Source organism: Bos mutus, chromosome 27, assembly GCF_027580195.1.
Source record: "Bos mutus isolate GX-2022 chromosome 27, NWIPB_WYAK_1.1, whole genome shotgun sequence".
Classification (NCBI taxonomy): Eukaryota; Metazoa; Chordata; class Mammalia; order Artiodactyla; family Bovidae; genus Bos; species Bos mutus.
In genome coordinates, this window is record NC_091643.1 from 7,743,074 (window position 1) to 8,031,431 (window position 288,358).

Sequence of the window (288,358 nt, forward strand, 5' to 3'; positions counted from 1 at the left end):
AAGGCAGCGGAACCAGAGATCAGATTGCCAACATTCATCGGATCTTTGAAAAAGCAAGAGAATTCCAGAAAAATATCTACTTCTGCTTTATTGACTATACCAAAGCCTTTGACTGTGTGGATCACAATAAACTGTGGAATATTCTGAAAGAGAAGGGACTACCAGACCACCTGACCTGACTCTTGAGAAATCTGTATGGAGATCAGGAAGCAACAGTTAGGATTGGACATGGAACAACAGACTGGTTCCAAATAGGGAAAGGAGTACATCAAGGAGTACTGTCACCCTGCTTATTTAACTTACACACAGAGTACATCATGAGAAACACTGGGCTGGATGAAGCACAAGCTGGAATCAAGATTGTTGGGAGAAATATGAATAACATGACACCACCCTCATGGCAAAAAGTGAAGAAGAACTAAGGAGCCTGTTGATGAAAGTGAAAGAGGAAAGTGAAAAAGTTGGCTTAAAACTCAACATTCAGAAAAGTAAGATCATGGCATCTGGTCCCATCACTTCATGGCAAATAGATGGGGAAACAGTGGAAACAGGGACAGACTTTATTTTGGGGGGCTCCAAAATCACTGCAGATGGTGACTGCAGCCAAGAAATTAAAAGACGCTTGCTCCTTGGAGGAAAAGTTATGACCAACCTAGACAGCATATTAAAAAGTGAAGACATTACTTTACCAACAAAGGTCTGTCTAGTCAAAGCTATGGCTTTTCTAGTAGACATGTATGGATGTGAGAACTGGACTATAAAGAAAGGTGAGCGCTAAAGAATTGATGCTTTTGAACTGTGGTGTTGGAGAAGACTCTTGAGAGTCCCTTGGACTGCAAAGAGATCCAACCAGTCCATCCTAAAGGAGACCAGTCCTGGGTGTTCATTGGAAGGACTGATGCTGAAGCTGAAACTCCAATACTTTGGCACCTGACGTGAAGAACTGACTCATTTGAAAAGACCTTGATGCTGGGAAAGATTGAAGGTGGGAGGAGAAGGGGATGACAGAGGATGAGATGGTTGGATGGCATCACCGACTCAATGGACATGAGTTTGAGTGAACTCCAGGAGTTGGTGATAGACAGGGAGGCCTGGCGTGCTGCAGTCCATCGGGTTGCAAAGAGTCATACACGACTGAGCAACAGAACTGAACTGAACTGAAGACAAATACTGGATTGGCCAAGAAATTTGTTCAGGTTTTTCTGTTACATCTTTTGGGAAAACCTGAACGAACTTATTGGTTAGCCCAGTATTTAGTTGGAGACCTTTCAAAATTAGTAAGTTTGCTAGAAAATAGCTAGAAGTCTTATGTTAAACTGGCAAAAAGTCAGAGGCATTCTAAATTAATTGGCATCTAAATTATAGCCTGCCCTAGTTCCCTTATTTAGCCCCTAGCTTTCACTAGAGAACTGAAGACTCAAGAACAGGTACACAGCTTTGTTTTGGTTTCTGTTTTGTAATCCTAGACCCAAAACATAGTGTTTAATGATTAATCAGTCATTTTTGCCATATGCTTCCCTTGTGGTTCAGCTGGTAAAGAATCTGCCTGCAATGCAATGCAGGAGACCTGGGTTCCATCCCTGGGTTGGGAAGATCCCCTGGAGAAGGGAACGGCTACCCACGCCAGTATTCTGGCCTGGAGAATTCCATGGACTGTATAGTCCATGGGGTTACAAAGAGTTGGACACGACTGAGCGGCTTTCACTTCACTTTGCCATTTGAAAACCTTACACAATTTATACATGCAAATCTATGAAATAATGAAAAAATGTTCAAGCCCTCAATTTTTTTTGATCTTCACTTTATACCATAAAAATTATCAATTTCATACCTTCTTCTTTTCTACAAAGCCAACAGAATTCTATCATCAAGCAATCCATCCCGGCCTACAGAGTGAACAGAAAAGCAGGCTGTTTCTGTGTATAATCACAGGACATGAAACAGCTTTAGGAACCATAATGCTTTCTAAAGCGCTAGTACAGTTCAGGTATGGAGGAGCTGAGGGGAAAGCAGTGGCTCTTACCTAAAGATATCACTGAGGATGCTAATGAAACTAAACCAAGTTTTTAAAATTTGGGGTAGGACTTCCGTGGTGGCCCACTGATTGAAAAAAGAAAAAAAAAAAAAAAGTACACCTGCCAATGCAGGGCACTAAGGTTCAATCCCTGGTCCAGAAAGATTCCACACGCCAGGAAGTAACCAAGCCTATACGCACTGTAACTCCTGAGTCTGAAAGCCTAGAGCCAGTGCTCCACAAGGAGAGAGTACCCCGGCTCCTGGCAACTAGAGAAAGCCCAGCGCAGCAACGAAGACCCAGCGCAGCCAAGAATAAATAATTTTTTAAAATTAGGGGTAAGTGGGGAGATACTAAAGTTGCCGTTTGTAGAATGGTACCTGTGAGCAACATAGCAAAACAAAAGAATCCCAACCTTGACAGATTCGGTAAGGTTGGCGCTTTACATGGTGTTGCAAGGCCTGGTCCTCTTGGTGCTTTCCTCTAAAACTAACTTGATAATTCACCACTAACTTTACAATTGTTTTTCAGTTATTATAATTAGGAAGTACCTATATTAGGCTTCACACATAACCATAGCATTGCCTGAGAAAAATACACAACCTGAAGTTGCTAGTTACATTTTATTCAGGGACCTTATTGGGGACCACAGCCCAGGAGATGGCCTCCAGCTCTGCAGAACTGCTCCAAAGAGCTAAGGCAGGCGTCAGGATATACAGGAGTTTTTGCTGAAAACAAAACAAAACAAAAAAACAAAACACATTGTTAGACCCAAGACTCTGGGCTCATTGAAATTACTCTTCAGATACACATCTTTAGTAGGGACAGTATGCTTTTTTTTCTCCATCCTAAATGCCCCTCCAGGGGCACTAATATAAGTCCGGCTGGGGGTACTGGCAGACAATATGCATTGTTTATCGGAATGGCAGGCGACATCCCCTGTCCACAATAGTGACGTATATATTCATATTTATTTAACATATCTATAACTTTTCCATGTATCAAGTGTAATTTTTTTTTTCAAACAGATCAGTTTTGAATCCCTAACCTTGGTTTTAAACCCAAAATATCAGTGGTACTAGAACTTGCTTAAACTTTTGTATATAGACCCTGGATTGAAAACCAAAGGAAGGTTCACAACCCAAATTTTGGCACATTCTTCCTGTTCGGCAAATAAATACTGCTTCCCCCGGTTCCTAAGTGCGGCTTCCCTTCCCGAGAGCACGGGAGACTGTTTAGTTTTGATCTGGCGAAAATGACATCGATCCCGGCTGGAAAGGATAATTAAAACAGCTACTTTCTGCAGGTCATAGGTCCCTAACACTGTAAACCCGGGGCGCCAACAGGTATAAACGACTCAGTAGCTCCCAGCCCGCAGCCAAGCACTGGCAAAGCGTTCACGCTGCAATAGCTCAAGAAACGCTCGCGGGAGAAACCAGAGAATAAAGGCGCGGCGGCAGTGACACGTGGCCGAGCGGAAGGTCCTAACAAGCAGCCCGATCGCCGCCGGGACCGCGGGACCACAACCCGCGCAGACCTTTGGGAGCGTCCACTCCGCCGGTGACCCCCGGCCGAGGGGCTCCTGGCACCGCCCTGGGCCCACCCCCGCCTTTCCGGCGTCTTGTGGCCGCCCGGGCTGCGAGCGCGCAGGCTCCTCGGGGGCACGGGGGTTGCGCCCCGAACCCGCGGACAGGCTCCCGCTGCTCCGCGGCCTCGGAGACCGGGACGCTCCAGGGGAGCTGCCCGCCCGAGGCCCCGCCAGGCGCAGGCGCGGAGGCCGCCCGCAAACCCGGAAGCGCTCGGTGCGTCCCGCGCCGGCGTAGTAGCGGCCCCGGCGGCGGCCAGGCCCGCGGCGTCCCCAGCCCCGAGGTCCGGCGGGCTCGGGCCGCGTCATGTCCGCCCAGGGCGACTGCGAGTTTCTGGTGCAGCGAGCCCGCGAGCTGGTGCCGCAGGACCTGTGGGCCGCCAAGGCTTGGCTCATCACGGCGCGCAGCCTCTACCCGGCCGACTTCAACATCCAGGTGAGGCCGGGCGGGCGTGCGGGGGGCGCGGCTCCCACTGACTTGCGCCCCCCAGCCTCCCATCCTCCCCGAGAAGCCAGCCTGGGGACTCCGGGTCCGGCCGGCCGGGCTGGGGCCACGGGAGCCTCAGCTGCCCTGCAGCCGGGCCCGCGCCGGGTGCCGCGGGGGAAGGGCCGCCCGCGGGGGCGGAAGCGGGATGGGGGTGTCCTGGGTGCCTGCGCGGGCGAGCTGGGGCGCGGGGTGCTGACCACAGGAGCCCACCTGGGCGGTGGCTGTGTGAAGGGGGGAATGCCGCGGGTCTGCAGTCACCGCCGCTGTGCGTAAAGGTATCAGAGTAGCATGAACCGCAGAAACCTACACACCGTTCCCGGGAACCCGATGATGAAGGCGGCGGCCTATTGGGCGCCGGCGACCTCGGATCCCGTGCCTGCACTAACCTGGGCCCGGGTTGTGAGCGACCGAGCCCTGAGGCTTCATTGACCGGGTGTTGCCCGACCCTAGGACCTCCAGGGGCGGGACGGGGCGGGCTCTGAGGGTCTGTGTCGCCAGGTGATGCTCGACCTTAGGACCTCCAGGGACGGGGCGGAATGAGGGGGTGGGGGCCTCTGATGGTCAGTGTCAGCAGGTGGTGCCAGATCCTAGGCCCTCCAGGGGTGGGGACGGTGGAGGAGCAGGCCGGGAGCGGGGCAGAGGGCCTGACCCCGCCCCGGCTGTGTTGCAGTATGAGATGTACACCATCGAGCGGAATGCGGAGCGGACGGCCACCGCCGGCAGGCTGCTATACGACATGTGAGTGGGGAGCTGCCCCGACCTCCTGGGGTGGGGAGTTGATTTCTGTCTGTCGAAGAGGGAGTTGCGGGGAGGTCTGAAGTTCTGCGGGTCCGGTACCTAAAGCGTACTTTTTCATGGGTCTAGGCCTTCCGTTAGCTGCAGAGAAGTCTAACTAGGTCTTGTTCTTGTTAAAACTCTTCTATTCAGTCATTTATTTTGGAAATAATACACGCTCTTCTCAGAAGTTTAGACAGTACTGAAGCATAGAGAATAATGAGTGGAAGTCCCTCCTGGCCTCAGCACACACACCACACATGAGTAGGTTCTGGGGGAGCGGTGGCCGCAGTGAGCGCTACTGCTCACCCACCGCGATGGACCCTTTTCCAGGTCAACATGTAAAGATCTGTTTAGTTCTTTTTCACGTCTGCAGAGCATTTCACCCCTCTTTTATTGGGGGACATTTAGGGAGCTTCCAGTTGGTTGAGATTATATTCAAGAGTGTCAGAAAGTAATTTTGTACTCAGGTTTTGGTGTTTTTCTTTAGATTCTTCAACATAGGTTTGCATAGTCAAAGGGTGCGTGGATTTTAAATTTTGATGTACTATCAGACTGCTTTCCAAAAAGTGCCATTCCTGTTTACATCTCCATGGCCAGTGTGTAAAAGTGTTGCTTTCCAATAGCGTTGCCAGCACTTGGATATTATCAGTCTTTCCATCAGCTGTTAATTTTCGCCAGTGCCACAGGAGAAAGGGCTTCCCCAGTGGCTCAGCAGTAAAGAATCTGCCCACAATGCCGGAGATGTGGGCTCGATTCCTGGGTTAGGAAGATCCTCTGGAGGAGGGCATGGCAACTCACTCCAGTATTCTTGCCTGGAGAATCCAATGGACAGGGGCGCCTGGTAGGCTACAGTCTATAGGGTCGCAAGAGAGTTGGACACGACTGAAGTGACCAAGCACTCATGCGCAGGAGAAAACAGCATCTTGCTATTTTTAAAAACGTGTGTTCAGTATATTACTAGTAAGACTGAGTATCTTTTCAAATGATATTTGGCTATTCGTATTTTTTCTATGATTTGCCTTTGCCCATTTTTTCTTTCTGAATGTTGAGCTTTAAGCCAACTTTTTCACTCTGCTCTTTTACTTTCATCAAGAGGCTTTTTAGTTCCTCTTCACTTTGTGCCATAAAGGTGGTATCATCTGCATATCTGAGGTTATTGATATTTCTCCCGGCAATCTTGATTCCAGCTTGTGCTTCTTCCAGCCCAGCGTTTCTCATGATGGACTCTGCACAGAAGTTAAATAAGCAGGGTGACAATATACAGCCTTGACATACTCCTTTTCCGATTTGGAACCAGTCTGTTGTTCCATGTTCAGTTCTAACTGTTGCTTCCTGACCTGCATATAGGTTTCTCAAGAGGCAGGTCAGGTGGTCTGGTATTCCCATCTCTTTCAGAATTTTCCACAGTTTATTGTGATCCACACAGTCAAAGGCTTTGGCATAGTCAATAAAACAGAAATAGATGTTTTTCTGGAACTCTCTTGCTTTTTCCATGATCCAGCAGATGTCGGCAATTTGGTCTCTGGTTCCTCTGCCTTTCCTAAAATCAGCTTGAACATTTAGAAAACTAAGATCATGGCATCTGGTCCCATTACTTCATGGGAAATAGATGGGGAAACAGTGGAAACAGTGTCAGACTTTATTTTTTGGGGCTCCAAAATCACTGCAGATGGTGATTGCAGCCATGAAATTAAAAGACGCTTACTCCTTGGAAGGAAAGTTATGACTAACCTAGATAGCATATTGAAAAGCAGAGAAATTACTTTGCCAACAAAGATCTGTCTAGTCAAGGCTATGGTTTTTCCAGTGGTCATGTATGGATGTGAGAGTTGGACTGTGAAGAAAGCTGAATGCTGAAGAATTGATGCTTTTAAACTGTGATGTTGGAGAAGACTCTTGAGAGTCCCTTCGACTGCAAAGAGATCCAGCCAGTCCGTCCTAGAGGAGACCAGGCCTGGTGTTCATTGGAAGGACTGATGCTGAGGCTGAAACTCCAATACTTTGGCCACCTCATGCTAAGAATTGACTCATTGGAAAAGACCCTGATTCTGGGAGGGATTGGGGGCAGAAGTAGAAGGGGATGACAGAGGATGAGATGGCTGGATGGCATCACTGACTGGATGCACATGAGTTTGGGTGAAATCCGGGAGTTGGTGATGGACAGGAAGGCCTGGCGTGCTGCGATTCATGGGATCGCAAAGGGTCGGACTGAGCGGCTGAACTGAACTGAACTGATTTTTTCTTTGGGGAGGTTTTTTTTTTTCCTTGTTTGCTTTTCAGGAGTGCTTTACATATTATGGTCATTTGTCTTTTCACTTGTTATAAAAGCTTAAGTCTATTGTAAGGACCCTCATTTTTCTTAGTTTTTATTTTTATATCTTTATTTTGGTTTGGTTTATCTATGTATTCACTTGGGATAAAAAAAATGTGTTTTTCTGTGATGCTACTGTTTTTACTTTCTTTTTTGGATGCTATATAGAATCTGACATTTTAATTTAATGCATTCGTTTTTAAAAATAGGTTTGTGAATTTCCCAGATCAGCCGGTGGTGTGGAGAGAGATCAGCATTATTACCTCAGCATTAAGAAACGATTCACAGGATAAACAAACCCAATTCTTAAGAAGTAAGAGCAAAGTGATAACGTAATAGTGTATAACTTACTACTTCCAGAATGTCAAATTGTCTGTAGTAATTTCACACAAAAAAAGCCACATCTGTGGTATTGGTACCCATGTATGTGTTTTGTTCTTGGCCTCTACAGATGTCACTTGGTCCCTTGAGCATTTGCTTAGAACCCTTTAAATTTATTAATGGATGTGGATATTAGCCTGGGAACTGAATATATTTTCACAGATTCTGCAGTCATCAGAAAGCATATGTAGATTATGCAGACCTCCAAAGAACAGGAGAGAATCTTTTAGTAATTTATGACCTTTCTCATTGACCTTCATTCTGTGTTGGGTGCCATAGCCAATCCAATATTTCAGATTCTGGACGAAAAAGGAAGTAGATGGTTCACGCCATTTCAGCTGATGTGCATGCTTTTTATCTCAGCCGGCAGCAAGCACTGTTGTGACCCTTCCCAGACGTCATTCTTCTCTTCTAGATCCAGTGCGGCCTCCAGATATTTCGCGGTCATTCCACAAACATCTTATGCCCAACACCCTGACCTGGAAGCCTTCCGGGTTGTGGGTGAAATCCGCAGTAGCAGTTCTTTTACTTAATGAATCCCAAAGATACTTCACTTATATACTAAGAAGCGGTTCTTCACTCAGTATATCCCATTCTGTGCATGACGACGCCTTCTGTCCTCTTTCGCTTCTGCATTTTCTTTCTGAAAGACTTCACAAAGTGAAATGTATTGTGTACAGGTTTATTTGAAACTCTTCCTGGGCGAATCCAGTGTGAAATGTTACTGAAGGTTACGGAACAATGCTTCAACACTTTGGAACGTTCAGAAATGCTGCTTCTACTTCTGAGACGCTTCCCTGAAACCGTGGTGCAACATGGGGTAAGATAAAGTTGATCAGTGGAGTCACAAGTACGTTTAAAAGCTAGAATGTGTGTATTATTCTAAAGTAGATTATTCTCATTCTGAGGAGTGCCAGGAAAGATTGAACTCAAATCAAAGGAATCCTTGTTGGTAAAGCTAGAAGGATGTCACTGTTACCGGACTCTGAAATTCCAGTAGAAATTGTCTTACCAGAGTAAGGAAATAAGCACCAAGCTATGACAGTGCTTTTATTGTTGTTGCTCTTGTTCAGTCGCTCAGTCGTGCGTGACTCTTGGAACCCCATGGACTGCAACACTCCGGGCTTCCCTCCTCCATTATCTCCCGGAGCTTGCTCAAACTCATGTTCACTGACTCGGTGACGCCATCCAACCATCTCATCCTCTATCATCCCCTCCTCCTCCTGCCTTCACTCTTTCCCAGCATCAGGGTCTTTTCCAGTGAGTCCGCTCTCATATCAGGTGGCCAAAGTGCTAATTATTTTCAATTTGTAAAGTATAGTAGAGTTTTTTAAAATAATCTATTTCATAGTTTTCAACTCTGTGTTTGAATTTAAAGGCGCGCCATAGTTGGTAGTGTGAACGGGCACATTCTTCACATGGTTTTGCTGTGTGGTCACTTTTTCCCTGCTCTGCCCTTTCCTCATACGTCCAGTCATTACTGAGTGTTGTTGGCAGACACTAGTCAGTGTGCGGTCGCTCCTGGAGGTGGACAGCATCCTGCTTTGCAGCTGCGTTCGTCACTTCCCATCGCCTGTAATGGAGAGCTGGGCTTCAGATGATTAACTCTTAATTCAAACCCTTTGGCTTATTCTTTCTGGCTCCACTTTCCTGGCTGCTGCCCCGGTTAACCTTCTCTGTATCTCTGTGTGTTAGTTTCAAGGGGCTGCTGTAACAAAGTACCAGAACCTGGGTGCCTTAAAACAACAGGAATGTATTCTCTCACAGTCTCAAATCAAGGCATGGCCAGGGCCGTGCTCCCTGTGAAGGCTTGGGGAGGACTCATGCCCACCTCTTCCTGGCTCCCAGGGCACCATCAATCCTTGTTGTTCCTTGGCTCTTGGCTTCATCATCTGGTTCCCACCCCTGTTGTCATCTGGCCATCGTCCCTGTGTCTGTGCACGACCTTATAAAAACACCAGTCATTGGATTACAACCCACCCTGATCCCGAATGACTTCATCTTAACTGATTACCTCTATGAAGACCTTTTTTATAAGATAAACATGCAAGATCACATCCTGACGTTCTGAGTGGACATAAATTTTGCAGGGGGCAATGTTCAACCTAGAGTCCTCCCTGACTTTAACTTCGGGCCTCGTGTAATCATTCACAGGGTAACCCCTCCTCTCACCCCATGTCATCAGGTTGCAGGGAAGACAGTGTGGAGGTCTTGGTGGGTTTGTGCAAGCCAGCTCTCCACTGGGCTAGGGTGTCAGAATGGGACGGTGGCCTGCAGACCCAAACCGCTCTGTCCTACCTAGTCCAGGATGTGCGACTGGCTACTCCTGGCAACTCTTGCAAGTGCGAAGTTTTGTCTACATAATACATCTTGGTGTAGGGAATAAAGTCAGTTTCCGAATTTCTTAGAAAAATCTCTTCATCTCTGTTATCATTCTGTCTAACTCCAGTGCTTCCATTAAGTTTTTTAGACATTTGATTGGTGTTTTAATTTTACTGGTTCAGAGGAGAATAAGATGACAGATGAACGTGGGATTCCCTTCCGGGCAAGGTTGCTGATGGATTCTCTTGTTTTCTAGTCTTTAAAGTGAGAATTCTTGTTTCTCAGGGAAGTTTGAATATACAAACTATGTTGTAAATCAGTAAATCAGATGCACTGTTTCTTCCTGTAATTTGGACATCTGAAACTTAACACGTTTAAATGATGAGGTGTGTTTTGAAACAGGTTGGCCTTGGGGAGGCACTCTTAGAGGCTGAGACTATTGAGGAACAAGAATCTCCTGTCAACTGCTTTAGAAAATTATTCGGTAAGAAAAATTGCATCTCGTATTAATTCCTTATGCTCAGTAGAATGTGCTGGGGGTGTCATTTCAGAAATAAGGTCATTTGTAGAAAGCAAAGGAATTCTTCATATTGTGGGATTTAAATCCTTGTTAATTTTTTTGGTTCAGAAAGCATTTTAAACAACTTCTAAATTTTTGTTATGTAATAGTTAATACCTCTGAAAGAATACATGTAACCATGTATTGGGGTGTGAATAATAAGAAATAATAATAAACACCTGTCACTCGTGATGTAGCGTCTTCGTCTCCTTGCTGACTCCGTCCACTAGCGTCCCTCTACATTGCAGTTTTCAAATAACTGTGCCATAAGGGAGTTCTTTTCTTCCTATCTACTTTTGGCCAAGTGAACTAAAAACTAAACTTGGTTTTTGCCAGAACCCAAGAGCAGCCAAACAGCTTAATCAGTTTTTCCTCGTTTTTCCTTCTCAACAGTGTGTGATGTCCTTCCGCTAATAATTAACAACCATGACGTTCGGCTGCCTGCCAATTTGCTGTATAAGTACTTAAACAAAGCAGCTGAGTTTTACATAAATTATGTTACTAGATCGACTCAGATAGAGAATCAGCATCAAGGTAAGTGGGAATAGCTTGCAATTTATTTTTTTGTCCTTTTTCATTTTGTAAAATTTCCAGCTCAGAAATCCCTCAGTGTTTTGATTATTCTCCTCTGGATATGTACCAGTTTGATAGTCTTTTTAAAAGAGGGTTCCTAGAAAACAAACACTACGCTTAAGAGAGAAGACTTTTCTGGAACCAGCTTTACCCCTCGATTGAAAGAGTGAAGCTGCTGAACTTGTAAGGTTAGCTTCGTACGTGGACCCAGCTCACAGGTCCCTTCCTGCTCCCCCAGGGGTGGACACAAGCGTGTTGAGGTTCTGTGTTCTTGCCTCTTGCATGGGAAGTCAGACCTTTTTTTTCTCTATTAAGTACCAGCCACATAAAGAGTAAGTAGTGAGGTATCCATGGCGGTCCAGTGGTTAAGACGGCACTTCCAGTGCAGGGGGTGAAGGTTCAATCCCTGGTCGGGGAACTGAGATCCCACATGCTGCGGGGCATTGCCAAAAATAAATAATAAAGGCTTTTTTTTTAAGTAAGTAGTCACATTAATTAATTGTAAATTTTTTTTTTCACATCTCAGGTGCTCAGGAAACATCTGATTTAATGTCACCGAGCAAACGTAGCTCTCAGAAGTACATAATAGAAGGGCTGACAGAAAAATCGTCCCAGATTGTGGACCCTTGGGAGAGATTGTTTAAGATTTTGAACGTTGTTGGAATGAGGTGTGACTGGCAGATGGATAAAGGAAGACGGTAAAAACGCATTCATTTCCAAGACTGCACAACAGATCATTTGATAGCATAATCTCTAAAAAAGCAAAATACTTTTTTCTAGAAGCATATAGTATGTGGGTACACCTCTGTCAGGGGCGGTTCTGTAACTCTCAGTATTTATGCAGGAGTGTAGTTTTTCACTTCATTAAAAGATTCCCAGGGGAAGCATGGTCTCTTAAGGTGCTGTTGAGTCTGAGTTCTCCTCGGTGCTTAGAGGAAAGAGAACTTACTTGGCACATTCGTGTCAGGAGCTCTTGTCCTGATGCTGCTCTGATTCAGAAGGGGAATTTGCCTCCATCTGCAGACAGTGGACAGTAATTCTACCTGCCCAGAGCCACGTCTGGTAGTTGTAACGGTTCTATGGGCACTTTTCTCTCGTAGACGTTTTGCTGACAAGCTCAGAGTAATTAAATAATTTTTGTTGTCCTTCATCTTTCAGAAGCTATGGTGACATTTTGCATAGAATGAAGGATCTCTGCAGATACATGAACAACTTCGATAATGAAGCTCATGCAAAATACAAAAACCAAGTGGTTTATTCCACGATGCTGGTCTTCTTTAAGAACGCATTCCAGTATGTCAACAGCATACAGCCATCTCTCTTCCAAGGTTGGTTTAAGAATTTTAGAGTGTCCCGGACCACTGGCTTCGTTGAGGGTGGTGAAGACGATGAAAATATTCACCTTAACATTGTTCTTGGGTCCAAGTAACTGCCAGTGCTTTTATGAGTTGTTGGTTTTTATGTATGTTTTCACTAAAAACTTCTGTATCAAAGGATGTGTGGTATTCGAAACTAAATACAGATATTGAATGCCTCTTTTTAAAAAGCAGCAGATGTAGCAGAGTGTTGACTTAGGTTTCACAGTAAATTCTCAACAGACAAAGATTTTTAAAAAATAATATGTATGCATATCAAGTCTAGAGAATGTGAAAAATAGAAATATCACAGGGTGAAATACCCATGATGCTTCCAGTCTAACATAACTCTCAATTTTGCATATTGCCTATAGTATTTCGTACATTTAGATTATCTTATATGTTAGATTATCATATATTTAAATAATGTATGTGTATCTTTGTAGTTTTTCTGTTGTTGGTAGTTCTGTGCTTTGTGATCATTGTAAAAAACTTGGTAAATAACGTAAGAACGAACACAAAGAAGGAACTTGCTTTGTCCACCGAGAGAGACGTTTATTAACAGTCGGGTGTATACCTGCACAGTTTTTATTTCTGTATATGTTTGCTTATTTGTTTAGCTAATTGAGACGATAGTGGTCATATTTTCACACGGTACTTGAGTAGGTTTCCTCTGGTATTAAGTGCTCTTTTCCTCCCGCATTGTAAGTGTCGATCTTTCCGCTCCATCCGCAGGTCCCAACGCCCCGAGCCAAGTCCCGCTGGTTCTCCTGGAGGACGTATCGAACGTGTACGGTGACGTCGAGATCGATCGCAGTAAGCACATACATAAGAAGAGGAAACTAGCCGAGGGAAGAGAAAAACCCATGGTAATTCTCTCAGATAGAATTATTAGCAGATGACACGTTTACGGTTTGCCAGACACAGGTCCCCTTGGTCACTGCCTGCTCCCTGCTCCCGCTCCGGCGCCCACAGCGTCTTCCCTTTTTGTAACGTGAACCAGACGTCCCTTCGGCCACTGACGGCTTCCCTCCACTCTCAGAATAAAATCCCAACCCTCTCCTTTGGCTTCAGAGCAGGCACGAGCAGGCCCCCGTGCTGCAGACCCTCCGGCCGCCTGCGGCCCCTTCCCGGCCTCCGCCCAGCTCACGGCCACCCCTCTGGGTCCCGCCACTCATCGCTCAGCCTGGATGTTCTCCCCGCTGAGGCTGCCTCCGAATGGCCCTCCGTTTTCTCTCTTTTTTCCTGTATTTTAATTCTGTGTGGCCCTTAGTGAGGTCTGTTCTTAAGTTTTTCCTGGTTGGTTGCCTTGCTGTCCGTGTCTCTTTACCGGAGCACAAGGTCTTTGGGGCTGTCAGCAGCATCTGTCTTGCCCACCCCATGTCCTGGGCCTTTGGTGCCGGGGGGCTCCACTGTGCCCTCCCCGGGGTGGGTGGGTCCAGGCCTGGGACAGCTGTTGAGTGTCCTGGCCCTCGCCTGTCGTGTGCGAACCAGCAGGCTCTGCTCGCACGCTCCAGACCCCAGTGCGCCCCACCTGATATGGGTCCAGCCAGCTCTGTCTGTCACGTTGCGGCAGGGAACACACAGATTATATGTTCATACGTTAAGGGCCCTGGAGGCCCCTGAGCTCAGCTCACATGTCTGTTTTATTCAGTGTTTGTTTTTTAGTAACCCAGCATCTAAAACGTGGGCGCTTTCTCATCACAATCCAGATGGACGTCCCTTTACTGGTTGATGTCTTATGACGCTGGTCCCTGGGGGCGGCCACCCCTGGAGTGGGGTGGACGTTCTGCCCGAAGCCGGAGTGCCTGCTCACGTGACCGGCCAGGCGACTGGAGGTGGGGGCGGGGGAGGGTCCTCCCGCCCGCACACACTCGTGTGCTTTCCCCGTGGTCAGGACTCCGGCCTCAGAGTCTCCTCTCAGAATGTGCTTTTGTGTTCCTGTAAATTCTGCATACCATCTGGAACTCCATACCGACCCCCTGCATCTGAGGTCCCTTCCGTAAACCCCTGATCTCATTTTGAGGCAGGAACGTATTCCATGAGCTCCGACCCCCTGCATCTGAGGTCCCTTCCGTAAACCCCTGATCTCATTTTGAGGCAGGAATGTATTCCATGAGCTGCCACAGCAATGAACGCACTGCTCGTGTTTCTCTGTCTCACTAGATTGCCCACCTGTGAACGGGAGACGACCCTGGAGAGCCAGGATGCCCAAGAGATAGGTTTTGGTTTTGAAAGAGATTGAGGAGCATGTCATCACTGACGGGATAAGGAGATGAAGCTAAATAGTGTGAGGCGGGGAGGGTCCCTGGATGTCAAGGAATGCGGAGAAAGGTGGGGAGTGGGAGGGGAGTGCCTTTTTTTCCAAGATTCGCTTAAGGAGTAGAACTTTTCTTTTTAACTACAGTTGATTTACAATGTTACGTTAGTCCAGAGGTACCGCTTTAGGTTCTTTTCCATCCCAGGTTTTATAAGGTACTGAATATAGTTTCCTGTGCAATATAGTGGGTCCTTGTTGGTTATTCTATGTATAGTCGTATGCATGTGTGAACCCCAACCTCCTGATGCATCTCCCCCACTTTCCCCTTGGTAACCGTAAGTTTTCTGTGTCTGTGAGTCTGTCTTGTAAGTAACTTGTGTCATTTTTTAGACTCCACGTACCGGCGATGTCTTCCAGTGTTTGTCTTTCTCTGACTTGACTTCACGTGGTGTGATGATCTGCAGGTGCATCCACGTTGGTGCGGCGTTACTTCATTCACACACGCTCTAGTGTGCGTGTGTGCCACGTCTTTTTCTTTATCTGCTCACCTGTGGACGGACACTTAGGTTGCTCCGTGTCTTGGCTGCTGTGAATAGTGTTGCAGTGAGCGTTGGGGTGCATGCATCTTTTCAGGTGGAGGTTTCTCCAGATACATGCCCAGGAGGGGGATTGCTGGATCATACGTCAGTTCTGTTTTTAGTCTCTTAAAGGAACCTCCATACTGACTGCCATAGTGGGTGCACCGATTTGCATTCCCACCAGCAGTGTAGCAGGGTTCCCTTCTCTCCACACCCTCTCCAGCATTTATTGTTGTAGATTTTTTGATGATGGCCGTTCTGCCTGATGTGAGGTGATACCTCATTGTCGTTTGGTTTGCATTTCTCTAATAATTAGCATTGTTGAGTATCTTTTCATGTGCCTGTGGGCCATCTGTATGTCTTCTTTGGAAAAATGTCTTTTTAGGTCTTCTGCCGGTTTTTTGATTGGGTTGTCTGTTTCTCTGATATGAATTATACGAGCTAGCTGTATATTTTGGAGATTAATCCCTTATCGGTCCCACTGTATACAGATACTTTCTCCCAGGCCATTGGCGGTCTGTCTGTTCTGTTTATGGTTTCCTTTGCTGCACAAAAGTTTGTAAGTTTGATTCGGTGCCATTTGTTTATTTTTGCTTTAATTTCTTTTGCCCTGGGTGACTGATCTAAGAAAATATTAACTGTGATTAATGTCCGAGAATGTTTTGCTTATATTCTCTTTTAGGAGTTTTATGGCGTCATGTGTTAATATATGTCTTTAGGCCGTTTAGACTTTATTTTTGTGTATGGTTCAAGGGAGAGTTGTAACTTCATTGATTTACACGTACCTGTCCAGCTTTCCCAACACCATTGCTGAGGAGACTGTCTCTTCCCCACTGTATATTCTTCCCGCCTTTGTTGAAGGTAACTGGCTGGAGGCGTGTGGGTTCATTTCTGGGCTCTCCGCTCGCGTTCACTGAGCCGCATGTCTGCTTCTGTGCCGGTACCAGGCTGTTTTGTGCTACAGCTTTGTAATATTGGCTGCAGCCTGGGAGGGTATGCCTTCAGCTTTATTCTTTTTCTTCGAAATTGCTTTAGCAATTCTGGGTCTTTTGTGGTTCCATATAAATTTTAAGATCATTTGTTTTAGCCCTGTGAAAAATATCATAGGTAATTTGATAGAGATCACATTAAATCTGTAGATAGCTTTGGGTAGTGTGGCAATTTTAACAATAGTAATTCTTCCATTCCAAGAACATGGGATATCTTTCCATTTCTTTGAATCATCCTCAGTTTTCCTTTATCAGAGCTCCCAACATACAGCTATTTCACCTCCTTTGTTAGGCTTATTCCTATGTTGCTGGGGTTTTTGTTTGTTTGTTTTTGGTATGATTTTAAATGAGATTCTTTTTTTAACTTCCTTTTCTGATATTCCATAGTTAGTGTAAAGAAATGCAACAGATTTCTGTCTATTTATCTTGTATCCTGCTACCTCGCTGAATTTGTTAATTAATAGTTTTTGTGTGCAGTCCTTAGGGTTTTCTATATATTGAGTATCATGTCATCTGCATAGAATGACGGTTCTACCTCTTCCGTTCCAATTTGGATGCCTTTTATTTCTCTTTCTTGTCTGATTTTTATAGTTAGGATTTCCAGTGTTGAATAGGTGTGGTGAGAATGTTGCAAATGGTCTTGTTACAAATTTAAGTGGGAAAGCTCTCAGTTTTTCACCATTGAGTATTATATGGGCTGCGGGTTTGTTGTAAATGACTTTTATTACATTTGAGATATGTTCCCTCTATACCCACTTTGGTGAGAGTTTTCATCAAGAATGGACGTTGAGTTTTATCACATGCTTTTTCTGCATCTGTTGAGATGATCATGTGGCTTTTGTCTTTTCTTTTGTTAATGTGTATGTTACATTGATTGATTTGCATATGTTGAATCATCCTGTGACCCTGGGATGCATCCAGCTTGGTCATGGTGTATGATCCTTAATATGTGTTGTTGCATTCAGTTTGCTTGTATTTTGTTGAGGATCTTGCATCTGTATTCATCAAAGACACTGACTTGTAATTGTCTTTTTTTGGAGTGTCTCTGGTTTGGTATCAGGGTAATGCTGGCTTCCTAGAATGACTTTGGGAGTGTTCCCTCCTCTTTAGTGTTTTGGAGGAGTTTGAGAAGGATCAGTGTAAGTTCTTTTTTGTATGTTTGGTAGAATTCCAGAGTGAAGTCATATGGTCCTGGACTTTCGTCTGCAGGGAGTTTTTTTGTTTTGTTTTTTTTTTACAGATTCTATTTCATTTCTAGTGATCAGTCTGTTCAAATTGCGTTTGTTCTTGATTCAGCTTTGACAGGCTGTATGTTTCTGGATGTGCGCCCATTTCTGTAGGTTGTGCAATTTGTTGGTGTGTATTCATGCCAACAGGATGTCTTCATGGTATGTTCTTAAGGTTTTTTGTCTTTCTGCTATACTGGTTGATATTTCTCTTCCTTCATTTCTTGTTTATTTGGGTCCTCTTTTTTTCTACTTAGTGAGCCTGACTGAGCTTTGTTCTATTTTTTAAATGAGGATTGGGTATATTTAGCTGAAATATACGTACTTTTTTTTATTGAAGCATATTTGATTTACAGTGTTGGATTCATTTCTTCTGTACAGCACGTTGACTCAGTTACACATATTTTTTCAGATTCTTTTCCAGTATGGTTTATCACAGGATATTGAATAGAGTCCCCCGTGCTGCACAGCAGGACCTTGTTGTTATCTGTCTCCTGTATGTGACACGCATCTGTCAATCCCACACTCCAGTCCTTCCCTCCCCCAGCCTCTCTCCTGAGAGCCCAAGTCTGTTTTTGTTTCATAGACATGTTTACTTCTATGTATTTTTTAATGATCTCAGTGGGGTAAAAATCTACAGGGAGAATTTAATTTGGGTCATTGAATTAATAACAGTGACTTTGGTGGAATAAAAGATTCAAGAAATTTTCAGGAAAATTAAGCGGAGCTGTTTTACCTTTACTTGTTTTCAGCAAAAAGTCTGACCATGCTCAGTGGCATTTACAATAGTGGCCTTTCCCCGAGGCCCTCTTCTTTATTCATTATATTATTTGAGATGAAAAGCAAGTTACAAATCTTTACTATTAAATAAAATGAGTAAGTGCAGACAAAAGGACTCCTAGCCAGATGCCTTGCACTGGGTGACTGTGGAGAAGGTATATGCAGTGAACAGAAGCTCACTTTTAATAAGTCAGTTTCTCTCAGTTATTTCTCAGAAGACTCAGGCTTTAATTTTTATTCCACTGCACAACAAACTGTGTTTTGGAAGCAAATTAAATAATGTCACCTATTGGAAAAAAGTAAACTATAAAATAGGTACTACTTAATTAAGCTGTATCCCTAAACATAATAATGTAGGTTTTGGCTTTTATAGCATTAATATGTTTTTAAGTTATTAGAAGTTCTAAGTCTGTAGCTTTACTCTGAAGCTGCCATAACCTTAGTATTTTATCCTTAGTATTTAGCCTTACAATTTTATCATCAGAAAACCATAATTTTATTTTTTAAAATTTTTTTAAATTTTATTTTATTTTTAAACTTTACATAATTGTATTAGTTTTGCCAAATATCAAAATGAATCCACCACAGGTATACATGTGTTCCCCATCCTGAACCCTCCTCCCTCCTCCTTCCCCCTATCATCCCTCTGGGTCGTCCCAGTGCACTAGCCCCAAGCATCCAGTACCGTGTATCGAACCTAGACTGGCAACTCGTTTCATATATGATATTATACATGTTTCAATGCCATTCTCCCAAATCTTCCCACCCTCTCTCTCTCCCACAGAGTCCATAATACTGTTCTATACATCAGTGTTTCTTTTGCTGTCTCGTACACAGGGTTATTGTTAGCATCTTTCTAAATTCCATATATATGCGTTAGTATACTGTATTGGTGTTTTTCTTTCTGGCTTACTTCACTCTGTATAATAGGCTCGAGTTTCATCCACCTCATTAGAACTGATTCAAATGTATTCTTTTTAATGGCTGAGTAATACTCCATTGTGTATATGTACCACTGCTTTCTTATCCATTCATCTGCTGATGGACATCTAGGTTGCTTCCATGTCCTGGCTATTATAAACAGTGCTGCGATGAACACTGGGGTACACGTGTCTCTTTCCCTTCTGGTTTCCTCAGTGTGTATGCCCAGCAGTGGGATTGCTGGATCATAAGGCAGTTCTATTTCCAGTTTTTTAAGGAATCTCCACACTGTTCTCCATAGTGGCTGTACTAGTTTGCATTCCCACCAACAGTGTAAGAGGGTTCCTTTTCTCCACACCCTCTCCAGCATTTATTATTTGTAGACTTTTGGATCATGAGCCATTCTGACTGGTGTGAAATGGTACCTCATAGTGGTTTTGATTTGCATTTCTCTGATAATGAGTGATGTTGAGCATCTTTTCATGTGTTTTTGTTAGCCATCTGTATGTCTTCTTTGGAGAAATGTCTATTTAGTTCTTTGGCCCATTTTTTGATTGGGTCATTTATTTTTCTGGAGTTGAGCTGTAGGAGTTGCTTGTATATTTTTGAGATTAGTTGTTTGTCAGTTGCTTCATTTGCTATTATTTTCTCCCATTCTGAAGGCTGCCTTTTCACCTTGCTAATAGTTTCCTTTGATGTGCAGAAGCTTTTAAGTTTAATTAGGTCCCATTTGTTTATTTTTGCTTTTATTTCCAATATTCTGGGAGGTGGGTCATAGAGGATCCTGCTGTGATGTATGTCAGAGAGTGTTTTGCCTATGTTCTCCTCTAGGAGTTTTATAGTTTCTGGTCTTACATTGAGATCTTTAATCCATTTTGAGTTTATTTTTGTGTATGGTGTTAGAAAGTGTTCTAGTTTCATTCTTTTACAAGTGGTTGACCAGATTTCCCAGCACCACTTGTTAAAGAGATTGTCTTTAATCCATTGTATATTCTTGCCTCCTTTGTCAAAGATAAGGTGTCCATATGTGCGTGGATTTATCTCTGGGCTTTCTATTTTGTTCCATTGATCTATAGTTCTGTCCTTGTGCCAGTACCATACTGTCTTGATAACTGTGGCTTTGTAGTAGAGCCTGAAGTCAGGTAGGTTGATTCCTCCAGTTCCATTCTTCTTTGTCAAGATAGCTTTGGCTATTCGAGGTTTTTTGTATTTCTATACAAATTGTGAAATTATTTGTTCTAGCTCTGTGAAGAATACCGTTGGTAGCTTGATTGGGATTGCGTTGAATCTATAAATTACTTTGGGTAGTATACTCATTTTCACTATATTGATTCTTCCAATCCATGAACATGGTATATTTCTCCATCTATTAGTGTCCTCTTTGATTTCTTTCACCAGTGTTTTATAGTTTTCTATGTATAGGTCTTTAGTTTCTCTAGGTAGATATATTCCTAAGTATTTTATTCTTTCCGTTGCAATGGTGAATGGAATTGTTTCCTTAATTTCTCTTTCTGTTTTCTCATTATTAGTGTATAGGAATGCAAGGGATTTCTGTGTGTTGATTTTATATCCTGCAACTTTACTAGAATCATTGATTATTTCTAGTAATTTTCTGGTGGAGTCTTTAGGGTTTTCTATGTAGAGGATCATGTCATCTGCACACAGTGAGAGTTTTACTTCTTCTTTTCCAATTTGGATTCCTTTTATTTCTTTTTCTGCTCTGATTGCTGTGGCCAGAACTTCCAAAACTCTGTTGAATAGTAATGGTGAAAGTGGGCACCCTTGTCTTGTTCCTGACTTTAGAGGAAATGCTTTCAATTTTTCACCATTGAGGATAATGTTTGCTGTGGGTTGTCATATATAGCTTTTATTATGTTGAGGTATGTTCCTTCTATTCCTGCTTTCTGGAGAGTTTTTATCATAAATGGATGTTGAATTTTGTCAAAGGCTTTCTCTGCATCTATTGAGATAATCATATGAGAAAACCATAATTTTAAAAATAAAAATTGAATGCATGAAAGGATGAACTTTTATATTATCTTTTAATACTGTTATTTTATATTATATTGTGTTTTAAAATTGTTAAATTCAAAATATTTTAGTATACTCATGATCATATCCTTTGATATAAAATTCATACAGTAATCAGAGTTGTCATCAGCAATAAACATAATAATATTCAAATAGTGACTATTTCCAACCCACTCCATTACTCTTGCCTGGAAAATCCCATGGACGGAGGAGCCTGGTAGGCTGCCGTCCATGGGGTCGCTAAGAGTCGGACATGACTGAGCGACTTCAGTTTCACTTTTCACTTTCATGCACTGGAGAAGGAAATGGCAACCCACCCCAGTGTTCTTGCCTGGAGAATCCCAGGGACGGTGGAGCCTGATGGGCTGCAGTCCATGGGGTCACACAGAGTTGGACACGACTGACGCGACTTAGAAGCAGCAGTGACTATTTCTGTAACTTTAATCGTGTTCTTCACATTCTCTGAGCAGAGTTCAGATGACGAAGACTGTTCAGCAAAAGGAAGGAACCGTCACATTGTCATCAACAAGGCAGAACTTGCTAACTCGATTGAGGTGTTGGAGAGCTTCAAGCTTGCCAGAGAGAGCTGGGAGCTGCTCTATTCCCTGGAATTCCTGGACAAGGGTAAGGCGTACTTGTCCCGTTGGGATATTTCAGTTTTTATATGGAATCATCACACCAAAAAAGACTCATTATTCTACTCGAAATGTCAAGTCACTAATGGCTAAGTAAACTGATTATGGTAGTTCACACGTCTTAGGATCATTTTAATCAGAGTTGGGGTGGAGTGGCAAGGAGAGTTTTTGGCCTTTTAAAACTTATATTACTGGACTTTTTCTTTGCTTGCAGGGTTTGTTCTGGGCTTTCAGTTGTTCTTTCCCCCTGTGTTGTATCTTCCTCCAGCCACACGTACTAAGGTTACAGGAGTTAGTGCTGTTCTGTCTGCATTAATTCCATTGCCTGAATGTGAAAAGCTCAAATTGCAAACCCTGCAGGAAGCCTGTTTTGATGTAAATAAGAGGGAGTTTCTCTGTGTAATATTTGCACTAGTTTGTATTTCAGCGTTACTTAGAAATGACTGGCACTTGGCTAACCAGCATATTTTTCTGTGCTTTGGGATCAAGACCCTGACCTTCCTTTTGGCCAGTGGGCATCGGTCCCTGGCTGCTTCTGTCACGCGCCTCTCCCGATGCTTTGTCTGGCATGTCGTCGTGTTTTCTAGAAAGCATCGCGTTGCCCAATTTGTCCTTGTCACATCTAGAGTTGTGAACAGGTTTGTGACCTTGTCACATCTAGAGTTGTGAACAGGTTTGTGACCTTGTCACATCTAGAGCTGTGAACAGGTTTGTGACTTTTGGAGGGGATTTTTTTCTTTAGTTATAGGTAGGCTTTTTAAAAAATGAATAAAACTCTTAGTGTCATGTGTTGATTATTTTAACTAGGTGAAAGCAAAGTAGCTTAAAAGATAAACGAAGTAACGTGTGAAAAGCACGTTGAACAGCTCTTAGCACATGATATGTACTTAGTGAGTGTCAGTGCCTAATAATATTTCTTACGTATTACTGGTAAGTATTCTTTCTCAGTTGTTAAAGAATCCACCTGCCAATGCAGGAGATGCAGGAAACCCAGGTTCCATCCCTGGGTCAGGAAGATCCTCTGGAGAAGGGAATGGCTACCTACTCCACTGTTCTTACCTGGAGAATCCCATGGACAAAGGAGCCTGGCAGGCTGCAGTGCATGGGGGCACAGAGTCGGACACGACTGAGCGACTGGCACCGTCACTGTGATTCTGCCCTAACTTTACCCTCTGATTAAAAGTCCAGACCAAAATAAATTAAAAAAAAAAAAGTTCAGACCAGTGTTTTAGGAATCAAAGTCTAAAGTTACATCCATGTCTTGATAATTTGTCTCTCTGACTGTTGTTCTCTTGATGGGTATGATGTTACATATCTTTGATAAATTTGTCTTTGAATTCTTGCTCAGAATTTACGAGAATTTGTTTGGCTTGGAAGACGGATACTTGGCTCTGGCTGAGAATCTTCCTCAACGATATGATCATCTATCAGGTAACGTGGGTTTATAAGTGCCTGTGTGCAGACAAGACTGTGATCCCCTGAGCGCATCTTCAGCGTGGAGGAGTGTGTGCTCCCTCCCGCTCTGAAGACCAGCACCCTGTCTTCCCTGGCGGGGCCTGTGCTCCACTATCATCTCAGAACAGCTCCCAGCGACAGGCCTGCGTCTCCTGTCACGTGTGGCGTGGCCGGTCACACCTGTCTGTAGACGTCAGAGTTTACTTTTCAATGAAAGTCGGGTCCTGCTCAGCCCCCTCTGCTCTGGTGGAGCCTGCCGCCCGGCTCTGCTGTCCTGGAGCAGGACCTGCCCAGAGGAGACAGAGGACTCAGTCCCAAGACAGAGGGGCTTCGGGCCTCCGTTGTGAAAATGGGCCGGTTGCTGCCTCCAGCCTTCATGGAGGAGAAATAGTCAAATATTTATAAGGAAAGAAAGGAAGTGAAGTCTCTTAGTCATGTCCAACTCTTTGTGACCCCTTGGACCGTAGCCAACCAGGCTCCTCTATCCATGGGATTTTCTAGGCTAGGGTACTGGAGTGGGTTGCCATTTCCTTCTCCAATTTATAAAGAAACGGCATATCAAAAATGTACTTTAATCAGAGAGCTTGTGTTATTTTATTTCCTCTCAAGAATTAAGACCAGAAAGAAAAATCTTTGTGTTTATAAGGTACCTCCATACAGATCGTCACTGGCTTTAACTAAGTGGGTTTGATCCTGTTGCTGAGTCTCCTTCCCCTTCTCACTTGGTTCAGCAGAAGTACCTGATTTGGAGTCGCTTGCTAGTGGCTCTGGAAGGTTTTATTAGTAGTAGTATTCATTTACTTGTTCTTATTCATTTATTTATTTTACTTTGTATTGATCTTAAAAGGATGTAAAGATCGTTTGCGAAGATGCATATCATAAAAGAGTACTTTCTCAGGACAGCTTATGAAGGCACATGGAATCTAAGAGCAAAAAGGAAGTTGTTTTTCTGATGGCTGTGTTTCTCTTGCTGTTGCGACTTTCTCAGGGTCAATATAAGAAGGCCATCGCCAGCTTGCACCACTTGGCAGCTCTCCAGGGATCACTTCCTCAGCCACAGATCTCGGGGCAGGGCACCTTGGAGCATCAGAGGGCACTCATCCAACTGGCCACCTGCCACTTCGCTCTAGGGGACTACAAAGTGAGTCCTGGGTGCCTGGCGGGTGTGGGGACCCTCCTGGGCGCCCTCGGCGACCCTGGGCCTTCCTCTCTTTCCCAGAGTGGCTTTTTAATTCCATGCATATTTACTTGAAACTTGCTCTTTCTGCCTAGGTTTTATTACCTGATCTGCTGGTGAAAAAGAACAGTGATTCTATTTTATTTAATTTCCTACTTTCCATTGCGTTTCTGTCTTATTTAATTTCCTACTTTCCATCGCGTTTCTATCTTATTTAATTTCCTACTTTCCATCGCGCACCTGAAGTCAAGAGATGGGTATTGAGGAATGGTGGCATTTGATTCTGAGTTCACTCTTGGCCCCACTGCTTAACTGGCTCTCTGTCTACCTCCAGAGTTTTAAGTTTTTAACTGCCCAGATGCCCACCTCTCGAAGCTGGAGCCTCAGGACCCTGTGGCCATGGGTGGTTCTGGACGTGCTGGAATGCCAGCCCCTCAGCCCAGGTGTTAGCTAGGGCTTGAGCAGCTGAGCCCCGGGGTCATCTGCTTCCAGCTCTGAGCAGCCTTACGAGTATTTTCTGGACTTGCCAAGATACGAAAAAGGCTGGGAAGCAGGGATTTAAGATTGCACGTCCTCGTCTGTAAAATGAAGGTAATAGGAGGGTTGTGCCTGACACACAGGAAATGCTCCCTCCGCGACCCTGTCACTCCTGGAGTTTGATGGGGGGACCGAGGGTGACACCCGCTCTCTGTGAGTCGAGACCACCTGTTCAGTGGGGCGTGGGGGCCGCCTCTCCTCCACTAGTGCGTCATCTGTCCGGTTTCACACCCGTCTTCTAAACCACGCCCTTAGGTGACTCTCCAAGGCCAGTGCATAGCCGTCCCCGCATCTTTCTCTCCTCTGAAAACCCTTCCTTCTCTTTTCTACATATCAAACCCTCCCGGCTTTAAGGCTTACATCAGGATAACCGTCCAGCCTAAAACTCCTCCTGCTGGTTTATTACCCTGTGTGTGTTTCTGCTTCATTTTAAATTGTGCTCCTTTACCGCCTGTCCCGTTCTGTTCATTTCTCTACGCAGTGAGCTAGTAAATGTCTTTAAGACAGGGCTGTACTTCTTTTGGACTCCACGGTGCTGTCAAACGCTTTAGTAGTTCAGTTAATACTCAATTAGTTTTTAAGTTTTGTTCTTTTGTTGTTTAACAGCAGACAGTGGGTCCGTGTTCCCTGAAAGGTCTAGTGCATGGATTTAATCTGAGTTATTTTTCCGTGTTCACTGTCAGGCAAGCGGCAGTGACCACTGCTCCCCAGCCTCTGTGCTCAGGTGGCCCGCTGTGTGCTGCAGAGACTGTAGTTACGGAGGCATGCTTTCCATCAGAAACTCACAGTTACTTCCTTCTGGTCTCATCTTCTTCAGATGACGTGTGAGAAGGTCCTTGATTTGATGTGCTACATGGTCCTTCCCATCCAGGATGGAGGCAAGTCCCAGGAGGAGCCCTCCAAAGTAAAGCCCAAGTTTAGAAAAGGTACAGTGGCAAATCCTAGTTTTATTTTCTAGAAATAGCTTTAGAACCCACCACTGGGAGTTTTTTTTTGAAATAGTTCCTACAGTTCCTGACAAGGTGACACCCTGAGGTCTGCAGAGTTGGCAAGATGTGTAAGAAGCAGAGTGCTCTCCAGGCTGCTCTGGGCTCTGGGTTCACAAGCAGCTGTGCGTCTGTCCTCCTTCAGATATTCTCTTCCTTTCCTGAATGTGCTCTCTTCAAAGAATATCAGAGAGCTCCTTTTCCAATCTTTACCAATTCCAGGAAACTTTGTCATGATTAGTGGAGAAGGATCGCTCAGCGTATCTCAGGCTGCTTTGAGCTTCACTCCAAATTGCTCATTTGTTGAAAAATTACATAAGTTGAGCTGTGATGCTTCACAAGAAAGGAAAAGGGCCCCACTGTCCGGATCTCAGTTCCGTCTTAGAGGTGGAAAAAGATGCGCCGTCAAACCCAAGCCCAGTAGAAAACAGGGAGTGATAAAGACAAGACCAGAGATCAGTGAAATAGAAACAAATGGAAGGAAACTAATAAAGCCAAAAGTTAATGAAATGGATGAACCCCTAACAAGACTGACCAGAATGACAGTGATTGCAAATGACCAGTATCAGGGATGGAAGAGGGAAGGAACATCACCCCGGATCCTGCTGAAATCAGGGCAGTAAGAGCATAGGTTGTAAATAACTTTATGCCAATAAATTCAGCAATTTAGATGAAATGGAAAAAGTCCTTCAAAAACACAGCTTACCAGAATGGACACAAGATGAAATAGAAAATCAGAACATTTTTATATCTATCAAATTTGTCATCAAAAACTTTCCCACAAAGAAAATTCCAGGTCCAGTTGGCTTCACTGTGAATCCTGTCAAGCATTTAGGAAGAAATAACTTCAATCCTGTATGTAGTTTTTGAGAAAATAGAGGAAGAGAGAACACTTACCCTTCAGTTTTTAAGACCAGCATTAACCCTAACAGCACAACCAAACAGGAGCATCACAAGAGAAGAACATTAAAGGCCAGGGTCTGTCACGATCATAGATGCCAAAATTCTTAACAAAATATGAGCAAATGCAGCCGTTTATAAGAAAGATAAGACATAACAGCTGAGAGAACGCAGAGGCGGTTTAACCCAGGAAAGCCGATCAGCACAGATCATCACATTTGCAGATTAAAGGAGAAAAATCATAAGATTGTCTTAATAGATGCAGACAGAATTTAATTATGTCTGCATTTATCATTCACAATTAAAAACAAATAAACAACTCAGTAAACTAGAAAAAGGAGGAAAACGTCCCCAACATCATTCTTAGCTATGAAATACTGAGTGCTTTCCCCAGGACTAGCCGCGGTGCTGGCGTCCACCCCCAGCTCCTCAGTGCAGCATCCTGGGATTCTCGCCAGCACGATAGGCAAGAAAAAGGAAGGTCAGAAAGGAACCGTCCTTATCCACAGCTACATATTTGGCCATGTAGCAAAGCCTGAGGACTCTCTAGATCAAATAACGTCAAAACCCATAAAATACTTAGAGATAAATTCAATGAAATATCGCCCAGAACTACTACTACCATTAGTACAGGAAATTCAGGTTAAAACAATAAGCTGTCATTTTACATCAGGATGTGGAGAGTAAAGGGTGGCTGTGCTGACCATCAGGACGTGAAGATCCACATCACCCATGTGCTTCTGAAGGCACAGATTCATGCGGTCGGTTTGTAGACCAGCTTAGCAGACCAGGTCACACATCTCTCTACCTGGCTATGTCTGAGACCAGCTTCACAGACCAGGTCACATCTCACTGCCTGGCTATGTCTGAGACCAGCTTAGCAGACCAGGTCACATCTCACTGCCTGGCCATGTCTGAGACCAGCTTAGCAGACCAGGTCACATCTCACTGCCTGGCCATGTCTGAGACCAGCTTAGCAGACCAGGTCACATCTCACTGCCTGGCTATGTCTGAGACCAGCTTCACAGACCAGGTCACATCTCACTGCCTGGCCATGTCTGAGACCAGCTTAGCAGACCAGGTCACATCTCACTGCCTGGCTATGTGCCCCTTCTGGATGCAGACCTATCAGTGATTTCCAAACGTGGGCCCTCACCTCCTGGGTCGTGGATTTTCAACTAGAAATTTTCTTTTTTAGTGAGATAGACTGTAAATATATTACTAAAATGAATGTACCTCCAGTAAAATGGATAAATTTTATTTCACTAACCTTTTGTTTTAGGTATACAGTTGACCCTTGAACAATGCAGGAGTTAACCCAAGGGCTCTGACCCCCTCTCTCCTCCTGCTGCCCCCAGTAGTCAAAAATCCAGGTACTTTTCTCTCTCTGCCTCAGCACCCAGAATTGGCAAATGACTTACCCACAGGCAGGAAGCTGCAACAGTTTGGGCAGAATCAGGGCTCAAACCCTAGTTCTTTTGATGGCACATGCTGTGATCTGTAATCCCGCAGTTAGTTCATCTAGAGATCTGTAAAGTGAAAACGCCGGTATTGTCTACTGAAAAGTCCACACACAAGTGGTCCCGTGCAGTTCAAACTTGTGCTGGTCCAGGGCCAGCGGTGTGCACGTGTGTGAGTGCGTGTGCATAGGAGCCACACGAAGGCAGTGTCTCTGTTCTTTGCTGTTGCTTGCCCTTGGAGTAGAGAAGGATTTAGGATATAAGGAGCACACACCATAAAGGAAAGGACTAAAATCTTGGTGTGAAAAACAGCCACTGCTCTCTACAAGTATGAAGAAATATATCAGAATGTTTATTTCAGCGCTGTTTGTAATGGTGAAAAATGGGAAACCCCAGGGTTAAACGGAAAAGAATAGATAAATCAGTGGTGGTCTGTGTTACCAATAGAACATTATGTAACATGGAAAACCAGCAAGCTGGAGTCACAGGTGTCGCACTGCACACGATCAGCGGAGGGATGTGCAGGCTGAGACACCATTTACACCACAGACTGGAAACACGAGGAACGTTCCTCTCAGGTGTACGGATACAGATTCTTGCCCGACAAGTGTGCAGTGTATGTAGGAATGCTGAGCCCCTCATTCAGCATGGCCCTTACCTCCAGGGCTTCCCTCATAGCTCAGTTGGTAAAGGATCCGCCTGCAGTGCAGGAGACCCCGGTTCAATTCCTGGGTTGGGAAGATCCCCTGGAGAAGGGACAGGCTACCCACTCAAGTATTCTGGTCTGGAGAATGCCATGGACACAGTCCATGGGGTCACAAAGAGTCCGACATGACTGCATGACTTTCACTTTCTTTCCAGGGAGGGAGGCAGGGATCAGAAGGGGCTCACAGAAGGCAGACCGGATTTGTGATGCTGTGTATGAAAATCTAAAAATTAAACCCAGTGTCAACATTTTCTAAAACTTGAGTGATAAAGCACACTGGTGTTTGTGATATTGTCTTGTCATTTTCTGTACATTTCAGAGGTTTCATAATAAAAGGTATTTAAGCAATTTTAGAAATTGAGATTGAGACATGAAATCCAGAGACGATTCAAAAACCAATTTTTACCTTCACTAAATGTAATTGTGGTTTAACTGTGTTTGAGACCGTGTGACTGGGGCTTACCCTTTTTGTTTTAAGGAAAGCACCTCAATCATTTGCCCCTCTAAGCTCTCTTCTTTGCCTGCCTCGGGCTTCTCTTAGGTTCGGATCTGAAGCTCCTGCCGTGTACCAGCAAGGCCATCATGCCCTACTGTCTGCACTTGATGTTGGCTTGTTTTAAGGTAAGCTTCACGTTGATCAGCTCGTTACTGTTACTCTTCAGTCACTCAGGCTGACTCTTTGCCACCCTATGGACTGCAGTAGCTAGGCCCCTCTGTCCTCCACTGTCTCCCAAAGTTTGCTCAGACTTATGCCATTGAGTCGTTGATGCCATCCAACCATCTCATTCTCTCCGCCCCTTCTCCTTTTGCCCTCTCCTTTTGCCAGCATCAGGGTCTTTTCCAGTCATTTGGGTCTTTGCATCACGTGGCCAAAGTATTGGAGCTTCAGCATCAGTCCCTTCCAGTGAAGATTCACAGTTGATTTCTAGGATTGATTGCTGTGATCTCCTTGCAGTTCAGGGGACTCTCAGTCCTAAAGCATCAGTTCTTCAGCACTCAGCTTTCTTTATGGTCCAACTCTCATGTCCGTACATGACTGCTAGAAAAACCACGGCTTTGACTCTTCAGACTTTAGATGGCAAAGTGATGTCTCTGCTTTTTAATACACTATCTAGGTTTGTCATGGTTTTTCTTCTAAGGAGCAAGCATCTTTTAATTTCATGGCTGCAGTCACCATCTGCAGTGATTTTGGAGCCCAGAAAATAAAGTCTGTCACTGCTTCCACTGTTTCGTGATTAGCATGAAAGGAATTTAATTCAGAGGATTGTTCTGAAGATCTGGAGTGACTCAAGTTGAGAGCCTTGAGCACACGTTAGTTTAGTCTTTTGAGAGCACGTTGGTATAGCAAGGGAAGCAGTGGGAGGAATAAACAAATATTTATCAAATGTCAGCTGCATTAGGCAGAGAAGAGTAGGCAATAACCTCCGTCCTTGAGACGCAATGTTACCTATTAGTCCAGGTACCAGTGAGGCAGACACGCACGTAGCCTCGCCTGTCGTGATGTCCAGTGTTTTATGAGTTAGCCTGCAAGTCAGGATGTACTAGGTGCCGCAGAATGGAGCAGAGGTGCTCTTGGGCTCAGAGAGGGCTGTGAGTTTATCATCCTAGAGTGCGGCGCCTCAGGACGGTTGACGGAACGCAGGGCTGGGGCGGCCGGGGCGGACAGGCTGAACCCCCACGGCCCTGAGCGGGCGGCTCCGCCTCGGGACGCCAGTCCCCAGCCCTGCTCTTGGTCTGTACTGGGCAGCAGCAGCAGCTTGGAGTGATTTTAGGCAGGGTGCCGATCCTGACCAGGAAGCCCTGTGACGATTTCTCACTTCACGTTCCTGCCTCCTCCCCGCCTGCCCGTCCTCGTCCTCGGGTGTCCTCAGACTTCTCTCCAAGGGCGCCTCTGGCCCGCCCTCCACCCCGCCCAGCTCCTTAAGAGCAGCCCCCGATCCTTCCTCTGGTGCTCAGCTTCCTCCCGCCTCACCCCACCTTCAGAGCCTCCGTCCCCACCTGCGTGACCCGCTCCCACCAGGACGCTGCCTGGGCGCCGGGTCCCCTGGCCGGGCCCCTCGCCGCCGGCCTCGGTCACCCTGTGACCCACGCCCCCGCCCCGTGTCCGCAGCTGAGAGCCTTCACGGACAGCAGGGACGACATGGCGCTGGGCCACGCCATCGTCCTTCTGCAGCACGAGTGGCCGCGCGGGGAGGCACTCTTCCTGAAAGCCGTCAGCAAGATCTGCCAGCAAGGGAACTTCCAGTACGAGAACTTCTTCAATTACGTCACAAGTATCCTTTCCCCTGTCTGAGCAGAAGAAACTGCTGGGACAAAAATGAGTGAACCCTTTGGGGGAGAGATAGTGGTGTCAGTGATGTGGGGAGAAAGGAGGAGTGGAGCTCTGAGATGGGGTCGTGGCTGTCAGTCTTGTGAAAGGAGAGACCTCAGAGAGGAGCCAGGAATGTCAGCAGCCCCGGTCCCTTTCCCACTTGGAGCGACTTGTTGGAAGGTGCCCGGGATGCTGAAGGGCCCCGGTGGCGGATGGGCCGCGGGACGTAGTCGTTCACTGGGCTCCGTCTGGGAGGGGCCCGGGGTCGTGGTCACAGCAGCAGGTGTCACAGGTGTGCTGAGCACCCACCAGAGATGCTGCCCCACCGGCACCTGCTTTCATGACGGGGAGCGTTGGACTTGGTACTGCTGAACAGGGAGAAGCCACCTTAGAATCCAAGGTCTGGTGCTCACACTTGATTCTCTTACCTGCTAGTTTTCATTTGCGAGGTGCCTACAGCAGTGTTTCTTAACCTTTGGGTAGAGGTAGAGGGGTGGAAATAATACCCCCACCACCACCCCCTTTTTTTTTTCATTTCTTATTAGGAAAGCCAAAGGTGTTGCTTTCACGACCATGCAGGCCGTTTAACCACCCATATGAAAACCGTAATTCTCTTTGGGAAGGAGTTTGGTTGGCGTAGGAATCGTTGGTTTGGACTTAGGCAGGCCCGGGTTGCTGGTAGGGTGGCCGCGGGTGTTACCCAGGAGCTGCAAGCCCGTGTCCGCCTCCGAGAGAGCAGGGCTCCTGGCTCCCACATGTGGTTCCCTGACTCTGGCCTCAGATATCGACATGCTGGAGGAGTTCGCCTACCTGAGAACTCAGGAAGGTGGGAAGATCCATCTGGAACTGCTGCCCAATCAAGGAATGCTGATCAAGTAAGCCCCCCCATCTCCCGCTCTCTGTGCGTGTCGGAAATGTTTGTAAATATCTGTAGCTTTCAGACATTTAGTAGGAAGGAATCCAAACTGTATTTTTAAGAAGGTTTGACTCCAGGGATCCTTTTGAACTTGGCCTTCCCTTAACTACATTTCTGATGGAAGCGTGTTTAAATTGGGGTAGTTCTGTCACTTTTGATACTTTTTTCACCAGACGAAAGTCTCATTCACAGAACCTTTTTCCTTTCTAAAACATACAGACTGATTCTATAATTTCTGATTAGAACACTTTTCATTAAGAAAAGCCATGCTTCATCACAGCTGTGCTGGATTAGGAAAAACCTGCAGACCTGATTTACACACTGCACTTTCAGGCCCTCCCCAGCGAGCCGCCTGCTCACATCAGGTGGCCCCCAGCCTCTGCAGCGAGGCTGGGGCTTGGTCTGGCCAAGCCCCCCTACGCCTGGATGAAGTCAGTGACCATTTATGATTTTTAAATAGCTCATGACCCCCGCTTCTGCCCTCCAGTCCTCATCGCGGTGTGGACAGTGCATCCTCCCTGCTGTGGACGGCCACGCATGGTGTGACGTGTGGTCCCCTCCGCGTCCTGCACGGTCCTCGTGTGCAAGGCAGGGTCACTGTCTCTGCAGGAGACCGAGACCCGAGGGAGAGCCCAGTGCTGTTGAGGCTCGGACCAGCTCCTTTTCCTGCCTCGTGAGAGGGACAAGTTTCCGGTTGAAAGCAGGAATTTGCATCTTGTTCCATCCATGGAGGGTGTTAGAAATGTCAGGAGAGGGAAGTGAGAGGCATTCCTTCTGGATTCCCTAAACCTCAGGGTCGGGCACAGCCCACATGGCGTCCTGTCAGGAATGGGAATATACGGCGAGGGGGTGTGCTTCTCCTTCATCTTGCAGATGTTGCTAAATATTCTGAAGATTTAACATGCAGACAGAAGACCTGTACACATTAGCTGGCTTAGGCAAGTGCGCCAGGCACGCTTATCTTCCTGCTCCGTTAGCTTCCCTCGAACCTGGGGAAGATAACTGCCTGGTTCAAAATATTCTTAACGGTGTTTGAGAACAAAGATGGCTTTTTGACATGGGAACCTAGGTAAGCCGTTTTGTGTTGTGGCTGCCCGGTTTTGAGGCTGGATTCACAAACATAACTTTGAATAACTTTTCCTTTAATTCCCATGAACGCACACCATACAAACTGTCATAATAGACAGCCTCAGCTGGATCAACTCCATTTAGTTAAGGTTAAACCTAAGTTTAACAATCCTCCCACCACTAAGCTGATGCTCAGCTGGGGAAGGTGACAGATGGGGTTGTCAGACAATCAAGACTGACCCTTCCTTCTTCAGCCAGTTTTATTGAGCTGCTCAAGACACGGGGATGTGCAGACCAGCTCTCGGACAAGGGTGAAGGCCGGGGCTGTTGGACAGCCAGCGTGACTGACTGTGGGGTGTTCAGGGCGAGGCAGAGACACAGCAGGCATTTCTAGGCTTTTGAGGATTAATTGTGCCCCCTCCCCACCCACGGTTAGTATAACCTTTAGTCTCTTCTAACGCCCTATGCCCAGTAGAAGACCACTCAGCTTCCTAGGAAACCTGCTCCTCCGTCAGTCTGGAAGCAGGCACAGGGGCTCCTGCTTAGTGAGCTGACTGTGTGAGTCTCAGAGTTTGCCTGAAACCTGCCTGACAAATTTCTGATGAGAAACTCCTGCAGAGAAGCGGGCCACCTGAGCCAGTTGAGGTACAGTTAGAATCTTGAGTAAAACTATCCCATTCCTTTTCCTTTTGGTTCGCAAACAAATTACCCGCAGCCGTTACAGACCCGCAGCTGAGTGCGGAGATGTGGGGAGCAGAGGCCAGCCCCTCCAGGCCAGCCCAGGCCTGGGCGAGGCCACCTGTCCATCCTGGTGTGGGGCGAGTGCCGGGGCGCCGGGGCCTGACGGCAGGAGGGACCAGCTTGGGTCTGCGCTCTGCGGGTTGCCCTCTCGTATCTGAAGGAGAGAAATGCTTCCCCGCAGATGCTGGCCGTGCCCTGGAGGCGCTCGGCTGAGCGACCCAGACGCTCCGTCCCTGCGGGTGCCCTGAGCTGGGCGCGGGCCCGTGCTCTCAGAGGTGACCCCAGCCAACGTGCGATTGTCACAGCACCCCACGAAGCTGCGGCCCAGACTCGCGTCATCCCCCTTCCTGTTCCTTTTCTCACTACCTTGTGAACTTTAAACAGCCTTTACCAAAAACACGCCAGTCCTATCAGTCTTCTCAGAAGGGCCTCTTCCACGTGGGGCTTCAGTCCCATCAGCGATAGTTCAGAAACGTCGCCAGGTTGCTCTGTGGGACTGGTGTGGTCACGACAGGCGTGGGGCCCTGCCCCTCCGTGGCCGTCCCGGGGCACCGCACCAGCCTCTTCCCTGGCGCCCCTTCTACACCGGATCTCAGCAGGCTGAGCCGGGGCCTGGGCGCACGTGCAGCCGGGGGGCCCCGTCCTCCCGAAGCCGCCACACGGGGCCCAGGGCTGCCGGCCCCCCGTCTCATGCGTTTTCTCTGGAGTGTTGTTTTTTAAGTGCAGGCTGAGTCGGTGTGGGTGTTTGAATGCCGCTGTTTGCTGTTTTTTAAAGGCCTTCTAGCCCTCCCATGGGGCTACTGCAGCAGGAATTCTTCCCTGTGCTTCAGCCCAGCATACAGACTGCCGACAGGTACCGCGCGGACACGCCTGCTCATAGTGTGCTGTTCGTTGACATGTCTTACCGCCCATGGTTTTCAGCTCTTCGTTCCTCGGTGCCCTTTTTCATGCTTTATTTAATTTTTTAATTTGTTCCGCATTCCTTGGCAAGCCATCTGGTTGTAATATTGTTAACATTTCTTATTTTTTTCCATAAGTTGCCAGTGTTTTTGTGTTCAATTTAAAAATCATTATGGATCTGGAAATAAGTGAACATTATATGAAAGTGTGTCAGATTAAGCACACATCAGATCAGGCACTGAACTACGATTCTCTTTTCATAAAACATAAGGCATTTGGTGATAAATGTTTAAGGATAGCAAAACTCAGAAGTGAATTTTTATCCTGGGATTTCCAAATTCATGCCCAGGGTTGAGGGTTCGGCCTCAATGAGCTGGCTTTAGCAGAGTTATTTTCGTGACACTGACCTCACCTTTCTGAATTGAAAATAACTGGTAGGCAGGACACCATGTTTATTAACTGGTTTATCCTGGTCTTAAACCACAGAAGCTAATTCATCCTCTTCTTCATCCAAACTTGCCAGAGCAATAGAAACTCTGATAGAAACATAATTGAGTTGCACTGCTCTTCATGTGTGGAAACGGTCTGGCCTTGGGCCCATGCCCAGCGGGACACGGCGCTTTGTGATTACCAGCATGCAGGGGCGCCTCTGGTTGGAGGCTCCCATGCCCTTCACTCAGGGTCTGCCAACACCAGTGTCTTTCACTGGGTCAGAGGGCGGGCTCTCATGTGGGGCTGCAGGCTGGGTCCCCAAGAGCCGTATCTCAGGGCAGCACAGAGGGGCTGCTTGTGCCCCCAGTGGGGCTCACTGACCCTGTGTCCTCCCTGCCGAGGTCAGCAGCCGGACCCGGCTAGAAGTGTCCACGGAGACCCGAGTTTTGTCCGTGGCTGTGCTGGCGAACGCTGCGTAGTTCTGTAAGCCGCCCACGGGCACGTGGAGTGGCCGGTAGTACAGCGCTCGTCTAACCACGCCTGGGTTTTTTATTTCCCCTTCTGTTACCCTGCAACTTTCCACTTCTGTTGTTCTTACTTGATATGATTCAGGTTTTAAAAACAGAAACATTTTTAAAAGTGGTCTCAAACCTTTTAATTTTGGCCAGTACCCTCACAGTCTAGTTTTACATCCCTGTGCCTGTCTGAGGGGAGTTAGGCAGAGGGCTGGGGATGGAGGTGCCTTGTGTTGGTCTGAATCCACCCCATCACTGAGCAGCTGGTTACAACTCCTTTCCTCTGACTTGAACCCACTGAACTTTGCTAGGTGTTTCTTTTCCTTTCTTCATGTTGGTGTCCGGGGTTCCCTCTGTGACCCCCTTCTCTGAGGCACACCCTCCAGGGCACCCAGAGCGACCCGCCTTTGCTTCCCCGACCAGGGGCTCCCGGCCCCCCCAGACCTCGAGGAGGCTCTCCTCCAGGGACTCTGCTCCCATGTCTGTGCCAGACCCGCATCTCAGGACCCCAGCTGTGCCCACTTCCCGCACATAGGCCTGGCATCGTGGGGAGCAGAGTCGTGTTGGTGACCCAGGCTGTGCGGAGACCCCAGCCAGGGGTCACGGCCACAGTCCTGCCCACTCGGGCGACCTGCCCCCCGAGGCCGGCCTGGCTGGGCCCGAGAGCCATGTGGCCTGAGCAGTGAGCCCCGCGTCACTGAACTGTGTGCGAGTTGGGGAGCCCAGCGTCAGAGCTGCGGGAGCCAGAGGCAGGCAGCCGGCATCTGGCTGGAACTGCTCAGGCACGTAGAACAGCCTTGTCCCGAGTGGGGAAGGTGACAGTCCGGTTCTGAGTCTTTCCAAGAAGCACCAGGCGGGGGGCTGTTTGGTCAGGGCGTTTTTCTTTCCAAAGCTCTCCTCTAGTTTGAGGCAGGCCGTTCTCCTGCCCGGGGACCACGGACCTGTGCGGCCGTGCTAACCAACCGCCCGTTTGTCTCCCTGTCGCCGCCCCGCCAGGCACCACACGGTCACCCGGGGCATCACCAAGGGCGTGAAGGAGGACTTCCGCCTGGCCATGGAGCGACAGGTGTCCCGCTGCGGGGAGAGCCTGATGCTGGTGCTGCACAGGTTCTGCGTCAACGAGAAGATCCTGCTGCTCCAGACCCTGGCCTGAGGGCCCTCCCGGAAGGGAGCCTCCAGGTCTGACTCCTCCGTCACTTAGAAGCAGTTCCCAAGAGTCTGAGAAGCTGTTTCTATTTTTGTCACTTTTTGGGGTAATTTTTGTAAAACAAAAGAACTTGTTTTGTAAATAAATTGGGGTGTTTTTTTGTTTTTACTTTTTAATTCTTTTAAGTGTACGAACGAGAGTGTCCTTTATTTAGAAAGACGTTTGCTTCCACGACCTCAAGATTTTCTTTAGCATAGTTAGGCTTTGGTGACTATTAGGTATCAACACCTAGACCTTTTCCTTCAGCAAGTTTTAATATCGAAAACCTTCATGCCAGAATGAACGAGAGTGAGCTTCCACTGAAGGTGCTGTCAGGCCAGGGTGGGTCCTGCCCAGAGGCCCGGGAAGGGTGTGGAGGACGTGTCCCCGGCCCTGCAGCCACCCACCAGCCCAGCTCCAGCTGGCCCCTCCTTTCGATACCAGGGACAAGCTCCTGCCTCTGCCTCAGGCGTGTCATGGGAGCAGGCATGGGCCCTCCCCCAGTGGCTGTGAAGATGGAGAGGGACGAGCTTGGCCCAGGGCTTCCCACCTCTGAGTCCGTGGGAGCAGGCATGGGCCCTCCCCCGGGTGGCTGTGAAGATGGAGAGGGACGAGCTTGGCCCAGGGCTTCCCACCTCTGAGTCCAGCACGTGTGTCAGGCTGGTGTCTGTCACTGTTTCTGAAATACCTTAGGTAAGCATCACATGAACAGTTGTTTCTCGGGAGCCTAAAGAATGAAAGAGCTAAGAAGTTCAGTCACTGCTGGCGAAGCGGGTCCATTGCCTGCACGTGCAGCAAGCCAGATGCTGAGGTGCAGCGGTTTGCAGCCAAGTGAGGCAGGAGAACAAGTCTCGGAGCCGCCTGCGAGGGTGAGGAGCACTTGTAGTGTGAGCAGGGTGGCCGCAGGCACAGGGACAGATGAAGTGATGGCTCTTCTGTGCCGGGGTACCTGGGCTCCTGCCTCGGCACATTCACACCAGAGGCCCCGAACGTGATCTGAGGGTGGAGGCTTCTGATAGCAGGCCATTCACAGGAACCCCACATGGCCCCACCTTCAGGGTTGGGGATCCCAACCACGCTTAGCCACCTTGTGCTGGGCAGGAGCTAACTCCAGGCTCCCGGGCTGCAAGAGGCCAGGAGGCTGTGCATTTAAAGAGGAAGAACAGAAAACAGATAACCAAACTGAGCTTGTTGAGTGAAAACAGGCTGCAGGTGGAGCAGTTTTAACCTGTTCCCTTCACTGGAGTCCTGTGAGAGAAGCTCAGGAACTTGTTAGTCACCAGTTTTGGTCACCCCTCTAGAGAGTGAAAAAGTTGGCTTAAAGCTCAACATTCAGAAAACTAAGATCATGGCATCTGGTCCCATCACTTCATGGGAAATAGATAGGGAAACAGTGGAAATAATGTCAGACTTTATTTTGGGGGGCTCCAAAATCACTGCAGATGTTGATTGCAGCCATGAAATTTAAAAGACACTTACTCCTTGGAAGGAAAGTTATGACCAACCTAGATAGCATATTCAAAAGCAGAGACATTACTTTGCCAACAAAGGTCCATCTAGTCAAAGCTATGGTTTTTCCAGTGGTCATGTATGGGTGTGAGAGTTGGACTGTGAAGAAAGCTGAGCGCCAAAGAATTGATGCTTTTGAACTGTGGTGTTGGAGAAGACTCTTGAGAGTCCCTTGAACTGCAAGAAGATCCAACCAGTCCATCCCAAAGGAGATCAGCCCTGGGTGTTCACTGGAAGGACTGATGCTGAAGCTGAAACTCCGATACTTTGGCCACCTCATGCGAAGAGTTGACTCATTGGAAAAGACTCTGATGCTGGGAGGGATTGGGGACAGGAGGAGAAGGGGATGACAGAGGATGAGATGGCTGGATGGCATCACCGACTCAATGGACATAAGTTTGGGTAAACTCCAGGAGTTGGTGATGGACAGGGAGGCCTTGTGTGCTGTGACTCATGGGGTCGCAAAGAGTTGGACACGACTGAGCAACTGAACTGACTTGACTGACTAGAGCATGGCTTCATTACCTTGCATGAGAAGTTTATATAAAGGGGCTTCCCTGGTGGTCTAGTGGTTAGGCCTTCACCTTGCAGTGTCAGGGGACACAGGTTCAGTCCCTGGTTGGGGAATTAAGATCCTGCATGCCACAGGACAACTAAGCCTACTCACTGCACGAAGCCCAACTAAGACCTAACACAGCCAAATAAACAAATGTTTTTAAAAATATTTTTTTTATGACCATACTGCTCAAGACAATCTACAGATTCAATGCAATCCCTATCAAATTACCAATGGCACTTTTCCACAAAACTAGAACAAAAGCTTTAAAAACCTGTATGGAAACACATAAGACCCACCCAAGTAAGCCAAAGCCATCATAAGAAACAAAAACAGAGCTAGAGGAATCAGGTTCCCTGACTTGAGACTATACTACAAAGCTACAGTCATCAAAACAGTATGGTACTGGCAAAGAAACAGAAATGGAAAAAAGGCAGTCTCTTCAGTATGTGGTGCTGGGAAACTGGACAGCTACATGTAGAAGAACAAAATCAGAACATTCTTAACACCATATAGAAATACCAACTCAAAATAGATTAAAGACCTAAATGTAAGACCAGATACTATAAAACTCTCAGAGAGAAATATAGGCAGGATATTTCTTTGACATAAATCAGCAATATATTTTGGATCTATATCCTAGAATAACAAAAACAAATGAGACCTAATTAAAACTTTTTGCACACAAAAGGAAACCATAGATAGGAGGAAAAGATAACCCAGAGAACACATTTGCAAATGATAACAACTGACAATCTTCAAAATAGAGAGACACCTCACACAACTCAATATCAAATCACATAACCCAGTCAAAAACTGGGCAGAAGACTTATATATTTCTCTGAAGATGACTGATGGCCAAGAAGCACATGGAAAAAATGCTTATTATCACATATTATTAGGGAAATGCAAATCAAAACTACAATGAGGTATCACCTCACACCAGTCAGAATGGCCATCACCAAAAAGTCTACATATAAATGCTGGAGAGGGTGAGGAGAAAAGGGAACCCTCCTCCCTGTTGGTAGGAATGTAAATTAGTGCAGCCGCTATGAAGAACAGTGTGGAGGCTCCTTAAAAAACTAAAAAGAGCTACCATGCGACCCAGCAATCCCCACGGAGCAACTAAGCCCGTGTGTCAGCACCACCGAGCCTGTGCTCTAGAGCCTGGGAGTCGCAACAAGAGAAGCATCGCGATGAGAAGCCCAAGCACCTCAGCGAAGAGTAGCCCCCGCTCCCTGCAGCTAGAAAAAAGCCCAGCAAAAAAGAGAAATGTGCAGCAATGAAGACCCGGCACAGCCAAAGACAAACAAAATAATTTTTTTTTTTAAATTATCCTGTTGTTTTTACCATCATGTGTGTTGCCCCTAGCAACGTTCACAGTAAACGCCGTTGACACTTTTTGGTTTCATAATCCCTTCTTCAGATCAGTGTTTAGGGCTGCACACATCAAGACTTCTAACACCCACGTGTGTAGCCCCAGATAAAAGGGACCAATCATCTTTTTTTTTTAATTCAGTGGTGCCTGGGATTTGTTAAATGGACGTGAGCTGCTGTCTCCTAGGCAGGCAGGAGTTGGTGCCACTTCACAGTAGTGGTAAAGAACCCGCCTGCCAAGGCAGGAAGGCATAGAGACGTGGGCGGGCTCAATCCCTGGGTTGGGAAGATCCCCTGGAGGAGGAAATGGCAATCCACTCCAACATTCTTGCCTGGAGAATCCCATGGACAGAGGAGCCTGGCAGGATACAGTCCAGGGGGTTGCAAAGAGTCAGGCATGACTGAAGGGACTTGGCATGCACACACGACTTAACAAGCCAAACAACATATGGAGTTTAATCACATAGAAGAAAATTTCTTATGTATCAAAGTGGGAAGGTGTGACCACTGGCAAGGTAAAATGCAACACTGAAAAGCCATGAAAGGTGGGAAAAACAGAAAAGAACTGACCTCTGTAGGGAAAGTCCTGGAGATCAGGACAGAATCCCACTGGCCCTGAGATGGGAACAGACACTGTGGGAAGCCATGTGCTTGGCCCTGTGGAACGGAGGCCAGCTGTCCTGACAGCTGTGCTCAGGCTGGATTCTGCCAAGGAGAGCTGGGGAGGCTGGCTGCCTCTGCGTGTCTGCACATCCGCAATTAAATCAGGCGTTAACATGTAGCGTGTCTAATCAACTTTGAATTTGGAAATGCATTTAGCCTGGAGAAAAACAATGTATGGGAATTAATGCCCAAGAAAAACTGATTGTCAGGAGAAAAATGTTGGCTCGCCTCATCCGTGAAAACAGGTTACACAAACACACAACTGAAGACCACCCTGGCAGTGCGTTTTCCCGCCTAATTTCAAACTCTAAACAAAAGTTGTGTTTAAATCCCGCACTGCATTGTTCTAGGGTTGTGGCTCTACTGCTTAGCGTTTTTTTTAAAGCTCTTCCCCTGGATTTTCACAATTGATGGAAACCTCTTCTGAAAGGCAGTTTGAGATGTTGAGAAAATTTCTCAAAGTCCGTTTGCCACCCTGTTTATTTGGGACGACATTAAAGGAAAAAAGCTAATATGTTGACTTTTATTTAAGCTGATACTGGGCGACACAAACTGGACTGCTGTGCATCATGAAAGAGGCCTTTTATGGGCCAGCGTGATGGAGGTAAAGTGTAAGAACAGCAGCCTACTAACTTCATTATAAAGAGGAATTAGGAATCTACGTGCACAAATGAAGACACGATGTTAGCTTACAATAGCCCCACTACAGAACAGCACGCTTTGCTTTGTTCCTCAAGGATTCCACCCGACTTCCCCCAAAGATGCCCCGTGACGGGTGTTTTCTGCAGGCAGCGCTGCCCAGGGGCGTCCACACCCCTCCCCAGGGAGATGCCAGCTGTCCCCACTCAGCCCGGGCCCAGCCAGGCCAAGCTCCCTGTCATGGCTGGTCTTGCACAGTCTGGGGAGGGTTTTCTGGACAATAACATTAGGCGCCATCGAGGGAACGCCTGCTCCCTCCCGCGTGGAGTTGATTTGTGTGCAGCCTTCCCGATGGCGATGGGGCGGCATCTGGGCCTTGGGGTTGAACTGGGGCCTGCTCGCCCCAGGACTACTTCCGGGTGATGCTCTCCTGCTAACCCAGCTGGAGCCGGAGTTCCTGTGCTTTCAAGCTCAAGACACCCTAACTGGTGTTCTCCCCAGTTGGGTGCACTGCCTCTGCAGGGGGCCCTGCTCAGCCACACCCACTGAGACTGGGGGGGACACAGCCGTGACCACCCACAGAGGTGCCCTGCAAGAGAGGGGCCTCCTCAGCGAGGACCACCCCTCACCCCTGCGCGCACACGTGCATGCCAGGTATACGCTACATTTTCAGCACTTACACTAAGGACACACCCACCACCACCGCTTTGCTTCCACGAATGTTGATTTGGCACCTGTTCCACGTGGGCATGGGGCCCGGGCACGGCGTCTGCACTTGAAGAACGTGCAAATGGGCAAGGCCTCACCCTCCACGAGCTATGGTCCAGCGCGGGAGGCCGGTCCAGTGCCTAGATGACTGTCGTGCAGGGCAGAAAGCGATCACGCTGCGAGGTTGACCCCAGTCACATATTAGAGGACACAGAGGAAAAAAATATTACTTTGGGATAAGAACAGGAGATGAGAGAAGGTGCCCTAGAGGCAGGGGGTGAGTGTGACAGCTCAGATGTCGACAGAAAATGAAGAAAAAAGTAGAACAGGACCACTAGTCACAGTCAGACGCCAGAGGCCCAGCTCCCTGAGGAGGTGGGAAGTGGCGCTGGAACTAGGAGGCACATCCAAGGGCTGGGAGGAAGCCAAGCAGGTGCTCTGGGCTCAGCCAGGGACGGTTTTGCCTGCCCACAGCGCTGTTCCAGCTCCAGGGGAAGTTCTTGCAAGGAAGGCATTTGATCTGAGAGCGTCCCCCATGACTCAATCTGCCTGCCAACGCAGGAGACACAGGAAACGGTTTCGATCCCTGGGTCAGGAAGATCCCCTGGAGGAGGGCATGGCCACCCACTCCAGTATTCTTGCCTGGAGAATCCCACGGACAGAGGAGCCTGGTGGGCTACAGTCCACAGGATCACAAAGAGTGAGACACGACCGAGCAACTAAGCACCGCGACACTGCTTTATGAAGTATAATCCATTCCCCCCACCCCTCAAACGCCAAAAGGCTTTTATTGTTGGAAAATTAAAGCAATCACAGCTCTATGAACTAACTGATCAGGCCTTGTGAAAAAATAATGAAAGTCAACTCTGCAAACAGGTCATCTAAGTGCCTCAGTTTCTGAATTTCCACCACCCGGGGCTGACAGTTGGCTACACCACAAAGGGTAACAGGAACCTGGTTCTGATGCTGCGGGAACAGATATGGTAAACAGGACTGAGGGGCAGCCCTGGCTTTACACGGAGGGGGACACTTGATAATGGCAGTTTCCCACTTACACTGCTCGCGTTTTCCTCCTGACAAGTTGTCCACCTCCTCCCAGCACAGCCCACTCCACGATGCTGCCTGGGCCTCCAACAGTGAGGTGCAGCACGGCCTGGGGCAGTGAACAGTGACTTTACAGGAGGGACCCAGGGAGGGAGGCCAGTTCAGAAACGATTCCAAGGGTCTGGGCAAGAGGAGCAGGCGGTGACCATGAGAATGAGGACTTCCGGGTGGGAGCCAGGGACAGACCTGAGAAGACTCTGCGACGACTGAACGCGGGAAAGGGGCAGACAGGAGGGAAGGCGGGTGAAGCCGGGAGACAGAGGGTCAGCTGTGTGCAGAGCTGGGGCAGCCCGAGCTGGAAAGTTCTGCAGAAGACGGGGGCGGGGGGTGCCCGGATGCTGGCGGTCATGCAGGTGGAGGCATCCTCGGGCGGGCAGGTACAAGTTGGGATGTAAGTTGGGGCAGAGACAGGGTAGCTGGAAAACACGTCATCCACGGGGCGACAGCTGACGCCAGGGGACGGGCTGAGGTGAGCCCACTTCATCACACGAGGATGCTCCGCAGTGCGACCTTTCTGCCACAGAGAAGCCCTGGACACAGGACCCTGCATCACGGGAGTGCTGGTCCTCTGTGTTCTCCGCCTTCGCGCCCAACAAACGATGCTTTAGTTTGGTGATTCCAAGCAAGAAAGCTGCCTCTGCCGTGGAGGGTCATTCTGAAAGGAGTCACTCCAGTGAGAGCTTTTTAAACATCATTTATTTTGAAGCATTTTCGGTAACAAAATGATCTCTTCTAAGGATTTCAGGAAAGCCACTGATGCCTCCCACCCCACTGGGTCTCAGGGCTAGAGCGGACCTGCCTGGTGAGGATGGCAGAGCGAGCGGGCTCCTCTCTTCCTAGAGACAGAGGATGGCTCAGGGGACCCTCCCCCTCCAGATACACAGACAGACGGACGGGTGAGAGGCGGGTGGGCAGACAGATGGAGAGGTGATGAGCTCAGGGAGGTGCCTAAGTAGATAACTGTTGGTGAGCATGGCCAGGAATCACACGTCTACAGTTTCACTTATTTTTCAAGTGGGGAAATGCAGACATTGGCTTCTGAGGGAAAGGCATTTTTTTGGACCCACCCATACCTTACGGATCTGAAAGGATATTACTTGGACTTTCTTGGAATATTAAACTACGTAACCAAAATATAGTAGACTATGTTACTACACGTGACACCCAGTGAGCTTCACAGTCAGACACGGCAGCGATGGTGGCATCTTGGTCTCTGTGGACAAGTGTGGGAAGACAAGGCTGCAGGGAAACATGGATGAGGCAGCTTCATCCGGCACAGAAGCAAAGGCGCCTGGTCATCCCTTGTGAAAAATTCAACCACACAGCCTTAGAATGAAGTTCCAGAGGCAGCTGTGCACACAGCAGATGGAGAGAAAAGACAATTATGGTTCAGCTGTTTGAGCTCTGTGTACACAGGCCGAGTCGGACGAGCTGTGTCCCAGTCAACCAGCCTGAGCATGTCCGCATCGCCCCCTTAGCTGGGAAACACACAGCCCATCTGTTTTATAAGCAAGGACTCCTGTCAGTGATCCCTGGGGCCCAGCCATTCTGCCAGGAACACATCTCGGCTGGGGCCTCAGATTTTCCAGAACACCTTCTTCTTATAGAGGACGAAGGCGATGAGCACCCACAGGGTGGTGGCGACCATGTTCTGCACGAGGTGCTCCTTGTGTGACTGCTGGTCCCCCAGCTTCCACTGGAAGGGGAAGTAGTTGGCGAAGACCTCATGGCCCACGTACACCAGGATCGAGTTCATCCCTGGGGAGACACAGTGGTCATCCGCCTAACTCTGGACGTTTGACTTTGGTTCAGTGGAAAAAGAGAAAAAGCACCCACTTCTGCTATCGGCTATGGCCCAAAGATATAAGGGATGGGTATGTTAAGGATTTGAGTGTAAATTACAACCGAAAGTTAGAAAATACTCCTGTTGTCAAGTGTGACTCTGGAATACTAAACCTGAAAGTCAGAAATATTAACTTACCTTCTCTACCCAGAAAACCCGAGGACAAGACAGAGTAGCTGTTACTGGACTCGGGGCTGAAACGAGTCACTGAAATCGTCTGCCGCCTCTCGTCTTGGGTGGAAGCGTGTCTAAACCGGCCCCAGCGTCCCCAGGCAGCGCCTAGCATCACTCACGCGTCATCTCTAGGGTGCATGTGTGGGGGTGGTTGTTCCATGAGAAGGCACAGCCCCTTTTGTGAAGCGCCCCGAACCAATGACCTGCCTGAGGAGGCCAGCCGGGTGCGTTTACGACCCCACAAACGAAACGGTAAAATGGGGGGCTGCCTGGGAACAGAGCCAGCGATGCCTGCCTGGGCCCCCGGGACACGCTCCGCACCGGCCACTCGCGGCCTCCAGCCGGTCCTCTGGGTGCCCTCCTCCGCGCAGCCTGGGGCGGGGGGGCTCACCCGGGTAGAAGAACGGGGCTCCCGTCCACAGCCCCTTGACATCCACCACGGGGTAGAGGGCCAGCAGGATGAGGAAGGCCAAGGAGCTCAGCGTGGTGACGTAGGAGATGGACCTGGGGGACAGCGGGCATCTTAGGGCCCCGGAGAGCGCGGCGGACGCCCGCCCCACCCCCAGGTGTGATGGCGGCGGGGCTTCCACACCTACCAGAGGTTTTTGTTTACTGGAATAAAGCCTTCATTTTCAGATGCTTTCGTCAGAGCCACAGAAACAAGCCCCTGGAGGTGGGGATGGGGTGGGGAGAAAAATGTTAAAAGTTTTTTCCCTCATCTCCAGAAACAACGGTGGTTCCAAACTGAAAACCAGGAGTGACTTCCTCGCTTAGGGAAAGCTGGAAAGTGTGCCCTCCGTTTTATTCTTTTAACTAGAAAAACATGTTTAAGGTATCAGTATGGGCTCCCCTGGTGGTCCAGTGGTTACAAATCCGCCTTGCAATGCAGGGGACACAGGTTCGATCCCTGGTCCGGGCAGAGTCCACATGCCGTGGAGCAAATAAGCCTGTGCACCACACGACTGAGCCCACACACCCTACAGCCAGCGCTCTGCAACAAGAGAAGTCCCCGGGATGAGACGCTAACTAGAGTAGCCCCACCCGCCACACCTAGAGAAACGCCTGAGCACAGCAATGAGAGCCCAGCACAGCCAGAACAAAACTAATAATTACATAACCAAACAAGATACAGAGCTAAAAACACTCTCCACAAAGCGCCTTCTCAGCACTGCCCTGAGTTGAAGGTAAACGAGCTGATCAGCTGGAGTGAATCCTCGGAGGAAACACAACCGCAGGGTCAGAGGGGAGAGGAACGCTAGGCTTCTCTTCTGCCACCTGCCGACCTGCTATCGGGGGCCAGGTCCTACTGGCAAAGGCCCCCCCAGAATCCACCCCTCCGCTCTGTTACCTCATGGGTTCACTGACTTCCTTAAAGAGACTTCTAAAAAAACCAACCTGAGCATTTAGGCCTCGGGATGATGAAGTGAAGAATGTTCTGGCCCGACGGCTGTGACCCCAGAGCTAAATGTTTTCTTTCTTTGAAACGTGAATGTGTGAAGGGAAGGAACTTCAGTGAGGGAGGGGGTGACTTACAAGAAGACAACCCCAGGCAGCAAATCTGATCAGGATGCCTCTGGTCTGGTCCTTGTAATACAGGAGTATCTTCCCTGCCTGGGGAAGAAAATGCAGGTGTCCAAGAGAACCAGCTGGGGGATTCTTATTTCATATTCACCCAGTGTTCCAGGACAGACTCGCCTGCAGGCACTGCGGTTACCAGGGAATGAATGGTCCCCTGCCCTTGGCTACTGGGGGCCAGAGGCGCAGGGACCACTGGGGAGGGGGCCGCGCAGAGGACGCGCTGCCGGGCTGAGGCCACGAGCGCGAGGCAGGAACAGCAGGCACGCAGCGTGTCGCACGGTGAAAACACACAGCCGCCCTGCTGGGCTGCAGGTGGTTCGGAAAGGCCCAGGGGGTCAGAGGTGGGAAGGAGGGAGCAGGCGGCACGAGCCTTCTCCCACAGGCGATGGGAGCCAAGCAAAGTCACTCCCCCCGCCACGTAACCAGAGACCAGCTCAGGCTGGGCTGCTGGATGGCCCCCTCTGTCAGGGGTAGAGAAGGGGGACAGAGGCAGTGTGGACCCAGAGGCAGGGAACACTTTAAAAACAGAAAAATCTGCACTTTGCATAAACCACCCCCCAAATTAGGATTTTCTGACAACACTGAAGAAAGCGTTAATAATTTATAAGAGCTAAAACTTATGAATGTCCTGTTCTTGGAGCCTTATGTGAATTAACTTATTTGGGTGCTGTTAACTTATATAAATGCTATTGAAGCACATGGGGTACAGAAACACTCCCGGACGGCCCAGTGGGTGTGCAGGGTCCAGGCACGGGTGGCGGTCAGCACTCCTTACCAGAGTTAGGGCACGCACAGATTTACCTGGAGAGCATATGGGGGGGTTAAATGCATTTACTAATAAAAGCAGCAATGTAAACTCTACAGTAGGCAGCATCCCCACCCAGGAAATTACTGAACCACCAAAATGTAAATACTGCAGACCCGCACTGTCCTACCCGGGAGCCACTGGCCACCTGTGGCCCCCTGTGACTGTTCAAGTGTAAATTTAAATGAAATAAAAAACCAGTTCCGCCACATCTGGAGGACTCTGCAGCCACATGCAGAACAGTTTAAGCATCACAGAGGTCCCCCAGGAAGGGGTATGTGGTCTTTCCCCTCCCAGTCATCTCCTCTCAAATAATGGTTTCCGACACCAAATCAGGAGAATTTCAGGAAGGAAAGTCTGGGCTGCTCAGAATCTTAACATAATTGTCTCTGAGAAACCGAGAGCCACGGGTACTGGCTCGGGCAAAGAGTATGCGTAATCTGAAACTGTGTGACGTGCACACGGAAGAAAGGTTGACAGGTGACCTTCCAGACGCGGTCCAGCCCAGCAGGGACACTTCTCACCCTGGGGCTGCTGTTCCCACGGCCGAGACGAGCCATGTGAGTAACAACTTCTGAGACCACCAGAACGACACCTAATTATATGAGCGCGCTAACTTTTAGCGCCCTCTAGTTGTGATGATCTGCCAAACAGAAGCAGAATTTATTAGGCCTGAATTACACAGAAGATCGTGCTTCCAACGACTTCTTTTAGTCAAACGGACATGTGGCTGAGTGATGAACCAATAGTCACAAACTGTCAGGAACACGCATTCTCATGAAATGAACAAATACCTGAACTCCCAAAAACGCCATCACGATGGAGTTGATGGTCCCCAAGATGCCCTCTGGGTCATAGGCCACCTCGGTGTGATAAAGCACCTGAACAGGACGAGAAGGCAGGACTCACTAACTGACCGAAAACACACACAAACAACTCGCAGACGAAATACAAACTTCATTACACCCCAGCAGTCAATGTGTTTGGTTTCGCTGCAGAAATTCACTGCCAACTTGTGGCCAAACTTCTGGCCAAGAAAGTGTGTGCTGTGTGGAAGGAAACGCAGATGTGAGCCCTGGTGCAGGGCAGCCGCCTTGACCTCAGGTGGTCCAGGAGATGATACTGGGACCCATGCCCCTGATACAACACATCCCTAGCCAGCTTCAAACACTACGGTATCTTTTACTTTTCAGGTTTATCCTTTGGGATCAAGCCTATTGTGACTTTGACTTCTTCCTTTCCTCTTTCAAGGCAAATAATATTTAAAAATACATTTGTACTATTTCATTATAAAAGAAATGGTTATTGTAGAAAAGGCAGAAATCTGGAGCCAGTTATTGTCATGGATGCTGGGGGCATCACCCAGCTCTCCCGCCCCAGCTCGTCCCACCCCTCTGGGGAGGAGAGCATCCCGAAGTAGTAATGGTGGAAAGCTCTCAGCTGCTCCCGGTTTGTCCCTGAAGGGAGCCAGCTCTGGAGAGTCACCCCCTTGCTGGGCCACCCACATCCCACCAGGGATGTCAAGGGCCTGGTCCCGCACCCACCCCACTGAGAACACCTCTGAGGGGCCGTCCCGGCCCCCAGGACACCAGCGGGGTCTGCGTGTGACAGTCCCCCTGCCCGGTCCTGCTTCCTCCAGCCCCACACTTCCTCCAGCTCCTCCAGGCCTCCCCTGTTGGAACCGCCCACCCTACCCTGGACCTGAGACCCACAGGAAAGCACCTCGCGCACACCTGGTGCCGGGGAGCCCCCCTTTAAAAGCCAAAGAAACACACCGCCCACGACCAACACAGTGAGGTCAGCCAACTTCAGACACAGCTTGGCTCCGCCCTAGTCTACTCCTCGGTTGCAGCTGGGGGCTGGCCGCCCCCTTTCCGCCCCTCAGGCTCCATCCTGTCCAGGCGGCGCCCACTCACAGCGGAGGAAGGGTGCTGGTAGAGATGCTGGTCACCCAGGAGCAGACGGTCCACGTAGCCCGCGGCGCCGCCCGTGCAGTTCCGGTACTTGCCCCCGTCTCCGATGCCACCGGGCCCCAGGTAACCGCTGAGGAGGCGAGAACACGGGCTTCACCCGCCAGGCATGGGGGAGGGCTGCGCACGGGCCATGTGCGTGCCCACCACACCCCCAAAGCGCCGCCAACTCCCGCCCGCCCTGAGTGCTGTGCACACCCCCTGCAAAGCCCCTGACTCCCTGGCCGCCTCGGGTGAGACAGAGGCGGCGGCCCAAAGTCCATCCGCACTCCTGCTGACCCTGGGAGACCTGCCAGAGACGGGCCTCTGGACACACATTCCACCCCCTCCTCCCCTGCCCGACACCAGGGAGTCTTCAAGGAGGACAGAGAGGAAGGAGGTCCCGACATGGGCAGGCTGACAGCTGGAACCCAGAGGCTCCGACTTGGCAGAAACAGCCGTGCAAACGGGGTTGGTTCCCCGCAGGGCTCCTCACGTGGGGCACCCGGGAACCGGTAAGAAGAAGGTCAAGGCCAGCCAGACGCCTTCCAGTATCAGCACGAAGAGCCACTGGGGCCAACTGGCCGTGATGTCCAGCAGAGAAAAGCAGCTTCTCTCCTGGGGGGAGGGGCCGCACATAAAGAACACGTGTGAACTCAGGCAGAATGGGAAATAAGGTGCAGCTGCACATGTATTCAGGACGCTCCTGGGAGGCTCCTCGTGGCCTTGATGGTGGTAACACAGAACAGATGTGTGTTTATTCCAAACGCAGATACGCCACCTCTGTGACATGGGCTTCCTTGGTAGCTCAGCTGGCAAAGAATCTGCCTGCGATGCAAGACATCCAGGTTCGATTCCTGGGTGGGAAAGAGCCCCTGGAGCAGGGCACAGCAACCCACTCAAGTATTTTTGCCTGGAGAATCCCATGGACAGAGGAGCCTGGCAGGATACAGGCCATGGGGTTGCAAAGAGACGGACATGACTGAGTGACTAAGCACAGCATATGACATGTCACAGTAAAATGTTAGTGGAGAAGTTATCAGTGGAAAATTCTACTCTTGTATCCAAGCGATTTAAAAGAGATGTTCATACAGAAACATGTACACGAATGGACACGGAATCATTATTCATAGCAGCCAAAAACTGAAAACAGGTCAACTGTCCATCAACTGATGAATGAATACAAAATATGTTACATTCAGAAAACAGAATGTTATTCAGGAGTAAAAAGGAGTCAAGTACTCATGGCATAACATGGATAAACCTCAAAAAATATTCTGCTAAATGAAAGAAGCTGGACATGAGAAGCCACGTACTGTGAGATTCCATGTCTATGACATGTAATTCCATGTCTATGACATGTCCAGAACAGGCAGATCAACAGACAGACAGCAGATTAGGGGTTGTCTAGGGCCGGGGGACCTAGAGTTGGGGAGTGGCTGGGAGTGAGACAGGGTGTTTTCCGGGGGTAATGATGAAACTATTCCAGAATTAGACAGTGGTGATGACTGCACAACTCTGTGACTATACCAAATGTCCCTCAATTTTACACCTCGAGGGTGTGAGTTTTATGGTATGTGAACTATATCTCAATAAAGTTATTATTTTAAAAAGAAATACAACTGAATTTTAAAAAGGAAAATGAAATTTCAGCTTTGGGAGCTCTGCTGGTTGAAGGAACAAGGGGTACAGCCCACCTGCTCCTGGTGTACCCACAGCTCCTGGCTCTACCACGGGGGCCTGGATGAACCTCGCAGACCCTCAAGTCCCCCACGGCTACCAAGGTCACATCCAGGCGAGCACGGCAGCCCCACTGTGCCTTCAGGAGCCTGCAGCAGAGGGCACGGGGCGTGGGCAGGGGGCCGCTGGGGGGAGTGGGGTAAAGGAGTGCCAGGTAAACGCACTCCAGCAACACACACCGAGGAAGCCTTACAGGAAGAACCCAGAGAGCCCGGATTCAGGGATGCGTTTGCTAGTTACATAGGAAGGAGCGGGAACAAATACAGCTTATACAGCTAATACGCTTACTGGGAAGTAGGAGCCACATGGAAAGATTTAAACATTTCCACCTACAGCTTTGCCTCCACCAGGGGGGACAAAAAAAATAGCTGTCATCTGAGTAAACTGAACTCGGCAATGTATAAGAAGACAGAAAGTAATACTGCAGGAGGCGAGACACATCCACCTTACAAAGAAGAAACAGGAAGAAGCCCAGGGCAGACCTGGCACCTTCCAGGTCGAACCTCTGCAGCCTCTGTGTGGACAGAGAACCTTCTATGAGGTTTCCACGAGGAGACTGAAACGCTGGCAGCGATGCCCCGAGAGGCTGGGCTGGTGCAGCAGATGATGGTGCTGCTGTGCAACGCCGTCAAAGTGCACTGATTAATGGAAACTGAACATTTATTAAGAGGGTAGCGCTCATGGTATGTGTTCTTGATCTCAATTAAAAAAAAAGAGGGATATAAAGACTAAATAAAAATAACTACTTGAAGAGAAAAAATATGCTTTGCAATAGAGTTAGAGTCTCCTTCTCTTTGGTAAGGTGCTGAGAACTAAAGAAGGTTCTGGCACTTATACAGGGACCCTTCCTTCTTTATAAAGACAGGGTTGCTCACCGAGGCGCAGGTCTCAGGCACGGGCTTGGCAAAGAGCAGCTCCAACACGGCGACCACGAAGTAGGTGGCCCCCAGGCGCTGGAGCACACCGGGGATGCGCGCCTTCTCCCAGGACACTGCGGGGCACCGGGCAGGGGCGTCAGCCAGCACCGCTCGCTGACCCCACACACCACCACCTTCTCCCATGGGGCAGACAGACCTCTCCCGCGCCCAAGGAAGTCTGTTTTTTCAGCTTATGGAGATGGGAGCCCAGGTGGTCAGGGGCTCCGCTCGCACCAAGCAGGGAGGCTGGGCGCAGAGCAGCTGAGGGTCCCGCTCGGCGTGGGGACACAGGGAGGCCCCCTCCCTACCTTCTCCCGTCAGGGCTGAGGATCCAACTGCCAGCCTGGGGGGGCCTGCAGCCCTGGCACGGGCCGGGCTCTCCCTGCCCCACAGGTGTGTGCCCTGCAGAGCCCCACTGAGCCCACTGAGCCCACGTCCCTCGGGGCTCCACCTCCTCCCATCGCCCAAAGCCTCGGCGCCTCCTGCCAAGGGTTCCCCTGCCGGCTGCTGGGTGAGTGTGTCCCCTTCCGCGAGTGAGAGTGAGCCCTCTGCAGCCCGCGGCCTCTGCTCCAGCGCTGCCCCAGCACGGGGCTCACACCCTTTCCCCCGCCGTCCTGCCCCTCTCACGCCTCTCCAACACGGCAGAGGCGTCACTGCCTCCTCGCAGCAAGGCGCGGCCACACGCAGGGGGGGCCCTGGAAGGGCAGCCTCACCGTGAGAGCGGGTGACACCGAAGCGGCAGGAGGGCAGCAACGGGGACCAGCGGCTGGTCTGGCCCGACCCTGCCCCTCCCTACACTCGGACACAGCACCTCGCTCTCCCCACCCCAAGGCCTTCCTTTGTACAGAAGGGTTTGCCTGGACTTGGAGGCACCTTTCAGGCCTAAAATTCCAAGATAATAATAATAGGGACTTCCCTGGCCATCCAGTGGTTAAGACTCTGTGCTTTCACTGCAGGGGGGCGCGAGTTCCATCCCCGGTTAAGGAACTAAGACCCTGCATGCCATGTGGTGCAGCCAAATAAACAAACAAATAACAACGCCCAACGTCATGCAAGCATTAGATATACTTTTCGAGTACTGTTCTTTTTTGCAGCCAAAACTTGAGGCGGAGGAACTGTGTTTCTTTCAAAGTATAACACATCTTTTCCCTATTTCAACCTGAATATATTTTAATAGGGGAAAAATACTTACGTGGACCAAGGCAATAATTGGGATTCACAACGAAAATTCCTATACAGATTAACAGAAAACTCCTCCATGCGATCTTCCCCAGTAGTCTGAATTTTGAACATCCCCGCTGCAGAATGGAAGTCATCGACAGAAAAATCGAAGTTCCCATAATAAACACAAACCTGAAAAAACAACAGCTCTTACTAGGTGGCCACTTCCAACTTTTTCATCTCTACATCATTAGTATTTTATAACCTAAAATGTAAGAGATGCAACACATGATTTCTTGAAACCACATCAGCTTAGAGCTGGAGGAAGAATCCCAGTGTCGGGCTGAAAGGTTTGTACCCCTTCTCATGCTGACTTAGGAGCAAACGCTTTGGAACAATGGACAATCCCCCCATTCGGTCACCAAAAACAAATGATTATGTATAAAATAAGCTCCAAGGATATTCTGTGCAACATAAGGAATGTGACCAGTGTTTTATCATGCCTCTGTTTTTAAATTGTGAATCCCTATAGTACATAGATGTATATACATATGTACATGTACTATACACACGTATGTATACATATAGTACACACATATACGGCACAGACTTATATCATGTTGAACATCAACTACACTTCAATTTTAAAAAATTAACATAAAGGAACTCTTCACCAGCCCAGAGAAACCTAAGTTCATATCAGCAAGGAAACACCGAGGACCAAAGACAGGAACCCACGGCTGGTTCTACGAACACCTCCAAATGATGGAGGGAAGTCGTTCAAAGTGTCGGGAGACACAAAACCCGCGCTGTACGGGAAGTCAGGGTCCTTCAACCAAGGGAACAGCTGCAGACAGCCAGGCTTACTCCACTATCATTTTAGAGTTTAATTCACTACTATCGTTAACTGTTATACACATTAGCAGACTTTATCAGAAATCCCTGCTACCGATATACTGCGTACCTTTTAGGAAATAAGATTTTCACATGTATTGTCAGGATCAGTGGAATATTCAGAATTTATGACTTTCCACAAGATTCTAGCATCTCCCACATCATATGCACACTAACGAAATGTTCCCTCTGAAGTCACCCATCTTTTATGCGCACGTGTCTTAGACAGCACTACGCCAGGTGTTAGAACTGTGCGGGAACCCAGCTTTCGGGAGGAATTCATCACACGGAGGCCGGGGGCAGCGCAGGCCCGCCGCCGGAACTCAGGGCCAGGGTTAGGAAGGTCCAGCATCAGCGGGAAACCAAAGCTGGCGGCTGGGCCACGAAGAGCGGGCGGTGGGTCTACAACTCACCATGGGAACACAAGGTCGGCCACCGTCAGCCCTGCAGGACACAAGCGTGAAAGTGAGGAAGGGCCCGGAGCTGTGGCGCTCCCCGACCCGGGACGGCGTCCATCTCTCACTGCCCGGGCACGTCCCCAGGAAAACCCCTCCAAGCAGCGCCGGGCTCCCTGACTCTCGGGCTGGGGGCTGGCCGGGGGCGCTTCCATACTTCCAGCCTGGACAGAAGTATGCGGACGGTCTACTATCTCAGGGAGTGCTACTCAAAACTCATCCTAAACCCACCTCCTCCCAGCCAGATTCACAGCCACGAGGCAGCATCACTCAGACCCCCAGATCCACGGCGTCCCCAAGAGGACCATGTGTCTCAGGGCGGAGCGCCCACGAGGCTGTGGCATAAGGCGCACCTAGAATAGGATGAGCACCTTATACCCACGTTCTAACACCCTCTGCAGAGGCCACATCCTGGCACCAACCTCTGCAGACCTCTGGGATGACAAGGAAGCATTGTGGAGCCAGGGTACACAAAAGGGAGAAGGAAACTGAAGGCTGAGGCAATGGTCTAAGGTGCCGTCCGTGGGGATGCATCTCTGGGGCCTCTGGGGGGCGCTGGAGGGGCCCGAGTCAGCCAGGCGACCCCGGGCAGGGGCTCACCCCGGGCAGGGGCTCACCGTTCCAGCTCGAGTGCTTGAAGTACCAGTACTTCCCGCCTCCATAGTTCACGAAGACCATGAGGATGAGCGCCATCCTGCAAAGCGACAGACGCGCGCTCAGGGCCCGGCGTGTGCCCGGGACGCCTGGCTGCAGGACGCAGTGCCGCCCTGATTGTGGGCAGACCCTTCAAGAGTGAGAAACTCCCGCTTCTCAGCACCGCAGGGAGGACCCCGCACCAAAGTCCTCTCTGCCATTTCCGACACGATGCCTGAAGAAAAAGCGCCACTACACCCTGGGATTTGAAAACGGAGCAAACATTCCCCATCACTCCGTTTCGTGCTAACTGCTTAAGCGTTTCAGGTTAAGGAACTGCAGTGCGAGGGGAGAGTCTTTCGGGTCAAGACCTGGCTTCCTCTTTCTTGGATCCACTGGACCTCGGGTGAGCCTCCCATCAATTCTGAGAGAAGGCGGGACACCCGACCGGGGACCGTGACAGAGAGTTACATCCATCACCGCGCCGAACCCGTGCTTGAAACATCTCAGCACTGAATCAGTGTCGGCCCTGAACACCCGGGCACATCTCCAGAAGAGAGAGGAATGCAGTAAGGCAGATTCTGCCTATGCTGCTGTTTGATGCCAGTTCCCCAGAATGTGGGGAATAAAGACAGGAGTGTGTCAGCGGGGTGATTTGTGGGAAATCTGGAGCCCAGAAATCACCAGGTAGCTCAGCTGGTAAAGCATCCGCCTGCAATGCACGAGACCCTGGTTCGATCCCTAGGTCGGGGAGATTCCCCTGGAGAAGGGATAGGCTACCCACTCCAGTATTCTTGGGCTTCCTTGGTGGCTCAGCTGGTAAAGAATCCACCTGCAATGCAGGAGACCCTGGTTTGATCCCTGGGTCAGGGAGATTCCCTGGAGAAGGGATAGGCTACCCACTCCAGTATTCTTGGGCTTCCTTGGTGGCTCAGCTGGTAAAGAATCCGCCTGCAAGGTGGGAAACCTGAGTTCGATCCCTGGGTTGGGAAGATCCCTGGAGGAGGGCATGGCACCCCACTCCAGGATTCTTGCCTGGAGAATCCCATGAACAGGGGAGCCTAGCGGGGGCTACAGTCTATGGGCTCACAAAGAGTCAGACATGACTGAGCCACGAAGCACAGCACACTGGAGCCCGGCCGACTGCATTCACATCCTACGTGGTCCCTGTGTGACCTCGGACAGATTACTCAACTCTGAGGCTCAACTGCTCCATGAGAAACAGGGACGTTTTAGGAAGTATATACTTCACAGGACTGCTGAGAGATGAAAAGATGAAGACAAGTTGGAACCGGGCCTGGCGCACGGGAGGACTCCGTGTTACGATGGTTATTAGCATCGTTACTGTCGCTGCTGCCTGGCTGCAGACACACAGAGAGGGGCATTCAGAGCCCTGGGGAGGCGGGGTCAGGGGAGCCCTGAAAGGGTTCTGAAAGGCCTCAGTGGGGAGCAAGAGAAGACCAGACCTCACACCTAGAGGTTTCTTCTTGGCCACATGGTCTCAGGCCTTTATTGTCAGCGTCTGGTCCTGGCTGCCATTCTGGAACGCGTGACTCTGGGTTTGCTATCAAAAGGGCCTGATGTTTGAGCTGTTCTGCGAGTGGAGAAGGAGGACGAGGCTGCCCCACGTTCCATTTCCAGCCTGGGGCACTGGCCCATCTGTGCAGCTGCTGAGCGGACAAGGGTGCCCGGGGCAGCTCCTCAAAGGGGGAGTGACCCCCAGCAGCTCCCGGGCCCCCAGGAGGCGGGTCTCGGCCTCTCCCCCCACTGCTCCGAGTGACCCATCCACCTGGCTCTCATGACACTCTCATTTTGGGAGAGGCTGCCAATGTAGCTTTACAGCAGGAGACCTTCCCCAGCCTCAAGAGCAAAGGCTGCCTGAAATACCTCCTACAGCAAGTGTGTGTGCGTGTGAACGTGCCACCAGAGGCCACGCGCCACCAGGAGCCCACGTACCCTCGGAATGTGTCCACGCAGCGGAGGCGCAGCGGGGCCGCCAACCGATGCCAGGCCTCTGGTTGGGGGTCACTCGCCCTGCTCGGGGACCCCAGCTCCTTCCAGAAAAGGGGAGAAAAATGCAAACAGTTCATGATGTGAAAGAGTAAACCAGACTTTTCTGCTTTTAGGGCAGAAATCAGCAGAGTGAAAGCCAAGGATCACTGTGGCTGGACGATGCTTTCACTTGCTTCTGTAAAGACCCACCTAGAGATGAGGGTTTCGCACCTCTACTGAGAGGCTGGGCTGATAAACAACCACAAGGATGTCTGGGACAAGAACACCTGTGGGGATGCCCGCAAGTGGACTCGATGCATCCATAAGGGACTCATCAACACGGGACAGGACATTTCATCACCACGGCTGGCCGTCTCGTGTACAGAGTTAATACTCATGTCTCTCATTCTTCTGTTTTAATCCTGACACTCTCTACTTAACTGGGTCGATTGAACAGTGCCGCCTGCGGAGTGGACAGTGTCCACACCGAGCATCACCATAGAGCCCGAGCTCCAGTCTCACAAAGAAAGAAGACGGGGCGCCCTTCACAGGGACTGGAGGGGCCTTCTGGTGGTCAAGAACACAGGACACTCGGCCTGGCCATGCACACGTAAGACAGTCTAGATGACTACATGAGGGACTGTAAATTCCAAATCGAGGAAGACACCCAGAGTGCACAAGACACATTCTCATCACTCACAGAATTGATGAGGCGATCGGTTTCCCGAGAATTGATTGCTTTAGAAATCCAATTCTGAAAGTCTTCCAAACTGTCAACAGATAAAAGGCCTGGTTAATTTATTTTCTTGGGCAGAATTTTCAGAATATTATGCTGAAAGAAAATGAAAGCTCATATTCTATAAAGTCAAAGAATCAAACATTTTCTGTTTTCAACGAAACAGAAGTAGAAACCAAAGTTTACAGCAGCGGTTCTTTCAAGTGCAGGGCAGCGTGGTTGCCTCGGGGAGGAAGCAGGAGTAAAGACAGAGCCTTAAAAAACTGGAAATACAACTGCCTTATGATCCAGCAATCCCACTGCTGGGCATACACACTGAGGAAACCAGAAGGGAAAGAGACACGTGTACCCCAATGTTCATCGCAGCAGTTTATAATAGCCAGGACATGGAAGCAACCTAGATGCCCATCAGCAGATGAATGGATAAGAAAGCTGTGGTACATATACACAATGGAGTATTACTCAGCCATTAAAAAGAATACATTTGAATCCGTTCTAATGAGATGGATGAAACTGGAGCCTATTATACAGAGTGAAGTAAGCCAGAAAGAAAAACACCAATACAGTATACTAACGCATATATATGGCATTTAGAAAGATGGTAACAATAACCCTGTGTACGAGACAGCAAAAAAGACACCGATGTATAGATCAGTCTTATGGACTCTGTGGGAGAGGGAGAGGGTGGGAAGATTTGGGAGAATAACATTGAAACATGTATAATATCATGTATGAAATGAGTCACCAGTCCAGGTTCGATGCACGGTACTGGATGCTTGGGGCTGGTGCACTGGGATGACCCAGAGGGAGGAGGGAGGAGGGTTCAGGATGGGGAACGCGGGTATACCTGTGGCAGATTCATTTCGATATTTGGCAAAACTAATACAATATTGTAAAGTTTAAAAATAAAATAAAATTAAAAAAAAAAAAAAAGAGCCTTCCTAGAACGTCGTGAGGGCAAACGGCATCGCTAGTCCCCGCGGCTGGAGTTCTGGTTAAAGTTAGAACAGCAGGGGGCGCAACAACCGACCGTGCTCAAGGCAGCAACGGGACCTCAGTGTCTGCGGCCCTGGGAGGCTGAGGCACCGCGACCAGAGCCGCAGGAGCGGAGCGGGAGCAGGAGGGACCCAGAGGTGATCACACCAAGTGAAGGAAGCCAGGCAGAGAAAGACAAACGCCACGGGGCCCCACTTCCACGTGGAACGTATCTCTGAGTCAGAAACAGGCTCACAGACAGAGACCCGTGGTTGCCAAGGAGGATGGAGGGCAGGGGAGGGATGCAGCGGCAGATGCAAATTGGTACACAGTACACAGAACAGAGAAACAGCAAGGAGTGCTGTAGGGCACAGGGAACTACACTCAGCCTCCTGCGATAAACCATAATGGAAAAGAACATGAAAAAGAATGTCTATATATGCGTGTGTATATATAACTGAGTCACTTTGCTGTACAGCAAAGATTAACACACACTGTAAATCAATTATACTTCAATAATTTAAGTTTCAAAAATATCAATAAAGAAAACCAGCAAAAACAAGAGTGTCAAGGTGAACGGGTGACTTTCTCTCGATTCTGATTTTATTGATATTTCTCCACCCTAAATGTAAATTAATGGAGCTAGAGGCACCCTCAGGCTATTCACAAAAATAAATCAAAATGGCTTAAGGACTTAAATATAAGACAGGCCACCATAAAAATCTTAGAAGAAAATATATGCAAAACATTCTTTGACATTAATTGCACCCGAGCTTTCTCAGGTTACTCTCCCAACGCAATAGAAATGAAAGCAAAAATAATTACACTTACAAGCTTTTGCGCAGCAAAGCAAACCACGAACAAAGTGAAAGACAGCCTACAGACTAGGAGAACATATTTGCAAATGACGTGACTGAGAAGAGCTTGATTTCCAAAATATACAGGCAGTTCTTACAATTCAGTAACAAAGAAACAAACAACGGAGGAACAGATAAAGACGCTGTGGAACATACACACAGTGGATGCCACTCAGCCGTGAAAGAACAAAAATGAATGAAATAAAGCCATTTGCAGCCACATGAAGGGACCTAGAGACGATCATTCGAAGTGAGCTCAGAAAGAGAAAGCCCAACACGGTTATCACTGCTACGGGAAGTCTAAAGTAGGACACAGGGAATCTCCTGGCAGGCCAGTGATTTAGGACTCTGCACTTTCACTGAAGGGGGCATGGGTTTGATCTTTGGTGGGTGAACTAAGATCAAGATTCTGTAAGCCAAGCACTCCCACCCCAAAAAAACCCCAGCCAGTTCAGTTTTCCTATCCTTTTTGCAAATTAATTGCTCAAAACAGTATCCAAATATGATCCATGTATCCAATGCATATATTTTAAATTTCTTCTTTTTTCCCACTACAAGTCAACTCCCATTTTTCGTTTATTCAGCACTAATAATATCACTGTCACATGAAAAACTTTGAAAGAGAACCATATAATTAAGGGTAAAAAAGGAGAAGTTGAGATGCTGGAGAAGAACTCTTGAGAGTCCCTTGGACAGCAAGGAGATCAAACGAGTCCATCCTAAAGGAAATCAACCCTGAATATTCATCGGAAGGACTGATGCTGAAGCTGAAGCTCCAGTACTTTGGTCACCTGATGCAAAGAACTGACTCATTTGAAAAGACCCTGATGCTGGAAAAGGTTGAAGGCAGGAGGAGAAGGGGACGACAGAGGATGAGATGGTTGGATGGCATCACGGACTCAATGGCCATGAGTTGAGCAAACTCCAGGAGATGGTGAAGGACAGGGAAGCCTGGTGTGCTGCAGTCCATGGGGTCGCAAAGAGTCAGACACGACTGAGCACTGAGCAACAACAACAAAGATGTTTAAAAACTAAAGTTGAAAAAGATAAAGCACTTATTTTCTTATACATGCTTGTTCCCCCAAGTGAAAAGGAAACAGACAATATACTCTTTTCTGACTACTTTTTCAGATTCTTTTCTAGTTCACATACATCTGAACTTTCTGGGGCTTCCAGGGGCAGCTGGAAGCTGATGGGAGAGACACAAGGAACTTCTGCTTTGCCCACAGGAGCATCTGCCCGCAGGCTGCAAAGGCAGAATCATGTGCGAAAGGAGTTTCAGTTCCACTACAGGGCAGGGGAAGTTCTTGTCTTTGCAGGAGCCTGATGCCAGCTAGCTACTACTTCAAACTTGATGCAACAGACACATTCACATGAAACGCAGCAAATGAGGACTTCTTGGTGGTCCAGTGGTTAAGAATCCACCTGCCGATGCAGGGGACACAGGTCCGGTCCCTGGTCCAAGAAGATCCCGCAGGCTGTGGGGCAACTAAGCCCGTGAGCCCCAACTACTGAGGCCGCACACCCTGCCAGTGCTCGGCAACAAGAGAAGCCACCGCAGTGAGAAGCCTGCGTGCCGCAACTAGAGATTAGCCCCCATTTGTCGCAACACGAGCAGCAATGAAGACCCAGCTCGCCAAAAAAAAAAAAAACCCACACCAAATGAAAACACTCTCAGAAACTGGAACATTATTTGTATCTCATCAACATTCAAAGGGATGCACCTCCTCTGCGAGGACTGCGCTGCCTGAAAGGCAGTGAGGCTAACCATCTGCTCGGTGGCAGGCAGCTCTCCTGCACAGCCAGGGTTCTCTGCCATGGAAGCACATGCTTTCTAAGTTCTTTCTTCCAGATTGGATCCAGCTCACCAAGAGAATCATGTGGTGTTTCCTGAGACTCTCACCAGCTGAGCATGCAAAAATGCAATCCTATTCCTTCTAAGAGGAAAGACCTTCCCTTGGAAAGAAGCTATGCTGGGCCTGAGTCTAGTTCACTTTCTTTTTCTTCTCCAGTTCACAGATCCACTCACCAGAATGGCCGTTTACCAGCAGAGGGGAAGGAATTCCCTCTCCAAGCTGGCTGACCCTAACCAAGGGAGAGTCTACCCCGAGGTGGGAGGTCCTGGCTGCAGGAGCTGGGGCCGGAGGCACAGCCTCAGGGCTCAGAGCTGAGAGGAAGAAGAGAGTCAGGGTGTCAGCATCTCCCAAAACCATCACAGGCCACTTCCACATGCCACGAAGCAGGATGTGAGTCCTCCAGGAAACAGTGATTGCTCAAGCATTTTCTTCTACGTTTCAGCCACGTGGGAGAATTGAAGGTAAAGATCCATGCCAACTAGGTTATTATTTCCTTGAAGTCAGAGGCCATCTCTTACTCGACACTGAATCCCTAACACCTAGGATGGCGTGGTGGACACAGTAAATTTTCATTTAATCCAGGAATAATGATCAAACTACCCTTTCTGAACACATTTTTTCTATACTACTTTCCCCAGCATGCTTGCAGCAACTTACCTCAGCAGGAATCTCAGGAAGGACACCACGATGGCGAGCACCATGCCGACAAGGAACGCGATACCCACAGCTGCAAAAATCAAAGGAAACACGTCATCACCACAAGTGTGGTCACAAGCAGCAAGGCTGTCGTGTCATTGCAGTTATCTGTGAATGAAAAATGCAAACAGAATATGAAGAAGAATGTATTTATACGTACAACTGAGTCACCTTTGCTGTACAGTAGAAATTAACATTGTAAATCAACTGTACTTCAATAAATGGAAAAGTTAAAAAAAGAAAAAATGCAAACAAATAAAAATGGCAACATGAAGAGAAGGCCTATATCCCTTATGTGAAATTTCTTACTAACAATTGAGAATACGATTCATGACTAAAGTGCTAATTTTCATCCTGAGAAATAGCAAACATACTCAAAACTGTATAATAAGCCCACATACACTTTTAGCCTAGACTCTAGAATTCCAAGCATTGCCACTCTTGCTTCATCTTCATTCTCCTTTTTCTTTTGCCTGAAGTCTTTTAGGCAAATCCCTGACGTCAGTTATTTCATTCCCACATCTTTGGGATGTACATATTTAACATCATGCAACCCTTGACCTGACCCCCCCACCCCGAGAGGACACAGCGTCACTTCCACAGGACTCTGTTGAAGACACACAGCCTCTCCCTGGTCACAGGAAGGCAGCAAGCAAACCCAAGGAAGAAGACAACTGGCCAGTCTTCTTCAAAAGCGTCAAGGTGGTCAAAGATCAAGAAAGCCTGATTAGAAGAGACGAGACTGGTTTAGAGGAGGCCTGGGAGACCTGACCACTAAGTGCCCTGGAACCCTGGATGGGGAAAGGACACTAGAAGACAGCTGGAGAAGCCTGTGAAGTCCGAAGCTCAGCTCACAGCACTGGGTGCTCGTTAGGCGCCTGGTTTCAGAAACTATACGAGGGATCACAGTACTGTGATTATACAGTTCAGGGGCTGAGGGGAAGCTGGCCGAAGGGCATATGGGAACGCTTCCTTGCAATGTTTCCATGAGTCTAAAGCTATTTCAAAATGAAAAGTTTCTTAAAAATGGACCTTTTGCTGTATAGGCACAATGTGATACAAAATTAATAACTCCCTGGCTAATACTGACTCCATATTCAAATTTTTCCAGTTGTCTTGAAGACACATTTTGTAGTCCGTGTGTTCAAATCAGGACCGAGGCGAGGCTCACACCTTGCACATGTTATGTTTCTTAAGTCTTGTGCGTTCGTCCACAGTCACGGACTTGACTGACACGAGGTTGGCCGTCTCCTATCAGGCGTCTCATTCTCGGTCTAGATCTGCCAGGGCGCTTCCACCCGGTGTCACTGATCTTGCTCCTCTGTCCTCTGAGTGTTCTGCAGATGGGAAGTCACCTGTTCAGCCTTGGTCGAGAAGGCCCACTTTCCCGGCAGGGATGCTCCACAGGTGCGGCGTCTTCACCAACGTGTCCCATCAGTAGCAACTCCTGCTGCCCACCGTACACCTGATACCCACGTTCAGGGGGTGGAGGCCTGACCCTCCCGTGTAGCACCTGATGCCCACATTCAGGGGGTGGAGGCCTGACCCCTCCCGTGTAAAGTCCCCCTTTCATCGCATGGTTCCATCCACTCACAGTTTTTGCCTAAATAGATGATTTCATTGGGTGTTGCAAAATATTCTGTCACACTATTAGCTGGATTCTTCTGTAAAGAATTTACCCTCTTCACCTAGACTACTCCGTTATCCTAAAATACAGTCAAAAACAGGAAAGGCAGAACAGATGATCCTGCTTTTCCACTATTTTAATTGCAGCAGTTAACACCACGTGTCCCTGTCACTCCCAAAGGCAACCAAAATATTGTTTCTGTTTGGGGATGGGGGCTTTGTGCTTTTTAGCTTCATAGTGAACTCATTGGTTTTTGTTATGTTCAGGGTGCTTCCATCAATTACTTCATTATTCTTTTAATGACTGAATCTTCCCACATTGGCCCTTTCACGTTGCCTCTTACTAATGTTCTTCTGACACAACCAACCAGTCTTCAACAGCATCACTGCGAACAGTACTTACTGTCTGGAACAGCCCCAGGGACTTCTGATACTATCTACTGGGGACCCGGAATGACTCATTTCCTCCAGAGGAGTTATTAGAGACTGAACAACTCCTTCAGAACCCAACAGGATGTCTGAACTGTCAAAGACACATACAGAAAACACTGTATTCTAAATCCTAAAACAAGGAAAGATACTTGACAGTCAACTGCCAGATTGCTAGCCAATTTCTAGTTTCTTTCCACTGCATTAACTTTTTTTGGCTCATTTATGCTTCAAAATTAAACCAACTATGAGAATATGTGGATATATCAAATATTTTTATGTATCACGTAATTTTCTTAGTATATACCAATGGCACAATAAATACACTATAAACATGCCATAATGAGACAGACAATCTGTAATCCAGGGTTTGAATTACACAACATGTTGCAAACAATACTCAAAAACTGAAATGGTTGAAAATGCAAACTCTCGAAATCAAGCAAGAGCATGTACGTACGAAGGTTACTGTCGACTGGCTCCTTGTTGACGACCAGGTCACACGCAATTTCACTGACTCCGTCACGGACATGCTTTACCAAGAGAGAATAGTTTCCAAATTCTCCAAATTTGTACTCCAGCCTACAGAGATTAGGTAAAATGAAGAAACACCATTAGGTTAGGAAATAAGGAGTTGGATACTGGTGATGCTGTCCAGACAGAGTGAGCGGCGTCTCTGGATGGAGACCAGGGAAGACACAGAAAGATGTTCTGAAAGAAGGAAGAGCTAGAAGCCAAACAGGAAAAAAAAAAAGCAGAGAGAACTGCGGATTTCACTAGGTCACATCGAAGCGGGTACGAACCTACAGACTTCCTTGTCCTCTGCGGTGTTGTTCAGCTGCAGGATGGACCCGTGCTGGGTGCTCACGGCCACGGCTGCGATGCCCGGCCGCCCGGCCTTCCTGCTCTGTGAGACGGTGGCCAGAACCTGGAGCAGACACTAGAGATCCAAGCACAGGCCAGGGTTAGGGATCTGGCAGTCTGCGGTAGTCGGATATCCAACTGAAGGGCCTGAGAAAACATCTTCATGCTTGTAAATAATTTTTAAATTTCAATAATTTAGGTAAAATTTGTCTATGTAAGTAGGTGTTGCTACAGAACTACACAAACCTTTATTCACAGGTCAATTCTTCACGTTATTAACAAACAGAGCGTCCATTAAATATTGCCTTTTATGGTTTTGCCTAATATTGTTTAACAAATAAACTTATATGATTCTAGCCAACTTGCATATTTATCAAGGTTGCATTAATTGATACATCATGTTCCATCACATACTATAGTCAGGAATATTTAGGCTGCTTTCAAAGCTTTTCTTTATCATTTTGTATATAACATATAAATTATAGTTTTGAAAGATCTAATTTAATGATATGACATATAAGTATACCTATAATTTATAAAAATTATATTGTTTTTAAAGACCTACACATGATGTTCTTATTCCTTTAAATTCTTTCCCTGGGATAAATTTCCAAAAATGAGATTATTGGCTTAAAAAAAAAATCATTTTAATGGTTCTTGTTACACGTGGCCAAACAACATTCACATAAAATAAAAAACTAAAACAGATTTATTTCTCAGAGCCTGACCAGGACGTCACATCCTTCTTCCTTTTGTTCAGGCACTGCTGCTGCTGCTGCTAAGTCGCTTCAGTCGTGTCCGACTCTGTGTGACCCCATAGACGGCAGCCCACGAGGCTCCCCCGTCCCTGGGATTCTCCAGGCAAGAACACTGGAGTGGGTTGCCATTTCCTTCTCCAATGCATGAAAGTGAAAAGTGAAGTCGCTCAGTCGTGTCCGACTCTTAGCCCACCAGGCTCCTCTGTCCATGGGATTTTCCAGGCAAGAGTACTGGAGTGGGGTGCCAGTGCCTTAGGAGTTTATAATACCACAGCATTCAGATTACATTTTTAATTATCGGTAGATGTGTTACTGTTTAGTTGCTTCAGTTGTGTCCTATTCTTTGCGATCCCATGGACTGTAGCCCACCAGGCTCCTCTGTCTATGGGATTTCCCAGGCAGGAATACTGGAGTGGGCTGCCATTTCCTTCTCCAGGGGATCTTCTCAACCCAGAGACTGAATCCGCATCTCCTGCATGGTCAAGCAGATTCTTTACTGCTGAGCCCCACGGAAGCCTCTATCAGTACATTAAATAATTCAATTTTCTTTGACTCTTTTATGTTCCCTATGGTGTGAACCACGTTAGACACCTAGTTCCCTCAAACATAATCTTAGAAATCTCTCCTCACGTACTGCAACATTAAGCTTCTAACTCTCTCAAACACTTCCCCACTCTAGCGCTTTCATGCTGCTACATTCTGTTGTCTATAAAGCTCTATACACTCACACTACTCTGGTGTGTTATTTCTTCTGTTGCTTCATGAGCATAAAGATGTATTCTGCGTTTTTTCTTTAATTTGTAGGTTTTTTTACTTGAATCTACTTGGGGTATTTGATAGATGGTATCAGATAACTCCAGATGCCTTTCCCATGGTTTGTGCTGTAGTATGTCAAACTGATACGTAAGTTAGAGTCTACCTGTCACACTCAGTTTGGCCCACTGGTCCTCGTTTCTCTCTCTCTGGCTGCACTCACCACTGTGCTCTGCGAGGCACCTCATCGGGCAGAGCAAGGCTCTGGACCATCTGTTCACTTTCGGGCCATCCTCTGATTCACTTGCCCACTTAAACTCTTTCATATAATTTGGAATTCTTTTTATGGAGCTTCTATAAAGTATCCATTGATGTATTAACAGCAACTGTGTTGACTGTATAAACTAATTTGGGAAGTTCTGCCATTTTTCCTATGTTTAATCATCACATCACTGTGCGATGGCTATCTCCCCATTTAGACTATAATCTTTCCATTAAAATTTGATTGTTGTCCATATATATGACTTCTTATAGATCCCTCAAGGATGACAATATAAGTCATCCTAAATCTCTCAGTATGCTAACTTATTCTACCTGATACAAGTTTAAGGGTTAGGGTTAGGGTGAAACACTGACCTGCATTTCTTCTCATTTCTTCAATAGGTTTTAAGATTAAAGCCCTGCAGAATGAATCAGGTATCAAGCCATCATTTTTTTAATAGTTGTTATATTTAGGGTGGGTTTATACAGATTTATAGGTGGGCTTCCCTGGTGGCTCAGAGGTTAAAGCATCTACCTGGAATGCGGGAGACCCTGGGTTCGATCCCTGGGTCGGGAAGATCCCCTGGAGAAGGCAATGGCACCCCACTCCAGTACTCTTGCCTGGAGAATCCCATGGAGGGAGGAGCCTGGTAGGCTGCAGTCCATGGGGTCTCGAAGAGTTGGACACGATCGAGCGACTAGCACTTTCTCTTTCACTTATATAGATTTAGAATTATTTATTATTTGAAAATGAAGGAAAAAATGATCTATTTTTATGTGGAGAAATTTACTATAATTTTCCAGATTTCTTAATCAGTTGCTGATCTGTTTATGTCCTCAATTTCTTTTTTTTTTTGGCCACACCGCACAGCATGTGGAATGTCCCAGACCAGGGACTGAACCCAAGCCCCCTGCATTGGAAGCAGGCAGTCTTTACCATTGGATCACCAGGGAAATCGCATGTCCTCAGCTTCTTGGATTAATCTTCATATTACATTTTTTAAAGAAATTGAATTTTTTTTACTTTAAATTGATCAGTTTTAACTGTTCATTGAACCATAATTATTTTAATCTCTGTTGACATACAAATTCTAATTTTATTAATTTCCATTGCTCTTTAAATATATCAGTAATTTATCAATTGTGTGATTTTTAAAACAAATTTTTACTGGAGTTGATTTACACTGTTGTGTTAGTTTCTGCTATACTACAAAGTGAATCAGTTATATATGTATATATATCCTCTCTTTTTTTTTTTAAAGACTCTTTTCCCATCTAGACCATTACAGAGTATGTGTGACTTTTATTTTTAAAAAAATCACTTGGCTCATTCTTATCCCCATTTTTTTCTCACTTTGCAGTTTCCATAGTTACTGTTTTTATTGCTTCCTTTTTTTTGTTGTTTGGATGATGACACTGATTTCCAAAACCCTGAGATCCTTACTCACTAGCTTTGCGTTTCCCCTCTTCTTCCTGATAAACATACAGCAGAATATGGAAAGCGGACAGACTCTGAAGCTAGAACAAGGGGTGTGGACCCCAGCATTGCCACGTGACTGCTGGGGCACCCAGGGGAAAGTCCCCTTCCTGCCCTTAATCTCAGCATCACTGCGTGTAGCATCCTGGATTGCGTGAGGATTACATGAGCTGTAACACACATAACAAAGAGCAGGCCCTCATTAAACAGAAGCTGCAACTTATATTAATTGTATTAACATCATCTTTATTGTTTGAAACATTTAGAAACAAATTTTCATAAGAATTGCTTTGGCCAGGTCAAAGATTTTCCATGAAATATTTACCTTTGTATTCTCTCTTCCATTATATTTTTGGTGTGTAGAGAGATGAAATTGCAGAAAGTATCATTTCTGCCTGTTGTGTTTATTTAGTCTCTTTTGACAAGACATGATTGATCTTTTGTTAAATACATAAACTTTCTTGTATGATAAACCTTTTCTTGGTCTTGACCTACCTTCTTCTTATCACAAATGTTCTGTTTCATGCCACTTTACAGAAGGTATCACATACTGCTCCATCACCTTCCAGCTGATGCCCATACTGCGGACTTTTAAAAATTTGCCTTTTTTAAAAAAGCTATTTACATTAAACAGGGGATTCCCTGGTGGCTCAGAGGTAAAGAATCCACTTGCAATGAAGGAGATGTGGGTTCGATCCCTGGGTTGGGAAGATCCCCAAGAGAAGGAAATGGCAACCCACTCTAGTATTTTTGCCTGTGAAATCTCATGGACAGAGGAGGCTGGCGGGCTATAGTCCATAGGGTGTCAAAGAGTCAGACACGACTCAGCAACTAAACAACAACACTAAACAGATCACTATCCAGGAAAATTCCTCCTCTGAAGGTGGTACACTGAAGCTCTCAATTTGGAAGTAGGCTATTTCATTTTACATGGAAGAATAGCCTTGTCCCGAAAAAGCAATAAGGTTTAGCACAGGAGTAACACCTTCATATAAAATCCTTTACCATCAGAAGGGCCTCAGCATGGGCCTCCCTCACCACCCCTCAGTGGAGAAACCCCGAATCTCACCCCTTCCTTCTCTGGTCCAGCAAGAGGGTTATGCAGTAGGTAGAGAAGTCAAATAAAACACCATTAGTTCAGGCTTCATAAAGGGTCAAACTGAACCAACTGCAAAGGGAACTATGCACACCCTGCTGAGACTCCAGTCCTAGCGCATCTTTCCTCAACAACTTGAAAACCTGTCACACCCTAGGCCCCTGGAGAGTGCTTCTAAGGGCACAGGCTCTAAGAGGTGGCAGAAATGGGCAAGCGGCCCAGACCTGGCTTATGCTCTTACTGTGGCATGAAAGAGCACTTGCCACATTAAACCAAAAACCCCCAAAACAGATCTATCGATTTGCTTATCTCACTGGTCTGAAAAAGATGGGCACGGAAAAGAGAAGGTGAACAGATGTGGCCCGCTGCCAGGCATTCTCCATGATGGCATTCCTTCTGAATCTTTATCTAGCCTTCCTCACCTGTAAAGCTAACATGTGGGGACTTCCCTGGTGGCTCGGTGGTAAAGGATCTGCCTGCCAATGCAGGGGACATGGGTTTGATCTCTGGTCTGGAAAAATCCCACGTGTCATGGAGCAATTAATCCTGTGCACCGACCCTGTGCTCTAGAGCCTGGGAGCTGCAACTACCGAGCCCGTGGATGGAGAGCCTGTGCTCTGAAACAAGAGAAGTCACTGCAACGAGAAGCCTGAGCACCACAACCAGAGAAAGCCCGTCCAAAGCAACGAAAACCCAGCAAAGGCATAAGCAGATAAATAAAATTATAAAAAAAAAAACAACAAACTAACATGTTTGTTGGCTTCATGACAGCACAAAGGTCACGAGACTAGCCTCAGAAGAAACATAACTGTGAGCACACACGTGGCACCTACATGGTAACAGCGATCGAAATTCCAGTAGACGGTCAGGTTTGTCCCGGGCAGTTCATTATGGATGACCAGCAAAGCCTGGTCCATCTTCAGCTCCACGGGCTTCTTTTTGTCTAAGTCTGATAAGAAATAGAAAAAAAGAAAAACGAGGCACTTGAAAGCTGTGTCAGAAAGCGGCACTGGAGTGAACAGCGGCTTCCCAGGAACGCTTCTCAAATGCCGGGGCTTCTTGTCCCTCATGCCCTGTCCACACGGACACACATGCACCCAGTCCCCTCCCCTTCCACACGTGTGCCTCTACTACAAACGCGGGTTCAATTAACGCCAACCACACCTTACAGTCGACAACTGCTAAGGTGTGAGGGGCACTGGTTTGGTAGTTTCCACGCACCTTCTCTATGATACTGACAACCTCGAGAGCTGGGAATTTCCTCCACCCTACAGATGAAGAAATTACAGCTCATAAGGATTGCATCACGACCCATAGCCAGAGTTTTTCCGTGAAATCACTGCCAAGCCCCAGCTTTCCTGGTCCACATCACTCGGCTCTGAGCCGGGACGGGCAGCTCATGAGACCTGCAGGACCCGTCAGCATCCCTTGGGGATCTGCACATCCTTCACAGTCTGAGGAGCTCTGCCTGAGGTCACTTCGGTCTGGGGTTCAGGATCAACTGGTTCCCATGGCAGATGTGAGGCGCAGAAGGAGAGAGCTTAAGTCTGAAGGACAGAAGAGCTCCCTGGCTTAGAGCTCATCACTTCACCAGATGCTCTTTGGGTTCCATGAGGGTGATGCACACTCTCCACCTCACTCTGCCCATTTGCTAGGAAAACAAGGTCACCTGTTATTGGCACGTATTATCTGTGAGATGGAAGAGAAATTACCCTCTAGCTTCCAGGCAAAAGGAAAAAAGGCATGGGATTTCCCTGGTGGTCCAATGGCTGATTCCACACCCCCAGTGCAGGGGGCCTGGGTCCAATCCCTGGTTAGGGAACAAGATCCCATATGCCGCCACTAAGAGTTCATATGTCACGGCTAAAGATCCTGCATGCTGCAACTAAGACCCAGCAAAGCCAAAAAAATAAATGAAAATATTAAAAAAGAAAAAACTTTAATTAAACTTTTATATTGGCATATAGTTGATTTGCAATGTTGTGCTAGTATACAGCAAACAGGTATATAGAAAAATGATTTCATTATACATAAATCCATTCTTTTTCAGATTCTTTTCCCATACAGGTTATTATAGAAAAACGAGTAGAGTTCCCTGTGCTATACAGGACTTTGTTAACTATTATATCTATATCTCTATCTATGTATAGTTTGCAATGTTAATCCCAAACTCCTAATTTATAACCCCCCAACCTTTCCCCTTTGGTAACTGTAAGTTTGCTTCTGAAGTTTGTCTGTTTCTGTTTTGTAAATAAGTTCATTTGTATCATTCTTTTATTTTCGATTCCACATATAGTGATATCATATGATATTTATCTTTCTCTGACTTCTTTCACTTAAGAGGATAATATCCAGTTGCAGCTATGTTGCTGCAAATGACATTATTTCATTATTCTTTATGGCTGAGTAATATTCCTTGGTATACATGTACCATATCTTCTTTACCCATTCCTCTCTTGATGGACATTTAGATTGCTTCCATGTCTTGGCTATTGTGAACAGTGCTGCAATAAACATTGGGGTGCATGCATCTTTTTGAATTATGGTTTTCTCTGGGTACCAGTCCATTCTAAAGGAGATTGGTCCTGGGTGTTCTTTGGAAGGAATGATGCTAAAGCTGAAACTCCAATACTTTGGCCACCTCATGTGAAGAGATGACTCGTTGGAAAAGACTCTGATGCTGGGAGGGATTGGGGGCAGGAGGAGAAGGGGACGACAGAGGATGAGATGGCTGGATGGCATCACTGACTCGATGGACATGAGTCTGAGTGAACTCCGGGAGCTGGTGATGGACAGGGAGGCCTGGCGTGCTGCGATTCATGGAGTCGCAAAGAGTCGGACACGACTGAGTGACTGAACTGAACTGAACTGAACTGGGTATATGCAAAGGAGTGGGGTTGCTGGGTCGTATTTTTAGTTTTTTAATGAACCTGCATACTGTTCTCCCCAGTGGCTGCACCAACTTCCATTTCTACCAACTGTGTGGGAGGGTTAAGGGAACCTATTTGATAACACAACTAGAAAGGAAATAATCTAACCTCTCTTATTTTTGTAATGTGAACACTTAATTCAGGACTATGCAGTATCTCATCTGGTTAATTTGGAAAATTCTTCACTACAGCCAACATAAATCTCTCATTTTTTAGAGTTTACTCAAATTTACCCTTATTTAGCTCCCTGTGAAGACAAAATACACAGTATGTATCTTTTAATAATCTACTGAAGCTTTTTCCTCCCCCAGGCTAAATAAAGCTTTACCAGTAGCTTTGTCTGTTCTTTGGCGGCCCTCTCAAAAGCAGCCAGTGGGAGTGGTGTTTGGGACCAGGAGTACAACGTGGTGGGTTACGCATGTGGACTCCAAGATGAGCCAACTTGAATTTGAACTCCACCACCCTCAGCATCCTCATCAATAAATTAGGGGTTACAGCAGTATGTGCTTCAGAGGATTGTTGGAGAGGCTAAAATCGATAACATGCATAAGTATTTGGCATAGGTGCTCGACAAATGATTATAATGGTCTGGACCACATCCAACCAACGCAGGGGACAACGATGTGGTTAAACTTTTTTTATTTTAAAACTGTTTCTTCTTTTTTGTTTAACCTTATTTACATTTCACTCCCCATTTCTTCCCGTTATGAGAAATGAGGCTGGGGACTTCCCTGGCAGTCCGGTGGTTAAGACTGCACTTTCCAAGGCAGCAGGTATGGGTTTGATCCCTGGTTGAGAGGGTAAGATCCCACATGCCTCGTGGCCAAAAAACCAAGACATAACACAGAAGCAGTGTTGTAAAAAATTCAATAAAGACTTCAAAAACAGTCCACATTAAAAAAAAAATCTTAAAAGAAATGATGCTATATCCTACACAAAAATGGTACTATAGCCATCTGAAAATCAACATTGTCTTTTGACATAGTTCCTTCAGAATGAACTTCCAGGAGTGAAATTCTTAACCAAAAATAGCCTAATAGTTTTTGATACATTTAGCCAAAGTTCTCCCTCAGTTGAGCTGTGACAATTTATAAAGGCAGGTGTGGTGTTTACCAGCTCCCCAGTGACTCAAGCAACGACATGCCTGATGAGGGGGGTGAGACCTGCAGAGACCCACCAGTCTGACCGGTACCCAACCTCTGTGCTTCCAGTCTCCTGACACTTAGCAAAACTGTTCCCTAGCAGCTTAATTTTTTCCCCTTGCTATTTAACCTGATGTATAGAAAATATAATTTCTATATTATTCTGCTTTGAATGAACAATTAGCAAGTTTGAACATGTCTCCAAATGTTGACCATCACTGTTTTCCGCTCCTGTAGATAGTTGGAATGTTTACTTAACCACTTGGCCCCTGTGATAGTAAATCCTTTGTCATATTTGTCATGTTTTCAACTATTACCCTTCATTTCCTTTATTCAGGTTTGAGAGCTCCCATTTGCAAATTTGCAGTCACTAGCTGTTGACAATTTCCTTCGTAATTGTTCTATATAGCAACATCCCTTTAGAGTTGTAATGACTGCTGTTTTTACTCATATTTCTATGAGTCTCCAGTGGTAGGTAGAAGAAGGTTCTTGTTTCATGCTTAATTTTTCCATGTGAATTTCAGACTTTAAAAGCTCTTAATTATAATCAACATTATTTATTTTATAAAAGGTTGTATGGAAGGTTAATGCTAACTGAACATCAGAATTACTTGAGAAGCTTAAAAAAAAAAAACAAAACACCCCAACGCCCTGGCCCCAACCAAGACCAATTAAATCAGAATCTCTGCCCAACCAGTTCAGTTCAGTCGCTCAGTCGTGTCCGACTCTTTGCAACCCCATGAACCACAGCATGCCAGGCCTCCTTGCCTAACCAGTATGATTTAATTATTGTATTTTTAAAATTGAAAGATAGCTGACTTACAATGTATTAGTTTCAGGTGTATCACAAAGTGATTCGAAATTTTTATAGACTATATTCCACTTAAACTTACTATAAAATACTTGCTGTATTCCTCATGCTATACAATATATCCCTGTGGCTTGTTTATTTTAGGCACAGCAGTTTGGTCTCTTAACTGCCCACCCCCATCTCTACCTTTGCCCCTCCCCTTCCCTCTCCTCACTGGCAACCACTGGTTTGTTTTCCGTATCTGTGAGTCTATTCCGTTTTGTTACATTCAATCATTTTTAGATTTCACGTATAAGTTACACAGTATTTGCCTTTCTCTAACTTTTTTCACTAAGCATAACACCCTCTAGGTCCATCCACGTTGTTGCAAATGGCAAAATTTTCATTCTTTTTTATGACTGAGTAGTATTCCATTGTGGAGAAGGCAATGGCAACCCACTCCAGTACTCTTGTCTGGAGAATCCCATGGACGCAGGAGCCTGGTAGGGTGCAGTCCGTGGGGTCGCTAAGAGTTGGACACGGCTGAGCGACTTCACTTTCACTTTTCACGCATTGGAGAAGGAAATGGCAACCCACTCCAGTGTTCTTGCCTGGAGAATCCCGGGGACGGGGGAGCCTGGTGGGCTGCTGTCTATGGGGTCGCACAGAGTCGGACACGACTGAAGCGACTTAGCAGCAGTAGCAGCAGCAGTGTTCCACTGTATGTGTGTGGGTGGGTGTGTATACACACACATATATATACACACACACCACATCTTCTTCACTCATTCATCTGCTGATGGACACTTACCTTGCTTCCATATCTTGGCTACTGTAAATAATTCTGCTATAAACACTGGGGTGCATGTATCTTTTTGAATTAATGTTTTCATTTTCTTCAGTTATATAGCCAGGAGTAGAAAGGCTGGATCAATGTTTAATCTTTTGAGGAAGCTCCATACTGTTTTCCATCATGGCTGTACCAATTTACATTCCCACCAACATTGCGGGGGGTTCCCTCATCTCCACAACCTCATCAACACTTTCTATCCTCCTCACAACAACAGCAGCAAAAACAGCTCGCAAGGAATGCTAACGTGCAGCCAAGGTTGAAGACAACAGCTGAAGACGCTGTGAGCGCAAGGCCAGGGGATTCTGATACCTTTGTACCTTTTTTGCATTATTCAAACATTTTTTAAAAAAGCAATGAGTTTGTGGGATTAGCAGATACAGACTATTATATACAGAATGGATAAAGCAACAAGGTCTACTGTACAATACAGGGAATCATATTCAGTATCCTGCGATAAATCATAAAGGAAAAGAATATGAAAAAAGAACGTATATATACATATAACTGAATCACTTTGCTGTACAGCAGAAATTAGCACACTGTAAATCAACTATATTTCAATAAAATAATTTTTAAAATAAGTCTGCATCTGAATCACAAACACACACAAAGGACAAAATTCCTAAGCTATCCAATATGACACCAAAATTGAAACCGATGCTCAGTTTCTAGAAAAAGCTGCCAACTTCCAAACAGCTGACCTTAGAAATCCCAGGGCAGCCTCAAGGAGTTTGACACACAAAAACAATTCCCTCCTCCTCTTCCTGTCCACACAGTAAGGCAAACAAATCGCCTTTCAATAGTGATCATATATCGGGCTTTTACTGAATTTCCAAATACTTAATTTCTGGTTCTCCCTCTCAGCGCATACGTGTCTGTGCTGAGCATATTTTAAAAGACTTATTCTACTATTTTTTTCCTTTTCAAACAAGTCCTCAATTCATATGAAGGTGGAGTTCTTTATTCCTATGGTAGGAATCTGCCCACCCAAACCTGGGCTCCAGGTAGCACTGGAAGCCTGGCAGCACGGCTCTGTGAAGGTGCTGCGGCGAGGGCCATTTAGAAACCACCGATTCCCTGCGATAATGATCATTATCAACGGATGCTGAAGTACAACCAGTAGAGCGCTGTGCGGAATCTGCCCTCACAAATTGGGACCGGGCAGATTACATAACGCGCGAGGTGGGCTCCTCAGTTACAACGTAGAGGGGGAGTGGACGAGATGGACGCGGGGCGGGGAGACCGTTTACCAAACGCAATCCGCTAAGTCGCTACTTCAAAATCCATGCTGTCTCCGCCCTGCAGCATCTTGACTGGGGAGGGGGTGGAAGGCTGAACCACACCCGCCGGCCTCAACCCCCTGTGTTCGGATACAGAGGGGCTGGGAGCGGCGGGGAGAGGCAGGTGACCCCCGATCTCTCCAGCCCCGACCAGCACCCCCTTGGAAGGGGCCTGGACTGAGATCCTCGAGGGCCCCGAGTCTTCGTCCATGGGGTCCGGGGGAACGCTCTGGAATTTGCCTCCCCCTCCCCTTTCCCTGGCGAGCTCGGAGACCCGGACAGCCGGGGAAACGCCCGCGGGAGTAAGAGTCAGTTGCCCGGTCTCTCGGCCGGACAGCAGCACCGCCCGCCACTCGACCGGTCTCGGGCCGCAGACCCGGCCCGGAATCCCCTGCAGACCGTGGCGGCTGCGCCCGGCCCGTCACCATGGAAACGGAACCGCCCAGCGGGCCAGGGAGGCTCCTCGGTGTCCGACCGCTGCGCTGCCGCTGCGCCCCCGGCCGCGGTGACCCAGCCCCGTGGCCCCGGCCTGAGTCCGCCGTGCTCAGGGCTGCGGCTCCGGCCGGTGTCCCGCAGCCCCTCCATGTGGCAGACGGATGGGCGCGCCGGCCCCCCGGCGGAAGGCTCTCCATGAAGCCCTGGGAACCCCACTTCCCCGCCTACGTCCTCCCGCTGAGCGGCGGGAGCCCGCGGGATGCGGGGCGGCCTCTGCGCGCGAGCCCCGGCCCCGCAACGGGCGGCGCGGCGGAAACGACGCGCGAGTTCCGGGCGCCGCGCCTCCCGGGCGGGCTCCGCGGGCCAGGTCAGAGGGCGCACTCACCTGGCGTCGACGAGCCGCCGGGGGCCAGCAGCGCGGCGCTCAGCACCGACGCGGCCAGCAGCAGCGCAGCCAGCGCTCGGCCCGCGCTGCCCGCGCCGCCCATGCTGCCCGCCGCGCCCGCGCCGCCACCGCCGCCGCCGCCGCCGCCGCCGCCGCGCTCCCGGGGCTCGCGCCGCTCCACCGCGCGCAGCCGCGCGCCCGTCATCGCCCGGCTGCGGGCCGAGTCGCCGCGCGAGTCACTGCAGGGGTGGGGCGAGGGCGGAGCGGGGGCGGAGCGAGGGCGGCGGGGCGGGGCGAGGCCTGGGGGCGGGGCGAGGCCGGGGCTGTGGGCCGAGTCGCCGCGGGGTCGGGGCGAGTGCGGAGGGGCATTACCGGGGAGGAGCGAGGGCGGGGTCAGTGCGGGATGTGGGCCGGTCGTGGGCGGGACCTGCCTTCCGGGGGATGGGGACGCTCTCAGAGTCCAGAGCGCTCCAGCTGTGCAGGGCTTTTTGTCCCGAGATCGAAGGAGAGACGCATCCGGAAGAGAGGGCACTGCAGGCCCCGAGCCGGTGCTCCGCGGTCCCTCCCCACACTCTGAACCACATTCTGAATTCTTCGCCCTGCAAAACGGGCGTTAGTGTTCTCTGTCCACTGTTCCGAGTCCCAGCCCCCGTTTGCCTCCAAATCCCCGTTTGGAGGCGTTTGCTCCAGAGGCAGAGTTGCGACCTAAATGCCACCGCGTGCTGCCCCCCACTTGCAAAGGCTGGTTCCAGTCCATCATGCGCGCAGGCATGATGACCCCGCGGTTACACTCAGCTATGCGCTGGGATAAACTACCGTAACTGTCATATGTAGGAGGGGCAGGTCCGGTCATGTTTGAGGCGGAGTGGCTTGAAATTGCAAAAACCTGCCAGCGATCTAATGTCCACGGAAGAAAATGGATAAATTGTGGTGTAATGTATGTATGCTGCTGCTACTGCTGCTAAGTCACTTCAGTCGTGTCCGACTCTGTGCGACCCATAGACGGCAGTGTATGTATACAGCAGTGGAAATGATCTAGAACTACCTCTATCCACACAGATGAACCTCAAAAGTAAGTCTGAGGGGAAAATGCAAGCTGCAGAAGTATCTCTTTAATAACACATAAAGTGTAAAGCCAAGCAAAATAATGTGTGTTGTTTAAGCTTATGTGCATGCCTAATAAAAGTATGAAGATACATATGGTAAGCTAATTGCTGAATTTAAGCTGAAGTTGGGAACAGGGAGGGGCACAGTGTTGGGGGCCAGCTTCACAGAGGGCTTCAGCCAGCAGAGTTATTGCTTAGGTACAGCGATAGGCTTTTGAGTTCTCTGTTATTATTTTTTATACTTTTCTGTATATTGAATGACTTGATAATTTTGTAAAGCTACAGTACAGTGTGACGAGTGCTATGTTCATAGGACGAAATGCTTAGGCAGCATTTGATGGAGGCACCTAAGCTAGTCTGGGAAGGCTCCCAGGAGAACTGACATTTAAACGGAGTCCTGAGGGATGTGAGCCATAGGAAGAGAGGAGGGCAATCCTAACAGCAGGTACAAAGGCTCCGAGAAAGCATGGCTCAGTGCAGGAACTGGAAGAGACTCAGTGTGATAGAAACAGAATTCTGTCAGGGGGAAGGAGGAGACAGGAGGTAAGCCTGACGATAGAGTTGAGTTTAGGGCTTCTTAAGGACAATACCAAGCTGTTTTAGGGTGGAGAATAACTTTCAGGAAGGTCATGGTCACGAACCATCTCATGAAGGTCAATTACATGGCTTTTCTCTGAGAAAACAAGCCTCTATGCTGCAAGGTCAGGAAGTTGAGTGATACTTTTTTTCCTCCCTGCCCCGCCCCACGGCTCAAAATGCCGGCAGTCAGTGGATGCTGGTGTCTTAAGTGGCACAACAAGACCACTGCCAACTTGCCGTCCAACAGCCTCTATGGTCCCACACAACCAGACGGGCCATAGTGCCCACTGGGTGGATGTGCCTTCTCTGATTCCTCTTCCAGGACTCCCAGCTCCGTTAAAATCCTCTGTGCCCTGGGGGGAAGCTGGAATTCCTGTCTCAGGGCTGGGCATGGCTGGTCCCTCTACCTGGAATGTCCTTCCCCCAGACACCTCACAGCCCTTCCCTGACTTCATTCTGTTCTCAGCTCACTTGGTATCCTCTTCAAGGAGGCCCTTCCCAATAGCCCTACCTAAAACTATAACATTCTTTCTCTCTGTCTCCTGCTCTATCTGCCTTGTTTTCTTCTACTTGTCTCTACCTGACATTATGTGTTTATCTGCTTCCATGGCATTAGAAGGTGAACTCCATGAACCAAAGAGTTTGTCCTAAGGGCAAAAACCTTCTGTTAAGGCTTTATGCACAATGAACAGCCCCCTAATCTTGCAGCTTCCTCTTCATACATTGCAGCCTTGTCACAGCAAAGGGGCTTGCATAACTCAATGAAGCCATAAGCCACGCTGCGCAGGGCCCCAAAATGGACGCGTCATATTGAAGAGTTCTGACAGAATGTGGTCCACTAGAGAAGGAAATGGTAACCCACTCCTGTATTCTTGCCCAGGGAAGCCTATGGACAGTATGAAAGGGCAAAAATATATGACACTGGAAGATGAGCCCCCCCCCCACCCCCCAGGCTGGAAGGTGTCCAGTATGCTGCTGGGGAAGAATGGAGCGCACTTACTAATAATTCTAAGAAAGAATGAAGTGGCTGGGCCAAAGTGGGAATGGTGCTTAGCTGTGGATGTGTCTGGTGGTGAAAGTTCAGTCTGATGCTATAAACAACAATATTGCATAGGAAGCTGGAATGTTAGGTCCATGAATCAAGGTAAATTGGATGTGGTCAAGCAGGAGATGGCAAAAATGAATATCAACATCTTAGGAATCAATAAACTAAAATGGACAGGAATGGGCGAATTTAATTCAGATGACCTTTATATCTACTAAGGTGGGCAAGAATCCCTTAGAAGAAATGGAGTAGCCCTCATAATCAGCAAAACAGTCTGAAATGTAGTGCTTGGGTGCAGTCTCAAAAATGACAGAATGATCTCCGTTCATTTCCAAGGCAAACCATTCAACATCACAGTCTATGTCCCGACCACTGATGCTGAAAAAGCTTAAGTTGACCCATTCTATGAAGACCTGCAACACCTTCTAGAACTAACACCAAAAAAAGACGTCCTTTTCATCATAGCGGATTGGAATGCAAAAGTAGGAAGTCAAGAGATAACCTGAAGTAATAGGGAACTTTGGCCTTGGAGGACAAAATGAAGCAGGGCGACAGCTAACAGTTTTGTTAAGAGACCATGCTGGTTATAGTCAACACCCTTTTCCAACAACTTAAGAGATGACTTTACACATGGACATCACCAGACACTGAAATCAGATTGATTATGTTCTTTTGCAGCTGAAGATGGAGAAGCTCTATACAGACAGCAAAGACAAGACGGCAGATCTGACTGTGGCTCAGATCACAAGCTTACTGCAAAACAGGCATAACTGAAGGGACCAGGGAAAACCACTAAGCCGTACAGGTATGACCTAAATTAAATCCCTTATGATTATACAGTGGAAGTGATGAATAGAATCAAGGGATTGGATTTGGTAGACAGAGTGTCTGAAGAACTCTATAACACTGTATAAGAGGCAGTGACCAAAATCATCCTAAAGAAAAAGAAATTCAAGAAGGCAAAGCCGTTGTCTGAGGAGGCTATAGAAATAGCTGAGGAAAGAATAGACACAAAAGGGAGAAAGAGAAAGATATATCCAACTAAATGCAGAGTGCCAGAGAATAGTAAGGAGAGATAAGAAGGCCTTCTTAAATGAATAATACAAATAAATAGAGGAAAATAATAGAATGGGGAAGACTAGAGATCTTTTCAAGAAAACAGGAGATATCAAGGGAATATTACATGCAAGGATGGGCACGATAAAGGACTGGAATGATAAAGACCTAACAGAAGCAGAGATTAGGAAGAGGTGGCAAGAATACACAGAAGAACTATATCAAAAAAAGTCTTAATGTCCCAGATAACCATGATGAAAAATCACTCTCCTAGAGCTGGACATCATGGGAGTGTGATGTGGGCCTTAGGAAGCATTACTACAAACAAAGCTAGTGGAGGTGACAGAATTCCAGCTGAGCTATTTAAAATCCTAAAGATGATGCTGTTAAAGTGCTGCACTCAATGTCACCAAATTTGGAAAACTCAGCAGGGGCCACAGGACTGGAAAAGGTCAGTTTTCATTCCACTGCCAGAGAATGTTCAAGTTACCACACAATTGTGCTCATTTCACATGCTAGCAAGATAATGTTTAAAATCCTTCAAGCTCAGCTTCAACAGTACATGAACCGAGAACTTTCAGATGTACAAGCTAGATTTAGAAAAGGCAAAGGAACCAGAGATCAAACTGCCAACATCTGCTGCATCATAGAAAACCAAGAAAATTCCAGAAAAACATCTATCTCTGTTTCATTGACTATGCTATAACCTTTGACTGTGTGGATCACAACAAACTGTGGAAAATTCTTAAAGAGATGAGAATACCAGACCCACTTTACTTGCCTCCTGAGAAACCTATATGCAGGTCAAGAAGCAACAGTTAAAACTGGATATGGAACAACAAACTGGTTCAAAATTGGGAAAGGAGTACATCAAGGCTGTATATTGTCACCCTGCTTGTTTAAATTATATGCAGAGTACATCATGCAAAATGCCAGGATGGATGAATCACAAGCTGGAATCAAGACTGCCGGGAGAAATATCAGTACCTCACATGTGCAGATGACACCACTCTAATGGCAGAAAGTGAAGAGAAACTAAAGAGCCTGTTGATAATGGTGAAAGAGGAGAGTGAAAAAGCTAGCTTAAAACTCAGTGTTCAAAACTAAAATCATGGTCCCATTCAGTTCAGGTTCAGTCACTCAGTTGTGTCCGACTCTTTGCGACCCCATGAATCATAGCACGCCAGGCCTCCCTGTCCATCACCAACTCCCGGAGTTTGCTAAAACTCATGTCCATCGAGTCAGCGATGCCATCCAGCCATCTCATCCTCTGTCATCCCCTTCTCCTCCTGCCCCTGATCCCTCCCAGCATCAGAGTCTTTTCCAATGAGTCAACTCTTTGCATAAGGTGGCCAAAATATTGGAGTTTCAGCTTCAGCATCAGTCCTTCCAGTGAACACCCAGGGCTGATCTCCTTTAGAATGGACTGGTTGGATCTCCTTGCAGTCCAAGGGACTCTCAAGAGTATTCTTCAACACCACACTTCAAAAGCATCAATTCTTTGGTGCTCAGCTTTCTTCACAGTCCAACTCTCACATCCATACATGACCACTGGAAAAACCATAGCCTTGACTAGACGGACCTTTGTTGGCAAAGTAATGTCTCTGCTTTTGAATATGCTATCTAGGTTGGTCCTAACTTTCCTTCCAAGGAGTAAGCGTCTTTTAATTTTATGGCTGCAATCACCATCTGCAGTGATTTTGGAGCCCCAAAAAATAAAGTCTGACACTGTTTCCACTGTTTCCCCATCTATTTCCCATTAAGTGATGGGACCAGATGCCATGATCTTAGTTTTCTGAATGTTGAGCTTTAAGCCAACTTTTTCGCTCTCCTCTTTCACTTTCATCAAGAGGCTTTTTAGTTCCTCTTCACTTTCTGCCATAAGAGTTTTGTCATCTGCATATCTGAGGTTATTGATATTTCTCCTGGCAATCTTGATTCCAGCTTGTGCTTCATCCAGTCCAGTCTTTCTCATGATGTACTCTGCATATAAGTTAAATAAGCAGGGTGACAATATACAGCCTTGACGTACTCCTTTTCCTATTTGGAACCAGTCTGTTGTTCCATGTCCAGTTCTAACTGTTGCTTCCTGACCGGCATATAGGTTTCTCAAGAGGCAGGTCAGGTGGCCTGGTATTCCCATCTCTTTCAGAATTTTCCACAGTTTATTGTGATCCACACAGTCAAAGGCTTTGGCATAGTCAATAAAGCAGAAATAGATGTTTTTCTGGAACTCTCTTGCTTTTTCCATGATCCAGCAGATGTTGGCAATTTGATCTCTGGTCCCATCACTTCATGGCAAATAGATGGGGAAAAAATGGAAAACTGACAGACTTTATTTTCTTGGGCTCCAAAATCACTGTGGACAGCAACTTCAGCCATGAAATTAAAAGACGCTCATTCCTTGGAAGAAAGGCTATGACAACACTAGACAGCATATTAAAAAGCAGAGACATCACCTTGCCAACAAAAGGTCCATCTAGTCAAAGCTGTGGTTTTTCCAGTAGTCATGTATGGATGTGAGAGCAGGACAATAAAGGAGGCTGAGTGCCAAAGAACTGACGTTTTTGAACTGCAGTGCTGGAGAAGACTCTTGTGAGTCCCACGGACAGCAAGGAGATCGAACCAGTCAATCCTAAAGGAAATCAACCCTTTATATTCTTTGGAAGGACTGATGCTGAAGCTCGAAAACTTTGGCCACTTGATGCAAAGAGCCGACTCATTGGAAAAGACCCTGATGCTGGGAAAGACTGATGGCAGGAGAAGAGGGCAACAGAGGATGAGATGGTTGGATAGCATCACTGACTCAACGGACATGAGTTTGAGCAAACTCTGGGAGTTGGTGATGGACAGGGAAGCCTGGTGTGCTGCAGTCCATGGGGTCGCAGAGTCAGACATGACTGCGTGCCTGAACAGAACAACTAAGTTCTGGTACAGTGTGTTTTCATTTTTGTCTCAAGGAACTTAAGATTTTCCTTTTGATTTCTTCTGTGACTCACTGTTTGTTAGGTGTGTGTGGTTTAATTTCCACACATTTGTGAGTTTTCTTTATTGTCTATTTATTTTCTGTTTCATTGGTTTCTGTTGTTTTCACTCTTCTGTTAGTGATTTCTATTGTAGTTTTAAACCACTGTGGTCAGAAAATGAGATGAGATGCTTGATGTTATTTCAATCTTCTCAAAATTGTTAATCCTTGTTTTGTGACCTAACACCATAATCTGTCCTGGAGAAAGTTTCATGTGTGCTTGAGGAAAATGTGTATTCTGCTGCTGTTTGGTAGAATTTTCTATGTATGTCTGTTAGGTCCATTTAGTCCAAGATACAGTTAAAAATCCAAGGTTTTGTTCTTGATTTTGTCTGGATAATCTATTGTTGAAAGTGGGGTATTAAAGTGGGGTATTTTTACCATAACTATTATTGTATTGTTGTCTACTTCTCCCATCAGATCTGTATGCATTTTGGGGTGCATACAGACTTATGATTTTTATACCCTCTTGATGAGCTGACCGCTTTGTCACCATATACTGAATTCTGTCTCACTGCACTTTCTGACTTAAAGCCCGTTTTGTCTAATAAAGTAGAGCTACCCCTGCTCTCCTCTGGCTTCCGTGTGCATGGCATATCTTTTTCCATCCCTTTACTCTGAGCCTGTGTGTGCTCTTAGAGTGGAAGTGAGTCTTTTTTACACAGCAGAAAGTTGGGTCTTTCTTTTCCTCTTACGATTCTGCGGCTCTGTTGTTACTGAAGATAGAAACTGCAGGGCCAGGGCCAGCTTGGTGCCTGGCACTGGCACAATAAAGCATCATGGAGAACTCAGAGGAGCAGAAGCTGGAAATGCCTCGCCGACTCTCTCACTTAGAACTCGGTCTGTCTGAGACCACATGTGAGTCAGAGGCAGAGCTGGAACTATGTCTTCTGATCCTGGCACTGTGCCCTTTCCAAATACCATGCTGCTCATTTTAGCTCTATCAGCAATATTTAAAAAGAAATTCGTTTGAAACTGAAAATTTTGTTCTAATGCAAAGTCCAAAAATCAAGGAAAACCCTCAATCCAGAATTACAACATGAAAAGGGCAACATCAGCTCAGCAGCTCAACATGGAGCTGCCCCCTTTTATACAGTTCAGTGTTATTTAGTGTATTCAGAGTTGTGCAACCGTCACCATTTCTGGAAATTTCCATCTCCCCTGAAGAAACCCTGTACCCATTAGTAAGCCCCCCATTCTTCAACTCCAGCCCCTGCCAGCCGCTCTGGAGCCACTGGTCTATCTTCTGTTTCTGCGGGTTTGTCGATTCTGGACATTTCCTACAAATGCAACCACACGGCACGCGGTCTTTCGTGATGGCTCCGTTCACTCAGTACCTTCACCCATGCTGGAGCATGACTACGTGCTACACTCCCTTCATGGGTGAATGTTACCCCTTTGTACGCAGGAACCACAATTTCTACTATCTACTCACCAGCAAATGGACATCTTCACCCTTTGTCTATTATGAATAATGCTGCTATGAACATTGAACCACAATTTCCACTATCTACTCACCAGCAAATGGACATCTTCACCCTTTGTCTATTATGAATAATGCTGCTGTGAACATTGAACCACAATTTCTACTATCTACTCACCAGCAAATGGACATCTTCAGCCTTTGTCTATTATGAATAATGCTGCTGTGAACATTTGTGTCCAGGTTCTTTTATGGACATGTTTTCAATTCTCATTGGTAAATACTGGGAACTGGAACTGCTGGGTCATGGTAACTCTATTTTTGACCTTTTGAGGACAGTCAGACTGTTTCCTAAAGCAGCTGGGCCATTTTCCATTCCTACCAGCAACGTATGATGGCTCCACTCCTCTACACCCTCGCCGACATTTGTTACCATCCATGCTTTTGATTACAGCCGTCCTAGTGGGTTCTGGCAGCATGCTTATAACAAAGAGCAGCGGTTAATATACTCTGGGCAAGCACATTCTCTGACCAACCACAGGACCCTCACCATGGGAGGTAGAACAAGGATAATACTGAGCATACTCCCTGTCTACTGCCTGGATAGGTAAGGACACTAGTTCTCAAAATGTGGTTCCCAGACCGGCAGCACATCACCAGGGAACCAGTGCGAAATGCAGAGACTCCACCCAGACACTGAGTCCGAGTCTGCGGCGTGGGGCCAGCTCTCTGTAATTCCAGTGACCACGAGGCCTGTGCACAGCCTTTCTGCCCTCAATGCCAGCTTTAATCCCCTTATTGGTAATGATGAATATGCACCAAATCCTTCCTCCCCTGCAAACAAGGATGACAAGGCCAAGGAAAGCTTTCTGAAGGATTCAATCATGCAACTCAAGTGGAAGGTCTTCAACGCCTTCCAGTAATGAGTGAGTGACAGACACTGTTGGTGTAAAATGTTCACGATAATTAATGTTGAGCACAGAATAAATAACCAGCTGGAAGGTAAAGGGGAATTTCACAAGCACCATCCGAGGCAGTAGTAACACAGATGGGATTTCCGATATATGTGATATTTTCAATGTTCCTTATCCACTCAAGGCTTCAGAGAGCATGCACGCTAGCTCACTGGGGCGTGGATGACACAGGTGTGGCCCTGAGCAGTCACCCGAAACACAGCGACGTCTCCTTGGTGCCGTGAGGCACACTGCAGATGCTCACCCAACAAAGCGAGAACTACTGCTTGTCTCTTCCCCACACTGCCACTTAAAAACCTCTCCACGCACATTTCTTACAAGCCCACAGATTCAGCTGTTAGGGACTCCTCTTTGTAGCTCCATTTTTGTTACTTCCTTCAGATACTGGGCAGACTCGCTGCTTCTCTCCACCTTCGCTTGCAGCCAGGCTCACGGCAAGCCCATGTGCTCCTGCTTAGCAACTCCTGCCAGGCAGTCAGGAGAAGAAGAACCTGGGGCAGAACCACCAACACCTTCCATCAGGGCAAAACCGGTGCAACTCTTCCAGCTGTTCCCTGACTCTCATCTGTCAGCGGCCACACTGGCTTTCACAGCATCTCTCTTGACTGAGACGTCGCGGTGTCTCTGAGTAGATTTAGAACCTTCTGGTAAGTGTCCAGGACGGCCTGAGCGGTGGGTCTCTCTGCAGGCACCTGGCTCTTACACGCCTTGTGAATGTCAAACAGGTGGAATCGGACCATGTCGCTCCCTTCCACATGCCCCAGAAGGAAACTGGAGACATCAGGAATCTTCCAGATGTCGCTCTTCTCGTCATACGTGGGCATGAGGTCGTCCTGGAAGGGCACGTCCTCTCCAAAGGGCCACAGCTGCTCTGGGGCCACGAAGTCCCCATGGAGCTCCCGGTGGCCACACTTCACCAGGGCCCCGGAGCTGTGGTTCACCAGGGGCAGGGCGTCCAGGTCGTTGAGCACGATGCTGAAGTTGGCGGTCAGCAGGTACTGGGACAGGGTCTTGGGCAGGTCACTGGAGTCGCACATGACCAGCGTGCCCAGGGGGCTGCGGTGCAGGAAGTCGAGGATGGCCACGTAGCCCAGGGCCAGCTGCAGCCTGTGCTGCCACGTGTTCAGGCGGCGGTACTTGGTGAGGTTCAGTGTCGCCTCCAGGTTGCCCAGGGAGCCCAAGGGGTGGTACTCGGTGAGAATGGTGTCGTCGTCCTCGCAGTAGCCCAGCAGCGTGACCACGTGCTCGCTCTGCAGTGCCTGTAGCATCCGCAGCCCGTGCAGGAAGTCGTCTCTCACCTCCGGCCTAGTAAGCCGTGACAAGGCCACCTTGCGCTCCTTCCACTCGGACAGAAACACCTGGAACAAAGCCACAGAAAACGTCAACCCGGAACCCTCAGCAGCTGGTGAGCTGGGAAGCAGCTGCTTTGAGGTGCTGGCTGCGGTGCAGAGGATGCACAGAGTCAAGCGTGGGCTGTTCCACAGACTCACTTGGGAGCCGGACCAGATGCTGGGTGAAGGCTCGGCCCGCAGGCGGTGGGGCAGCTGGCCTGGGAGCGGGTCTGTGGGATGACGGGCTTGCAAAGCAGATGTGGAGAAGGGGGTTCATTCCCCGGAGAGGGGGCTGCACGTGCAAAGACGGGGAGGGGAAAGGCTGGGGAAGGGGCGAGTGGAAAGCTGGAGAACCCCGAGTAGGGAGAGAGTCCAGCCAGCCCACCGCACACACCAGCACTGCCACTCGCTTTAAAAGGTGCAGAGTAAAGCACAGATAGGAATGGCTGTACGTAGGGAACACGCCTTTAACACGGTCATGGTTTTCCATGACTTTGGCTGGAACAGCAGAAGCTGAAATGACGCACTCCACCCTAGGCCAGCCGTCCTGACACCGCCAGCCGGCGAGCAGCTGCCCCGCACAGCTGTGCACTCACACTTCTATCACAGGGAAAGAAGTAAGAACCACTGACCCGCTGCTCGAGTCCCCAAAGGGAAGGCAGGGGTTGGAGAGGAGAAAACAGCCTCCAGGTCAGGACCCGGCTGCCCGGGCTGAGCTGGACCCTGTGGCCCATGTCCCTTTGGCTTCCATGTCTTCATAGTTAAAATAAAGGTTATGGTAGCAAGCGGGGGTGTAGTTTTCTAGAGACTTTGGCACTTAAATTAAAGGCAATAACCCAAAATATATAAAAAGCTCCAGAAATAAAAATCCAGCATTATTTATCAAAGCCTAACTGGAACCTGTCCACCCATCAACAACTGGGAAGTGCTCCAGTTACGCAGGGCCACTCAGGGAAGGTTATGGGTGCAGCCCACTGCAGATGCTATCGGATGGGGTTTTCACAGATACAAGCAATGTGACACATGAAAAGGACACAGTGTTTTTATATTATTGTTCTAACTGCATAAAACAAAATTACACAGAAATCTAAGGACGTTTTCTGTTCTCTTTACATGCTTCCCGCCACCCCCCCAACTTTATATCTTTTGGTATAACAAGAAAGAATATATAATACTCTAATATTTTAAAACATTTTTTTAAGGAACTAAAAAATACATTAAATGGAGGAGGTAGGCTGGAGGACTACAAAAATTTACTGTGGGCCTGAGAAGGAAGGTTAATTAACAGAAAAACCTACGAAACTGTCGCCGTTGATCATTTATTCAAACAGTTGTCTTTTAAGACATTCTCCAAAACCCAAATCTGAGAAATTTCACTATAGATAATTTCTACTAAGAAGTCAAGTTGCCCTCGCTGCTGGAATCACTGTATGTTTCGTGAATACATTTCTTAAATTTTAATATAGAACACATTTTCTTCTCTTCACAGAGCTGCACAAGCACTGAATTTGATCTCTGACTCCAGTATAAAAATCCTGTTTCTGTTGAGATCCATCACTCCCTTGGGCTCCCCTTCCCCTCACTGGCAACTAGCTTTTTTTTTCCATATAAAATGGGGATCACTAAAGAGAAGCCGCTATGGTTTTTTTATACATTTATTCCACAAGAAATGCGGGAGAGCTTCAGCCACAGGCCTCATGACTTCCCCCCAAACCTCGCTTACATCTCATTCACTTTTGTGCCTCAGATAAATGAAAAGATGAAATACTACTGATGTTTATTATCAAATATTATTAGTCTTTGAGATCTCTCACAAATATCTGAAACCTCCAATATTACATACTTGCAAGTCAGGGGTTAAGAATCATTTCTCAGCAATCTACCTTTTTAAAAATATTATAAAAATAATCATGAATACTCTTGATAAAAGTTCAAATACGGAGGGAGTAGAACTCCTTCCTCTGAATTTAATCCCCAGCCCAAAGGAAACTAGTTAACTGTTTGACTAGTAATGTTCCAGACATTTTTCTATGCTTTTACACATATTAATATCCATTTATAAAATAGCACTTGAGTTTGTTATATAAAATGGTACTATAATATATAGAGAGAGAGATTCAGGTCATTCTTTTTAAAGCTTCATAACATTTCATAGTATGGGTGTACAACCTATACTGGTGTATGTTAGGTAAGATTTTGCAGAAGACCTTTTTTTTTTAAACTGAAGTATAATAAAAATTCATTAAATTTGGGACAGATGCTGTCAGGGTGGCTTGGGTTCCTTTTTCTACACAGTTCTGTAATTTTACATAGGCATTTACTATGACCTTATGTAATCTATTTTTAAAGAATTGATATATATCTAAATTATTTCCCACTTATTTCCTGTTAACAACAGTGCTACAGTGAATAGCCTTATATTCACATCTCTGTGCACATGTGCAGATGTTTTCATAAGTTAGGGAAGTAGACGGATCACTGAATGAACACTATGTACCATCGCACCCTTCAGAGTCTGGGCCAACATGCACTTTCACCAATCATGTATGAATCTTACGTTCTAGCCTCAACCACACTGCTGCTGCTGCTGCTAAGTCGCGTCAGTCGTGTCTGACTCTGTGCGACCCCATAAACGGCAGCCCACCAAGGTCCTCTGTCCCTGGGATTCTCTAGGCAAGAACAGTGGAGTGGATTGCCATTTCCTTCTCCAATGCACGCATGCATGCTAAGTCGCTTCAGTTGTGTCCGATGCTGTGCAACCCTATGGACAGCAGCCCTCCAGGCTTCTCTGTTCACAGGATTCTCTAGGCAAGAATACTGGAGTGGGTTGCCATTTCCTTCAACCTTACTAAGTGTTACCAATCTACTGGATGAAAATCATTTCCCTGTTTTCAACTGTATTCTCCTGACTAACTCATCCCTGGGCATTTCTGTGCGTCTTCTGTGGAAAGTCTGATCACTGTCCTTCATACTATCTCCTCTAGGGTTGTTTGCTTCGTGCTTATTAATTTCTAGGAGCTCTTTATATATTATTCATGTGATCCTTATTTAAATGTAAAGACAAATTTTAGAAAATAATGGTCCTTTGCAGTACAAAGTCTAATCTGTCTTCATTTAACAAGGTACTTATGTCAATTAAAAAAACTGAAGGAAATCCCTGGCCATGTGAAATTTACATTCTAGTGCAGGAGGCACACGATAAGAGAAAATAAACAGGAAGTGTGTAAAGTCCACTGGAAGGTAAAATATGCTTTGGAGAATAATTAAGCAGGGAAGGGGGAGAATTTATAACTTTATTAGTTTGGGGAAGCTCTCGCTGGGGTGATACTCAAACAGGAAGCTGACAGAGGTGGAGGAAGGAGCCAAGGGGCTTCTGTGGACCACATCCCAGGCAGGAAGGATGGCAGGGCAATGGCCTCTGGAGATGCGTCCACAGCCTGCCGTGATAGAGCAGCGAGGGGTCAGGGGGTGGGGAGTGGAGCCAGAGCAGAGGAGGGACACCGCTGCCCGTGGCCACACACACGCCACTCCAACGGCGGCGAGAGCAGCTGAAGTGGGCCACAGCAGAGGCAGAGAGCCCCATCTGGAGGATATGGAGACAGGCAGGCACCAGGCACGGAGCCCTGGCTCGGGAGGGGACAAGGCAGAAGCCTCGGAAAGGCCAACTCCTAGCTCTCTCCCACATGCAGAGACACTGCACCCTGCTGAGGGGCTGCGCGTGGACATGGACACAGGGGCATGAGAGGGGTGCCTCCCGGGGTGGGGAAGAGAGAAACTCTGGGATTAACACACATGTGCCACTAAATATAAAAGGGATAACCAACAAGACTCTACCGTAGAGCTCACTATTCTGTAATAACCTATATGGGCAAAGAACCTGAAGGACAGATGAGTAACTGATTTCACTGTGCTGTACGACTGACACTAACACCGTAATGTAAATCAGTAACACCCCAATATAAAATTAAAATTGAACTTAAAAGAAAAAGGGGGCCTCCTGGCCGTGGTGTGAGTAGCTGGGTGGTGGGGAGAAGGGAGGAGGCTGAGGGGATGGTCTGTGACACACCTAGAGTGAGAAGTCTTTCAACAGCCAAGGTGTGGGGGAGGCAGGGGATAGAAAAGGCCCGAGTTCACCAGCGGATAAAGGTAGGGATGGGGCCGGATGACGCCACCCAGGCATCGGCACAGAGGAGGAGAGAGGTCCCAGATGAGGAGGCGGCCGGAGGGTGGACACTGCGTTTTCACACATCTGTGCTCCAGCCAGCCTTCCACATGAAAAACATCACATCCATCCCTTTCTGGGGTTACACAAAGCTGGAGGGCGCCAGAGGAAGAGAAATAACCGAATCGGTTCTTCTGATGGGCGCCAACCCAAGCGCTCTGCCTCTGTAAAGGACCTTTTCACACCGTTCATGGGGTTCTCAAGGCAAGAATATCAAGTGGTCTGCCACTACTTTCTCCAGTGGACCACGTTTTGTCAGAAGTCTCTACCATGACCCGTCCGTCTTGGGTGGCCCTACAAGGCATGGCTCGTAGTTTCACTGAGTTAGAGAAGGCTGTGGTCCATGTGATCAGTTTGATTAGTTTTCTGTGATTGCAGTTTTCAGTCTGTCTGCCCTCTGATGGAGAAGGATAAGAGGCTTATGGAAGCTTCCTGATGGGAGAGACTGACTATGGGGGAAACGGATCATAGATAAAGCAAGAAAGTTCCAGATAAACATCTACTTCTGCTTTACTGATTACGGCAAAGCCTTTGACTGCGTGGATCACAACAAACTGGAAAATTCTTCAAGAGATGGGAATACCATACCACCTTACCTGCCTCCTGAGAAATCTGTATGCAGGTCAAGAAGCAACGGTTAGAACTGGACATGGAACAATGGACTGCTTCCAAATTGGGAAAGCAGCACATCAATGCTGTATATAGTCACCCTGCCTATTTAACTTATATGCAGAGTATAACATGCAAAATGTGAGGCTGGATGAAGCACAAGCTGGAATCAGGATTGACAGGAGAAATATCAATAACCTCAGATATGCGGATGACACCACCCTTATGGCAGAAAGCGAAGAGGAACTAAAGAGCCTCTTGATGAAGGTGAAAGAGGAGAGTGAAAAAGTTGGCTTAAAACTCAACATTCAGAAAACTAAGACCATGGCATCTGGTCCCATGACTTCATGGCAAATAGATGGGGAAACAATGGAAACAGTGACAGACTTTATTTTCTTGGGCTTCAAAATCACTGCAGATGGCGACTGCAGCCATGAAATTAAAAGACGCTTGCTCCTTGGAAGAAAAGCTACGACAAAACCAGACAGCATATTAAAAAGCAGAGACATTACTTTGCCAACAAAGGTCTGTTTAATCAAAGCTATGGTTTTTCCCACAGTCATGTATGGATGTGGACCATCAAGAAAGCTGAGCGCCGAAGAATTGATGATTTTGAACTGTGGTGTTGGAGAAGACTCTTGAGAGTCCCGTGGACAGCAAGGAGATCCAACCAGTCCATCCTTAAGGAAATCAGTCCTGAATATTCATTAGAAGGACTGATGCTGAAGCTGAAACTCCAATACTTTGGCCACCTGATGCAAAGAACTGACTCATTAGAAAAGACCCTGATGCTGGGAAAGACTGAAGGCAGGAGAAGGGGACAACAGAGGATGAGATGGTTGGATGGTATCACCAACTCGATGGACATGAGTTTGAGCAAACTCATGATGGTGATGGACAGGGAGGCCTGGCATGCTGCAGTCTGTGGGGTCCCAAAGAGTCAGACACAACTGAATGACTGAACTGAACTGAAAGTACCTTGGTTTTAAAGGACAAAAGCAGCAGCTGTGAAAACTACTGGAGGTCTGTGAGGCGGGCACACGGAGGCTGCCAGAGAGGAGGATGCCCACGAGGGAGGCGTGGGGGCAGCCGGTGGATGGAAGGTCAGGAGGCCGCCCTGGGCCCCACCCTACACAGGCCCTGGGGTCCCAACGTGGGCAGGACAGATGCACTCAGGATACTTGTGCCATGAGGGCAAATTTCAGGCAAAGAAACAAAGCCTCAGTAACAGCCCTTGAGTGCCCTTCACCTTAACAAACAAACCACACTGCACACTGCTAAACCTAGTGGGAGTCTGCTGAGATCCCCTGAAATCACGTCTGTCCTAAACAACAACCTGGCATCACCAAAGCTACTCAAAGACATCCTTCAGGGTAAAAACCAATGCCGAAAATGTTCTGAGTGAGCACAATAACACAGAAACAAGTGGGGAGCCACAGGGTCCTTCTTCGAAGGAGACAGAAGTTACCCGGCTTCAGGTGCTTCTCTACTACCTCCCTCCCTGGCGACTTCTTCACGGCCCACTGCTGTCAACACTGACCCAAATCTATACCTCCCCCTACCCCGAGTGCCAGGTTTTACACCCAGCGGCCGGGCCACCTCAAGCGCACACAGGACCTTCCCGGCACCACTGACCCTGTCCCTCAGCTGCCCGGGCCAGGCACCTCCGTCACCCTGTCCCTTACACCCCACGGCCAGTATAACGGGATGGCCCGCGGCCTCCTCCTGGCAGGGACAGCCAGAACCCACTGATTCCTCACCGGATCTGGTCGGGCTGCAGCTGCCTGTCCCCATGCTCCCCACCCAGGCCGGCACCACCCCCCCCACTGCATGCAGGAGCAGCGTGCCCAAGGCTGGGAGCCCCCCGGGGCCCTCACCTCTTATTCCTTCCTTGCATCCTGCCTCTGGTCCCCAGACAGCCAGGCAAGGCCTCAGCTCGTCCCCGGGTTTCCTGCTGGAGCCTTGTCCCCAGATACCCACTACCACCTTGACCCCCCGGGATGACAAGCCCACGGCTCTCTTCCTTGCCCCAAGGGCAAGTTTCAGCCAAAGAAACAAAATCTCAGGGCAATGGCCTTTTCGTCACCCTTCATTTTAATGAACAAGCCACATCCTTAACTGACTTCTAGAGTCATCCTGCCTCAGTTAACATGGGCACAACCGCTGCTGAAACAGCCCATGAGACCAGGCTCTGGAGGCTTCTAATGAGAACTGAATTGGCCCCTTTGGGTTCTCTTTTTAAAGTAAAAATTTTCTTAATCAATGTAATAGTATGCTGATATAAATCACAGCAATATCTTTTTCCATCTGTCTCCTGGAATAATGGAAATAAAACAGAAATAAACAAATGGGACCTACTTAAACTCAAAAAACTTTTGAATAGCAAAGGAAACAATAAACAAAAGGCAAAGACAAGCCACAGACTGGGGGAAAATATTTGCAAATGATGTGACCGACAAGCGATTAGTCTCCAAAACTTATAAACAGCTTGCTCGCATGACACTTAACGGCATCAAAACAAACCTCCGGGGCCTCCTGGTGGATCAGTGGTAGAGAATCCATCTGCCAGTGCAGGGGACATGGGTTCAATCCCTGGTCTGGGCAGATTCCACATGCCTCGGGGCAACTAAGCCCGTTGCGCCACAACTGCTGAGCCTGTGCTCTAGAGCCGGCGTGCCTAGACCTCTGTTCTGCACCAAGAGAAGCCACTACAAGAAGCCCGTCACCCCAACCAGAGCTGCCCCCACTCACCGGAACGAGAGAAAGCCCACGCCCTGCAATGAAGACCCAGCGCAGCCCCCAAAAATAAACAAACAAAATGAATTTTTAAAAAAAGACATAGATAATAAACACATAAAACGGATAACCAACAAGGACCTCCTGTACAGCACAGGGAACTCTGCTCAGTGGTATGTGGCAGCCCGGATGGGAGGGGAGCTGGGGGAGAATGGATACATGGATACGTGCAGCTGAGTCCCTTTGGTGTTCATCTGAAACTATCACAACGCTGTTAATTGTCTACACTCCAAGGTAAGATGAAAAGGTTTTGAAAAACAGCACCGTACAGCTGGAAAAATAAGAACCAGAAAAACTTGCCCCAAACCCTCCTTCAGCATTGCACGATTTCTATCATTTTTATACTTTTACGGATGTAATCGTGCAGATAGGACAGCCTCTGGCACAGCTTTCCATTTTGCTTTTCTACTTAGGACAGCATTCTCACGCTGTGACACAGGCTTCCTAACGACCCCTGTTGACCGCGGAACACCCTGCAAGGGGGTGGGCCCACCCTTTACAGGGATGGCGTCCCGCAGTGAGGTTTCTGGGGTGAGCCGGCGCCCTCCCCCGGGCTGCCTGCCCCCTTGACGGTGGGCGCGACTCACCGTCTTCACGGCTCCCTCCCCGACGCGCTTCAGAGGCCTCACTTCTGTCCTCAGCTGCTCGCAGGACAGCCACGGGGAGCAGGTGGTCACCTGCCCCATGCTGAAGTGGCCGGGCGGGCAGCGGCCGGGCTGCACCGCGGGGCCGCGGGGTGTGGTGACGAGCCGGTCGAGGCAGAGGTAGAGGAGGACGTTCATGAGCGCCATGGACAGCAGCAGCCCCACGGCCGGCGGCAGCTCCCTGGGCGCGGGCCCCTTCCTGCCCTCCAGGGGCCTCGTCTCCATGGCGCTGCACTCCGCAGGCCCCTCAGACGGAGGCCCCTCAGACGGAGACACGAGGTGCGGTCACAGCCCAGCCGGTCTCAGGAAGGACGGAGGGGCCAGGGCTGCCGTGAGCATCTGGGTTTGAGAGAAGCAGCCACGGGTCGCGTGCCCGATACCTGCAGGGTCGAGCAGAAGGCAGCCTTGGGCCTGTCCGGCCGTGTTTCTGTCTCCCCACAGCCGCCTGCACTGAGGACAGGCTAGCACCGTGCAGCTAGCAATGCTAAGAGGAAAGCAAACCGTGGCTCTGGAGACAGCAGGGGAGAGAGAAGCTGGGCTGGGGGCTGTCTGGGATGCTGAGGGGCTGGGATGCTCCTTGGGAGGTGCTCAGAAGCCCCCTAACGCTTTTAAGAAGCAAAGGTGTGAAAGGGTGCCCTGGGAGGTTGGTGGGGGAGGCGGTGGTGGGAGAGGCGGTGGTGGGAGAGGCTGGGTGGGAGGCCCGGCCGGAAATCAGGATGAGCGCTGATGAGAACGCAGGCGGCCTGACGGGGGTGAGGCAGGGGCGCAGGTGACTCTCGACGGCCCGGGAGCAGGTGTGGGTCCGGCGCTAGGCAGGAGCTGCTGCCTGGCCGCAGAGGGGCGGCGAGGGGCGGGAACGAACCTGCATGTCGGGCGGGGGGCCCTCCAGGAGCCTGGGATGGACGCAGGTTGCCACCCATAGGGAGCAGCCAGAGCAGAGGAAGCGGGCTTAGCCACAGCATGGGGCATGTGACACAGTGACTGACGGACCCTGGGTCTCGGGGCCGAGGACACAGTGACGCGAAGCCTTACCTGCCGGGAGGGCCTTCCTTCCCGCTCAGGTTTCTGGCCAGACTCCTGGGTCGGTCAAGGCTCCGGCTGGCCCTGTGCGCTGGTTTGAAAGCGCTCTGCCTCTAAGTACCAAAGAGGAGGTCTGCTGAATTTTGAATAAGACTCATGACTCTGCACACAGACAAACGGCCACAGTCTAAGCAGCCCCCTTCCCCAGGCCCTCCCGGCCAGGGGTCTCCCAGGCTCCCGATCTCCAGGGCGGTACAGGGGAGCCGGCAGCCCAGGCCTCCCTGCCAGCCACCCTCTGTCCCTGGCCGCTCCCCTGACCCCCATCACTCCTTCCTGGAACTCACTCCTCCCACACATCTTAGGCAGCCTGTACATGCCCTACTGCGGGCACTGCCAAGCGTCAGGCCACCCTCTTTGAACGATGCCTGCCTTCTCACTGCAAACTGTTCTCTGCAAGTACAGACAAGCAGAAAGTCTGCAGCCCCAGGACCTGGCAGGGAGCTTGACGCCTTCACTCTTGTCTGGAGCAACTAAGTCGCTTTGCCTGGAGAAGCCACTTCTGACCCAGAGTTGGTCTGTGTCTCTGATCCAGAGTTGAGCACAGGAATACAGCCATTATTTTGTAGTAACTTTTAAGTGGAACATAAGCTTTAAAAATATGGAGTCATTATGTTGTATGCTTGAAACTAACAAAATAGTTTAAATCACCTATAATTCAATTGAAAATCTAGGCTGAGATGTAATTCACATACTATAAATTTGAGGTTATCACCTCACACCTGTCAGAATGGCCATCACCAAAAAAGACAAGAGATAACAAATGTTGGTGAGGATGCGAAGAAAAGGAACACTCTGACACTGTTGGTGGGAACATAAATTGGTGCAGCTGCTATGGAAAGCCATGTGAAGGTGCCTCAAAACACTAAACTTAGAACCATCATATGATCCAGCAATCTCACTCCTGGGTGCATATCCAAAAAAAAATCCCTACTAATTTGAAAAGATACATGCACCCCTATGTCCATAGCATCATTATTCACGATAGTCAAGACATGAAAGGAACGGTGTCTGTCAACAGAGAATGAATGAAGATGCTGTATTTTTATGTATATATATATATAAAATCTTAACATGAAAAGATAAAAAAACACTTCCCAAACTCAACCCTCCCCCCTCAGATCCGCTCTCTTCAGTGCTCGCAATCTCATAAGTGCCAGCTGTCACCTCCCAGTGACCAGGCTGCAGGCGTCAGCAGTGACAGCGCTTCTGCTGAGCAGGGACTGTCAGAGGGGAGGGGCTCGTCTCAGCCACACCACCCTGGACATGCCAGACCACATCTCCCCTCCGAAGCTAAGCGGTGTCAGGCTGGGTTAGTAGGTGGATGGGAGAAGGGAGGACTCTGCCACGGGTCAGTGTACTTTGCCCTGATCGGAAGAGAATGCAGGGCTTCCATCATCTCTGCTGTCACTGCGAGGAGTTCAGGGACCCCTGGCTCTGCTCCAGGCTCACTCAAGCCCCTCCTCTCTGGGACGAGGTGGGGTGCTCACCCACGGCCCGGGTCCTGCCAGCAGCGCCCAGTGACGGCCCGGGCATTGTCTGCTCACCGTCCTCGAGATCCCGGGCCCACATCTTTCTCTACAGCGCCCTCCTTCCAGGCGTCTCCCAGGACTCCGGTGGATGCGACGACAACATTCACCACTCCGGCCTCACAGTCTCCGGAGCGTCTTCCCTCAGTGCCTGATTCTTAGAAGCTGACCTACAAGAAACAGGCAAAACCCCTGCTGTCTCTCCTCTGCGGCATTTAAAGCGACCAAGAGTGTCTCAACTTAGACCTGAGGTCAGAGGCCAGAAGAACTTTTTCCCGTAAAGGGCCAGACAGTAAAAGTTCAGCTTTAGGGGCCAGAGCGGTAATCGAGGGACCACAGCACTGGGACGTGCGGGGCGTGCAGCGGCCGTGCAGAGCGACCGGGGGACAGTCACGGTCCCTCCATCCGGCCGCCAGAAGCAGCCAGGACCTCCTGCACCAGTGGGCGAGTGTGGCTTTCCTCCAGCAAGACTCTGCTCACAGACACTGGGATTCGAGCCTCACGTCACAAAAGACTGTTTCTTTGATTTCTTTCCCCCAGTATTTAAAAACATGAAAGGAATCCTTAGCTCATGGGCCACCCAAGAATGGGTGGCGGGAAGAGCAGCTAGTCGGCCTGCCTCAGGGGATGGCATCCCTCGAGTGATGTCGCGGGCCCCTCTTCCATTCGCCTTCCACGTGGTCTCATCCACGCACACGACTCAGGCAGCCACGGTCACGTCAATGGTTTCTAGCCTCTGCTGTAACCTGGCTCTTTCTCCTAAAGCATCACTCAGCCGGGGACCCTTCAAGGTCTGGGACGTCCACAACTGAATTCTCCCTCCAGTCGCCAGCATGCCTGCCACTCAGGGGTCCCCACTGTGAGGGGGTCGCAACCAGGGAACTTGATGTCTCCCCCTCAAGCCCGACCGACCGTCACCATCAAGAGTCGCTTCTCCCCCCCGAAAGCTCCCAAATCTGCTCGCTCTCCCCTTCCCTCGCTTCTCCACCCCACCCCGGTCTAAGCATCTCCTACCTGCGCTTCTGCAACACTCTCCTACGGGCTCTAACACTGCTTTCTCTTTTCCAATCCATTCCCCGCAGCAAACAGGATCTCTTTTCTTCCCTGAAACATTGCAAGCACAGAAAAAGTGAAAACGGAGACCATGAGCAGCTGTCCAGCTCTGCCAGGTAACACTGCGTCCCCCTTTGTAAAGAAATAATGCCAACAGGGCTGAAGCCACGTAGCCCTTGCAGTCCTGTTCTGCTCCCTCCCAAGAAGTAACCCCCATCCTCAAGTGGGTGGGTCAGCGGTTCTTAACTGAGGTCCCTGCACCTGCAGCAGCAGCAGCAGGAGCATCTAGAACTTCTTAGAAACGCAAGTTGTTGAGTCCTCGCCCTGGACTTTCTGAATCAGAAACCCGGAGGTGGAGTCCAGACATCTGTGCTCACAAAGGTGACTCGGGCACCTGCCCAAGGTTCAGTTTCCACGCGTGCTTTTTATTTTCACCACATAGATGTGTGCCCCTAAGTAACAACACAGAACGCACCAATGCTTCCAAGCTTTACACAAGCGGCGCTGTCCTTGTAACCGCAGGGGCCTGGTTCCAGGACTCCCGTGAACACCGTCTGTGGGGGCTCAAGTCCCTCCTCTGAAATAGCACAGAGTCCCATATCAGGGATGCGGAATGCACGGAGCGCCAAGAGTACATCCTTGTAAACTTGCTTCTTTTAAAAGCCCAGCCTTACGTTTCCGAGGTTTTACCCAAGCGCATACATGAAACTCTAGTTCACTCTTGTGGACTGACTATACCACCGCTGGTGAAGCAGGTTTTGCACACACTTCCTGTGCCCGTGTGGAAGACCTCCTCTCTGGTATAAACAGTGAAGCACAAATTTTGTTACTCTTGGCTTTAAAAACATTTGACAGCCCCTCTCTGCCCTCAGGGGGTTTCCCTGGTGGCTCAGACAGTAAAGAACCTGCCTGCAAGGCAGGAGACCTGGGTCGGGAAGATCCCGTGGAGAAGGGAATGGCAACCCACTCCAATATCCTTGCCTGGAGAATTCCACAGACAAAGGAGGCTGGCGGCCTAGAGTCCAGGGGGCTGCAAAGGGTAGGCCATGAGTGAGCAACTAATACTTTCACTTTCTCTGCCCTCAGGCTAAAGTCCAGACTCTTGATACCTACCCCTCAAGATCAGCCTCCGTGCCCCTCTCCAGACCCAGCCCTGACCCCACCCCCCGCCCCCACCCTCCCCCCACCCCCCGCTCTCCTTATCCCTGCAGGCCCCCTTGCGGGATGCTGGTTCCTTTCTCCTTGAGTATGAGGTCGAGGACCCCTTGCCTGCTGCGTGTACCCAGGCTGGCAGGCGGCAGGATCCCTTACGCCCCCATCCTCACAGGTTCAGGCACCGCCTCCCTCTTCTGCGTCACTCCTCCCATGTCTGTGCCTGTGCTCCTTCTCTTCGCGGTGCCGGCGCCCTGTCGCTCTCATCCACCACCCGCTCCGCGGAGTGGAGCAGCCCCTCACCTCCTATTAATCCTACCCTGCACCTCCAGGGGTAGAGTCAGATCTTACAAGGTCTGAAGCTTACTTTGTTTTCTTTTGGAGGGACATCGCTTTCTTCTCTGCCACTCAAGGCTGCCAACCTCAGGACACGTTCACATCTTCGAATCTGCGCTGGATTCTCATCACCCTTTTAATGCATTTCTTGTCCACGTGACAGCCGTGCGCCTCACTAGCCTTTCAATGATCCCAAAGTCCCCTCAAGCACTTCTGAATCCCATCTCAGAAAGACACGCATCCAGAAGTTCAGCTACCATTTTGTGTCAGTCTGACACGGATTCTGTGAGCTAGATATAACTGCTATTATCCCCATTTTACAGATAAGAAAAACTGAGGCAGAGCGAATTACCCAAGGTGACTAAAACTGTACACAAAGAAGTCAAACTTTCTGGCCTCAAATTAACATTCTTCCTCTAAATCCTACAGCCTCAGACAATGGACTGAACTGAATACAGCTAGGTCACTGCAAGGATTAGGGGACCCATGCTGAGACCCTGAGACTGTCCATCCGCTTATTAAAGAAGTCTTTCACTCACCCCATCACCTGATTTGTTTGTTTGTTTTAAAGGCATATTTCTGGAGTAGGCTGCCCAGGGTTAAGGGATAAGGTTGTATGGCTGAGGGAATGTTCTTGCCCAGAAAAAAGCAAACTGATAGCGAAAGCTACTGATCAGGCACTGCTTAAGGCACACTGGATTTCTGACAATAATAATAAAAAACTGGTAACAGGAAAAGTGGAAACTACTGCTATACACTCACAGCTTAATTTTTAAAAAAGAAAGAGACGGCAGTGGGAGGGAGAAGCGTGAAGAAAAAGAAAAGCAATGGAACAAAATTGGTTTCTGCCATCTATAGAATATCTTTTACAACCAGAGAAGAAACGATTTCGTGCTCCACAACACAACTTTGGTTGTACCCCACGTTGCCAACAAAGCACAGGCACATCAATATAATTATTTTAAATATGCTGGATGCCTGCTTAGCCTTAAGGTTCTAAAGCAGAGATCAAGGGTGGAGAAGACGAGACCACCAAAGAACACGGCTCAACCCTGCTTTTTAAAAGTGGGGCAGCAGACGACTGCACCGGACTCAGAGCCGCCCCCGGAGGCAGGGGCAGCGCGCCGCCGACCACCTCTGCCGGAGGTGTCCGTCCCGGCGGAGTGTCCGTCGGCTCCAGTCAAGCGAGGGCGCCGGGCAGTACGCGGGCCAGCTGCCCCCGTTCTCGCCCGCAGCCCCTAGCCGCTCGCCGGTTGCACGCGCGGCTCCGGGAGCGGGCTGGCGCGGCGCCTCTGCCACCCTATCTGCGGTCCCCTCCCACGGCCCGCCGCCCCTACCTGCGGTCCCCTCCCCCGCCCCCGAGTCCGCAGCCGCCCCTACCTGCGGTCCCCTCCTCCTGCCAGGCACGCGGGCTCCTGTGCCTGCGTGGCCGGAAGCGCTCCCGGTAGGACCAGCGCCAGGTTGCCCCACGGGCTCCGTCTCCCGCTACGCACGCGGAAACGCCGGAGGCCGGAACGCAAAGCAGGAGTCAGAGCGCACCCGGAACCAGCTCCCGCGCACTGGGCCGGCCCCTGTTCCGGCTGCTGCTCTCAAGTGCGAGGGTGGTGATGCGGCTGCGGGCTGGTGATGCGAGGGCGGGGCGGCAGCAATGAGGACCGGTACGCTCTAGACCCGCCCAGCGAAAAGCCCGGCTTCCAAAGGGTGGTCTTCCAGCCTGGTACCAAAGCTTCACGGCGCCAGGGAACGTTTTAGAAGTGCAAATTCTGGCCTGCATCCCAGACCCAGGGCTGGAGCCCAACGCTCTGGGCTTTACAGGCCTCCGAGGATGCCCATGCTGGGCGTGCACATTTGTTAAAGTGTGGCTTCATCCTGGAAAAACCCTAGGTGAATGAAGAAAAATGCACCCAGCTGAGCCGTGCACAGGAACGCACAGAACACACATGCGCGCACACCTCAGCATCTCCCAGTGTCCTCAGTTCGTGTGTTAGGAGCCACACTTACCTACATCTGGGGTTAAAACTTTGCAATGGATTTCAGATGACTCTCCACCACTTCACGATAATTAATAAGCTGCAACCCTTACAATGCCCATGTCTAGAACTGAAAAATAATCAAAACAAATTCATCGGATAGGTTCAATAGCAGAATGCAGATGACAGAGAAAAATGTCAGTGGACCTTAAGACAGATATATAGAAATGAATAGATACATAGAAATATAAATGAGCCAATTTGACCAATAGGAAAAAAATAGAAAAAAGAACAAAAGGCACTTGCTAGACAAGAACACTCTAACCTTCTTGCCATCGGAGTCCCACGGAAGATATTATTTGAAGGAATAATGGCTTAAAATATCGTAAGTTTGGTGAAAAACACAAATCTATGGAGTCAAGAAGCTGAGCAAACAGAATGAACCCAAAGATCTCCATTTCCAGACACATCAAAGTGAAATTACTAACACAAACTAAATATTTTGCAAGCAGAGACAGGACATGTACGTGAACAACCATTCTAAAGACGCAAGGTGGCATGGCATTTCTTAAGTGCTTAAGAATTGTAAACGCAGAATTCCATACCCCGAAAAAATACCCTTCAGGAATGAAGATGAAATAAAGACATTCTCAACTGAAGGAAAACTAAAGAGAATTTGCAACCATTGGAACTAATCTGAAAGAATTGCTGAAAGAAACTTCTTCAGACAAAAGAGAAATTATACCGGAAGGAAACTTGGAACATCAGGACTGAAAGAAAAGTAACAAAAATGGTGTGTCTTTGGGTAAATGTAATAAGACTACTCTTACTGAGTGATTCAAAATATGCTTGGTGGTTGAATGCAAAAAGTATAAAATTATCTGATGGGTGGTAATGAATCCACCTGCCAGTGCTGGAAATGTAGGTTTGATCCCTGAGTCGGGAAGATACTCTGGAGAAGGAAGTGGCAACCCACTCGTGTATTCTTGCCTGAAAAATTCCATAGACACAGGAGCCTGGTGCACTACAGTCCATGGGGTCACAAAGAATCAGACGCAACTGAGCACACACACAGGCTCGGTCTCTCAAAAGTTGGGGTCCCTGAGGTCAGAGATAGTAGCATCTTACTCTGTTTTCTAGCTCCAGATTTCCTTTATGTGCATCCAAGCAAGTGCTGTTTACCACATTTGAAGTTGAAAAACTCTGTTCAATCATTAATAAAGCAATAAACCTGTCACACGTTGACAAAAATAACATTTTATAAAACTTCTGCTTTCCAAAAAACCAACCAACCAATCAGGAAAATGGCTTTGCTTTACATTTTTGTAAATCTCTTTCATCTGACTTAATAGAAGATATCCCGATTCTCCTCTCTGGTGCTATATTCAGTCTGGTGCAATGTGATGTTTTGGGTTAAAGTACATGAAGAAAATTCACTCATACACACATACATAGTCGGAAAGGCAGTATTTTCATAGTGTTTTATGAAGCTGTATGTATCTTTGATACTACACCAAAATTTGACAAGTGGTAGTTTCTAAAAGGTTAGTTGCAGCGTGGAAATCTGCAACCTTATCAATGTACCTTTTGTGTGGTTACAGCTTGTAATATGAATGGATTGTTTACGCATGTGCAGTATCATAGATGGCTTGTTGGAAAATGTTGGTTCTATGGAGCTATATGGATCCACCAATTGTTGACACGTTTAACTATTCATTCTTGACTCAACAATGAATTAACTCATTAATATTACTTTGGTTTCATCAGAAGGGTCTGTAGGTACTGGGAAGCTGTCAGGCTCACTGTGGTAATTACAATTTTCCCTTGAAAGCACAAATTTTATGATTGGCAGCAAACAGTTGTTCAAGTACAAATGGCATAGCAAGAAGAGTGGCCTGTTTGGGGCCACAACAAATGTTTTTCTTCAAGACAACCAAAAAATATGCTTCCATTCAGTCACAGAAAATACTGAGAAGACAAGGAGTATTGTGAATAAAATATGTGCTTACTGATGAATCAAGCACATTGTTCAATGAGTGCAGGCAGTGAAGAATACAATGATGACTCAGTGCCACTGCCTTGATGTAAGCTAAGGCGCCAGCTGTGCAGATGGCAACACAGTGAAAGTATTACTGAACAACGATTCTGAGCTAGCAGCCCCCTGAGAGGCTAGCATGTTAATCGTTAATAGTCTAATGTTTATTAACATGTTAATAGTCCAACTTGTTAGTCCAATGAAAAAAAATGCACCCCCAGGTCTCTGTATCCAGCTGCCCATGAGGAGATGGCCCTCGTGAGGATTATCAAAATAAGTCACTGTACATTTAAACCATTGAGTCTCCTCACTTGACTCTATTGAGTCATCTAGTTAATACCTTTTGGTAAATGAATTGCCATCTAGATAAACATCAGGCAGAAAATGCCAAGTGGCTAGGCTGATGGAACTGCTTGGTCTGCCTGTTACATTTCTCAAAGTAAGTGAACTGCCATTATGCTTTTTATTAAAGTCTCTTATGAGGCTGTTGAGTCAGCAACCCTGAATCCAATCCATCTGGGGACACTGGTGAGGTAATTTCTGACAACTTTTCTATACAATTTTTGTTCCTTATGATGCCTTTTACCAGCATTCTTGCCTGGGAAATCCCAAGGACAGAGAAGCCTGGCTGGCTACAGTCCATGGGGTTGCAAAGAGCCGGACACAACTTAGTGACTGAAGAACGACACCTTTGAAACTGTCTATATAGGGATGATGCTTTATGAAAATTTCAAATATATAATCAGGGACTTTCAGAGTCTAAAAACAAAAACTGACAATAATACCCACAGGGTATTATTTTCTCCAGCAATTATTAAAATACTGTTATTGGCATTTCCCTGGCAGTCCCGTGGTTAGGACTTGGTACTTTCACTTCTGTGGCCGGGTGTAATCCTTGGTTGGGGAACTAATATCACACAAACTGACCCTTGGCCAGAAAAAAAAATTATTAAAAAAAATACATATAGTTATCTTCTGAATTCTTAACACGACTGTTCTTTTTGGTTTGTTCTTTTGGTCATTCCTTGCGCCTTGTAGGATCTTAGTTCTCTAACCAGGGATTGAACTCAGGCCCCGTTGAGTGAAAACACCAAGTCCAAACCCCTGGACCACCAAGGAATTCCCTGTTCTACACTATATAATTTCTTTAGTTTTAGTTTGGTGCTTTCAACACTGATCAAATATTCTTTATTGGTGAGGTGAGATTTAATTATGTGCAGCTACAGGAAACTAGCTTGTTCAACTTTCAGCTCCTTTCTAGCGTGTCTCCGGAAGTGTGGAGGCTGGAAAGCTGTAACTGCATTCCCCAGATTCCTTTGCAGTTATGGGTGCTGGATGCCCTTTAGGTTCTTTCCAATCAGATGCACTTTTAAAGGGAGCCTGTACTCTGGAGCTGCATCCATGGGAAGGGAAGCAGGTGAGCTGATGTGGAATGTGGCAGAGGTGGCACGGAGCTGGCACGCTCACCCAGCAGTTCCGGATCCCAGCCCAGGTAACAGCAATGTGACGGTCCAGCTCTGCAGGGGTGTGTTGGGATATATTTCTGGAAGACCGGGTGATTATTCTGTGAGCTATCTATATACCTCAATAAACCCTTTGAGTTTAAACCACCTTGAGTGAATTTTGTTGCTTGTAGTTGAGAACTGACCACTTCCCATTTTAATTACATTTAACACAGTCATGTTTCTGGTTTCTTCAGTTTTATAGCGATGTATTCTCTGCTTTCCTAAGCTGAGACAATGTCCCTTGTATACAGGTAAATGCTATTTAAAAAATCAAACTACTATGGCATTGTTTTAAGATACATCTGTAATTTTATTACAAAACCATTCTTTTGGCATTAGTTGGTTACAGTGAGAGCACGATGCTGTGAGTGTGGCAGAGCAGCTCTGATCTAACAACTGCATTCCCTGCTTTCTGAACCGGAAGGTAAGTTACTTATATCCTTTACATACCTGCAAACATTAACGCTGCAAATCCTGACACACAAACCACTTAGGGAGGAGCTGATGCTAAGGGGTTAGAGTAAATGTTGATAAGACTACAAAAGTTCCTTTATGGGACTTTCTGTTTCCTCTCCCTCCCCCAAATTCTCTGCTTAAAAAAAAAATCAAGTTACTTGGAACTAGTCTGAATAGCAGCAGCACCCAAGGAGCATCACACTTAGTTCATGTTAAAAAGCAGTACCTGTGCATTGTATGTTCTACACCACAGGCAAAGGGAATGATCACTTTAGTTTTTAACTCCTTCATTAGAGTCTCTTAAAAAAATAAAAGCATCCCATCAAGTTCGTCGAGATGGTGTTATTGCTGTACGTTTGTAGGTGGGTCACTTTCTGTGCTGTGTTTGCTTTGAAGGGATCTTCCAATATATCTCCAATATTCCTTTCTTATAGTGTCCTTTTCTTTAGCTAAGATTTCACATAACTAAAAATGAAAAACAAAAATTCATTAAAGGAAATGTGTAATTCAGTCCCTAGGGCAAACAGGGATTCTGGGCTACTACAGCTTACTTCAGGTCACGATCAAATGAAACAGACCATAGGCCACGTGCACTAGTGACGTGGGTGTGGCCCTGAGCAGCAGAGGAGCCCTGCAGAGTTCTGAGGAGCCGTGTTTTGACAAGGGCATGTGCACTGGGGCACTGAGATTCCAGAAGAAAAGTGCCGCGTCCTGCCAGCTTACCTCTAACGCTTTATTAAGAATGTCCTCCTTGTTGTCACATTGGTTTTCTAGCATGTCTTCATAGATATCCACAAGAAAGGCAATTAGGTAGGGAGAGCTGTGACTTGGTTGTAAGTCAAGTAATTGATTTAACAGATTGGGATATTTGGAAAGACCACGATCCTGCAAAATCCTAAAAAATAAATAAGACTATTCTCAATTTTGAGAAGGAAGAACAAGAATAGTAGAAAGATTAAGAGAAAATGAGCCTTGTAATATAAGCAAGAAAAGTATTTTGAGTGAGGTTGAAATGAAAATGTTTTACATTAATTTTTACTGGAGTATAGTTGATTTACAGTGTTGTATTTCTGCTATACAGCAAAGTGAATCAGTTATACATACACATATATCCACTCATTTTTAGATTCTTTCCTCATACGGGTCATTGAAAGTATTAGCAGGGCTCTAAAATGAAATTTCTAAATTAAATCTGAGCTTTATGATGGATAATTAAGAGCAGAGTAAAATTAACTAAAAAGAATAATGAAGTTCAAAGATAATCATTTATAACTCAAACTGTAACACACAAAATTAAAGGAAAAAAAAAAACAAAACCATCTTAAAATTAAAAAGTCAGGAAAAAAAGACAGGAGAGATGTTTCTGCTTCTTGAGATGGTTAATCATCCCTTTAGCTCTCCAGACATGACAGGGCCCGGCCTCTGACAGATGTCCAAACGCGACTGAGCTCACACTCTGTGTTCTTTGAGCCTAGTTCCCTTGGAGACCTTTAAGTTCAACAAAGGGCCTGGTGAGTCAGTGGCCAGGCAAGAGAGAGCATGCTGATTTAAGGAGTGAGATGTGTTACAGGAAATCTCCAGAAGTGACAACAGAAAGAGTGGGTATGCATCTGTGCAATCTGCTTATAAATGATGTATCTCATGTTCCTGTGATCCTGAGCTGAACAGAAACTGGTGTGTGTATTCCGTTCTGTGACATAAAGACTACAGGATTCATCAATACAAGTTAAAGCTGTACTATTGTTTACTCGTGGACTACTCTAAACACTGTGCTGGGATGTGCTTGAGAGGTAAAGAAAAGGGCAGAGGGCACTGTTCCTGGGCGCTGTCACAACACTCTTCTACTTACCTTCTTAGAGCCAGAGAACTGGAGAACTCTTTAGTATCCTTCTGGATTCTGATTATGGAACACATTCTATGATCTCTCATATTAGGAGGTTAAAAAATAAAAGCAAAAACAACCTCTTACCCTTTCAAATAATTCCACGCACTTTCATTATGTGGGACTAGTTTGATCATTTCCAGAGTGTACCTGTAAGGAAAAGGTCACAAATAAACGTGTATCACTTTAGAAGAGCAGTGACGATAATGAGGAACAGCCTCCGTACTGCTGCCTCACAAGGCGGCTCTGTGCTTCACTTACCTCTCCTGGTGGACCTGGGACCTCCCTAGGTTATTGTATCTAAATTAGAGACTCCCTGAGGCTGCAGTGGTCAATGCTTATTTACTAGTAATATGAAGGCTCAATTTACAAATGGAAAAGAAGTTACTGTGGGAGATTTCCTTTCACTTAGGCTTTCCCTCTGAAGGGAAATGTCAGGAAAATGAGACTTTCCTTTTTTCACTAAAGCAACCTGGGGGAAAAAATCTTGTCTAAGATCTACTTATGCCAGACAAATCATTACTCACTGAGAAAGGAGAACTAAATAATCTTGGAAAGCTATAATAAAAAATAGATAAGAAGATTATATAGTCAATTCCAAAACAAGATTACTACTAAACTATGATGTGACTCCCATTCCAAATGGCCACTCCCTACTTTTCTCTTCCCCTTAACAAGATTATTAATTTAAACCCAATTACACAAAATTCCAAGGGAGTTATAGAACTCTGCTTCATTACATACTTACTCAAATGAGTAAGTCACTGACTAAAGTTTAGTAATCTTAGTTTTGCTGCAGTGTGGTTTTAATAGCATCTTTTTCACAGAAAGTAATAAATCCATTCATCATTATGAAAATTATAAAGAAATCTGGAGAAGAGAATTAATGTAGGACACTGGATTGTAGACTCTGTGTGTGTGTGTGTGTGTGTGTGTGTGTTAATTTAAATCACCAGACCCAGCTGCTTAGAACAGGTAAAGTTAGAGCCAGCTGCCCTGTTTCAAGCAGAATAAGGGCAAGGGAGAAGTAGATGTACCATAAAACCAGCTCTTCCTAGGAGCTGCTCAAACAAATTTCACCATTAAAATATGACTATGATCTCATCAGGCTATAAAAACAATATACTTTTTCAAACTTCAAACAGACAATGAGATAAAGCAGACAAAGAAAATAGGGTTATGGATAGAATACAGAAATTCATGTCAATTCAGAACTTTGGAGATCTTCTGACACGACTTTGTATGCTAGAGCATTTTTCAACTGGGGGTGACTGAGGCTTAGGATGGGGTTTACTACTGAGATCCAGGGCATCAAGGCCGAGAATGTGGCCACATGCCGTGGAATGCACAGGACGATACAGACGCACTGGGCCCCAAACCCTGCTCTCAGCAGTAGCAGAGTAAATAGCGCAGCATCAGGGACTGTCATCTAAAGTTTAATGAGACAGTTTAAAAAAAATCTTCTCAGACAGTATGAAATATGATTTCTTCTCAATCTACAGTACCAACAATATTTCAAGAAACTTAAGACACTAAAAGTAAAGGTTTCCTATACACAGTATTAATTGTATATTTATCATTATAGGTTTCATCTAACTATCCTGCCCTATTCGTTCCATGAGGGTAGGATTGGGGCAGTCTTCATCTATGCTGTATCCTGATGCACAAGACATGCAGGCACACAAATATTCTTTTAAGGAGTTAACAAATGAAGATTACTAACTGGACTTCTCTCTCCAATATAGCACGATCATTGTAGCCCGTAGTGTTAGAAATTACGAAATATCTTTGGTTCCAGACAGAGTTATTTCTCACATCCTCTTTGAGAAGTTGGTCTACATACTGCAGCTCATTATCCCAAAGTTTAAATTCCTAAAAGAACATAAAAAAAATTCAATTAGGAATGTCCTATTATTTATAAACAATGAAAAGAAATAAATAAGGACTTCCCTGTTGGCGAAGTGGATAGGAATCCACCTGTCAATGCAGGGAACACGGGTTTGATCCCTGGTCCGGGAAGATTCCACATGCCGCAGAGCAACTTATTAGTCTGTGCTCTGAAGCCCACAAGCTGCCACTGCTGAGCCTGTGTGCTGCAAGTACGGAAGCCCCTGAGCCTGTGCTCCGCAACAAGAAGCCCGCACATGAGGAAGACAAGCTCCTGCTCACTGCAACCAGAGAAACCCCATATGCAGCAACAAAGACCAGTGTGGCCATAAATAAATAATTAAAAAAAATTTTTTAACAGAAATAAAACTTTAACAAAGTTAAGCAGGTAGAACTGAAGACACGAACTCATTATGTATTTGGAGGGGAGTGACACTGCAGGTCAAGGAGATGGAGGGGAAGGAAAAGTCATCAAAGACAGGGGCAGAGGGGACTTCTCTGCTGGTCCAGGGGTTAAGACTCTGCCTTCCACTGCAGGGGGGACAGGTTTGATCCCTGGTCTGGGAACTAAGATCCTGCACACTTCGTGGCACAGCCACAAAGAAAGATGGGAAGGGTCATGAGGAATGAAAAATTAGGGAGTAAGAGTTGGCAGCCAAAGTGGCTGTAATTCAGCACCATCTTGTGGAAAACAATCTAGATACCAAGAAGGATGTTTTAACTACTTGACCCAACTTTTTAGAACTATTCTAAAGATTAAATCCAAAGGGAAAAAAAAAGTATATCTAACTAGGTGTTTATGTACTGCTTTTTGGTTTGCTTCCTGTTTCAGCTGTGTGGCTCTTGGCTGTGGCACACAGGAACTTTGGCTGTGGCATGTGGGACCTACTTCCCTAACCAGGGACTGAATCCAGACCCCCTACAGTGGGAGGGCAGAGTCTTAGCCCCTGCACCACGAGGGAAGTCCTTATGCATTTTTTAAGGTGAAAATGTAGAAGAAAAAGCCAAACTCAGTACTAAGACAATGATTACCCATACTACTGTATATTAATGTTATGTGATTTGATATTATTATATATATTAAAAGGAAGTATTCAAAAATGCACATATATGGTAAAATTATATTAAAATACATGTAGATAAATATACACAATTGGATTTAGATATAAATTTTTACATTACAAAGCTGTTTTAATTTTAAAAATTACGGAGAGAAGAGAGCCAACAAAGACAACTTGAAAATTTTTGGTGAAATACTCTTGGTATAATAAAATAGTGCAGAAAGCAGCAATCACTGGAAAAAATTTACAAGACACAACACTACAATTGTTTGATGGAACAAATAAAAATGCCCAGAGTGGGAGTTGTAACTATTTTCTTCTATTCAGGATTCAGCATAAAATTTTAACAAGTAGGCAGAAATAAAATACTCAATAGTTACTGTAAAATCAGATTACAAGGTTTTATGTATGCAATACCTTAATACATAAGATGTCCTTGTTAATGAAAATAATACAGCTGTATTAAAACTCTACTGCTGGGGAAGACTGAAGGCAGGAGGAGAAGGGGACGACAGTGAGACAGCCGGATGGCATCACTGACTCAATGGAGATGAGTTTGCGCAAGCTCTGGGAGCTGGTGAAGCACAGGGAAGCCTGGCGTGCTGCAGAGTCGGACACGACTGAGCGACTGAACGGAACTGATCAAAAATTTACAACTACTTTTCCTATTCAATTTGCTAGCAAATATAATATATGATGTAAACTCAATCAAAAACTATTAAAAAGTCACTATTATTCTTTAATGTGAAGTTACTCATCAACATATCCCAATAGATCATGAAAGTTAACCAACATGAAGGATGTCAGGCTTAATTATCTTGATAGTTCTTAATCACCTTAATCATTATTGTGTGTAATGATCTATATGTGTTTCAGTTTAAGTATACTTATAATCTGATAGTAATTTAAATTATTTGTTAAAAAAATAAAAATGCAAATAACACTGTAATAAGAAGGCAATACCTGAATAACCCACTGTCGGTGCTGCCAGGCATGGTAATTCTTTGCATCCTGAGTAAGAATATCCGCAATAAACTCAAGCTCCTGTGATGGGTCTCTCAGCCATTCCACCAGCACTCGCCTATGATGCCTGAATTCAACAGAAGGAAGTTTTATGTGAATTTACATCAAAACGAAAGTAATCAGCTGCATGTGTTGTACTAGGTGATGCGGAGGGACATGCAACAAACTGAAATTCACCTCTAATTCTCAAGACTCTACTGGGAAGAAAAGGTACCACAGGAGAAACTCTAAGAGAAAAAATTTCAGAACACTGAATAACAGCTGAGAAACAGAAACAGGGATTTTCATGTAAAATAAATCCAGGTACCAAGGGCTTAAAGGTTTAAATGCAGCTAAATCTGGAAGACCAGTAATCTCTCAACAACCACAATATCCTGTGAAAGAATTTTCAACATGCCCAGATGTCACAATCTGACTATGGGAAGTAGGATTCTGTCTCATCAAGTATGGAAGCCCCTCTGTGTACCAACAGGCTGTTTTCCTTAAGGCCGGAGGGCCACCATTCAAGCAACTGCTTATATCACCAGCTCATGGGCAAAACAGAATTCACTTCTACTCTGGCAAGCAGCTGCGACAAGTTGATCAGAAGAGGAATTTCTGTACTTGGAAAATACTTTAAGAGTTCTCTGGTGGGTTCTATTTGTATAATTTCTTCTAGCTGAAATATTTATAAAAATCTATTAGTAAAAATGTTCCAAAATTTACTGTGGTAATGGCTGGACATATATACCCCTTAAATGGGTAAACAGTATGATATGTGAATTTTATCTCAATGAAGCTATTTTCTTAAAACCATTAATATTCATTATATTAAAATGAGCAGGGGTGATGGAAAAAATGGCTAAAGAAAGATTTAATGCTTCATGGGTGACCTACTCCACATGCATGGAAAATTTAAAACTTCATCTTAGAGAATATTAAGAAGGTAAGATTCTACCAAAAGGAAGATCCCACAGGGAAAGGTTTCTAAATCATTTATTTAAGAAGACTTATAAGTCGGTGAACGCTAGTAACAATTTATTTTTCCAGGTTACTGATAAATTCTGTAATTCAAGAAAAACTTAAGAATTAGTCCTCCACCATGTCAAATGATTTCTCAGAGCAAAATACTAAGATGTTTCATGATTTAAAGATTATTAATTAAATACAGGGGTTGATCTTACAGTGTAAGTTTTCATGGTGAGAATTTAATAAAAAGTGCAATTAACTGGCATACATGATTTGAATTACTTGTACTATCCTAGTTATGACAGCAACTAGTGGAGTGGAGAATTTAAAATGCACTGCAGGACTTCCCTGGTATTAGAGCGGGTAAGAATCCGCTTGCCAATGGTAATGTGTTAATGGCAGAGTCTGCAGTATCCAGAGAAGGCAGCTACTTCTCTTCAGCAAAAACTAGATACAGTCAAATGCTGAGAAAGCTTGTGATGTCTGGACACTTTTTTTTTAAGATAAAATAGTACATAGTTTATATATCTATTCAGATAATTTTCTGGGTTTTTTTTGGAGGGGGGCATACTGTGTGGCTTGTGCAACCTCAGTGCTCCGACTAGGGACTGAATCCAGGCCACGGCGATGAAAGCCCCAAATCCTAACCACTAGACCACCAGGGAACTCCCGTCTGGATTTTTACAGCTTTTATATAAAAACACCTTATTCCGAAGGATATAACAACTTTTAAATGAGGGACTGAAAACTGTCTAGTCACTTTTCTACTAAAATAACTTTTATAATGCAATTTCTCAGGAATATAACCATCATCTACTGAGAAAGAAAGAAGCGACAGAGGCAAAGTTGTTTAAAATTCTACAGATAGAAATCTGCAATAGCTATCACTTCCATGCCTTGCCAAATGCTGTTACTTCCTCTCACATCTAGTATGTTGTAACTGTTTGAGAAGATTAAGTATCTATTTAAGGTTCATACTCCCTCTTAAGGACAGTATTTGATTATGCAGATAATCATTACCCAATTGGGCCAGAGAGCAGTCCCTCTGCACACGGGTCTACAGCTGGGAGCCGTTCCTTCTCCAAAGGCTAACCTGTGCGCTGGGTCCCTTCCCAACTCCAACGAGCCCTGACTCTGTTCCCTTTTTCTCCAAATTTCTCTCCTTTTCCCTTTCATTAACACTTTCCCCACATCATGAAGTCTTTGCCACTTTGGGAAAATAAAACCTAAAAGACACAGCCTGACCAGCTGCTTGCTCTGCCTTTTTTCTCAACAGCCAATTTCATCTCCCATAAGAGATGCATGCTCGTTTCCTCTTCCTGCCACCCCCGCCATCCTCCCCGACACCTCACTGCCACCCGGTTGCCCACCCCACCCTGGTGGGAGGACTGCTCGCTGACAACCGCCTATGGAACAAACCCATGGGTTGTCTCCACCTTCTGCTCTTCTGAACCTCTCAGCAGGAGCGGATACTCTCATCTACTCCTTTCTTCCTGAAACTCTCCCTTCTCTTGGTTTCTGTGAGCACACTAACTTCTGGTTTCCTTCCTCAGTCATCCTGGACCACTTCACTGCCTCTCGAACGCCGATGCTCACTGTGTTCTGTCCCCAGCCTCCTCTAATTCTCCTAGAGCATCCTCATCCGGAGCTGCGACTTCAACCACAGGGGAGCATGGTTCAACCACTAGCTGGGCAGCTTTAGCCAGGTTTCCTATAAGCACATCAAAGCCCGCTTGTCCAATCCTGAATCTACCCTTCTTTTTCAGAAATGTGCTGCTTTTTTCCCCCTAAATTCCCCAAGTGGCTGGCACCACCATTCACCCAATGGTCAAGCCAAAATACAGACATCACTCTTCGCTGCCGCTCCACTGAGAAGTTAAACTTCAAAATCTGTTGCTTCTGTCTCCAAAGCCTCTCTCACATGTATGCTTCTATCTCCCTGGCCCTACCATTCTCTCTCCCATAGCCCCAACATGGCAACGGCCCGCCAGGACCCTGGGCCTACTCTGCTATTCTCCACCTGCTGGCAGAGTAGACCTCCTGAGACACAAACCTAATCACATTACTTCCTACATTAAGATGTCTCAGAAGCTCTCCACTGCGGCTAAGGTCAAGTCCAAACCCTTGTCAATGTCCCGGATGCTCTTTACGCTCCTACTGCAGGACTCCCCAAAGGCCCACCAGCCACGTGAAACCACACGCAGCTCCCTGAGCACATCACGCCCTTTCATGTTTCTCCCCAGAGTCCTCTCTCGGCCTCAGCGGTCTTTCCTTTCAGAAATCATCCTAAATTTCAGGCATAAAGTCAGTCTCTGTACTGGGAAACACCGAATGGTGGTGGCCCTGAGGAAGAGCAGGCAGCCAGTGGCACGGAGTGGGGACAGCTCTGGCGGGCGCCATGGGGCCGCTCCTCCTGCACCAGGACCTGGCAGCCCGGCGCCCCCCGCCCCGCCCCCCCCCAGCTGCCTCCCTGCATGCGGGCCCACTAAACACTGGGAACTGTCCAGACTCTGCCTTTCTCTCCTATTTGTTCTCTGTCCTCCTGCTCCAAACCTCTCTCCTCCCTCCTTAATAAAACCCATACTCTTGTCTAAGTCAGGAGCTTCATCTTTAGAACACACACTGTAAGAGCCCTACTATCACACTTTCCACACTGCTCTGCAAAGTAACTAGTTTCACTATCTGCTTTCCTTTTCAGACTTTCATTCATCTTTGTATCTCCAGCATCAATGGAAAAATTTTTAATAAACAAATGAACAAAAGACCAAATACCAGGGACTCGTCTTATAACATACTGAATAGAAAACTGAACAGAAAACTGCAAAGATTTTCTGCTCAAATTTTCCCGATTCTAGCAGTATTACAGTTAATGTCGAAGTCTTAAATCATGACAGCAAACATTTGAGTGTCAACTGTGGGTTAAGTGCCATTTCACACACTAAACAAAAAGTCACCTCAGTTCTCCTAACAACACTGTAAGACACTTGACATTAGCTCCAGTGCAAGGACTATAATTATAAACAAATGAACAATTCCTCATGGTTTCGTCACCCACTGGCAGGTACCAATTGATTAGCACAGCAATTTATTTCCTTCTTGTGTTCATCTTACCAAACTTGATAGTTTTTGGGCTGCTCCTCAATTATTGCCGAGATGTAGTTCATTTCCTCATGTAGATCCTTCTGAAGTGACTTTAAGAGAACTCTTCGGAAATGCCTACAGCAAATAATAAGTATCCACAGTGTCATTACTCCACGTACGTGGCCAGGCACAGCATCAAATGAAGCCAGAAGACAACACCACAGACCCGTTTCTGCTAAGTATTCTACGTAACCAGTAAGGCGGGGATTTAACTGCTTGCGGTTGTCCCAACTTGTACAACTGGTGACTGGAAGAATCAAGAATTTTGAAGCAAAAATAGTGAAACGCAGAAAGTGTGAGACAGAAGAAAAGACAACCGATCAGTGATTATTTTCAGGTAATACTCTGGTTACTAGTTTCTACTGCACAAGAATCAGAAACTTCTCTTTCCTCACATGGTATAACTTGCTCATTTAGATACATTATTCATATAATACACAAATTTCATTAAAAATATTACCAAATATTTTACTTTTAAAACCATCGTAATAATGCTACTTATAACTGAAACAAGTTTCTCTTCAATTTCTTCATAGGTAAGGTCAAACCATTAAATAACATCTTTTCTCTAAAGACATAATTAGTTCTGGTCTATTTTTACTTCAAAATCTCAAAACATTTCAACTCAGTATATAAGGGACAAAAAACTATTTTAAATTACCTTTTAAAATGAAATGCTAAATAGAAGAAATGACAGCATTTCCATTATAATTTTTAAAATTAGGTTTCACAGAGTACATAAATATTCAGTTTGGTTTATAAGGTAATTTCAATTTTAAATTTTAATTTTTAAGAAAACAGCAAATAAATTTAGGGATTTTAAATAAATTCTAATTTGCTCTGAGCTGTATAAAGAAATTCTTATAAGCTAAGAAGTGAGTATTAGAGACACAAAGTGATGGAAGATGACACTACTAGTTCCAAACTTCACCCTCTAATAAGATCCTACTAAAATGACAATAGAGAAAAAGCATACATCCACAGGGATGAGGGGATACCATAGCAACTGCAAGAGATCAACAAAACTATGGAAAATGGCAAACTGACAGCTTTGAGTGACTTATAAAAACACCAAGTTCTCCTGAGGCAACTCTGGATGGGCTTCTGGTCACCTCAAAGACCAGCCTTGATTTAGAAGCTTAGAACGTTCAGCCCCCACCTCCCGTCCTCCAGACAGGGGAGAAGGACTGGAAAAGGACTGCATAAGCGATCATGCCCACATGAGGAAGCCGCCATCAAATCCCAGCAGGAGGGGGTTCTGGGTGAACACATCCATGCACCGGGAGGGTGACACACCCCCACTCCACAGGGACAGAAGCTCCTGTACTCAGGACCACCCCCTCCACCCCCAGACCTTACCCTATGTACTTCTGCACCTGGCTGCGTGTCTCCATCTTTTATCAGATCCTTTAATCAAGTGGTGAACTTAAGTGTTTCCCTGACTTCTGTGAGCTGCTTTCGAAAATCAGTCAGCCCCAAGGAGTGGATGCTGGAGCCTCTGATTTACAGCCCACCAGGCAGAGGCACAGGATTTGCGATTGGCTCTGGGTGGGGGTAGCTTGTGGAACGGAGCCCTTAACCTGTGGAATCCAACACTACCTCCAGGCGGACAGCATTACAGGTAAGTTAAATTACAGGACACCTGTGGGCTGTCACAGAGAACCGCCTGGTAGGGGAAAATCCCACATACACTCGGTGACCAGAAGTGAAATGCACTATGTGCAAGTAAAGAAAATGTGCAGGAGGAGGACTGGGGTTTTCCTAAAAAACCTTGACAACATACAAGTGGCTTTATTTTCTGGAAAAATCAGAAACAGAAAGAAATATCAGACACAACGCAAAGAAGGGTGAGGTAAAGGCTGGAAACAAGGAAATTTAAAAGAGTAACACAAATAACAGGCCAGAAACCCCACCCAACCCGACTTCCCTGCCAGAACTGACCCCCAAAACTGGGGCAGCCAAATGGACACTCCTCCGACAGCTCTTCTTCAAAAACACAAACCAGCCAAGAGAAAAGACCCAGAAATGCTGACATACGAAGATTTCACACAGAACAGCCACACCTCCACTAACTTCACAGTGAAGCCCTCTCGGTGACCAGTCCTGCAACACGCAGAGATGCCAAAGCAGGTTTTTCCTGCTACACTGTAGGTGTGAAAGGAGAGCCAAGAACTACCAGTCATTTGAGAAAAATGTGTACATGGCAGAAAGAGACCAAAACAAATAGAAAAATGAAAATATATCCCATCCATGAAATAAAAAAAACAAAATGCTACTAAAAAGGAATACCCAGAGAACAAAAAAAGAGCTCTTGTAAAATAAAAATGAGTGCAGGGACTTCCCTGGTGGTTCAGTGGCTAAGACTCTATGCTCCCAATGCAGGGGGCATGGGTTCGCTCCCTGGTCAGAGAACTAGAGCCCACATTCTGCAACTAAGACCCACTGCAGCCAAGTAAATAAATACATGTTAGAAAAAAAAAGAGTGCAGACCAAAGAGTTCGAAGATAAAGTTGGGGAAGTATCTCAAAAGCAGATAAAAAGAGAGGTGAAAATAAGAAAAGACAAGTCTCAGAACTACAACATGCAACTAAAAGGCATTTCAGAAAAAACGGAGGAGAGAAGTAATTATCAAAAGAATATAAAAAAATTCCACCCCCCAAAGTTAAAGAAAAGGTTAAAATGAAGGAACAGGAATCTTCTCAATAGAGGCTGAAGGAAAGAGAAGGACAGTTTTGAAAACCTGAAGGGAAATTATTTCAATCTTGAATTCTATTAGTAAAGCTGAGAAGGGACTGAAAACACTCTAAAACATAAAAAAAAAAATCTCAATAACAATTTCCCATACATCCTTTTCTAAGTTTTCCTCTATTCGAGGATCTGATCTATAAAATGAGAGAGTAAATCAGGAAAGGGATAGGTGTGGGATCTCAAAGACAGGGACGAGACACAGGGGAGAGCTGCAGGCCGTGGAGAAGAGAGTGAAGGGTCCCCACTGTGCCCAGCAGGAACAAGACACTCGACAGGAGCAGAGAGTTTGGAAGACAAGTTATTCATTGGTAGAGAGAAAACAAACTGTGATGGAGACAGCATAGGAGATGGAATTCTGTGTCTTCCATAGCAAAACTAATGTTTAAAATGAAAAATTAAAAACAACTAAGTATGTTATTTATAGAGGAGATTTTAAGGAAAAACACTGAAGAGTTGTTACCTGAGGGAGTGGGACCTGTAGTGAGAAAGAATGGGGCAGAGACTGCCATTTTTCATTCAATGGGACCTTTAAACTCACATGTAACTTCTTACTTCGATAAAAATTAAAGTTAAGGAAAAAAGCCATCCAAATGAAAACCTCAGACGTTCAGACAGGGCATAGTGATGACGTGTCTTACCACACTGTGTAGTTGGCTGCATTTAACTCAATAGCATCTCTGGTTAATTTAAAAGCCCGCTCACTTCTCTCGTCGCGCTGCAGGACAGCCCGGAAATAATCATAGACGTCCTGAACTGGAAACGGAGCACACAGCTGCATTAGGACGGTCTTTCTTGCTTAAAACGACCACTACAGTACAAAATGCTGTTTGTTTTCTATGTCTCAGAGGAAGATATCTTATTGCATGTATACGATTTACAACAATAGGCAAAATAAAGAAAGCCCAGCGATGGTGACCGCCAACCTGGGAATTTGTCACAGCCACAATGCATGTGACCGAGCTTACTGCACATTCGGGGTTGATGCCAGACTCCAGATCCCCCGATGATGTTGTGTATTAAGGAAAAACTAAGCATGCATATAGTCAAATATTCACTTGGCTATTTTTTTAACATTTTATTTTGATCAGTTTCTTAAACTGAAAAAGGAATCCACACCATGACAGAAAACTCAAACAGTACAGAAAGTTCACACTAAGCTTCCACTCCACTCAATTCCCAGTCCTTCTCCCAAGAAGCAACTGCACAGTGATTCTAGTATATCCTTCTAAATATATCCTATCACATATAGGTGATTCTAATTCTATCCTTTTTTTTTGTTGTTTAAATACAAATGAGATCATATCACACTCTTATGCTCTGGGCTGTCTTTTTTTCACTAATACATTCAGTTCAGCTGTTCAGTTGTGTCCAACTCTTGGCAACCCCATGGACTGCAGCACACCAGGCTTCCCTGTCCATCACCAACTCTCGGAGCTTGCTCAAACTCATGTCCATCAAGTTGGTGACGCCATCCAACCATCTCATCCTATGTCATCCCCTTCTCCTCCCGCCTTCAACCTTTCCCAGCATCAGGGTCTTTTCCAAGGAGTCAGTTCTTCGCATCAGGTGGCCAAAGGACTGGAAGTTCAGCTTCAGCATCAGTCCTTCCAATGAATATTCAGGATTTCCTTGAGGATGGACTGGTTGGATCTCCTTGCGGTCCAAGGGACTCTCAAGAGTCTTCTCCAACACCACAGTTCAAAAGCATCAATTCTTCAGCGCTCAGCCTTCTTCACAGTCCAACTCTCACATCCATACATGACGACTGGAAAAGCCATAGCTTTGACTAGATGGACATTTGTTGGCAGAGTAATGTCTCTGCTTTTTAATATGCTGTCCAGGTTGGTCACAGCTTTTCTTTCAAGGAGTAAGTGTCTTTTAATTTCATGGCTGCAGTCACCATCTGCAGTGATTTTGGAGCCCAAAAAAATAAAGTTTCTCACTGTTTCCACTGTTTCTCCATCTATTTGCCATGAAGTGATGGGACCAGATGCCATGATCTTAGTTTTCTGAATGTTGAGCTTTAAGCCAACTTTTTCATTCTCCTCTTTGATCAAGAGACTCCTTAGTTCCTCTTCTCTTTCTGCCATAAGGGTGGTGTCATCTGCATATCTGAGGTTATTGATATTTTTCCTGGCTTGTGCTTCATCCAGCCCAGCATTTCACATGATGTACTCTACATATATGTTAAATAAGCAGAGTGACAATATACAGCCTTGACCTACTCCTTTCCCGATTTGGAACCGGGATGTTGTTCCATGTCTGGTTCTAACTGTTGCTTCTTGACCTGCACACAGATTTCTCAGGATGCAGGTCAGGTGGGCTGGTATTCTCAACTCTTTAATAATTTTCCACAGTCTGTTGTGATTCACACAGTGAAAGGCTTTGGTGTAGTCAATAAAGCAGAAGTAGATGTTTTTCTGGAATTCTCATCCTTTTTCAATGATCCAATGGATGTTGGCAATTTGATCCCTGGTTCCCCTGCCTTTTCTAAATCCAGAACATCTGAAAGTTCACTAATACATTATTCAAGGCCATATAAACTAGTACACATCTCTATAGAAAACCACTTGGTAATTTCTATTAAAAATTAAAACTGACTACTCATTGACCTTAGTTCTTAATCCAGTTAAGTTTTCTTACAAATAAACTCCCGTATGTGCCCAAAGCATCCAAGGACATTTATGAGATTACTTGATAATGTAAGAAATAAAAAAGCAAGAAAAATTGGAAATTTAAATTTCCATTAGTAAAGAATGAGGTAAGTCCCTCACAGTACACCCATACAACAAAACCCTATGCAGCTATTAGTAACAATGCTGCTCTGTTATATACTGAAGTGGAACAATTTCTAAGATGCTGTTGAGTGAAAAAAGGAAGGTGAATAATAGCAGCTATTCATTTAAAATACATTCTTGTTAAAAAAAAATACGCTTATTTAATTTTTTATGGCTGTGCTGGGTCTTCATGCGGTTAACATGCATGGGCTTCTCATTGTTGTGGCTACTCCTGTGGTGGCAGGTGGGTTCCAGAGCACAAGGGCTTAGCTGCTCCGCGGCATGCAGGATCCTCCCAGATCCACCTGCACTAGCAGATGGATTCTTACCTACTGGACCACCAGGGAAGCCCAATATATGCTTATTCATGAATAATACTAGTTGGAGGAACAAGAATGGGAAGAAAACATAATTTTCCACTGCATTCCACTACAAAGTTTACTGCATTTTTCAAACAGCTGCACAGCATTGCGTTGTATGGCCACTGTATCTAATTCATCCCTGTCAATGTATGTGTGAGTTGCTTTCCTTCTGTCACTGTCCTGTCACTGTATTCTGTGCACATATGCAAACCTCCATGGGCTGTACACGTGGATCAGGATTATGTGCACTGTTGGTGCTGATAGGCAGTACCAGGCGAACCTCTCAAGCAAGGTCTGATCAACCTGCAATGCCTCCAGGAAGGCATGAATACACCTGCACTCTCCACATCCTCATTCACACAGTATCAGAGTTTCTGATCTTTGCCAGCCTCTCAACTGAAGGAACTTTAGACCTTGACAACTGTTATCCTGTTTTATTCTCATTTCCACAAGAGAAACTGAGGCTTAGAGAGATTCACAAGTTCACATGGCCCAGAGTACTTTGGAGGTAGAGGTGAAACATACAAATCTAGTCTGACACCCAAGACCATACCGCCAGTCACAGTGAACTAGGTAGGAGACACTGCAGTTGAAATGCCCTCACATCACAGCACAGATTAGAGAACAGACTAAGGCCCCAGACAGACTGCTAAAATAACCCAGATGTTAAATATTCCCATACTTCTTTTGCCACAGTTAAAAATCTATGTGGACATGCTATGCTATTTTTCTTATAGCATACAATTTTCCAGTTACTGACAAGAGCTCACAAACTTTTAGCAGGCTGCATGCAGTATGGATGTCAGTATATGCTAATCTGCCTAACCATTCTGCTGCTACTGCTGATGTAGTTTTTTTTCAATTTTGTTTTACAAAAATCACTACTTTAAGCATCCAATGACTTTTCATTAAAAAATAAACAATACACATGAATGTATTTATGTGTGTGCCTTCCCCAGTGGCCCAGTGATAAACAATACTCCTGCAATGCAGGAGACACAGGTTTAGTCCCTGGGTCGGGAAGATCCCCTGGAGGAGGAAATGGCAACCCACTCCAGTATTCTTGCCTGGAAATTCCCACGGGCAGAGGAGCCTGGCGGGCTACAGCCCAAGGGGTGGCAAGAGTCAGATGTGACTCAGCATGCACACCCACATGCAAGCACACACAGGTATGTGTGTCCTTAGAATACAACCCCCAAAGTGAAATTATCAGAGGAGAGCATGAATAATTATAGTTCTTTCTGAGCATACAAAGATCATCCCAACCCAGGGGATCTGCCTAACCCAGGGGATCTTCTCAACCCAGGGATCGAACCAGCACCTCCTGCGTCTCCTGCATTGGCAGGAGGGTGCTTTACCATGAGCCCCACCTCGGAAGCCCAGTGAGTACATGATACTTTAGAAAGCACCTGAAGTTTCTGGTATCCGATGCCACTGCCCACTGCACTGGATCTGTGTCGGTGGGAATGGCTGCTACCAGTCCAGTTTACATGTCTCTCCAGACATTTTTCCAAGCAGATAAATGTAGATCTGTTCTTGTTTATTTTTAATGAAGTTGGTATAACATTTTCATTCTGCTTTTTGGCACTTTCCCCCTCAGTGATGTATCCTTTCATGCCTGTGTATATACATCTCGGTCATTCTTTGTTCACTTTTCCATACAGTGGACATGGCATAATTTACATGTCAATGCTATTTTTTTTTTTAAGTGGGACTAGGATACTCAATCTTAAGTTCAGTTCAGTCGCTCAGTCGTGTCCAACTCTTTGCGACCCCATGAATCGCAGCACGCCAGGCCTCCCTGTCCATCACCAACTCCCGGAGTTCACTCAGACTCACGTCCATCGAGTCAGTGATGCCATCCAGCCATCCATCCTCTGTCGTCCCCTTCTCCTCCTGCCCCCAATCCCTCCCAGCATCAGAGTCTTTTCCAATGAGTCAACTCTTCACATGACGTGGCCAAAGTACTGGAGTTTCAGCTTTAGCATCATTCCTTCCAAAGAAATCCCAGGGCTGATCTCCTTCAGAATGGACTGGTTGGATCTCCTTGCAGTCCAAGGGACTCTCAAGAGTCTTCTCCAACACCACAGTTCAAAAGCATCAATTCTTCGGCGCTCAGCCTTCTTCACAGTCCAACTCTCACATCCATATATGACCACAGGAAAAACCATGGCCTTGACTAGACGGACCTTTGTTGGCAAAGTAATGTCTCTGCTTTTCAATATGCTACCTAGGTTGGTCATAACTTTTCTTCCAAGGAGTAAGAGTCTTTTAAATTTCATGGCTTAAGGTTATATATTTTAAATTGACAGAATCATAAATAACTTTCAGGTTAATAAAATAGAATTTTATATTAAGTTTTTCTCATATTAAAATTTTTATAGAGTCTTTTAATTAAAAATTACAAATTTAATATACTATCATACTCAAAGTTTCTAAAACTTACGTGCCCCCTTTTCACTCTATATTGTTTCCGCAATCTGTCCCTATTATAACAGATCTAAGATCCTCTTGGGCTTCCCTGATGAGTTGGTAAAGAATCTGTCTGCAATGCAGAAGACTCGGGTTCGATCCCTGGGTCAGGAAGATCCAATGGAGAAGGGAATGGTAACCCACTCCAGTATTCTTGCCTGGGAAATCCCATGGACAGAGGAGCCTGGTGGGCTATAGTCCATGGGGCTGCAAAGAGTCAGACACGACTGAGCGGCTCTCACACTCACACACACACACAGTAGTTACTTCTATTATCCTCGCTTTACACAGGAGGAAACAGAGGTACTGAGAGGTAAAATACCTTGTCCAAGGTTACAGAGCCAGTGAAGTGGTACAGTTAAGAATCTGAACCAGGTGGTCTGGCTCTGAAGTCTGTGCTCTTAGCCTCCCAGGACATGTCTGGTTTTTTTAATTAATTTTTTTGGTTGCGATGGGTCTTAGTCACTGCACGCAGGTTTCCTCTAGTTGTGGAGAGTGGGTGGTACCCGCTGGTTGTGGTGTATTCATCACAGGGGCTTCTCCTGTTGCTGAGCTTTAGACACACAGGCTCAGTAGCTACAGCTCAGGCTGGGCCCTAGAGCTTGGGATCAGTAGTTGTGGCACATGGGCTTAGTTGTTCTGAGGTGTGTAAGATCTTCCTGAACCAGGAATCAAACCCATGTCCCCTGCATTGGCAGGCGCATTCTTATCCACTGTACCACCAGGGGAAGTCCAAGGACATGTCTTTGAAGCCATAAGCCAGAGTGAACCCAGAGTGAAACATGAGAAGCAGCACTTAAAGGTTGTAAGATGTGAGAATTTCCCACTTTCACTAAATATATACATGACAGTGCTTTCTAAAATGGCTAAACTTACAGAACTTTCCACCTGAAAACTATAGATCTATTCATACTTCTCAATTATCTGACATCACAAAACAGCTTAAATTATTTTTCATTTCTAATGATAATAGATTTTCCCCCTTATTTAATGGTCAATGAAATTACATCTTCTATGAAAGTGCCACTTCACACCCTTTGTCTATTTTTTAATTAGTCTGCCAGTTTAACTTTCTTTAGAAATTCCTTATAAGGTTCTGAGTATCAATCTTCTGTTTATACATCTTCTCTCACACTGCTGATTGCCTTTTAACTTACTCATGGTGTCTTCTGTTGCACAAAGGAAAAATTCTGATACACTCATAGATGAGTTTTGATTGATGGGTCATTTTCCTCTTTTCCTTTGTGCTTTCTAATAATGATATATTTAAGAATTAAAAACGTTGTTTTTTTTTTTAACCCTGCAAGAAAGATTTTATTATTTTTAACTGAAAGAGAAATGTATGGCTTTGTAAGTTTCCATAAGGTGCCTTACAAATCTGGAAAAGTTGCAGTTTTCATTTCTCTAATCACTGGTGAGGTTACTAGCTCTTCACAGACATTTCTATTTCTTCCAGTGAATTATCTCTTCACGTATAATCTCTCTCATAATTTGGAAGCTTTTCAGTTTCATACCTTCTGATCTTTTTCTCAATCAATTCTGAGTTTTACATCTCGCCTAATAATTCCTTCTTTACCCTAAGAATGAGACATTACACTATTTGCTCCTAGTATGTTTACAGTTCTGTTTTAGAGCTTAAATCCACATGTCATCTATTTCATGTAAGATATGATATAGGGATATAACTGTTTACAGCCAAATGCACATCATTACTTGATTAATCCATCTTTCATACAGATATGAAATGTCCTTTTTATCAAGTATTAAGTTCTTACCTACATTAATACATTTTAATTAATTAATCTATTTGTTTCTACACCAGTTCCACATGTTAATTATTAAGTTTAGTAGTACACTTTCATATTTGGTAAGGCAAACTCTCATACCATTATTCTTTCTTTACAAACATTTCTTGACATTATCCTATAATCAGAAAAAACAAGTGGTTTTTATAAAAGACAAATGATTTCGGATAACAGAGCCTTAACTGAAAGAAACATACACACACACACACACACAAAACTACAAAACAAGCATTCTCTTTTGTTTATCCTTTCCTTGAAGAATAACATCTGCATCATCTTCAATTTACAATGCATTTCACATTCATTATGAAAGAACACTTTGTCAAAGAAAATCCACTCACTTTAATATCAGAAATGCATTCGAACTGAGTCAAACATTTCATAGTTAAAATATAGTTTAAAATGCTCATGTTTCAACAACCAAAGTTTATTCTAAATAAAACAGTAAATCATTTATCCACATGTATTTTATGTAAGATATGATATAGGGATACAATATCAATTTTATGTGCAGATTAAATAGTAAATGAAAAGCACAACCACACAGTAGCTACTATGTATTATAAAATAACATTTAGGACTTATATTTAGAGTATGTCCATTCTTAAGACAAAATGAAATTTGTTATCATGAAAGTAAATCACAAACCCCTCACAAGATTAGTTTAAGTCATTTAGACCTTTATCAGACAAAAATCTGTCATCTATCTATAGTTGTGAATTTCAATTTTGCTACTAATTTGACTTACAGGCCTTTTCAGAATAAAAAATAAACTTACATTTCTCACTATAAATGATCTGGACCACTGGATTGGGGCCATCATTCTGCGGCACTGGATCTATATCAGCCCATTCTGCCCTGTCCCTGAAAATATAGATATTTTTCAGTAATTATATTCAAGCATGTAAAGAAAAATTGAAATTTGATGTTCTTTAAAATGTCAATGATTACACTTTAACTTAAAACTAATGTAATCATGGTGAGATTCTTCATGAACAAGTCTATCACTTTGTTTTACAATATTAAACTTTAAAATAAAAATAAAGTGAACAATTTTCCAATTAAAGTAATTTAAATCAATAGTTTTCAAATTTAAAGTTTTACATAAATGCAAAAGTAGGTTTCTGTAGCAAGTACACAATAGTTTTAAATTAGAAATCAATCCAATTCATTGGTCTAATAAGACTCTTTGGAGTCAATCAACATTTTTTAAAAATTTGAATAACATTTTTTTATCTGAATAATCTGAATAACTAGAAACTGATATTTAAAAATAAAAGTAATCACTATCATTTTCTTGTACACCAAGAGGTGGTCCAGGTGGTCAGTAGAGCTTGGAATCTGGAACACTGGCTCTACCACCGAGCTAGCTACTGTGACCTTGAGAAACTTACTTAAACTTTTTGGGCAGCAATTTTGTCATTTATAAAATGGAGATGATACTATTACCAACCAATTTTAGAAGGCTATCTGGAGGTTTGAGATAACATGTTAAGTACTGAAAACGTGCACAACAGTAAGCATACAGTACATAGTAAATATGCCTATATACAGTATAGTATACAATTAGCATGTATTATACACTAGACACACTAAATGTACTATATATTACTGTATGCTTAAGTATATATGCTGTACGTTATAAACACAGCATCTAATAAATGCGTATAGCAAACATTCAGTGACTACCACTTCTCATTATCAAAGCTGAAACAGATTATAGTGGCAACAACGGGTGCCTATAGACATTCTGTGTAAACTGCTCAGTGTGACCAAATTTTCTTTAACCACTCTTTCACTTATATTCTTATCCTATTGCCCATTTTTCAGTTCTGTGTACTAATCAGCCAGGGACAGAAAAATTCTGTGGTATGTAGACAAATCCTAAAATTGTGTCCATTTTATAAGGAGAAACGCAGGGGAAAGCATGCGTTTCCTGAGGTGTGAGACCTCGATGTGGAGCGGTATGAGAAAACTAGGGCTTCCCTGGTACCTCAGCTGGTAAAGAATCCCCCTGTAATGCGGGATACCGGGGGTTGGATCCCTCCGTCGGAAAGATCCCTTGGAGAAGGGACAGGCTACCCATTCCAGTATTCTTGGGCTTCCCTGGTGGCTCAGCTGGTAAAGAATCTGCCTGCAATGCAGGAGACCGGGGCTCGATCCCTGGGTTGGGAAGATCCGCTGGAGAAGGGAAAGGCTATCCACTCTAGTATTCTTGGGCTTCCCTGGTGGCTCAGCTGGTAAAGAATCCGCCCGAAATGTGGGAGACCTGGGTTTGATCCCTGGGTTAGGAAGACCCCCTGGAGAAGGGAAAGGCTATCCACTCTAGTATTCTTGGGCTTCCCTGGTGGCTCAGCTGGTAAAGAATCCGCCTGCAATGTGGGAGACCTGGGTTTGATCCCTGGGTTGGGAAGATCCCGTGAAGAAGAGAAGGCGACCCACTCCAGTATTCTGGCCTGGAGAATCCCATGGACTGTACAGTCCGTGGGGTCGCTAAGAGCCGGACACGACTGAGCGACTTTCACTTTCACTTCACTTCACGAGAAAGCTTCGGGGGCAGGGGAATCTGACACAGGTCAGGGAGGAAACCCGACTATCGCGCGGCTCGGTGAGGAGCTCTGAAGGCTGCGGGGGCCACCTCCACCAACGGAGAGCTCAGACACATTAACTTCGAGGACGCAACCTGGAGGGGGGCCTTTCAAACTCGGTTCGTAAAATCTAGGCAAATCAGCCATCGGATGGGGTTTTTACCTAGAATTACGGGAGGGAAAATAAGACACGCGAGAAAAGTTAAAAATTTGTCATTCGACTCTGCAGGTTCAAGTGGAGTTCGGGGGAATGGAATGAGCATGACCAACAGAAAGCGACTGATGGGATGGGGACGAACCAAGTGCTGGGCAAAAGTCGGGGACGAAAAGGCGAGAAAGTTGCGGCACCGCGGTCCGGGCGGCGAGGGGACGCATAACGGGGTTTGTTAGCCCCTTCTCATCCTCAGAGCCTAACTCGGCGCTAAAATCGCTGAAAGACAACGCTGAAGGGAAACGTCCCGGGGTCCCTAAGATTTTCAGGCGAGCGCTCTGCGTGTCGGCAGGACAAAACCACAAGGAAGACCGGTCCCCAAAGCGAGCCAGCCTGGGATCTTGAGGAAATCACTCCCTGCCAGCAGCCCCGCCGCACACGAGGCTCGGACCACGGCAGGCCAGCGCCGCGGACAACCTCCGCCCGCCCGGCGCAGGGCTGGCGCGGGCCCCACCCCCGCCGCCGGACTCCCGAGGCCACGCCAGAGCGCCGGCCGCGGCCGCCCCGCAGCCAGCCCGGCGCGGGCGACTGGGGTCTCCGGCGCCAGATGGCCTGCCGTGGGCGTTACCTGTACAGGACATAGGTGGGAGAGTCCAGGCTCAGGAACCCGTCGTCCATAGGGGACGCCGCCGCCGCCTCTTCCTGCGGCGGCTGGGGAGGCGGCGGAGGAGGATGGGGCTGAGGAGGAGGCGGCGGCTCCGGCTGACCGGGATCCCCGCCCTGCGCGGCCTCCCCGACCCCGTCGGCGGCCGCCATCACTGCTCTGCCCAGAGCCGAGGAGGCGACGGAGGCCCCGCCCCCGGGCCCGCCCCCAGCCCCGCCCCCTCACAGCGGCCACTTCCGGTGTCCCGCGCCTACCATAGAGACGCGGGCCAGAGGGCCCGGCGGTCTTCGGTTTGTACGGGTTCGCGCTGGCGGGTTGCGTCTCGCTCGCTGGGACGCCGGTTGCCCCTTCGCCCGGTCCGCGCGTGTGACTGAATGCCTGTGGGTGGTGCCCCGAACGTGCTGGTGCTGTTCGGTGGTTGTTGGTGCCACCGGGGGAGCCTCGGAAGCCTGGATGAGCGGCTGGCGCCGGTGCTCCGCGTTAGCCTTCCAAGGGCATTAGCATTTACATCCCTCGTGCACCGTTGTTTTTTTTGTTTTTCCTTTTGGATGTTAAAAGTTTAGATTGCAGAATTCCAGTAGACCAGGGCTTTTGTCTCTTGAAATTAAAGTTCTGATTATGCAAGGAAAATGTGTGTACGTTATAGGAAAGGTAGCCATTCATTTAACACACACTACCAAGTGTAGGCAGGGCTTGCTCGTGAATGAAATTAAGTCTCTGCTTTAAAACATGCCTGTAAGAGTCCAGGACGAGCCACTCCACAGATGGTGCTTTGGTTGTTTTGAGCTGCAGGCACTTGAAAAACAGCAAATGCGGGAGAAGCTTCCTCCGAATTCCCTCACCTGCCTAAACACAGACCCTCCAAAAAAGAGCTCAATGAAAGTAAGCCCCCTCCCTGGGAGATTCAAGAGTAGGAGTGGATGCCACACCCAGACAAGTCTTGTTCAACTCGCATATCTCCAACCTATTTTTCTAAGGGCCCATTCGTCATCTTTCATTGTTACTAAAAACCTTTTTACTCTCCCCACAAGAGGTCTTCATCTCCCCTAGGCCTGAATTCGTTTTTTTTGTTTGTTGTTTTTGGCCATGCTGCCCAGCTTGTGGGATCTTATTTCCCCCAGCTGGGGATTGACCCAGGCCTCTCACCAGTGAAAGCCCAAGTCCTAACTCTAGACCTCCAGAGGATTCCCTAAGCCTGAATTCTAAGCCACCTCAGGGAGTTGTTAGTTTCCTTTGGGTATCTCTGGGCATTTTTGTATTTTCTCTAGGTGTGCATGAGGTATACATGCTAATATGTACTGTGTTTTTCTCTTGTTAATCGGTCTTTTGTTACTGGGGTCTCAACCAAGAACTCAGAAGGGTGGAGGAAAAATTACTCCTCACCCTCAACAGTAGATGGTATGGAGGCTTTTCAGAGGCTATTTGAGCAGAGACCTGTGAGAAGGAAAAGCATAGCAATCAGACAACAGGAGTGCGTGCTTGGTCTTGGTTCAGAAAGAATGCCGGCAGGGCTGAAGCTCTGTGAGTGAGGGGAAGGAACAGTAGGTGGTAAGTCTTGCCCTAGACCTGATGCTGGGGAAGACAGAAGGCAGGAGGAGAAGGGGACGACAGAGAACGAAATGGTTGGGTAGCATCACCGACTCAATGGACATGAGTTTGAGCAAGTACCGGGAAATAGTGAAGGAGAGGGAAGCCTGGCGTGCTGCCGTCCATGGGGCCACAAAGAGTCAGACACGACTGAGTGACTGAACAACAACAAAAATCGAAGCAGCTGCCAGGGACTGTGGTAAGAATTTGGATTTTTATTTTTATTGTGTTAAAATAGTTATGGCGTAAAACTTACCTTTGACATCATTTTTAAGTGTGTAGTTTGGTGATGCTAAGTGCATGCACACGGTTATGTAACCATCTCTACCATCAGCTTCCAAAACTTGATCATCATCCTCCCAAACTGAAATTGTCTCCATCGAGTGCTCCCCATCCCCCACACCCAGCCCTTGTAACTACTGTTCTACGTTCTCTCTCTGTGACTGTGGCTGTTCTACATCCCCACAGAAGTGGAATCATGTCGTATTTGTCCTTTCATACCTGGCCTGTTTCAATTTGTGTAACGGCTTCCAGGTTTATCCACGCTGTACCAGGTGTCAGAATTTCCTTCTTTTTTTGAGGCTGAATAATAGTCCATTGCGTGGATGGGCCACATTTTTTTAATCCATTCATTTATTAATGAACATTTGGGTTGTTTCCACCTTTTCGCTGTTGTGAACAATGAAATATCTGTTAAGAGTCCCTGCTTTCACTTTTGAGTGTTTACCCCGAGTGGGATTGCTTGACATCTGGTAATTGTTAGTTTTTTTGAGGAACTGTTTTCCACAGCATGTGTGCAAGGGTTCCCTTTCTTTCCATACTCACCCAGGCTTGTTTCCTGGTTTTGTTTTCATAACCATCTGAATGAGTGTGAACTGGCATTGTCACCTGTGGTTTTGATTTGCATTTCCCTGATGGGGAAACAGTGGAAACAGTGTCAGACTTTATTTTGCGGGGCTCCAAAATCACTGCAGATAGTGACTGCACCCGTGAAATTAAAAGACGCTTACTCCTTGGAAGGAAAGTTATGACCAACCTAGATAGCATATTCAAAACCAGAGACATTACTTTGCCAACAAAGGTCCGTCTAGTCAAGGCTATGGTTTTTCCAGTGGTCATGTATGGATGTGAGAGTTGGACTGTGAACAAAGCTGAGTGCCAAAGAATTGATGCTTTTGAACTGTGGTGTTGGAGAAGACTCTTGAGAGTCCCTTGGACTGCAAGGAGATCCAACCAGTCCATTCTGAAGGAGATCAGGCCTTGGATTTCTTTGGAAGGAATGATGCTAAAGCTGAAACTCCAGTACTTTGGCCACCTTATGCAAGGAGTTGACTCATTGGAAAAAACTGATGCTGGGAGGGATTGGGGGCAGGAGGAGAAGGGGACGACAGAGGATGAGATGGCTGGATGGCATCACTGACTCGATGGACGTGAGTCTGAGTGAACTCCGGGAGTTGGTGATGGACAGGGAGGCCTGGCGTGCTGCAATTCATGGGGTCGCAAAGAGTCGGACACGACTGAGCGACTGAATTGAACTGAGCTGAATGTTTTGTGATGTTGAGCATCTTTTCACGTGCTTATTGACCATTTGTGGGAATGGATTTTAAGTGGAAATTAGTGGAAGGTTTTGAGTAAGGGAGGAACATGTGATTTACATTTTTAAAGGACTCCTTTGGCTACTGTGTGTGAAATACATGCAGTAGAAAGGCAAGAATGGAAACAGATGAGAGTAAAGCTCTTGTAGCAGTCCAGGCCAAAGGTCAGAGTGTTTAAGTTACGGTCCACAATTCACCAGTGGATAATATAATCATTTGAGTGGACCCTAACGGAGAAGGCAATGGCACCCCACTCCAGTACTCTTGCCTGGAAAATCCCATGGGCGGAGGAGCCTGGAAGGCTGCAGTCCGTGGGGTCGCAGAGGGTCAGACACGACTGAGCGACTTCACTTTCACTTATGAGGACAAGGTGACCCGCCAGTCTCCTCCAAGTAAGGACTTGCTGCCCAGCTTTGGGGAGTATAGTCAGTGGTCAGCCTCCTGCATCGTGGCCTGAGGACAGCCCACTGAGGGAGGCAGGGCCAGGGAGGCCTGGCCATTGCAGCCTGATGGGGAACACTGACAGACACCCCCACACCCGCGAGGCTGAGGCCGCCCAGGGCCTGCCTTGCCGTTTGACCATTGGGTATTTGTCCCTAATCTTACATCCCAAGTTCCTTCTTGGTATCTGATCCCATGACCAGCATTTTTTGGTGTGTGTGACCAGCATTTTAAAAAATGAAACAGATGGGAAATAGTGCACAGGGCACTTAGAAAAAGAAAGTAATTTGGGGGTGAAGTTTTGTTAATTTCAATATGTTGAGGAGTAATAGATCATGTTGTGAAATGTACTTCTTACCCTGGGTCATGATTAACAGTTTTGGAAAGCAATGGACTGTATCAGTTGAGGTGGAGGTGATGAGTAGTGGATGGATTCTGGATGTTCTTTGAAGGTTAATCTGATAGGATTTGCTGACGGCTTAGCTGGATAGAGGATGCAAGACCCAAAAATAGTTAAGAATGACACCAAGGTCAGTGTTCCTTTTGACCAGAGTAGACAAAACCCTTTGACCATCCAGTCCTGTTTTAGTTCAGTAGTCCTCTGTGTTCTTTCCCTGTGGTTCTACATCCACACATATGTATTTCTAGTGACTTTAAAAAGTCATTTTTATATGGCAGACTTTAGTATTGAATGAAAAGGGTTTTTTTGGTCACAATATATCCTCTCTGTCCTTCTTGATCCGGTGATACGTATCTCTCCAAACCCCAATAACGTAATAACTCCTCCAAACTCTAATAAATGACAGAACATACTGTTTCAAGTTGTTAGTTATAGGAAGGGAAAATCAACTGCTGTTGCCACTCTTTCAAGGTAGGTGCACTACACTCTATTAGCTCTACCAACAAATCAGTCCAAATAGGAATACAATCTGAGTAAGAAGACTGGCTGAGCCTCCTTCAAGACAGCTGGATACCTGTCAGCACGTGGACCTTCTCAACATGTCCTTGTCTTCTAGATCCTTGCAGTATGCTTGGAATTGTGCACTAACTATGCACTAACACCCCTGCCTTCATACCAGTCCCTGAGGTTGTATGAGAAGCAGCCTAAAGATGCTTGGTGAAAATATGATCAGAGAGATGGAAGTCAGAGAAGGGAAGCTGTAAGACGGGGTAGAAGAAAGTCATCACCAAAGAGGAGGAGGGACAGATGGGATCTGGATGAATATCCATAAGGACACAGGCTTGCGGGACACACAGATGTCTCATCTGAGATGAGAAGAACCCTGGGGAGAAGCAGGGCACTTGTTGGTCCCCCACTTTACAAATGAGAAGCTGGGCCAGACCTGATGCACTTGTTACAGGACATGGAGAAGGTCAAGAGTAAGGAGCCAACACTCATGAAACCCAGGCTGGCCAACCCTGTTTCAAAGGATGCCTTCCTCTGTCCAGTATTTTTTTTTTTTCTTAAGAAAAAAAAATGATTTGGCTGCATCCGGTCTTAGTTGGGGCACCCAAGAGCTTCCATTTCCGTGGCGGCATGCAAATCTTTCATCGTGGCAGGCAATCTTAGTTGTCCCGCAGCATGTGGGATCTTAGTTCCCTGACCAGGGATTGAACCTGTGCCCCAGCAGTGGAAGTACGGTCTTAACTGTTGGACCACCAGAGAAGGCCCACCTGGACAGCTTTACTCAAACTGCAGTGCTGAGCCCCAGCCTCAGGAATCCTAATTTCACTGGTCAAGGGTGAGGGCGCAGCATCAGTGTATTTTCAAAGCTCCCCTCATGATTCTGAGACGCAGCCCAGGTTGAAAACAACTGCCCTACTGAGTCCGTGGTGCAGCCCGCTGCTTTGTTGTCAGGTTTCCTGGGGATGTTAAGACGCCGTAACACTAGGGAGAGAGCCTAGGCAGGGTTGATTAGCAACCAGTATGGTATTCTTGCCTGGAGAATTCATGGACCAAAGAACCTGGTGGGCTGCAGTCCATGTGGTCACAAAGAGTTGGACACGACTGAACAACTTACACACACACACACATTTGTGCTAAATGTAGAAATCAGCCAATCAATAAACAACTTTAAAATAGTTTTGTTGTTATTTAGTCACTAAGACGAGTCTGACTCTTTGCAACCTCATGGACTGCAGCATGCCAAGCTTCCCTGTCCTTCACCATCTGTTGGAGTTTGCTCAAACTCATGTCCGTTGAGTCAGTGATGCCATCCAACCATCTCATCCTCTGTTGCCCCCTTCTCCTCCTGACCTCAACCTTTCCTAGCATCAGGGTCTTTTCCAATGAGTCGGCTCTTCCCATCAGGTGGCCAGATATTGGAGTTTCGGCATCAGTCCTTCCAACGAATATTCAGGGTTATTCAATGAATATTTAGGATTAACTGGTTGGATCTCTTTGCAGTCCAAGGGACTGTCAAGAGTCTTCTCCAACACCACAGTTCAAAAGCATCAATTCTTCAATGCTCAGCCTTCTTTATGGTCCAACTTAAAATGGATTACCACTTATTATATAAATAAACTAAATCACACGTGTGTGTAAAACTACTTAACAAGTGATATAAGTTGTAGTGCAAATTGTTCATCAGTTCTTTGATTATTATTACTAATTTTTTGGTTGCATTGGGTCTTTGTTGCTGCGCTTGGGCTTTCTCTAGTTGTGAGCAGGGGCTACTGTTTGCTGCGGAACGCAAGCTTTAGGCACAAGGACTTGAGTAGTTGTGGCTCATGGGCTCTAGAGCCGGCGGCTCAGTGGGTGTGGCCCATGGGCTTAGCTGCTGTGCAGCATGAGAAATCTTCCCCAACCAGGGATCGAACCTGTGTCCTCTGCACTTGCAGGCAGATTTTTATCCACTGTACCACTGTGCCACCAAGGAAGGCCCATCAGTTTTTCTATGGAGGTATATTTTACTTGTTGCAGAATTTACCTTTTTCATGGGTCCAATTCATCATCAGTTTATTTCTGACTTTTAGGGATTGTTGATATGAGCTTTTCATTTGTATGGCTAAATGACACTTATTTTGGGTTGTTCCAGGTCTTAATTGCAGTATGCGGGATCTTTAGTTGTGTCATGGGAAGTCTTGGTTGCAGCATGTGGGATTTAGTTCCCTGACCAGGGATCAAACCTGGGCCCCCCCTGCATAGGGAACCAGGAGTCTTAGCCCTTGGGCCAAGGGCCACCCGGGAAGTCCTGATGCTCTCAGCTTGATTGCACTCTTCTAGAAGTTTCCCCATGAGTTGGATAGTCATTAGGTGCCTAGGGACTGTGTTAAATGCTTGAGCTTTCAACTTCCCCAAAGCAGTGAGCGAATGGAGCCCAGTCACTACATGAGATAGTGATCCGGGCAGGGGAGGATGTCCTCAAGGTGCTGAAAGAGGACCCTGCTAAGGCAGAAGTCTATGGCCAGGAAAAGTATCCTTCAAGAAAGAAAGCAAAGTAATGAGTTTTCAGATAAGCAAAAATAGAGTGGTTTGCCACTAGTAGTCACTCAAAAGTAGGATTTTTTTTTAAAATATTTACTGGCTGTGCTGGGTCTTTGTTGCTGCTCGGGCTTTTCTGTAGTTGCGCAGCGCAGGGGCTACTCTGTAGTTGCGGTGCGCAGGCTTCTCACTGCAGTGGCTTCTCTTACTGCTGAGCACAGGCTCTAGGGCACTTGGGCTTCACCTGTGGCTCCCAAGCTCTAGAACATCCCAAGCTCCAGAACATCCCAAGCTCCAGAACATCCCAAGCTCCAGAACATCCCAAGCTCCAGAACATCCCAAGCTCTAGAACATCCCAAGCTCCAGAACATCCCAAGCTCCAGAACATCCCAAGCTCCAGAACATCCCAAGCTCTAGAACATCCCAAGCTCCAGAACATCCCAAGCTCCAGAACACAGGCTCAGTAGTTGTGGCCCGTGGCGCTCAGTTGCTCTGCAGCATGTGGAATCAGCATGTGGGATTGAACTCGTGTTTCCTGCATTGGCGGGTGGACTCTATACCACTGAGCCACCAGAGAAGTCCCTAAATGTAGGATCTTCTAAATCATGTATTTTAGGCAGAAGGACGGAGAAGGCAATGGCACCCCACTCCAGTACTCTTGCCTGGAAAATCCCATGGATGGAGGAGCCTGGTGGCCTGCAGTCCATGGGGTCACTAGGAGTTGGGCATGACTGAGCGACTTCACTTTCACTTTTCACTTTCATGCATTGGAGAAGGCAATGGCAACCCACTCCAGTGTTCTTGCCTGGAGAATCCCAGGGACAGAGGAGCCTGGTGGGCTGCCGTCTATGGGGTCGCACAGAGTCAGACAGGACTGAAGCGACTTAGCAGCAGCAGCAGCATGAAGTTTTATAGCTCCTGTGTATACTGTTAGATTTAGAGCTCTCTTTTCTGTCTCTGGTACACAAAAGTAAAACTGACTTTTATATGTAAGCACTTTGCTTACATATAAAATGTAATCAGAATATATTAACATCAAAACATCTGATTGATAAAACATCAATCAGAATATATTAACAATGTGGGCAACATTGTCTGCAATTGCCACAGACTGGAAACAATCAAAATGCTCATCAAAGGTGTGATGTGTATTGTATAATGGAATGCTATGGGCTTCCCTGGTAGCTCAGTCAGTAAAGAATCTGCCTGCTATGCAGGAGACCCTGGTTGGATCCCTGGGTCGGGAAGATCCCCTGGAGAAGGAAATGGCAACCCACTCCAGTATTCTTGACTGGAAAATCCTCTGGACAGAGGAGCCTGGAGGGCTACAGTCCATGGGGTCGCTAAGAGTTAGACATGACTTAGTGACGAAACCACCACCACCATTCAGAAATTAAATTAACTAGAGGTCACGTGATAATAAGGATGACTGTACAAACAAAATGCTGAGCAAAGGAAACCAGACTGTATAGTTCTATTTACCCCAAGTTTGGAACAAGCAACATCGTACCATCTTGTTTTTACTTAACAGTGAAACTATAAACAAAGATGGGATGGCTGGATGGTATCACCGACTCGATGGACGTGAGTTTGAGTGAACTCCGGGAGTTGGTGATGGACAGGGAGGCCTGGCGTGCTGCGATTCATGGGGTTGCAAAGATTCGGACACGACTGAGCGACTGAACTGAACTGAAACTATAAACAAAGATGGGAATCGTTACCATAGTCAGGCTAGTGGTTACCTCTGGGGAAGGGGGAGATTAAGAAGGGACATGTGTGGAGATTCTCAGGCACCTGCAATATTTAATTGCCCTGGGATTGGGAAGATCCCCTGGAGAAGGGATGGGCTACCCATTCCGGTATTCTTGCCTGCAGAATTCCATGGACAGAGGAGCCCTGTGGGCTACAGTCCGAGGAATCGCAAAGACGCAGACACGACTGAGCGACTGACACTTGTACTTTTCTCTGGGCTGTGGTACATTGGTGTTCACCATATGACAACTTGTAAAACTGTACTCTGTACTATATTAAGTATATTTTCATCTGATGTATTTTTATGTGTTTGTATTATATTTTAGAATAAAAAATATTTTAAGGAAACAAAACTAGAGTAAAATGGTGAAAAGCCCCAAAGGAAAACAAATTACATTTGACAGTTGAAAAACCCAGGAGTTAGGGGTGCCAACACCCGTGCAATAGAAAACATACATATAATTTTACAGTTGACTCTTGGCATTGGTTCTTTCTGCATCTGTGGATTCAACCAACCATGGATCCCATAGTACTGCAGTCTCTATTTATTAAAAAAAACAAATCCGTGTATAAGTGGACTCATGCAGTTCAAACCCTGTCATTCAAGCATCAGATCAGATCAGATCAGTCGCTCAGTCGTGTCCAACTCTTTGTGACCCCATGAATTGCAGCACGCCAGGCCTCCCTGTCCATCACCAACTCCCGGAGTTCACTCAAACTCATGTCCATCGAGTCAGTGATGCCATCCAGCCATCTCATCCTCTGTCGTCCCCTTCTCCTCCTGCCCCCAATCCCTCCCAGCATCAGAGTCTTTTCCAATGAGTCAACTCTTCGCATGAGGTGGCCAAAGTACTGGAGTTTCAGCTTTAGCATCATTCCTTCCAAAGAAATCCCAGGGCTGATCTCCTTCAGAGTGGACTGGTTGGATCTCCTCGCAGTCCACGGGACTCTCAAGAGTCTTCTCCAACACCAACAGTTCAAAAGCATCAATTCTTTGGCGCTCAGCCTTCTTCACAGTCCAACTCTCACATCCATACATGACCACAGGAAAAACCATAGCCTTGACTAGACGGACCTTTGTTGGCAAAGTAATGTCTCTGCTTTTGAATATGCTATCTAGGTTGGTCATAACTTTCCTTCCAAGGAGTAAGCGTCTTTTAATTTCATGGCTGCAGTCACCATCTGTAGTGATTTTGGAGCCCCAAAAAATAAAGTCTGACACTGTTTCCACTGTTTCCCCATCTATTTCCCATAAAGTGGTGGGACCGGATGCCATGATCTTAGTTTTCTGAATGTTGAGCTTTAAGCCAACTTTTTCACTCTCCACTTTCACCAAGAGGCTTTTTAGTTCCTCTTCACTTTCTGCCATAAGGGTGGTGTCATCTGCATATCTGAGCTTATTGATATTTCTCCCGGCAATCTTGATTCCAGTTTGTGTTTCTTCCAGTCCAGACTTTCTCATGATGTACTCTGCATATAAGTTAAATAAACAGGGTGACAATATACAGCCTTGACAAACTCCTTTTCAATTTATACACATTCAAGTGTGATGAAGATGGTGCTGGAAAAAAAGTACCAAAGGCGAGGAATGTAGAATCCTGTTTTTCTGGAGTTTCATATAAGTCAAACCAACTCTAGCTAAAGGTTTTATGCTAGGCTGATTTGAAAGTGATGACTTTTGTAGAAAATTGTTTAAAAACTGTACTGCATTAAAACAATTTTCTGTTACACAAGAAAGCTGTAACTGGCCTTTCTGTGAAGGCTGCCTGAAATTATGTGAGGGAAGAGACACAGCTTTAGTTTAATTAAGGCAGCTTGCTTCTGTCTGAATACTCAGACAACTGTTAAAATACATTGGCCAAATATAATGTATAACTTGGCTTCTTCCATGGAACAGAGTTTTTAATGACTGAATGATATTCCTTTTAGATATTATACTTTATATAATACTTAGTAACTTATCCATGGTTGAGTATTTAACATTATTTATAATTTTCTCCAGTTATTTCATTCAATGAATATCTTCGTTTTAATACACATTATCTAGTAAATGTTCATTTTGTGACTTCAGTGGACCAGTTTCTGTTTTCAACTGCAAGGGAAAAAACCCAACAAAATTCCTGTTCTTATGGTATTTTCATCCTAAAGAGAGAGATAAAAAATTATAAACATAATATTTATTGAATGGTGATAAACGCCAAGGGAAAAAACTCAGGCAAGGGGGTATAGAGTGTGGGGGTGGGTTCTTATGGATGTTGCTAGGGAAGCTCTCAGGTTGTCGGTGACGTGTGAATAAAGAACTGCAGAAGGTAAAGATGGTAGGTCAGTGTGATTGTGCAGAGGACCAGTCCTGGCAGAAGTCCAGACTCTGAAGAAAGACAGGCTGATGGGTTGACCGGCCTGGGAGGCCAGTGTGGCTGGAGTGGAGTAAGTGGAAGGTTGGGTAGTAGGTGAGGAGTCAGAGGGTTAAGCTGGAGAGGGCAATGGCACCCTACTCCAGTACTCTTGCCTGGAGTATCCCATGGATGGAGGAGCCTGGTAGGCTGTGGTCCATGGGGTCGCTAAGAGTTGGACACAACTGGGCGATTTTGCTTTCACATTTCACTTTCATGCATTGGAGAAAGACATGGCAACCCACTCCAGTGTTCTTGCCTGGAGAATCCCAGGGACGGGGAGCCTGGTGGGCTGCCGTCTATGGGGTCGCACAGGGTCGGACACGACTGAAGCGACTCAGCAGAGCAGCAGCAGAGGGTTAAGCAGAGCAGAACATGCAGGGGTGGCGGAATTTTGGCTTTCACTCTGGAGTTAGTTGAGAGGTCACTGAAGGATTCCGAGGAGTGGAGGGCCATGACACAACCTGTTCCTTCTGTGATGAGAATGGGCTGTCTTTCAGCTCTTCAGAAATGGGAGAGTGGGGCGAGGTAAAATCAGGGAAGACCAGAAAGGAGACTGCTGCCTTGACCAGGAGAGAGAGTGATGCATACTAGGGTGGACATGGCAGAAGAGGTCAAAATCTGGCTAAAATTTGAAGGGAGAATTGTTGAGAGTTGTTGACCTATTGGATACGGGAGTGGGATGAGCAAAAGGGCGGGGAAGGAATGACGCCACATCCTGAGAAACGACAAGAAGGGAGCTGACATGTACAGATGTGGAAATTCTGCTGCAACAGCAGAAATTCCGTTTCATCACATGTGCATGCGCGGTGGCTGGGGTGGTGATGGTTAGGAGCTGTTTCAGATGTGTTAGGATTCAGAAACCTCTTACAAATCCAAGTCTATAGATTGAGTAGGCATAGGAGTTCTGGAGTTCTGGTCTATGCTGGAGATTCGAATTTGGGAGTCTTGAGTCCAAAGATGTTATAGAACTGGCATGAGACTGAATGAGATCCCCAGGGGAGACAGTAAGGAGAACGGGGCTAAGGACAAATACTGGGGCATTTCAACCCTGGAGGTTGACGAGAAGGGGCAGCTCCAGTGAGAGAACCAAGAGAGAGCCCTGCAGATGGGGTAGCAGTGGAATAACTACGAAAACATGGTGCCCTGATGGTCAGTGTTGGACGGACGTGAGGGTGACCCACTGCCAACAAGACTGACTTCTGTGTTTTCCTTCTAAGTTGCATAGTGAACTCTTAAATTTAGGTGTATCATTGAATTTGATTTCATCTTTATATATGGTGTGGGTTAGGGTCCACCTTTACTAAAAGGCTTCCCTGGTGGCTCAGACGGTAAATAATCCACCTGCAATGCGGGAGACCTGGGTTCGATCCCTGGGTTGGGAAGATCCCCTGGAAGAGGGCATGGCAACCCACTCCAATATTCTTGCCTGGAGAAGTCCATGGACGGAAGAGCCTGGCGGGCTACAGTCCATGAGGTTGCGAAGAGTCGGACACGACTGGCTGACTACGCACGGCACTGGGGTCCACCTTTACTCTTCTGCATGTGTAACCACCTCTCCTAGCACACTTGGTTGAAAATAATTCTCTTGCCCCATTGGAGGGTCTTGATACCTTTGTCGGAAAGCAATTAACCATAAATATAACGGTTGTTTCTGGACTCTCGCTTCTATTCCCTGATGTCTGTGTATAACTTTTCTAAGTATCACTTTGGTCTGATTACTATTGATTTGTAGTCAATTTTAAAATTAGCATGTATGAGTACTTTATTTTTCATAACTGAACATTTCAAAAATACAAATACAGAGGAAAAATAATACACTGGAACCACCATTTTTACCTGTCAGGCAAACACTGAAATCATCCCCTCATGGAAACCCATTTCATCAATATCCCTCATTTGATTTCACAGTCTAGTGGATCATTTTGAAGCAAATCCAAGCATCATACAATTTTATTATAACATAAAAAATACAACTCTAGTGCAATTATCCTGCCTACATTTTTAACAATGAGAATTTCAGCTACAGCAAACACAGAGTATCAGGGACTAGATTTACCCTTCAATATGAAGTAACTGAAAAACTAGGTCAAAAAAGTGAGGCAAACAGTCCTCAAATCACTGGACCTCAGGAGGACAGTGATTCCTGGGTGATGGGAGACACACAAGGTGGATCCAGTGACCATCCCGGCTTCCAGGCTAGGAAACACCTCCAGGTCATGATGAGGTGAGGGGAAAGCAGGCGGGACACAGTGGTCATCCTGGCACGAGAGGCTCAATTTTACAGAGTAGAGTATCTGAACAGAAATACTACAAAGAGACCTCTGAAGCCTTGCAGAGGATCTGTGTATGCAGATATAGTGATCAGTGTATGCATGAGAGGAAAGTAACCAAGGTTGGACAAAGTGTCACACAAAAGATTCAGTTCAGTTCAGTTCAGCCTCGCAGTTGTGTCCGACTCTTTGTGACCCCATGGACTGCAGCACGGCCTCCCTGTCCATCACCAACTCCCAGAGTTTACTCAAACTCATGTCCATTGAGTCAGTGATGCCATCCAGCCATCTCATCCTCTGTTGTCCCCTTCTCCTTCCACCCTCAATCTTTCCCAGCATCAGGGTCTTTTCCAATGAGTCAGTTCTTCACATCACGTGGCCAAAGTATTGGAGTTTCAGCTTCAGCATCTGTCCTTCCAATGAATATTGAGGACTGATCTTCTCTAAATGGACTGGTTGGATCTCCTTGCAGTCCAAGGAATCTCAAGAATCTTCTCCAACACCACAAAAGATAAGAGAGAATTCCCCAGGCAAACACAGGCTCAGAAGTACTGCCTGTTTTCCCTTTCTAGAGTAAGAATCTCATAACCCACAAGGGCACTGGTTGGAGCACTCAGAAGGATCTTGCCTGAAACAACACTGAGACACCAGTACACACCTGCTAGAATGGCCAGAATCCAGAACACCAACCCCACCAGACGTCGATGAGGGTGTGCAGCCACAGGAACTCTCACTCACTGCTGCTGGGAATGCAAAACGGCTCGGCCGCTGTGGAAGACGAGCTTGGTAGTTCCCTGCCGACTAAACATACTTTTACTGCATGATCCAGAAATTGCACTGCATTTACCCACAGGAGTTGAAAACTTAGCTCTATACAAAAACTTGCACAGGACGGTTTATAGCAGCTTCCCAGATGGCTCAGACGGTAAAGCGTCTGCCCGCAGTGTGGCAGACCCAGGTTCAATCCCTGGGTTGGGAAGATTCCCTGGAGAAGGAAATGGCAACCCACTCCAGTACTCTTGCCTGGAAAATTCCATGGACAGAGGAGCCTGGTAGGCTACATTCCATGGAGTTGCAAAGAATCGGACACGTCTGAGCAACGTCACTTTCTTTCTTTCTTTATGCATAATTACCAAAGCCTGGAAACAACCAAGACATCTTTCAGTTGGATTAAATGAATTAAATCTTTCAAATGGATTAAAAAAGAAACTGTGGTTCATCCCAGACAATGGAATATTATTCAGTGCTGCAAGAAATGAGCTATTAAGCCTTGAAAATACAGAGAAAAGACTAGAGATCTCTTCAAGAAAATTAGAGATACCAAGGGGAACATTTCATGCAAAGATGGGCTCGATAAAGGACAGAAATGGCATGGACCTAACAGAAGCAGAAGATATTAAGAAGAGGTGGCAAGAATACACAGAAGAACTGTACAAAATAGATCTTCATGACCCAGATAATCACAATGGTGTGATCTCTGACCTAGAGCCAGACATCCTGGAATGTGAAGTCAAGTGGGCTTTAGAAAGCATCACTACGAACAAAGCTAGTGGAGGTGATGGAATTCCAGTTGAGCTATTTCAAATCCTGAAAGATGATGCTGTGAAAGTGCTGCACTCAATATGCCAGCAAATTTGGAAAATTCAGCAGTGGCCACAGGACTGGAAAAGGTCAGTTTTTATTCCAATCCCAAAGAAAGGCAATGCCAAACAATGCTCAAACTACCGCACAATTGCACTCATCAATGGCCCTCCACTCCAGTACTTTTGCCTAGAAAATCCCATGTACGGAGGAGCCTGGTAGGCTGCAATCCATGGGGTCGCTAGAGTCGGGCACGACTGAGCGACTTCACTTTCACTTTTCACTTTCATGCACTGGAGAAGGAAATGGCAACCCACTCCAGTGTTCTTGCCTGGAGAATCCCAGGGACGGGAAGCCTGGTGGGCTGCCGTCTATGGGGTCGCACAGAGTCGGACATGACTAAAGTGACGCAGCAGCAGCAGCAGCAGCAGCAGCATACGCCAGTAAAGTAATGCTCAAAATTCTCCAAGCCAGGCTTCAGCAATACATGAACTGTGAACTTCCTGATGTTCAAGCTGGTTTTAGAAAAGGCAGAGGAACCAGAGATCAAATTGCCAACATCTGCTGCATCATGGAAAAAGCAAGAGAGTTCCAGAAAAACATCTATTTCTGCTTTATTGACTATGCCAAAGCCTTTGACTGTGTGGATCACAACAAACTGTAGAAAATTCTGAAAGAGATGGGAATACCAGACCATCTGAACTGCCTCTTGAGAAATCTGTATGCAGGTCAGGAAACAACAGTTAGAACTGGACATGGAACAACAGACTGGTTCCAAGTAGGAAAGGGAGTATGTCAAGACTGTATATTGTCACCCTGCTTATTTAACTTCTGTTAACTTCCAGATCATGGCATCTGGTCCCATCACTACATGGGAAATAGATGGGGAAACAGTGGAAACAGTGTCAGACTTTATTTTTTTGGGCTCCAAAATCACTGCAGATGGTGACTGCAGCCATGAAATTAAAAGACGCTTACTCCTTGGAAGGAAAGTTATGACCAACCTAGATAGCATATTCAAAAGCAGAGACGTTACTTTGCCAACAAAGGTCCGTCTAGTCAAGGCTATGGTTTTTCCTGTGGTCGTGTATGGATGTGAGAGTTGGACTGTGAAGAAGGCTGAGCGCCAAAGAATTGATGCTTTTGAACTGTTGGTGTTGGAGAAGACTCTTGAGAGTCCCTTGGACTGCGAGGAGATCCAACCAGTCCATTCTGAAGGAGATCAGCCCTGGGATTTCTTTGGAAGGAATGATGCTAAAGCTGAAACTCCAGTACTTTGGCCACCTCATGCGAAGAGTTGACTCATTGGAAAAGACTCTGATGCTGGGAGGGATTGGGGGCAGGAGGAGAAGGGGACGACAGAGGATGAGATGGCTGGATGGCATCACTGACTCGATGGACGTGAGTCTGAGTGAACTCTGGGAGTTGGTGATGGACAGGGAGGCCTGGCGTGCTGCGACTCATGGGGCCGCAAAGAGTCGGACACGACTGAGCGACTGAACTGAACTGAACTGAAGGGAAAGGAGGCAGTCTGAAAAGGTTACATACTATGATTCCAACTATATGACATTCTGGAAAAGTCAAACTATAGAGACTATAAAAAGATCGGTGGCTGCCAGAGGTTAGGGGGGAAAGGGAGAACCAGCAGGAGCACAGAGGAGTTTTAGAGTCAGTGACAGTCACTGTATGGTCTATAACGGTGCATACACGTCATGACACGTTTGTCCAGACCCATAGAATGCGCATGAGCAGCAGTGAACCTTGATGTAAACCCTGGACCCTGAGTGATAACCCTGTGTCAATGCAGGGTCCTCATTTGTAACAAATGTACCGTCTGCTGGAGATGTTGATGATGCAGGAGGCTGTGCAGGAGTGGAGACAGAGGGTATGTGGGAAACCTCTATACCTTCTGCTTGGTTTCGCATGAACATAAAACTGCACTAAAAAAGCCTGTTTTTTAAAAAAAAGGTTCTTGCCTCAGTGATCAGACATAATGATCCTAGGCTAAGCACTGCTCTGTTTGGGAAGGACCCAAAGTTTCCAGTGAACTTTACCCATAAACAAATTTAAGAACTGCTACAGAAATTTAAAAAATATTCAGCACTCACCACAATAAAATTCACAGTGTATAGCATTCAATTAAAAATTAGCAGGCATGCAAAGAAGCAGGAAAATTTGACTCATAATAAAAATTAAAACCTATGAATCATAATTGACCCAGAACTGACACAGATATTATAATCAACAGACATAGACATTAATATAGGTATAATTGTGTTCTATATTGGTCAAGAAGTGACAGGAGAGATTAAACATGTTAAGTAGAGACATGGAAATATATATATATATATATATAGTATATAAAATAATAAAAACATTAGATCTTCTAGAAATGAAAAGTATACTGTGTGGCATTAATGGCAAATTACATTACAGAAGAAAAGTGAATTTGAAGAATTCTACAGCAGTAGAAACTACCCAAAATGAAACACAGAGGGATTAACAGCACCAACGAACTGAAGGACTTCAGCTCACTAATACATTTGTACCTGGGGCTCCCAATGGGGAAGAGCAGGGAGAAAGACAAGTATTTGAATAAATAAGGGTTGTAGTTTTTATAAGCTGGAGGAAAAGTGTATACTTAGGGATCCATGAGGCTCAATGAAAGCCAAACTCAAGAAATGTGAAAAAAAAGACATAATGGCAAATCAAAGTCAAATTACTTAAAACCAACGATGCTTTTAAAATCAGCCAGAGCAGCAAGACACACCACGTGCAGAACAAACAGGCTGAGCAGAAAGCTCACTGGAAGCTGCTGTCTCCACATGGTTCCTAGTGACCCCACCTCCTGTCACTCACTCCCCAAGCTGGACTTCGGGACTAGCTTTGTAGAAGTAGAATGGAGGCAATAATGATACCTCGTTTTATTGCACTTTGCTCTACTGCACTTCATAGGTTCTGTGTTTTTCACAAGCTGAAGGTGTGTTGCAACCCTGTATTGAGCACGTCTTCTGGCACCGTTTTTCCAACAGTATTTGCTCAGCTTGTGTCTCTGTGTCACAATTTGGTAATTGTCACAATATTTCAAACTTTTTCACTCTTATTATATTTGTTATGATGATCTATGATCAGAAATCTTTGGTTATATATATATATATATATCAGGTTTTGAAACACTGTTGAAGTACCATGAAACAGTGCCCACATGAGACAGTGATCTTAATTGATAAATGTGTGTGTTCTGGTTCCATCAGTTTGCTGTTTCCCCATCTCCTGGGCCTCTCAGTTCCCCAAGACACAACAATTTTGAAATGAGGCTAGCTAGTACCGTAGGGTGGAGAAGGCAATGGCACCCCACTCCAGTACTCGCCTGGAAAATCCCATGGACGGAGGAGCCTGGTAGGCTGCAGTCCATGGGGTCACTAGGAGTTGGGCACGACTGAACGACTTTACTTTCACTTTTCACTTTCATGCATTGGAGGAGGAAATGGCAACCCACTCCAGTGTTCTTGCCTGGAGAATCCCAGGGACGGGGGAGCCTGGTGGGCTGCCGTCTGTGGGGTTGCACAGAGTCGGACACGACTGAAGTGACTTAGCAACAGCAGCAGCAGCAGCAACAGTACCGTACATTGATCTCTAAGTGTTTAAGTAAAAGGAAGTGTTTAAGTCAAAGGAAGAGTCATACATCTACTTTAAATCAAAAGCTAGAAATGATTAAGCTTTGTGAGGAAAGTATGCTGAAAGCCAAGGCAGGATTCCATTTACATAGAATTGTATACTATGTAGAACAGGCCACAGTGTCAGAAAGCAGAGGTATCGTCCAGGGATAGAGGGGAGCTAGAGGGCTGGGAGAGATCACCAGGGGGCCTGAGAGAACCTTCTGGGGTGATGGAAGTGGTCATTATTTTGATCGCTGTGATGGGTTCATCGCATTATACATTTCAAAAATTATTGAACTGCACACTTAAGAATACACGGTTTAAAAATGAATAATAATTCATTAATAAAGACAGCCTGGAGATATGAGAAAAAACAATAACAGCATGAAGGAAGGATTCAGTAAAGTGGAAAAAGCTGACAATGCCAGCCTGGGACATGGGGGAGGCGTCTGAAAACGTGTCCTTTAGGAGGAGCCCTTGTGCAGACGGAGGACTTCGGCAAGGAACACGGACAGTTTGTCACCTCACAGAGGCATTCATAGTTTGGACAGATTCCTTAAAATATCGTCCCAGAAGTTAACTGCCAAAGTAGGGAGTGGAAACATTTTATAGCTCACGTTACATGCAATCTGCCTGCAATGCAGGAGACGGGGGTTCAGTCCCTGGGTCAGGAAGATCCCCTGGAGAGGGAAATGGCAACCCACTCCAGTCTTCTTGCCTGGAGAAACCCATGGATGGAGGAGCCTGGCGGGCTACAGTCCATGGGGTTGCAGAGTCAGGCACGACTGAGCAACTAATACTTTTGACTTTTCACATACGACTAGATACCTGTCAAAAAGTCTGAGTGTTTTTTGTGGCTTCAAGCTTTGCAGGTATTGTTCAGTTTAGTTACATACCTGCTGGTTCTGAACCCCTGGAGGTGCATTTGGCACGGGGATTAGAAAACGGGGAAATATTCTGACTTCAGAAGTATGACCTTCATAGCAACAGTCTTTCTGCTTTTTGACTCCAGAACAATGCCAGCTAGAGTCACTGCGAAGTGGAGGGTCAGCCCCTTGGACCCGGTCTCGTCCGTGACAATCCTGACATAAAGGAGAACTGATGCTTGTGGTGTCGGAGGCTGGGTCCTGACAAGCTTTGGAGCTCTCTCTCGGGTTTCTCAGGCCTCCTGCTGCGTCACCAAGTCCCTCTCCCCCCGAGACTCCACCGGCTGAGTGGCCCCCCTGGCCACGTCAGGAGTTTGCGTGACGAGTGATCTGATCCCTCCCAGGTGCTCTGTGCACTCCAGTCTGGGTGCCACACGGGAGAACAGTCTGCAGACATCCCTAGCCGTGGCCATCACCAGAACTGAGTGAACGAGGGGCTCTCATGGAGACAGGCTGGTCTGTCCCAGCCCCGGGGAGGGCACGGCATCGCCAAAGCCCCGCGGTCGTGCTGCGCTGTGTGCTGCAGGGGTGACCGGATGCCGCTAAGCATCCTCACAGCTGGCTGGGGTCTGCTGGCTGGACCACGCTAGGTGGGAATTTTCCTGTCTTGGCCCCCATTTGATCACACAGCTGTTTGATCATACAAAATATATATTCTGCCTCCAGTTTTGTGATTCAACCTACCTTCTCACTTCTTCACCCTTGCTTCAATATTCAGTCCTTAGGGCAGACACTCAATAAAGGCTAAATTTAACATGTTGCATCCACGCTGGTGAAGGAAGAACACTTATATTTTGCTGACACTAAAATGTCATATTTAAATGCACATAAAATGGGCACTATTCTGGCCAGGTACATAACCGGGTTTGTTTGTTTGTATTTAATTCTGGTGCTAACTTCATTTTGGAATTATTGTAAATATAATCAATGTCTCCACAGTTGCTTCTACTCTGTGCTGTGCTGTGCTTAGTCACTCAGTTGTGTCTGACTCTTTGCGACCCTATAGACTGTAGCCCACCAGGCTCCTCTGTCCATAGGGATTCTCCAGGCAAGAATACTGGAGTGGGTAGCCGTTCCCTTCTCCAGGGAATCTTCCCAACCCAGGGATGAAACCCAGGTCTCCCACATTGCAGGCGGATTCTTTACTGTCTGAGCTACCAGGGAAGCTCAAGAACACTGGAGTGGGTAGCCTATCCCTTCTCCAGGGGATCTTCCTGACCCAGGAATCAAACCAGGGTCTCCTGCATTGTAGGTGGATTCTTTACCAGCTGAGCTACCAGGGAAGCCCTGCTACAATCTACTTAACACTGAACATGCCACAGTTCAATCATGTTGAGAGTGGACGTGGCGGATTGTGAATTTGAAAATGGAAAATTTCATAATTTTGAAATTGTGTGAATTTCAAAGGTCTACAGGCAGGAAAAGGGGTATTTATGGCCTACATTTTGGTGTTTATTAGTCACTAAGTTGTGTCCGACTCGTGGCAACTCCGTGAACTGTAGTCATCGCCAGGCTCCTCTGCCCTGGGGTCTTCCAGCCAAGAATACTAGAGTGGGTTGTCATGCCCTCCTCCAGGGGATCTTCCTGAGCCAGGGCAAACCCACGTCTCCTGCTTGGCAGCTGATTTCTTCACCACAGAGCCACCTGGGAAGCCCCATGGCCTAAATAGGATGCTTCCAGAATAATATATTGTGAAAGAAGGTAAAGTATCTACTGTGGTTCCTGTTGGACTGTCTGTGAAGAGGGGAGAAGCTAGGTTTACCTTTTATCCCTCAGGACTTTGGACAGCCAACTTACACACGGTATGTACCAGCCTAAATCAAAAGAGAACCCATTCTAGGTACTGGGAAAAAGTTCAAAGAACATTCCTGATTTACAGTAAGTCAGTGGCATAATATTTAAATTGACGGGATTAAGACAATTATTAAACATGTTTGTGTCAGGGTTTAAGAGAAGAAAAAATAATCTAAGCTGAATTTTTATACAAGTCTTTATTTACAACTTGTTTAACAACTGTACACTTTTTGCAGCCTTGAAAACATTTTTGTACTTGAATGGGAAAATATAGTTTGACCAAATCTTAACTTTATTCTTCATATACATATACATATATTATATGCATACATATAAACATATACATATAATTAATACCATAACAAGTTGGCAGTCATAAAATTAAAATGAGTGACATCAAAAGGAAATACAATATAAGATTTCAAAAAATTAAAAATCTGTCTTCTGGTGATTTCTTGGACTTCATGTTTTTGTGAGTTTGGTGAAAATTTCTTTCTGAGGCTCTCTAACAAGTCATCTACCTCAGAGAAACAGTGAGAAAACTCACGAATCTAACAGAGTCAACGACTGGCAAACAGGTGCGACATTGCTCGGATGCATTTTTGTACGAAGTTGCTAAAACTGCACTGATTCAGTTTTCACTGTGAGGTGAAAAATTTAGTCCTACATGGTTTTCCTTTTTGGATTACAATGACTCAGAATGAAATTGTGAAATTACAAATTCAATAGTCAACCAGAAATAAGAACATACCTAGCAATATCCTTTTTGCAAAGGCTAAACTGCAAGGTGGATAACTACAATGTCAAATGTCAAACTAACAATTCATAGAACAATCAGTAATACTTAAGACATGAGTATAAGGCTATAGAGCTGGGACTGTAACCAATACAACTCCAACTCCAATGTACTAAAGTGTTTTCCAGCTCATCTGAAAAGTTTAAAAAATACTGTAGGAAAAAAAAAAAAGCCTCTTTCTATCCCCAAATCTTTGATAGAATTTGTTAATCGAAATAAGGCAAATTATTAAACTATTAGATATGTTTGAATTTTACCATTCATTATGCAACCAAAAATTGGGTGCTATAAATGGTGGGGCAAATTTCAAAACAACAAGATTAAATCTGGAAATTATTCTTCTGAGCACAAAGCATTATGAATTACATATAATCTGTAAACAGCAAAGTTAGTGACAGCAATGGCATATTAGTGCATCTGAATTTTTAATAACTAAGACTATTAAAAAAACAAAAGACTATTAAAAAAAATTAAAAGGCCCCAAATCACTGATTGGCATTTGTGTACAGTCACTTCCTGTATTTATACTAGCATGTTCTTTCTTATTTCAAGCATCTTGAAAATTTCCCTTAACTAAGAATATGAGTCTCTGCAGAATATACAGTTAATATTCTGCCACCAAAAAATAATAAACTCAAATCATGCCATTTACTCATCTGTACTTGAATAAGAATTTCTTTACAGCTGTTTGTAATTTGATACTACTGGATTAAGTCTGCAGCTTGATTAAAAAGACTGAAAAGGCAGAGGAAAGTATCTGACTTCCTGACAGTATAGTTTTCACTAAATACCAAGCTGACTCCAAAGAGTTACAATTAGTTTCTTCTATTCACTAAAAAATTCAAAGATGCATTTGTATAGATCTGTTTAGTCATGCTAAGCACTTTAGTAATAAGCCAAGGCAATGAATAAATCTTAAAAAAATGTTTCATTAACTAAGTTGCTGGAATAAAATCTGCTTAATACAAGAAACTTAACTTGATCCACAATCTAAGTAGTTAAGAACAAGAAACTAGGAAGAAAATCAAAGAAACTATTTAGATCTTGATATGCCTTTAAGGTGATAGATGATCAAATGTGATTTTGGGGGCATAAATGAAAAACTGTTGGCAAATCTCCTTAGATCTATATATATGTAAAAGAAACAGAACAGAGATTTAAAAGTAGCAGAATAGAGGACTATGATGTCTATCAACTTTTACCTGTAAATAAATAAGCATTCATCAGTTTCTGCTGGATAAGTGTTAGAAGCTATCATCAATTTTAAAAGACTACCTAAAAAAGGGAAGAACCTGAAGATACTAAGTTATGATTTATGAAGTTATTTAATTATACCACTTAAAAAGTAAAGTGCTAAGAATCTGTTTAAAAAATATATTGAAAACTAGTTTCAAAGAATGGGGTTTTGATTTTTCAAGGTCTTTAAAAAGGGCTGGTATTAATTTTTATAAAAAAAATACCTTTCTTTAATGATGCCAGAAAAATCTGTAAGTGTATCATAAGTTAACTGAATGTCTTTATTTCATCCTTATTTTCTCTCTGGGCACCAAATGTCAAAAGCGCCTTCTTCGATGATGGACACGTTCTGGATCTGTGCTGCCTGGTATGGTAACTGCTTTCCACAGGTGGCTTCTGATGAAATGTGGCTGGGGGACTGGGGAACCGGATTCTTAATTTTACTTGAATTTAAATCAGCACATGTGGCTGTGAATTGGCTAGTGGATTGGACAATGCAGGTATAGTATCTGCTCTTAACTAGATTAGCAAGAAGCCAAAGGATGCTCAAGACATTTAGAAGGTGATTTATCCGTTCAACGTTCTGTCCCCATGTGTGAGTGTGACTGTGTGTTTAATTTTTTTGCTCTGGGAGGATAAAAAGTGGCTCTCCTCTCACAGGTTAGAGTCTAGCCTTCTCTATCTGTGCTTCTGTCTTCCAGGTGACCTGCCTACGCCAAGCACATCAGCGGAACAGAGGGTGACAGGGAAGAAAGCACTGCAGAAACTGTCCACACTCTACAAGCACTTCTCTCATCTAAACATAAGACAAAACCCTTACGAGCATGTTCTTAACGAGCGCATCTCCCTGTTCTTTGGCAGTAATCACTGTGTTAATGTTTATGTAACAACAAATACTTCAGTATGTTTTGACTATGATTTGAATATAAATATATTCAAGTACAAATGAAAAGAGTCCTGACTCCACAAAACATCTCTCAAAAGAAAAAGCTGAAAACTTTGCCATATTTGAACTTAAGAAAATGGCCAAGTTCATAAGGCATATGTTCTAGTAGAACTAAGACCACTTTTGTAGCATCCTGCCACGGTTGGTACCTGCTCCTTCCCATCACCTCATCCCCAGCGTTTTCCAGATTCTTGGACGTCACAGCTCCTGGAATCTGGCTTGCTTTCTTCTGTGTCTAAGTACATGCAATGATGAAGAAACTATGAAAGTGAAGGAGAGTTTGCCAGTCTGTTTTTAGGAGACAGGCAAATGAAGGGTGACAGCATCTTCTGATGAACCAGAAGACTGTTCACTTATTGTTAATGCACCTCCAGGAAACAAGGAGCTTAAAGTGTGTCTGTATATGAGAGACCCTGCTTCATAAGTATTAACTTCACGAGTCTTATTAACATGACATAAAATATAATCAATGACTCGCAGCCCCGACCCAGCTTCAGATAGCGTTCTAGACTCAGAACTTCAAATCGGACTTTAGACATTTCAGGAAGAGAGCACAGCCCATTTATTTGGGCTGTCTTTTACGGCTTCCTTAGTGAGTCTTCCAAAATAAGGAAAAGAACCCCGGCGGAAAAGATGTACATGGAAAATGCCACAGAAAGGTAGAAGGAAAATACTTATCTAATGTTAGTAAGTAAAGTGCTGTGACTCTTGCAGTAAAGTATAAATAATACATGTGAGTAGAAGTAGTAAATAATATTAAGACATTCAACTCTAATAGTGACATATATAAAATAAACACTATATATATATTCTACACATATAGAATGTATATACAGTCATCACTGTCCACAGGCTGACAAATTACACCAAGAATAAACACGAGTCCCTTTTATAAGTTTTACAGTATCAATGCTAATCTAATTATTTTCCTTTGTCAGTTCAGAGATCTCTAAAGCAATGACGACTGCTCAGAAGTCTCCCACATGCATTAAAGCCTCAGCATGCTTTGGTGAATTTCTTTTTCTCACTCTGAGCTTGAAACTTACTCATCCTTTTAAGCTCTGAGTTGATATAATTTAGGGTATTTGATAGCCCCATCGTCCTTACATTCCGAGGCTACCTACACACCTTCTCTGATGATTTCATCTTCAGACCCTGAACACCTAGTTCAGAGCTGGGCAGTCATGTTACCAGGTATACAAAGGCTCTCCTTGAATATATACACATAGGAAGTCTACTCTTGCCTTCATTTTAAACAAGATCTTCTGCGGGGCCACTATGTATAATTAAGGCAGACATAAAACTGAGTGTATGGTTTGTAAACTGCACACAGCAGCAGAGCCAGGTTACTTCTAGGGAGTTGGTAGTGAGTTTCAGCCACCGTAGATGTCTCATCTCATCACACCATCCTATCTTCACAGTCTTAAAGATCTATCTTAGAGAGGAATGGGTTACCAGTTTCAAGATGAAAACTGATGCTTTCCTCTCCACTCACAAACATGTACAGTTAATCTATGCCCAGGGAGTGCCCACTGAAAGGAAGGACGATTAGAAAATATTTTTGTCTACTCTTTTTTTTTAACAGAATGACCATGGAAATTCAGAAGATTTTATGTAAACTATTACTTTAGTATTACTATTAAGACCAAGTGTAGGTTGAATGGTGTCAGCACTTCCATCTGCCTGGATACTTGTTTGTAATTAGGTCTTTTCTTCTTCCAATAATTGATCTACTCTCTAGGAATGGATCTGCCTTGGCAGCCTTAGATTACTTTCTCAGAGTTCTATGCTCTTACATGTAGCATACAAACTTATCTCATAGGATATTATTGGAAAACGTTAGAAGGTAGAAAACTATGTGAGAGGCATAGTTGCTGAAGCAGAACGCTTAGGAAACACCGACAGGCTACGACTGCCAGGCTCACACACTTGCCACAGTTAGGTTCAGGTCTCTTGTCTCTCAAGTAATGCCCCTCCTCTATCATTTTAAGTGCAGTGTGAAGAATCCAAATACATCTCAGGATAACAGTAAATACAAATTTTAAAGCTTTTATAAATACATGGGAATTGGGTTGGTAAAAGGCTGTTTTAAAACAAATTATTGGTACATATTTCTCAAGAACATAATCAGTGACTGAAAAGAGATGGTGGTCATCACACCTGCCCTTTACTTTATGAAAAAAAGGAGCAAAATTTTGACACTTCCATGATTTAGGGGAATGGGGAGGGGGAGCTGTGTCAGTAGCAGATTATTTTATGTTTTTTAGGCTTCTGAGAAATAAACATTATTTGTTGTACAACTTAAGAACAATAAAATTACTGTGCTTAAATTGGTCACTAAAACATTTTCAAAGTTTTCAACAGAATGAACATACACCAATTATTATTTAAATATGCTTTATAGAAAGTAAAAAAAAGGATGACAGAGAATAGCTTCCCTCATATAAAAAATGTCATGATACAAAATATTCGAATCATTATAGTTACAAAGAATAAGCTCTGAAACTGCTTTTTAAATGTAGTGAAACTGGGCTGTACATTACTAAAATGAGCTGCCATTTTCACAGTTGGAAATAGAGGAAGAGAGATGATCATTATAAAAAGGGGGGAAAAAAAGGAAAAAGCGTGCTAAAATAATTTTAAAAGATTCTGAGAGCCCCTCTTATTTTGTTCCTACCCTGTGGGGTACCACGCAGACATCACTGCTGAGAAATGCACTCCGTAGTTCCACAGCCATTTCTAGGCAGAGTCACTTTGTAATTTGAGGATAAAAAGTCAAAACGTGGCCCACAGCTTAATGAACAGACAACAAAACTCATATTGCTGTTTTGCTCTCAGCAAAACAAGCAAAACGCCAAGCACTGTCCTCTCCCTTCAGGGTCATAGAAGTTCTTATCTAGGTGTCTCTAAAATAACGAGGTTTACACTATCTGGGTTACGAGTGCTTTGTCAGATAAACCTCATGTGTTCCAACTGGGGAAAAGTTCTAACACTCCCGGAGTCTGAGATCTGGACCACTGGAGATTCAATGCAGGAAGTTAGGATAAGTTCAAAAATTTAGAGTTTTGCTTCAAGACAATTCTTACATTTGGATAAAGATTTTCAGACTTTTAACAGGGGGTTATCTTTAAAAGATGAATGCTTTTTGGAGAGCAAGAAACTCCAAAAACTATCTTGTATCATTAGATGTGAATAAATAAAACTGCAACTGAGGAGGAAGTGTGAGTAAAAAAATTCATAAATAAAAATGTACCTCTCCTTCAACCTTAAACCCCACTTCCCTTCACATGGCTTACTGCTGGTCTGTCTGTAACAGCACAGATTCTCATGCCTTCCTGACGCCTGCTGATGGAATGTGGGCGGATGCTTCTGAGTGGAAACATTTAGCTTAAGTTTGTGCAGTTGAGTTGTTACTACACAGACAAAGCGGTTAAGACCTCAACAAAACAAAAGCTGACAATATCATCCTTATTATAATGAATCATCTCACTAGTCAGTTTTATCAAACAGAAATAATTCAATCCTGATCAGTGTTTAGAAAACGGAGCCTTGGGACTACCCTGGTGGTCCAGTGGTTAAGACTCTCCTGCTTCCAATGCAGAGGACACAGGTTCGATCCCCGGTTGGGAAACTAAGATCCCACATGCCACGTGGTGTGGCCAAAAAAAGAAAAAGAAAATGGAGCCTTTATTTTGGGACTTCTTTTTTTCTTGGTTATTAGGTAATCAGACAAATACTAAACAGATCTGATGGAGTTTGTATGAGTTCTTGTAAGGTAAGTACAACTGTATTTTTTATTCTCTTTTAAAGATGTGGTAAATTGTAATATTTGCTGGATTTTTTCCCCCATTACAAACTCGTTAAATACACACTGCAGAATATAAAACGTATGCTTTTATGGTCTTCAGTTACTAACTTTGTATTTTCTCACCCTGGTTAGAAGGAAAACAGAAAATAATGTTTTTGTTTAGAAGAATTCAGACCTGGGGTGATGCCTCGCCCCACCCTTAACGCAGTAACTCTGTGCTGACTCTATGGTGCATCAGGACTGGCTCCACTGCCCCAGGGAGCGCAGGCTTCATGGAGCCACTGTGTGTGGGCATCTGTCCAGCAAGGCCCAGCTCAGCTCCCACCTACCTAAGGTGCCCAGTGTCTCGCAACTTGCAGAGAGATCGTGCATTGGCACAAACCTCCTAGAGATTAATAATCATCACAGAGAAAAGAGAAATTCATAAAACCCTGCCCAAAAGCTGGGCCAAGGAAATAGGGTTCTCACTGGGACAGTGCAGTTTTATTCGTGCTTTTCAAAAAACATCACAGAATGTTTAGAAATAAAGTTTCTGTTATGGAATGAAAGCAATATATTAAAACTTAGGATACTGTAAAGGTGAGTGAAGGTTATGAATGTAAACACCAAAACAATGGGATGCCGGAGAAAAATGGGATGGAAAATTTCCTTCCAGGAGCTTGGCACGTGCCCATATAGAGAAACAAATCTGGGTAGGTGGGCGGGTAGTAGGCCAGGACGGGGCTAGCACTAGAGAATTAAAATGAAAACTCCTTATCTTATGGGATAGAACCCACATAAGAAACAGCTCAGGGACTCTGGTTTCAGTCCATCTTATTCTGCAGGTGTTATTTACCAGTAATTTCAATTTTACCAAGGTTAGTGTTCATGCCTTATTTTAAAACAGTTGGATCCATTCTCTAATTTGTGAAATAAGGGGATTGGAAGTGGTGGGGTGGGCGAGGCTGAACCATCTTAGATTTTAATCTTTTATTGTCAAAACATTCTATGGGCTTGGGTCTGCCCAGCCTCCGGAAGCCCCAGGATGCACCTACCCACATGGTTCTGTCCTTTACTACTAAGTCCTCCCGCTTTTCTTCTTACCAGGTGGAGGCATTCACACTGAGCTCAGACTTCTGTACTTAATGTAAAAAATTAGCTCAATGCATGGAGTCATTCCTGCACACTTTCTAATACCTTTCTTCAGGTATAGTTTCCGAGGACAAATGAAAACACCTAAAATAATTTTAGGTCCATTTTCTTAAAGAAAAAAGGAAATAAGGATTAAAAATCAAACATCCAAATATACTTTCTGAAAATTCTTAAGTACATTTAGCTTGATTTAAAGTTACTCATTTATATTTAATATACAAAACTAAATGAAACCTGAACTTCCAAACAGCAAGTACACGAAATACAATCTTAACAGGTAACCTATCTAAAACCAAAACCAAATAAACGATCAACCTAATTTCAGTAAATTTTTGCTTTTAAAAAATGGGTTGTGGTGTAAGAGAAAGGCTGGAGGGGAATATATTTAATATAATTTGGGGCCAAATATTTAAGCCAATATGGAAAGCGAGCCAGAGACATTTCATGTTTAAATGAATGATATTTTGCATTTACATAGCACCTTATATAGTCAAAGTGCTTCACAATCTCTGTTACTTGACAGCCATTCATCAACGTAAATAAATAGTTTATAATCTGTCAACAAATGTAAGCACTTTGGGGCAACCAAATACCCGAGAGAAAATCTGCCTGGCAGCAAATTTTTAGACTCATCCACAGAATTAAGAAAGAGACCTGTCAGAAACGTCACACACAGGAAGTCACTTACTGATCTTAATGACTGATAGTAAGATGTTAAGTATTAGGAATTAGTGAGAAACAGAAGGGTCTATATTAAGGAATAAGTAAGACAAATGAGGTGCAAGTCAGCAAGGAAATTACCCCGAAGGTAAGGCTACCTGTGACTTGTAAGTATATAAAAAATAAATCATTTAGACGTGGAGGGTGGTTGAAATTCAGTGTTATCCCCATTGCCAGAATCTGATCCTCAGTTACTGTGATATTCCAAAACAAAACAAAACAAAAGAATGTACTGCCTGATTTTTGTTCTTCTGTAACTTCTCCTCGAACAGCCTAACCAACACATTCACTTCTGCCAGCAAACAATATAGCAGGAAATAATGAAATTCCATTTATGTTTTAAAAATAGTTTCCAAATCTTCAAATTTAATTTCCTATAAAACAATGTGAAAACTCGTTTTTTTCCCCTCTAAATAATTCTCTCAGGTGCCTTGGGTGAGAGCTGATTAGCACCTCTGCCCATGTATTCATGTCTTTGCAAAAAGTGCACTTGCCAACCATTTTATATAGTAAATATGTAAGTTATTTGAAGTGCATTTGGAAAACAATTGAAAACACAGATTAATACATCATAAAAAGATTAATTCCCTTTAAACAAAGACATTCTTAGAAAGCATGGTAACACAGAGGCACGATAGAGAATATAAATTGTATCTCAATTATTGGCAGAAAATCTAATTCATTACAAAGCCTACACCGTTGGGGAAGGGACATTTTCATACAAAGAAAAGTACTGCACTAATATACAACACGTTTAACTGGGCATTTAAAAAGGTTTTGGCACATTAAAAGGAACTGACAGGACTACAGAATAAAGGACTGAGAAACGAAAGCATTACAGATACAGAAGAGAGAAAGTCCTCCAACGAGACACAACTGAAGGGTAACGTAAAATGGAGACGAAATACAAGCTGGCTGAACCTCCTGAAATGCCGTGCCATGTAACAGAAGTGTGTGTTGAACGCGGGTGTTTCTACCCCAGCGGCGGGACTCGTCTACCTTGCGGTGGCCGGCTGGACGTGGCCCGGGTAAGACCGCCGCGTGCTGGTGGCCTGCCTCTGCCTCGCCAGGAACGACTGCCCCGACCCCGTGCTCGCAAGCCTGTCTTCAGCCGCCTTTTTGTGCAGAGTCATCCCCTACATCACAGGGAAGAGAAGTCATCAGAAACCAGGGGAACGCACTTTCACAGGGGAAAACGATCATGCAGAATTTGTTAAGTGGGGTCAAAAGGCACGATTTAATCTGTAATTCTCTTCATTACAGATTAAGGTCTTAGAGACATTCTAGTTCCAACAATTAGGTACAAATCTTCCTGTGGAGAAATGAAGGCTGAATTTTCTGAATTTACAATAATCCAGACAGTAGATAATAAGAGATGGATCTTTGGAATTATATCACCCACATGAAATCATACACACTTCCCTTTCAGATCAGATGTATAAAGTGATTTTCCAAGGCAGAAAAAGGGCAGTTGATTGGTAGCGGCTGATTCACGTGGGGGTACGGAAATCACAGGGTTCAGGTAGAACAGAAGACCACACAGCACTTGTCCTTTCTGAAGGCGGAGAGTCACACCGGGTGTAATACATACCACCGCGCTGCTTTTCTTCCCAGGCAGACTTGTGTTCTCAAGTTAAGGGAAGCTCCTGATGGCCCCCAACAGAGGGCCCACTGCACGCAGGGGTCTTTCCTGAGGACTGGAGAGGAGCCCACCCGCCGGGCCCAGGACCTCCGAACAAGAGGGAGGCAGGCTGCAGCCCTCTCTAAACAGGGAGGAGCCAACAGTGAGCACTCTGAGCAGAAGGGGAAAGACGGCCTCAGTGCTCATTGAATGAGCTGGAGACAACCCTGGCCAGAGAAACGGGAGGAGCTGAGGGTGGCCGGCTCCTCTCGCCAGTGACTGCAGACAAGACGATGGGAGCAAGTGGATGCTGGCGACAAGTAGGCGGAAGGACGAGGGCCAGGAGGAGAGGCAGAAAGACGCCCAGAGAAGCTGGGCAACCAGCACAGAAGACGAGATACACCTCCCATCACCGGTCAGCTCCACAGAAACAGGGGTCAGGGCTCAGTGTTTTAGGTAGGCCCAAGGACATAACATCCTCCATTTTCCCAATGAGAAAATCCAGGATGTGCTTTTCACTCAGTTTGAAACTAAACCATTTAAGGACCTGAGGACAATGGACAAATATCTATTGGTAATATTTAACCTACTGATTTGCCTACATATATTAACAATTATATTTTATTAAAATATACCTTTTTTAAAAAACTTTCATAATCGAAACAACTTATTCAACTTCTTGACCCAATGTTTAAGATCTCAGGATCCATCACAAGGCCATTCTCTGAGATACTTAATACCTTTCACTAGGTACTAAGCTACTCATCACCTTCACTTCCATTTCAGTTGTCTGAAATGCAGAACTTGCTGAATGTATATATGAAGTTTTTGTTGTTGTTCCTTTAATCACTTAGTTATATCTGACTCTTTGTGACTCCATGGACTCTAGCCCACCAGGCTCCTCTGTCCATGGAATTCTCTAGGCAAGAATACTAGAGTGAGCTGCCACTTCCTTCTCCAGGGGATCTTATCGGCCCAGGGATTGAACCCACATCTCCTGTACTGGCAGGTGGATTCTTTACCACTGAGCCCCCAGGGAAGCCCTATGAAGCTTTTCCAGCTATCTTATCTGAACATAACTTGTGAGATCCTACTGGGAGATATTCCTTCATTCTCTGTGGAGTTGAAAACTATCAATAGGTTTCTTCTTTAATACCATATCACGGAGTAAATCAGTTTGGTTCCATAATATGTGAAATCATAAAAATCAATCAGCTCTATGAAATTACTAGTAAGGACGGAGGGCCCGAGCTCCAAGGCTGCTGCTAACTACCCCTGACGGAGGACAGAGAGGCGCCAGCACCGGTTCCCAGAGACCTCCCCTAAATATAGTTTTTTCTTATTTTTTCTACATTTTATTTTCAATTAATCTATATTAACAGTAGTGGTACCATAAACCCAGAAAGAGTCCCTCTTTTCTTTTTTAAAATTGGGATAAAATCTTAAGTATGTATCTTTAACCAAGGCAAATAAATGTGGACATGGCATAAAATTGTGTGAATTTCTGACAAAAGCTCAAATCACACTATTAGCAGACCTGGGACACTAACCTTTAAGACACAGTACCAACTGTAACTGTAAAATGGTATAATTTACAATTGTAATTGTAAAATGGTATTGTGTCATGAAACACAACTACAGGGTCAAATGGGTATGGGGAAAGGAATCAGTCTCAGGCGACTAGACTCACATTTGGAAAAGGCAAAAGTGGTCGTGTTGGGAAGAAGAACAAAGAAGAAAAAGAAGGGCTTCCCTGGTTGGCTCGGTGGTAAAGGATCCACCTGTCAATGCAGGAGACACGGGCTCGATCCCTGGTCCGGGGAGATCCCAAACGCTGCGGGCAACTCAGCCTGTGTGCCGCAAGTGCTGAGTCTGTGCTCTAGAGCCCGGGAACTGCAAGCACTGAGCCCACGGGCCCTAGGGTCTGTGCTCCCGACAAGAGAAGCCACTGCAGTAAGAAGCCTGTGCACCCCAACTAGAGAACCCCCCACCCCCGCACTGCAGCTAGAGAAAAGCCCACACCGCAACCAAGACCCAACGCAGCCCAAAAGGAAACAAATAAATAAAGTTATTAAAAAGACGACGAAAAGGTCTAGGAAAAAAATATTGAAAAAAAGTACAGCATTCTTCAAAATCCACAGCTCTTTGTATCTGGAAAAACCTTACTGAAAGTCAAAATGCTGGTGAGCATTTATTTTCCCCTGCCATATGTACATTTTTGTGTGTATTGGAAAATTCAATTTCAAATTTCAGGATCCCACACTGAACATTTACCAAACCCTGTGAGACAATTAAACTATCTTTGTTATAAGAACCAGTCCTGAAAAGCCAGTGAAATAGTCCCACAAAAAAACACCTACTCCATCTGTGTTTAGATATGACTGAAGTCACTATGCCCAAGGACAAATGGTTCTGAGAGACAGAAAATTTTCCATCCTTCAGGACAGTGCCCACAGTGTTCTAACCCCGTTTATGGTGGGTTCTCGTATCTGCTGTTCAGCCCTAAGATCAGCGTTAGGGTTTTGTTAGTGTGTGTTAGGACGGCAATTACTTTTCAGATTCATTCGGTAGAATGACTTCTACACTAAAGGAGTATAACAAATAATACACATTCATTGAACTTTGCGAAGTGTTTTGACGTGTTATTTTCTTACCATGTTGTACCAGGCACTGACAATATATTTCTCTTCCATCTCTCTTTGACTCTTTGTTTTCTCATATTCTTTCTAAAAAGCAAGCACATGTAAGCATGTAAACATGAAAAACATTCAACACCAGTAAAAATCTAATTTATGCCCATCTAAATTCATGGGCACCACTGTACAGCTGGCCCTCTATATCCACAGGTTCCACATCCACAGAGTCAGCCCACTCCAGGCCCAAAACAGAAAACACAGGGCTTCCAGGTGGCTCAGTGGTAAAGAACCCTCCTGCTAAGGCAAGAGACACGGGTTCCAGCCCTCGGTCGGGAAGATCCCCTGGAGAAGGAAACGGCAACCCACTCCAGTGTTCTTGCCTGAGCGATTCCACGGACAGAGGAGCCTGGGGAGCTACAATCCATGAGGTCAGGGGGTCACAAAAAGTTGGACACAACTTAGTGACTAAACAATGACAAAAACAAACAAAAAGCCATATATTCCAAAATAGAAAAAAACAGACAAAAAAATCCATAGCATTTACACTGCACGCAGGCAGACTTGTTACTGCCTGAGCAACCAGGGAAGACCTCGCATAACTAATCTGGAGAGGGTTTAGAGCACATGGATGATGTAAAGAGGCTGTATGCAAATAACCATATTCACTACTGCCTACAAGGGACTTTTGCATCCACAGACTTTGGTAACTGTGCCCTACAGATGTGGAGACTGTACACAGCAAGGCTTCTAGAATCAAAAATAAAAAAATCAAATGTCTTATCACATTATAGTAAACTACCTCCAATGAATGGAATTGCCGGTCCCGTTCCTGGAGCTGATTTTTAAGAGCTTGTATTTCTGGTGCTGCTCCTTGATTCTGTTTAGGATCTAAAGTACGGATAACCTGCAAAAAGGGATAAAAGGAAAAAATTTAAGTCTCAAATCTACAGTGTATAACATCTATGGCAGCAGTTATTAAAAAAATAAATAAATAAACCTTACGAGAGTCCAAAACTATCTCACAAGGATATTTTAAAATTTGAATGTATGAAATGATGTTCCCTTGTTACAACTTCTAATTATAGAAAAATTTAAAATTAAGTGAAAGAGTCCATTACAAGAAGTAATTCTGGCTTAAAATTCATCAATCATAGTGCAGTGGACACGACTGACGGCAGTCTTCCCCTTTCTGGTCCTCTGACTTGATTCAGGGGCCTCTGCCTCTGACCAGGTGTGTGAGCAGGGAACGGGGCTCGATGTCCACACGCCTGTCACTGTGACCGTCTCCTCTGCCAGAGGCTGGGTGGGGTTTAGACTCGGGCAGGGGACACAAGTCTAGCTGGGACACCTGCAGGCGTCCGGGAAGGGTCTTTTTGGCCCAGCAGTTTTACTATCAAAACCAGTCAAGCCTGCAGAAAAATGATCAATTCTACAGAAAACCTGAAAGAGCAGAACAGCGAGACCGCATTTCCTTTAACACAGACTCCTTAGGCTCCCCCTCCACTCCAACGCCTATTTCTACTTTTCATAAAATGGATTTTCACCCCAAAGTCCAGATTTATCTGATGACTTTCTAAAGGTAATTTATTTAACTGGTTCCAATGACCTCATTCTCCCTGGGAACTGCCAGCTGGGCCCAGAAGCCAGCTTAGATTCAGGCTGACCACAGCTGAGGCTCTTCAGGAGGCAGAGGTTGGCCCTCCTAGGGCGTGCAGCTCATCTTTTTGTTTTGGCCGCACAGTGCGGCATGTGGGATCTTAGTTCCCTGACCAGGGATCGAACCCATGCCCCCTAGCCTTGGAAGTGTGGAGTCTTAACGACTGGACCACCTGGGAAGCTGCTCACGCAGCTAACTTGAACTATTAGGCGAGGTGAGGACTGTCCCTCCTCTCCTACATGGAAAGGTGCTTTCCTCTTGATAATCAGAAGTAGCCCGGGGCTGGGGCACCGTTTCGGTCACTGCCTCCTGCTCGGGTACTTTTGGTCCGGTCTCCTCGTGGTCTGAGAGGTCATGGTTCAGGCGTGTATCACGAGACGTCAGTGAGCCACAATCAGAAAGCAGAGAGACCCGCAGACTCACACTTACACTTTTGGCTTTCTCTAGGTATTTCTTGTATCGTTCTTCCATTTGCTTCATTTCCTCTTCTTTCTTCCGTAAAGCTTCTTGTAATTCTTCAATTTTTAAGGCTATTGATGAGACAGTAGACCGTAACAACTTTAAAAAGACTTCAACTGACAAAACAGTAAATAGTTAACAGCTTTGAGAGATCGTTTGGTCTATTCTTTTATATAATTTAATTTTTAAAAATCCACAATCTTTTTTTAACAGAGAGCTTTTCTTAGAAATAAAAACTACACTATGGAAGTACACAAATTATAAAAAGCATTCATTGAAGGCTAAAGGGATAACAAAATGTGGTCTATGTATACAAATAGTTGAATATTATTCAGCTTCAATCCTGATACACGCTACAGCATGGAGGCATCATACCAAGTGAAAATGAAAGCCATTATGCGAAGTGGAATAAGCCAGACAAAAAAGGACAAATATTGTATGATTCCACTTATACGAGTTGTATACAAGAGTCAAGTGCAAGGGGCTGAAAGCAGAATGGAGGTGACCAGGGGCTGGGAAGAGAGGAGGTGTGGAGTGGGTGTTTAATTAGTAGAAAGTTTCAGTTTAGGCAGATGAAAAAGTTCAGGAGATAGACAGTGGCTGTATGATATTGCAAATCTACTAAACATGTCACTTAACTGTATACTTAAAAATGGTTGAAATGGTCATTTTTATGTTATGTATATCTCACAACACGAAAAAAGTAAAAGTCTGTATTGCTCCCACCTCCACACAAAAGAATCGACAAAGTCAAGTTACCTACATGTGCAAATACCAACAAAAGTAAAATAAGTCTGGTTGACATACTGCAACTGCACTACGAAGATAATTTCATAAAATATACATTAACATTCATAGTTAAGGAAAAATCACAATGGAATTAGAAATCTAAGCACTATTGTATAGATGACCATACACACACACACACACACACACACACACACACTCTTTCTGTGCTTTCTGTGAACAGGGCACATTCCTTGATTGCTAGAAAATATACAATAGGGCCTATTTCTAAAAGAACAAAATTTTACATAAACTTATTATCATGAGGGTAATGCATGGCTAACCAACTGAAAACTGATCATCAGGAAAAACTCACAGCTGTTGTTAAATCTTGGCTCAAGATCTTCGATGATGGCCCTCTTCTTCTGCAGCTCGTTATTGGCTTCATGCAGCTTCTCTCTGCAACAAAATATGTAACTGTGTCACCTACTACTGTTTTCCATTTTCTTCACTTGAAAGACGTAAGTTCTTTATTCTTAGGATACAGTAGCATATAGCACACAAATGCTATGAAACAAAGATGCAAAGACTTAACCAACATAAACATATTAATATTTTCTAAAGGACTAAAACCTAGAGACAAAAATCTCAGAGTCTGAGATAGCAGCCATTCTTTCATATAAACCTTCAGCCCGGGGGGCCAAGTTCAGCCCGTGGCCCGTTTCTGTGTAGAAAGCCTTTAGGACACAGAGCCTTGGTTTACATACTGTCTACGGTTGCTCTCAAATCAGAAATCGGTGGTTGTGACATAGACTATGGTTTGTAAAACCTTGTTCCTTATAGAAAACGCTTCTGACTCCTGATCCAGAGGGTCGCAGAGTCCTAGCTGGGACCGTAACTACTACTGTCAAGACTGTTGTTTTCAGCTTTGCAGCTTGTGCTGATTTGTCATGGGAGCCATGGGGAACTGATACAGGCCTCCCCTTCACTAATAAGGTGTTTTTGATGAAGATTTTTACCATGTAGACAACTGAACAAAGAACCATGGTCAGACAGTAGTTTTATGAAACAACAGGCATTCTATTTTCTGCAACAAGGGGTGGGAAATGACAAAAGGACAGACTTCAGCATGAAATTCTCCCTGCAGGTCACCTCCCAGTGGCTGGGAGGTGACAGGTGCTGTTCTAGAAGTGTAAGCACCTGCCCAGGGTTAGACCTGCTACCCTGTGTCAGTGGCTCGGAGCACTCGCTTTCCCCACATTGAAGAAGAAAGCGGACAGCATGCAGAAACTGCCAGCCCGGAGAACTCTTTCCAATCCCCGCAGGACAGGCACGCGAGCTCTGTGCACCCAGGGTGTCTGGTTCACCACAGCCCATCAATGGAACACTCCACCAGGCTGGCAACCCACGGCCACCCACACTCCATGTCTGTAAGGACGGAGTTCGGCCAGGGTACGACAGGGAGAAGGACTCAAGTTGATACTAGGTGTGAGAGAAATCACAAAACACGCCTAACATCGTCAACCTCCGATAAAGAGGCTGACAAACACTTCTTCATGAGAAAACAAATGCTGTATTTTAAAATGGAATCTTCTAGATTAAAAAGTCGTGTTCGGGTATGCTTGCAATGCAAGGAAGTGTTTGAAAAGCTGCTACCTGTTGACAAGCTTAATGATACTTTAAAACATTTATATAAAAAGGAAGGTTCAGCTGGACACAGGCTCCAGAGCTGGTGGAGTGCAGCCTGGGGGCCAAATTTAGCCTTTGGCCGCTTTCAGGGTAGAAAGCTTTGGGGACACAGTCAGAGCACTGGTTTAGATACTATCCACGGCTGCCTTTGAGCCACAGCTCAGCGGCTGTGGCACAGACCATGATTCGCAGAACCTGAAGCAACTGCTCTCTGTTCTTACAGGAAACACTTCTGCCTCCTGATCCGGAGGGTCACACAGTCCTACCTGGGACCATAAACACTACTGTGAAGACAGAAAACTCTGGAAGCTCACGTGAGAACACAGTTCTAATGCAGCAGTTGGTTGATTCAAGGACCTTGGGTGCAGATGACCCTTTAGACCAGGAGACCCCCAACCCCGGGGCCACAGGCTGGCAGCAGTCTGTGGCCAGTTAGGAACCAGGTGGCACAGCAGGAGGCGGGCAGCCAGTGAGGCGGTTTCGTCTGTATTTACGGCTGCTCCCTGCCAGTCGCATCCGCACCCGAGCCCCGCCTCCCGTCAGATCAGCAGGGGCATTAATAAATGCCACGTGCTGGAATCATCCCGAAGCCATCTCCCCCATCCCAGTCCGTGGAAAAACTGTCTTCCATGAAAACCAGTCACTATTAACATGTCTCATGATCGTCTCCACCTTGAGGGCCACCCAGGCCCCTGCCTAGATGCTCTGTAACCACCAACACAAAACACTTCTGCTTCTCTGGACAACCCGACAACGGCTGCAACAGCTTTTATACTCACAGATGCTCTTCAAGCTTCTTCTTTAGAAGAACTGACTGAAAATGGAAAATAGAAAATAGTTTATTACTTGACATTTTAACGAATACATTAATTACTTTAAAAAAAAAAATGAAGAGTACTTGTTCAGGGTGGCAAGTAACTCTGAGCAAGCCCTCAGTAAGTTCTCTGGTCAAAGTTTGAAAATACACGATGTACCCAAGTTTGTTTCTCTCTTATAAGGGAGACAACAGCTCATAAGTGATAGCAATCAGTATAAAAAAAAAACCCCAAACTGCATGTCTAAATTCTCTATAGCCAGGGAAATGAATAAAAAAATCCTTCAGGTACAGACCTAATATTCTTGGACACAACAGGCAGGTAAAGTCTAATAATAGCAAGAGACTTTCCCTAAGACTTTTTGGGATTCCCTGGTGGCTCAGACGGTACAGAATCTGCCTGCAAAGCAGGAGACGCAGGTTTGATCCCTGGGTTGGGAAGATCTCCTGGAGGAGGAAACGGCAATGCACTCCAGTATTCTTGCCTGGGAAATCCCACGGACAGAGGATCCTGGTAGGCTATAGTCCATGGGGTCACAGAGTCAGAACCAACTGAGTGACAAACACATACGCAAGATACTTTTTATCCACGCTATTGTTTTCCGTGCGTCATGGGACCAACTCATGCAAACACTGAGTGACTCAATCCGAGATTCCTGATATGCGCGGGCTGCAAATAACTTACATGATGGAACGCGCAAATGAAGGAAAAGTCAGCCACAGCGTTTAACATGCTGGGGAATGCAGCTTTGACTGGGTATTAAAAAAAAGTCTCCTGAGATGCAGGAGATCAGAACGTACGCAAAATAAGCAAAGAATAATGGCATTCCATATAGGACCGCCAGGTTTCATGATCAAACTCAGCACTAGTGGGGTACATATTATGAATGAATTTTATGAAGCAGTCCATGTTGAGATACATGGTTACATAATTAATTCGGTTGAATTCAAATAATACGGACTTAGAAAACAGACTGTCCAATCAGTGCAGAGCCACATGGGGGAACACACCCCTCACACCGGGCGCTTCCAGTTTCAGCCCCCTGACTCAATAATGATTGCTGTAATCGCTTACTCCGGCCCATTCTGAGCCAACCCTGCAATATTCAGATGCCCTGCTCTGCTGAGTGTGTCAACTGCAGCCAGGTGAATGGGCCACAGTGTTCACCACTGCGTCCCCCAGGCAGCGAGAAAGACAACAATCCTGCTGGCTTTTGATTACTGCTGTCCCCTCTCCAGTGCCGAGGGTGAAATGAACACATTTTAAAAAAACATCTTAGCTTTCATTTTGCACTCATGTTTTGATTAGGTTCTAAGCAAAATTCATTGTCAATGTTTATTCTGAGACAGTATGCAGGAAGTAAGATGATGATTTAATCTCTCAAAAGACAGCGGTTACCTGGCTGGGCACGGCCCTGAAGCTTGTCACAGGTGTTGACTTGTGTTAACCTCACCACAGTGGGTGCCACCAACCCCTCTGGGGGCTGAGGGATGCCCGGGCGTTTCCAGGGGCAGAGCCCGCACTAGAGCCCAGGCCTGCAGAGCCCAGCGTCTACGCACGGCCTTCATGTCCCCGCCTCCTGGGCCACATGCCTCCCCAGCTGAAGACTGGTACTCTCATAAAGTGTGGCAGGAGGGGGTCAGACCGTGGCAGCAAGCTCCATCAGAACACTTTATAAAACAAACCAGTTATGACACTGGGTAGGAGCGCGGTGGGGAGAGAAAGGAGCCGAGTTCCTGTCAGTCTGACTTATTAGGTTTTTGATATCCTTTAAATATCTTAATTGTAAAGGACATAAACCTATATTGGTTATCTTCATTTTGCATAGAAGCCCCGTAATTTAAAATTTCAACAACATCAATTATGATGGCAGATAATGCATAAATCAAAACACTGCTCAATATATAGAAATGAATAGGAAGCCATACTTACAATAGCCTTGAGCAGAGACCATGCCAAGAGACAGAGAGGACACATTAGTATGAAGCATACACAGCAGCCAACAGAAGGAACGATTTAGTAATTCATGAACAGAAGTAAAAGATATGCATTTTGTTCAAAAAATGTACATTTTTCTTTCTTCTACGATCTCATCCTGTCTTGTTCTCTGGAGTTTTATACACTGTGGCTAGCTCAAATTATCCATATGCCTGGATAGAACCAATGCTTTTCTGCTTCCACGCTAAAAATAAATGACATAAAAATAATAATAAAAATGTGCAAACCATGCTACTCTGCCTTAGGTCACAGGACTGTGCTTTTGATAACAGAAATAAGCGGAAAGTGTGTTTCTTCAGAGAGGACGCATCTCACTTGGCAGGGGTTCTGTGCATGGCATGTTTGTTGAGGCAACACTGCAGGTTGAGTGGGAGACAGAAGACAAAGCATCAAACATCTGCTGGGCAAGAACCGCACGGCGGGGCCCACGTGTTCCTCCACATCGTGAGAGTGAGGAAAGCTTCTATCTGAATCTTTATAGAGGAGAGCGCTCTGAGAGGAATTTCAGGAATTTACAGCAAAACATCTCATTAGCATCTGAACAGTCAAATAAACTAATTAACGCTAACAGTACTTTTAGGGTTGGCAACTCATTTCTGAAATATCGTCTCTTGAAGTAGTGACATGCAATGTATTTAATTAGATTTCATTCCCACAGCGGTATCTAATCAGGCCATGTAAAATTATTTTTTGTAGAATAAATCTCTTTCTGTATGTTTTAATATTAGAGAAACAAGTATAGCGGTTATTCCCCTGAGGCTGAGCAGATACTGATGTTTTGCCATGTTTACCTCCTATGACCCACACATTCTTCTCCTCTCTGCAGATCAACTGGAAGTCTCCTCAGTTTCCAAGACCAAAACCAAGATTACATTGACCTCAGTTTAAGGGACCTAGTGGTGCCACTGAACTAAGAGACGTCACTTCGGCTCACCTCTAAGACCCCCTTGGTGAGGTTTACTAGTATTTTCACACCCGAATGGTGGCTCTGCTTGGCATTTAGTGTTCTGGATAAAAGTAAACTAGTTCCATTTTAATAACGGAATGAGGTAGTTTAAATGCTGGTGAGAATCTGGGGAACTGGGAATCCACGTGGGGAGCTAAGAAGAACAACAAATTAGAGGATAAGCTGCAACCTGTGACCTCAGAGAGCACGTGGCCAGCATAACCCAGACGGTGCTTAAGAAACCCAAGAAATCAGGTCACGGATGAGCTTTCGGATCTCACACCCTGAGGCCTTGAGCAATAATACTGTTTTGTCTTCACACCCTCTTACATTACTAAGGCTGGATGGAACTGGATGGGTCTACAGCTTTGACGCGGAGCGCCCAGAATGACTCCAACGAGAACAACCAAACAGGTTTATACTCAAAAGCCAGATTACGCTGGTAATGAGAAAAAAATCACCAATTGATGGAAGCAAAGATTGGTCATGAACATTGTTTTTATCCCCTCTTCACATCACTTTTGAGGACTCTGCAAGTGTAGCTCTATTGTACACAGCTCATTAAATGTACAGGATTTGTAAAACTTGACTGCTGCACGCCTTCATCAGACTGACTGCTACATGCCGCGTGAGCACCTTGATGGGCAGGGAGCAGAAGGAGGTGGAGGAGGAGCTGTTTCTGCCTCCACATCCGTGCTGTATCCTAGGCGAGCACCCGCCGAACAGGCAGGGCTGTGACACACGGGCAGAGGGAAAAAAGGTCAGCGAGCTTCTATCTGAGCGTGTGTGTGTGTGTGTGTGTGTGTGTGTGTCTGTCTGTGTGTGTGTGTGTGTGTGTGTGTGTGTGGCCAAGGGCAAGGGCAGAAAGAGGGACTCATAAACCTGGAGAGGGTAGGATTCTAGGAAGGGCATCATTTTCATAAAACCGATTTCCATCGAACAGTGCTACCTGAGCATGCTGAGATCGTGTCAGCACTTTTTTTTTTGACCAGAAGGAAAAGCAATACTCTGAAAACTGAGTTGAGCATCCATGGAACACAAAAGCCCAATACCTTAGCTAAAAACTACAAATGAACTTCTAATTCCCAGCAGGGTGAATCTGAGACACAAAGCACTGTCTGGTCTTTTCATAAGCAATGTTAGTAAAAGGAAAACACTGTTTCTTTTCTATAACCAATATCATCACAATTATGTTGATAGAGACCGTCAAAAAAAAAAGTTACAGCTTTTCTAAACATCATGAAACTATTGGACCATAGTTAAAAGTATATAGTACACTTTTAATACACTCATAGTATAAAAAGTAAGACTTACATCTTCTGCCTTTGAGCCTTGATCCTGTAAAGACTTTTGCAGCTCTTCCACTTGCGACTGTACTTCTAGGAGTCTTTGATTCACCAGCCTAGGAATCAAATGTACATTAACTTTCCAAGTTCTGACTGAACTTATACCTTTTCCCTTAGGTTTTCACATAATGAGCAAAACAAATTCTCATATTACAGTTGGAGCAGTTCACTTTTCTCATTATTTTTGTATAGCTTGAAGTTTTGACGATGACATCCATTGCAGTGTTTGACACACACATTGTGTTGAGCTGGTGTACTTGTGCACGTATATTCGTCTGAAATTCACTTCAATATACACTTATTCAAGTGAGTGCTCAGTGCAGTGCTAAAAGGTCCTCGTGGGCTGTCGCTGGCGGTCCAGTGGTTAGGATTCAGCACTTTCACTCCCAGGGACCCAGCTTCAGTCCCTGGTCAGGGAACTAAGGTCGGGCAAGTCTCTGGGTGCAGCCAAAAACAAAAAAACTGCACTTGGGGAGGCAAAATGTAAACAAATAAAATTCAAGATAAATACTTCAACACAGCACACAGAAGTATACAGAGGAGTGAGAACTGCTCAAGGAAGCGAGGACCGCACCTAATAGTGTGGAGGAGTCAGGCCTCACCTGAACCGAGACCAGAACAATAAATAAAATGCTTGTGTGGTTAATGGTGGAAAGAGGATTCGAGACCGAGAATTCAGCACGCCACAGTGCACAGAAAGGGAGCAGGCACAATGAGTTCAGGAATTATATGGCTGAATTCTACGTTATGACGACATTATGAGGGGAAGGCAGGCTGCAGATGAAACCAGAGGAGAGGCTGGGCCACCTTGTGTGAAATTCAAGTGTGTTTTCATTTATCCTGGGCTCAGTCGCTCAGCTGTGTCCGACTCTTTGTGATCCCATGCACTGTAGCCCGCCAGGCTCCTCTGTCCATGGGATTTCCCAAGCAAGAATAATGGAGTAGGCTGCCATTTCCTGTAACTGCACCTAAAATTTGGTTGCAAGGGAAAAGAGCCCAGCCAGCATTTAAAAATGCTGACTCTGGAGCTCTGTCTCCACAAATTCTCTATAGATCATTAGGCTGCAACGGTCGGGGGACTAGTGGGTCTTGGGTGATGCTGAAGGAGCCGAGAGTATTTCAGAAAGATCACAGTGCCGTGCAAGTCGAAGAGATCATTTTGGAAGGCGGAGAGCAGCAGGAAAGTAGGAAGCCCGGGCGGAGGCCACCGCAGTGATGACTACGCTTCCCTGAAAGAGACAGGGTCAGAGGAGGAGATGCATAGAAGACATAAACGAACAGAAGGAGCAAAAAACCACCGAGGATTGTACTCTCAGCAACCAAGAGCCACTTACCACGAAAGGGAACGCAGGAGGAACAGGCTGAGCCACAGCACAAAGAAACTTGCTTGCTATTTGTTGAAAACTGAGTGATGGAAATGCCTGTTACAACGGCTGGACCCTTGCAACTGGTGCCCAGCAGGAGGGCACAGCGGACCCTGGGGCCATCTGGTGACGACTGGGGCCGTGAGCATGAACGACAGTGGCTGCAGAAAGTGCGGCCTGGCGCACAAGAGACCAGGAAGGCCCCCAGCAGATCACCAAGCAGAGGGCGGAAGGGATGGCTCACCCTGGAGAGGAACCAGGGACTCAGAAGGAACGAGCCAGGGCTGCTCCTGAAGCTGAGAAGAACTGAGGAAGGGGAAGTGATCAACCATGAACATGGTAAAGAGGGGAGGAAGAGAAGTCCAGGATGCTCCCATGGGGCTGGCAGGTCTAGTAAAAAACACTTTAGGAAAAGTCAGATGCCCCCCAATTAAGGACAAAACAGGGCAATGACTAGAATCCAAACAGCCAAGAATTTCGGCATGAAATTTTTTTTACTCAACAAGAAATTCTTATTAGAAACCTCCAGGTGCTATAATTTAGTAAGAATCACAGTAAAGATATAATAAACCTATAACAATAATTGGTATTTTTTCACATGAAGGAATCTGCTTTTCCACTCAGTGAAAGAATTATATGAAAATTCGTATTCAATATGGGAACAGAGGTACATAAGTACATAACTGACTGTAACTTTGTTTAATTTTCTCAGGAAGCAATAGGGAAAATACATCAAACTCTAAGACTATTTCAACTTTCCATCCTAGCGATTTTTGAAATTTATTTCGTCAACAAATACTATTACTAGGTGGAGGCCATTGTAAATGTCATAACACATAGTCTAAAATACTAGTTAAAGTACAGCTCAAGCATGTACACACGTGTATGAAGCTATAAAATGTGTGTAAATATGTATGAGAAAGTTCACTGACAAAAGAATTGAGGATTGTAATGCCGACCTCAAGGGTCAGAGATTCCGACGTGGCTCTACTCTGGATCCTTCGTTCCTCTCCTAATACTGCTGGAGGGTCAGCAGGTATCACGGATTTTAACAAATGCCAACTTACTGGCAAAACTAACTGGAGAGGACTTTGGAGGTTGAGCTCTCCTTCTAAGGTGAGGAATGGCGTGAGCAAATTGGATTCACGGTCACACAGCCGCAAGGCCCAGTGGGACTGAAACTCTGCTTGCGTGGCTCTAGTCCAGTGCTGGCAACTGGCAGGTTAAGGCAGAGACCAGGTAACGTGAGTACTTATTAAACTCAGCAAGACAACACACGACAATTCACCTAAGAGGAAAAGCATCCAGTGAGGGGGACGACGGGAAGGAGAATGTTTCACAAATATGGCAGAAGACACACTGGTGGACTAGAGGCTTTGCAGTCAGGTAGCCTGGGTCTCAGTCCGAATTCCTCCATCTGCAAAACTTTAGTAAAGTAAGACCACATGTTTAAAACACTCAGCACAGTGTTTGGAACAAACAGTGGCTTAATAAACGCTAGCTGCTATTATTATTACTGTGGCAGGTCATAAAACCCACAGATGGCTATGACCCACAGGTAAGTTACTCGTGTTGCAATCTGATAAACCAACACAGCTGTAAGTAAGAGGCACTTGGAGGTAACCAGTCATCTGGACGTGCAAGTGCTACAGTACGAATGTCAAGTAGTCGTTCTGTTTTTAAGGAGAAAAGCTGTAGTAAGGCCTGTGAAAGACATGGCAAGTGTGATAGAAGATGTAGCAGGTGTTGATTCCTGACAAGAAATCAGTGTCGGGAGCAGGCTCTCCTGCTGCTGCTGTTGCTGCTGCTAAGTTACTCAGTCGTGTCTGACTCTGTGCGACCCCAGAGATAGCAGCCCACCAGGCTCCTCCGTCCATGGGATTTTCCAGGCAAGAGTACTGGAGTGGGGTGCCATCGCCTTCTCCAAGGCTCTCCTGACTAAGATACTAAGATACAGTGGAGGCCGAGGATGGATGGGTCAATCAAGGTGCTCTCACCTGGGCTCTGTGTGATTGCCACCTATTTTCCACTGTTCTCATTCCTCTCCCTTCTCTTTTCCCACTTTTTCTAAGTATTTTTTAAATAAAGTACTCATTATCTCTGCTCCTAAGAGCTGATATGCAAATGTCTCCTTCTGTTTATATTCAATTACGCTCTAATAAATCACCCTATTGTGTACACTGTTTGCTGATTCTCCCTCAGCAGGTTTAAAAATTAAAGTCACAGGAAGAAAGGTAGAGTATGTAAAACTGTCATAACAATTTTGACTCCCAAGACTGACTCATACCTGGAAAATGCCAAATCTATCAGGCATAATAAGCAAAGAATCTGTAATATCACATAAACTGTGAAACTATTTATAAAAATGTCAAATCCCTCAAAAAATGACAGAATATCACAGCTCTAAGACAAAGAAAAGACACCATGTGTTTGGGATCTAAGAAACGTTTCCAAAAAGGAAAAGAATCAGAAGATTGTCACAACAAAATATAAAAGTAATCCTTGCCAGAGTAAGAATTGCTTTTAAAAGTAGTTGGAATGACTGCCTACTGCAATACTCTGAAAACTTACAACTTACAAGCAGGAAAGTGATGTGCTTATTAGATTTGCAGACTCTAAATTCTCAAAATAATTGAATTATTCATAAGATGGATGATTTCAAACAGATTAAAAAAAGAAAGCTCTATCAATTCGTTATGAGGGTTCCCACTATTTTCCTTACACCAACTGATTCTTTGAAACATCAGCTTGTCTAAACAAGGCAAACTTATTAATCTGATCATGACGACGAAGTAAAAGTGTCTCCAAAGACTGTCAATTAATGGTGACATTATTTTATTCTCTAGGTTTTTTTTTTTTAAAGATTTTATTTATTTTTAATGAATTAATTTTGCTTTTGGCTGTGCTGGGTCTTCGTTGCTGCGTGGGGGCTTTCTCTAGCTGTGGTGAGTGCGGGCTGATCTCCAGTTGTGGTGCGTGGGGTTCTTATTGCCAAGCCTTCTCTGGCTGCTCTAGGGCGTTCAGGCTTCAGTAGCCGTTTCCCCGGGCCCTAAAGCATGGGCTCAGGAGCCACGTCCCCCGGGCCCTAGAGCACGGGCTCGGCAGGTGTGCACCCCGGGCCCTAGAGCCGGAGTTGCGTCCCCCGGGCCCTAGAGCGCAGGCTCAGGAACCGTGTCCCCCGGGCCCTAGAGCACGGGCTCAGGAGCCACGTCCCCCGGGCCCTAGAGCACGGGCTCGGCAGGTGTGCACCCCGGGCCCTAGAGCCGGAGTTGCGTCCCCCGGGCCCTAGAGAACACGCTCAGGAACCGCGTCCCCCGGGCCCTAGAGAACACGCTCAGGAGTCATGTCCCCCGGGCCCTAGAGCACGGGCTCAGGAGTTGTGGTGCACGGTCTTCATTGGTCCTCAGCACGTGGGGGCTTCCTGGACCAGGGATCGAACCCGTGTCTCCTGCACTGGCAGGCTGTTTAAGCTTCTAGTTTTAATTAGTGATTAGGAAGGGGGAACGGCAGGACTTCAGTATCATTTTGCCTGAAGAACTGAAGATGGGGCTTCTATCACAGAGACACAGCCCTTTTGGGCAAATCTGCCTTTAAGTGGAAAAAGTACTTGTGAAATGAGATGGAGGAGAACACTCTCATTTGCCCCTGCAGCTCAGATCATTTGCCCCTGCAGCCCCTGCAGCAGTGTTTGAAGGGATCAGATCACGGTGAGTGGAGTGGCCGCCGCGCCCTCACCTGTTCTCTGTCTCCAGCTCATTCTTGCGGAGGTTGGCGTCATCCAGAAGGCTCTGCAGCAAGGCGATCTTCTCATTGTCGGAACCCTCCTGGTTGATTTTCAACATCTTATTCTCATGCTGAAGACGAATGAGCTTCTCCCTGAGAGAGGAAGAAAAACAGATTAACATGGTTATCAAAATCCAGCGAGGCACCATTACAGATTTAATACGTAGAACAGAAATGAAAGAAAAAAAGAACCTGCAAGAAATTTAGCTCCTAACTGGCTGAGACAGCACATCTCAGGTCTCAAACCTTTTCTTTTTATAATAGAATTGATGGTCTGAAGATAAACAATCTCCAAGTATCATGATGTATAATGAATGAGGTTTCAAAATCCTATTTTCTTTCTGATTTAAACATTTACACATTCTGCCAAACTGCTCAAAAGAAGAGCTGTATAACCACAAGAAAAAAAAATGTTTTTGTAGTTCTCTGTGGCGATGGATACTAATTGAACTTACTCCGGTGATCATTTCACAACACATATGTATCCTTCATTCACATGTCAAATCATTATGTTGTACACCTAAAACTACTACAGAGTTATACGTCAATTATATCTCAATTAAAAAACTGTATCTCTTTATTTTTAGTTTATGAGGTTTCTAACTTTTCCACACCCTTAACATTAGTGAAAATTATCACTTTTAATAGATTTTTGCAAACTGGAAAAGAAAATCTCACTATGTGTCAAGAATACTGACTATGTCAATACTGGTCTATTAACGTGTTGAGAAGTTTCACCCCTTGCACTGTTTCACCTTGATAGCTCTTGTAGACACAGAGCATATTTTAATTTTACTGAGTAATACTCAATAGAAGCCATTTTGTTGAATCTTCATCATTGTTCTTTTCTCTCAGTTTAAAAATTCAACTTCATTACCTAAAAGCGTCCTTAAAATTTGTTTTTTGGACATAACCATTTATTTATAGGGGCTTCCCAGGTCGTGCCAGTGGTAAAGAGCCTGCCTGCCAATGCAGGAGACATAAGAGACGCAGGTTTCATCCCTGGGTTGGGAAGATCTCCTGAAGAAGGAAATGGCAACCCACTGCAGTATCCTTGCCTAGAGAGTCCCATGGTCAGAGGAGCCTGGTGGGCTACAGTCTATAGGGTTGCAGAATCGGACATGACTGAAGCGACTTAGGATGCAGCACGCATTTATTTATAAATATTCATAAAATAAGTATTTATTTGTGAAACAAATTTTATTGGTCCAATAATAAAGTACCATATCAGATGGCAAAGAAGTAAAAGGTATTTAAGATGCTTCCAAAATTGGTGTTGCGTTACACACCTTCTGTACTTAAAGAAATGCTAACAATAATAAATACTGTCTTCATTTATTCAACAAATGTTTGAATGCCTATGGCAACTTTCACAGTTTATAACTTTTACATAACTGTTATTTTAGCTAATACCTCCAAGGATGCTATCAAGAATCAAGGCTGGTGTTAACTTAAAAAGGGGGCAAATTAGCCCAAATAAGGTAAAAGCAATATTCAGGATTAATCATTATCCTTTTGCTGGACAGCTGATGCTTTCCAATCATTTACTCATTCTCATACATAAAGCCAGGCATACACTAAAATAAACAGAATATTTAAAATACAAATGTAAGGAACTTCTGAGGAAGAGCAATAGAGACAGGGCGATGTTTCCTCCTGACTCTGCTTCTGTCTTCCCCAGACCATTTCTTGAACTTAGGTAATAAATCTCAGCGACTAAGTATTTTGCAGGCTAATGGCTAAGCATAACCTTTGTCTTTGGGCCATGTGGTTTCACGGCTAAGTGTCTGCTGAGGATACCCAAGCAGAGATGTGTCTGTCTGCATGTGTGAGACCCTGTCCTCCCCAAGAGAGAAACCAAGCTTCTGTACGGCCAGCTGAGAAGGTCTCTAACGTGCTGAAATCAGGGACACAGAGCCTCGAGTTCAGATTGAAAGTGTCAGTGATAAAGAGTAAGGAACTGGTCCTCTATATCACAGAGGAGTAAGTTTTCTACAACAATACTGTGAAGTGTGACTGGACTTCACCATCTCCTTACCTGATTTCCGGTGTGACGATCTCTGCTGCAAGACTGTCTGAAGACTCCTGACTTCCCAGAGGCATCAACCCTATAAACACACAAGCACTGACTCAAGGTCAAGAGAGACCACAACCACCTCCTTTAGTCCCTATATGAACCCTACTTTGAGCATTAAAGTACAAAAACTATGTCACAGTTGCCTTCCATCATCATCATCATTTTAACATTTTTAAGTGTACAGTTGAGTAACGCGAAGTCCTATGCTGATGCTAAGGCACCATTTTGTGGAAACATCACTACTGTCTATTTCCAAATGCTTTCATCACTCAATACATAAAATCTGTAACCATTAAGCAGTAACTACTCCCCAATGCTTTCTCCTTTAGCCCCTTGTAACTTTAATGCCAACATCTGGCCATTCTAGATACCTCACGCCAGCATCTGTCCTTCGGTGTCTGGCTCACTTCACCTAACACGCTGCTTTCAATATTCATCTATGTTGCAGCATTTATGAAAATTTCATCTCTTTATATGGCCCAATAATATTCCATTATACATACATATCATATTTTCTTTATTCATTTATCTGTTGACGGACACATGGTTGTTCCTGCCTTTTGGCTAATGTGAATAATGCTGCTGTGAACATTGGCATACCAGGATCTAGTTGAGTCCTTGCTTTGATTCTTTTGGGTATATACTTAGGAACAGAATTTTTAGATCATATGATAACTTCAACTTTTTATTATAAAGAACCACCAAACTCTTCCACAGTGGCTGACCCATCTTACATTCCCACCAGCAATACAAGAGGGCTCTGATCTCGACACATCCTCATCAACATTTGTTATCTCCATTTTCCTTCTTTTTTAATGACAGCCATCCTGATGGGTATGAAGTGGGACCTCACTGTGGGTTTGATCTGCATTTCTCTAATGACTAACGATGTTGAGCACTGTTTCATATACAAATTCTGGCCATCTGGATATCTTCTTTGGAGAAACGTGTCTGTAAGTCCTTTGCTTGTTTGCTGCTAAGTTGTAGAAGTCCTTTATACTCTCTGGACATCAACCACTTATCAGATAAAGGATTGGCAAATATTTCCTCCCATCTTGCACGCCACCTTTTCACTCTATTGACAGTGTTCTTTGACACAGAGAAGATTTTAATTTTGATGAAGTCCAGTTTACCTGTTACTCCTTTTGCTGCCTGTGCTTTTGGTATCAATTCCAAGGAACCCCTGCTGAATCCAACATCATGATGATTCTCTATGCTTTCTTCTTAAAGTTGTACAGTTTTAGTCCTTACATTTAGGGTTCCATTTTGACTTCCTTTTCGTATATGGTATAAGGATGGACACCTTCCTTCTTCTGGATGTGGACATCCAGCTTTCCCAGCACAACCTTCTTGAAAGACTTTCCTTTCCTGCACTAAGCTGTCTTGATGCTCCTCTTCAAAATCAGCTGACCGTCTATGGGAAGGTTTATTTCCAGGCCCTTTATATTCTGCTCCATTGGTCTATACATCTGCCCTTTCACCTATACATACTATTTGGATTACTCTAACATTTTACTAAGTTTTAAAATCAGGAAGTGTAAGTCCTCAAGCTAATTTTTTTTTCAAGATTGTTTTGGCTCTTCAGGGTCCCTTGAAAGTCTATGTAAACTTTAGGCTGGGTTTTTCTATTTCTGCAAAAAATACTATCAGCATTTTGATAAGAATTGCACTGAATCTGTAGATTGTTTCCGTGATGTCATCTTAACAATATTAAGTCTCCATGAACATGGATATCTTCCCGTTTAGGTTTTGATTTTTTTCAGCAGTGTTTTGTACTTTTCAGGGTACAAGTGTCTTCCTGGTTAGATTTAGTCCCAAGTATTTTATTCTTTTTAATTCTATTGTAAATCAAATTGTTTTCTTAATTTACTTTCCATATTGTTCACTGCTAGTGTATAGAAATGTAACTCATTTTTGTTGTTTAATTTTATATCCCGTAAATTTGCTGAATTCATTTTATTTGTTCTATTTTTTTTCGTGTGTGTAGTTTTTAAAGGGTTTCAACATATAAGAGCATGTCATCTGCAAACAGAAATATTTTTGGTTCTTCCTTCCCAATTTAGATTTTTTTTCTTTGTCCAATTGCTCTGGCTAGAACTTCCTGTAGCATGTTAACCGAAGTATAGAAGTGGTGGTAGCAGGCGTCACTGTCTTATTCCTGATCTTAGAAGAAAAGCTTCTGGTTCTTCATCACCGAGTACGCTGTTAGCTGTGGGTTTTTCGTACGACCTTCCTCATGCTGCAGAAGTTTCCTTTCTAGTTTACATTATTTCTTTAATGAAAGGGTTTTGGACGTTGTCAGTTGCCTTTCCTGCATCAATTGAGAGGATGATGCGTTTTTTCCTTCATTCTATTAGTGTGGTATATACTACACTGATCTCTATGTCTCTCTTATGCAAGTTTCACGTTGCTCAATTATAGCAGTTTTACAGTAACTTTTTTTCTGTTTTTTTGACATGGACCGTTTTTAAAGTCTTTATGGAATTTATTACAATATTGCTTTTGTTTTTTACATTTGCATGTTTTGGCCCTGAGGCATGAGGGATCTGAGCTCCCCGACCAGGGATTCAATCTGCACGGCCTGTGTTAGAAGGTGAAGTCTTAACCACTGGACCACTGGGGAAGTCCCTAAAGTAACTCCTGAAATCAGGATGTGCAGGCTCTCTAGCTTTTTATTTTTTTTTGGTTATAGTGGACACTTTGTTTTTTCGTGTAAATTGTATCAGTAAAATCAGCTTGTCAATTTCTACAAAAAAGTCTGCTGAGAATCTGATTGGGATTGCATTGAATCTTTAGACCAATATGAAGAGAACTGCAGTCTCTCTCCACAACTGAATGTGGAATGTGTTTACATTTATTTGTATTTTTAATTTATCTTAGTAATGATTCATAGTTGTCAGTGTGGAAGTCTTGCATTTCTTTGCTAAACTTATTTGCAGTTCATTCCTTAAGATAACTACTGTAATTTCACTTTCTGATTATTTACTAATAGTACACAGAAACGTATCTACACACTGATCTTGGACATTGAAACCTTGCCGAACTCAGCTGTCAGATCTCCTTTCCAATCTGAATGCCCTTCATTTCTTTTTTCTTTTTCTTCCGTGACTGCACTGGTGAGAAACTCCATGTTGAATACTGGTGGCTAGACTGAACAGCCTTGCTTTGTTCCTGGTCTTAGGGGAAAAGCATTTAGTCTTTCATCACTAAGTATGAGGTCAGTTGTAGGATGTTCACAGATGACCTCTACTAGGCTGCAAAAGTTTCCTTCTATTCCTAGGTTGCTAAGAGTGTTTACCATGGCTTATTTACAAAATGGAGACAGACTCACTGACATAGAAAACAAACTTATGGTTACAAAAGGGGAAAGTGGGTGGGTAGGGGAATAAATCAGGAGTTCAGGATTGGCAGATGCAAGCTACTGTGTATACAATAAACCATAGGACTTCCCTGGTGGTCCAGTGGTGCAGAATCCACCTGCCAACGCAGGGCACACAGGTTCGAGCCCTGGGCCAGGAAGACTGCACACGCAGCGGAGCAGCTAAGTGCGTGAGCCACCACTACCGAAGCCCACACGCAGAGAGCCCGTGCTCCCCACCAACAGAAGCCACGGCAACGAGCAGCTGGAGCACTCTAACGAAGAGCAGTCCCCGCTCACACTACTAGATAAAAGCCCACACGCAGCAACAGAGACCCAGCACAGCAAGAAAAGAAACAAACAGAGAAACAAAATTATAAAAAAAAAAAAAAAACTGAGCTAGGGTTTGATAAGCTGGTTAAGAAATAGGTGAAGAGGATAAGCAAAGACAGTGGTGACGAGAACACAGCTGAAATGCAGGTATGCAGGCTGGGTGACCTGGGAAAGGAGGCATCAGCATGGTCATTAGAGGCCACAGAGGGGGCTGAAGGAGGATGGAGCGAATGAACAGGTTTGGCAGAAAGAGGGCGCAGGGAAAAGGAGGCTGCAGTCAGAGGAAAAGAGACAGTCTAGTTTCAGGCAACAGGAAAGCCAGGGGCTGGAAATACGAGTGGGAGTGAGCAGATGGTGAAGTGTACGAGCACCCAGCCAGGCTCACGTGCTCCCCAAGAGGTGGAAGGTAAATTCTCAGCTAAGTGCTGCTCCTTTCCTGTGAGGAGGAAAAGGTTTCTACTTTGGACGTTAAGTTCCCAAGTAGTGGGTGTTAGTGAACTGCTACCCACCTCACTTCTCAGCTGAAAGAAAGATCATTGATTTAGAAAGTCTGATATACTTTTAAAGAGGTCACTAGAAACTTTTCAGGTTTATTATTAACACAAATGATGTAACAAATGATTTATGCTTTTGATTTAATAAAACCCAAACATTTGAATGCATTCCCAGGTGGCACTAGTGGTAAAGAAACTGCTTGCCAATGTAGGAGACACAAGAGATGAGGCTTCAATCCCTGCGTTGGGAATATGGCAACCTACTCCAATATTCTCGCCTGGAAAATGTCACGGACAGAGGAGCCTGGTGGGCTACAGTCCACAGGGCTGCAAAGAGTCGGACGTGACTAAGTGACATATATATATATATATATATATATATATAATATATAAACATTTGAATATAAAATTAAAAAGTAGGTAAATAAATTTGGTCTCATAACTATTGTCTATTTTCCATAAAATCTGGGTAACAGTTCAAAATCTGTATCAATCTCATGGCCTCTTCTCCAACTTTAAGTTCTTGTTTTTTTGGTGCAATCATCTTAAAATGAATCCTAACATTTTTCCTGATACTACCTAAACAAATAATCTTGCTTGGGCTTCTGAAACATTGTTACCTTGAGTTGTGAGCTGTCCTTCCTGAGCCTGAACACAGCGAAGCTCTTCAATGGTTTCCTTCAGAGAATCCCTTTCCGATCTCAACCTCTGGAGGGACATTAAGAACAAGGGAGGTCAGCTTCAACCTTCATGAATTTACTCATTAGTGGTCTCTGCCTTACCTGACAGAATGATAAACAGTGCGGAACATGAACATGTTACAGTTTTTAATCTTTTACAGAACAATCACAGAAGGAAAAGATTAGGTTTTTTCCAGTTTAACCACACTGAATACAGTCCATGGGCAAGGCAGTATTTTATCTAGTGAACCGTAAGAAACAAAACTATCCATTCTCAACAATGAGTATCTTATTACGTAAATAAAATTCAGTATTTTATCTAGTTAACCGTAAGAAACAAAACCACTCCATTCTTAACAATGAGTATCTTATTACGGAAATAAAATTCAGTATTTTATCTAGTGAACCGTAAGAAACAAAACTACTCCATTCTTAACAATGAGTATCTTATTACGGAAATAAAATTCAGTATTTTATCTAGTGAACCGTAAGAAACAAAACCACTCCATTCTTAACAATGAGTATCTTATTACAGAAATAAAATTCAGTATTTTATCTAGTGAACCGTAAGAAACAAAACTACTCCATTCTTAACAATGAGTATCTTATTACGTAAATAAAATTCTTTTCATGAAACATAAAAATCACACGACAAAGACAGTTCATGAATTATGACAAAGTAAAAATACTTTTAGAAGCTTCAAAATATGCTGAACAACAACAAAAAGAATTGTGTCCTCTGTAGTAAACATATAGAAAACAGAAAAGCTACATAAATTTATAGCAAATCACAAGTAAGATGATGGAAAAGAAGCATCAGTGGTACAAAAGTTAAATATACAGAAAATAAATTAGAATGAACAGTCTCTCAATCTTTTATTTTAGATCTATTTCTGAAACACAAATATGAATCTTCTTTAATTTAAAAATCAACAGGTGCAGGGAGCTCAAATCCGATGCTCTCTGACAACTCAGAAGTGTGGGAGGCCGGAGAGTGGTTCAAGAGGGAGGGGACATGCATGTACCTATGGCTGATTCATGTTGACAGATGGCAGAAACTGACACAATACTGTAAAGCAATTAGCTGCCAATTAAAAATAATTTGAAAAATCAACAGGATCTCTAAACTTTAAATTTATAAACAGAACAAGAAATTAACGTACCCAAAATAAGAATTAAATATCATTTTCTTAATTTTGACACTGATCAAAACCAAAATGCCAATATACATACTCACATCCTTTTCTTTTTGAAGACTGTCAACTTTTTCTTTTAGCCGCTTATATTCAAAATCTAATTTATCGGCTTTCTTTGATTCTTCAGATAATCTATTCTGCAGTTCTACTACCTGGTATAGAAAGGTATCGTTAATTTTTATAATTTGACACATTAGAAATTATCAAATTTCTTCTACAGATCTATGAAGATTATCTTCCCCACAGATACTAAAAAAAAATAGATAAGTTACAGAAGCCTGACTCAGTGGAGAGAACCTAGGTACAGAAATCTGCCTGGATACTGTGGGTTCTAAAACCAGACCATCTGGAAGAACAAATGCTCAAACCTAGAAAAACCTACAGGACTTTCGTTTCCTGTAACACAGGTAACTGGGCAGTCTGGAAGTCCTTTCAGCATGAAGCAAAAGAAATGCTAAGGGGGAAAAATGTCCGATGGCATTGATAAGCTTGTAAGAAAGCCTGGGAGGTCAGTTCAGTTCAGTTCAGTCGCTCAGTTGTGTCCGACTCTTTGCGACCCCATGAATCGCAGCATGCCAGGCCTCCCTGTCCATCACCATCTCCCGGAGTTCACTCAAACTCATGTTCATCGAGTCGGTGATGCCATCCAGCCATCTCATCCTCTGTCGTCCCCTTCTCCTCCTGCCCCCAATCCCTCTCAGCATCAGTCTTTTCCAGTGAGTCAACTCTTCGCATGAGGTGGCCAAAGTACTGGAGTTTCAGCTTTAGCATCATTCCTTCCAAAGAAATCCCAGGGCTGATCTCCTTCAGAATGGACTGGTTGGATCTCCTTGCAGTCCAAGGGACTCTCAAGAGTCTTCTCCAACACTACAGCTCAAAAGCATCAATTCTTCGGCTCTCAGCCTTCTTCATAGTCCAACTCTCACATCCGTACATGACCACAGGAAAAACCATAGCCTGGGAGGTCATCAGGGGCTAAAACTAGAGTGGAGGTTTGTGAGGAAGCTACAGGCACTGTGAGATGCCACCGGAAGTGCCAGGGGCCCAGGCCTTTAACATATTGGGAGGCAGGTGGTGGCTGTTAAACCATCTTGGATTCTGAAAGGTAGTGAGTCAGTAAATAGGTAGGTTAGGGAAAAAATCCATCAGCTGGCAAAGTCAGTAAGGAAACTTGCCTGCCTTAAAGTGAGTGTTCTGGGTTTTATAAAGTGTAACTTGAAAATGTGTAACCATAGCCTGTGGATAGATGGATTTGTGTTAGAATTTTTGCCGTATGTCTTGTCTGGCAAACCCTAAACCAAGCAATTAATTTAAGTCACCCTGGTTGGTAACACAGTGGTAAATTTGGCATACGAAACACACGTATTGCCTGGAAGAACACAGCCTCAACCAGGTCCCCAGTACTCTCAAAGCTAAAGATGAGAGCAAAACCCCAAATCACAAAAGTGTTAAATAAATAAACCACTAAGAACAACAGCAGAAAAACATTAACAGTACGAACAAAAGCAAAATAGAAGAATAAGCCCTCCAAGCAAGTTAAACTGGAGTTATACTTAAAGAAAAGAAAGAAACCTAAATTATAAAAGGAATAAAATACCACTAAATATGATCACGTAGATGTGAATAGCCACCAAAAGAGAAGTTGCAGAAAGAGAAGTATTACAACGAAAAATAAAATAACATTAAGCTCCAGATCAGAAACTAGTTCATGGGGTCGCAGAATTGGAGACAACTTAGTGACTGAACAACAAGATCAGAAACAGAGAGAATGAGTATAATATTTCTATATTCTATAGCACAATTTCACCATAATAATTATAGGTGTAGAATTCTTTTTTATTTATTCAGTTTGTAATTCACGGTTAATACTAAATCTGATGTCTTTCATTAATTCTGAAAAACACTCAGCCATTCTTTCCTTCAAATAATGTCCCTCTATAATTCTGTTCTTCTCTCTGGAACTCTGATAAAATCATTTCTTATTTTAATTTAATACCCTTTAATCACATTCATAGCTTCTTTGGACTACATTTAACTTTCAGTAATCCTTTCAACTTAGTTGTATGCTGAAAATTTTCATAATGAAATGTGGAAAAATGTATTCACCAAAAAACCCCACCAGCCATACATGGTGTACAGGGCTGTTCTAGTAAAACGTCTCTGTTACATTAAGTGAATATAACTTTGATGCCAAAATCAGAAGACAAGGAAAGCACGAGATAGAAAACTGAGTAAACTAACTGTAGAGGTAAAATATTCCAAGTAAAATAAACCAAGTGAATCTAACAACGTGAAACAACAAATAAACCTGCTACGACTGAACTGAGCTTATCTCAGGAAGGCAAGGATGGTCAAGCACAGGGATCTATCGATACAGTTCATCAGATTAACAGGAAGGAGAAGCAGCACAGGCATCTCTCAAAGGTGTAGCTGATTAAATTCAACATCCGCTTATGAAAAACAACTCATGAAATTAGGAATACAACGAAATTTTGTTACTCTTAAGAAAAGGTGGCTACCGAAACCAAAAGCAATCCTTATAATATACTGGTAAAACATTTAAAGTACTGCATAAAAAATCAACAACAAGAAATGGTTGTCTATTATTATTGCTTCTGTTCAAGACTATAGTAAAGGTCAGGCATGCTGACTAAGAAGGAAAAAAAGGATATGCTGTAAAAAGAAACAAATAAAAAGATTTTTATTTGTGCAAAATATGACTTCTGACAAGAAAACTAATAGACGTCGTTAGAAGTAATATGGGGGACTTCCATGCCGGTCCAGGGATTAGACCCTGCCTTCCAGCGCAGGGGACTCAGGTGCCATCCCTGCTCAGGGGGCTAAGATCCCACATGCCTTATGGCCCAAAAGTCAAAGCATAAAATAGAAGCAATATAAAAACAAATTTAATAAGACCTCAAAAATGGTCCCCTCCCAAAGGTAGTGATACGGGGATTGGACAAGATTGTGAAATCAGCATACAGGCCTTCCCTGGTGGTCCAATGTTTAACAATCTGCCTGCCAATGCAGGGCACGTGGGTTCAGTTCTTGGTCTGGGAAGATCCCGTATGCTGCAGGGCAACTAAGCCCGTGCGCCACACCACTGAGCCCAGGTGCCACAGTTACTGAAGCCCGTGCTCCTAGAGCCCAGGCTCTGCAGCAAGAGAGGCCGCTGCAAGGATACACCTGAGCACCTCAATAAAGAGGATGCCCCAACTGCTGCAACCAGAGGCAGTCTGAGCACAGCAGCCAAGACTCACTGCAATACATTAAGACGTAACACAAGTATCTGCTGTAGGGACCAATCGATAACCTCTGGATAAGAACCAAGTTTCAGAGGTGAAAAACCAAACACCGTGGAAACAAGTCAGTGGACTCTGATGAGCCAGTGTGACTCTGGGGAATTCAGCTGCAAACAACGTCAAGAAACCAGGCCAACCTTCTTACCTGTCTCTTATACGTCTCGAGTTGACTCCGAGCCGCGTTGGCTTTTCGCAGCTCCTCCTCTAGACTGACTGTGTTCTGCATATACATAGTATTCTTTTCTTCTAAGAGCTTAACTTGCCGCCTCAAATCACCTAGATCTTCTAGCTTCTTCTTATATGATTCTACTTGGCCTTCTAGTTTAGAAACTTTATCAGAAGAATGTCTAGAACGAGATGGGAAACCAGGAATCACAAACACACCCACAGTTGTAAAGCTGCTGTAGACAGGGATAAACCAAGAAGATCGCCAGGGAGTAACACGTTCTAATGAAATGACGAGACCAAAGGTCGAGTCCAGCTTAGTTTTTTGGGCAGGTTCAAAAGTATGACCAAAGTGACAGCAAAATTTGTAATGAGGAACATTACATAAAATTTAAGGAATGCACGCAGGAGCAGGTAGTCACAGAGTTCCATGCAGCACAAAAGCAAAATATACTGTACAGTGTCCAAATAATTTGGCAACTGGATGTTATTAGTGACCAGAGGAACAGCTGTTTCAGAGGAGCAGTTGGCGGGGGGGGTGGCGGTGGCGAACTCTAGTGGGTTAAGGAGAGAATGTAAATCTGACCCCGTGTAATCTAAATCTGTTCTGGAGAGAAGCAGAGAGTAATACTTCTCTCACTCTTTCTAAGAAGAGAGGAACCGAAACATACAAATAGATGCTTGGCGGGGGCGGGGGGGGGGGTGGCCGGAGATTCAAATGGGAAGAGAAGTGATAACTGATGTGGCACCGGTCCCTGCAGAGCCAAGAAGGGTTCAGACCAGAGCACCAGGAGTCAGCAGTGGACGGGGCACCAGTCTGCACGCAGGCAGCAGAGGCCAAACACGGTGGGGATGCAGGAGACAGCACGCAGCGGGGAGAGGTGAGAAGAGTCAGGAAAACTCAGAGCAGCGACAAGCTAGGTGGGGACAGAGCCGTCCACGGATGGGCAGCAGAACGGGGGGCACATGGGGGGAGCCCAGAGGAGGGCGAGGATCATCAGTCTGCAGGAGGACAAAAATGACATCACTATGTGATTTTCTCTATTCGTTCTCAGCATTTAAAGAGCCAAAGGGTAAGATACAGATGGTTGGAATGATCCGACGGAGGACAGGTTAAACAGGCAGAACAGTGGAGAACCGAAGCAGCAGGGAGCGAGGGGCCCGGTGAGAGCACAGCTGAGTCCAGCAAGGAAATGAGCCTCGTAGGGGAGACAGGATCTGAGCAAGTGGACGACGGATCAGCCGGACGACACAGAATGACAACCCAGGAGCAGCAGAGAGAAAGCTCACAGCTACGCAAGCATGAAGTTCTGGTCAGAGATTAACTCCTACTTAACCAACATTTATATGCAGCACTTACTGCCAGATACTGTTCCGAGTGCCTAGAAACATAGGCTCACTCAGTTCCACGTGTCAGCCTGAGTGGGCGTGTGTACTATTCCCGCTTTACAAGATGAGAAATGGTTCCATGGAGGTGAACCCCGGGGGCCTGGCGGGTCTGAGATCCCACAGGGATGGGGGGCTGGGTTACCTAAGAACATCTATTTCATCCTTCAGAGACTGAGCATCGTCTGCCAGAGTGGTCAGCTCATCGTTCTGCTGCCGAAGTTCAGAGATCTCCTTCTCCAGCTCTTCACAGCGTATTCGATAGTCATCTTTGGCTGCTTCAAGCCTGTCATCGAAACGAAACAGACCCAGAAAGCTCTACTGTCTAATAATTCTTCTTAGAACAGCAAAAGTAAGTTAAAAACAATGACAATACGTTCTTCTTGAACTTGTCTCCCACTTTTGTGACCATATGCCGTATTTCCAAGTTTTAACTATCCTGGAAACAGATTCTGCCGTTCTAAGACTTGAAGAAAGACAACAACTGCCATCCTCTACTCAGAAAGGTAGACACCAAGTGCTATTTTTCAAAATATATCAGCTATTAAGTTTTATTTTTAATTAGGAAATGAACATACTCCCTTTAGAAATTTAAAAAAATGCAGAAAAACAAAGAAGATAAAAATCATGCATTACTCTAGGCAGGTACCTACTGTTAACATTTATGGAGTGTAACTTCCAGCCTGACTTCTTTTCATAGATCTTTTCACCTCTCAACTATGGATAATATGGTTCCTAATTTATTTTAATCTGTTGCTGCTTTTTTGGCCGTACCTCACGGCTTGTGGGACTGAACTCAGCCCCTCTGCCATAAAAGCGCAGAGTCCTAACCACTGGGCTGCTGGGGAATTCCATGTACAAATCTGTTTTGCTTAACACATACACCTTTCCTTTGGATTTACAGGATTCTCTCTCACGTCACAAATATTTATCACTGGTTATTTTAATTTTGTTTATGTATTTAAAGCATAAGACTCCTAGTTTTTATCCAATTCAACTAATGAATCTCACCCTTCATAGTTTTTGCTTCTAATGCACAATTAGAATTTTTTTCTTCTAATTCGTTATTTTCTGTTAGTATTTATAGGGTTTCATTTTTTAAACATTAAAGTTTTCAATTTCTCTGGAAACCATTTGGGTATATGATACAGAGCAGGAATCTAACTTTTCCTATCAAAACACCTACCAATCATTCCCAAACTATTTAACAAATAACCTTTCCCTATTGGATTAGAAAATGCCACTTTTATCATATTATAAATTTTTATATATACTTGGACTGGTTTATGGATCATTTGTGTCACTGGTGTCTGTATTTTGTTGCACGGGTACCAAGCTGTTTCCATTAGGGTAAGCATTACAATTTTTTCTTCTTCTTCATTTATATACTTATGAGCAGAATTTTCCCGGTGGTACTAGTTACTGCTAGAAAGACCTGGGACATAAGCAAAGGTGAACATAACCCTCTCTCTCTTAAATGTTTATTGGTTCTAAGGACTTCTCAGTTGGTTCTCTTCTATTTTCTGGGTGGACACACATTATCTATAAATAATGATCATTTATTTTTTGTCTTTCCAGTATTTTAATCTCATTTCTTTTTCTTATTTCATTTTCTAGAAAAGTAACAACAGCTAAATCTTATATAGCTTCTATATGCCAGGCAATATTCTTAAAGTACTTTACATATATTAATTCATTTAATGCTCACAAAAATTCTAGAGGGTAGACAAAACTATTAGACCATCTTAGAGAAATGGAGGTATGCCGAAGGTTATACAGCTAGCAAGGGGCAAAGCCAGGATTTTTAGAGTGTCAAGAAAAAAGTCAAATAATATTAATAGATTAATACTCATCTTCATCTTATATTCTTAACTTTACTGATAATTTCATGTACCAAGCTTATTGTTTATTCTTCCTTTAACTTATGGAGGAGGCATAATACATTTATCTACTGTAATAGAATTAAGTTATTATAACAGATTTAATAATATTTCTGGGATAAAGCTTATTTTTACTATAGCACTGGATTGAGTTTGCTACTCTTCTTTTCAGATTTGTTTAAAGAATACTGATAAATGAGATGTTAGCCATTTGAAAATAATAGTAATAAACCCATTATGTTAATACAATATATTGTTTATGAAACACAACTACTTTCTAAAAACGGTGAGAAGAGTGGCAATGTTTTTTACATTCTGTGATTCAAATCACTGGTTTACTCGAAGACAGCTGGGTTCTCCTGTTTCTACATGCGTCTGATGTGAGGGTTTTTTGGCTGAGGTTCATGAAGGAAATCCAGTCTAACAGATATGCAGCTGGAAGAGAGGGCCTGAAGACTCTCCAAAAGGGTCCTCAGATCACAGTCTAAACTGCGGTTGCAGACCAGAAGCAATGGACTATTTGCCTTAGGTTTCGGGGAAGACTAAGAAATTGCACTTTTTTCTGGTCAAGGCAAACAAAACAAAACAAAACAAAACAAAACATCACTGGAGAAAAATAAAGACTGGTAGATACGTAACCATATCAAGTTAGTGGATAAGTAATGATACTTAATTTCACCCACACTTTTAACACTGAAAATCTATGGCTAGGTAATAAATGGGTCATGATACATTTTCTAGAAAATCGTAACACAGTATTTTTATCATCCTGCCAGGTCCTTAGACTTTGCGCTCTGTTCTGTCTTGCAGGACACCAGATTTTCCTTTTACCACCTGACTGCTAGTGGGCCCTCTTCCTTTGTGGCCCTTTCCTCCTCGAGAAGATGTGTTAGAGGACGACTCCCTTACATCGGCTTGCCCTTTAACTACATCTGTCTCTTTAAACGTCACCCCTGGCCTTTCTCTTATGCCCTTAAACTGTGCGCTGGAAGGCAGAATCTTTAAATTCCATGCCTGGTTAAAAAATTTTTTTTGGGGGCATCTGGCCCTTTAAGAAGATACACTTAATTTGAAATCCTATCCCTGCAGTTTGTGATCTAATTTCCTTTTTTTGTTTTAAATTTGATTTCCAATTTTGAGTGAACTTAATCTTTCCAGTGACCATTCCTACTCACCCTCAGGCCCCTTTGCTAGTTCTTCCTGATGTTTTTCTCAGTCTGACTTTAGTTGTCTCCAAGCACCTGGTGGGGTGGGGGTGGGATCTGCTCCTTCCCTTTGTCCACAGTCACGGTTCAACTGGGGCGTTCTGTCTGCAAGTCAGGTTGAGGGCGAGAACTTTCCTAGACGTGTGCTCATTTCACAGTGTGTGGGAAGACTTTTGGGAAGTGGCTAATCACAGAGCCACCTTGGTCTGCAGTTACCCGGAAGCCCTAACACTATATTCTTAACTGCAAAAGACATTACCAGATTTTAAAGGATTAGAGCTGAGTGAGGGGTCCTTTACCTGAATGTTTCTTCCTGGAGCTGCTCTAACTGAGTCTGGAGCTGCAGATGCCTCCTTCCTGCTGGACTGTTAGGATCTTCTATAGAATCTGATTGATTAAGTCTTTCCATTAATACCTGATTCTCGACCAACAGACTGCTTTTCTCCTCCTGCAGTGCTGCGACCTGTTAGAATGTAGAAAGACAGGGGTTGTTTTCTCAATTACGCTGGAATCTGCATTAATCACTTGTAAATCACCATTATGAATTGTGTGTGTGTGTGTTAGTTGCTCAGTTGTCTCCAACTCTTTGTGACTCCGCAGACTGTAGCCTACCAGGATCCTCTGTTCATGGAATTCTCTAGGCAAGAATACTGAAGGGGTGGCCATTCCCTACTCCAGAGGATCTTCCCGACCTACACTGCAGGCAGATTCTTTACCATCTGAGCCGCCAGGGAAGCCATTATGAATTAAAGCCTGTTTTTAAAGAAGTACAAGTAATGTCCACTTAAAACATTTATATTATTTAGGAATATTGTACAGACAGACCAGTATGTAAAAGCAAGCAATAATTCATTTTTAAAATTTCCTATTTGAAAAGACAATTCACCAAAGAAGACATGTAAAAGGCTTCACAGGTGGCTCAGTGGTAAAGAATCCACCTGCCAATGAAGGAGATGCAAGAGATGCAGGTTCGATCCCTGGGTCAGGAAGATCCCCTGGAGTAGGAAATTGCAACCCACTCCAGCATTCCTCCGGGGAAAATTCCATGGACAGAAGACCTGCTGTGCTACGTACATGTGGCCGCAGAGAGTAGGGCAAGACTGGGTGAGAAAGCAGATACACACCCAATGGCAACTAAGTACACAAAAGAGACACTCACGATTACTCGCCAAGGAAAAGCAAGTTGAGACCATAATGTTATATCCATACACTCACTCCCACTAGGAAGCCGAACATTAGAGACTGGCTGTACCAAACGCTGGCGAAGATGCACACAAGTGGGATTTGACACACCGGTGAGAATGTGTACTGTTCTGAACGCTGTGAATACCTGGTTTGCATTTTCCTAAAAAATTAATCATGGAACCACCGCATGACGCAGACAGTTTACTCTTAGGTATTTATTTACCACAGAGAAACAAGACATATGTCCACAAGGAGATGCAGAATGTTTATAGCAGCTTCGTTTGTAACAGCTTCCCTGGTGGCTCAGATGGTGAAGAATCTGCCTGCAATGCAGGAGACCCAGGTTCAGTGCCTGGGTCAGAAAGATCCCCTGGAGAAGGGAATGGCCACCCCTTCAGTTTTCTTGTCTGGAAAATCCCATGGACAGAGGAGCCTGGCGAGCTACAGTCCATGGGGTCGCAAAGAGTCAGACAGGATTGAGTGACTAACACAAACACAGAAAAACAAATATTTATCAACAGGTGAATAGCTAAATAACAGCACATCCATTCAACGGAAAACTGTTTGACAACAAAAGAATTAACTATTGATACCAACAATATGAATGAATCTCAAAAAAAAAAAAAGAAGCCAGGCAGAAAGAGAGTACAGTGTGTGTGACTCCTTTTACATGTGATTCTAGAAGATAAAAGCGAATCCACAGAGACAGGAAGCAGCACCGGGACTGGAAGAAGACGACAGAGAACCCCGTTACCCTGACTGTGGTGATGCCAAGAGGCATCAGAATTGTACACTTCAAAAGTGGGCAGTTTACCTTAGGCCAACTACATCTCAAGAACCTGGAAAAGCAGAAGCCACCTCCACTTCCAATTCTCCATCTCCGCCCCTATTTCCTCTTGAACCTGTTCCAGCAGGGCTCCTGCCCCACCACCCCCAGGACCAGCGGAGCTCTGCTTCCTGCGGCTCCCAGAACACCTCCCTCTCCTGGTCCTCTCCATGGCCCTGCCTTGGGGCACCCATGGCTTTTCCCTCCTAAATACACGGATGTCTTTCAGTAGCTGGGCTGTAAACACCACTTATTCACTGAGAGCGCAAATGTTTCTATTTCCAGCCTGGGATCCCAAACTGGGATCCTGTCCACGGCGTCTGACTTTAACCTGTGCAGGTGGGACTCTCACCTGCACCCCGGCCAGCCTGCCCGCCGTCTCCCCATCTCAGCAGTGCTAACTCTGTCCTTCCACTTGCTCAGTCAGGATCCGTCACAGCTCATCCTCACATCTACATCCACTCTTTCAGCAAACATCAGTGGCTCTGCCTTCAAACAGATTTCCGCCACTTCTTACCACCCCTCAATTCTGATTTAAGCCAACCTAAATTTTCACCTGATTGTTCCAAAGGCGTCTGAATCAGTCTCCATGAGTTGGCCCTCCCCCTCGGTCTAGTCTCCACCGAGGAGCCATCAAAACCCACGAAAATAAAACTCGGATCACAGGATGACTCTGCTAACAAGCCTGCAATGGCTTCCCCTTTACTGAGCCTTTCCCAAGGCCTGTCTGGCCTCTGTGGACGGTTCCTCTCTCCAGCTCCACTCAGGTGCGCTGATCTGGACGCTCCTCCGGGGAAGACTGGGAGGCCAGCTCCTCCGCGTTGTTAGGATCTCTTACAAACTCACTGCCTCCGCTGGCAGGCTTTGCTGACAACCCATCAGAACAAATTCCTCCTACCCTGCTCCCCCGAGTCTCCCTCTCTCTAGAACTCTTATCGGCACACGACAGACTGTATTCTTATCCTGTTTATTGTCTGTCTTCTCCGTGCGCACTAAGCACCTGGGGGCAAGGATGTTCATCCAGTTCTGTGTTCCCCTCAACTTCACTGTATCCACAGCAGCCACAGGGCAGGGGAAGGTCTGGAGTGGGTGCTCAATGTCTGTTGAATAAACGAATGCGTCTGAAATGCCAGCTGTCTATCTTGTCAGATTTCCATAACCGCACGAGTGTTTTCTCAGAATAGACCAACAGCTAAATTCTATACCGTGCGTCTATTTCTGCTCTTGTATTCTTTTTAAAATAAATATTTAAGGCTTTAAATCTTAAAAACTCATTTGTTCCTAATTTCTTTTAATTTATGTATTCATTTTAACTGGAGGATAATTGCTTTACAATGTTGTGTTGGTTTCTGCCATACATCGTCAATCAGTTCATGAAAGTGAAAGTCGCTCAGTCGTGTCTGACTCTTTGTGACCCCATGGACTATATACGGTTCATGGAATTCTGCAGGCCAGAGGACAAGCTGTGAACAGCTCAGCCCTTCAGAGCCACGGGTCTCGCCGTGAGTCCTCAGCCCCGACTCTGCAGCACAAAAGCACCACAGACAACACACCGAGCGATGAGCTGGCCTGTACCACCACGTCACTCATGAGACAGCGGGCCAATCCCAGCGCACGACTGAATGTTATACTACCAAGGATAATACTTATATTCTGCTGGTAAAAACAACCAATCTTATTATCGTGAATAATTTATGCATAGCTACATTTTAAAATCTGAAAAGCAACTAACAGCACTCACATGTGTGCATGCTCAGTCGCTCAGTCGTGTCCAGCTCTGTGTGACCCCATGGACTGTAGCCCACCAGGCTCCTCTGTCCATGGGATTTCCCAGGCAAGAATCCTGGAGTGGGCTGCCATGCCCTTCTCCAGGGGCACTTACATTATGACTAGGTATTATTTACTATACAACCGAACAAGTCTGCTCTCATCACAATTCTACCTGCATCCGAAGCAACGACCAACTATTAATGCCTTCAAAGAAAAATGCTTCTGGCAGAAAACATCAGATCTGAGTACCACTACCCAGCTTTAGTAAGTATCAATATGCGGCCAATCGTGCACCATCTGGACCTCGTCCACTCTCTCCTCCCCTCTGGTTTTGCTGTAAATCCAAGACAAATACATTTTATTTCTTATTCTCTTTTTATCAATGAAAGATTTCTTCAACTTCATTTTTAACTATTCTACTGGATTTTTATTTTGACAATTCTATTTTTAATTTACTTAAGTGTTCCTCTCAGTCTGAGGGGCTTCCCTGGTGGCTCAAACAGGAAAGAATCTGCCTGTAGTGCAGGAAACCTGGGTCTAATCCCTGGGTCAGGAAGATCCCCTGGAATACTAAATGGCACCCACTCCAGTATTCTTGCCTGGAGAATCCCATGGAAAGAAGACCTGGCAGACTACAGTCCACGGGGTCATAAAGCATCAGACACGACTGAGCGACTAATATTTCATGTGTTTCTTGATCTCTGACTTTTTTCTTTTGAAAACAGCATCTTGTCCTTACTTTAGAGATGCAGCATCTTTGCCAGTTTCACAGGGGCATTAAATAATCAAAGAGAAAACTTTTCTACTACCCCAATTTCTCTACTTCCTCTAGGGCTAGTTTCCTGTTCACCTTGACCCTGCTCTTTTTTGCTACGCATTTTTCCTCATATGCTCTCTGTAAACTCGAGAACCCGGAAAGGTCAAAATGCAAAGAGCCTAACCCTGCGGTACTAACACTGAGTCTATCGTCCCATACTTCTGTTCGCTTAACTCTTTAGAAGAGAACCCTCTGGTAGCAAGCCGGCTTCAGGTCAGGGTGTCTGCAGCGGGTGACACGCGTTGGGGGCGCTCTCCTCCAGGAGACCCCGTTGTACCTCGCTGCAGCCTTCTACCATGTGGGGGTGGGGGTGGGGGGCTCCGTGCCATTCTCTGGGGTTTGGCTACAGCAGCCCATCCCTCTTTATTGTTATTTTTAAAACTATTTATCTTTGTTTTTGGTGGCACTGGGTCTCTGTCGTTGCGCTTGGGCATACTAGTTGCAGCAAGTGGGTGCCACGCTCCAGCTGGGGTGCCCGGCCGTCTTATTTGGTGGCTTCTCTTATTGCAGAACATGGGCTGCAGGCGCCCAGGCTCAGTAACTACGGCCCTCAGGCCCTACAGTGCGGACTCAGAAGTTGCGGGGCACAGGCTTAGCTGCCCCGCAGCATTTCCGGGGCCAGGGATTGAAGCCACATGCCCTGGGTTGGCAGGCAGATTCTTACCTATTGGAACCCCAGAGAAGTCCCCATCCCCTCTTATAAGAGTTCCTGGTCACTGCATTGCTCCTCTTAGGCCATTCAGCACTTTTCCCAACTGTCTTTGGCCTTCAGAAGTGGATAACGAGTGTGGTGTGCTATTGCTGGCTGTAACCGAGCTGCTTGTTAAATACTCAGGAGACAGGTGAGCAGACTGTTAAACCATTAGCAACTGGTACTGGTCACTGGGAGTGTGTATACCGTGGAGACTGGTAAACACTACAAAAGTCAGGACTTTTAAAAATCTCCCCCTGTCTCCTGAGTGCTGGTCTCCCTCCTCTTTCTCTTTTTGTAGGCTTATCCCATTTTAATTAATTTATCGTGAATTTAATGGAGTTGTGAGAAGGAAGGAAAACTCTGATCTTTGCTAGGTCTGCACTCTTTTCCCAGGATTTTTCTTCTCTAATTAGGCTGTGTTATAGTCAAACTGAACTGCAAGAGGAACCCACTGTGTGTGGTGGGACCCACAGAGTGCATTTCAGACAGGTGGTCTGGGAACAGCCCTCTTACCTGCAGATCCAACTCGTGGCACCTTTGAGCAATTTCTTCCTTGGCCGACAAAGCTTCATTTAGTTCTTCTGAAGTTTTCTTCAGCTGGGCAGAGACAAAGAGCTACAGTCAGCACTGGAATATGACACGGCAACAGCTAATAACCACACATGTAGAGCACAGAACTCCCTTCTCTTTCTGCAGACAGCAGAAATCAAGAACCCTTTTGCATGAATCAAAACAAGACATTTCTTTTTTTTTTTTTTGATGCGTGATAAATGTTCAATGAACAAATCTGGAAATTTATAAATAAACTTCGCATTGTTTGGAAATAATTTAGACCAAATTTCTGTTGTTAAGTAGCCACTTCTAACTGTGAATATCTTTTAGTCCTAAGCTTTGTCTTTTCTGAACTTTGAATTTTGTTCTCTTGTACATCTTTTCTTATCTGGGCTACCTGGTTCTTGGTAATGTTTTGATTCTGTAATAACTGAGAAATTTTACTTTGGTAAAATCTATACAAGCTAGAACAGGGGTTCAGCTGTTAAAATAAATAGCTAGTGTATTTCAACACAAATGTTCAATCATATTAAACCTCTGTGTTAATTTCATCAGTTTCAGAATGAAAGGTTTTTATTACCCTGATTCTCAGCACAAACCAAACAGTCCCATTATTATGATAAACTCTAAGTTAGCAATGTATGAAAACATTAAAGTTAATTGACTTTTTAGAAGAAAAAAATTGATGAAAATAAAATTATATTGGCTTTTCATTTCATGTGATCAAATCTCTGCATAATAGATACAAAAACAAAAAGTGCATTCAAGGTAACAAGTTTAAACTCAGATGCCACAGAGTAAGGAAAAGACAAATAACAATTTGGGCTAAAATTATAGCATACCCAAAGATTTTCCTGCAAAACATTTAGAAACCATGGGGAAGAAATGAGAGAAGACAACACGAAGGTTTCTATTCATGCTGTGGAACGGAGGTCCCAGAGCAGAATACAGCGACTGACAATGCAACAACCTTTCATTAAAAAGCAGTAATTAAAATTACAAATCAACTTTTCTGTTAAAAACTGTAAGAATATATTGCAGAGTTCCTTAGAAAAATATAATAGCTCCTTAGTGCATTTAAGTATCTCCTGACAGACTGTTCACATCTTCAGAAAGATGAAAGGAAAAAGAAACTTTTGTCATTGAAGAGTAACATGAAATAAAAGGCAAAATATCTTTTGTGTTCTAAATAAATTGTAGGACTAATGCATGCCATGTTCCAGGACTGCATCTATTTTCTTAAACGTGGCATACAGAAAGCTATCACTAACAGAAAAAGAAAAACCATGACTAGAAAACACAAAATATAGTAAATTAAAGAAGCTAATTTATTTAATAAATTATGTTAGTTACAAATTACAAATTTTATTACAAATGTTTACCATCCATTAGTAAAGTGGCTTTAAAAAAAAGTGACCGTAATTCTTGCATTTTAGGTACAAAATAAAGAATTACACCAATATATTTCATGAGCTGAAACATCATTTTCATTAACATCCAAAGTTAACCCTTCAACCTCTGCACAAATAGAAACAATGCAAAACCAGGTACCTGGCGATCAAGGTCAACATAGGCATCATTCCCAGCAGACACAGGGGACTCTTTACTCATCAGCTGAAATCAAGATTTAAATGATTACAACCAGGAGACAGAAATGACATTTGACATAATACACTTACAACAACAAACGTGAACGCCTGGCTGCCAGAGAATTGTAAAAATTACAATGAAAAACACAAGTGTAAAAGGAACATTTTCTTATGCATCGAAGCATTGTTTTGCAGCAGGATTAGCCTTCACCTAAAATCATACGTGTGCAACTTCAGGGCAGGGCCAGTCATGAGAATCAAGTGTTAGCTAGCCTCACCACGAAAAAAAGACAAGACTTTACGTTGAAATGTGGCTAAATATTTTAAAACACTGACTTCTCAGTACCAAAAAAATAGCATTGCTAGGTAACTATTTCTGAAAAATAAATGTGGCTCAGATCAGTGTCAGCCCAAATGAACTGCTGATGCTCAGAGATGACACGCGTGCAAACACAAATCTACCTCTCAGCCTCTCCCACCCTTGTGCTGCTCAGAGAAGATCCAGGCGGTGTGTGAGAGTGTGGGGAGAAAGGGTAAAATTCTGACTGTGACAAATGTTGGGGGCACACAAAACATGTCCCCATTTTCTCCTGTTTCCCATCTTATATTCTGTAAAAAGGACAAAAGAGAGGGACGATTAGAAAGGTGGGGACATCTTACTGAGAGATCTTGTCACTTCAGCCTTTATCCCACTCTTTACAGAGCTGCTCCGCTCAGCTGCACCTTCTTCTCTGTATCAGTGGTTCTCCAAGTGAGGGCCCCACACCAACACTACCAGCATCCTAAGAACTTGCCAGAAATGCACATTCTTGGGTCCCCGGCTCAGATTTACTGAATCAGAGACTCTGGGGTTAGGGCCCAGGACACACACTGAAGTTTGAGAACCACTGCTCTCTAATCCTGTCATGAGAAGAGTCAAAGTCCCTTAGCATAATTAGGAAAAAAAATCTCAGGAAGTATAAAAGAAAACTGGCTTCAATTTTTTTATGCTTTCATGGTAACAATATTAATAAAAAGATGTTCAAAACAGTTTTCTTCCAATTGGGGAAAAAAAACAACCCAACACAGAGAAGATGAAATTCAGAAAAAAAATACAAAAATAAATGCATTATTCTACCATCTGAAATAACCACTTCTGTAATTCTGAACTATGTAAGAAGCCCCCTGTGCCACGGGCCGCACACAGCTCAAGAAAGAAAGACAGCTCAGGGATAAGGGCGGTGCTGGATCTGACTCAGGGCAGCGGCAGAGGGGCTGGGCACGGGAGTGAGGCGTTTTCCTGCAGTCTTCTTCCCGTCCCCACTGTTACAAGTTAGTCCCGCCGGAGCGCAGCAGCACGCCTGGCACCCCACGCCAACACCGCCTTCTCCAGGTCACTCACAGACAGGGGGTCTGCCTGCCCCTCCCTCCCGGGCCCTGCGCTTCCATACTCCCCTCTGGTTTTCACTCGGCCCGTCACCCTTACGGTCACGTCCCGCCTCACTCTGCTCAGACTCTCCGGTGAACGTCACTGTTGTCCCGGCCCGGAGTTTACTCTTTTGTCGTCTTCTCTTTGACAACTGCCTCACTCCGGACGTCGGCTGATACAGTTCAGCATCTGTTTAATCAGTTACCTTCACCTTCCGGCCTAGGCTTCGTGGCCTATTATTTGGTTCTAATATAATCAATTCTCTTACCTGAGTACCTTCTCCCAGGGAAAATCTCAATCCAAAACCAACCCAACCACCTTTCTCTTCTGTCAAAGTTGCCTGTTTCGGAAGTATAGCTGTTTCTCCATCATCAGCCTCTTTACTCCATTAGAGATTATTCCAAACCGTTCCTGCTTCTCAAACCTCGCCAACTCTCCCTACTCTTCATGACCAGACTTTGCCTTCAGGTAAGAAATTCCTCAGTTTCCTGTAGAACGGACAGCATTCATGCCCACCGTTCCTCCTTCAATCTGGTTAAAACTTCAGTGCTGTTCCTCCCACCCCAGGCTGATCCCTCCACTTAACACTCTCGACCCTGTCTCTTCCCAGCTTCTCAGACCCTGGACCACCTACCATTTTCTTGTGTTATCTCAATCTCTCTCCTGCTGTCTCCTGGGGCTTCCTCCTATTAGCATTTAAAGAACTGAAGGACTATTATGTATTTGACTACCATTCACATCTCTCCAAAGAAGATACTATAACACAGCCAGGAAACACATGAAAAGATGCTCAAGGTCACTAGCCTGGAGGGATATACAAATAGGCCAGGATGAGAAAGCACCTCCCATCCACTCGGATGAGGGGCAGTTACAAAGGCCGACGATGGGGGAGAGGAACCAGAATCCCGGGGAACTGCTGGGGGGAGTGGACAGCGATGCCAGCACCTGTGGGAAGCACCCTGGCACTTCCTCAAAGTTATACACAGGGTCACCACATGCACCAGCAGTTCAGTTTCTCGGTATATATTCAAAAAAATTAAAAACAGGTGTTCAAAAGAAAAAAAAAAGACCCCATATACACGTTCACAGCAGCGCTGCTCACAACACCCCAAAGGTGGAGGAACTCGCGTCCACTGACAACGCGTAACACAGTGAGGCCCACCCACACGTGGACGACCACGCAGCCGCGAAAGGAGCCAAATACCGAGACGTGCTACAGAATCACCTTGAAAACGGCCAGGTTTATAGCTATGTGTATTGTACCACAATAAAAAAAATCGCCATCAGCAGCACCTGAATAAAGACAGTACAATCATCTTACAAAAATGCTTCTTCAACCCCATAGGCCTGTCCAGCCCTCAGGCCCTCCTCCAAGGCCTGATCAGTCACCAGGCCTACGGACCAAAGCTCTGCAGCACTCAGTCTGCCTGCACTCGACCCGACACTGTAACCAGGTCAGCTCCCACCCTTCTCAGCGGACAATTACTAAGGTCGCACCTGCTCTCCTTTTTCTGGCTGTGTTTTCCTCCAATCCATCCTTCTCACTGCCTAGAGTTTCTTAGATACAGACTTGACAGTATTTTCTCCTTCAAAGTCTATTCACTGGTTTCCAAAATTCCACCTCGTTCAACATCCTACTGATTTTAGGGCTCTCCTGCCTCACCTCCAGCCCCCGCCACCTCCCACGTCTGCTGAACAAAAGCAAACTCTCCAGAATGTTAACAGTCTCCGGATGGCTGGAGGCTTTCTCTTCTGCATTCTCCTATCTTTCTATAATAAAAGGTACTGTATCTTTAGCCAGGTTTGCAGCTCCTGTGTTCCCATCTGCCCCCGCCCCCCAGGACTGCAGCTCGTCTCCTCCCCCAGGGCTCAGCTGAGATGCCACATCCTCTAGTAAGCCCTCCTCACTGTCCCCATACCGACTGACTTTTCCCCATGATGGTGATTTTCACTCTGAACACTCTGGAGGTGTCTGAGCTCCTTGTCTGGCCAGCTCTTCCTTTAGACTCTCGCTCTGTGTGACAAGAGACCTTTTCCACAGTTGTATCCACCGGCAGGCTGCTATTGTCCCTCTGCATTCTAAACACCCAATGGGCATCTGCTAAGTGAACAAGATGAATATGCACGGAACAGACATATCACCTGAATATCCACCTGTACATACCTTTTCATATGTTGCTTTGTTCACTTGACATTTTAAAGGCCTTCCCTTTGTCGGAAGATACTTTTGGTGACAAATTTTTATCAGCTACATAATAAACCATGGAGTGGAGGTGCTATAATGTCACCTTCTTGACAATGGAAATACACTATTTTCACATTTTTGTTAATATAAAATAGGCTAATAAAGTTGTGCCCAATCATGGCCTGAATTTCTACATAATTCCTTGGGATAAGATTCACAGAATGAAAATCAGTCAGTTACAGATTTCAGTGAAAAAGAAAAACCCAATTAAAGATACCTTTTATTACAGAAAAATTTGAGAATGCAGAATAGAAAACATCCAGCCACGTGGAGACAGTTCACATTGTGGAAAGTTTGTTTTCACACATCTTAATTTTTACTTTTTAACAAAAATGGGATTATACTGCTTGCGTGTTCTGTATCCTACCTTTTTAAACCTAATATGCTATAAACTTGGCCCACGTCATTACTTTTCAAAAAATATGCTTTAACGCTTACATAAAACGCCAACGTATGGTTGAATCATACTTCGTTTGTCCATCCCCCTGTTGCTGGGCACTGAGGTTATTTCCTGTGTTTCAGTCCTAGACAGTAAGGCTGAATAAACGGACCTGAGGTGACACAGCACAGCCTCACGGCGTGGGCTCTGCATTATCCGAGTTCTAACTCTGCCGCTGCTTCTGGTGTGAACCTGAGCTGGTTGCTCACACTGTCGAGGCCTCTTGTCTCCTCTCTTCTACAATGGGGACAGTGCCAGTACATACTTCAAAGAATGAGATGTAACCTTTTTAAAAGGTTTTAAATTGTGGTAAAATATCTGTAACATAAAAGCTGTCATTCTAACGATGGTTATGCGCACTCTTCAGCAGCATTAATCGCAGCTGCAGTGAATGTTGGGTTAGTATTAACAGATGTGACGTGTTTACTGAGTACCAGCAAAGAGCAAGTGTGAATACACGCTTGCTATTACTATTATCGCTGTCTACCTTTGTACTTCGGACTTCCTCAGGATAAACTCCTAACAGTGGAATTACAGGATCAACCACAGGAAGGCAGGACAGTTAGCGGCCCCCTTATTATTTCTTCCTGTTTTTGCTTAGTAACAGGACCCTCACGTTCTCGCTGGGTCTGTGACCACCTGGAATAAAGAACACATTCTCCAGCTTCCTCGAGTGCCAATGCAAGAAACAGCTGGATAACAAGGGTGAGAATTCCTAGACGTTTTCTAAAAGGAAGTGGAGAACCTTCCTTCGGGCCCACCTGCTGGCCAGGATGTGACGTGAGGACTGGTGCACACGCTGCCAGGGCAGACCACAGGGCTGGAATCACGTGTTAGAGATGGCAGACAATGAGCGGCACGTAGCTGGGCTCCTGATGCCAACAAGCCAACCCGAGACCACTGAAGGGCAATTCAGGCTCACATCTCACTGACCGTCGCTGTGTTATCTGAACACTCACAACCCTGAGTCTTACCCTCCTACCCCGGATCAGTGCTAGACTGCCAAACCGATCCTCTGTTAAAAGCTTTGCTTTGTAGTAAGGTCCTGTGTAATAAAGAACACTCTGGCTGACCTCTGTCCCCATGTATTAGAGGGAGGGTTGGGGCTTTGAGCCACTGGGTATCAGCCTGACTTCTGGGGAGGAAGGTGGTTGGAAATTTCGTTCAACCTTGTGGCCAACGATCCAATCATTCATACTTACAAAACGAAGCCCCATCAGAACTCTGGACACGAAAGCACAGGTGAACTTCCCTGGGTGGCAGCAGCACTCCGCGTACCGTCACACATTAATGTGCCAGAGGTAACACCCCTTGATTCCACAGGGAGGGGACAACGGAGACCGAGTTAAGGACCCCCCAGACCTCCACTGTAGGGAGCCATCATCACTGAGCTCTACAAGTTATTCCAGCAAATGACCTCATCTGAGGGTGAGCGGGGACCTCTGCATCCAGTCAGTCGGTCGGATCGAACAGAAGATACTTAATTTGCATTCAGCATTTTTCATGTTTGTCTGCTGTATTTTTTCCTGTTACTTACTTACATTCTGCAGTTCCTTTAAAGGTTTCTCCCACTGCTTTTATGATTAAAAAAATTCTCCCCTCCTAAGATTCACCAGTTATTAATCTATCTTTCATTTTCAATACTACAGTTCTATGTTTAACATCTGATGGAGTTAAAAACATACTGCCCCAAAATATGCACCCTGACCTGTTGACTATTTCAAGCTGAAGGAATTGAGAAAGAATGGGGACAGGAAAGATTTCCTGACCTTCCTCGGAAGCAGGTCTTAAGCCCCTCTCGGGAGAGGTACACTCCCAACGTCAGAGGGGAGACGTATCCACACCTCCAAGGTCACAGGGATGCAAGAGGAACCGGACACCAGGACCCATTGCTGCCCTTTTTCCTCCCTGTCACATTTTCCCACAAGACTCTCCACTCTTCATCAAACCCACGCAGGCTGAAACACTTCTTCAGCCTTCATTTCTTCACAAAGCTTCTTGTGTTGTGTAAGACTTACATTAAATACGGTTGTATGCTTTGCTGTTGTTAATGTTTTTGTTGTTTTTTAGAGGCCCCAGCAGACAACTTGGAAGGGTAGAGGAAAAAAGTATTTTTCCTCTTCTACAGTTGCTAATAAATACTCATCTAGAAATTTGAGTCTGGCAGGAGTTGAAGACCGATTTTCTTCCAAACAAGAGACCCATACTTAGGTGTGAGGCAGTCTGCAGGTTAAGACAGATACTACTTAAAATGGTTTTAAGAATCAGTCAGTCTACTATTCCTAATTCATCAGTGTATTTTAAAAAACTAAGTATAGTTGCCGAATATCTACACCTGCAAGAGGAAATGTTTACCATTTAAACTAAAAATGAGATAAGCCAGAACATAAGTATAAAAAAAAAGATTCTCAGAAACTAAGTAGGAGAATGTCTCTAAAATTTCTAACTCAGACACTCAAACTCAGGCTTGCTCCTTTAATTCCTCACCAACTGTAAGCACGAAGGTCCACGTACCTCCTGGATGGCTGTCATGACGACATGCTGGACAGACTCCTCCATCACCATGATGGCTTGGATGTACTCTGAAAGCAAGAACAACCTGGAGTGTCAGTGTTCGAGTGACAGACAAGCGAGGGAGTTAAGGCTAAGACTTCATCAGTTCTGCTAAGAAGCTTCCCGTGTTTCGATTCTTCCTTGGAATTTCTCGTATGTGGTTAAATACATGTGTTGGAGGTAAAGTGAAAGCTGACAATCAGCACGTTTCTTTCCTGAAATTGACTCTCCCCTTCCCCATAAAGTTGAGGCTGCCGCTCAAAGTCCCAGGAATGGAGGATTTCAGCATTGTAAAGCAATGAAACAGTAAAGCCTAAGGCCAAGAAGGAAAGGACTCTGCATTGTTCCTAAAATTTAAACATCTTTCACATTGTTCTGTGTTACATGTTATAAAACTTTGATGTCTAGGTTTTATTCTTATGTGACATCAAAGTATTGAATTGTATAATTTCTTGTTGTTGTTCAGTTGCTAAGTTGTGTCCAGCTCTTTGCGACCCTATGGACTGCAGCATGCAAGGCTTCCCTGTCCCTTCACTATTCCCTGGAATTTGCTCAGAAGCGTGTCCATTGAGTCAGTGATGCTATCCAACCATCTCATAATGGTAATTTTTACCTTAATATTTTCTACAATTAAAAAAAAATTAGGGAATCTGAGAGCTGCTTAGAACAAAGAATTAAGATGGTTTTAAGATAGAGACTGATACCATAGTTTAAAAATACTGTGTAACCCTGAGCTTTAAAGTCATGACCCACATCTTTAAAAAGTGAAAGCACCAATGTCATCAATCTTGTCCTCACCACTGCCAAAAAAGAGAAGAATCCCTAAGTTGTTAGTAGTACACAGTTGGAAAAAAAAATAGTTTCTTGCCTTGTAAAAAAGGCCTGGAAGTCGTTTTATTTTCAGATCCAATAATAGATGAAAAAGTGAGGATGAAGTATAAAAAACCAGGTGGATTTCAACAAATATGGTAAATATATTTTAATAAGAAATGTTTCAGAAATTAAAGTCATTAGGAAATTTTAGCCTTAATCTGCTCCTCTCCACTTTATATCCATAAAAACACCAAAAAAACTGTCTCAGCATTCTAATATGAGATAAAGGGAGTCCGACTGTGCAATTGTTATAGTGATCTTTTGGCAAGAGACTCCTGGATCTTTAATGCCAAACTATAATCCTTTGCTTGACAGGTAACTTGTTTAAAAAAATAATGCGACCGCATTATTAAATCGTGACATTCTAGTTGTTAATGTCGAAGCTTCTAATTAAACAAAACATGTTTTTAAGGAAGTACTGCCCCAAGGATACTTGTCTCCAGCAAATGTGTGGCGATGCACTCAGACATACACAACACGTTACATGCATAAACCACAGGCGCTGTCAGAGGCAGGAACCTGGACGTCATAACCGAGTCACTCTCTGGTTAAGAAAGAAATTCCTTTAGTCTGAGCTCAAGGTTTTGTTCGATTGGTTTGTTGCGAGGCACATTCTACGAGTGTTGGGAACAAGGCACGGAATTTCCTGGCTACGGGGCCGCTGGCATGGCTGGGAGCAGAACGAAAGGCTGAGACTGTGGTGCGGGGGCAGGGGCCTGGTCAGGGGCGGGGGGAACGGGCGACAGCCCCGGGGACCTGCGGAGGGGGCGGGCGGGGGGGTTAGTCAGGTGTGAGAGGGGAAGCGTTAGTTAAGAAGCGGTGTTGCCACGTCAAGGCCCTTCCCCGCGAACACCGTAAAATGCTGGATGACATAAAATGACGTGAGAACCAGGTTAGTGCACGCTTTTTGAAAAGTGGAAAAAAATAATTTAAATCTTAAAAGTTAAAAATCCAAGCACGTATGATTGCTGGGCGCAGACTCAGGAGCAGTGGAGGATGAGGTGGGCTGTATCAGAGAGCTTATCCTGAAAAGCGAGCGTCTAGGTCCAGAACTTACAGTACAGTTTAGCACAAAGAGCACCAAGCTCTCATGTGGAAGAGACACAGGGTTTTGTCCTCACTGGCCTCTCACGAGCAAGAGATCTGGGGCGAATAATACTTATATGAGTCTCAGTTTCCCAGTCTACAAAAAGTGTTCTTCGCTGGGTTACCAGGCAGAAGGGAGACATTCAGTTAAGTATTATTATTAGTGTGTTTTTACTACTAATCTTTGCTTTTTCAAATCTACCACTGTGTATCTGCCCTAGTTTGAGAAGTCAGGTAGCCGAGATAAATGGATGCTGAGCCAACGCTCTGAGCAGTTGCTCTTCACTCTAGAAACTGAAAAACATCCTCTGAACAGAAAGCACGTGTTTCTGCCACGCTTTATGGATTACAGAGCACACACACACACGGGATCACTGACTCCTCACGACAATTGGGTTTCACGCCCTCACTCGGGCCATGAGGAAGCAGGCCAAGCACCGAATCCCGGGACGGGAGGTAGACGGCAGAGCCCCTGGCCAGCCTCACACCTTGCATCCCACGTGCCAGCAACCCAGAGATTCACGGCATTTGACGCAAGCTCTAAGCTGCGCTCCTGAGGACAGAGAACACCCTCCGGACAGTGGGGTGTTAAAATCCTGTTCAGAGTGTTCACTGCTCACATAATTTTCAGGGAAAAACTCAATCTAGGTGTTACACAGAACATGCGGTCTGTGTGAGAAGCTCAATGAATATCATGATTGCTTTCCCATAGGACTACAGATATAGGTAACATTCTCATCTTTTCCTATTTGGACCCTGAAACCAGCCACTCTTAATGGCTACACACTTTCAAGAGCTGAGAACTCTCCTAACAGAATAAACATGTAAGAAATTCTTATCTGAATTTAACGAACTATGCTAAATAATTTTTATCTGCCTTTTAAAATCAAAGCACTTACTTAGAAATGCCCGTCCCACTCAACTTAAAGTTCTACGACGGCAGGTACTAGGTCGACTGACACTGTCCCAAACCCGAGCGTGATACATATATTCAGTTAAGTGTCTATGAAATAAATCCTTCAATCTAAAACATCTAATTTTAGGTAAATTACATATCTTGCCATCTAAAATATCAAATTTTAAGTTCCCATAGCTGAACTGATCATAGGTATTAATTACTATTAATCAGTAATTAACTTGGCTGGACCTTGTCCAATTAACAGTAAATTTCATCAGACTTAGTGTCGTTAAAAATAATCTACTCAAAGAATTAGGTAGCCTTGCAGAAAGGGGAAGGACATCATCGCAATCAAATTTGTTCTAACCTGTTAAACTCTTTTTAAGCTTGAAAACAGATTACTGGTAAAAATCATAGAAAAGGGCATTCTTCATGAGTGGCCTTAAGATGTTCTTGTTTGAACATGCGATCTGTATACACGTAATGATATGAACTACTTTCCTCGGTTATTTTACATGCACGCGCTAACTTCAAATATGTTACCTTGCTTCTGTTCGCAGTTCACAGCACAGCCTAAAATAAGCTGAAGCATCCTTCCCAGCTCTGCAGCGTCGGAGTGCTCAGCGATCAGGTTCACGTCAGGAAGGGTAAAGTCATTGATCTGCTGCCCTAGAATCTGGCCAGAGAGAAACACTTGAGAGCTGCAGTGACATCTACATGGCCAACTAAAATCTGATGAGAGAGGAGTCGTCCGCATCGGAAACTCCCTGCTCAGAGCAGAGCTGTCTAGTCGACCTCACTCACGATTCCTAGTTCTTTCTACCTCCCCCATGTAAGTTATAACCCTCCTGAGTTACGGCAACTTAGTCTCTAATCTTGTATGTGATGTGGACACTACTGAGCCCCCCATCTCCCCCGAGGACTGGCTGTGCACTCTCTAGAGAAGTAGAGCCCAAGAGGCTCTAAAACCCGGGGGCAGCGGAAAGAGCAAAAACTGAAGGTAGTTTCACGCCCGCAGAAGCAGGATTCCCCTGGTCACTTTCACTCTGTGTGACTCCAAAATGCTAATAGCAAGATGCCCATATCAGGAAAGAGAAGGGAGACTGGCCCTAAACGAAGTATCTGAGGACAACTGGGTAGGTTTCTGTCTGATGATGGTACAGTGAAGAAGACCCTAAAAGCACGAAAGCAAGACCAATGTGGCTGCAGTATGTGAGGTGAGCACAGAGCTGTCAAAGAGGAGGAGAGGGGGTCGCATGGCATCCGGCGGCTCCTGGTGAGAAGTGAGGATTTCATTTTCAACACAACAGGGGGACCAAGGAGGATGATGTGGGGGATGAGAGTGACGGAACTGAATTTCCATTAAAAAAAAAAAGTAGCCTGGCTTGAGAGTGGAGAACAGATGGCAGAGGGGCAAGAGTAAGGCCAGGGCCACCGGCTGGGCTACACCAGCGACCCGAGCAAAAGCTGATGACTGCCTGGTGTAGGGCGCTGGCAGCAGAGACGGAGAAAATGGCATTCTGGAGAGTTAACCAACAGGCCTTGCTGAGGGCATCAGAAGGAGGAGGACCGTAGGATGATTTGCAGGGCTTGGACTTGAAACAGGAGGGTGGACGGCGGGGTCACGTGCTGAGATGATGAGGACAGATAACCTAAGCACAGACACAGGCTTAAATGCAAGTCAGTTTGTGGAGAAAAACAGTAAGGAAGTAACAGGTGTTTCTAGGCTGTGGTGTGTTCATTTGCTATCTGTGATCACGAAATCTAAAGACAAACTAGTTCCACTGCCTGATTCTTTTCCCCATCGATGTCCTGACCATCCTGATACAGACTCACTGGATAAACTGAGTTAATCTTAGGATGGGAGTCTGCCAAGGAATAAGACGGAAGCAGGGAAGGGACTTGTCAGTAATTTTGCACCTTCATGAGTAAGGAAAGATAGGAGACAGTTAACAGATAGCAGAAAGGAAAGCTTACATAAATGAGTAACCCTTCACCAACTATCCATATTATAGTGAAAAAGATTATTTATCTAAAATTCACTTAATAGCTGGTTTCCTGAACCAACATCATAGAGACTATACAATGGAAAATAAAGCTGATTATTAATTCTGAGTTAATTTTTCCTTTACTTGAAATTATTTTCAAGTACTGGAAAATTAAACTATCCTATAGTAATACTTCCAAGGAAAATGAAAAGAATGTCCTTACCTCATGATTGTAATCCAGGATTCCTTTCAAAATTTTCTTTAAGTTGCTTATCTGTTTAAAGAGAGAAAAAAACAACTGGGTAAAAGCCAACCACAGATGAAAACACACTTTAAGCTAAAAACTTTCTGAATCAACAATCATTCTTGTTAATCATAAAGTAAACATAAAAAATAAAATTCAACAGTACATTTGAATCACCATCATAAAAAAGGACTCTGAATGGTTTATTTGATCTAAGAGATTTATAAAGCAAATTAATTAAGCTTCCAATTATTAAATTAAATTTTCAATGTTCTGACCACATTGACAGAATCAGAAGGTAATTGCAGAAGACTTAACAGTAGGATCAAGGTATGTAGATTTTCTGCAGGGAAAGAAAAAAAATGTGGCATGCTTACTGAAGACTTGAGTTCAGTGCCGTTTTCCCCAGAAAAGCAGAGTTACATCTTATACAGAGGTTAAGTTCTAAAGTTAGAGAATTAAGCAAAAATTATAGTCAAAATTATCCTCACAAAGCAACCTACGAAAACAGGTTGTCACCTATGAAAGAATGTCTCAAAGCTCCTCCATGGTCAGAAAAACAGTGTGTTCATTTAGCTGAGACCAAGAAAATATTTAGGAGCCATTAGGTTAAAAAAAACTGTATCTTTAAATGTTTGTACAATGCTCAGCATTGCAAGACAACAGTGCTGTAAGGAGCATCTCAGTAACAAGACAGGCTGAGGGACTAGCAGCCACTCAACTCCGAGTGCAGGCTCCTGCTTTTGCGCCTGGGGGAAACCACAGGCACAGTCACCTGCGCTATTTCCTGCAGACTTGCATTTTCCCCCTTGTTTTCTGGACCCAACTCGTGTGGCTGGATCTGTGTCAGGGTGCACACACGGCAGGATGCCTTTGATTATCCACCTGGCTGCCCCTGGTGGATGCTCCTAGTGGAAGACATTCTAGGACAGAGGGCAGGAGCAGTGGGAGCCATGAAAGAAAAGATTCCACAGCAGTGGGGCTCAGGGTCATCGAAGCCATGCTTAGTTTTAAGGGAAGACAATTAACTGAAAACATCATCCTTAAAAAAAAAAACAACTCATAAATTAAACATGTTCGCATCCCTAAGAAAATTTGGAGTCATAGGAAATCTATACTTTCTTTGGTTCTATGGTGTTCATTTATCTTTTAACATTTTAACTTCGAAAAAGTCTTGAAGATCAATGCATTAGTTTAAAACGGTAGTTTATTCTCCACTGGAAAAACGACAAATCTTATTATTCATTCATCAACGGTAGCTTAAAATCAATGGCATCTTAAAATTTAAGAAATACAGCTGAAGAAATAGAACACAGGATATGATACAGAGAACAGGAATGCAAACCAGAGTGGCGCCTGTCAGTTCTGAACACGAAGGACGTGATAAACACTCCCCTTCTCTGGGTTACTGCCTGCCACCCTCCTGACACTGACGACTGTGTGGGTTTGTGTGTGTGTCTGTGTACAAACCGTGTACCCAGGAGTGGAGCACACAGCTCCTTTAGTAGCAAACGAGCTGATGAGCAGCCTGATTTCTATGTCGTAACACTGAAGAGCTACCTCTTTAACTGCCTATTCTTGAAAGGCTATTTCGAAATTAAAACAGTGTCATTAAACAGCATCCATTAACTTGAGTTTAGTGAAAAAGAGGAATTAGATTCTGTCAGACCCAATGTCTAGTCAATGAATAAATATTTTCCTCAAACATGTGCTTTACGGAAATATAAAACAAACCAAGCTTGGCCCGTCCTAAGTCCAGGGATTTCACAAGCTCACTCATCTGAATTTGAGTCACTACTAAGCTGTATCAAGGGCTTCCCTTGGCTCAGGGGTAAGGAACCCGCCTGCCAACGCAGGAGATGCAGGTTCGATCCCTGGGTCAGGAAGATTCCCTGGAGCAGGGCACGGCAACCCACTCCAGTATTCTTGCCTGGAGAATCCCATGGACAGAAGAGCCTGGTCGGGCTACAGTCCATGGGGCTGCAAAGAGTCGGACACGACTTTTAGCGAGTAAATAACAAACAACAACAAGCTGTGTCAAAAATAAATGATTCTAGAGTTCTCCACACCGCCAGTTATGACCACAGAATAATTCTGTGTAACAAGATTACAGAGATGGAGAGGGAGGCGGCAGCGGCCGAGGGCCCGGGTGACGTGGGTGGTGTGTGCGGATGCGGGGACACGCATGTGGACAGAGCCAGGCAGGGCCGCATACACTGCACAGTACATCCACATCAGTCCTTAGATTTCATAGAAACCGGGGGATCGGTACGTGGAAATTCTCTGTACTTTTCTTTTCCCAACCCGCTATATGAGTCTATAATCATTTCAAGACAGAAAGGTAAAAAAAAAAATTTACAGATGGGCTGCGATCTGTATTTTTAAAAAATAAAATAAAAACATTACTGCATAGAGCAAGGTTAGAAACTTATCTGACTACACATGCACAGACACTTGGGCGGGTGGGAGGCTTCACTGTGAACTGCATTTCTCACTGTGGGTTTCGCTCAAATATGCTTGAGAAGTACTGAAAACTAAGGTTATTAGAATGGAAATAAAAATAATTCATTCTCTGAGTGCTGTGGACACAGTTAGTAATGATCAATATTTCCTCATCTTTAATAACAACACTAGCAACTAACATGACTGTCCTAAGTACATTACATGCATTAACTCGTTTATTTCCGTGGGGTGGATCCTGTCACAACCCTCATTTTATAAATGGGAAACTCAGGCTCTGAAGGGCTGAAGACGTGACCGGGATCGTGAGCACTGGGCTGGGCTGTGGGCCTGGTCACTATGCTTCACTAGACAGCACTGTGGTGAGCAGTCTCAGCTGACCCCCATCTTTAGTTACTATTCACCAAATGCTATTTCAGACACATCAGACCAAAAGTCAGCAAGTGTCACAGTCGCCCAAGCAAAAGACATAAAAATAAAATACCTTTAGCCTCCAGTTATCTCCTACTTCAGTTTTGATTCTGTTTAACCAATTTTCATCAAAATACGCAGGATCTCTGCAAATAAGAAAAAGCTAGCATATTAAGATCATGTAGCTCTCAAGCTAAAACAAAACACACACATACACAAACACAAATGAAATTCATTTTGCATCATCACTTAATTGTTATGTAAAAATGTATTTGACACATATAAGTCACAAAATAATACATGACACTGAATGAAATTACAGTAAGTTTCTCTAAAATCAACCATTATCAGCTCGTTAAAAATATTTTTTAATCAAAAACAAGCTAAAAGGTGAAAAGTGATAAGATAAAGTTAAATATATTTTTAAAATTATACACTAATCTGGAATTAGCAGATACCATACTAATATCTAAAAGCAGTCAAAGTCAATGACAATTGTTTTAAAAAGGTCAATGAAATATATTAGGAAGAAGGTTAAAATAAGCTATTCAGTTAGTATTTCAATGCCTTTCATCCCCTACTACTTTGAAGGTCATCAACATTACTAAAATTTTAATGTGCTTAAATAGTATAAACAGAGACCTGTTTATATAATAGTAGGCATCAGACAAAATTGGATACTGTTTCTGTTTGCAGAAGCCCTAAATCTAAGATAACACTTGGATTCGGTGTGGACAAACAAACCGAAACAAGGATATAACCTGAATATACTTATGCTTATTTTTCTCAGGAAAACCTCCAAAACTCCTATAAATACTAGAAAGAAAGAAAGAAAAAAAAAAGCTTTTAGCCTGGCATGATATTCACCTTGAAGTTCTTGACAGAGATGCTTTAAGAAATTAAATTGTATTTGTTCAAGACCACAAGTTGAACACCTCTGACCTGCTCTAGCAAGTGCTGAGTTGAAAGATCTATTCACAACATAACTGTCTCCATTCACCCAAAAAATGTAACAGCAACCAGAAAAACATGTTAGGACAAAATCAACAGTCTCAATTTAAACTGTCACTCAAACTGATATGCACAATCAGTACTAAATTTCAAGTTATCTTTAAATGAAATAACATGCTATCTAGAGTTTCAAAATTTTATTATTAAAAAAGATGTACTTATTTAGGCACATGTATTTATGAAAAAAGTTACGAATAAGTTATCTCCATAGAAATCTACGATGATTATTCTTGAAGCCTGTACCAAAGTTAACATATTCACTTTTTTGTCTCTTTAATTTCTTTAATTGAGATATAATTCACAGACCATACAACTCACCTGTTTGAAGTAGATTTTAGTATATTCACATTACCACAATCTAATTTTAGAACTTCTCCATCATCCCCCAAAGAAATCCTTTATTCATTTACCCATCACTCCTATTTCTCTTTTTGGCCGCTAGGAATTACTAATCTGCTTTTTACCTTCATGAGTTTGCCGTTTTGTACGTTTCGTGAAATTATGCACTGTGTGGGTTTTTGTGTCTGCTTTCCTTCATTCGGCATGTTTTTTAAAGTTCATCCATGTTGCAGCATGTGTCATCCCTTCTTTCCTTTTTAAGGCTCAATAATATTCTGTTTATGGATACACTATACTTTGTTTATCTATTCATCAGCTGATATACATGCTTCATGTGTGTATGTGCCTAGCAACAGAATTGCTGGGTCCCCTAACAACCCTGTTTAACACGTGAAAGGTGACTAAACTGTTTCCCAAAGCAGCTGTACCGCTTTACATTCTCACCAGCAGCACACATCCGCTCCATTTTTTCCAGTCTTGCTGTTTGGTGCTATCCCTCTTTTTAGCTGTGTCTGTCAGCATGGATGTGAAGGACTGTTTCACTGTGGTTGTCATCTGCATCGTGGAGCATCTTTTCATGTGTTTATTGGCCATCTGTATATCCTCTTTGGACAAGTCTATTCAGAGTCTTTCCAATTTAACAACTGGGTTTTTTTTTTTTGAGTTGTTAGTTTTTGTTTTTGTTTTCAGTATTCAGGATAAAAGCCCCTTATCAGACATAAGATGTGTAAATACTGTCTTGCATTCTGTGAGTTATCTTTTTACAACTTCTTGATGGCACAGTTTATGGCACAATTGTTTTTAATCTTGATAAAGTTCAATTTCATCTATGTCTGCTTTTTGTACTATATCTAAGAAGGTTTTGCCTAATTCAAGGTCAGGAGGACTCACTCCTATGTCTTCTGTGATTTTCAACAGCCTTAGTTTTCAACGTGGGTGTGTTTTTGGTGGGTTATGACCCGGGTGCATAATGTAAGCAAAGGGTCTAGCTCCATTCTTCTGCATGTAGATATTCACACTCAACTATTTTTGTTCCAAGCTTAATGTAGCTTCTTTAGTCGAAACTAATTTGAGTAAAACTGCAAAAAGAAGGAAACTGAGGAAGACCGCTGAGGTACATGACAGTACAGAAAGGCAGTGGGGCCCCCTCGAGAACTAGACCAAGGACAGGAAGGCTGTTAGCAGTCTGGAAGGTGCTCGCCTGACTTTCCCCTTTGCTTCTGCCCATCTATACATTTTCTTTCTGAAGACCCGCTTTGTCCGTGTCTCCACACATGCTCCAAATCTTCACCATGCCAGTTCAAGGAGAGAGTTTTGAAGAGCAGCCCCCAGCCAATCCCAATTCTAAATTCACAGGAAACTGCAAACGATGAAGCCCGTCTGTTTCCATCCCCAGTCTGACTGTCACGGGACCAGAAGGCTGGAGCGGGACACACACTGGGCCGACAAGCCCCCAAAAAGAGGCCTCTTGGCTTAAAACCTCTTGCAACAATAGATTATGCAAAGAGAAAACGATAATGTAAGTGAATTCTACTAAAATATTAAAGAATTACCATGAAAATAATTCAGAAAATAAAAAATTTCATATTTTTAATACTTAAATCATTGAAAAAACCATAATCTAAAAATCATTATCACTGCCAGCCAAGTTAACAGTCTTTCCAAATAAGAAGGACTCACGAGCAGGGCAACTTGTGAGTCTGGTGCTAAGTGGGGGATGCTCACCCAAAGCCAAAGGCACACTAGACTTACTGGTTGAGTTGTGATTCAGGGTCACACAGCTAAGAGAGACTTTCACCTCAACAGGAAACCCCTTAACTTATAAAAAAGAACGCTTTACAATGTTTAAGAAACTATACACTCTGAGAACTCCAAGACTATGAAATACTTCATTTACAAATTTAGAGTAACACAAATCGAAGAACTTGGAAAAATCTGAATAAAACATTTCAAGCCAAGCACTATGATACAGGTTGTTTCTTCCTAAAAGGACCACCGCATCAGAACCCCAAAACGGCGCCTGAGCAGAGAAGGAAGGACAGCCCAGGCAGCTGTTACTACCCTGTACTCAGCGCCGGGAGCGTCCACGCCACGGAGCCCGGCACTCCGCGTTCACGGTGACCCTGCCAGGAAGGTTATCAGTGTCCCTGCGTGACACTGCGGAACGTCAGACTCAGGAGGCGAGTGACTGCCCCACGCTCACGCAGTTAAGCGGCACAGCTGATGGAACTGCCGTTTTTCTGACAACAGATGAGCAGTCCCGGCCACCACTGTCCGCCGAGCACCTTGGGTCTGACACACGGCAGTCCCCAGCACCGAACAACGTTTGGACAAAGTCAGCGCTTTTACTGAATAAGCTTCCCATCTGCCGCTTGGGTGGAAGACAACAGCAACAACAGGAGTCCACAGATCCAAACTACGACACATGTGAACTATCTGTGAAGCAGAACAGAACCACGGAGGCAGAGAGCGGACTGGGAGCGGGGCGGGAGGACGTGTGGGAGGGCTGGGGGGAGGTCGGGGTTGGCAGATGTAAACTGCTGGACAGAGAATGGATACACAACGAGGTCCTACTGTACAGCCCAGGGGACTGTATTCAACATCCTGGGAGAAATCATAATGGAAAAGAGTATTTTTTTTAAAAAGAACGTGTATGTAAAACTGAATCACTTGGCTGCACAGCAGTAATTAACACCGTAAATCAGCCACACTTCAATTAAAAAAAAAAAGGAACAGTGGTCCCCAGCCGGCTTCCATTTAAAGTGACTTTTTGTAGTCAAGAACTTTGACTCAATGTGCCGGCATCTAGCCATAACTCTGTTTCTCTACGTTGTTGACAATTTCCAGTGTTTTCTTAAAAACCCTAATTAAGGTTCTCAGGCTAGGATCAAACAACATAAAGGCAATCTTCTCCAAAATCGTAACAGATTATAGTTCTGCATAGATATGTAACCAACAAGGGATAATCTTACTGGGAGTGTTCCTCATGAGTAAGGGACTATCTTTAGCTTCTTACTACGTCCTGACTCTGCTAAGAAAACAACACAAACCAACCACAAAACATACAAAGCCATTTCCTTGACTTTTCCAGTAACACAACTACTTGGCTATAGCTTCTTTGTCACGGCTTAAGCTAAAGGAAAAGCCCATTAATTTTAATCCTTCATGTAATTCCACGAATACACTGTCTTCCTGTAGTCAACTGCCTCCACAGAAACCAAAACATTAAATTTTATTTCTACTGCTGCAATTATTAAAGTACCATAATATCCTTCCTGAATCCCCCAAATGAAGAGGAGGTCTGAAACAAACACCGCAGTTTGATTTAATTTCTTAATAAGGCATTAAAACCACCGGAGTACAGCTCCTTTACAGCGCTGGGTCAGTTTCTACTATAAACAAAGCGCATCAGCTACATTATACAAATATCCTTAATATGGCATTTTTAGTAGCAAACTTCACTATTTTTTTAAATAGATATGTTGATTCTTAGGTCTATTTTCCCATGATCTTTTCATTACCTAAAATGATCATTTTGGTCCTCTGCCATTAAATGGATATTGAAGAGTTAGCTATGATATTTATATTTTACATCCTTAATGACAACAAAAACAAAGTGAACTATGCTCTAGCCCCGGCTGTGTCCGAATGAGCAACACAGGCTCCGAAGGGACAGGCTCTATCTAAACCAAGGCAGGCGATCCGGTCCCACAGGCCCAAAGAGCCCTTCCACCACTGTCCACAGCTTGACCGTCATTTCATCTCTTTCTTTTCCCTTGTTCTTGGTCTCTGAAATATAAAACCTGACGGCACTGAGAGGCACCTCTTACAACTTCTGATCTGGCTCTTTCAATCAATATGTGGTTGTGATAGAACAAGAAATAGGTTTGGTCTTCGTCTCTGGTTCCTGAGGCTAAACTCCTAAAACCCTGTGAGTTTCCTGAGCGATGGGGTGTCTTTTACAATTCATCATGAGCTGTTTCTAGCCATACTAGAGCTAATGCTAAGGGGGTGACTCACTGTGGGACCCCTAGACAGCTTTAGGACCATGGCTGGTCCCAGAGGAATGTACAGCCCCACCCCCAACCTCCAGGAAGGGATGGAGATAAAGTTCAAACTTCCCTGAGGCTAATGACTTCACTTAGGGCTCTGTAGTGAAACCCCCAAATAAACTCCGTACAACAGAGTTCAGGAGCCTCAGGGTGGGTGAGCACAGCCCTGTGCTGGGAGGGCAGTGCGCCAGGGGCACGGAGCTCTACCCTGCCCTCAACCCCACGCTCCCCTGGACAACTCTTTCATTTGGTTCCTGAGTTGGATCTTTTACAATAAAACTGTTACTGTAAGCACAGGGCTTTCCTGAGTTTTGTGCCATTCTCACAAATATCAAACGCGAGGGGGTTCATAGGAACTCCAGCATTTGCAGTTGGCTGGGCAGGAGTGTGGGTGCCCCAGGACCCCCGCCCATATCCACGTGGCGTCTGCGGTGGGGGCGGTCCCATGGGACTGGGCCTTAAGGCTAAGCCTGCCCTAAGTGTCAGAATCAAAGGACTTCGACCTCAACTTGTGGGGCCTGAGTCTCCTCGGGATATTGGCGTCAGGGAAACTTGATAGAGAATGACATAAGAGCGGGGAACTCTTCTTGGAGATAAAGGATAAAAAAAGATAAAAGTTGCTTTCTTTTCATTTCAAAGTCAACATTTGTAATTCCATATTCATTCACTCAGCTAACGTTTACAGAACACCTACTGCAGAGCCGGACAAGTGGGTCCAGAAGGTGAGGGCGGCAGCAAGTTAAACAGGTGGTCGGGGGGTGGGGGGGTACATGGGGAGACGGACGGCTATCGGGGTGCCTGGCGGCTGGTGAGGAGGAGTGGCATTTGGAGGTCTGACTGATAAACACTGGGGGCAGCGGGCCAGGCCGTGCCAAAGCCCTGGGGCAGGGGACGCGTGAGGATGAGCCTGGAGCCAGTGTGGCAAAGAACACAGGAAAGTGAGGTCAGGATGGAGCCAAGTGTGCAGGTCACGTGGGCTCTCATGTGTCACTGTGGGCCCTCGGTTTTCACCCCGAGTGACCTGGGGCGCCAGGGCCGGCCTGAAGCTGGACACCTGACCAAGAAACCCTCTGGCTGCTGCACGCACGTCAGTCTGCAGACAGGCAACTGCAGAGACACCGATGCTAGCCTGGAAATTAACACGATCAGGGCGGCTAGACCAATACAGCAGCAGTAAAGCGAGTAATTTTCATCATAAACCTTTTTTAGTCCTAAAAACTCCACAATACACCTCTGGTAAGTGAGGCACTTACCTTCACCTCACCCACCACGGTTCTGATGCTACACCTCACATAACAAAGAAACGCCCCCAGAATACCATCTGATATTCAGTCTACATTCACATCTCCTCCATTATATCCTTGAGGTGTCTTTGTTCAAACAAAACCCAAGCGTCATGCACTGTACTTGCTTTGTTTTTGAAGCTGTGGTAAGAACACTTAACGTGAGCTCTGCCCTCTCAAGAGACATTCAAGGATGGGGTTCAGTCGTTAGCCCCGGTGCAGCGCAGCACGGCAGGCCTAGAGCTTGTGCATCGCGTGGAACGGGAACTCTGTACTTGCAGAATAGCAACTCCCCGTTTCCCCAAATCCCAGTCCCTGGCAGACACCGCTCCACGAGTCTGACCACCTCAGACACCTCCCGGACGTCACGGATGGAGTCTGGCCTCCTGGCAGCCGGTCGGCTACCACCTTACACGACGTCCTTGGGGGTGTCCACGTTGCTGGCCAAGGTAGGTCTTCCAAGAAGAGCCATCCGACGTGTTCGGTCAGTGTCTGTCTGTCTGGGCCCTCTGATCTAGAACTGTTCACTCCTTTCTTGCTGAACAGACCGAGTCAATTGTCCCGCGGAACAGTCCACTTTCTGGATTTGTCTGGCCCTTTCCTTGTGAGTTATTTTCACCTCTTCCTCTGTAGCTCTCTATAACCTGGAAGTCAGATCTAAAGGCTAGATTTAGCAATAGTTTAAAAATGTAGCCATCAGTATCTGCTATGGGTTGGATGCAGGATGTGGAGAAATCGGAGAGGGAGGTTTTAAGGTCTGAGCAGCTCAAGGCCAGCAATGCCAACCACTGAAACTAGAGGACATCCGACTGAGTGGGTCTGGGTAGAAGGCAGGGCTTAGCTTTAGACGTGATGACTCTGAGATGCCTTTCAGATCCGACTGGAGATGCTGAACCTAAATCAAGTCCAGCTGCCAGAGGAGAGATTCACGCTGGAGATAAAATCTGAGCATCTCGGGATACGGATGATATTCCAGGCCGTGAAATGAATCATCAAGAGGTGAAGCAAACCAAAGAGAAGGGAAGAGGGGTGAGGCCTGAGTCTAAGGCTCTGCACCCCAAGGAGGGAACACAGGAGAGGGAGACCAGCCCAGGAAATGCAGACCACCCAGCGAGACAGGAGAGCAATCCTGCCGGCCACAGCACCCTGGAAGCCAAATGTGAGCGAGTGTCAGAAGGAAGAAGCAGTAAGCAGATGAGCATCTGTCCCTGGAGCACTCTCATCGGTCCCGGCGAGGACTGAGAGATCCTTGGAGTATTCCTGCCGGTCCAGGAGAGGACGGAGAACGGCATCAGCAGCACGCAGGTAACTGATGTCCTGAACAAGAGCGGCTCCAACACGATGGTGGGGACACTCTGCCGGAAGTGGATGTGAGAGAGGTTGTTGGAGGTGGTCCGGGACAGACGCTCCGCCGGGAGGACTGGCGTGCTGGTGGACAGGAGCAGGGTCCTGCGAAGTCTGTTTAAAGACACAGAAGCCTGCTGGTGGACATGACCCCGCAGAGCAGGGGAGAGAAGCAGAGGGCCCACAGGGGTGGGCGTGACTAGAAGCAGAGGGCCCACAGGGGTGGGCGTGACTGCGGGCCCCAGCCCAGCCCGCAGGCAGCAACGGGCAGCGAGGCGTCCACACGAATGCTGGCAGCAGTGGGGTGGTGGGGGACGGAGTCGGGGATGCCAGGGAGACTTTCCTGTGTGTGTCTCAATGTTCTCAGAAGTACGATGGCCCCTACCTTGGAAGGTGATCAGAGGAGAGAGGGGATGCGGGGCTGGGGGTCTGCAGACGGGACAACGGAGGCAGCCCCCCAGAAGGAGACGGCAGGGCTGGGGCGGCACTGATACCGGATGACCAAAGGTTCCCGCCGGGAAACGCAGGATAACGCATCCCAGCATGTCGGTATTTTTACCAGCCAGGCTCAGCTGCATCACAGACCTAAATAGAAGCACTGAAACAGTAAAACTTCTAGAGGAAAACACAGGAGAGAATCTTAGTGACCCTGGGTCTGGTAAAGGTTTCTTAATACAGTTTAAAAAACAAAACAGGTGAACTAAAAAAAATTATTATTAAATAATAATTATTTAATAATAAAAAGTTCAAAAACATTTGCTCTGCAAAGACACTACCAATAAAGTTAAAAGGGAAGCCTCACGCTGGGAGAAAATATTTTAAAACCTACATCTGAGAGCGAACATGTATTTAGAATTAAGAACTATAAATTCAAGAAGACAGACAATTCAATTAAAAAAATAGGCAAAAGGGGCTTCCCTGCTGGCTCAGTGGTAAAGAATCCACCTGCCAATGCAGGAGACATGGGTTTGATCCCTGGGCCAGGAAGACCCCACATGCCGCGGAGCAACTAAGCCCATGAGCCACAACTAGTGAGTCTGTGCCCTAGAGCCCGGGAGACGTGATTCCTGAGCCCAGGGGCTGCAGCGACGGAAGCCGGCACGCCTCAGAGCCCGTGCCCAGCAACAAGGAAGCCACCACAGAGAGAAGCCCACGCACCGCAGTGAAGAGCAGCCCCTGCGCTCCGCAGCGAGAGAACTGCCTGCGCGGCAACAGAGACCCAGCACAGCCAATAAATAAATAAAAGCATCAAAAAAAAGGCAGACGGGAGAGGGGACAGAGAAAAGGGAACCCTCCCACACTGCTGGTGGGAATGTAAACTGGAGCGGCCACTGTGGCGAGGAGTATGGAGGTTCCTTAAAAAACTAAAAAACTACCATATGATCCTGCAATCCCATTCCTGGGTATGTATCTGGGGAAAAAAAAACTCTAACTGGAAAAGATACACACAGCCCAATGTTCACAGCAGCACAATTTATAATAACCAAGACATGGAAGCAACCTACATGTCCATCAACAGAGGAATGGATAAAGAAGATGTGGTACGTATATACAATGCAATATTACTCAGCCATAAAAAAGAAGAAAATAATACCATCTGTAGCAACATGGATACAACTAGAGATTATCATACCAAGTGAAGGAAGTCAAAGAGAAAGACAAATACCGTATGATATCACTTATACGTGGGATCTAAAATACGGCACAAACGAACCTGTCCGTAAACAGAAGTGGACACAGACACACAAAACAAACCTACGTTTACCAACGGGGAAGAGGGTAGACAACAGATACATTAGGAGTTTGGGGTTAGCAGATATAAATTACCATATGTAAAATAAAGTCCTACTGTGTGGCACAGGGACCTGTATATAATAAACTATAATAAACTCTGATAGAAAAGAATATTTTAAATATATGTGTATAACTGAATCACCCTGCTGTACACCAAAAGCTAACACAGCTTTGTGAATCAATTATATTCAGTTTTAAAAAATTTTAAAAAAGACTACCACAAACTGTTCACCAAAGGAGATATAGACATGTATATACACACACACACGAAAAGACGCCCAACGTCACTAGTCATCGTATTGAGAGAAATACAAACAAACCCCACAGTGATGCACCCCTAGACAGCCACTAGAATGGCTATAATGAAAAACACCGGCTTCAGCAAGTGTTGCTGAGGCCGTGGGGCAACCAGAAGACTCACACACTGCTTGTGGAAATGTGCGTGGTGCACTCACTTCAGAAACAAATTGGCAGCTTCTTGAACATTAAACATACAACCAGTCATTTCACCCTTACATGGAATTTTGCCCAAGAGAAATCGAAGTGTATGTCCATACAAAGATGGGGACACCAATGCTCACAGCATTTGTTATCGACTGTGATGCTAACAGAGCCTCACTCTATCTGTAACAGCCCGGACTACAGTAGCCCAAGAGTGGAGGGACGGATTAGTGTGCCTGTACAATGGAACACGCATGCACTCCAGTAATACGGGCAACAATACGGATGAACCTCTGATAGTGTTGCACTAAAGGAAGCCACCACCTCTCCCTCTAAAGGCAAAACATACTATGAGCCTATTTACATAACTCTCTATAAAATGCAAATTAACTGACAAAAAGCAAATCCATGGTTGCCCTGGGGATGTGGAAGGGTGGGGTGGGGGGTGCTGGAAGGAGGGGCTGAGGAAAATCTTTTGAAGTAATTGATATGCTCATTATCTTGACAGTTTCCTGGGCATCTCCACCAGTTAAAAAAAAAAACAAAACCCATCAAATTCTACTCTACAAATGTGCAATTCAATGCACGTCACTTTGATTTCAACAAAGCTATTTAAAAAAGGAGGGGTAAACCCTCAAAAGAAATGAACTGGCGAGCCAGGAAGAGACAAGGAGGAATCGTAAATGCGCATTATTAAGTGAAAGAAGTCAGTCTATATCCTGTGTGACCGGAAAAGGCCAAACAGTGGAGACAATAAAAAGATCCGTGACTGGGGGGTGGGGGGTGACTAGGCAGAGCTCTGGGATTTTCAGGGCAGATGCTATTCTCTGCGCTGTAATGAAATTCGAGTGTACGACACGGAGTGAACGCTGTCGTAAACTGGGGGCTGGGTGATGACGATGCTTCCACGAAGGCTCAGCAATGGTAACAAACGTCCCGCGCTGTGGGGACTCTGACAGCGGGGGAGGGTCTGTGTGGGGTGTGGCACGGAGCAGGTGGCGACTCACCAGACCGCTGGCTCAGTTTTTAAAAGCTTCTCTTATTGTAGTAAAATATACGTATGATTTATCATTCAGACCATTAAGTACGTTCACACTGTAGTCCCACCATCACCACCATCCACCTCCAGGACTTTCTCATCGTCTCATACTGAAACTTTTTTCCACTCAGTTTTGCTGTGAAACTAAAATTGCTCCAAAAAACAAAGTCTACTGATTAAAAACAAAAAACAGGGAGAGGTGAACCTACATGGGCAAACAGCAAGAGAGAACGCAGCAACAAGATGCTGGAAGCAGAAAAGCAGATGAGCCGAAAATGACTTAAAAGAGGAGAGAGAAAAATAAGTTGTACTAACAATAAGGATACTATGAATATATTTGATAAAATTTCTACTAAAACAACAGAAAAGATCCAGTTTTTTACTGCTCGGCTCAAACAAATGAAGAGACCTGCCCTTTCTCTGGGCATCCACATTTCGCAGGCGTTCCTGGGGTTGTCCTGGTCCCTCTGCTGGAAGATGTTCTGACCAGCAGCTGAACATCGAAGGTCTTCAAGGCTTCATGTACACATGTGTTCTTCTTACTCCATGTTCTTCCCTGAGCTATGTAATAATCCACGCTCACGGCTTCCATTGAGAGACACCCAAATGGACATCTTCCTCTCGGACTCTTCTGAATGCGAGCTCTGCAGAGTTGCCTGCTAACTTTGAAACTTTCACAACTTTCTCTGCAGCGCTTATTATATTAGCAAGTTTGTTTCCACAGTTATTTAAAAATCCGCTTCTCTGCAGGTTATGAACTCTCTGAACGCAGTTACCCTGCGGTCTGTGCCTCCCCCTTGTGTCACCAGCGCTGGACACAGAGTAGCTGTTCAGGAAATATCAAACTGACAGAGGAGGAAGCTTCTGTGAAGCTGTATGATGCAATTATTTAAAACAGATAATACAGAACAACATGGATGAGTCATGAAGACGTTATGTTGAAATAATCAGACACAAAAGGGTATCAACTGTAAGATTTCAATTGTAATAAGGATGGTGTGGAACTCAGAATCATGGCTATCTTGGAGACAAGGGGTATTGATTACGGAAGGGCACGCGGGGAACCATCAGGGAGCCTGAAACGTTATACAGTTCTACCGGGTGGTGGTCACACCAATGTGTGCGCACATCCATGCATACAATACATACAAACATACACATAAATTTGTCACCTTTTTTTTTAGTATGCTTTTTGGTCTGTGTTATACCACAACAAAATGAAAAAAAGGGATTCATTTTGAGAAAACAGAGTGAAATCTTGATGAGAAATACATCTACAAGACTACAGTAAATTAGAACAACCACTTGGCAGAACATCATGTATGTTATGATCTTGGTTTGGTAAAATAATATGTACAAACAGGCTTTCTCCTGGTTTCTACAATTGAGAGAAATTCTACCCAAAGTAACTTAAACAAAAAACTCATTTACTAACACCGACTTGGAAAGCTCACGTAGCTATGCCCACTTGCCCACAAATAATTCTTATTAAGAATTTGAGTGAAACCCTCAAGACTGTTTAAAGCGCTATCAGGGCACCACTTACAGGTGACCGTGGAAATCACAAGCCCACTCTTCTCAGCGCTAGAACCAGGGCTGGTCAGGTTTTAGGCAAGCCTCCTTGAGTGCCACCAAAAAGCCTACACGCCTGTGTATCAGGAGGGATGTGCCATGTGAGTGCAGAAGACGGCAAGCTATAGTTCTCAGGCACGGACCCCTAACGTGAAAGGCAGGCAGATTCCCCGAAATGCAGGCGTCTGAGTTGCTTCTCAGACGAGCAGCTCTACACCGCTCCCTGCAAGGCGAGCAACAACAAGAAGCCTTCAGTGATGACACCGGTCCTCAACCGGGCTGCAGGAAACCTCAGCAAGTCACAGGCAAATCTCTCACTGTCTCAGGCTTCAATAGACAACCGTGTCCCCCAGATCACGTCACACCTAATGACATCATAAATTCACAGGTAATCCTTTACTTGAAAATTCCTAGGTCAAAAGTTCAAGACAACCTGATAATATCAATTTTATTATTATGCTTTCAAAGTGCTCAGAAGGAAAGAACTGGGATTATTTTATATCACATATCTCGAACGAGTATCTCACTCCTTCCATTAGTCAGTAAATAGAGCACCCACGATCCAGGCAGAACCAACAGAGATGCTGACATTTGACTATTTTGGATCCACAAAGAAGGGCATTTTCAGATGGCTTACTCCAAAACCAGGTACTGCCTTAGGTGCCAGGATACAGCAATGAACGAAAGAAACCTCCCACCTCTTAAGAGTGTGTGTGTGTGTGTGTGTGTGTGTGTGTGTGTCTCCACAGGCAGCAGATAACAAACAAGCCAAATACATAGCATATGAGATAGTGCTGCCTACCTCTAGAAGCACACAGAAGGTTAACAGGGACACAGAACATGGGGCATGCCTTTCCTTTATTTTATAAAGGCAACATATTTATAAAATATAAAAGTATAAACCTTGCTGAGGAGACATCTGGGCAGAGTCCTACAGAAAGAGGAAGCCTCTTAAGAGCGTTCTAGAATGGCAAAATTGGGATGCTACCATGAAAACGTCTGCCGCACTTGCTGAAAAAACACATGAAGAATTCCAGACTGCTGGAGCACTGTAACGACTGCAGCCTTAACCACCCTGCAGCTGAAACAAGCACGGACCACCAAAACCACACGTGCCTCTCGGTTCTCAGTCTACAGGCAACTCGTGGGTCACGCCAACACTTTATTTTTTGGCCCATGTTTTCCATCTAATAAATATCCATGTGCATAACACAGAACAAGATAAAGCGATTTGTGCTTACATCTTTTGAAGAACCTGGGCCATCACAACCCCATTCGTTAAATCTTCCACGGTCTGGCATGGTGCGTCCACGTTAAATGTCTGGATCTGGAAAAAAAGGGGGAAAAAAGAAAAGAGAGAGGGATAAAAGAAAGATTTCACGGTTAACCATACAGCAGAATTCTCAGGCTTCTTTACCTCATCTTGGAGGTGAATACATTTTAAAAAAGCAGAACAGATCTTTCCTTCTTCCCGGCATTAGCCGTCCTGAAGGTGGAGCTGGGCCACTTCAGGGGGTTCAAGATCTACCCAGGGCATGGGGGGCGCTATGCCTGGACCGATGGGAAGGTTTTCCAGTTTCTTGATGCAAAATATGAGCTGGCATTCCTCTCCGAGAGGAATCCTCGTCAGATCAACTGGACTGTCCTCTACAGAAGCAAGCACAGAAAGGGACGGTCAGAAGAAAAGACCCTGCCGTGCACTCAAATTCCAGACGGCTGAAGCGGGTGCATCTCTTGCTAATGTGATGGCCAAGAGGAAATCAGAACCTGAACTTCGGAAGCCTCAATGAGAAGAAACTGGCAGGGCCACCAAGGAAGCAAAAAAGGCTAAGCAAACATCTAAAAGGGCAGCATCGGCTGCTGCAAAGGCTCCCACGAAGGAAGGCAGCGTCTCAGCAGAAGACTGGGAAGCCTGTGAAGGTCTCTGCTCCCTGAGCTGGTGGAGAATGCTAAGCTGGGCAGATTGGAGTTTTAAATAAAGATCTGTTTTAAAAAAACAGCAGAACAGTAAGAAATGTTTTCCCTTATGGGGAATTTCCTGCAGGCTGCAGTGAAATTTTTTCCTTTTGGTAAAAGGAACTGTGGCAGAGTCTGGGCAGCTTCCCCGCATTCAGCATCCTCAGAGATAATCACCTAAGAGTCAGGGCACCTGCATTCCCTCTGCCAGTGACCGGCTCACGGGCGCTCAGGCAAAGACAAGCTGGACCAAACGGACGCAGAGAGAGGCTTACGTGGGCTTCCAGGGAGGGAAAGCCAACCTCCCCTGGTGTGAATAAGGATGCTGGCGGCCTCAATGGCCATGAGCAGGCATCTTGTGACTGTTAGGATGAGGCCAATGCAGTAAATGGCAGAGAAGAGGAACAGGAAGAATGCGGTCCTGCAGGCCAAAATTGAGCCACCAAACTAAACCTCAGAGCCTCCTGTGATGCGAGATCCATCCCTTCTTTACATCTTGCCAAGCTGAGATTTCTTTCACTCAGAACCAACGTATCACGGGGGACTTCCTGGTGGCCCAGGGGTTAAGACTCTGCACGTCCACTGCTAGGGGCACGGATCTCATCCCTGGTTGGGGATCCAGGATCTTGCATGCTACAAGGGGCGCAGCCAGAGTAAAGAAAGAACCAAAACAGCTTTCTACATACGTAGAAATCACAGCCACAGCTGGGTTATATTCTCAATTCACTTTGATTTGAAACATATCATGAATTACAACATGATATAGCTGAGAATCAGTAGCCACACTTGTTATTTCTGAGCAAGATAACACGCTGAGCCAACAATGATTCTACTCAGTACTGCAACCAGGACTTGGAAAGAAATAATCTCTGAGAACAGATAAAGGCTGTGCTTCGCAGTTTATAGGTTAGTAAAACGAAGAGTACGGGCATCAGAGGATAGAACAGGGAAGAGGGTAAATGGTGGAAGACGCGGTTAAAGGAGGAAGCACCATCCTGCAGATCCTCACAAGCCACGTTAGGACTTTATCCTCAGAGCAAGGGGAACAGGCAAAGGATTCTAGGCAGGAGAGGGAGGCTGAGCCATCTGCATAGTACAAGGATTGCAGCAGCAGCAGCACGAAGAAAGGCCTGCATGGAGGAGGCAGGGAGGCCTGTGTTAACATAACAGGTTTATATGTTAACACAGTTCAATTCAGTTCAGTCACTCAGTTGTGTCCAACTCTTTGCAACCTCACGGACTGCACCACACCAGGCTTCTCTGTCCATCACCAACTCCCAGAGCTTGCTCACACTCATGTCCATCAAGTTGGTGATGCCATCCAACCATATCATCCTCTGTCATCCCCTTCTCCTCCTGCCTTCAATCTTTCCCAGCATCAGGGTCTTATCCAGTGAGTCAGTTCTTCACATCAGGTGGCCAAAGTATTGGAGCTTCAGCATCAATCCTGCCAACGAATATTCAGGACTGATTTCCTTTAGGATAGACTGGTTTGATCTCCTTGCAGTCCAAGGGACTCTCAAGTCTTCTCCAACACCACAGTTCAAAAGCATCAATTCTTCGGTGCTCAGCTTTCTTTATGGTTCAACTCTCACATCCATACATGACTACTGGAAAAACCATAGCCTTGACTGCATGTTAACACAGCTGAGGTCAAACCAGGTAACGACCATGGAAACATTGCAAATAATGTTCAGCGGACCATCTGCCTTCAATACGTTTTACTTACAGGGTCATATTCCTAGAAGTAAACTTGCTGGACCAAAGTGTGCAAACCTTTCAAAGTTTCTAATAAATATCGCCAAGCTGCCCGTGATAAATGCTGCAGCAATCCACTGTCCCACAGCGGGGCAGTGTCCACGTCTCTGCGCCGTGCCATCTATCAAATCTTTAAACCAAGAATGATGAAGAAGTGCAGTCAGTAGCTTCTTCACATTTTCCACAAAGCCTGGTTGGTGGAGATGGTTACACGGCGGGAACTAAGGAAATGAGTTAAAAGATTGCGTAGCGAGTGGTTTTCACTCGGATGTCTATTTGGGAGAGGTGATGAAAGAGGGCCTGTCAGGCCCCCCGACATTAACCTTATGGGTGGCAGAGGCTCAATATATTGTTAGTAAATGAATAAATGGACCTGATAAACATCACCTGTAGGAAATGACACTGAATTTTACTCCACACCCTCGCCGGCCACCTTCTCAATGATAATGTGGTGGTAACAATGTATTGACTAGTTTAAAAAGAACTAAGTCCACACTGTCATCCTACAGTTGCTGAATACATTTCTTTCTTGCAGGCTTAGAATAAAAAAGAGCAGCGGGCGAGTGCACACCTCACTCATCTCCTGACTCCCAGCCTGACCCAAGAAGACCTCTCACTGAGCACGCTCGGAAGGTACACAGTAACTCCAGCGACTCCGCTGGCAGTCCAGTGGCTAAGACTCCACGCTTCCAAAGCAGGGGGCACGGGTCTGATCCCTAGTTGGGGAAAAAGGATCCCACCTGCCGCGTGGCTGTCCCCCTCCCCTCAAAAAACAAAAGAACTAACTCCATCTCCAGGTTTGTGCCTAATTTGCTGGCCGTGTGACCTCGGGTATGCCATTTTACCTCTCGTAACACCAGCTTTTCAACCTTGGAATTGGGAGAAATAGCTTCTGGAGGGGATCTTTAAGAATGAACAAGAAAACAGATGGACATTAGGTACCTGTAAAAGCCTTAAGCAGTAATTCCCAGACCTGGGTGTACACTCAATCAACTGGGAAGTTGGAGAGGACTGAGAGTCTATTTTTAACAAGTTCACCAAATAATCTTCTGTGCTAGGGCACCAGTTTGGCAGGTGGAGCCTTCTGATCCAAAGCACTACCAAATGCAAAGGATGAAAGATCAGAAAACTGCCACTGGGCAATCAGAAGAAAAAAACTCAATAAAGCAAGCAATTCAATAATGCAAGTAATTCACTTGTAAGACTCTATCTGTTTCTCTCGTGGGACTTAAAACTATTTTCATTTTAATTTTTTAAATGTGGCTTCCAAACAATTATTTTCTGAGTTGGCTCTTGAGGTTTTTTAGCTGCTAGTAAGGGTGTCCATCTCTGCCTTGACATAAAAGTAAATGCAAATCCCAGACAGACTCTCTCTGCAGAATTCCCTTCCGACGCGATAAAAATGTACTTGGAATTAGACAGCAGTGATGGTTGCACAATCTGTGATCACACCAAAGAGCACTGAATTGTGTACCTCAAAAGAACTTTGTGGTATGGGTATTTTATTTAAAAAAAAAAAAAAATCTGTCACCTACCAGTTCTCGTAAACTCTTGAGTTAACATCTGCAGGGTGTTTCAGGATAGTAGTAGACTAAAATTTAAAGGTAATTGCAGGCAACCACATTAGGGCATGAAACTCTGCCTCAAGGGTCATAACCTCTCTTTTAATTCCAAGAAGCTCTATTAACACCAACCGGAGCTCCACCTCACCACCCCCACAAAATCATGAGAAGGGGAAAGCTTGAGCTCACCTGGAATGACTGTCTCCACAGCAGTGATTCTCAACCGGGAGAGATCTTGCTCCCTATGAGAAATTTCTAGTTGTAACAACTGAGTGGGAGCTATTGGTATCCAGGAGGTACAGACCAGGGATGCTTTTACTATTAAACCTCCTACGGGAAGCACAGGGCAGTGCCCACGACCAACGTGATCCAGTCCCGAATGGCCACAATGCTAAGGCTAACAAACCCTGCTCTGGAGCAGTGGTTCTCAGCGTGGGGGCTCAGGTCACTAACAGCACCACCTGGAAACCTGTTGGAAATGCAGAGTAGCAGATCCTAGCCCAGCCCTCCCGAATTACAGGCTCTGGAATCCGGACCTGGCAACCAGTAGTTTGATGAGCCCTGCAATTATGTTGATCCATACTAAATGCATAGGAAACACTTGTCAGTGTCACCCTGAATACAATCTGAACACAGGTAAAGTTCCGCGTCCAAAGTTACCCACAGTTAGTATGCAGCCAAGTCAGGATTTGAACCCGGGTGGTCAAATTTCAGAACCTATACTCTAAACAGGTTAAACTGGCCCTCTACTTAGGAAAAAAAAATAAGAAAGTTAAAGCTTTTAAAAACTATGTCTTTTTGTACATCTGACTCCTTTATTCCTCCAGTAGAGGACACCAATGGTAAGCAGAACAGAGTTAGAAGGGCAGAGCGAGTGGAACGGGGGAGAGAGCACCACAGAAACACACCCTTCCTAGCTGTAAGCGCCGGTGCGCCGTTTCACAGGCCACTGTAAGGGAAAATTCACAAGGGTGTGTTGATGTCACTGTGTGGGGATGGTTCCTGTTCACTTAGTCTCCTGCCATTAATTGGGGGCATTCTTGACTCTTTCTGGTTTTTCACTCTCTTAACCCTAGGAAAGAGCAATCGTTTCCTGCACTGCTTGAGAAAGGAGGCCTGATAGGTGTACTAGGTAGGGCAGACTTTTTCTAACAGGTAAGAGTGCATTTTGACTCAAGAGGGTGGGGAGACAGAGAGAGTGGAAATTTTCCAGCACGTCCTGCTGAACTTGCTTGGTGCATCCACTTTGATTCTGAATTTAAGCTGCAACTATTTTCCCTAGATAGGATGATACTTTGTCTCTTAACAAACATTGCTCTTTCAACAAAAATGTGGAACTTTTGGTTCTGGGGCTAACCTCTGATACAACAGTGAATTTAGCCAGCATTTGGGGCAATCAGACGTCCCACAGACATGAATTCTGTACAGGTGGCTAAAGTTATCCTTTCAAGTGCCTTGATGCTATTCAGTTCAGTTCAGTCGCTCAGTTGTGTCCGACTCTTTGCAACCCCATGAATCGAAGCACGCCAGGCCTCCCTGTCCATCACCAACTCCTGGAGTTCACCCAAACTCATGTCCATCAAGTCTGTGATGCCATCCAGCCATCTCATCCTCTGTCGTCCCCTTCTCCTCCTGCCCTCAATCCCTCCCAGCATCAGAGTCTTTTCCAATGAGTCAACTCTTCGCATGAGGTGGCCAAAGTACTGGAGTTTCAGCCTCAGCATCAGTCCTTCCAATGAACACCCAGGAGTGGTCTCCTTCAGGATGGACTGGCTGGATCTCCTTGAAGTCCAAGGGACTCAAGAGTCTTCTCCAACACCACAGTTCAAAAGCATCAATTTTTCCGTGCTCAGCTTTCTTCACAGTCCAACTCTCACATCCATACATGACCACTGGAAAAACCATAGCCTTGACTAGACGGACCTTTGTTGGCAAAATAATGTCTCTGCTTTTGAATATGCTATCTAGGTTGGTCATAACTTTCCTTCCAAGGAGTAAGCGTCTTTTAATTTCATGGCTGCATCACCATCTGCAGTGATTTTGGAGCCCCCCAAAATAAAAGTCTGACACTGTTTCCACTGTTTCCCCATCTATTTCCTATGAAGTGATGGGACCAGATGCCATGATCTTAGTTTTCTGCATTAGTTCAACTATTTCTGGTGGAAGAACTTCTAATATGTACTATATACCTCTAGTCTCAATCTAAATGCTGTGGAGTGAAAATAAGCTCTTATTTGATATTCAGGACCATAGTTACAATCTTCAGTGATTGAATGTGGAGACTGTAGCCATATATGAAGCTCAAGGACTGCCTGACCTAGGCTGAACTTCCAGCTCTCGGGTCTTCTGTGTCACTGACAAGTGCCTGCATCTTGCTGAGCGGGGCGGTTACCTTTTCACCTGCTGTGCGCAGAGCAATTGCACAACCAGGTTGGCTAGAACTTCATACAAAATAGAGCAGATTATTTCAAATGTGGGGGGCAGTCTTTTCTGAGGAATGTACAGTATACATTTTCTTTCCTCACTTTTCATTTTGGAATTGTCTTTGGCATTAATCTGGCCTTCAGTCAGGAGGGGAGCTACTGGAGTAAATGCACATTTTCAGCTACTTCAGACATCTTCCACATTTTTAATAACAACTAGAAGAACAAACCCAGCGTTAAACTCAACTTTACTTGGAAAGGATTCAATGTACAATGTTTTAAAAATGTTTCCAAGTCTTAGAATTGATTATCTTTGTTTGGACTCTGCCCTCCAGTTTTGTCATTGATAATCTCTTATCTTCCCCCTAGAAACTTTCCTTGATGACCTTCCAGTGAAATTTCAAAAAGGCTGTTTTCTACAAAGCCAGATCCTTTGACCACTCTGTGGAGCTGATCACCTTGATGATCTCCATTTTCTTAACAACTTACCACATTTTAAAAAGATGCTGCCATGATGTGCTTTTGTTAGCGCCCCTTCAAACTTCCCTCTGTGATTCTTCCTCTGTTACTTTTACTAGCACTTCTCACCCAAATCACTGACTGATCACCGCCTTTTGGCAGATGCCCTTCAAACACACCTTTTCTCCCTGACTTGTCTTTCCAAACTTTAAACAATGTAGCCCTATTTCAGATTTAATACCTTTCTTCATCTTTGCCCTCTTGGCTTTTTTCTTTCTAGCACTGAAGGAGGTACAGACCAAAAATGCTCATTTTCAGATCCTCCACCTTCTGTTTACAACCTCTGCCAAATCCAGTCCTTCCACAAAATCAAAGAATGTGGTGATTCTTTCCTTTATCTCTGTCCTCCCAGTCAAACTCTGGCCACATTATGCACCTTATCAGCTTTGTCTCTGCCCTAAAATACGGCCGTGAAACCCATTTCCCCACGTGAAGTTGCACCTCACTCTAGCTGTAAGCTGTGTGTGAACTATATACTACTGCAAACAATTTGAAATTCCAAGAACGGCCTCATGCAAAAGTCACTAAAACAGACCCCTCTATCGCGGTACATATTGTTTCAGAAAACACAACTTGATCTGTGATGAAAGACAAATTATGACAATCTCAGACGATTTTCACTACATTTGTTACAACCAGCCTAGGGCAGTGCCCCAGTAACCCTTCCACTCGAAGGTCCCCCCCCCCACGTAGGAGACTCAAGTCCACAATCCAAGCTCATCACCCAAGGCACCGCTAAATATAATCCGTTTGGCATCTGTTTCTTACCTTGAGCATTAATACATACGCTGTAGTCACCTCCATAAATATATTAGTGCTTCATTCTAAAAGTGATACTAAAAGAGATATTTAACGTTTTTTAGTAGTGAGTGAAACGAACTCTCCCCAAAAGAAGTACCGGGATTATCCCGTGGCTCTGCAGATATACACGCACACGCACACCCCAGGTACTGACAACACACTTAGGAGAAACACACAAGCTTGGGTGTTAATGTCCAGCTGTGGAAAAGGCTGCTACAGGCACGGTTTTTGGCGTGAGAACGGAACACCTTTATAGGCACATGTAAGAATTTTCATCAACATTTAATAATTGAAAATTGAGAATGCCACAGCGTGGCGCTCCCCACCAACCCCTCCGCAAATGTCGACTCCCACTACTGACGCCCAGATCCCCCAGCCTTGCGGATTTATTTCCATCTCGAGCGCCTCTCCCTTCCTCCCGGATGCCCGGAATGGGCCTCCGTGGAAGCCCCCCTGCCCGCCTCCCCGCGCCCCGCCCCGCCCGGGGCTGCGCCGTCCTGCCAGCGTGACAACAAAGGCGGGAGCTTCGGGCCGGGGTCCCGGGAGCCCCCCCACCCCCAGTCCCCGCGGCCGCCCCGGGCCTCCGCCCAGCACCGGGGGCTCCGCTCCCCGGATGTGACGGCAGCGCCGGCCGGGCGCGGGGTGGGGGGGGGGTACCCCGGGACGGCGGCCTGGCGGAGGTCTGGGGCCCCCCCCTCCGGAGCGCGTCGCCCACCTACCCAAGTGAGGAGGCTCTCGCACAGCTCCGCCCGCTCCAGGGTCTCCACGTTGAACATCTTCCCGCCGTGGCTCCGGCCGCCCCGCCCCGCCTGAAGGCCCGCGGCGCGGCCCGGGCTGCGTCCTCCGCGCGGCCGCCGACTCCGCCCGGCGCTGGAGGCCGCCGCGGCTCCCGCAGCGTCACCGGCGCGCCGCCGCCGCCTCGCCCGGCCCGCGCCCCGCCCGCCGGCCCGCGCCGCGCACGGCCCAGCCCGCCTGCCGCCCGCCGGCCGCCCCCGCGCACGGAAGCGCGCAGCGCGCGTGCGCCGCGCCCGCGCCCCGGCCCGCGGGAGGAGGAGGAGGCGGGGGCCGCGGCCAGTGGTGCCGCGGGGGCGGCGGGCGGCCCCGGAAACACTCCGCGCCTCGGTCGCCGGGAGCTACGAGGCGTCCCCGGCGCTGCAGAGGTATGCGCGGCTGAGCGCCGGCGGGGCCCCGGGCCCGGGCGGGACGGCGGGAGGCCCCGGGCGCCCGCGCCGGACGGCCGACGTGGCGAGCTCAGGGCGCGCGGACCTCGCGGCCCCGGGAGGCAGGGGACTGGGGGGGCGGCGGGGTGGGGGAGCGTGGTGCCGCTGGTCCCCCCCACCCCCCGGAGCACCGCGGCCTGGCCCTCCTTGCCCAGTGGCCAGGGGACTGGCCTTCACCCCCACCCCCCGCCCCGTTCCTGAGCATGCACCCTCTGCAGCGTTACCGATGAATCATTAGGCGAGACACCGGGTGCAGGAAAGTGCACGCACAGCGTGCGTGCCTAAAGACTAGTTAGTAATAAACAGGCAGGTGAAAAAAACAGCATTGCCTCCCCCACCTCCTGTTCCTTTTCTGAGCACCTTCCCTCCTCCGTCCACTGACTTCTGTGATATTCACTTTCTTGCTTTTCCTTTATAGCTTTCCCACCGACGTCTGCATACCTAGACCACGCCGTTTTTACTCTGCCTGCTTTTGAACTTCTGCGAAATTGTGTGTGTCATTTCGTGGCTTTTCATTCCTAGTAAGTTTGTGTAGATCCATAGGTAGTTTTCACCGCTGTCTAGTACTTCACTCTATGAATATAACCATCTGTCCACGCTACTGTCGTTGGGCAAATTTTGCACTTGTAGTTTGCGGCTAAGAACAGTGCTCTAACATTCTTATCTCTATAGACTGGTGCCACGTGTAAGTTTTTGGGGGGAATAGATGCCTTTGAATCCTAGAATTTTTGAGGTATAGGGTATGCATAACTTTACTGCATGATGCCAGACTTTTATTTGTGGTGCAGCAAAATTAGCTTCCCAGCACACACCTTTCTTTGGTTTGCGGTTCCTGGAGCCCCCTTTTCTCATTAAAACTAGGTTTTGGAGCTCCCTTTACCCATTAAGATTAGGTTTTGTCATTGAGCTTTCGGAACTGCCAAGACACCACTGGGTTTGTTTGTTTGTTTGTTTTCCACGTATGTATATTTGGCTGCATCAGGTTTTAGCTGCAGCACAGGGAATCTTGTTGAGGCAAGCAGGATCTCTAGTTACGGCACGTGTGCTCAGTAGGTTGTGTTAGTTGCCCTGCGGCCTGTAGGGTCTTAGTTCCCTGACCAGGGATTGAACCAGCATCCCCTGTATTGCAAGGCAAATTCTTAATCACTGGACCACCAGGGAAGTCCCAGCATTGAGTTTTTAGTGATGCTTTTCAGAGTACCGGTTATCAGATTTTTCATTTTGTGAATGTAGAAAATCTTACCGGAAGTCTTCTCAGCGGTGTTTTAAATATTCTCCCCTACAGCATTTTATTTTAAAGGCAGAGAAACCTTTAGAAGTGATAAAATGTACCTCACCCGCCCTTGTTTCCTCTGTTGGTGCCTCTGGACCTTTGTGGAACCAGAGTTTCTACATTCTGAGCTAGGTTATATCTGTAGGCTCCCTGGCGCTGTTAAGTGACCGTCTGCCTTGTTAGGCAAGTGAAGTCAGCAAGTTGGTTTGCCCTCCTGTGCAGCCTTTCTTGGAATGTGGATCCTTTCTGGAAGGCCTGTCCCGCATGAGCATCTTTGCTCCACCTGCTCCCTTTCTCAGGCCTTTGACCTCGGCCTCCCAGGTCTCAGGTTTGAGGGCTCACCCACAGCGCACTTGTGCGTGATGTGTTCTTGAGCGTTCCGTTCAGTAGCTGCGGTTTCCCTCCATGAAGGAAATCATATTAAAAACTTCTTGCATGTGAGTACTTGTCTGCAAAAGCCATGTTTCTACATGAATTTGGGTAAAAAGACATTGAGTTTTCTCCTTTGAAGTTATGGAATTTCCTACACTTCCTTTGTTTGTCTGTGTTGTTTTTTTCCTGAAAGCTTTGGAAAAGATCAAAGGGAATCAAGTGGGACTTGTCTTAGCTCTCTTTCTCTGGTTCCTTGGAAGCTAGTTCTCATCTACAGCTGTTTTATCAGCTTCACGTAAACACGGTGCTGTCCTTCGTGGCAATGTGCCAAATTTATCCAGTCCTCCCAAGAAACACATACTTAGAGCTCTGATTAAAGAGGGCTTGGGATGCTGCTCAGTACAGTTGTGGGGAAGGCGTGGCTAAGTTTTATCATGGTTCCATGGACTCATTGAAGATGGTTAATAATAGTAATCAAAGTATCGTAGCTTCCATTTATTGAGAGCCTGCCAACATGCCACATGTTTTACCTATTATCTCATCAACTGCACAAAACAAGTGTTTTTTTTTTTTTTTTTTTTTTTGCCAAAAAGTTCAACATAGTTTGTTAATTTTACGTATTTTACTTATGAGGAAGCTGAGACCCAGATTTTGCACGAGTACGCAGTTGTCTGACTGCGAAACTCGTTTTTCTTCAATATATTAAGCTACTCGATAAGCCTTGGCCAGCTAAGCAGTAATGAAGCCAGTGCAGAAATCAGTTCCTCTTCTATCAGTTACCAACACCATTCCCAAGATCGATGTGTTTTGTTTCTGTAAATCTCAAATAGTTTAAGACAGAGTGCTGATCACTTGTTTTCATTTAGCAGGATCCTATGAAATAGATGAGATACCGTGTTTTATAAATTTCATACCCTTTCCTTAGGGTTTCAAGCAAGTAGTGCGTTTAGTGCGAGGCCCTGTCGTGCCTGTCACTGAGGTCTTCAGAAGGTGCCCACCTCCTGGAAACCAGCAGTCTCTAAGGTGCTTGGAAAGAATGGTAGACGTCTTAAATCTTTGAGCAGTGAAGCCTAACTTTCATCCCTGAAGGGAGGAAGCAGGCACTGGCCTTTGTGTTTATTATTAAAGTAATACATCCTGGCAAAGAATTCAGACTGTAGAATTTTATCCTGGGAAAGATACGAATCTGGCTCTCCCAGGCCAGCTGCCCACTTGTAAGCGTTTTAACCTTTGCTGTTTACCTTTCCTGCCTTTTATTTATTTATTTTTTAATTCCAAAAAAACTCCGATTCAGAGAAGCGTAGTGGTAAAAGGAAATTAAGAAATCCTCAAATCCCAGCCTTTTCCTTTTGCAGAAAATGAGCGGTCCTGAGAGATTCAAGTGACAGCAGAATTGGAGCCGAACTCTGGGCCTCCATGCCTCCTCACGGTGCCTGGGCTCGAGCTGAGAACCCGCGCCGTCAGTTACAGTCAGAAGTACTGTTTTGTCTCGGGCCAGTAGAACCTGGAGGACTGGAGTTCAGGTTGACGTTGGAACTCATTTCCAAGTCATCTCTTCAAGTAGATGATTTTACTTCTTTTTATTGTTTATCCCCTGTAATGCCTCTTTCCAAACTGAAGTGGTGGATCAATACCTCATTGCTGAGCCACTAACTCCTACAGGTCCTTTTTTGACTTTGATGATAAGAGAGACTGCTGGCGGAAGTTAACTATTGAAACCCCCAACAAGCCGATCAGACACCGCTAGCAGTTGTCCGTGTGAGGGCTGGTGTTTCCACATGGCGAGGAAATGCAGCCGAAAGGACCACAGGTTCCTCTGTGAAACTTCCCAGCTGTCTCTGCCCTTCCCACCCTCTCTCAGCCCAGGCACCTTCTTCAGTGACACTAGAATTTGTGGAAATAAAAAGTGACTCTTCGTTTCAACAACATTGGACACTTTTGCTAGAAGATGGTGCAAATAACATTGCATGATCCTGCAACACTCAAAGTATCCTGGATCTCTGAGCTCTCGAAAATGTGAAGAAAGCAGAATCTTAAGGGTGGCATTGGTAGAAGTCATATATTTATTCAGTAGAGTGTGTGCATATATTTTTATTGAAAACTGTAGTTGATTTGCAATGTTAACGTTAGTTTCAGGGGTACAGCAGAGCGATTCAGTTATAGGGAAGGGTGGGATGAGTTGGGAGATTGGGCTTGACATACATACACTGCCGTGTGTAAAACAGTTACTGGCAAACCTGCTGTATAGCACGGCTGATCCCGGGGCTTTGTGATGACCTAGAGGAGGGGGATGGGGGTGGAGGAGGGAGGCTCAAGGGGAAAGAGGGAGGGGATATAGGTATACCTATGGCTGAGTCACATGATTGTACAGCAGAAACTGACACAACATCATAAAGCATTATACTCCAATAAAAAAGGAATAAATTGTGTGTGTGTGTATACACACAAATATATATATATATAGTTTATACAGTAGAATTTAGTCACTTTATCACTGATTACACCTGGAAGAATACAGAAACAAATGCAACCCATTTTTTTTTTAAGTACAAAGTAATAAACTCCCTACATGTACAGCATATGAGAGAATCCTAGCAACCTGATTGAGTAATTAGAGGCTGGGAATCTTGACGTGGGATAACATTTGCTTATCTCTGAGCAGATGTGAGTCATCCTCATGCCCTTAGGACTTCTGACACAGCCCAGCATCTCAATTTAAACAGAGGAAACCTGGCCATAATACAAATCTAAATTGTCCGCGTGGCCACCCTGAGATTGTTGGAGGCTGTTTTCTTCAGTTGGCTGTTCATCTGAGTGTTCTTTTGAATAAAATCCTGAGGTGAAAACTCCTTCTCTGAGTTCCTGGTGTGTGCTTTCATTAAGATTACTCAAAACCTGTCATTAGAAAGTTCCTGATGCATCAGGCCATTACTATGTGTAAAGCCGATGATAGCTGTCTTTGATCTGTTTGTTTGCTTAAGTTTCTTCCGTGAGAGGTCATTCATTTTCTTACTAGTTTTTCAGGTCCTTTTCTAAAGTGTTAAGACTTTCACACTCAAAAGTTTCCTTTGAACAGAAACTCACCTGATTAATGATGCCATTGAATATTTCAGGGCAGTACATTATACACATAGAGGATTTTATTTATAAATAGTTGTATAGATGTCATTGAATATTTATTGCCTTTATTTCCCTTTCGGTGTCTTATGAGATTTTAAGTAACTTCAGTGTTTGTCATCTGAAAGAAATAGGAATTACCTGTGATATTTGGACTCTGATGTGGTCTGGCTAATTTCCCTCATACTTACAGAAATCGGGTATTATTTTCCTCCAGTTGAGTGATAACTTTCTCAACTGGGAAGGATCCTTTTGTATGTTGCCTTGTCTCTTCATAAGGAAATTCAACCTGAGAGTCATTCTGACTGCCAAGCAGGTCACAGAATTCTGAACTATAAGCTGAGCTTAGTCCCAGCTGAGACCAGTAGTTTTCCAAGCACCAGAATTTTTATTAATTCAAGTAGTCTCAGGATAGCTATCAAAGGCTGTGTGTTCTATGGTCTTTTAACTTTTCAAATTACCAGCACCGTAAGTAAGGTAAGTCGCTCCTGTTTGTTAGGTCCTGCTGTGTACAGGACAGCATGCCAGGTAGGGCAGGAACGTTTGCAGAAGCAGACAGTGTCTTTTCTTCCCTGTCCGTGCTGGTACATTCCATGATGCTCATTCAGTGCCGTGAGGGACAGGATGGGGTGTGATCTACATGGGGAATGCATGTGGTGTTCAGGAGTAAGGAAAGAGCCCCTGGGCGTGAGGAATGCCCTTTATTCCTTAACACTTTTTATTTTTTACTCTATTTTTGTCGATGCTGGGCCTTCATTGCTGCATGCGGGCTTTCTCTGGTTGCAGCAAGCGGAGGCTACTCTCGTTGCAGAGCACGGGCCCTAGGCTCACGGGCTCAGTAGTTGTGGCTCAACGGACTTAGTTGCCCTGTGGCGGCTGGGATCTTCCCAGATCAAAGATCGGACCTCTGTCTCCTGCATTGGCAGGCGGATTTTTAACCAGTAGACCAGCAGGGAAGTCCTATTCTTTAATAATTAAAAAAAAAACCAAAAAACTCACTGCTGGAGTTATCTTCTAATGCAACCTACTGCAAGTGGGCACTAAAAGAGGTCAGCTACATTTGTGTTGTTTTTAATGGATATATTTCATTTTCACTGTACTGTTTGTAATTTTCATCTTGTTTCTTTGCCTTTTAGACCTGGAATGGCCAAATATCAAGGTGAAGTTCAAAGTTTGAAACTGGATGATGATTCAGTCATAGAAGGAGTAAGTGACCAAGTACTCGTGGCGGTTGTGGTCAGTCTCGCTTTGATTGCTACCCTGGTATATGCACTTTTCAGGTGAGACTAAAGGACAAAAGAATTGAGATAATGCATATTTCCAAGGGCAACTGACTGACTGTGTCTAGTAATGGTCAATACTTAATGTGAAAAGGAAGTGCTAGACTTCAGTGACTGTGAAACGTATTAAGGCATTTTGTTTTCCTGTCATCAACGTTGTCCAGTCAGAAAAAATTTAAATCTGTCATCCATATTTTGAATGAAATGTTAATATTTTCTGTTGGACTGTCACAGTTTTAACATGTGATTTTCATAATTGAACTCATCAACTTGCAGCTGATACAATAGGCGCAAATATATTTTCATGTTTAAATGAAAAAACCTGGGGCCAAAAATACCTTGGACAGTGTAGAGGGACTTAAGATTAGAATTAAAGTTACTGTTGTAGAATCAGGAATAATAAAGATCTCAGATGTCTATATGCCAGTACAAGAGACAAGGTAATAAACTAGAAATGTAAATACTGACAAATAGAGGTTAATTTCATATGTATCATTGAAAACAGAAATGAGCAAAAAAGTATAAAATAGAAAAGAGATTAATTCCAAAAACTACAGATCTTTTCGTTTCTTATAAAAATTAAGAAAGGATTATTGAACAGGGTGTGAGCATTCTCTTTTACTTCTGCATGGTTAGTTTCTGAATTAGGGTGACATTATGTTGATTTCAGTAGAATACTTACACGGTACTTGGTGATGCACTTGTGGGCATAGTGGGGAACTGATGACCAGATGATAGCAGATTTAGTATCTGCTGAGTTTATAACTGATTGACAAGTCATTCCCAGGAGTACTGATTATGTTTTAATGTATACCAAAACAGGACACTGAATTTTTGTAGGGCTCTGACCTTTGAGCTTGTTCTACTCATGTCTATTAGCAAGTGGGTTGAAGAAGAAAACAGAAGCGCACTTATTAGATTGTTCATTGAGAAGGATAGCTGATATATTGATACAACAGAATCAAGATTCAGAAATGGGTCATCCTATACCTCTGTGGTAGGCTGGTTTTTGACAGTGGCACCAACACCTCTTAGTAGGGAAAGAGTTCAACAAATGATGTTGGGACAAGGTTACCTACATGCAGAAGAATAAAGTTGACTGTATCATATACAAAAATTAACTCAAGATGGATCAAAGATTTAAATGTAAGAACTAAAACTATAAAACTCTAGGAGTAAATCATGGAAATTGATATGATGCCACAAGCATGATCAACAAAAGAAAATAGATAAATTGGAATTCATCAAAAGTAACAACTTTTTTTTGCTTCAAAGACCGTCATCAAGGCAATGAAGTCAGTTCACTGAATGGGAGAAAATATTTCAGATCACATGTCTGATCTGAAATATTTCATACATAGGCCCTTATGTCTGAATAGATAGAGAACTCAAAACTCTGTAACAAAAAGACAAATAACACAGTTAATAAATGGGCAAAGGATCAGAATAGGCATTCCTCCAAAGATGTACAAACGGCCAACAAGTACGTGAACGCGTGCCTGACATCGTTAGTCATTCAGGGAAATGCAAACCAAACCACAGTGAAATACAGCTTCACACTCACTTCACTGGGATGGCTGGGTTCAAAAAGTCAAATCATGGTGATTGTTGGGGGTGTGGGGAAATTGGAGCCCTCATACACTGGTAGTGCAGGCACCTTGGAAAGCCTTCAGTTCCTCAGATGACTAAGCATAGAGTCGCCATGTGTCCTAGCAGTTTCACTCCCCTGTATGTGTACAGTGAGAAATGAAAGCATATCTCCCTGTAAAAACATGTACAGGGATGTTCACAGCAGGATTGTTCCTAATATCCAAAAGGTGGAAACAGATGACTGGATCCATCAACAGGAAAATGGATAAACAAAATGTGGTAGGTCCATGCAAAGGCATATCATTCAGCTATGAAAAGAAATGAACACTGATGGATGCGTGCTGCCTTATGGAGGGAACTTGAAAGCACTTTGCTAAGTGACATGAACCAGACACAAAAGGCCGTGTGTTTGAGTCTGTTTGTATGTCCACAATAGGAAAATCTGCAGAGACAGAAAGTAGATTCATGGTAGAAAGTAGATTCTAGAGGGACTAGAGTAGAAGGTGGAGGTGTAGGGAGAGAGAGCTGAATGTTTCTTTTTGAAATGATGAAAATGTTCTAAAATTGACTGTGGTGATTTAATTATATTTCAATAAAGCTGCTTTTAAAATGAGTCATGACTAGGTAAATTCCAAAAAAAAAAAATTTGTTCCTTACCTATTAAGAATGGGATATAGAGATAGGAATTTATTGTCATTTGAAAGTATCCACGATAAATTGTTGAGTGAGAATTAAGTGAAAGACACCTCATAAAACCATAGGTCAAGTAGCCCATTTTGTTTTTAAGACAGATTTTTATAAATTAATTTTATTGAAAAATCGTTTTCCTTTATTTTTCTAATTTCTCTACTAGGGATAATTATTGCTTGTAAATAAAAGTGTTTTCCTCACAGGCTGCGGTGATGTGAAACCCAAAATGAAAAGTTTCTATTAACAAGGCAGTTGTATATTGTAGATGCCAAAAGCTTACCAGCATTAGAGTGTGTTAATCAGAATAATCAGATAAAGTTCGCATATAGATTATATTCAGCTTGGGTTAAGCATTTTAAACTGGAAGAGAGTCAGGGGAGGTTATGAAAATGGGCAAAGCTACGGAAACAAACCATATAAAAATGCCCGGAAGAACTGGGGATATCTCGCTTAGGGGAAGGACTGTAGGATGCACAAACTTTACATATGGCGAGGGTGTGTTTTGTTGAAGAAGAGAAAGTTTTATTCTGTGTAGCTTCACGGCTTGCACCAGGGTGTCCAGGAAAGACCTGTGGACATTTCCTGCTTCTGCAGTGAAGGAACCTGTTCCTCCTGTTTCTGTCTTACGTGTCTACTTCATTCTTATACGGAACTCTATTTCTGGTCACCAAATGTAGGTGGGTTTTCCCCTGCCAAGCAGTTCTTCTTGACACCATCTGGGCGTCCCACAGTTTAACTCAGTTCTGACCTTGTCTGCCTGGAGACAGTGTCAGATCATCGCACAGGTTAAGGGCTCAGTCCCACCACACTTCAGATGCCAACAGCCAGTAACAGGTCCCCAGGTTACCCACCGCCTCTGTCTGATTTCTGTCCTCAGGTTTTCCACCAGAAATCAGAGACTCTCGTAACCCCCGCCTCAGGTTCGATTACCTTGCCAGAGCAGCTCACAGAAGTCGGGGAAGCAGTGGGCTTACCAGTTTATTAAGGGGTGTGATGAAGGATACAGATACACAGACAGGTGACGAGGTGCATTGGGCAAGGCCTGGGGCGGTCCTGAGTGCAGGAGCCTCTGTCCCTGTGGGGTCGGGGTGTGGGGTCATCCCCTTCCTGGGGTGGACGTGTTCACCTGTATGAAGCTCTCCAGGGATTTTGTGGAGGCATCTTCATGTAGACGTGATCAGTTACTGTGTTTCTGGGCCCTCTCCTCTTTCTGGAGAATGGGGCCAGGAGTCGGGGGGTGGGGGACTCTGAAAATTCCAGCCTTCTAATCCTGTGCTTGTTGTTCCGGTGACCAGCCCTCATCCGGGTGCCCACCCAGAGTCACCTGCTGGGAACAAAAGACACTCCTGTCACCCAGGAATTTACAAGGGTTTCAGGAGCTCTGTGTGAGGGACCATGTCAGAGACCAAATATTATATAAAACAGGGTGCTCCTAGTGTACTTATCACTTAGGGATTTACAAGTGTTTCTGAAGGTCTGTGCCAGGGACCAGGGCAGAGACCAGTGTGTGCTTTCTATTACCTTATATAGGGCCAGCAGGTAGGGACTAATGACGAGGTTTCAGCTTAAGATACAACTTCTCAAATAACGTAAGGTGCTCTCCCAGTGCTCGGATGCTGTATTGAATCTGTCACACGATTGGACTTGGGTAGCGAGGTCAGTTTAAGTTGCTGTCTGACTCTTCAGATTCAAATTCAGTTTGCATCTATAATCCTGTCCCTTCCAACTGGAGCCATCAATAAGTTGAAGGAGAGGCAGCATGCATAGAATAAGAGTCAAACAAAGGAACCTTTTATCTTTTTCTGTAATTTCTTTGATGTTTTTAGTCATTATGATTCATTCATTCTTCACGTTGTGATGAAATACCCATAACATAAAAGTCGTCATTTAAGTACTCGTTGGCATCAGAACGTTCACAGTGCTGTGTAACCATCGCCACTGTCATTTCTAGAACTTTCTCACCATTCGAAACAGAAACTCTACCAGCTAAATAATAGCTCCCTATTCCTCCTCTCCCAGTCCCTGGTAACCTTTATTCCAACTTCCGTCTCAAGAAATTAGGCTAGTCTACATACCTCATAAACAGGAATTGGACAGTATTTTGTCCTTTCGTGTCTGGCTTGTCTCTCTTAGTGTAATGCATTCTAGGTTCATCTATGCTGTATGATCCACCAGAATTTTATTCCTTTTTACGGCCGAATAGTATTCCATGGCGCGTGTATACTACATTTATTCATCTGTTGATGGACATTTGGGTTGTTCCCACCTTCTGGCTGTTGTGAATGGTGCTCTGTGAATGAGGGGCTACAAGAAAGCGTTTGAGTCCCTGCTTCCTACTGGAATTCCTGGATCATACAGTAACGCTGTGTTTAACTTTTTGAGGAACGTTTAATCTGTTTTTCACAGCAACTGCCACGTCTTACATCCCCCCCAGCAGCGCACGACCGCTCCAGTATCCCTGCATCCTGGCCAGCAGTTGATACTTTCTGCTTTTTTGATAGTCATCCTCGTGGATGTGAATTGGTATCTCATTGTGGTTTTGGTTTGCATTTCACTAATGACTAATGATGTTGGACATCATTTCATGTGCTTATTGGCGATTTGTGTATCTTCTTTAGAGAAATGTTTATTCCAGTCTTTCATGCATATTTGAATTAGGGTGTTGCCTTTTTGGTGTTTGAGTCATGAGTTCTTTCTATATTCTGTCTCAATCACTTATCAAATATATGGCTTACTAATACTCTCATTCTGTTGGTTGTCCTTTTGGCCTCTTTTTTTAATTCTTCTTTCCCTTGGTTCATCGTATTTATTTGTCTCGCTGTGCCGGGTCTTTGTCGCTGGACGCATGGGCTTCCTCTAGTTGTGGGGAGTGGGGGCTCCTCTCTAGTTCGGGCGCCCGGCCTCCTCGTGGAGCACGGCTCTAGGGCCCGAGGGCTTCAGTGGTTGCTGCTCCCGGCTCTGGAGTGTGCGCTCGGTAGTTGTGGTGCGTGGACTTAGTTGCTCCGAGGCATGTGGGATCTTCCCAGATCAGGGATTGAACCCATGTCTCCTGCATTGGCAGGAGGATTCATTACCACCGAGCCACCAGGGAAGCCCTGCTTTTATCCTCTTGATAGTGTTCCTTGATGCACAAAATTTTAAAAATTCTGATGAAGTTCAATTTATCTTTTTTTTTTTCTCTCTCTTTTGTTGCCCATGTTTTGGTGTCATGGTTATGAAGTCATTGTTAAGTTGAAGGTCACAAAGATTTCCGTCTATGTTTTTTCTAAGATTTTTATAGTTTTAGCTCGTGAGTTTAGGTGCTAGATCCATTTTGAGTTAATTTTTGTATATGATATGAGCTGCTACTGCTAAGTCGCTTCAGTCATGTCCAACTCTGTGCGACTCCATAGACGGCAGCCCACCAGGCTCCTCCGTCCGTGGGATTTTCCAGGCAAGAGTAACTGGAGTGGGGTGCCATTGCCTTCTCCAATATAATATGAGGTAAGGGTTCAAATTCATTGTTTTGCATGTGGATAGCCAGTTTTTCCAACATCTTTTGTTGCAAAGGCTGTCCTTACTCCACTAAAGGGCCTTGGCATCCTTGTCAAAAGCCGATGAACCATATATATCTAAGCGTGTCTCTCTGGTCTCTGTGGTCAGCTCCCTTGGTTTATGCATTTGGCCTTGTTACTGGTACTGTTTTTACTATAACTTTGCAGCAAGTTTTGAAATCAGGAAGTGTCTTACAACTTCTTTCCTTTCTTTCAAGATTATTTTGCCTCTTTGGAGTCCCTGGAGATACCGTGTAAATTTTAGGACGCGTTTTTCTATTTCTGCCAAGAATGCCGTTGGGATTTTGATAGAGGTGGCACTGAATCTGTAGCTAGATCACTTCGGATAGTATTGACATCTTAACAGTGTTGTCTTCTGGTCTGTGAACATGGGATGTCTTCTTAAATATTTCTCAGCAGTGCTTTGTAGTTTAATTAATTTCTTTTAAAATATTTTCAATTTATTCTTCCTGCTTAAGCCATTAATAATAGCTGACATGTGTTGACGGACCAGAAGCCAGTGACAAACGTCTGGTATGCAGGTTAACCCATGCTTGCATATCAGTAAACTTTGATTCCAATTTCATTTATTGACCCAGGCTTTGGGTATCATTGCTTTCCTCACCTGAGAGGTTCCTGGCTCCTTTCCAGGGCTACGTGTAACTTAACTAGTTTGACAGTTTGGGTTTCTCCTTTCAAAGAACGTAGAAGGACCATAAATCGTTGATAGATACAACAACAGGTGTTCTTCTGTTCCATCGTGGAGCCACTCACTTTGGCATCTCAGTTTAGACCTTCTTCGTGTCAAATGCAATCATTTTCTCATCGCTAAGGTGATCATAGTATTAAAGAACAAAAATTCAGCCAGTTCATTTGAAGATCTAATTGGCTTTACTAAGCTATTCATGAATCAGGCAGCTTCCTGTCCAGCAAGTAGAGAGGTGGCCAGAGGAGCTGTATGAAATGGAAGGGTTTCATAGGCAGAAGGAGGATGGGGCAAGGAAGTTATTTGCAAAAGTAGGGATTATTTCAGGCCGGGACTACTACTTCTGGGGGAAGGAAATGGCAGGGGTCTTAGCCTTGCAGACCACCTCCTTGGTGCTGACCCAGAAACCCCAGATTGGCTGATTCTCATCACCTGGGGAAGGTGGGCCAGGTGTGAACTCTAGGTTTGGCGTCGTGGGCTGTAGCACAAGTGACCAATGACTAACCCGCAGTTTTCTCTATCACGATATGTTCCAGATTTCTAGCTCTCAATCTATCTAGATTATCCCATTTTCTGGATTTTTGGTTCCGTACCCAAAGTTGCTGGTCACATTTAGTTACCTGAAGCTCACACCACGATCAGAATCTTGGGCTGTTTTTTCTTGTTCTTTGACTGCACCTTGACTTTCTAATATTCTATCAGATTTAAGAATTTCATATATTTTATGGAAAGAAACTAAAAGAAATACCTTCCAGTGACATGGGTTTTATATATATAAATATTTATATATAATAAACATTTATATTGTCTAATATAATATTTATATTATATATATTTATATATTATACATATATATATATATGGACACATACTCTGAAACTCATGACTTTTTTTTTTCAGTGAAAGGGAATGAATGGTTCTGCAGTGTCAAAGAGTCAAGAATTTCCAGTTAGCTGTGTGTTTGAAAAAGTGAAAATGTTGGTTGTTCAGTCATGTTTGCAACCCCATGGACTGTATAGCCCACCAGGCTCCTCTGTCCATGGGATTCTCCAGGCAAGAATTCTGAAGTGGATAGCCATTCCCTTCTCCAGGGGGTCTTCCCAACCTAGGGATCCAACCTGGGTTTCTTGCATTGCAGGCAGATTCTTTATCATCTGGGCCACCAGGGAAGCTGCTGCTGCTGCTGCTAAGTCACTTCAGTCGTGTCCAACTCTGTGCGACCCCATAGACAGCAGCCCACCAGTCTCCCCCGTCCCTGGGATTCTCCAGGCAAGAACACTGGAGTGGGTTGCCATTGCCTTCTCCAGGGAAGCCCATACTGGTGTGTAAATGAGACGGTTCCTAGCCTGTTCCTGGATACGTTGTTTTTCCCACAGCAGCTTTCTTTCACTGATTCATTCATTCAATCATAAGAACATAACATTTAAAAATAAATAATCCACCAAAATTTAAGATGTTTAAACAGAGTTCAAGCAGTTTCATTACATTGATGTCAAGCTTCTGATTAGATATTTGACTTTAAATTGCTTTTTTGTCATCTCTGAAATAATGGTTTTATTTTTTCAGCTTTCTTTTCTAAAATTTAAATGTTTTACTAAAAATTAAATAACCATAGGATGGATATCTGTAATTTTTCTTATCCCATTGAAATGCTGATTTGGAATTCTAGGTGCTGGGGAATATTGATTCAGCCAGAGAGTAAAGGTCCTTCTATAGATTAACACCAATGCTGAGTGGACTTGAAATATTGCCGTTAAAAGAGATTTAGGTTTAGAAAAATTGCTACAGCCAAATGAAGTTAAACCGATTCAGATGTAAATCTGCGCTTCCCACCCTACAGCCTTAACTAGAGATTCTGATTTTCAGTCCTCTCCTGTCTTGTCCTTTTGTATCGGCCACTAACATCTTACCTTTGATTCTTTTTTTTTTTAATTGGTGTATAATTGCTTACAGTGTGTTCGTTTCTGGTGGACAGTGTTACGAATCGCCGTATATATGCGTACATCCCCTCCCCCTTGGGCCTCCCTCCCACCTGCGCCCTTCCAGCCCTCTAGGCCCTGGCAGGGCGCAGAGCTGAGCTCCCTGTGCGCTTCAGCAGGTCCCCTCTAGCTGTCTGCACGTGGCGGTGTGTATACGGCAGTGCTACTCTCTCAATTCATGCCACCCTCTCCCTCCCCCGCTGTGCCCACAAGTCCGTTCTCTGCGTCTGTGTCTCCGTCCCTACCTTGGAAATAGATTCATTTGTGCCATTTTTCTGGATGCCACATATAGATGTTAATATGCATTATTTGTTTTTCTCTTTCTGCGTTCACTCTGTTTGACACACTCTAGGTCCATCCACATCTTGTTAACGTTTTAAGATATTAGTAGTATGATAGGTTTGGGCTTTTCTACATCATACATTTTGGTTTGGGTTTTTTTCTGTCCCCTGTGTCCTTATAGGTGAAAAGTTGGGAGAAAGACCTGATTAGATATGGAGAAGTTTTGTCTTGCATAATAATATGAGACATTTTACAGAAAAAGTAAACGTGTTAATTGTTCTCTATATGACGTGTGAGTCTGCAATTACATTCAGTCCCCAGGGCACTAGGCCTGTGGGTTTCATCATTTGCTCGTTAAACTCGGTCAGTGCGCTCAGAATGGCCTAGAATGTTCAGTCCTGCAGCTGGAGTACAGGTGTTGGTCGTCATCTCTGCTTCTCACGTTACCAGGAGTCTGGGTCAAAAGTTAGATCGAGAAGGAAAACTGATTCATCAGACAGTGTTTTATATTGAAACTTTACTATGTTTTTCTTCAACAGAAATGCACATCAAAATATTCACCCAGAAAACCAAGAGTTAGTGAGGGTGCTTCGGGAACAGCTTCAAACAGAACAGGTACTGTCGTGACACGAGTCTGCGCGTTTGTGTGAGGAGGCCGTAGTCTTATTCCTTTTGCGGAAGAAATAGTGATGAAATATCCGTAAATTCCTTCCACAGAAGCACAGGCTTCTCTCCTGCTTGGAGTTAGTTACCTTTCGTTATCCTGTTGATTGTACGTTTTCAGATTAGGCAAATGATTAGCCTTAATCTAAGATATTTTCATGTGCTAATTTTAATTTGCTTTAAAAGACAGCAGTTTCCTATTTAACTGATAAGGAAAAAAATCACTGCCTCATTGACTTTAATGAAATGTGGTGGAAAAACTACTCTTTCTAAAATACATTCCCCTAAGACCTTCAAATAAATGACTGTAACGGGTAGGTTTTTTTTTTTCCTTTTTTTTTTTTTCTTCTCTGGTCAAAATTAACAAAACTAGCTAGGCAGAGAGGAGAACTCTCCTCTGCCTCATCTTTGTTTTGAGCTGTATGGACTCACTAAGAACCAGAAATATATTTCATGAAGGCTGGGTTAAGTAGGATATTATACACCTTCACGGGGCTTCCCAGGTGGCGTTGCCAGTGCAGGAGTTGTTAAGAGACGTGGGTTTGATCCCTGGGTCGGGAAGATTCCCTAGAGGAGGGCCTGGCAACCCATTCCAGTATTCTTGCCTGGAGAATCCCATGGACAGAGAAGCCTGGTGGGCTACTGTCCATAGGGTCGCAAAGAGTCAGACACAATTGAAGTGACTAAAGCACAGCACACCTTCATCTGAGACAGCGAACATCAAAAAAAAAAAAAAATTAAAAATTGATTGCCTACCCACCAATCCAACTTTAATTCCAAAGAGAGTTTTTATGATATATCCATTTACCTCTTATTTATTAACCATCTACCATATGCCAAATATTGTTCCAGGCGTGGGAAATTCATTCATGAACTAAATGGACAAGAATTCTTGCTCCATAGAACTTTAATCCCATGACACAGAAATAGTGTAAACATATTCGTAGTATTGTGTTCCAGAGCTCTTGTTATCAATAATTCACGCAGGGATGGCGTTTTATAATTTACAAAGTGATTTCACATATAACTGTGTTATTTAATCTCCAAACATGTCACACGGTCAGGGATGTATGAATGAAACAGATGTTAGAAATAGAAGAAAAGTGAACCCTTGGAGAGTTGCTCGGCCTACCGGATTCTTCACCGAGTGAAGGCTTCAGCTCAGCCTGCAGAGTAATTCAGGATAACTTAACTCTTTCTAATAGAGTAACTCCAGAGTTAGTCCAGGTTTTCATCTTTAGACCGTGTTCAGGAAGCAAGGTAGAGCCCGTGCAGGGTAAGGGGAACAGCAGCGGAGGCTCGTGAGTTTATCAAACCTGTAAGACCCTAACCGAGTGCCTGTCAGAGATTTCGAGGATTACGCAGTCCTGACTGTATCCTCAAGTATGCTTGAGCAAGCAGCTGATTTTGCAATGCCCATGTGTGTCGTGTCTCAACGTGCGCGTTTTTCTCGCCAGGATGCACCTGCTGCCGCCCGACAGCAGTTCTACACTGACATGTACTGTCCGATCTGCTTACACCAAGCTTCCCTCCCCGTGGAGACCAACTGTGGACATCTCTTTTGCGGTAAGCAAACGGTGCTGCTCCTCTGGGTAAAAGGGACTGTTTAGACCGAGACCTGTGTGTGTGTGTGTGTGTGTGTGTGTGTGTGTGAGTGAGCGGGAGTCCTAATTTTCTCTCCGCCACCGTCTGTATTTTTATGAGTAGGATGGATTGCTTCTGGGATCCTACTCTCCTTGTCAGCAACTTTTATTGAGTGTCTGTGGGCTTAAAAAAATAAAACCTAGTTATTCACCTCCCCAGTAAACAGCACTGTGTTTCTTTGAATAGTAAGTGTATCAGCACCACGAGGGAGTCGCTGAAGCCCTCTTCTCATCACCTTTCGGGTGTCTTCGTTTGTTACTTCTTTCCAAAGGGTCAGGAAGGGTCTTCTCTCAGGGACCTTGCCCGAGACCTTTCCTCGGCTCTGCTACCCCTTTCTCACTCTGAGTCGATGCAAAGGTTCTTCCCTGTGTTCCTGCATGACCCCCCCAGAGGCTCGGTAACCCTGGAGCATGTGGAGGAACGAGAGGAGACATTGATGTCACCCTTAGTCTCGGAGTGGGTGCTGTCTACCCCTGAATGTTCTTCCCGACCTTCCAGAAAGAGTTCATCGAGAGCAGTGGGGTATCCTGTAGCTGTTTGCTGGCTGTGGTCACGGGAGATGGGGGAAGTTCAGTTATTCCGTGCCTGCTGTGTGCTGGACACAACATACCCGCGTCTCCTCCAAGCCCACAGACGAGGAGACTGAGGTGCAGCTGTGCTGAGGTTTGGCAAAGGGCATCCCAGCTGCAGGCGGACAGAGCTCGGTTTTAAACCCGGTCTAATGTCAAAGCCAGGGCCAAATTCTGCATGATCGCTGGTTTATACCGCGACTCTCTACTTAAGGTTTCTGTCATCACTAGACCTGATTTTTATTGAGACTGTTTCCGTTTGAACCAAGATAGGGTTCTGATCGCTCCCAGGCTGTACCCAGCTTCTGCGTCCAGACTGATTAAAACTGTATCGTACGTTGATCTGCGTATTGCCCTCGCCCCTTTGTAGCTTTTGTCTGAGATTCAGAATTCTGAGGTGTACCGTGTTCCTCTTGACGCTGTTGGGGGTGAAGTAGAGTCTGGAGCCTGTCCAGGTGACGCAGGGTTCTCTGTGCGTCGTGCTCCTTCCGGTGGTGCTTGCCAGACTATTATTGCCTCATCCGTTAATTTCAGCCTCTTCCCTCAAGTTTTAGCCTTAAGGAGCTACTGAATTGTAAAACACTATTTCATTGTGTATCCTTAGTTATCTGTTGGAAATGCTGGTGAGCAGCAAAGTAATGCACAATCAGAGGGGTGGGGGGAATTAAACGGTCATCAGAGAAAACAGCTGCTCCCTGCTCGGAGCTCTGGTCGCTGGTCCTTGTCAGCTGGAGCCCCTCGCTGAGTCTGGCCGTGGCCCCGGCCACGTTGATGTCACCACGTTGACACATTGACCACATTGATGTCCTCTTGCCCAGGACCCCAGGCCAGCCTGGGAATCTGGGAGGTCTGGCTGGCTAAACAGAGTCTGTTTGCCAGGCCAGGCCCTGACGATTCACTGAGCAGATAACCCGGCAGCCGAAAGATGGCTGTGCTGTGCGCTTGGTTTTTACCTCTGGGTCTGAGGTAATAGGTTAGACTCCTCCTCTTACCCTGCTCTACTTGTTGGACAGATTTATTTACTGTCTGTGGGTCCAAAGGTTAAAAAAAGAGAAAAAAACAGCACCTAGTTATTCAACCTCACAGTAAACAGGAATGTGTTGCTTGGAACAGCAGTTCAAGGATGTTGGTATGAGGTGTGTGAGGGCACTCCCGCTCAGCTCCGTGTGTGAACTACGGTTCTGAGCCTTTACAGAGCCAAGGGTACCAGCAGCCCCCCACATCCCCTTCCTTGCATTTGTAACCCACGTTATTGTATTTAATTCTCCGGTGATCTTGTGGGGTCTCATTCCCATTTTACAAAATAAGCAGATCCACAGAGATGGTGGCCTGACTTCAGGTCATTGAGTCATCTCTCCCATCATCCAGTTGAGGTGGATCGCCCTTTTATTTATTTATTTTTAACTTTTTTTTTTTTTTTAATGTGGACTATTTTTGAAGTCTTGATTGAGTTTGTTACAATATAGCTCCTGTGGTGTACATTCTGGTTCTTTTTGGCCACTAGGCATGTGGCCAATCCTCCCCAACCAGGGTTTGAACCCACACCCTCTGCATTGGAAGGTGAAATCTTACCCTCTGGACCACAGGGATGTCCCGGATCTCCCGTTTAAAGAGGAGAAAAGTTGAGGAAGCAAGAAAAAGCATCAGGCACATCCCAGCAGATGTGTGTGAACCGAGTGTCTGATTAGTTGGCCCATAGTTTTCCAGCATAGGCGAGCGGCCGTTACGTAACGTGCAAACAAGGACGCCTACATTCCAATTTGTGGAAATAAGATTAAATCAGTCAACATGTGTCAAAGCACACTGCACTTTGTGGGTGAAAAGGTACTAGATAGATCTGAGGCGTCATTACCGATGGTGGAAATACTCACAGATTATGATCCTTTGCTTTCACATAGATTCCATATGACATTAGATTGCTCAGGGTATTTAGTAAATATTATCTAACACAGCACTAAGAGCAGAAGATCCCAGATACAGGCGGTTTGGCATTTAAATTCATCTTTACACTGTTGAACCAGTTTCCCCCACAGTCACTAACATCCAGGTGGGCCAGCCGAGGCTTCAGCCGTTGGCTTGCTCACCAGACCCCTCAGGTACCACTGTTTCTGCCTCTGGCACGTACTCTTTTTTTACTATAAAACCTGGAGCATCCTCCCTCCTGTGTTCTGCCGAACTAAATCTTACTGATCCCACAAAGTTGGGTTCAAATTCTGTATTCCTTGTGTATCGAAAGTTAACATGACACAGTTCAGGATTCAACGACCTTCTGATTGATTTGAGTGTGTTGCATTGGTATCCTCAGTCCACTTGTCAGTGCTCGCTCTGAATTGTGGACATGTGGTTGATCTGGAAGAATCAGAACGAGGAACACAGAGGGCTAAGCTGGGTGGCTGAGGTGAGAGGAAGAAAACAGAAGACTTTAGCAGAAACCAGGAAGCACTTAGTTCAGATGCACAGTGGAACCTGGACAATCCGAGAAACGGGAGCCTGCAGAGAAGAACATGAACTGGCTCCGTAAACATCAGCCAGTGTTAAAAAATGTTCCTTCTTCGTTTGGTACTAGTCTGAGCTTCAGTGCACATACACGGAGCTCAGTGACCACCACTTTTTAGAGTCTGTAAATCCTCCCGTTAGGCTGTGTTTACCTGTTTCACTGCTTGTCGACACGAGAAGTCCAATCCATCCAGTATAAAAACTGACTCAATTACTTAACTGGATTATGAACTTTATTTGGGCAGGAAGCATGTAATCTTTGTATCCTTTGGTTCCTTATTCATATTACCTAGTTACTGTTACTTAAGCATCTTGGTTTTCTAAACTTTTAAAAATATGGAACTTGTGTTTTTAGAACACATGCATCAAATTTGGAATGGAAAGTTGACACCGATTTGTCAGTTATCATGTTTACAATCATGTTCAGTTATTTATTTTGCATAAGAAATGCAATAATTTCTGTTAAGCCTTACAGCACTGAAGCAGTTTACGCTTGCTTTTTTTTTAATTGGAAGATAATTGCTTTACAACGTTATATTGGTTTCTGCTATTCAACAGCGTGAGTCAGCCGTATAGATACGTGCATTTCCTCCCTTCTGAGCCTCCTGCCTTCCCCTCATCACACCGCACGAGGTCATCACAGAGCACCCAGCTGGGTTCCCTGCGATTGCAGCAGTTTTCCCCTCGCTATCGAGTTCACACATGGTGCTGTGTATATGTCAGTGCTACTGTCTCAGTTTGGCCCATCCTTCCCACGCCGTGCCCACGGGTCATTTCTCTACGTCGGCATCTCTGTTCCTGCCCTGCATGTAGGTTCATCGGTACCATTTTTCTAGATTCCATATATATGTATTAATATACGATCTTTGTCTTTTTACTTCACTACGTGTAACAGGCTCAAGGTTCATCCACCTCACTAGAACTGACTCAAATGTAATACTCCATTCTATATATGTATGTACCACAGCTTCTTTATCTATTCGTCTGTTGATGGACATCTACGTTGCTTCCATGTCCTAGCTGTTGTAAATAGTGCTGCTCTGATCGTGGGGTTACATGTGTCATTTTCAATTATGATTTCCCAGGGTATACGCCCAGTAGTGGGATTGCTGGGTCATATGGTAGTTTAATCCTAGTTTTTTGTCTGTTTGTTTTTTTAAGCAGTCTTCATACTGTTCTCCATAGAAGCTGTATCAGTTTACCTTCCTACCAACAGTGCAGGAGGGTTCCCTTTCCCCCACCTCCTCGCCTGCATTAAATGTTTGTAGTGTTTTTGACGATGACCGTTCTGACTGGTATGAGGTGATACCTCACCGTAGTTTTGATTTGCATTTCTCTTAATAATGAGTGATGTTGAGCATCTTTTCATGTGTTTGTTGGCCATCTGTATATATTTCTTTGGAGAAGTGTCTGTTTAGATCTTCTGCCCATGTTTTGATTGGGTTCGTTTTTCTGATACTGAGCTGCATGAGCTGCTTGTATGTTTTGTAGAGCAATCATCAGTTGCTTCGTTTGCAATTATTTTCTCCTGTTCTGAAGGTTTTCTTTTCCTCTTGCTGTGCAAAAGCTTTTATGTTTAACTAGGTCCCATTGGTTTATTTTTGTCTTTATTTCCATTACTCTAGGAGGTGGGTCAAAGAGGACTTGTTGCGATTTATGTCAGAGTGTTCTGCCTATGTTTTCCTCTAAGAGTTTTATAGACTCTGGCTTCATGCTTGCTTTTGATTGTAAAAATGCTTGTATCGTAGCTTGTAATTTAAATTAAAATGTATTTCAGTGGCTAGGAATTGTTATTAGATTTGAATTTGCCTGAAGAGTTGGTTGGATGAAGTAAAAAACATTCTAAAGTAGGTGATGTTGTTAAAATATTTCAAATATATGAAACTTTCTTGGGATATATGGACTTAACAACATCAGTATTGATGTTTTCTTCCCACTAGGTACCTGCATTGTTGCATACTGGAGATACGGTTCGTGGCTTGGGGCCATCAGTTGTCCGATCTGTAGACAAACGGTAATGTTGGTGTCCAGAAAACATCATTTATACAAGTCCATTTTATAAATTGGGCTTCCCTGTGGCTCAGCTGGTAAAGAATCACCTGCAATGCAGGAGACCCCAGTTCAATTCCTGGGTTGAGAAGATCTGCTGAAGAAAGCATCAGCTACTCACTGCAGTATTCTTGGGCTTCCCTGGTATCTCAGCTGGTAAAGAATCTGCCTTCAGTGTGGGAGACCTGGGCTTGAGCCCCAGGTTGGGAAGATCCCCTGGAGAAGGGAAAGGCTACCCACTCCAGTATTATGATCTGGAGAATTCTATGGACTGTATAGTCCATGGGGTCATAAAGAGTCGGACACGATTATATAGTTTCTGTATCTGACTCTTGAATTATTCTTATATTTTTAACAGGACTTCATTTATCCAAAGCTTCTGTGATGTTTCTCCATTATTTTTGTTAAATGTCTGTAAGATGCCCCAAAGAAGGGAATTCCCTTTGATATCCCTTTAGTTGTTGTGAGACAAAAAACTGGTAAATGAGTCCCCCACCCCACACTCCAAATCCTAAGAAGTCTTTGCTGTAACTCCAGCAAAGGAATAACTGAACTAGCAATCAGGCTTAAGCAAATATTCCCCACATAGACCTCTTTTGAAAAAAAAAACTAGTTTTTGGTTGTACTTTATTTTTCATCTCCCCTTCCATGGTGAGGATCCAGATAGCTTTAAATGATGAACAATACTTTTTTGAAAAAGTCTCTTTTGGCAACAACAACCACATTGCATTATCAGAACAGATTAGACCATCCTAGTTGATACAGAAGCTACATCAGGAGGAAGGCTTTTATAAACACATATTTAAGGCGGAAATGTTAGGACACGTGAGATGCACCAAATGGTCTCCATTCCTTTGACACACCGGAGATACAAAATACTGAAAACTCTGAGAAACTGAAGTTCTTTGTTTTACAATTAATAAATATAGCAAAGTGGGGTGTTCTATCAGTCGTACGTGGTTTTCAAATTTTCCTTTATTTAATTTTTCATTTAAAATACATGCCTGAAAATGAGTCCTGAACGCGTGGGAGGTCTTCCAGGGCAAATGGAAGTCCTGACCAGGACAAAGAGCTTCCAAGTCGAGCAGCCAGACTTGAGCGCCTCCATTTGCTCCCTCTGGCAGCCCCACTGAGACAGGAAAGCCGTCAACCCAGACAGACCACAGAACAGAACCAGAGAAGGAGCAACAGGTTTCCAAAAATTCTTTGCCAACTCTAACAGACATACAGAAAAGCACACAAAATAAAGTACAGCTCACTGACTTACCACAAAGCCACACCTGAGTAACCAACAAAGGTCCGTCTAGCCAAGGCTATGGTTTTTCCAGTATTCATGTATGGATGTGAGAGTTGGACCATAAAGAAAGCTGAGCACCAAAGAATTGATGCTTTTGAACTGTGGTGTTGGAGAAGACTCTTGAGAGTCCCTTGGACTGCAAGGAGATCCAGCCAGTCCATCCTAAAGGAAATTAGTCCTGAATATTCATTGGAAGGATTGATGCTGAAACTGGAACTCCAGTACTTTGGCCACCTGGTGTGAAGAACTGACTCATTGGAAAAGACCCTGATGCTGGGAAAGAATGAAGGCAGGAGAAGAGGATGAGATGGTTGGATGGCATCACCAACTTGATGGACATGAGTTTGGGTAAACTCCGGGAGTTGGTGATGGACAGGGAGGCCTGGCATGCTGCAATCCATGGGGTCGCAAAGAGTCGGACACGACCGAGCGACTGAACTGAACAGAGTAACCACCGCCTTGATGAAGAACTGGAGACTGGCTGCAGCCCCAGAAGCCTCTGCAGTACCTCATCCAAGTCTCTGCCCCACCCTCGCCACCTTTTTCTCCTAGAGGTGACCACCATGTGACTGTCAGGACTGCTGTTCTAACTACCCTAATAGTCCTAATCTGGACCAGCCTAATTGGACTATTGTAACAGTCCAATTTCCTTGATTTTCTTTATAGTTTCATTGCCTCAGTGTGCTCGTCTAGATTACTGTTTGATTTTGCCTGATTTTTGGATGTTGTGTATATAAAACCATGTAGAATGTATTGTGAAACACAAACAGAAGCATACACACACGTGTGTGCCTCTGAGCCGCCGTTCTGGCTTACCACTCCCCACCATCACCTCTTTCTTTTTTGTTCAGAGAGACGGAGGTTCAAGGCCTTCTCTCCTTTCTTCTTGCCTCTTCATCTCCAGATTCTGCCTCTGTCGCCCTTTTTGCCATGTGATTAGGAGAAAAGTGATTTTTTTGGTCCCACCTCTCCGGCTGATTTCACAAGGCGGTCGATGCGGAAGCTTCCCTGCTGGCGCACCTCTCATCTCTGCCAGCAACACGGAGGCCAGGCCAAAGGTCTGCATGGAAGACTAGTTCCGGCACCTGTTCCCTCTTCCTGCCACCCCCCGTGGCTTTTCATAAGGCATATGTATATTCGCATCCTTTGGACCACACCTGCGTCGACTAGAGGCTAGAAGCTGGAGATACAGTTCTTGTAATACAGTAGCTTGTAGGTTCCCCAACTGCAGAGGAAGCGGCCCCTTCATCACCTGCCTGACCACTTGCTTCACTGGGGATCGCGCACACGCTGCTGCCGTGACCGCAACAGGCTCACGCGCTTCCCCTGGGTGTGCACACTTGACACACCAGCGGTCCAGCCATGTTCCTAGGGCAAGCCCGCGTGTCAGGCGTTCTACACACCCCAGACAGAGGAGGTCCTTGCCCTCTGGCACCATTGTAACGGCTCCCCCAGTGCTTTATGACCGTTGCGTTCAAGCCTGCCTCGCCTTCTGTCCAGGGGACTGTGAGCACCAGGGTCAAGGCCGCAGTTTCACTTTTGTGTGTGTGTCTAGCATTTAGCACACTGCCTCGCCCGAGTAAGTGTTAGCTGCTCAGAGTCCGACTCTTTGCAACCCCGTGGACTATAGTCCACCTAGCTCCTCTGTCCATGGGATTTCCCAGGCAAGAATACTGGAGTGGGTTGCCATTCCCTTCTCCAGGGGATCTTCCTGACCCAGGGATCGAACGCAGGTCTCCTGCATCACGGCGGATTCTTCACTGTCTGAGCCACCAGGGAAGCCCGGCCCAGAGCAGGTGCTCAGTTAATGTTCAGTGAAGAATTCAGTGTATTAACAAGCGCCTGCAGCTGCTGTTCCTGTCGCCTGCTGCTCTCTCTTAGTGGCTCCTGTGTTTTGCTGCTTGGGAAGCATCTGAGCAGTCAAGTCCTGGTTCTGTAGCTCAGCTGAGGAAGGGTCAAAAACACAGTGAGATGATTGAAACCCAGATCTGTCCTGACCGCTTCCCATTTCTCTGGGAGCTCTTACATTTTAAGTGTACTTGTTTTTGAGGTTCCATCATCTTCAGATTACCCAAATGTAGCCCCAGGACGTTTGTGATCCTCCTCACCTCTCCACAGAGGAAACAGGGTTAAATGTATACTTTATACGAGAGTGTCAAGTATTACACTTTTGATCATAGTAGAGATGGATGCAGAAACTTCATGTCTGTATTGTGGTTGGTGGCATTCAAAGAATTCAGATGCCGCTGAGGATAAGGAGTCATGATTTTAATTGAAGATGAAATCCCTAATTTTTCTCTTTCAAAATAATTAGTATATATATTTTTATGTCACTTTGCTCCTGAGTATTTTCTCATAGTTCTTGTATCTTCAAATATCCGTTAGCCCAAAGAGAGAACCACTGACTTGCTCCCTGGTGTGGATTGAAAAGCCTTTGAACCATTGTTCATTTTATTTTACAGAAGTGCAAACATTTTGAATTGGATTTTATTGTAAGGAAACAATAACTTACTTTCCTCGCCTGTGTGGCCTTTGTTAAAAGAAATGAGCAAAATCTGAATTCAGAAGCTTATCTCATTTTACTGAATACTAACACAAGACGAAAAAAATTAATGCTTCAGAAAGGTGTGCAAACTTTTTTTTTTTTTCTGTAATATCCAGGTGACTTTACTGCTACCAGTATTTGGTGAAAATGACCAGTCTCAGGATGTTGTCTCATTGCATCAGGATATCAGTGATTATAACCGGAGATTCTCAGGGCAGCCCAGATCTGTAAGTAATGTTGCAGTGGGTGCAGAGTTAGAGTGCAGGGATACTTGTCTTTTGTGAAGTGAGATTTACCAGTAAATACTCTCTAGCTGTGAAAAGTCTGGATGTGTTGGGTAAATTCTTCACCTTCATCATTGTTGTTACAGCAACTGGTTTAGAGTTCTCCCAAGGACTAGTTTTCTTATCTTTTAAAAATGGCATTATAAAACTTTTGGAAAAAAAAAAATGGCATCATAAAACTTGTTAAGAAAGTGACATCGGCCAAAAAAAAGGCAATAGAAAACATTGCAGGGAAAGGTAAAATTATCAGACTCTTACGTGATTCTAATAGGGGTTGTTTATGGGAAACTTATAACTGAGAACTTCTGGAGGGAGTTTTACAGTCGTGTTTCCTCTGTTTATTTACCCTGTTTGAATTGTTTCCTTAAGTAATCCTAAGTTTTGAGGGTTTCGTATGTCAGGTATTTAAAAGCATTCAATTTTTAAAAGAAATTGTGTTAATTCTACAGCTGTCCCTCCTCCCCCCAAAAGGCACCTGATAGATTAAAAACTTACACTTTACTGACTCATCCCAGTGTTCTCCAAATGCAACAGAGGATTCTAGAAGTGCATGTGTGACTGAATATGTACTTCAAAACCCAGAACACACTCAGTACAAACCCATACGGGAAGCTCTAGGCCCCGACGTCCACCTGCTCAGTGAGCATCCCAGCGGGATGTTCCTGGCGTTTCAGCCACGAGACGTAACGTGAAGGGCACTGCCCAGAACGCATGTCCCTCTGCTTGTCTCCTGGCTGACTTCTCATCCTTCGGGTTGTCCGTAAACAGACATTCCTCGGAGAGGCTGTCCCTCATCAACCAGGGTGGTCTCTGTCCTCGCCCTCCGACCTTGTTCATTACCATTCTCTCAGGACACGGTTCACAAGGGTGAGGGCCGTGTTTATTTAGTCACTACTGTAGTCTCAGTGCCTGGGACACGGTCAGTCTTACTGTCTGTAGAACTTCAGTCAGTTCAGTTCAGTTCAGTCGCTCAGTCATGTCTGACTCTTTGCAACCCCATGGACTGCAGCATGGCCTCCCTGTCCATCACCAGCTCCCGGAGTTCACTCAAACTCGTGTCCATCGAGTCAGTGATGCCATCCAGCCATCTCATCCTCTGTCGTCCCCTTCTCCTCCTGCCCCCAATCCCTCCCAGCATCAGGGTCTTTTCCAACGAGTCACCTCTTCGCATGAGGTGGCCAGAGTATTGGAGTTTCAGCTTCAGCATCAGTCCTTCCAATGAACACCCAGGGCTGATCTCCTTTAGAATGGACTGGTTGGATCTCCTTGCAGTCCAAGGGACTCTCAAGAGTCTTCTCCAACACCACAGTTCAAAAGCATCAATTCTTTGGCACTCAGCTTTCTTTATGGTCCAACTCTCAAATCCATACATGACCACTGGAAAAACCATAGCTTTGACTAGACGGACCTTGTTGGCAAAGTAATGTCTCTGCTTTTTAATATGCTGTCTAACTCAGAGAAGGCAATGGCACCCCACTCCAGTACTCTTGCCTTGAAGATCCCATGGACGGAGGAGCCTGGTAGGCTGCAGTCCATGGGGTCGCTGAGGGTCAAACACAACTGAGCGCCTTCACTTTAACTTTTCACTTTCCTGCATTGGAGAAGGAAATGGCACCCACTCCAGTGTTCTTGCCTGGAGAATCCCAGGAATGGAGAAGCCTGGTAGGCTACAGTCCATGGGGTTGCACAGTTGGACACGACTGAAGCGACTTAGCTTAGCAGCACGTAACTTAGCGTTATCCTTAAGATAGAAATGACACTACACCTCTGTATTAAACACCTGTGTAGACTTGTGCTCCCATGTACGTACTGTTCCTCATTTGTGACAGCAGGTACATTTAAAGGCATACACAGTTTGCCTGTTGTGGATGGTGATGGGCCAGTCTTTTAGACGTCTAAGCTGCAAGAAAAGCTTGACCAGGTCACGGCTATCCTCCTTGGGTATTTAAAAGGGAGCCTCTTCTGCTGTTTTTTATCCAGCAGTTTTCTTACATATCCTCCAGAGGCATCTTAGGATGATTCTTTGAAAATGAGTGTTTCAAATTCAAGAACTACCACTGAGGTTAAAGAAATTCATTTAAAGATATTCATCGATATTTTAAAGTGTGAAGCAAACCATCGCTCAATTATTTTCTGTGTGTCAGATGTATACTTAATGAGTAAGAAAGCTTGGTGTGTGATGAAATTACAATTTAGTAAAGACATTTAGCTCTTAGTTTGGTATTCTACCTCAGAGTTGGAGTCATACTGTGATTAATATACAAATATTTCTTGATGGCCCATTTCATATTTTCTTGTCTAATTACTACAGGTTTTGTGTAAATGATACAGTATGAGAACTGAACAAAATAGCTCTGATAAAGGACAGAGAAGTATTCAAAGGATGTATCAGCTGGTCATTAGAATATTTGAAGTAATTTACCATAGACCTTGTGAAAGCTGTATAGCTGTTTTGCTTTAAATATTAGCTTCTTCCATAGAGAACAGAAAATTGACATAGGAAGTGGTTCTAAAAAACACCATTCCTGTGTTTTGTGATCAGTTTTCCAAAAGGAGTTATAAGATTTTATCTAGTGGGGTTTTTAAAACTGTTCTCTCATCACTAGCTCACTTCTTCCCATTTTCATCTCCATTTCCCTCTCAACCTAGATGGCACTTGTTAGACAAAATAAAATACATACTTAGTGTTGGATTTATGATATTTATGCAGATGGTTAGCAGTAGGTGAACTGTGGGCAGTGGAATGACCACAGGAGGTGACGTACTTCCCCTGGCCAGTTTCTCTTGCATCTCCCAGCCCCTCAGAAATGGGACCTCAAGGGAGTGACTGAAGAGCGCCTCGTCACTACACAGGACCTTGCGGGTCGCGCAGTCAGCCAGCAGCTGCACAGAGCAAGCGACAAGTCTGCAGTCAGATAGTCAGCTGACTTGCATGAGGCCATACAAATAGGCATGGGTACTTTTCTTTTTGAAACAACTTTATTTGCATGTGATTTACATGCCATAAAGCATACCTGTTTCAAGTATATAATTCAGTGGTTTTCAGTATATTTACAGAGCAAATATAATCTAATTATTAGTCTGTATATATTCAGAAAAATAATCATTTCCAGATAAGGGTAAGGCCTGGCATTCCAAAAATCATTGTGGCAATTAGTAATTCACTTAAACTCAAGTTCAACAGAATAAACATCCTAAGAAGGAAATCAGTTTCATTGATACTCTTAGATGGTCAGAGCCATCCAAGTTGATGTGTCTGTATATTTATATAATGTATATATATACTTATATGTTCTATATATATTGTCTGGGAATTTATAAAGGTCTTTTATAACAATATCTTTTCTAGTTCTTAATATTCCTTGTGGCATATACTCAGATGCTGACTTATCTCGAGTAGGTTAAACAACTTTCCTCAAGGTCACCTGGCTAATAAGGGATTGAGTTTGAGTTCAAACCCAGATCTGTCCAACCTTAAAGTTGAGACTTGAGCTCAAGCCTCAGCTTAATGCTACACACAGGTTCTTTGTTAGTTTATTTTACTAACTCAAAGTAGAGATGACTTGAATTTTGTTTTATTAATACTGTATCCTGTATTTTAAGTTTGTTGATAACTTTAATTGCTTTTCAGTTATCTGTAATAAGACCTATTTTATAAAAACCTAGTAATCAAAGAACTATTTTTTAAATAAAATGAGTAAGAAAATACGGTATTCCATCATTATGTGAAACTCCTTCATTTATGTTAATAACTGTCTGCACATTTTAAGAAAATTGTATTATTTTGAAGTCTGACACCTTGCATACCAAATCATAATATTTGTTCTTCTTCTGCCAGATTATGGAAAGAATTATGGACCTCCCCACTTTACTGAGGCATGCATTCAGAGAGATGTTTTCAGTCGGGGGCCTTTTCTGGATGTTCCGTATCAGGATAATACTTTGTTTGATGGGAGCGTTTTTCTATCTTATATCACCTCTAGATTTTGTACCCGAAGCCTTGTTTGGAATTCTCGGCTTTCTCGATGATTTCTTTGTCATCTTTTTGTTGCTCATCTACATCTCTATTATGTATCGAGAAGTAATAACACAGAGACTAAACAGATGAAAAAACATGAGTTTACTAAAACGTCTGAGCTGATGTATAACATCAGACAAAAGGACCATGGCAGTATGAAGCATCTGAATATTATCTGATGAGCTTAAAACCACTTTATGACAAACATTTGATTATCATTTGGCAAATACCTAGCAATATATGACTGGAATTTTTACATGTTGCAGATTCTAATATTAAGGTTAGAATTAGAATGATTTACAACTGTATCTTGAGTCTGTGTTGTCTATAAACTCTGTGGAAAAATATGGAATTACATTAAATGGGATGCTTATTTTTCTTGTATCTTCTCCCCCCCCCCAAATTACTCAGATTAATTGAATATTTAGTGGGATATTGTCAGATGTAAAGTTTATCAGATTCATCCTTCTCAGTGAGTACCTACATGATAATATACTGCTATGAGCCTCACCAAAATATTTTTGTTACAATAAAATATTGTACGATATTGGGGAAAAGTCAGTGTTTCTTTGAGTACTAGCTAACTTTTGTGCATTTGAAGCAGTTCTGCTTTTCCACTCCAATATAATTCTTTGTTATCAGCTAAAAGTGAAAGAAGAAACTTGAACTTTGTTAATTTGATTTCATTATCTTGGTTTACAGAACACTTAATAGAGGAATTAACAAACTGTAAGACATTTGTCTCCAGTCAGCACACTTGATATTCTGTTACGGCATTTCCGTAAGAGTTTGGTCCTTTTATAGGAGTAGCATTTAAAAGTTTCAATAACTTCTAAAGGGAATTTTGTTCTTCAGGAACCTGGGTGATACAGCAGACACATGGCAGCTCAGTGCCTCCCTCGGGAAAGTGGTTCTCATGACTGTGAGCACCAAAGACCTCAGGAGGGGACTCTTTCCTGCTTTGTGTTAGTTGCTCGGTCGTGTCCAAGTTTTTGCGACCCCATGGACTGTAGCCCAACAGGCTCCTCTGTCCATGGGATTCTCCAGGCAAGAATACTGGAGTGGGTAGCCATTCCCTTCTCCAGAGGATCTTCCCAACCTAAAGATACAACCTGGGTCTCTTGAATTGCAGGTGATTGTTTACTGTCTGAGCCACTAGGGATGCTTATAGAAGGGTACTAGGAGCACGATTTAAATCTGACTAGAGAAATTAACGTGGGCTGTAGCAACAGGTTGACAGATTTGGTTATTTTTCTGTCAGAAAACTGTTGTAATACTGTTCCTAGATGGCAGGATGTAGCCCAGATTCATCAGGCCTCGTGCAGAAGGCAGTGAGTTACGGGAGTTATCTCGGTGTTTGGATGGCCACAGCATAAGTCGCTAAGCTCCCCTCTGCAGTTTTCTGTTTGCTAAGAATCAAAACCACAAGTATTATGGCATCTGAAGTCCCTCGGCGGGCACCGCTCGTGAATGTCCTGGGCTACAGGGTGGTCTCTGATCCCCGGGCTTGGGCAGCGCCAGCTGTCCCCCTGCAGTCCCCGCTGGTCTTCCTGTCCACCCACACGTCAGGGGGCCTCACCGTGGACAGACGGGGAGAAACGTAGATCAGTCCCAGTCTTCAGGTGAGCCAGGTGCTGTCAACTGATGAGATGCTGAATGGTGGTATGTCCACAACAGCATCTTGTCATTTGGGCCTAAGACCAAGCTGCTGCTTGTCAGAGAGGAAAACAAAATTCTTAAGTACAGCACATTGTATTTAAAGCAATTTCCTGCACACTTTTCACTTTACCCTCAAGACAGTTATGTGAAGGAGGCAGGGCATTACCTTCCTCTTCACAGATGAAACTCCTGATGTAGATGAAAGGGTTTTTTTTTTGTCTGAAGCCAGGCGCAAGTAAGTGACTGCACTGGTATCAGATGCCGGGGATTCCTACATGGGGAGAAACTGGGATCCTTTGGAAGACGTTTGGAACATACGTAGGAATAGGAAAGGTCTAGAAAGATGACACATCACAGCTACAAGAATCCTGATTCTACAGTTGCCAGTCTAATTCTCACAGGGTAGCACATTTCATAGGGAAACATTTCAGCTGCACTGACTTGGAAAGCAGTGAGTAGGAGTTTGTTACACCACCATTTACTAGTCTCGAAACGCATTTCCTAACAACTATACATTTGGTGTGGGGCTACAGCCGTGTCATTTTTTAAAGGATTTCATTTTCTGTGCATGTGTTCTGCTTCAAGTGCCATGCTTACCACGCTTTTATTGTAATATCTGGAATTCCTTCTACAGCTTTCCTGGTAGAGGTGTATTGTACCAACTTTTGTAACATACGACACTGTGTGAAGTCTTCCTAAAGTGAAAAGGGGACATGCCGGCATCTCCGAATTCTAGACCTGTTTCTTATGTCACCTTTATTGATCACTGATGATAAATGTAAAGGGATCTGAGTATATAAAGCAGGTAGAGTCAATCAGTATTTTAAACATCATAGTAGTACTTCTGTGATTCAGAGTTAGAGCTTATAAATCAAAGCAACAATTTGGATTTTTATAAACAATAATACTGTAACTTTCACAAAAACAGATGGTCCAACCCCACGAGCAGATAACTTGGGCAGCTCTGTGGGGCGCGAGACGGAGGAGACAGTTGTCTAGCCGCCCACCAGACCAGTGGTTCCAGCGACCACCGTTCTCAGCACCTGAAAGCAAGCAGCACAGGACAGGGCTGTGGTGGTCCCTGTGCTGTGCAGATACCTACCTCACAGAGGTGTTTCAGAGGACTGACAGTTTGCTTCAAACTTGGTGATTTAAGAGTTTGTCAAGCAGTTATTCTTTTGAATAAAAGCAACATATGTAAAATTTAACAGTGGCTGTTACTGTCTGGTTTCTTTGATGCTGTTTGCTTTAATTTCAGAACTCCTGAAATAGCATTCAGTATAATGGTTGCAATGACTTTTTCACCAATTTTGCTTTGATATTTAAAAATTTTTAAACATAGAAATGTTTTTGAGGAATATTATTTAATCTGGGCAATCTATATTAATTCTAGACAGTTAAGGGTGAAATTGGAATTAGAGTGAAGACTTGTAACTTGATTCCCACCCCATGAGTGTGTATCTTACTGAAATTGTATGGTTGATAAATGAGTGAGGCATAGGAAAGGGCACTCAAGGTGTTCAGGCCCTAAGACCTAAGCGTCTCCCCAGAGCAGGCGGGTGGGCTTTAGGGGCTGCTGACAGGAGGTGATCCTGTCGCAGAGGTACAGACAGTTGTTGGGCTTCTGTTGCAGCATCAGAACCAGACCACCATCACGGTGTCTGTGCCTGTTCTGAGCGTGGAGTTCTTGACTGCAAGCACATCTGAGATGCTGTCAGTCACCATCTCCTCCATCCACTGACGCCCGTCTCGTCCCGGTCCAGACGGGGCACCAGGGCAGTACACCACCGTCACACAACACTGAGCCTGTCTGAACACTGTCCTTTTCCTTCCAGACTCTCACCTCCTGAGGGGAAGGTAGTATGTGACACTGAAGAGGGCTAAACACTAAAGATGTTTTAGTTATAGCTAACAGTTTAGATTTTAATTTCAAAACAAAATTTAAAAATTACTTTAAAATATCTAATAATTCAGATCAAAACATTCACTCTGCTAATCAGTCTTAGAGAAAACCTACAATTTGTATCTACATGAAAATCTTGTTTCACAAATCCTAGAATGTCAGAGCTATAAGGGACCTTAGACACTGATGAATTTTTGTGTTTTCTCTGTGAAAATCAGATAGAAACTATGGATAGCTCCCCAGCTACACAGAGGTATAGTTTTGGTTCATTTTCAGGGGATTCAAAGAGCTGACCATTCATGGATTCCAAATTAAGAATTCTTTAGTCCTACAACCTCACCCTACAGATGAAAAGAATGAGGCCCAGAGGGAATGAATGTGGGGGTATTTTAATATAAAAACTATAGAAAAAGTAGCCTAGCTGGATAGAAACTAAAACCTCAACTATTAGAGATCAGTAATAGCTTTAGCCTTCTCCAACAGTAAAACAAGTGGCTATTATTTTTCTTCAGTGTACCCTTCTAGAAAAACTGAGACAAAACTTACCCTTTTCAGCTTAAGGGGTAAATTTTCTTTGTTCCTTAAAAAAATGTTCTGTTAGTAAATGAATTAGCCTCTTAAGACTTTGAAGAACATCAATTAACAGTATCCTTCAGTTTATCGCTATTCTCTTAGATGGTCATATAAAGCTATGCATGTATTCACCTTTGATATTTATTGAAGGGGTCAAATGAGATCATATGACCATACAAACAGCTTTCTCTTAAAAAAAGGGGGGGGGGCAGTTTTGCCTATCTTGTGTGGCCCTTGTTTGCTTAATAAGCTATTTTATTGAAGTCAAACAAACACCAAACGTAAGTCATCAGGGTCAGAGGATGCCTCATTATGTGAACACACCGTTCAACCATCACTTCAGTCAACAGAGGTGTCACCACCATCCTGTAATTCCTTTCGTGTGCCTGATTTCTTCAACATTATGTTCGTAAGAACTGTCCATGTAGTGGGGCTGCTTTATTTTGCTTGCCATATAGTTCTCCATTTATGACTGTGCCACAACTTATTCAACTATTAATGGACATTTGGGTGGCTTCCATTAACATTTTTATGTTTTTTGGTGTATTTTATTTTTTAATTTAAACTTATTAAGAAATAAGAAAAAAGTCAAATAAATAACCCAACTCCACACCTCCATTAACGTTTTTAAAAAGCAGACAATCATCTTTGAAAGTATGATGAAGTCTTTGAAAGACTTCCTCGAAGTCATCCCTTGACAAGTAAGGAACAGTTAATCCTGGCCTTAGGACATGTTAAGAAATGGACAAAGTAATAAAAGCTGATGATGGGTTAGAGGTAGTGAAAATTATTTTTCTATTAAGCAAATAAATTGGTTTGCAGACCACACAGTGAAAATTTAGTTTGGGGGGATTGTTTTTACAAAGAAAAACACAACACTCAGTTCAATTCAATAATATATATTTTAAAATTACATGCAATTCACTTTACCAGTAAATTTACCATTTTGAAGTAAGGAAACATTGGGATAATATTCAACAAATAATAAGAGTGTTTATTCATTTCCAAATTATGGATAGCTGGAAGACAGAAGAGGGAAGAACAGAATTTGGGAGGGAAATTCAATTAAATGAAATGACCAGATCACAAACCTCAAAAGCGCCAGCTGGACTGGCTGAGATCTTTCACACTTCTTTAGTAGCCTGCATTTCAGACCCTGAGAACTGCTTATTCTTTCAGTTCTTATACTCCTCACTCCTACAACTCCAATGACCCAGCTTCCAAAACCACTCGCAACCCTCCAAGTCCTCTCTTCTGCTGGGACACGGCTGTTGGCTTTTTTTTTTTTTAGGCCATCGGCATCTCAGTAAAAGGCACTGCCATCCATCTTACGTGCCCAAGCCAGAAGCTCGTGTGTGTGTGCGTGCACAGCCGTGTCTGACTGCCACCCCATGGACTGAAATCTACCAGGCTCCTGTGCCTATGAATTTTCTAGGCAGGAACACTGGGGTGCATTGCCATTTTCTACTCCACCTTGATTCTTCTCTTCCTCCTTTCCAACTAGCAGCAGGCCCTGGTGTTTCTACCTCTTACATACTTATCCCCTGCCACCAGCTTAGACCAAAGGAACCATTCTCTTCCTTGCCTCTTAATTGGTCTGCTCACTTTCTGTTACCCCTTTCTGATACACAGTCACAATGACCTTTTAAATATGTTTATCACATCTCCCTGAGGCCTAAAATGACTCTGTGGCTTCCCACTGCGCTACCATCCAGACCAACAACTTACAAGCCTTCCCCTCACTTCATGCCCTTCTCCCCTGGCTCACTGGGCTCTACCCACAGCCTCCATTCGGTTCCCAGAAAAGAGAGAACTCTACTGCCTGATCTCCTTAGTTAACACCCATTCCCTGTACCGGAAATGCTCTCCCCACCATCCTTCCTTACTAGACTTTTTCCCATTCTTCGGTTAAATGTTCCCTTCTCAGACATTAGGCAGTGACCCTCTCCTCTACCCTTAGCCTTACAGCATTCTAACGTATTCAGATTCAGGCATCTTGGCACAATGTGATTTTATTTACATTTTTTGGGTCTGTCTACCCCTTACTAGAACAGCTGCTCTATGAAGATGTGCCAGCCTTGCTCGCCGATTAAAAAAAAGTGAGACAGAGAGAGAGCCATGACAACAGTTCGCCATCCACACCGACGAAAGGAGCAAGCCAAGGAGGAAAAACGTCCTTCAAACGGATTTTCCCAACACAGCACCTGGGGACCTTTAGAATTATTACAGCAGCCAAGGCCTTAGTCTCGGCCTCCCGGGAAGACTGAGCCTGGCGTGTGTGCGGGTGTCCGCTTTTACTGTTGCGATCTCTTCCCCGAGCTCCTCAGAGCTCCGAATACCTAAAGAGGCAGGTACCGGGATGGAGAGGAGCCCAGCACGTTCTACAAATCACTCCAACTGTGGCTCCCCTTTTAAAGAGAAGAACCCAATTACCCGACCCCACCTCAGCTTTGCACCTGTCCTGCTTCTGGTTGGGCCAGCGGACCCAACAGAATCACCTAATTCTTCCACCTCGGCCGCACGGGAAGCATCGAAGGGGGCGGGACTGGTCCTGCGCTCCCGCCCCTCTCCTCCCAGCTAGTTCCTTCTTCCTTCCGGAAGCTCGGGGGCCCCGCCCACTTCCGCAATGCCGGGCCTCAGCCAATGGCCTGCGTCCCAGGGAACGTTACCTCTGACCTCAGGGCTAATCAGAAACAGTAGGACGAACTCCTCGCGAGAGGTGAGGTTGAAGCTGCCTCCGCCATCTTGGAGATGGGAGACGGGCGATGGCTGTGGTCTTTCCGCTAATGCAAACAACAAAACGGGCACATTAGTGACTCCCGAGTGAGGCCCTCATCAGTCTGGTTGTTGGCCAAAGCTACAGAAGAAGCGAGGGTGTCAAAGCAGAGCGCGGCGACACTGGTAACAGCCTCAACTGCCTGCTGGGGCGGCAGAAGTGAGGTAACTGAGGACCGGAAGGATGGTACAGTCCTGTTCCGCCTACGGCTGCAGAACCGATACGACAAGGATAAACCCGTTTCTTTTCACAAGTAAGGACCCCGCGTAGCTCGCGGGGCTGAGCCCTAGTGGGGACGCGGGGGGCGCGCGGCCGCGCTCGGGGGGCGGAGCCAGGGGTGTTTCCGCGCGAGACCTGTGAGAGGGGCGGGGCCGGGCGCGGGCCTGCGCGAGACCCAGTGCTAAGGCCGCGCTCGGGGAGCGGAGCCAGGCGCGTTTCCGCGCGAGACCAGTAAGAGGGGCGGGGCTGGGCGGGGGCGTGCGCAAGACCCGGTACGAAAGGCGCGCTCGGGGGGCGGAGCCAGGCGCGTTTCCACGCGAGACCTGTGAGAGGGGCGGGGCCGGGCGCGGGCCTGCACGAGACCCAGGGCGCAGGCCGCGCTCGGGGGCGGAGCCAGGCGCGTTTCCGCGCGATACCTGTGAGAGGGGCGGGGCCGGACAGTGGGCGTGTCCCCAAGAGCCGCTTCGGGCCCGGGTTGCGCGTCCTCGGCGCGCGCCCCCGCGGCGGCCCGCCCTCACTCAGGCTGGCGCGCTTCTCAGGGTGGCGGGTTCGAAGCTCGCGGGCGCTGTATGGTGCCCCCGCTGGTTGTGAGGGTGCCACACCCGGGCGGTGAAGAGGGTAGGTGGTAATAACTCTTAGAAGGGAAGTTGAAGCGGAAGCAGAGTCCCGCCTTTCCCACCCTGCTGGTCAGGCATCGGTGAGGTGAGGACTCACCTTGCGGTGTCAGGGAGCATGTCTTGGACTCAGCTTCTGGGACCCCACTGTTAAGGACGGCTGAACTCCGGAGAAAGCCTTAGGGACTGCCAAGATGCGCGGTGTAGCCCGGGCAGTGACAGTGCGTCTTGCGTGGTGAGGGGGGTCCTCAGGGTCAGGGTTAGCGCGCCCCCGCCCTCGGGGCTGCTTCTCCCGGACGCTGCTGCGGCCAGAGTGCTAGAAGAAAAAAGCCTCTCTGAAAAGGGCCGCACAACCGAATGATAATGATGATCTGATGTCCGCACGATGCCATTTTCAATCGGCCAAATTCAATATTTACAAGTTCTGTTACGTTTAAAGTGTCTTGCAAAAATTTCCTACTGTAAATGGATGATAGCTAACGGAGAATCGGTGGTAGATTATACAGATTGTTTGTAGGTGGTTGTTAAGTTGCTAAGTAGTGTCCCACTCTTTGCGACCCCGTGGACCGTAGCGCGCCAGGCTTCCCTGTCCTTCACTGCCTTCCGGAGTTTTCTCAAACTGATGTCCTTCAAGTGGGTGATGCCAGTCAACCATCTTATCCGCTGTCGCCCCTTTCTCCTATTGCCCGCAGTCTTTCCCAGTATCAAGATCTTTTCCAGTGAGTCAGCTCTTCACATCATGTGACCAAAGTATTGGAGCTTCAGCTTCAGCATCGTCCAATGAATATTGAGGGTTGATTTCCTTTACGATTGACCGGTTTGATCTCCTCCTAGTCCAAGGGACTCTAAAGAGTCTTCTCCAACACCACAGTTCAAAAGCATCAATTCTTCAGCGCTCATCCTTCTTTATGGTCCAACTCTCACATCCACACATGACTGTTAGAAAAACCATAGATTTGACTAGATGGACCTTTGTCGGCAAAGGGATGTCTCTGCTTTTTTATATACTGTCTAGGTTTTGTCATTGCTTTTCTTCCAGGGAGCAAGCGTCTATTTTTTTGCACCTTTTAATTTCATGGCTGCAGTCACCATCTACAGTGATTTTGGAGCCCAGGAAAATAAAATCTGCCATGATTTCCTTTTTTTTTTTTTCCATCTATTTGCCATGCAATGATGGGACCAGATGCCATGATCTCAGTTTTTGAATGCTGTTTTAAATCAGCTTTTTCACTCTTCTCTTTCACCTTCCTCAAGAGGCTGTTTAGTTTCTCTTCACTTTCTGTCATTAGGGTGGTATTACCTGCATTATCTGAGGTTGATATTGCTCCCGGCAGTCTTGATCGCAGCTTGTGATTCATCCAGCCTGACATTTTGCATGATGTATTCTGTGTATAAGTCAAATAAGCAGGGTGACAATGTAAGTCCTTTTCCAGTTTTGAACTAGTCAGCTGTTCCATGTCCAGCTCTAACTGTTGCTTCTTGACCTGCATACAGGTTTCTCTGGCGGCAGGAAAGTCTGGTGGTCTGGTATTCCCATCTCTTTGAAAATTTTCCACAGTTTGTTGTGATCCACACATCCACACATTTATAGGTAAATAATTACTAAAGCAAAATCTTAAATTTTGGGGGAGTGAGGACCTTCCATGTTTAATAGGCAATGTGGGTGCATTTTTATACGTTTGCTATGAAAACAAAAATCAGAGTGTGTAGGGTATAGAGAGGTCTCGAGAATGTTGATGTTTTTTCCCCTTCCAAGAAACAGATAGAACACTTAACACTTCCTAACGTTGCCTCTTGATTTATTAGAATTTCTGAAAGCTAATGGGTGGACCTCCAGCACTTCCAAAGTGAAGGAATAGGTTTGGAGATGGTGACGCGATCACAGACTTTCAGCTCCCCCCTCCCCATTTCTAATGATGTGGCTGAGGGAATCCAGACATAAGGAAAACCCTTCATTGGCACTGATTAGGGATGACATTCACACGTTTCAGAATACTGAGTTTCCGCTCGGGGTTAAATAATTGATTTGACCGAAAGAAGGGCTAATCTGCATCTCATCCCTTATCTAAAAGAACAGTTTCGGGAAGGATCTTGACCTCAGAAATAAGCGGCATTGTAATCCTTGGTCAGGAGGCCCTGGATGTTGAGTTTCCCAGTGGTTGCTGCTGTGTCTACTTCTAGAGGCACTTCCAGCAAGAACATTCTAGGAGTCTTTCTTTCTCAGCTTCTACATGGTAGTGGGAACAGATGTTCTGGGCAAAGAGAAGGGACTACCCTGAAGGTAGATTAGGGCTCCACGACCACAGCAGAGTCAGGCTCGAGCCTATCTTACTTGGAAGAGAAGCTGTGGGACAGAGTCGAAACACACTTTTTTGGCTTTTTTTCAATACCCCCAACTCACTGAATCTTTTACCTGAAAAAATAAAATCAAAATAAGTTTAAAAGCTTCGTATCTCTCTTTATCTGGGCCTAATGGATGTATTTCAGTCGATTAAGAGGTAAATTAAAATGAATACTTTTTTCCCTTATCATTATGATTTGACTATAATTTGATTCATATTTGTCAAGATGATGCTCAAGAAAACAAAAAGCGTCTTTGTCTCAGTACATAATTATAAATGTGCAGTTTTGTTTTACAGTACACAGAGGACCACTGGTAAAAAAAAGAATAATAATACAAATTCACTCTATAACGTGTATTTTACCCAAAATTTTAGTGTCTTCAGTATAAAAAATTAAGCATTAAAAACAGATAGCTGGATGGTGGAGCTATATGGTTTACCCTTGTATATTAGACGTGTCTGTTTGTGAAGGTTATTTACTGCAAAGGAAGGAAAAACATCACATGGGCCCTTGAACCTACCCTCCTATCATCTGCTCTGCCAGCTGCGTGCGTCTGTCCACGTGGCTGCCTTTTAATAAGTATGTTTTTGCATAATGTAAATCCTAATGAGCCTGACCTATTTAGATTGTATACATCAATATATCTGACATTCTTATAACTGCTTTGTGATCAATAAGATTCCTATAAGAAATGCTGCTTTAAAAAAAAGAATACCATGCTAGGAGGGGTGACTTATTTTTCACACTAGTGATGCTCACTTTAGTTACAGGATTTTAAAACAAGTCTGTTTTTTAAAAGTTTACTTTATCTAGGTATAGTTGATTTGCAGCGTTTCATTGGTTTCTGCCGTACACCAAAGTGATTCAGTTATACATAGGTCTGCATTTTTTTCCCATGTTCTTTTCCATTTGGGTTTATCTCAGGATTTTGACTACGATTTGCTGTGCTACACGGTAGGACCCTGTTGTTTATCCCTTCTCGATATGTAACCCCAAACTCTCAGTCCTGCTCTTCCCCACTCCCCTCCCCCTTGGCAACCACAATCCTGTTGTCTGTGTCCAAACAAGTACGTCTGTAACAACTAGGGTGATAAGGGTACACCTGAAAAACTGTCAAAACAGGATTAGTGGGAGCAGGTGCGTTAATCAAACTCCCGTGGCGTGTGAGCACCGATGGTTGTAAGCTAATTCTTTTCTAAGCAGGAACGCCTGGGTGTGCCTTTTTGTTTCTGAGTTAGGCTAGAAAACGGAATCGTTTCATCTTCTTAGGTTTCCTCTTACTCGACCCAGTCTTTGTAAGAAATGGGAGGCAGCTGTCAGAAGGAAAAACTTTAAGCCCACCAAGTACAGCAGCATCTGCTCGGAGCACTTCACCCCGGACTGCTTTAAGCGGGAGTGCAACAACAAGCTGCTGAAAGAGGACGCCGTCCCCACGATATTTCTGTGCACCGAGCCGCACGACAAGGTGAGGGGCGGGCAAAGTACTGGGCGGGCCTCTTTCCGTAAAGTTAATGTGTTCCGCAGAAAACCTGGAAAAGCCACAGCAGTGTTAAGAATATAAATGTTACCTGGGTGGGGAGGGGAGAAAAAAAAAAGAATATAACTGTTACCTGGAACCAATCCCTTGTAAATGACCCCTGTTCACAGCAAAATACTTTACAAAATACAGAGTGTTTAGTAAAGTTAAATATTCTCACACTCAGCCTGGCTTTTAACTTACTTTAGGATCAGTCTGTATTCCTGCTTGTGTGTTTGTGCAGCCCACCGGGCTCCTCTGTCCATGGGATTCTGCAGCTGAGTACTGGAGTGGGTTGCCATTTCCTTCTCCAGGGGATCTTCCTGACCCAGGGATCGAACCCATGTCTCTTATGTCTCCGCCTAGGCAAGCAGGTTCTTTACCACTAGCGCCACCTGGAAAGCCCCATGTTCCTGCTTATATGTTGATAAGTTTTGATTTTTCTTTATCGATAGTTAACTTTCAGAGTATTTTCCCCCTCAGTTTTCAGTGCTAGTGTTTAATTAGATCCGATTAATCGTTTTGTCTTTTTTTGCGTCCCATTTCTACTTCAGGTAAAAAAGGAAAATTAAAACTATTCTTTTCATTTTAGACTGTTTCTATGCCAAGGAGGCAGAGCTAAGTCTAATATTCTTACATTGCACAGGTGCGGAATTTAGTCTGTTCTTTTTATCTGTTACTTTTAATAATGAAGCTCAAACACACTCTGCGTCTTTGTTCCAGAAGGAAGATCTCCTGGAGCCACAGGAACAGCCCCCGCCGCCTCCTTTAACGCCCCCCATTTCCCAGGTCGATGCTGCGATCGGGCTGCTCATGCCTCCTCTCCAGACCCCCGACAACCTCTCCGTGTTCTGCGACCACAACTACACCGTGGAGGACACCATGCACCAGCGCAAGAGGATCCACCAGCTGGAGCAGCAAGTGGAGAAGCTCCGGAAGAAGCTCAAGACCGCGCAGCAGCGGTGCCGCCGGCAGGAGCGGCAGCTGGAGAAGCTGAAGGAGGTGGTGCACTTCCAGAAGGAGAAGGACGGCGCCTCCGAGAGGGGCTACGTGATTCTCCCCAATGACTACTTCGAGATAGTCGAAGTCCCAGCGTGAAAACGTGAGATTGGTATTGGTTTTTCATGGGGCAATACCACCTACCCTCTTCTACCCTAGAGAGGAGTGTCATTTGAAAAGAGATTACACTTGATAACTTGTACAAAAGCAATTCAGAATATTTTTTTAAAAGAATAAATTAGATATATACTGTAAAACTGTAAATTTTTTGTTTGTAATTTCAGGGTTTTTACATTTTAGCAAAATATTTTAAAAGTGATAAACTAACCTCAGAGCTTCAGTGTAAGTTTGTTTCAAGATTGGGGATTTTTGTTTTTTAATTCAAGTATTTATAGACATGATATGAAAATAAAAAGTAAAGAGAATGAGAACAGTGCAGTAAGGATGATTTAAGTTTCAAGTTAAAAAAATTTAGTGCAGTTTATTGAAAGAACTTAGTCACGTTTTAAATCAGAAGCATAGGACATGATGTCTCAAGAGTATATATATTTACACATTCTTATTTGTAAAGTCGACAGATTCATTTATCTTAATCCCTTATCAGAGCTAACTTGGTGAGTTGTGTCATTCCATACTTAATCATAATGGTTAAATGATGTTAGAGAAGGAGCTTTTTAGAGAGTGGGGCCCTTCCTTTCTCACCCCCACCCAGCATTATAGAATGAGAAGGGTGTCTCCAGTGGGAGACACTCTCCAGTAAGCAGACTGCGCGTTGTTACCAGTGAGATGAGCAGCGGCCACTAGGGCTGACCCCAGGCTCGCCTTTTCTCTCGCTGCTCTGAGGTCAGGGGCGTCCTGTCCCCACTGTGGGTGTGTGTGCGCCCAGGTCTCTGCCAGCTGTGTCGTGTGGGTAGAGTGTGACTCGTTGCATCAGGTGGGAATCTTGCTCTTGACGAATTGATTGTCAAGACGTCACACAAAAGAAAATTTCTTCACTTTCACCACAAGCGAGAAGTCACATCCTATTTACCTAAATGAGTCATTTGTATTCAGAGGCATCCTAATAGATAATGCTTATTTTACTCAAAATTGAGACTCAAATGCTGCGGTTTCTGTTCATACTGTGAGTTGTGCTCTAACTTTGTGAGAAATTTTACATAGGTTTGAAATGAAAACAGTTCTGAGTAAACAAGCACTGCCATAGGAATTACCTGCTTAAATTTAGAATAACTGCTCCAACTATAATTATTTTGTATTTCAAAGTGCTGCACAGGCCTTTGAAGGCAGTATTAAAGATTGGCAGTCGTCAGTCCAGGAGTGTCTTTTGTAGACCTGATTCTCAGTGTAGTTCACTGCCGTCTTGCCAGTGCTTTGATTCAAAAGTAGAAAATTATGACTACTTGAAATTTTATCATCTGATAACACTTAGAACTAACTCTGAGGAATCAGAGGACTTTTTCTAGTTATTCATGGGTCTCATCACTGTTTTTGGAAGCTACAAAATCTCTTAAGTAGTTTGTTTTTACATTTCATCTCTCTAGCAATTCCTGGAGGATATGTGGGTAAATATTTTACACAATATATATGTGAAAACTAAATTGTCATGGACATAAAAGAAATCTGTGTGTGTGTGTGTGTGTGTGTGTGTGTGTCCCCATGTCATCAGAACCAGGAATCCAACATTAATTGTATAAGTGACCGTCATAATCAGTTAGCATCTTAGCATTATGAATTAACCTGAAGCTACTTTTTTTCGTGGGACAGACATCCCTAATTGGAGAGAACTGAGCAACAGCATGTGTACCAATTATTTGCATTTAGATCACTTACTATGTTTAACACAGAATTTGAAGTACAGGTGCTGATTTCTGAATTTGAAATGTAACGTTTGTTGAAATGTTTTAAAAATTCATTTTGTCTGTTGTAGTGTTTATGACATTGCCAAGAGAAAGAGAACATTCAGGCTAAAATAGGTCCTGTTCAGTCACAGTGAAACGTGGTCAGAAACAACAGGGCAAGGTCTCCGTCTGGAACAAATGGGGAGAAGACCCCTGTGAGTTTCATCATAGTATGAAAGATGACGTTTATTTTAAGCACAGATAGTAACATCCTGAAGTTTCCATCTATGAATGATATAGTCTGGCAATAATAGAAGAAATAACTTTTTCCTGATTAGAACTGCTAGGAAAACTGTAGAATTTAGAATTAGAAGGGAGCTAGAAATGACTGAACACTTGCATCACCTCCAAACCCTGCAGAATCCCCTTGTGAAATATCCCTGACAACTGGACATCTGTTCTCTGTATACCGTGGATGTGTAAGCAGTGCTGTTTAGATTCTCTGAAATGAGTTTCTGGAATAGAGTAGCATTTGTTGCCACTTTTAAAAATACTTGTTTATAACACAACTATAAACTTCACTTTGAACTGCTGCATAGTTTGAACTATCAAATTCCAAATTAAAGAAGTTTTAAAATTTTGTAAAATAAATGTTTATTGTGTGCCTGCTACATGTGCTAAAAATATTTCTGTCATTGCAGTTAAGAAACAGTGGTGTCTAAAGTTAACTAGCAAAACTTTTTACTTGGAAACCTAAATACATGAGATTTTCTCTTTTAACTGTAATTTGTGTAATCCCTTTCTTAGAAGGTATAGCCATAATGGTGAAGGCAGATGAAAGTTCCACTTGACATGGATTTTGTTGTTGTTTTTGTTTTAAAGATCGAAGTCCTATTTTCTGATCATCTTTAGTTATTTAAAAAATTGTGTACACACACACCCCCCAAACCTATGACTTTTATAAAGTCAGTCGTGACCCTTAATATATAAAAGTCCACTTGATCTATAGAAGGAAAACTTGCAGTTGTGTTCCACACTCTTAAAAGGCCAACCATGAATAGCATTTAAAGGAGAAAGAACAGTTTTGCCTGTTTGGTTATTACTCTTCTGGTATTGGGGACCATGTGAATCTGATACCACTGAATGAAGAGTATTGCTCTTGATATGGTAACCAATGTTTCTGGACATTATTTTTTCTGTGATTGTGTATTAAAATATCAATACAGTCCTTGATGTGAAAGAAAAAAATATCAAAGCAAACAGTGATTTGCACACAAGCAAAAGAAAGAAATGTAAGTTTGTCCTTAAAATAACAATAATTTGCTTGAAGTAATAATATTCTCTTTCAATTCCATGTCTTGATATATTATTTTTACCTTGGATGTGGCTTTGTTTTACTCAGTTTTCTCCTGAAAAATATATTTTTTTAACTCTCAGAATCTTCAAAATTTTTATTCGTTACCAAATTCATAGCAGTTTGAGTTTAAGATGATCATAATTTCATTTTTTTAACGTCATAAGGGATAGGAATAAACTTTGATTTTTTAAACTATTTTTGGTGAGAGAGGCTACAGTATTAACGGTAAGTAGGAAATGATTTTTAGAATGACTCCGTAAGGAGCTCTGACCTCCCATAAGTGGAGAAAAACAACCATTTAACGTCTGCGTGTTGTCCTAAGGGCGTACAGCACATCAACCTTCAGGAACGTTGAATCTCACAAGAAAGTCAAGACTGTGGCATTTGTGTCTCCTCTGCAACCTGTTCCCAATTGTGGCCTACGGTATGTCTCTCCCAGGAG

General features: G+C 45.0%; 7 protein-coding genes and 1 pseudogene across 15 annotated transcripts; 4 read left to right on the plus strand and 4 right to left on the minus strand.

The window, feature by feature from the left end:
• The first annotated feature begins 3,532 nt into the window (after positions 1-3,532).
• INTS10 (integrator complex subunit 10) lies at positions 3,533-37,225 on the plus strand. 3 transcript variants are annotated; one of them, XM_070364256.1, is made up of 18 exons: positions 3,533-4,035; positions 4,757-4,824; positions 7,384-7,487; positions 8,236-8,375; positions 10,280-10,361; positions 10,830-10,970; positions 11,536-11,707; positions 12,168-12,337; positions 13,100-13,233; positions 21,620-21,773; positions 23,133-23,215; positions 24,228-24,380; positions 25,771-25,879; positions 29,547-29,626; positions 31,116-31,278; positions 32,098-32,191; positions 34,817-34,894; positions 36,885-37,225. In XM_070364256.1, exons 1-18 carry the CDS (start codon positions 3,907-3,909, stop codon positions 37,039-37,041), a joined length of 2,211 nt encoding a protein of 736 aa, XP_070220357.1. In that variant the 5' UTR covers positions 3,533-3,906; the 3' UTR covers positions 37,042-37,225. The 3 variants fall into 3 exon arrangements, with proteins under 3 accessions (XP_070220357.1, XP_070220358.1, XP_070220359.1); XM_070364257.1 differs by lacking the exon at positions 34,817-34,894 and having other exon boundaries at positions 3,535-4,035; XM_070364258.1 differs by lacking the exon at positions 7,384-7,487 and having other exon boundaries at positions 3,902-4,035.
• A 7,084-nt stretch (positions 37,226-44,309) lies between these two features.
• On the minus strand, positions 44,310-78,208 carry HGSNAT (heparan-alpha-glucosaminide N-acetyltransferase). Of its 2 annotated transcripts, none has more exons than XM_070364259.1 (18): positions 77,971-78,208; positions 70,989-71,104; positions 65,750-65,886; positions 65,407-65,528; positions 62,853-62,922; positions 58,472-58,541; positions 57,736-57,833; positions 55,764-55,840; positions 55,105-55,135; positions 53,829-53,989; positions 52,595-52,710; positions 50,476-50,597; positions 49,947-50,073; positions 48,825-48,911; positions 47,181-47,258; positions 46,244-46,314; positions 46,039-46,151; positions 44,310-45,388 (listed from the first exon to the last, which is right to left on the minus strand). In XM_070364259.1, exons 1-18 carry the CDS (start codon positions 78,173-78,175, stop codon positions 45,207-45,209), a joined length of 1,983 nt encoding a protein of 660 aa, XP_070220360.1. In that variant the 5' UTR covers positions 78,176-78,208; the 3' UTR covers positions 44,310-45,206. The 2 variants fall into 2 exon arrangements, with proteins under 2 accessions (XP_070220360.1, XP_070220361.1); XM_070364260.1 differs by lacking the exon at positions 77,971-78,208 and adding an exon at positions 71,377-71,485.
• Positions 78,209-87,145: 8,937 nt separating this feature from the next.
• Positions 87,146-103,364, minus strand: POMK (protein O-mannose kinase). Of its 3 annotated transcripts, none has more exons than XM_070364358.1 (7): positions 103,308-103,364; positions 100,915-101,016; positions 100,401-100,490; positions 99,405-99,556; positions 97,813-97,913; positions 96,724-97,160; positions 87,146-88,536 (listed from the first exon to the last, which is right to left on the minus strand). In XM_070364358.1, exons 6-7 carry the CDS (start codon positions 97,003-97,005, stop codon positions 87,766-87,768), a joined length of 1,053 nt encoding a protein of 350 aa, XP_070220459.1. In that variant the 5' UTR covers positions 97,006-97,160; positions 97,813-97,913; positions 99,405-99,556; positions 100,401-100,490; positions 100,915-101,016; positions 103,308-103,364; the 3' UTR covers positions 87,146-87,765. The 3 variants fall into 3 exon arrangements, with proteins under 3 accessions (XP_070220459.1, XP_070220460.1, XP_070220461.1); XM_070364359.1 differs by lacking the exon at positions 103,308-103,364 and adding an exon at positions 101,959-103,204; XM_070364360.1 differs by lacking the exons at positions 100,915-101,016; positions 103,308-103,364 and adding an exon at positions 101,959-103,204.
• Positions 103,365-107,723: 4,359 nt separating this feature from the next.
• On the minus strand, positions 107,724-131,583 carry FNTA (farnesyltransferase, CAAX box, subunit alpha). The gene is made up of 9 exons (XM_070364357.1): positions 131,367-131,583; positions 128,778-128,863; positions 121,222-121,336; positions 117,806-117,910; positions 113,687-113,813; positions 111,499-111,647; positions 109,863-109,925; positions 108,617-108,788; positions 107,724-108,358 (listed from the first exon to the last, which is right to left on the minus strand). Exons 1-9 carry the CDS (start codon positions 131,552-131,554, stop codon positions 108,236-108,238), a joined length of 1,128 nt encoding a protein of 375 aa, XP_070220458.1. The 5' UTR covers positions 131,555-131,583; the 3' UTR covers positions 107,724-108,235.
• A 21,422-nt stretch (positions 131,584-153,005) lies between these two features.
• On the minus strand, positions 153,006-241,428 carry HOOK3 (hook microtubule tethering protein 3). The gene is made up of 22 exons (XM_070364369.1): positions 241,232-241,428; positions 232,735-232,820; positions 218,692-218,764; positions 215,727-215,777; positions 214,059-214,191; positions 210,620-210,687; positions 203,976-204,038; positions 202,386-202,469; positions 196,880-197,043; positions 193,641-193,781; positions 192,090-192,291; positions 188,684-188,794; positions 187,387-187,474; positions 182,543-182,612; positions 180,457-180,597; positions 175,326-175,413; positions 171,032-171,066; positions 168,940-169,022; positions 167,808-167,908; positions 166,521-166,625; positions 165,740-165,811; positions 153,006-162,600 (listed from the first exon to the last, which is right to left on the minus strand). The coding sequence occupies exons 1-22, from the start codon at positions 241,286-241,288 to the stop codon at positions 162,460-162,462; spliced, it is 2,157 nt and encodes a 718-aa protein (XP_070220470.1). The 5' UTR covers positions 241,289-241,428; the 3' UTR covers positions 153,006-162,459.
• Positions 232,941-233,446, plus strand: LOC102272584 (large ribosomal subunit protein eL24-like; annotated as a pseudogene).
• Positions 241,429-241,533: 105 nt separating the features above from the next.
• On the plus strand, positions 241,534-274,986 carry RNF170 (ring finger protein 170). 4 transcript variants are annotated; one of them, XM_070364371.1, is made up of 8 exons: positions 241,534-241,672; positions 242,151-242,253; positions 247,631-247,774; positions 257,094-257,169; positions 258,675-258,783; positions 263,867-263,940; positions 267,934-268,044; positions 271,940-274,986. In XM_070364371.1, the coding sequence occupies exons 3-8, from the start codon at positions 247,638-247,640 to the stop codon at positions 272,207-272,209; spliced, it is 777 nt and encodes a 258-aa protein (XP_070220472.1). In that variant the 5' UTR covers positions 241,534-241,672; positions 242,151-242,253; positions 247,631-247,637; the 3' UTR covers positions 272,210-274,986. The 4 variants fall into 4 exon arrangements, with proteins under 4 accessions (XP_070220472.1, XP_070220473.1, XP_070220471.1 ...); XM_070364372.1 differs by having other exon boundaries at positions 247,631-247,700; XM_070364370.1 differs by lacking the exon at positions 242,151-242,253 and having other exon boundaries at positions 241,540-241,672.
• Positions 274,987-277,219: 2,233 nt separating this feature from the next.
• THAP1 (THAP domain containing 1) lies at positions 277,220-284,985 on the plus strand. Its single transcript, XM_005899840.3, is given in 4 exon segments — positions 277,220-279,241; positions 279,244-279,283; positions 283,476-283,671; positions 284,446-284,985. Coding segments are annotated over 4 exon segments (639 nt in total). The 5' UTR covers positions 277,220-279,213; the 3' UTR covers positions 284,821-284,985.
• The last annotated feature ends 3,373 nt before the right edge of the window (positions 284,986-288,358 follow it).

What these genes read in the sequence shown, in the direction of transcription:
- HOOK3 (XM_070364369.1), bottom strand. Translation starts at nt 241,288, where the DNA reads ATGTTCAACGTGGAGACCCTGGAGCGGGCGGAGCTGTGCGAGAGCCTC. An exon ending in GCGAGAGCCTCCTCACTTGG is followed by an intron (nt 232,821 to 241,231) that starts GTAGGTGGGCGA and finishes CTTTTTTTCCAG; the next exon opens with ATCCAGACATTTAACGTGGA. An exon ending in GCCACGAGTTGGATCTGCAG is followed by an intron (nt 197,044 to 202,385) that starts GTAAGAGGGCTG and finishes ACATTCTAACAG; the next exon opens with GTCGCAGCACTGCAGGAGGA.
- POMK (XM_070364358.1), bottom strand. Translation starts at nt 97,005, where the DNA reads ATGGAGACGAGGCCCCTGGAGGGCAGGAAGGGGCCCGCGCCCAGGGAG. An exon ending in GGGAGGGAGCCGTGAAGACG is followed by an intron (nt 88,537 to 96,723) that starts GTGAGTCGCGCC and finishes GCTTTGTTCCAG; the next exon opens with GTGTTTCTGTCCGAGTGGAA.
- HGSNAT (XM_070364259.1), bottom strand. Translation starts at nt 78,175, where the DNA reads ATGACGGGCGCGCGGCTGCGCGCGGTGGAGCGGCGCGAGCCCCGGGAG. An exon ending in GAGGACAAGGAAGTCTGTAG is followed by an intron (nt 65,529 to 65,749) that starts GTTCGTACCCGC and finishes TAATCTCTGTAG; the next exon opens with GCTGGAGTACAAATTTGGAG. An exon ending in CCAGTAAACAAAAACCTCTG is followed by an intron (nt 46,152 to 46,243) that starts GTAGGTGTGGAA and finishes GCTGTCCCCCAG; the next exon opens with GTCCATCTCCTACGTCACCA.
- INTS10 (XM_070364256.1), top strand. Translation starts at nt 3,907, where the DNA reads ATGTCCGCCCAGGGCGACTGCGAGTTTCTGGTGCAGCGAGCCCGCGAG. An exon ending in AAACCGTGGTGCAACATGGG is followed by an intron (nt 8,376 to 10,279) that starts GTAAGATAAAGT and finishes GTTTTGAAACAG; the next exon opens with GTTGGCCTTGGGGAGGCACT. An exon ending in CCTGGAATTCCTGGACAAGG is followed by an intron (nt 21,774 to 23,132) that starts GTAAGGCGTACT and finishes ATTCTTGCTCAG; the next exon opens with AATTTACGAGAATTTGTTTG.
- RNF170 (XM_070364371.1), top strand. Translation starts at nt 247,638, where the DNA reads ATGGCCAAATATCAAGGTGAAGTTCAAAGTTTGAAACTGGATGATGAT. An exon ending in CTGGTATATGCACTTTTCAG is followed by an intron (nt 247,775 to 257,093) that starts GTGAGACTAAAG and finishes TTTCTTCAACAG; the next exon opens with AAATGCACATCAAAATATTC. An exon ending in AACAGCTTCAAACAGAACAG is followed by an intron (nt 257,170 to 258,674) that starts GTACTGTCGTGA and finishes TTTTCTCGCCAG; the next exon opens with GATGCACCTGCTGCCGCCCG.
- FNTA (XM_070364357.1), bottom strand. Translation starts at nt 131,554, where the DNA reads ATGGCGGCCGCCGACGGGGTCGGGGAGGCCGCGCAGGGCGGGGATCCC. An exon ending in ACCGACAGTGGGTTATTCAG is followed by an intron (nt 111,648 to 113,686) that starts GTATTGCCTTCT and finishes ATGTTCTTTTAG; the next exon opens with GAATTTAAACTTTGGGATAA. An exon ending in TTCTTAATAAAGCGTTAGAG is followed by an intron (nt 108,359 to 108,616) that starts GTAAGCTGGCAG and finishes TTTCATTTTTAG; the next exon opens with TTATGTGAAATCTTAGCTAA.